Source organism: Macrosteles quadrilineatus, unplaced genomic scaffold (genome assembly GCF_028750875.1).
Source record: "Macrosteles quadrilineatus isolate MER2022 unplaced genomic scaffold, UCM_ALF_1.0 Scaffold_1__1_contigs__length_201487025, whole genome shotgun sequence".
Taxonomy (NCBI): domain Eukaryota; kingdom Metazoa; phylum Arthropoda; class Insecta; order Hemiptera; family Cicadellidae; genus Macrosteles; species Macrosteles quadrilineatus.
The window spans coordinates 167,143,861-167,421,088 of NW_026542594.1; the positions used below are offsets into that span (position 1 = coordinate 167,143,861).

At 35.4% G+C, this 277,228-nt stretch overlaps 8 protein-coding genes and 2 long non-coding RNA genes across 11 annotated transcripts; 5 read left to right on the forward strand and 5 right to left on the reverse strand.

Annotated features, from left to right (window-relative positions):
- The first annotated feature begins 12,928 nt into the window (after positions 1-12,928).
- LOC129002444 (uncharacterized) lies at positions 12,929-23,911 on the forward strand. The gene is made up of 5 exons (XM_054430250.1): positions 12,929-13,048; positions 13,438-13,636; positions 13,929-14,105; positions 14,209-14,562; positions 23,811-23,911. The coding sequence occupies exons 1-5, from the start codon at positions 12,929-12,931 to the stop codon at positions 23,909-23,911; spliced, it is 951 nt and encodes a 316-aa protein (XP_054286225.1).
- A 45,392-nt stretch (positions 23,912-69,303) lies between these two features.
- Positions 69,304-83,216, reverse strand: LOC128983143 (epsilon-sarcoglycan-like). Of its 2 annotated transcripts, XM_054402316.1 has the most exons (11): positions 83,027-83,216; positions 81,510-81,657; positions 80,231-80,376; positions 79,287-79,365; positions 78,630-78,831; positions 78,335-78,512; positions 76,791-76,999; positions 74,557-74,619; positions 72,274-72,381; positions 71,528-71,590; positions 69,304-69,820 (listed from the first exon to the last, which is right to left on the reverse strand). In XM_054402316.1, the coding sequence occupies exons 2-11, from the start codon at positions 81,634-81,636 to the stop codon at positions 69,769-69,771; spliced, it is 1,227 nt and encodes a 408-aa protein (XP_054258291.1). In that variant the 5' UTR covers positions 81,637-81,657; positions 83,027-83,216; the 3' UTR covers positions 69,304-69,768. The 2 variants fall into 2 exon arrangements, with proteins under 2 accessions (XP_054258291.1, XP_054258292.1); XM_054402317.1 differs by lacking the exon at positions 74,557-74,619 and having other exon boundaries at positions 69,310-69,820.
- A 13,762-nt stretch (positions 83,217-96,978) lies between these two features.
- LOC128989288 (golgin subfamily A member 7-like) lies at positions 96,979-112,613 on the reverse strand. Its single transcript, XM_054411168.1, has 5 exons — positions 112,457-112,613; positions 111,868-112,008; positions 102,328-102,480; positions 101,291-101,392; positions 96,979-100,002 (listed from the first exon to the last, which is right to left on the reverse strand). Exons 1-5 carry the CDS (start codon positions 112,475-112,477, stop codon positions 99,958-99,960), a joined length of 462 nt encoding a protein of 153 aa, XP_054267143.1. The 5' UTR covers positions 112,478-112,613; the 3' UTR covers positions 96,979-99,957.
- Positions 112,614-118,400: 5,787 nt separating this feature from the next.
- On the forward strand, positions 118,401-199,537 carry LOC128989299 (Y+L amino acid transporter 2-like). The gene is made up of 13 exons (XM_054411180.1): positions 118,401-118,506; positions 137,431-137,736; positions 144,298-144,544; positions 166,442-166,567; positions 181,615-181,708; positions 186,072-186,116; positions 186,532-186,655; positions 190,637-190,740; positions 191,593-191,689; positions 193,194-193,268; positions 194,171-194,330; positions 195,005-195,097; positions 198,232-199,537. Exons 2-13 carry the CDS (start codon positions 137,479-137,481, stop codon positions 198,297-198,299), a joined length of 1,491 nt encoding a protein of 496 aa, XP_054267155.1. The 5' UTR covers positions 118,401-118,506; positions 137,431-137,478; the 3' UTR covers positions 198,300-199,537.
- LOC128989293 (uncharacterized) lies at positions 146,572-147,198 on the forward strand. Its single transcript, XM_054411173.1, has one exon. The coding sequence runs from the start codon at positions 146,624-146,626 to the stop codon at positions 147,128-147,130; it is 507 nt and encodes a 168-aa protein (XP_054267148.1). The 5' UTR covers positions 146,572-146,623; the 3' UTR covers positions 147,131-147,198.
- Positions 199,538-208,748: 9,211 nt separating the features above from the next.
- LOC128983145 (uncharacterized) lies at positions 208,749-213,410 on the reverse strand. The gene is made up of 3 exons (XM_054402320.1): positions 213,327-213,410; positions 210,927-211,217; positions 208,749-209,376 (listed from the first exon to the last, which is right to left on the reverse strand). Exons 1-3 carry the CDS (start codon positions 213,327-213,329, stop codon positions 209,284-209,286), a joined length of 387 nt encoding a protein of 128 aa, XP_054258295.1. The 5' UTR covers positions 213,330-213,410; the 3' UTR covers positions 208,749-209,283.
- A 24,044-nt stretch (positions 213,411-237,454) lies between these two features.
- On the forward strand, positions 237,455-239,071 carry LOC128989560 (uncharacterized). Its single transcript, XR_008490453.1, has 3 exons — positions 237,455-237,681; positions 238,395-238,521; positions 238,993-239,071. It is a non-coding gene; the product is annotated as an uncharacterized LOC128989560 (long non-coding RNA).
- A 17,660-nt stretch (positions 239,072-256,731) lies between these two features.
- Positions 256,732-260,742, reverse strand: LOC129002455 (uncharacterized). Its single transcript, XM_054430277.1, has 2 exons — positions 260,068-260,742; positions 256,732-259,287 (listed from the first exon to the last, which is right to left on the reverse strand). The coding sequence occupies exons 1-2, from the start codon at positions 260,740-260,742 to the stop codon at positions 256,732-256,734; spliced, it is 3,231 nt and encodes a 1,076-aa protein (XP_054286252.1).
- Positions 260,743-264,611: 3,869 nt separating this feature from the next.
- Positions 264,612-267,474, forward strand: LOC128983674 (uncharacterized). Its single transcript, XR_008489888.1, has 3 exons — positions 264,612-264,739; positions 266,132-266,240; positions 267,293-267,474. It is a non-coding gene; the product is annotated as an uncharacterized LOC128983674 (long non-coding RNA).
- A 6,593-nt stretch (positions 267,475-274,067) lies between these two features.
- Positions 274,068-276,809, reverse strand: LOC128983147 (uncharacterized). The gene is made up of 4 exons (XM_054402322.1): positions 276,604-276,809; positions 275,676-275,872; positions 275,293-275,424; positions 274,068-274,409 (listed from the first exon to the last, which is right to left on the reverse strand). Exons 1-4 carry the CDS (start codon positions 276,689-276,691, stop codon positions 274,296-274,298), a joined length of 531 nt encoding a protein of 176 aa, XP_054258297.1. The 5' UTR covers positions 276,692-276,809; the 3' UTR covers positions 274,068-274,295.
- Between the last annotated feature and the right edge of the window lie 419 nt (positions 276,810-277,228).

The following is a 277,228-nucleotide window of genomic DNA, read 5'->3' on the forward strand; positions in this document are numbered from 1 at the left end:
CAATTCTTGTTGAATGTTTTTCATCTTTTATTTACATTTTATTTATCTCATTTGACAAAGGATTGTACTCAAACACTTTATCATGTATTATCAAACAATATGCAGATGTATTTGCTGGTACATTTTCTGCAGTTTCAATCTCTAATTTAATATCAACAATTCCTTCCTTCACTGTTTCGTTCTGTCTAGAACAGTCTATTACAATTAGTGGATATTTCTTCATAAACTCAGCCCTACTAATCATAGGATCTGGGATAGTATTATAGTAAGTCTCTCTAAACCTCATAAACATCTCATAAGCTTTAGAGACATCTCCATTTTCAAAGTCGAGATTTAAATCACTATAAGGATAATATTCAGAGTTTAGAAATACTTTGAGATTTTTTAATTTACAGTGATCAAATTCATCAGTTCTTTTTCGTGCACTATTATCCCTAGCTGTTTGGAAACCAAATATAATATACCTAGGCTTCTCCAAACTTGAAGATGTCTTTACTGACCATGTATGTCTTGTGGTATTGGGATATGATGGAAGTTCATGCAGCTCTAAACTTCTAAATGCAATTTGCAAATTTTTATTTTGCAATAACATCTTTTGTAATTGTAACTTCTCCCCATCTGATGGTATTACATGTGGCATAACCCATTGAATTGAGTTAAGTGTAATTTTGGGAATCATATCAGCAGTGCCACTGGCTGGAGCACTAGTGGTTGTTAATATACAATTTAAATCATTTTTGGATCTTTTCAACACCAATTCTTGTTTGACATTTACTAAAACCTTATTAAAATCCTCGAATACACCCATTAACAACTCTAATGGCAAACATGTACTGAACTTGCCACCTTTATGGAACTCTTTTAAATTCGTGTCAGAATCAAATGCTACATTTGACAATTTAGTAGTTTTATTGTAAGAGCTCAATATTTTCATGAGACTAGAAATTCCTGGGTTTCTTACAATGTCTATTTCTTTACCTGCAACTTCGTATCTAATTTCATCAAATAAGAACGCAAATGCATTATTTATAAAATGACCTTTATCATGATTTTCAATTTCTCCCTTAATATACAGATAACTCCTACATGGGAGAGTTAGCAAATCTTGATTATTAATACATATTCGAATTTCATCAGAATTATTTATTGCCAAAGTGTTGTGGGGAACATAGGAGTGATTTGTAATTTTAACCACACTATCGTCGAATTGGGATTTCCCTGTAACGTCTAGAAAATCTTCCATTTTTATTAATAGAAAATTTTAACTTTAGTCCTATTGACTTTAGGAACCTAGCATTTTGTACACTTATAGATAAATTCTTATAAATTCTCATATCTTTTTTATATGACAAGTAATTGTAGTTTCTTCTCCGTTAAAGTCAATTGCCTTGTCGTGTTGATCGGCAAATGTAATACTGACAACATCTAAACTTCTCTTATTTACAGGAAAATATATAATATTTCTTGGAACTTCAATAATTTTGTAGCCAGGAGGAGCTTCTGGATAAAAGCTATGTATGGTGTGTGATTTGTTGCCATTTAAATAGGACCCGTTTGCAATATTACATTTTACTCTAATCACATTTACATTATTAATGTTTATTTTATTTGTAGATTCAAACTGAACACCAGGAGTAGAAATACCTTTAAATCCCAATAAAACAGACCCTAAACATGGTTTTGTAAAATCAAACACGTGGCTAGAAAGTAATGTCGCTTTCATAGTTTTATTATTAGCTGTAAGGAAAAAGTCTGGGATTTGCTTTTGAATTTCCTTTGCAAGCTCAACCACCTCATATGTTCCTTCAGAAATTTCTATTGTAACTGGAGCATTGTGATCATAATAGAAAACATCATCACCTTCTCCAATGGTTAATTTGTTGCCTTTAAGTTGATTTAATTTTGGAATAAGCCCTTTGAATAAAAGTTTGGATTTAGTATTAATTAATGCTTCTCCATTTTTATCTATTATAACTTTAAGTTTACCATTTAATAACTGGTTTAAATCATCAACTGAGATCTCTCCCTTTGGTAATGTTTTTTTCTCTACTTTGTAATATGTTAAAGTATTTAGAGGTTTTTTAACATTAAATATAGAATTATAACTTTGAAAATCTACTAATCCAATTACATAATCATCATTTAATTCTATGGGAGGAAAGAACACTGACTTTAGCTCTGGCTCTGTACCCGAAAATGTTATAGTAAATGAATCCATTTTTATAAACAAAAATTTTTTATGAATGATAAACATAAAATTCCACAAATAGAACTATTTAAATCTTGTATTTGATCAGTTGTATAGAATGTTTTATATCCCTCAAAATATTTAATTACTTCTTTTGGAGGTTGGATTCCAAATGGGTCAAAATAAATTACAATATCTTTATTTTTACGATATGCTGTCCAATGTGTGCCAGATGAGCTATCTAAATTAACTATTCCGCACTCTTTTACTCTTGGTGTTAGATTTTTTAGCTCGCTTTTTAGGTACACTCCCCTGAAGTGAGGCACGTCTTTTGCGGCCTCTAACAGCTGGTAGTTGTCCATCTTTTTTATTAAATTTTAATCCCATTCCCATTTTTGCTTTTGCCTTCATCAAATTTGTCACGGCATAAGCAGCTGCTCTTTCAGCAAGATTTGCGTCATTGGCTGTAACTCTAGTCCAAGCTAAGTCTGCTAATCTCATGTCTGCTTTGTTCCGAGCAGCAGTATCAGGATTATTCATGTAGAATATGTCATGCTCTTTACAATAAGAGTCTAGTTTATTTTTTGGAGGTACATTTTTAGCTAGATTCTCACGTATATTCGTTCCAGGTCCACAGTACCGATATGAGGGTATGTGAAGTGAGAATGGAAGGTTATTTATAAGAGTATTCAATAACCCTCGACCCCTGTAAGGCTTTAGGAATAAACCTTTGCCCTTTTTACACGTTTTCTTATTGACATTTTTTACCATTTTTATTATATAAAAAATGTCTTTTATTCAACAAAAACATAAATTTAAAATAGTACATACTAAGGAAAATATACCAAAAAAGTTGGGTCTATTTCCTACCAATATTCGATGTGTTATTTGTGGTCCAAGTGGAAGTGGGAAGACGGTTGTAATTTACAATTTAATTGTAAGAAAGGAAGGATTAAAATTTACAAACTTATATTTAATATCTAAATCTTTAGAACAAGAAAAATATAAAAAAATAATTGAAATATTTAGTTTGTGTGATGAAGTGAAATTACACACGTTTACTGACTGTGAAATCACACCAAATGATGTAAAATCACAGTCAGTTGTTGTATTTGATGACATAAATAGTCCAAATATTACACAATTTTTCTCAATGGGTCGACATAAAAATATTAACTGCTTTTACTTGTGTCAATCTTACAGCAAAGTACACAAACATTTACGTGATAATGTAAATTTCCTAATATTATTCAAACAAGATGATTTAAATTTAAAACATGTATATCACAATCATGTTGGTAATGACTTTTCATTTGACCAATTTAAAAATCTTTGTCATCAATGTTGGGATAAAACTAAATATGGCTTTTTTGTAATAGACAAAGAAAGGTCAAAGAATAATGGTAAATATAGATTTATGTTTGACCAATTCTATCAAGAGGATGGTAAGGGTAAATAAATAAAAGACTGGAGTTTTTTAACATTAACATTTATTTTATATCTACACATACAATTCATGTTTGATCAATTTTATAATGACCAAGCGCAAGCGTATTGATGCCATCTTCTAGAATAAACCTCTTGTCATCGTCAAATGATAGTACTTTCTTGTTCATGGTTAAGGTTTGAAGATGATGATTTGTAGATTTAATTCTTGTCACATTCTCATAGTAATCTTGCCCAGTTGCAAGACAGTTCAAATAATGTTGATGTCTAAGGAGATGTTTAACTGTAGCACCATCAGCTCCTTTAGCTTTCTTCACCTCTAAAGCTTGCTTGTCTTCTTCATATAACCATTTTAGAGGAATATAAGAATATAACTTTGGTCTTAAACCACAATATTCATACATAATATGACCATCTAATTCGTCTTTGAACTTGCCAGTGACTTTTTTATTTTTATCAGAGTATAAGAAATGGTCTTTACTATATCCAGAGGTATCAAAATAGTGCAAGTCACATTCTATTTCCTTGTAAAAGTCCTCTGTAACTATAGAATACATTAAAGAATCCGTATCTGTCATAAGAAATCTTTTGTTCTTAAATTTTGACATATAATTATAGTGGAAATCGTACATTATTACTTTACTAATATCCAAAATTGTCATTCCTAAATATATTGGTTTATTAAACTTTACAACTAATTTATTTAAATGTATAGCATGTAAATTGTTATCGAACTTTTTGCTACAGTCAAACCTTGGATTAGTGACATATTTTGTTAATAGTGACTCATCCTTGAGATATATATCACGAAACTTTCGTTGATTCATAATTGTTCGACCAAAGAGACTATTATTTAGCAATTTGTAAAAGTCTTTTTCAAAATCATTTTTAGCCCATTTTCGTTTTTCAATATTAAAATTAATATAGGGTGCAAGCCATTTTGATTGTCTAAATTTTAAAATTCTATGGTATTTTGTAACAACCAAACCTAATTCCTCATATTTTTGTAATGCTTTATAATGTAAAATATATTTAGTTTTGTCATTTAAATTAGGTATTAATTTGCCATTCATTTTCTCAGGTGCTAATGGATAGTCATTATGTAAATCATGTAAGCTTTTATCATATTTTAAATCAACTTCTAAAATGTATCCAAACTCGTCATTTTGATTGTATTTGTAGTCTATCTCATTAGTCCAACGGAATCCATCCACAGGCAGTGGCTCGCACATTGCTGTAGAGTATAGTGAGTTACAGTCTAAATATATTAAATAGACACTCTCTTGATTGGGATCATAGTGTTCACCCATATATCTATTATTTGCTTTAGCGTAACGTGTAGAAATCATACTGACTCCTCCTCTAATCGCACTTTCTATGAACAAATGCATGTCAATATCTTGAAATAATTGTAATTTTATACCAGTCATTCTAAGACAGGCCTCCCATGTAAGTCCAGGAAGTGAATACATATGTACGGGGTCAAGTTTGTAATCTTTTAAGCACAGGTCTCTAAAAGTCTCAAAGACATCAGCCAGTAGCAATACATCTGTTTTAAGATATAAATCATGATATTCTTGTAAATTATTTATATTAAAATGGGACCAGACATTTTTAGCATGTTCGTATTCAATAGAAGAGATATGTTCTTTAGTTAGAGTACTATAGAAGGCTTCAATTGGGGGTAGACACTCTGCAAACTTATCTGGTCCCGTCATATATTCATAGGGAAATACGCCTTTACGTTGTAGTAGTGGATTGTCTATGAATCTAAATGTATTTAAATTAGAAGCTAATTTGTATAATGGAAGGGACAGAAAGTTATAGGAATCTAAAAATACTAAATCATCAACAGAAAATGATATATATTTTTCCATATCTTTAGCTATGCAATTTAATTTACGATTATATTTTCCCAAGTGTTGCATTATTAAATGACCATCGTAATTTTTCAAGTTATGGAAGAATACTGGGATTTTCTTTGTTACTTTAAAGTTTAAATTACAATCATTGTGGGCAGCTCCACGGTATTGGCCATTTGAATGACAATGATCTCTCACCCTATCAAAATATAGGGGCTTTTCACAAATGTGACAATGCGTAGAGTTTTGGAAAGATGCCTCTTGTTTAGGAGTCATTACAAGGGGAATATATATCGACATTTGACTTTTAATGAAGTCATAAGTCTCAAACAGCCTTTTGAAAAACACGCCCATAACATTTGCACCACTATACAACTCTTCAGATATTATCTTAGAATCTCTCACTACAACAAATGCAAATCCAGATGGAGTATGGTTGTTAGAGTTTATAAAGCATTCAAAATCTGCATAAATCACAAATGGCGCTTTAAGTTGATATTTATAGTTTTTAAATTGTAATGTATCTTGTTTAGACATTTCCACTCGTTGGGCATCAAAGTTTTTACAATATGTTATGTGACGTTCTAATACATCATTAGTGTAAAAATGTTGCAAACACAACTTGCAAAAATACTTCTTATTGTTATCTTTTGTAGACCGCAGCATTAACCTATTAAAATCACGAATTAAACAATAATGTGATTTACGACCTTCTTGTAATAATAATAAATCTACGTGAGTATTACTATTCAGTTTAGTTGTTCTTAATGGATATATACATTTATCATCTTCAACCCCAAATACATTAACACTTATATTATTTTGTCTTTCAAATTTATCTATATCAGCTAATTTCACAGGATACTTTATGTTTGTCATATTCAGCTGACCTATGTAGGGTGCATAGCTGGAGACTCTATTAGCATGTTCATTAGAGTTCCTTGGATATAAAGCTGCTAATATCGACCAAAGAAAGCATTTATTATCATCATTTTTTATATTTAAAACTGCATGTTTCGATTTAATACTCTCTGGTGTAGGGATAAATGACTTTGGAGTTAGGGGCTTATACTTGTAAACATGTAGCTGCCAATACTTAGTATGGTCATATATCCATCCACTGCCCTGGGATTGGTATTTGTGCATGGAAGTGTCAATCTTTAAAAGAGCATTGTCAATTTGGGGTATTAAATCTCTTTTCTCAATAGTTAAGGTGGTAAGGCTTCTAAAATCTGCAATACATTCTTTTTCATTAACTAATTGTCCATTTTGATCCATTGAATATTTTATAAATTTGATTCTCCTTACTAAAGTCCATTTTATCGGCAAGGGACAAGACTGAAGAGTATTTTTAAGTTCAGTTCTAGTCGATTCACCAAAAAATTCAATCATTGTATATGGACAATTATTGCAAGAATTGACATGTCTTTTAAAATGACCAACCACATTTTTCTTACAAAAATTACAATTCTTATGACTTTGTAATATATGCGATTTTAGAACCACATTATCATCACAAATTAAATCACATACCTTGCACAGTTTCACCTTCATTTGATGTACTAGCTTGTAGTGGCGGACCAAATTGCTCTTCTTGGAGAGCGAGGCAACGCAGTGTTGACAGGTCGGCATTGCGCACGAGAATGAAATATCACCCAGATGCCACTTCTATATATAGGCTCGTCCCTGGTGACGTCACCACCTGGGGATTCCCCAGTCGCATGACCGCTTCACTTGGCCCTTGTGAAAGTGCCCGTAAAACTGTCTAAAAACGCTTATATCTCGAAAACGGCTTGAGATACGGCAAAACGGTTGAAATTCTGGCAAACGTAGTGGGTGTCAACTTTTGATTATAAACAATATTACAACATAAAAAAATCAAAAAGTAAGAAAAAAATTTAACATTATTTTATATGGGTAGAAATAAAATTTACCATGAAAAATCGTCTAAGTCCGTAAAACTATCTAAAAACGCTTATATCTCGAAAACGGCTTGAGATACGGCAAAACGGTTGAAATTCTGGCAAACGTAGTGGGTGTCAACTTTTGATTATAAACAATATTACAACATTAAAAAATCAAAAAGTAAGAAAAAAATTTAACATTATTTTATATGGGTACAAATAAAATTTTCCATGAAAAATCGTCTAAGTCCGTAAAACTATCTAAAAACGCTTATATCTCGAAAACGGCTTGAGATACGGCAAAACGGTTGAAATTCTGGCAAACGTAGTGGGTGTCAACTTTTGATTATAAACAATATTACAACATAAAAAAATCAAAAAGTAAGAAAAAAATTTAACATTATTTTATATGGGTAGAAATAAAATTTACCATGAAAAATCGTCTAAGTCCGTAAAACTATCTAAAAACGCTTATATCTCGAAAACGGCTTGAGATACGGCAAAACGGTTGAAATTCTGGCAAACGTAGTGGGTGTCAACTTTTGATTATAAACAATATTACAACATAAAAAAATCAAAAAGTAAGAAAAAAATTTAACATTATTTTATATGGGTAGAAATAAAATTTACCATGAAAAATCGTCTAAGTCCGTAAAACTATCTAAAAACGCTTATATCTCGAAAACGGCTTGAGATACGGCAAAACGGTTGAAATTCTGGCAAACGTAGTGGGTGTCAACTTTTGATTATAAACAATATTACAACATAAAAAAATCAAAAAGTAAGAAAAAAATTTAACATTATTTTATAAGGGTACAAATAAAATTTACCATGAAAAATCGTCTAAGTCCGTAAAACTATCTAAAAACGCTTATATCTCGAAAACGGCTTGAGATACGGCAAAACGGTTGAAATTCTGGCAAACGTAGTGGGTGTCAACTTTTGATTATAAACAATATTACAACATAAAAAAATCAAAAAGTAAGAAAAAAATTTAACATTATTTTATATGGGTAGCATGCATTTTATATGGGGGAGCGCGTCCAAGTTCGCGTACAAACCTCGCACTGTCAAGTTGATGATTTTGAGAATATACATGTGAATGGATATGGATTTGAAATAGTAATAGTGTTGTACAATGGTATTGAACATTTATATAGGCTTGTATAGGCCGAGAGCTGGATTTTTAAAAAAGTGGTCAAAAAAAGCTCACCATGTTATTCTTATGGGGAAAACGTGCCTAAAGTGGCGTCTCTTTCTGGGTTCGCCACTACTGGAGGTGTCCCAAGTGGGTGTCCGTGTCAAACACAAATTCTCCGTCTGATTGACACACACTGCTACCCATGTATGGTTATGTTGTCAGCTACAGCTCAGTAGTAGTTGTGGTGGGTGTTGTAGGAGGTGTCCGAAGTGTGGAGGACATGTACTCGAGTTTACGTCGTACACAGACATGTACTAGTGTGTACTCTGGTCATGTACATGTACGCGTCTGTACACTGTACAAGGGCTGCGTATATTGTGGCCAGTGTCAACAGCTACTGACACACGTTGACCGGGTGGCGGGTGACCGGATCGATACCGGACCGCCACAGGATCATTCATCCTGCATGATCCTGCCACTCAGCCTGTAGCCTTTGTCAAGCTTTGGGTGTTGCTTCTCTATTGCTGGTTTGAATTGTTTCCCAAGGTTCAAACTTTTTAAAACGTATTTTTTATTCGTAATCTCGATGCTAAGCCAATGTTAGCTTCAAGTTGTATAAGATCGATCTAATTTTCATGGTTTTGATTATCCTTTTTTAAATGTCGCTTTACGTGCCCGAGTGTTGTCTGATATTAAATTTTTTATTGCCTTTAAACTTCAATAAGCTTGAATAAATTCAATTTGTTGATAAAAGTGGGATTGTGGAATAAATTATTAAAAATTAATTAATTTATATAATAAAATAGAGTTAGTTGAAGGCGCAGGTACTAAGATACAAATTATTTGCAAAGCAAAGAAATACGAGAATATGCTACCGATCAATCAAGCAAAAAATATTCATGGCATACATCGTCATATTTTCCAGTGCATCTTCAAATTTAAATGTGCAACTTACGAAAGGTATATTCTTTTCAGTAGTACTGTAGTACACAAACCACAATGTTAACAATTTCACTACAAAGTTGGCATCCACCTTGATTAATGATTGTTGCATTAAAACGTGTCATAATATTTACAACTGAAATCCTAAGAAGGGTAGATCATCCAAGCGATCTTACTGTGGTGAGGTGGAAATAAAATATGAACAGCGTGGAGAGCCTCGCCGCGTACCTTCCTGCCTCTGCTCTGGGTAGTTTATAATGTCTCTCCCTCCTCTCCTCTCTCGCTCTTCTCTTGCTCTTCTCTCTGTCTTGTTCTTTCGACTCTTTTGTTTGATCGTGACTGTTGTTTTAGCGTGGATAGCAATATTTTACTATTGAAAATATTAAATACACAACATGGGTGGTAATTAAAACTCTTCCCAGGAATTAATGATTGAATTTTAAAATAATAAAAAATTTAAATTTTAGTTCAAAATTAAATATACTATTTTTTTATTCTCATACAACTACCACCTACGTTGTTGCCAGAAGGTGTCAAATGTAAGTAAGTACATGATTTGAGTGGCAGCTCATCTTCAGCAAAGTTACCAAATTCAAAATAAATCACCATCAATTTATGTTTGCCGATTATTTGCAAGAACGTACACACACAAGGAATCAACATTTAGATAATGAATTCCAGTATTAACAATTAAAAATACCCCTGACGCAGCATACCTGCAGACTAAGCTAATTTCAATTTGCATGAATTTATATTCAATTAAATCTATTTTCGAATAACATTAGGTTAAATCAGTACCCTAGGTTTGCTGCTTCAGTGAGGCTAATAAAACGTGTTTTAGTAAAATATCAATAGCCTAGTATAAAATAAATTTGCCAAGTTTGATCAAAATACAGTATATCCTACAATACAAGCAAACTACAATATTTTACAATATTCTCCATAAGAATAACATGAGAACCTTAAATTTGCGATTTTTGGAATTTTATTCGTAACCAATAACCACACAAAACTACTTCAATATATTAAATTATTTGCTTTTTTAAGCTCTTTATGATGGTATAGAGAGATATTGGGAAATTTTGGGTTTTTATGGTCAAAAATAAGAAAATCCTACTTTTACCCCATAAAACCTATTCGATCATGGAAAGTGATTTTTGTGGGAGATAAAGTTACTGTGTGTTATTAGGGCGTATCAATTTACATAATATATTTATATATTATTATTCAACAGATTTATAATTTAAAATTTATTTATTTCCTTCATTTCAGTTGTTGAAATGTCGTCATACCGAGAATATTATGCATAGGTAACATTGTAATAGTCAAAAATAGTGCAGGCAAATTTATGACGTAAATTAAAATGTTCACCTACAAAAATTTTCTTCGATTTGTTTAATGTTATCCATCAATTACTTGCCGATTGGTGTAATTGGTTATTTACAAACTTGACTTTCATACAGAAAATCTTGTACCGAAAATCCAAACCGTATAAACCAAAAGTGAGATCTGTCCCGTAACTCTCAGCGTTGGATGTCCCGCGGCGCGGCGGTCTACCTGTTTATACCTCCGCACTTAGTTTTATTTCTGTCGGCGTGCGCGGGCGGCAGTGCCAAATTTCGGCGGGAAGCGATGAGACGGCACGTGGCGCAAATAACCAGTAATTAATACACCAGATACACGTCAAGATGCGCTCAGAGCGCTATACGGCCCGGGAGCGAGTATAGGGAAGGTTCATCCTCTAGGGGACAGAGTGTTATCGGTGGCGAGGCGGTGGCGCGTGCCTACAGTGAAGCTGTCGCCGCTAATGTGAAGGGGGAAGGGGGGTGAGTGCCCCCCCACAGCGCCCCCCCCCCCACTCGACCGAGATATAGGCTACACGCCACCACCACTGCTGCCGTCTGACCCCCTATCATCTCCCTCTTACTTCACACTACCCTGTCAATCTGTCGTGGCACATATCTCTTCATTTTTTCTCCTGGTGTAGTTATGGATATAAATATGCTCAAATCTATGTTTGTTCTTATTACAAATTTTATAAAAAATATTTTAATCGTTGAGTTGTTGGCTGAAATTTCGGGCTTAACATAACCCTAGATGGAGCATACCTTTTTTAACTGTAACAAAATATCACTAGAACATCACATAAGCAACTGACAACAAGAAAAATTAAATTAATGTGTTTTTAGTTGAGAATACCAAACAAAAAGGACATGTAATTATGGAAAATATGAAAAATATGGAAAACGGGTTAATTGGAACTTTAGTTGAATTTAAACACTAAGGTGTAGACAAAATAATACGTTTTGAATATACTGTAAACCAATGAGACCAAATAGCTGTTGTCTGTTGCATATTTAGATTGTAAACAATTACATGCATCGAAAGTATGAATCAATTGTAGTTAATTGTTGCTTTATTATAAATATTTCGACATATCGATAGTATAGTGTGCACCAACACAATTGTAATATACGAAATGATTGAATCACTTACTAAACAACTGCTTGTTTCCATTAGCAAATTGCATTGAAAACATGGAAGTAGTTTTGAGGGGTTCTCTTTAAATGAAAACTAGTTCAGTTTTGTAACATAGTTTGTCGTAAATAAATTATTTGTTTCATACACGAACAAAAATTAACTGGACAAATGGAAATTAGCTTTCTGCGGCGGGGGTATTTACATCATCGAAGTAAATAACTGACACAAACTAATACTTGGTCCTAGTTAGTACTATCACTTAGCAAATTGCATTGATGATTTGGAATCCACAAAAAACTAATCTTGTACTCTTACCACTACTAACCACACCCTGGCAGTTGTCAACTGCAGAAATATTGGCCTGGTTAGTCAGTCATAATTATTGATCTACTTTCTCTCTGAATTTTCTGTATCGAAAATAATATATGAATATTTTAGATGAGTGATAATTTAAGTATTGGTTCCGAGCTGTAATGAATTTCCAACCGCATCCCGAACTTCGGCCTAAACCTATAAAGGCATTTTCACACCGGTGTAATGGACGTCCAGAACGTCCAGTCCGCGTCTTTTCACACAGCACTGACACTTCCAAAGCGTCCACTTATTCATTTGCAGTCAGACAAGTAACACTCTCACTCATTTCTAGTGTAAATGTTAAAAGCATTTATTAATATTTTAAATAATTTTATCCTCTTCAAAATGAGACCCTAACTTTGATTCTACGTTATATGTAGCCTTTGGAATCGCAGGGCCCCCCAACCCTTGCGTTTACACAAAACGACAAAGGTAGAGCGGACACTTATACACTAAGGTGTAGACGAAATAGGCCTACATAATACGTTTTGAATATATACCAATGAGACAAAATCAAAAGTATCCTAAATCGCAAATAATGTGTAAGATTACATGCCATATAAAGAAGAAAAACACAATAAATGCCAAATTCCATAAAAACAGAGATAGTATGCGGCTAGTATCTAGTGTAATGCAGGGACAGAGCACTGTAATCCAGCCTGACGCAGTGCCACTACTCTACACGCTCTACACTGCTGGTATGCCTCTGTCAATACAGTTGCCATCCAGTGTAATTGCAGATCCGAACCACAGACAATATAATACGTCCGAAGACAGTAATCCCGCCTGACGCTACGCTACTGCACTACACTACTGCTATTCTCTCTATCAATACGGTTGCCATCCAGTGTAATTTCAGATCCGAGCACAGTAATCCCACCTGACGCTACGCCACTACACTACACTACTGCTATTCTCTCTGTCAATACAGTTGCCATCCAGTGTAATTGCAGATCCAAACACAGTAATCCCGCCTGACGCTACGCTACTGCACTACACTACTGCTATTCTCTCTATCAATACGGTTGCCATCCAGTGTAATTGCAGATCCGAGCACAGTAATCCCGCCTGACGCTACGCCACTACACTACACTGCTGCTATTCTCTCTGTCAATACAGTTGCCATCCAGTGTAATTGCAGATCCGAGCACAGTAATCCCGCCTGACGCTACGCTACTACACTACACTGCTGCTATTCTCTCTGTCAATACGGTTGCCATCCAGTGTAATTGCAGATCCGAGCACAGTAATTCAGCCCGACGCTACGCCACTACACTACACTGCTGCTATTATCTCTGCAATACAGTTGCCATCCAGTGTAATTGTATATCCGAGCACAGTAATCCCGCCTGAAGCTACGCCACTACACTAGACTACTGCTATTCTCTCTGCCAATACGGTTGCTATCCAGTGTAATTGCAGACCCAAGCACAATAATCCCACCTGACGCTACGCCACTACACTACACTGCAGCTATTATCTCTGCCAATACAGTTTCCATCCAGTGTAATTGCAGATCCGAGCACAGTAATCCCGCCTGACGCTACGCCACTACACTACACTGCTGCTATTATTTCTGCCAATACAGTTGCCATCCAGTGTAATTGCAGATCCGAGCACAGTAATCCCACCTGACGCTACGCCACTACACTACACTGCTGCTATTATCTCTGCAATACAGTTGCCATCCAGTGTAATTGTATATTCGAGCACAGTAATCCCGCCTGACGCTACGCCACTACACTACACTGCTGCTATTCTCTCTGTCAATACAGTTGCCATCCAGTGTAATTGCAGATCCGAGCACAGTAATCCCGCCTGACGCTACGCTACTACACTACACTGCTGCTATTATCTCTGCAATACAGTTACCATCTAGTGTAATTGCAGATCCGAGCACAGTAATTCAGCCCGACGCTTCGCCACTACACTACACTCCTGCTATTCTCTCTGCAAAACTGTTGGTATCCAGTGTAATTGCAGATCCGAGCACAGTAATCCCACCTGACGCTACGCCACTACACTACACTGCTGCTATTATATCTGCAAAACAGTTGCCATCCAGTGTAATTGCAGATCCGAGCACAGTAATCCCACCTGACGCTACGCCACTACACTACACTGCTGCTATTATCTCTGCAATACAGTTGCCATCCAGTGTAATTGCAGATCTGAGCACAGTAATCCAGCCCGACGCTTCGCCACTACTCTACACTACTGCTATTCTCTCTGTCAATGTTGTTGGTATCTATCTATCTATATATTAATAGGCAAGCATGTTTCTTTAAAACCTTTTTTCTCAGCTCGTGTGCATCGTAGGGAAAATCTACGCATACCGTTGGAAAGCTATTTTCCTGTAGGTGTGCAGAATCCCTTTATAAATTTAAATAGGCTCAAAGATAAGCACAAAAAATAAGTTTAAAAGTTGTAAAAAATTAACATGGATCTTATGCGTTGCTATGCTGGTTACGAAATAACAACGAAATATAAACAGAAAATCAAAACAAATGGAGGAAACTCCAATCACATGTTTTATTTACAGTGTGGGGTGAAAATAGTTAAGTGAGTACATTACATATTTTTGGTCGAGTTTCGACCACTGGACGACCTCTCGTCCAGTGTAATTGCGGACCCAAGCACAGTAATCCCGTCTAATGCTACAACACTACTTTACAGTGTTACCTGCTGCTATTCTTTATGTCAATATTTTGATTACAGTGTCTAGGATAATCAAGTCTAAAAAAACTGTCATCTACAATATTGCAATTCTTGGCTGTATAACTTTAACACTGCATCGACACATTTTAAATGCCTTATGAGAATAAATACATAGAAGCACACACTGCATTTGTTTAAGGCAAGTTACATTGGTTACGTTTGGTTTAATAATTTACCTGACTGCGCAGCTAAATGAGCAATACAATGTCTGCCAGTGGATAGTGTAGGTGAGGTGCGGTGAACGTGACTGTTATCAGATATTGATCAGACTCTCCGCTGCTTCACGCTGCTACAAACCGCATTGATAACAACGTGCGAGCAGAACAACCATTTGTACAACAACAACACGACGTATTTATCACATGACTTATAGTTGAAGTAGCCCTCCGAAACCCAGTACTTTCAACTCTCAGACACACACCGCAGGAGGACATTGGCGATTATCGAGATTTGATCCTGAATCTTCAGAACCGAAGTCCCACCCACTTGTAACTAAAACATCTGGCCCTATACATAGCAACGTGATGCAAGTAGCAGCTTGAAACTTTCCATTTTCTTATCCCTGAGGGTTTTGCGTCATAAATTTTACCGACATTAACGAAAACAAAAACAGCAATTATTTATTTTAACTAACTATGACACGTTGAGATTTAAGATCACATATTGCACACTTTTTATACAGTTTCGCTAAGTTTTTCGATAATATATTGACAATATGTTGCTTAAAACTATGGAAATTTAACCATCTTTATTCATAAGTTTTAATTGCATATAAAAGTCAATAGTGTAAGATTGTGACATGTCTTTTCGAGATTACAACGGAAGCAACACGTTTAAACCGCAGAATAAAGAGTACTTTATTCTTTGATTACCAAGAAAATATAATCACAAATATTACAGACCATGAATTCCTTGTAGTCTGGTACAATTGAAGCCTATTCTTAGAGCCTTCAATACCTTTGAATGCACATTGTAACTAAATCTCTCATTTTGTTGACGAAAATTGGAAATATAGACAGAGCTAAGGAAACCTATTGTGTCACAAAATAATAAACTACAATTAAAGAAATAGTTATTTGTGCAACTAGTGAGAAAAGTGAGCAATTGACTCACTCGAGAGAAATCCTTACTCACGAGCCGTAGGCGAGTGAGGAATGGTTTCTCGAGTGAGGCAATTGTACTTTGAACTCGAGTTGCACATTATACTTTTCCTACAGTTACCATAAAACAAATAAATTGGTGAAGAAACATAACCTATTTTTAAACAGAAGTAAACTTTTAATATAACATTTAACGTGAAGTGACAAATACAACAGTACAACAGCTGACCAGCTGATTTACAGCCAGTGCTGCCAACGTATTTCGCGCGCATACGACGTTGCTCGCATGTTACGTGCTCACTATTTCGTGCCTTCACGTTGCAAATCTGGAGTGAGACAAAGTAATTAGAGTGAGACAATGTTAACATTGTCTCACTGATGAGCGAATTGGCCACTTTGCTTTCTCAAATCAGTGAGAGAACATGTACATTGTTAGGTAACTGTAGGAAAAAGAATATTCATACTGTTTAACTACACAAAATAAAAGTAAATACCACTTAAAATATTGTTTCACGGCATAAGTTGTTAATAACAATCCTTCAAGAACTTCGATTTTTAGAGATGCTTCAATGAAGTCAAAGATGTATATTTTACCTTCAAAGTGTACCTGTTGCTCAAAATCGAGCAATTGTCAAGTATCGGTATTATACAATAGTTATTAACTAATAACGGTCATAATTTTCGATGAGTTTAAAACACTCATCTAAAAGCTTATGTAACTAATGGAAATACTCACGTTGTTAATACTATTAGTTTTATATAATAAACACTTTTTGTCAATATTTTATAATTTTTTAAGAAGCTAGCCTTGATTTTTAGTGTTTTCTACAAATAATGTTTCCCGACCCCCCTTAGCTGTTACCAGTAATAATTCTTGCACGAAATCATCTGATTTGACATTAGGCAAGTTTAATTTACCGCCTTGATAACCCGATGTTTATATTCTTTGTGTATTTTTTACTTCCAAAGTAAGTTTCATAGCAGAACTGGAAAATATTATTCATCTCTCCAAGTGGAGAGGTATCTGGATTCCTTGCTGTTAGACCAGGCCTCTCTTCTTCTACTCTTCTCATACGCATAGATCTCTAATTAATTAATTGTCACATCCTCTTCTTTCGGCCAAACTCAAATTTCTTAGAAAAACAGTATCACTTCGTCCCACTCGCTTTTACAGATGATTAAATTAGCTAATGGAGTAACATTTCGGCCCGACGAAAAATTGACAAGGGCAGTTCAGGTAGTAAGAGATACATATGACCTGTATACTTTGCAACCACCCTCTGGTGGAATGTCGCCCAACCGTCACCCCTTGCATCCTCTGACCTCACATGACGGAGAATCGGTGGAATCTTACCTAACCTAACCTAACCTGTCAAATATTTGTTGGGACGAAGTGTTACTAGTGGGCAGGTAGAGAGTTGGACCGTAGGCCACATCTGAGGGTTTCGGGCCGAAATGTTACTGGGCCGAAGTGTTACTTGGGCCGAAGTGTTACGACACGTTTCAATATTTCCTCTTTGAACCCGAGTCATTTTCTGTTCTATCAACAAATCTGATTAACGGTTTACATTGGTCTAACCTCCTGAATATTACAAACATCAATATTTTACAAAAAAAAAGCTGCTGTGTTTCTTTTTATAAACAGCTGTTTTTTGTTCTATGTAATTCTTATGAGGAAAAAATTGTCCTTCGAGAGTGCTTCACGCCCTTAAGGCTAAGAATTTTTAACACTACAGATTGAGGCGAATTTTTTGACATCTCAAACGTTGAAATTGGTTCACAAATAATAAGGGAGGATAAGTGTTAAAAAACGGCTTCATGTACTGTATTATAGCATTGACTATACACCTCTACTTAATTGATGTAGAGGTGTATAGTCAATGATTATAGATATAGATTTTGACGTTTTCACGCGTTTAAAAACTTGTCATGGTACAGTTGTGGCAAGGGTTTTATTAATCATGAGATTTTTGTAAAAAAATTTCAAATGAAAAAAGACAATTAAACACATGATCATCGTACCTTGCGTGTTTTGGCGTGGCCTGACCATACTGGCGAGCGTGATGCAGTATGGGTGGTGTGGTGAACGCAATCCCTGCGTGGTGTAGGACAGCACAAAGTATCAGGAGTTGGTTTACCTCAAACGTTGAATTTTTCCGCTCTGAAAGGGAGTTTTTCAAGAAGAAGGCCACATTAACTTGCCCTACGCAAATGAACCTGGGGGAAATAAATAGTCTATGTTATATTGTATTAAACATTTGTTACATGACTTAATTAACCTAACCTAACTGTGTCCAATCCCATCAATTATGCACAATAAGCTGTAGTAGAACTGTCTGCTACAAGAGTCCACTTCTTTACATTCTAACCGAAGGCACCCTAACCGAAGCCATTATAGTCCAGGACCTGACTAGGGTTCTGTGTGCATGTCGTGTATAGAGAATTTTGCTTTTGCATTTCAATATAGGTGTCTTAGGAAGTGTTTTCCACTCGGGTGTCAAGTTCGCACCTGGTACGTTTTCGAGCTATGACGTCATCAAGATGGCGGCTCGGCAATTTTTAAATGCGTATATTTCGCAAACCGTTTAACGGATCGGGATGATTCTTTTTTTGTTTGAAAGATAATTTTACAGGATATGATTTTTGTATTTGCAATTTTGTTGTCAACTTAATATTTATCTCACTATATTAAAAAACCTACTATTTGTCAAAAAGTTATAAGCAAAAGTAAAATAAAAACAACAATTAAATGTACATCTATATATATAATACGCTAAGCCGATTTTTGTGAACAGAACTCCTCTCTCATTTTTGGACCGATTTTGATGATTAAAGTGTCAAAAAAATTGCCCTGATCTGTAGTTTTGCAAAGTGTTTTTCGTTTTTTGATATCTTTATTAGTTTGGGCAGGATTTTCCATCAAAGTTGGATTTTTTCCCATAAGATTAACATGGAGGAAACTAGAAATTCAATTGGAAACTTTGTCTCCACTAATTTGAGAGAACGGCTGGGCGTAGAAACTTGGTAGGGGTGTCAAAAGAAAGGTCATGGTCTGTAGATGAGTTATCAAAAGAAAAACGAAGTAAATTCCCTTAGGGCTCTGCCCCAAAAGCCTTTAAAGATCCCTCTACAGATTTGTTTATGTTTAATACTTTTAATGAAACAGCTGTTGATTTTTCAATTGTGTTTTAAACAACACACATTTATTGGGAGTTACTAAATTGTCTAAAAGAAGTATTTGCAATGCTATTTTCTGATTTTAAAATTTATTTTCTTCTGTATCATGTCATGTTTTGCAATATAACATTCCATTACGAAATCAGTGGAAATTCTTTTTATCACAGAACTCTTACAGTAATTTCTTATTGAACTATCTATTATCTGTTGTACGAGTTGTTGTCTGCCTTTTCCCCCACTTTTGCCTATATTTTATCATATTATTCTACAGATCATCAAGAGGTTCACGAGATTATTGTTATACATGTTTTCAATCATTGGAAAAATCTTCGATTGTGTAATACAATACAAAATTATACAAGTGCAGAAGGGCACGTTGCCCATTTGAGCAGTGTCCATATTTTGCTAAATTAATAGTAGTTTACAGCCACTGGATAAAACATTTTATAATATTTATGTAAAAATATGTGCATGATTTAGAAAGTCATTAAGCTGTTAACTGCAATTTACTACAGACTTTTCATAGAGGTTACTTCGATGTTGTTAATTCAGCCTAATGAAAACCTAATATAGATAAGTATACAAATAAGAATTTGAACTCTTAGAGAGCCTTTGAATGTTATTAGAGTAACGAAATGGGTTGTGCATGTTTAGTAACGCTACTCAGCAACAAAAATCATTTAATTTATCTCTAAAAATATATTCTTAAAGTTCACTGAGCAGCAGCCTCAAAAATACTTTGTAGCGTACCCATATAGTTACAAAATGCTCAAAGTCACATTGTGACATTTATAATTCGGCTTATATTTCTCCAGTAGATTATTTATCTGCAGAAGAAGTTTATTGTGCTCTTATCGTGTGTAATAACATCCAAACACAGAAACCTGACCTAAAATGGTACCTATCTTGACAAATTATTTTAAGTGGTCTATATTACGGACCGTGGCTCACTGGGTTGTTAACATGATTTAAAATAACACGACATTTTGGCTATAAAAAAGGCACAAAGAGTAAATACTATTCAAGCAGCTACTGTCATGACAGAAAGGTCATATTCCTTTTAAACTAGATCACATCATCCTTTATAAGATACGTTGTTTAACAATGCATGTAAACGTCAATATTTACGTAACAGCCAATTTACAGTATTTATTGCTTTTTGGAAATGCCGCATTGTTATGTTATTTGAATTATTTGTTGCCAAAGAAGCCGCACAACCATATAAACGAGGAGGTCCCTAACAGTTCAAGAGTAAAAGCCAACTTCACTTCAAGTATATTCCACTACACCTAACTTTCCGTAGATGAATAATGAGCACAGAGACAGTGACCGTCGATTTCGACGGGTTTCACCTAGTTTATTAATATTGTGGGATAAATAGTAGGTTAACAACAAAAGTGTAAATACAAAAAAGATAGGCTTAAAAAATATCTTACAAACAAAAAACGAATCATCCCGATCCGTTAAACGGTATGTGAAATATACGCATTTGAAGAATTGTTCCAGCCGCAATATTTTCCGGACTTTCTACCATGTTAAGTGTTAGGTAACGGTTTATTTAATCTCTTGGCTTTAATTTTAGTTTCAAACATTAATTGTTTGATATCTTTGGAAAGGGCATAAAATTATCTATAACTTTTGTAATGGGTAGTTATTTCATTCTATAAGCGTTTAACAAGTTATGAGGAAAAATTCAAAAACAATTATATTAAAAACCACGTATTTAATATAGTGAGATAAATATTAAGTTGACAACAAAATTGCAAATACAAAAATCATATCCTGTAAAATTATCTTTCAAACAAAAAAAGAATCATCCCGATCCGTTAAACGGTAGGCGAAATATACGCATTTAAAAATTGCTCTAGCCGCCATTTTGATGACGTCATAGCTGGAAAACGTAACAGGCGCGGACTTGACACCCGAGTGGAAAACACTTCCTAAGACACCTATATTGAAATGCAAAAGCAAAATTCTCTATACACGACATGCACACAGAACCCTAGTCATGTCCAGGACTAAATCTTTCCCGGACCGTACACCACTTTCAGTGTTTTTTTACGGTTTATTCAATCTCTTTGCTTTATTTTTAGGTCTAATCACATATTGTTTGGTATCATTGGAAAGAGTATAGAATTATCTCCAACTTTTGCAATGGGTGGTATTTGATTTTATCAGCGGTTAAGAAGTTATAAGCAAAACAATAAATATAATAACAATAAAAACTACGTTTTTCAATATTGTGCGGTAAATATTAAGTTTACAACAAATGGGTAAATACAAAAAAGATAGCTTGTAAAAATATCTTTCAAACAAAAAAAGAATCATCCCGATCCGTTAAACGGTTTGCGAAATATACGCATTTAAAAATTGCCGAGCCGCCATCTTGATGACGTCATAGCTCGAAAACGTACCAGGTGCGAACTTGACACCCGAGTGGAAAACACTTCCTAAGACACCTATATTGAAATGCAAAAGCAAAATTCTCTATACACGACATGCACACAGAACCCTAGTCAGGTCCTGGACTATTATAACATTAAAGTAACAGAACCTAACCTAGTGAAATATAACTTAACCTGATTTACCTCATTTTCGTATAGTGGAATTTTGATAGTGGTGGTCGTCTTCTTGACAAGACCCGACCTAAATAATAGGAAAAAGGTGGACAATGAGACATGTACTCATATCCTGAGAAGTGATGCTTCAATGTATGTCTGTATGATGTATGTATGTCTGCAGACATTCAAATGGGTAAATGGCTTTAAGACACACAAGCATACAAAACTATTTTACAAAGCCCCTATTCCTAAATGGTGCTTATTTAATGATTATTCAATTTAATCCGGACGACTTGGTTCGCCCATAGTCTGAAATAATGAGGGTGTACTCAATCTATCTAAAACGTATTTTCATCCCTCACTCCACAACACTTACATCATCAGGAGCACAAGAAGCACATTATGGTGAAGGGAAGACGAAGGTGACAAAAGCCAGAAGTCAATTAGTAGTCAGCTGCTGACGGTGGAGGGGGTGTGGGGGGTTGCTATCAGCACCAATGCATTGTTGAAGCCGTCTGGTCGTGAGGCCGATCGATTGCTATTATGATCGGCTCTGCGGTGTTTGCTCCATGGTGAGAAAATGTTCGTGTTTTATATCTTTACGTGCAATTTTGATCCTTTCTTGCTAAAAATGTAAGGTTAAGCGGTAGAAATCAACGTAAACGTCTCTTAAATTTCCTTAAAATAAATTTATTACCATATCTGCGGAAAAATGCAAAAAATTTTAATGAAGCTAAGTAAAATATATTTTTGTATGTATGTAAAATACTAAACCGAAGACCTGCCAAAAATCTTGAAAAAAGGTATGTATACTCCATGAACCTGGCCACGGGCCATCACGGAGTTATTCATGTCCCATTACGCCCCGTGGATGACCAAGTTTCGAGGATGACCAAGTTTCGAAGATGACCATTTGGAAGTACAGTACTTAAATACTGTATTGACTAGGTACTATTGTGGCAAGCAGAAATTCGACATTTTTAAATATATTTACAACGTACTAGTGAACCGCATTATTTACACTTGCATTGACAAGTCTTACAAAGCACGCAAAAAGGCACACTTTTTACTTTGTCGCACACCAGTATTCCAACCAAACAACACCAATTAGAGTGATTTTATTAGGCACGTAATCCGTTTAAGACGAGTGCAAATTGCCTTTGCTACTTCGACCACTCCCACTAGTTACACAAACAAATATTGAATTCACGAACTTGTTGAGGTTCACATTGATGTATTTTAGAGTTTACTCTATGTCCAGCAGACGACATTGTATCATGCATGACTTCGTTGTAGATGCCATCGCGTGCTGGCGGGCGTTGCCGTGTGTCAAGTCTCATCTGAGATTCTGGGCTGAAAAGCATCTATTTCCTTTGTGGATGGTTCGGGCATTTTTATTTTTCCCCCTCGATTAGTCATTGTTTGAAGAAAGCAATACACTCTCTAACTTTAAGAATTTTTTATGTTGTTTCGCCTGTAGAAACGCTAGAAAACAACGACTGATAGGTTTGGGGAACTCGCTGCTCTAAAAGCCAAACGGTAGTAAAAATCGAATTCGTGTCTTTAATTTTACAATTTATTACTTGGTCCAAGATGTACTGTGTAGTAAGCATTGCTTGAAGGATAGGTTCAATGAAGTTCATACATAGATTTGTGCACGACAAAAGTCTAAAACATTACTATCTCAATCATACGATGTCTCAGACTTTCATTCTCAGAAATTTATTTGATGATGATTGCAATTTAATCCTGTTTCTTCCATCAACTTACTGAAAAGCATCTTTGCAATAGCAATTTAAAAACATACAATATACAAACAAATATTAGCTTGTGCTATAAATAAATTTATAAAATAACGAAAGAACTACCGTGCGTGGTACAACAGTCTTTGACGATATACCCCCCTACTCTACAACTCTACACTCCGTTCTCTCAGGGCTCCGTGTTAACTACGTGATGGCAGATGACGACCCCCCACTCCCTTACGTCTCCCCCCTCCACTTACCCCCTCCCCCCACTAGCTGCGGGGCCAATTAATTGCTGGAGCTGGTGGCGGAGTTCGCTGATGACAATTACCATTACCACCAGCCGCATTATCTGCATCTCCGCATCGCTACATCCACTCGTATTTAAGTGTGATGTCGGCTGGACATTTAAAAATTAAATGTCCTGCAAATAAACATTGCCTGTCGTTTTGTCACGTATAGTGGTTTGTTTAGGGGAAGAGTTGTTTTTATACTCGTATAAGATTGGTGTATTTTACTGCCACGTTTCCCGAAAATTGTCACTTGTCTAATATATTCACATGTTATGTAGCCTGTAGCTCATCGAGGATCTTTTGAAAATAGAGTAGTGTGGAAATAAAGACTTTCATATGGGCTGAAATAAAATAAAAATGGCAGATTAACACCTCTTCAAATTTACAGTCTCTCGCTCTAAATTTGAAACTGACTACTAGTCACACTGTGTACCAACGTCAAGTGAGAAAAGTTATAATTAGCTTAAAATGCAATATGATATAGTTTAAAAAATACCTTTCCTTCACTGAGCTACGCCTATAAGGAGGCAAGCCATTACAAGCAAAAGCCCTGCCTCCCTTGTGTTGCTTGTGACTGCAGACAGTCAAATCTCTAGGGAAGCAGTAAAACAGCTCTCATCAAGTATGTGCTCCAAAGGTTGAGACTCAGTTCCACATTCATACAAGACTGATCACCTGACTGTGTCCATTTATATTTCCAAACAATACACTTATCGCCTACCAATTTAAAATACACCTGGTTTGAAAACTATTGAGCTCTTGCTTCCGAAGAAGGTTATTTCTACCTACTTACGCTGTTGGGTCGCATACAAAGATGTAATACTTACCTGTCCGTAGTAAATCCAAGTGTTTCTGGAGAACATTTTATTTTCATTAACTGGGAGGTTAGTCGTCGATGCAGAATGTGATAATTAAAGAGTGTAAGGATTTATAAAAATTTTTTTGGCTTTAGTAGGTGAACTAAATTACACTATTTAATAGTTATGTTAAGCTAACGATCTAAAACCAACATGTAGACTTTAAAATAATTAATTAAAGTTATTCGAGTTTCAATACAAGAATAAATAAAATCCAAAACGTCGGTTGATTTTTTTTTCGAGTAATAGAAATTGACATAACAATGAGATGGAAACCTTTATTGTTGTTTATAGATAACGTGTACATGAGACTGGAAGTATGCTGGTGAAGATATCGCATTAACTAAGTATCCCAGCCTGAGCAAGAGGATCAGTGATATCGACCAGCGAGCCATCGCCCGGTTGAGCGGCGATAGCTGAGCTTACTTCAACACCTTCAATGCACACAGTGGCGATATCTGAGCTCAGTTCAACATCTACATTTTACACAGTGGCGATATCTGAGCTTAGTTCAACACCTTCAATGCACACAGTGGCGATATCTGAGCTCAGTTCAACACCTTCAATGCACACAATGACGATATCTGAGCTTAGTTCAACACCTTCAATGCACACAGTGACGATATCTGAACTCAGTTCAACATCTAAATTTTACACAGTGGCAATATCTGAGCTTAGTTCAACACCTTCAATGCACACAGTGGCGATATCTGAGCTCAGTTCAACACCTACATTTTACACAGCGGTGATATCTGAGCTCCGTTCAACACCCACATTCTACACAGCGGTGATATCTGATCTCCGTTCAACACCTACATTTTACACAGCAGTGATATCTGAGCTCAGTTTAACACCCACATTTTACACAGCGGTGATATCTGAGATCAGTTCAACACCAACATTTTACACAGCGGTGATATCTGAGCTCAGTTCAACACCCACATTTTACACAGCGGTGATATCTTAGATCAGTTAAACACCCACATTTTACACAGCAGTGATATCTGATCTCCGTTCAACACCAACATTTTACACTGCGGTGATATCTGAGCTCAGTTCAACACCCACATTTTACACAGCGGTGATATCTTAGATCAGTTAAACACCCACATTTTTACACAGCAGTGATATCTGAACTCAGTTTAACACCCACATTTTACACAGCGATGATATCTGAGATCAGTTCAACACCTTCAATGCACACAGTGGCGATATCTGAGCTCAGTTCAACACCTTCAATGCACACAGTGGTGATATCTGAACTGAGTTCAACATCTACATTTTACACAATTGCGATATATGAGCTGAGTTCAACATCTGCATTTTACACAATTGCGATATCTGAGCTGAGTTCAACATCTACATTTTACACAGTGGTGATATCTGAGCTCAGGTCGACACACCTAGATTGTGTACAGAGACAATATCAGAGCTTAGTTCATAATCTTCGTTATAAGCAAAGCCGATTTTTGAAAGCTATTTACACCCGACTCACTGTTCTGCAGTACATAGTGCGTGGTCTCAGCCCCAAGCCCTACATTGTGATCCACCGCCAAGTCACTTTAAAACACGCCAACGCTTTAATCAGTTTCGTGTCTGACGCCCTCCCCATTCCTACCTCTTTCATTGTGGTCAGGAAAGTGAAATCATCTACCCTTATTCCGGTTGGTTGCAAAATTATATATCCCCAAGCAATAAGTCTGGTTCAAACAGATAAGATATAGGTGCAGTACAAGTACGGTGTATATTTTTTTTCAAGATAGACATTTTGATTAGGTTATTTGTGTGCTAGATGAATAAATTTTAAGTTTTATAGACATGTACCAGTTGTATAAAAAATTGGAATTAAGTTAATGAATAGTACAACACAAACTAAATTTAGAGTGTGGCAGTACTGAACGACATCTATAAAATAGGCTTGTCCACGACTCTAATCGTGAGGAAAATCCCCAAACATACTGTTTACGCAACCCGAATTTTATTACAACAGAGTGGGACAAAGCTAATTAATTTGTGACGTACTACAAAATTGAAGCCTGACGTACAGCATAGAGACATAGCTGAAGTACGATCTATTTCGAGACAAAACTAAAACTGAAGCACAACCATCAATAAAGAGAGAAAACTCAAGGGTGACGAACTGTAAAAAAAAACTGAAGTGTGATATACAAAGATAAAACTAATGTTCGGATGTCGTATAGAAGCCGAAACCGTGGTGTGTCATACTACAGGATATAAAAACAAAACTAAGGTGTGACGTACTACTTTACCTAGTGATCAAACTGAAGCACTATGTACTACGCTACAAGATACCTAAGTGAAGAGTGACGTAAAGACACAAAAATGAGGTTTGGTGCGCTTGTATAGTAAAAAAGCGTCACGTACTATAGAGTTAACACAAGGACGAAACACTAGGTACATAGAGCTCAAACTGAAATGTAACGTACTAATTCGAGATCAAACTGAAGCACGACGTACTAAAAGAGACAAAAGCACGAAATACTATCGAGACAAAACTGCAGTGAAGTACGTCTTTGTCCTAGGACGCTAGGCACGAGCCCAGGATTGCTTTTCACATTACTTCATACTAGACCTAGGGGTTGCGGCATTACCACTTAGATAAAATCTATTGGTGATTTGGCGAGATTTGAACCCGGGACCCCTGGAACTGTCCACGCTCTAACCACTAGACCAGCTCGCTCCCCTAAAAACTGGAGTACGACGTACTACATAAGACGGTGACACACTATCGATCTTTTCCCCGAACAAGACCCCGAACCGAGCAGGGAGAAGGGAGAAGGGAGGTCGAAGGGAGGATGTTCGATAGTGTGTCACGGGTCCGTACACCGATCAAGACGCCGAACAAGACATCAGGCCGAGCAGGGAGACGAGCGCTCTGGAGGCGGTTTTTTGGCGAAAGATCAAAGAAAAGATCGGTCCGATGTACGGTCCGATGTACGATAGTGTGTCACGGTACATTTTTGCCCCGTAAATCGTCGCGAGCGCCGCACCGAGCGGCCGCCTGCGCTAGCATTGATAGTTCTGATTTAATATGGCAATTAAACTCTTTAATTGGTAAAATAAATAAATGTTGGGTAATATGTTGCCGTTATATATTATAATCATTTAAGATGTAATGTTTGTGGTTTGTTTGGTCAAGGTTGAAAGTGTAGAAACCGTTAAATCAATTATATCAATAATATTAAGGTTGAATTAAGTAATTGATATTGACTTAAATTCTTTCAAAAATAATATAAACATTAATATTATTAAAGGCAATTAAAATGATCATTCTGTAACGTTATTTCAATGAATAAAACCAATAGAAATCAATAGATATAACTAAGCATCCTTTCTAGAATATTTTATTTTTGCGACAAGTTTTCAAAATGCGACTTTTAACAATAATTTTTATGTTATAGAAACTTTTTGGCTTTGGCTTTTTGACTCTTTTCCCTCTTCCACGGCACTGTCTCCGCGCTCTCACTCGCACACACTCTCTATCTCTCTCCAAACTTCCTTTTGCCGCGCTCGGTAGAATTCGTCTGGTCTTGGTCATGTTCGGGGAAATGTTCGGAGTAAAATTTTGCTGATATTTATCTCCCTTCTCCCTTCTCCCTGCTCGGTTCGGGGTCTTGATCGGGGAAAAGATCGATAGTGTGTCACCGCCTATAGAGATCAAACTGAAGTGCGACGTGATAAATCAAACTGTAGCATGCATTAGAGACAAATTGAAATGCAACGGACTGCATAAAGACAAAAACGCGACGTATTATAACGACAAAATGGAAGTACGACGTACTGTAAGAGACAACAATGTAGAGCGATATACAATAAAGATAAAAGTGAAGAGCAGCGTCTATATAAATACAAAACTGACTGGTGTGCTGTATAGAACATTGAACATAACATAGAGAGAAAAGCGCGACGTACTGTAGAGATCAAACTAAATTGCGATTAACTGATTCGAGATCAATGTGAAGTGTGACGTGCTAGAGGCAAAACTGACGCTCTATGTAGAGCCATACGTACTGTATAGAATACTCTATAGTGTATAGAGAGAGAAAGGTGTACTGTTTTGTTCGCTCGGGTACAAGGGCTGAAGCGGAGCAGCGGTCGTTTGGCACAAAACCAGCGACACGCTCTCGGTGGGGCAATTACTGCGCGTGATGTGGGTAATTGAGAGGTGAGGGATGAGCGGAGGGTGGGTAGGAGGTAGAGAGGGTGGGTAGGGTTGGGTAGTGGGTAGGTGGGTAGGTGGGTTGGGATCGTCGCGTCTGCTTATCTGTGCCAGTCGTCACGAGATAGCAACGCTCCCTTTACACTTGACGTCCACTGCGTAGTGCTGACGTTAACACTCCCTTTACACTTAACGTCCTCTGCGTATTGCTGATATTAACGCTCCCTTTATAGTTGACGTCCACTGCGTATTGCTGACATTAACGCTCCCTTCACACTTAACGTCCACTGCGTATTGCTGATATTAACACTCCCTTTACACTTAACGTCCACTGCTTATTGCTGATATTAACACTTACTTTACACTTGACGTCCACTGCGTATTGCTGATATTAACGCTCCCTTTACACTTAACGTCCACTGCGTATTGCTGATATTAACACTTCCTTTACACCTGACGTCCACTGCGTATTGCTGATATATTAACACTTCCTTTACACTTGACCTCCACTGCGTATTGCTGATATTAACACTTCCTTTACACTTAACGTCCACTGCTTATTGCTGATATTAACACTTCCTTTACACCTGACGTCCACTGCGTATTGCTGATATATTAACACTTCCTTTACACTTGACGTCCACTGCGTATTGCTTGACATTAACATTTGCTCAGTAGAGTTAAGAGAGAGGGTGGAATATCAAATAATGGAATGGGAACTATTTTATAACTGTTTATGACGTTTTCCTTTATATGATTACTACTACATAGTTTATATAAACAATTGATGTATTGTATGTATTGATGTCTCGGTTTTCCCAAACTGAACCTAACCTAACAATAAGCAAGAGTAATAAGGATGAGATAATAATACAATTTCAACCTGAAAACCCTATAGTGGTATGCTTTTAATGGAAAATGTTTGAATAAGAAAGAGATATTTCAATTGTTTAGTATTTTACTATTTTATAATTTTTTTTTATTCTAAAAGATGTATGTGTTTTGGTGATTACATAACAAGAGAACACAGATCAAGATGTTCAGTATTAAACAAAACTTTTAAGCCATGCATCATATCCTCTTTGTGTAATATCGATGAAAGACCTTCATTAACATGGTTGCGTCATTTACTGAAATATAAGATTATGTGTAAACATTTTTTTAAGAATTGGATATATGCAAATTTTGTTTCATTCAATCAGTTTTAAAACCATGTTGCATTATTCTAGTTTAGCTGATTAGTCATTAGAACATATTTTGCCACTAAATGTTATATATGTATATTATAGCCTACTGGAATCATTTTAGTATGAATCGCAATCACGATAAGAAAAGATTGTCTTTTAACTCAATTTTTTTACAGTTGTATGATCGCTAATGATTATATTAACGTAGTGTCGTCGCCATTATATCAACAGTTGTCCATATGATAAATACACGTACTTGGTTAAATAAAATGTATAATTTTGTAATCAGCTGATTAGAAGAGTGAAATAGACAAAATTTGTAAAATCAAGGCAAGCAAAATTGATCTAATTGTTAGAACGAAAACCTGATTCACCTAAAAGGAAAAAAATACTTCAAATAACTCAATACATAGAACAAAGACTCTTCCAATTTTAATAAAACATCATTTATTCAAGGGTACATATAACAATAAGTTAAATAAAAATAATAAGAGAAAAATATAAACAAAAACATGCGATAAATTAAATAATTAAAATAATCATATGGACACAGACACAGTCCATCTGCAACAGTTAATAGGTACTATTGATTTTATTATCTTTTGATGAAAACCAATCAGTACTTAATTTAGAAAGTCTACAATAAGAACAGCGTTTGAATATCTCCTGCAGTAACGGAAATAACATCAGTTTGTATGTACACGTTGTATGTACATAACCGATACAAACAATATTTCATGTAATAAAGGATTAATTATTTTTAATTCCCTACATGTACTTTTTCTGCACGCCATTGTTGTTTAAAGGCTCAGACATTTCTGTGGCTGTCACCAACGACTGCGTCAGTTTCAGACTTGTATTGTCCAGATCGAACTTCGATACCACGCTTTATCACTTTTCACTTCAATTCCCTTTACAAAAACAAGAGGATTTCGCATCACGTACTTTTTCTAATCTTATGTACTCAAACTGATGAACTCAATTAAGGAAATTAATAAAAATAGCTTAAACAATGTTCTTTTCTTTGCATAGTTGGTAAAACCATGTAATAAAAGCGAAAAAAACGTTTACCCTGTTTAAAAACTGTTAAAATACAAAGCTGCACAACACCAAAAATGTAATTGTAAAAACAATACAGTTACTCTAATAACTCAATTCGTTTTCGAACATTTTAGTATTATCTCAACATAAAAAGAGGGAAATCTATACGTTAATGTTCATATTATTTATTCTATATTTTATGAATAGAACTAAGGAATTATACCTCACGATGAGGCAAGTTTTTAAGCTAGATGGATAAATGTTGTACATATATTGTAAACTTAAAGACTGTGGTATCAATAGGCAGTAATTGATGCTTCCAAAATATGTAGTTTATATAGGTAGAAACTTCAAACTCGGTCAGGTAACAAGAGCAGTTAGGTAGCAGGATGGTAGACCAGGTAGTGAAGGAAGGTGGGTAGAGTGAGAGAGAAGATTATACTCGGTCAGGTGACGAGGGTAGTTGGGTAACAGAATGGTAGTACAGGTGGTGAAGGAGGTAGAGTAGAGTGAGAGAGAAGATTATACTCGGTCAGGTGACGAGGGTAGTTGGGTAGCAGGATGGTAGAGCAGGTAATGAAGGAAGGTTGGTAGATTGAGAGAGAAGATAATACTGGGTCAGGTGACGTGGGTAGTTGGGTAGCAGGATGGTAGAGCAGGTAATGAAGGAAGGTTGGTAGATTGAGAGAGAAGATAATACTGGGTCAGGTGACGAGGGTAGTTGGGTAGCAGGATGGTAGAGCAGGTAATGAAGGAAGGTTGGTAGATTGAGAGAGAAGATAATACTCGGTCAGGTGACGAGGGTAGTTGGGTAGCAGGATGGTAGAGCAGGTAATGAAGGAAGGTTGGTAGATTGAGAGAGAAGATTATACTCGGTCTGGTGACGAGGGTAGTTGGGTAGCAGGATGGTAGAGCAGGTAATGAAGGAAGGTTGGTAGATTGAGAGAGAAGATAATACTCGGTCAGGTGACGAGGGTAGTTGGGTAGCAGGATGGTAGAGCAGGTAATGAAGGAAGGTTGGTAGATTGAGAGAGAAGATAATACTTGGTCAGGTGACGAGGGTAGTTGGGTAGCAGGATGGTAGAGCAGGTAATGAAGGAAGGTTGGTAGATTGAGAGAGAAGATTATACTCGGTCAGGTGACGAGGGTAGTTGGGTAGCAGGATGGTAGAGCAGGTAATGAAGGAAGGTTGGTAGATTGAGAGAGAAGATTATACTCGGTCAGGTGACGAGGGTAGTTGGGTAGCAGGATGGTAGAACAGGCAGTGAAGGAAGGTGGGTAGAGTAAGAGGGAAGATTATACTAGGTCTGGTGACGAGGGTAGTTGGGTAGCAGGATGGTAGAGCAGGTAATGAAGGAAGGTTGGTAGATTGAGAGAGAAGATTATACTCGGTCAGGTGACGAGGGTAGTTGGGTAGCAGGATGGTAGAGCAGGTAATGAAGGAAGGTGGGTAGAGTGAGAGGGAAGATTATACTCGGTCTGGTGACGAGGGTAGTTGGGTAGCAGGATGGTAGAACAGGCAGTGAAGGAAGGTGGGTAGAGTAAGAGGGAAGATTATACTCGGTCTGGTGACGAGGGTAGTTGGGTAGCAGGATGGTAGACCAGGTAGTGAAGGAAGGTGGGTAGAGTAAGAAGGAAGATTATACTCGGTCTGGTGACGAGGGTAGTTGGGTAGCAGGATGGTAGAGCAGGTAATGAAGGAAGGTTGGTAGATTAAAAGATAAGATAATACTCGGTCAGGTGACGAGGGTAGTTGGGTAGCAGGATGGTAAAACAGGTGGTGAAGGAACGTTGGTAAATTGAGAGAGAAGATAATACTGGGTCAGGTGACGTGGGTAGTTGGGTAGCAGGATGGTAGAGCAGGTAATGAAGGAAGGTTGGTAGATTGAGAGAGAAGATAATACTTGGTCAGGTGAAGAGGGTAGTTGGGTAGCAGGATAGTAAAGCAGGTAATGAAGGAAGGTTGGTAGATTGAGAGAGAAGATAATACTTGGTCAGGTGACGAGGGTAGTTGGGTAGCAGGATGGTAGAGCAGGTAGTGAAGGAAGGTTGGTAGATTGAGAGAGAAGATAATACTTGGTCAGGTGAAGAGGGTAGTTGGGTAGCAGGATAGTAAAGCAGGTAATGAAGGAAGGTTGGTAGATTGAGAGAGAAGATAATACTTGGTCAGGTGACGAGGGTAGTTGGGTAGCAGGATGGTAGAGCAGGTAATGAAGGAAGGTTGGTAGATTAAAAGATAAGATAATACTCGGTCAGGTGACGAGGGTAGTTGGGTAGCAGGATGGTAAAACAGGTGGTGAAGGAAGGTTGGTAAATTGAGAGAGAAGATAATACTCGGTCTGGTGAGTAGGGTAGTTGGGTAGCAGGATGGTAGACCAGGTAGTGAAGGAAGGTGGGTAGAGTGAGAGGGAAGATTATACTCGGTCTGGTGACGAGGGTAGTTGTGTAGCAGGATGGTAGACCAGGTAGTGAAGGAAGGTGGGTAGAGTGAGAGGGAAGATTATACTCGGTCTGGTGACGAGGGTAGTTGGGTAGCAGGATGGTAGGACAGGCCGTAGGGATGGGAAGGGTTAACGGCAAACCACCTTTATTATACCGCTAGGGCACGATCCCAATTTCGTTTATGCTGCCCTGGTTTTCACGACGGTAGTTACAGCTACGGTAGGTGATGTATTTTGCAATAAACAAATACTAAGATATCTCATGTTTCATGGAGTCAATCAAAAATTACAATAAGGTCTTTTGGTTGTGTCATCTCATGATCTCGAGGTTTTTTTTTATTTTAATATCTATATTACAGAAATAATTTTTTTTTAGTTCGTTTTTAGTTTTGGTTTGGCTTTTGAAATATATTTAGTTACTTGTAATACCAAACTTTATAGGTGCCTACACGTTTTATCAATTCCATGAGACATAACGTAAGAAGAGGTAAATGTATTATTTGATAGAGATACTTGTTTGGCTATTAGAAAATTTGGATGCTTAAGTACTAAGGTTTTGTTCAAGAAATACAGCCTATATCCAACATTTTAAAATACTATTATTGAGAGTATTTAATACATTTTTCTAAAACTATATAATTTTTTTAATTTCCTGATTATCAGCATTTTCGTAATAATCCTGCTATTGTATATGTCATGCAATTTTTGATAAAAATAAGGAAAGAAAAAGTCAAATGTTAAGAACTTTACTAGACTTCGCAAAGCTACATATTTTGTACCCTTTATAGCCTACTAGTTTTGTTCAGCTAGAATCTTCTAAGATTAACATTTTTAACCTGCCTAGGTAGTAAAGAGCTTTAAAATACATTTCGTGTTGAAATTCCTTTTTTTACTAAATTACAAGCAACATGCAAGTTGTTACAACGAATTGTATGTGTCTTAAAATTTTAAAATTTGATAAATTTAATTTAAATGAAAATATTTTATAAATTTAAAAATCCCGTCAGGTTATTTATGCTCTGATCTAGCTTGGGGATACAACCGGTTTATAAATTTAAGAGTGTCTGATAACCTGCGACCAGATGATTGTTGTGAGGGGGGAAGTTGTGAGAGTTTGCCGTAAGGTGGAGGGGGGAGACAGCGTAGTAACTGACAACCGCTCGACCACAGAGATATCAGCTTGAGCCTGGTTATACTATGAGCTTGGCAACTGCATTGTATGGAAATGTTCAGCATACTGTACATTGTACAATGTATGCATGCAACTAACTCGATGGTAAAGCATCTATGAGAGCGTCACCATTGTCTGTTATCAAACTGAAAATGTAACTTATTTACAAACTTACGGAACACTCAAAAGTGAAATTAACAATTGGACATCAAAGAGGCTAAGTAAGAAGTTATAAGATACTGTACCTTTAGTACCTGTACCTGTAGTTCGATATAAAATAGTGTAAACAAATATTTATTTTGAACAATTATATTACGTCGAATTAACTGGATATCGAAGGAAGCTCCTTCTTCATTGTTAATCCAAGAAGTACAGTAGAAAGGAAAAGGCTTGACGTGATTTATCTATTAATATTAAAAATAATCTTTGTAGACATGTGATCTAACATTGAAATGTTTTCCTTAAAAAACTTATGTATTTTATTTACAATACAATCTAGTAGTTAAAAAGTATGATCCATAGATTATACATTCGTGATAATATATTTATGTAGGTATAGTATAAAGACGTAAACAGTATCAGCAAATTAACACATAATCTCTCTCAATAGCTTGTAACATCCCTTTCGTGGGTAAGCGGTGCGAGTAACAATGGTATTATATGGGTAAAATCAAAACAATTGCAATAGTTTATGATCAGTAATTTGTTCAGCACTGGGGGCTGTATAATTTAGTTTTGAGTTAAAAGCTGCATAACATACAAAATGTTAATCAAAACAGCCAAGATATCAAATCGCCATTAAATCAAAATGTCAAAAAAGTTGGAGGTACCAATATGAGTTAGTTAGTACCCAGATACCTAATTTCATCAAAATCAGACGACAGACTTGACTTACAAACTACTTTTTTGTGTTTATGGGGATGTAAAATGTACAACACCCCCCAAAACTCAAATGAGAAAATTTTGACGAAGACAATACTTTCTCCTTATACTACGTACAGAGGGGAAAAGTAAAAAGTAGTATAGCAGTGAAACTTCTAAATCAACTAAAACATCAAACACGGTGTTGAACGATCACAGTCTTCACCAAGAGAGCAAATGAGCAGCAGCGAACAGACAGACGTTTGTTATCAGTTAATGGCTGTAATCATGCTGAGATAGAGAGCGGGGATGTTGAAGAGGGAGAGAAAATGGGGATGGGTGCAAAAAGAGGGTGGGGGAGGTGATATCGAGCCGCGCGTGCCACCACAATCCTGACTGTGAACTTGCCGCCTACCTCTACCGCACTGTCACGGCACCTCCACACAATACTGACTGTGAACTTGCCGCCTACCTCTACCGCACTGTCACGGCACCTCCACATTATACTGACTGTGAACTTGCATTCTAACTCCACCGCACTGTCACGGCACCTCCACACAAAACTGACTGTGAACTTGCCATCAACCTCCACCACACTGTCACTGCACCTCCACACAAAACTGACTGTGAACTTGCCGCCTATCTCTACCGCACTGTCACGGCACCTCCACACAAAACTGACTGTGAACTTGCCATCAACCTCCACCACACTGTCACTGCACCTCCACACAAAACTGACTGTGAACTTGCCGCCTATCTCTACCGCACTGTCACGGCACCTCCACACAAAACTGACTGTGAACTTGCCATCAACCTCCACCACACTGTCACTGCACCTCCACACAATACTGACTGTGAACTTGCCGCCTACCTCTACCGCACTGTCACGGCACCTCCACATTATACTGACAGTGAACTTGCATTCTAACTCCACCGCACTGTCACGGCACCTCCACACAAAACTGACTGTGAACTTGCCATCAACCTCCACCACACTGTCACTGCACCTCCACACAAAACTGACTGTGAACTTGCCGCCTACCTCCACCACACTGTCACTGCACCTCCACACAAAACTGACTGTGAACTTGCCGCCTACCTCCACCGCACTGTCACGGCACCTCAACACAATACTGAGTGAACTTTCCATCTACCTCCACCGCACTGTCACGGCACCTCCACACAATACTGACTGTGAACTTTACATATACCTCCACCGCACTGCCACGGCATCTCCACACAATACTGACTGTAAACTTGCCGCCAACCTCCACCGCACTGTCACGGCACCTCCACACGAAACTGGCTGTGAACTTGCCATCAACCTCCACCGCACTGTCACGGCACCTCCACACAAAACTGACTGTGAACTTACCATCAACCTCCACCGCACTGACACGGCACCTCCACACAAAACTGACTGTGAACTTGCCATCTACCTCCTCCGCACTGTCACGGCACCTCCACACAAAACTGACTGTGAACTTTCCATCTACCTCCACCGCACTGCCACGGCATCTCCACACAATACTGACTGTAAACTTGCCGCCAACCTCCACCGCACTGTCACGGCACCTCCACACGAAACTGACTGTGAACTTTCCATCTACCTCCACCACATTGTCACGCCCCCCACACAAAATTGACTGTGAACTTGCCATCTACCTCCACCACATTGTCACGCCCCCCCACACAAAACTGACTGTGAACTTTCCATCTACCTCCACCGCACTGTCACGGCACATCCACACAAAACTGACTGAGAACTTGACATCTACCTCCACCGCACTGTCACGGCACCTCCACACAATACTGACTGTGAACTTGCCACCTACCTCTAGCGCACTGTCACGGCACCTCCACACAATACTGACTCCTACCTCCACCACATTGTCACGGCATCTCCACACAAAACTGACTGTACAGTTGCCATCTTCCTCCACCACTGTCACGGCACTTCCACACAATACTGACTGTGAACTTGCCACTTACCTCCACCACACTGTCATGGCAACCCCAAACAAAACCAAATGTAAACTTGCCACCTACCACCACCACATTGTCACGGTGCCTCGAATCCAAACAATATTGACTGTAAACCTTTCGCCTACCTCCACCGCACTGTCACGGCACCTCCACTCAAGCTATTAAGACAGATGAAGGTAGCATCATAGATAAAACATACGTAGCATCCTATTGACAGACTCCAAGACTTGTGCTCTCTACTGAGAATCGTAAAATACTGCTTTGACTACAAAGCCTCATGTCAGTACATCAACTTTGCTAGCATCTAAAAATGGGAAAAAATCATTGTTTAATACTTTTCAATGAAATGGCGACCATACAAAGTAGGCATTTTAAGCCAAGTAAGAATGGAGATGAGTGTAGGATGGAGTGGCGCGATCTGGTAGTCTTGTTAGTGACTAAGGCCGGCATATTCCTTAGACACAGCTGTTAAAATAGCCCATATAGCTAATAGCAACTAAGGGACCTACAGTTTATGGTGGAATCCGACCTACATTTTTGCCTTGGTATTAACGAATTGGTCTGTCAGGATAGTACTGTGGATAGTCGTAGTACTCACTAGTGCGGACGTTAATCCACACCAGGGAGTATCATATCCTCAGTGCTTGCCTATATATATATATATATATCCACAATTCGTGACCTCTGGATTACACCTGGATAACTCTGGAATAGCAGTTGGATTACAGGACGTCGCCACCGTACAGAATAAGTGTATAATAAGGGGAAAGAGGAGGACTTTGGCCTGAATGTAATTGTGAAAAACAGTTAGAAAAAAGTCTTTGGTATTATCATGACGCTCGATGGCTCAGCTTCCATTTATTTCTACTACATCATTAAAAACCGCAACAGGAATTTTGATTCTTTCGATTTTCATAAAGGAAATTTTACTATTAATATAAAGATCTAAATTTTTTCTGTCCACTTTTCCACTTGTATTTGTAAATTAGGGCTTGTAAAAGTATCGTTAAACCTGGCTAGATAACACCTTTGGTATTATTTACTGAACGTAAATATTATAAAAACTTTTGAACAATGGAGTAAAAGAGTATTACGAGTGGTTTTCTTGTTTCGAGAGGGATTTACATTCTCATGAGGTATTAACTGGATTATGTGTTTAAGTTTTAAGCCAGATATTATATTATTTACGATGCAGTTTTAAGTAATTCTTATAGAATATATAATCATTTTGTGGTTAATTGATTTCTGAAAGTCGCTATCAAACCTACAATAGCAACCCTTATGCGAAACATACTGCCTTGTTAATTTGCTATCCATATAGATAAGCTAATTTTAAATAATTATCTTTCACTCTTGTTGGTGTAGAGTGTGTTTTACGTTTATTATTTATTCCTTGTATCTTTTATAGTTTCAAACCATGGTTATTAGAACGAAAATATCCATGATTTAAACTATTTTAACTCAAGAAATCGATTTATTTGCTGACCATGACCATAGATAAAAGGACTCCTTTTATCATCTATGCTATGGCCTATTGTTGTTCATTTAAGAGTTCATTTAAGATAACGAATATTTTACTCCACATCTGCTCAAACTGAACTGAACTTGAAACGTCAAAACGTCAGTTATTACAAAAAGAAATATTCAGGGAATCTTTGTACAGTACAGTATCAAAATTTAATGATGAAAAGATCTGTAACTTAATTTTGAATGCCAATATAATAATCCGTCCTTATCCGAAAATGCCATCTAACCACTGACTGTCTATATTGTTGAGGTTTTAGACATTCTTAAAACCATAATAGTCGTCTAACTTTATAGATAAACTAAATATACGGCTCCGAAGTCCGAAGTGAACCTAGGATTCGTCGAATGCAACGATAAGTCCGGGCGTGGCAGCTCAATATCGAGCGTCCCTTTATACAGCCGTTACAGCTTCCCTCTGAAGCCGAGACATAATGTCCCTCATTTAACATTGCTCGCCACCTCCAACCCTCCAACACTGCTCCATCGCTCCACAGGGGATGCGGAATACTATCCCCCGGAAAACCACCCCCTAGGTGAAACGTGACGTCACAAAATCTGCCAACTAACCATAATGGAAACCGTGTCCGCGACTGGAATACTACCCCCTAGACAAATCATGCTATTTAATTGTAATTGCAATTCGAGTAATTCCGTTGGATAAAAAAGGCATGAGGGGAATATAAAACAGAATTTCGAAATGTTACAGCAAGTTTGTTTAGGTTAGTACAGTGGTTAGGTTAGGTTAGTTTAGAATTGTTTGAAAACTTAACTTGAGTGTCCGTGACTGGAAAACTGCCCCCCCCCGGTCACTGGTGTCAATATGACGTAGGAACCTGCTTGGGGGGGTAGTTGTCCGGGGGGCAGTCTTCCGGCGACCCGCTCCACATCTACGAATGTGGAGGGGTTTGTGGTTAGGCCAAGTCTAGGGTGAAAAGTCAGTGTTACAATGTGCGAAATGAAATTTAGAAACACTTAAAACATGTCCGAAAGGGTTTTTAGTCCTCCGGATATAACTTGGATTCATAAATCAGTACAGAGCTTTGCGGGGTTTCAATGATTCAATAAAGTGTTGTAGTGTCTGAGTTTCCAATTTGGTTCAAAGGTGAAAAATCTGAGTTAGAATATCCAAAATTAAATACCAATGCGTTTTTTGACATCCACCACAATGTCTTAAATGTTTATTGTAAAAGATCAGTCTTCTCATATTCTGCATATAAATCTTGGACATCAAAAACCAGGAGAGTACAGATTATTGAAGCGTCCAAAATCTGCTAGTGGTTAACCAATGATGCCTAAGCGACAGTCGGCAAAGATGTTCTCACTTTGAAAAATCGTCATTGGACATTGTGCAACAAAGACGCATTGCAAAATATCTAATTTTAATAATGTCCCAAGGTGACATGTCACTTAACCATAAATCAAATGAAATCTCAAGACATTTCCCAATTAACAATAAAAAAAACAATAAAGGAAGGCGGTGATCTGAAGACCAAACGATCAAACGTCGAAATAAAAAATACTGACAGTCTACACAGTTCAATACATTTTATCACATTTTGTATCGATTAACACTGCATAAACAAGAAGGGTGATATATCTTCATTTGATATCATCTTGAACTTGAATTGTGAAACGGGATGAAGTATTTCAAGTAAATTGGAAAGTGGTAAAACCGTAAGCGGAAAGAGGCAAGCACTAAAAGGCAAGTAGTAAGAGGCAAGCGGCAAGCAGGAATAAGTACAGTAGTAACGGTAAGTAGTAGCATTGACCAAGGAAATTTCCCTTGTCTGTGGTAGTAGGCTTTTAGGTGCTAAGCAATCAGCAGTATTCGGTAAACAGTACGCATAAGCAGTAAGTGGTGAGCAGAAAGCTGTAAGCAGAAAGCTGTAAGCAGGAAGCAGTAAGCAGAAAGCAGTAGGCCTACACGCCTAGGTGGTAAGCAGTAGGTTTGCGACACGCGCCACTCTGACCCCGCACTCTATATTAGCTCCCCTCTCAACACCACTGCTCTCTTGATTGCTAATTTCATTCTGTCGCTGCCACTGTATTTTTCGCAGACTAATAAAATTTACGGTTAAATCTAAATCCTTCAAATAATTTTCATCTTAAGTTAGTTGCTAGGACCGTGCATAAAAACCAATTTTGAAAATAAAAATACCCATCCCGAAGCCACTACATGGCACCTCAGACATGTTCCACTCTTAAAAATGGAGGTATCCTTATCAAGGGCTCCACCGGTCGTTTTAGCCTCTGCTTTTAGCTGACCCTTAAATATCTAAGCTACAAAACAAAATTTATTTTCTCTTTCCCTCTTAGCAGTGATCCTAGGTGCGCACTGAGCCTAATGCTAGTTAAGTTAGAGGAAGAAGAAAATGCTATTTCAATTTAAACCTCATTGGATTTTTTAATAAGAAACTCTGAGTTTTCTTACAGTATACACATTTTGCAATGGGAGTATTATCATTGACTTTGGTATTATTTTAGCACCATTGTCTGTACAAGTACAATAATTACGTTTCTACTTCCTATCAACTCAACTATTGACTTTTTACAGTAAATCTATAGTCAATGGCAAAAACAGCCTACTGTTAGAATATTGTAGTGTTTTCAGGTTGAATCTTAAGCTCCATTGAAAAACATTGTTTATGGGTACCAGAGGAAAAATTAAGAAAAAGTTGGGAAAGCGAGGAAGTCTGGAAACCTGTGGCTTGAGTGGAAACGAGGGAGTTGTAGTAGGGAGGTTGGGGGAAGAGATGCGAGATGAGCGTAGGAGGGTGAGAAAGGGGGTGTGAGAGAGAGAGAGAGTGAGAGAGAGGGTGGTAGTGAGGGGGTGAGTGAGGGGGTGGGAGCCGTGAGAGCAATATTGCCAGCAACGTGGACGCGTGCCGTTGCCGCTGGCAGAGTTTTCACTTGGGATTTTTTTTTTCTTTTCTCATCCCAAATACGGATTTATGCATGACGGACACTTTATTAATCATCGTACAGGTTTGTTTAGAGATATTTATAACAAAGAAAAATCTTTCATCGCCCAAAGTTATATTCTGTTCGGTTTCTGTAGATAGGTAACAAACTAAAGGTACTATAGTTTGTTAAAATAACTAAGGCAGTCGTGGATGGGAGCACAGAAAACGTACTGGTTTTCTGTGATGGGAGCTACCTCCGGCCAATGGTCAAGGTTTGTATTCATCTATTGAGCTATGATAGATCTCAATACTTGTATTAATCGTGTATGCGCCTTCTTTATATATATGAACAAACTATTACGATACAACCTACAAGGGTTCCAAACCTATAAAACATAATGTACTGCCTCGATGTATCATAAATTAATAATATTATTGTAAGGTTTGAGCTAATATGTTTAATATTTATTTATCCAGTTTTTCGTAAATCGTTTTGTTGTTTACTATTGTTCCTTGTTATTTGGCCATCTTTTAAACAATTTCAAATAAAAATAAAATCTATACTTAAAATATCGCTGGTTATCTGGTATTTTGGCCAAAATGTATGACAAAATGTAAGTAATTCATGGTAAACATTCTTCAGATTTTACAATAAGATTGGAAGTACACTTACACAATTCAAAGTCATGTCATTGGTGATTTGCTGTACTTGAACCAGTGCCTTCTGGATATAGCTCCCGCGCTCTATCCTTAGACCAGCCCTAGGTTACTCCTATATAATGGTGGTAGACAATATCGTAGAAAGCTAAATACATAATGCTAAATTTTAGGCAATCAACGACACAATATGAAATACAGTCCACGGTACAGTACTTTCCTCCTTGTATAAGAAGTTGAGTCCATTGCACCTTGCTTGCAATACTCAATTGTTAGGGAATTTCCCAGAGAAGTGTAGAAATTACCATAGTATAAGAATGCCGCAAATTCAAGAAATTGTTACTAATTTTGTTACAATGGCAGTATACGTACCTACCTTGTCCAAATATATTTTGTAGGCAATCAGATATTGCTTACAAATTTCCATAAATGTCTTAAACGTATAATTGTTTTGTTGAAGGTACGTTAGACATAATAACTTTCAAAGTCTGTACCATTTTTGTATTCGTTGGATTGTAATGTTTGAAGTGGCCCGCAAAGGAGTCACTGAAGTCAGTATTGACCACTACTTTCAACGCTCCGGATGATCTATACGTTCATTACTAAACCGATGCTAAAACCTATTTACTCATATATTAAAGTAAACCTTTATAATGATCTATTAGTCATAAAATAATTTTACAATAAAACAAATTAATATAAACTGATCAGGCCTATACAGAAAATGAGACAAATTCAATGAGACTCTCGTAAATGATCATACAGTACTGTACATGCTTACTGTACTTGCATTGGATTTCTTGAAACCCCCAATCATCATTGGTGTTTCAATTAGTTGTTTGTATGTTTACGCAATATTTTCTTTTTTGTTTGCAAGGGGACTGTACAAACCCTAGTCATGTCAATAAATCACCAACATCATAAATCTTTTCTTAGATATAAATATAGCATAAATTAGTCTATAGAAATGGTATTTAGTGTTAGCCATCAATTTGCTTGCTGGAATCAAACCAGCGATTTTCATATTTAAAGGCGAGTGAATAACCTGGCCAAAGATTTGAATAACTTTTTATAGGAACCCATACAGTAAAATGTTTTTTTTTTCGCTACACTACTGTGAAATTACCCGTTTTCGTTACATGTTTATCACCTGCGAAATTCATCGTTACATTGTTTACTATGGCAAAAGAATGTTTACTATGCAAAAAATAATGTTTACTATCTTTTTTTGGATTTTTTTACAATGTATTAACCGATCAACATTACATTGCTAAACAGGTTATAAGAAACAAAACAGCATGCCGATGTAGACAAAGATTTTTTTTGTCAACTGGTTTAATTTTCGACAATATTGATGTTATAACCTGACAAATGCTATGAGTAGTTCAAGAAAATATTTATTCTTTGCATTGTAGCGAAAAGTAACGTTCAAAAGACGAGTGCAAGTGGGTCTATACATATTCTCGACCATCAAAAGTGCTCGATAAATCTCGCACTTCAAACATGGTCTAGATTATGTAATGACTCACTTTCTACTCTTGTTATGAAATATACTATTATTACACCGCCGAAACAATACAACTATTTAAATTTCTCTTCTGTTTGCATACATACATTTTCTATCCAATTAATTTCCCAAGCAATAATGTCAACAATGTTATTGCGCAACTTTGCAGACAACAGTACGTGCATAGAGGGTTGTTTTGACCCAGAGTGAGGCTCGGGGCGTGAGTCTCAGTGACAAGTGACGGGTGTTGTTGTCAGTGTGGGGGCCTGGGGGGGTTGTTGGGGGGGGGGGTGAGATGTCGGCGCCATCAGGCACCGATAACGACGCCACCACCGCCGAGCTTTTCACGCTAACGCACATTCAAGCACCGATCCCCAATGCATCTGATTACTAGCGTCAAGTAGAAAATATGCCGTATTTACCTTGGTGCATGAAGATTTAAGTTGTCATTGGTAAACTAAACAGAAAGTGTATAATTTAATTACTAGGGGCTTAGGTGACGAGGTGGCTCTATTTGACACGAGTTTGAGTAAATTTGACATACAATTAACCGATTGGAGAAAAAACAAATACTGCATTGTTAAAGCTGATCATATACATTAAAAAATTGTTAGGTTACTTTCATAAATTGCTCCCAAAATGGTTTGTATTGAGTTTTGTTATACGAATAGGTGTTACCGTTGTACAGGTGAATAAAAGGCCAATACCCCCCTCCCCATAAGTAATTATACAGAGATATCCTTTTGGTGGTCGTACAATATTAGCAGGAAGTGTAATTTCGTGGTATAAAAACGTTTTAAGTGTCCCCCAAAAATAAAGGTTTTTGGGTGCAACTCGAAAGTTTTAAAAGTAAACCCCCTTCAAGTGATACCCCCTTTTGAACTGTTTACAAAAACTTAGAGAATGGTGAAAACTACAGTTCGCTATATCTTCTCTATCCCCTCTACCTTAATCCCCCATTTTTGGGGGATACTCATAATTTTCTAAATCATAAAATGAAACTTCATACAGTACTAAGTTTGCACGACCACCAAAAGGATATACTAACTGTATCTGTATATTTACTTAGAAAAATATTAGATGGGGGGGTCTTGACTTTTTAACAGCAGATAGATTTTATTCTGAAATATGTATGTACTGCTGATGAACTAGATTCCACCAGATTCTTTTGCCACCAAAGGATAGTAATAGTTAGAATTATTTTATCACTAGGGCGTAAAGTTGCCCTTTTCTTATTTTTTTCGACCCGAGCACAAAATTCACTACCGAGGGGAATCTGAGATCGGAAAATGAGCGAGGATTAAAAAGACACTTTTTACCCGTGTGATGAACTATATTTTTCGTCATATTGCAACATCATATGCAAAATCATATTGCATACTAGAGAGTGATTATTGTTAGAGAGTTAAAGACTCATTATACTCCATAGGGAGGAAAGAGCTACTTTAGACGCGCAACGCATGTTTAACCGTTTTCACTGCAGTATGACGAACTATTTTCGTCTTACCACAATTCCCAATAAAAATCGACATTTTCATTAGGTATTGATTGCATTGCTAGAATATTTATTGTTCTACACATCGTTAGCTTACTGAAAAACAAGTAACATACTAATTTCTCGGTAACACCCCCTCCTTTTAATTATCAAAACAACATGGAAGCCGTTTTAGACATTACTTAAATAATATACATTTTTGTAAATTCTTTGAAATTACGCTATGGTTACATAGTGTAATGAGGTCATCAACAGAGTGGTTATATTGATTGCATCTGGTCTGAAGTTAGCTAGTTCAATCCCAGGGAGATCAATTCTACTATTGGAAATGCCCGCTGGATGCCTTTGTAGTCATAACAAGGTATTTAACAAAAGCTCCAAAGAGACAAAAATATACCTAATATTTAACAATACTCATACCTAAAACTTGTAACAATTATTTTCCCTTTCCAGCCATTTCGACAAATCTTTACCCGCCGACACCCGAGCAACCAAATTACTAGAGCTATAATTTCTTGAGACGCCTCCCTCTAATTCACCGACTAGAGGAGGTAGAACCCGCAATCATCTTGTGACCTCTCCTCTACCCCCCCCTCCCCCCACTCCCCCTAGCACTCGTTAACTCACCTAGATAGGCGAGGGTGAGGGGCGGGACTCGGCGTGGCGATTAAGGGTTAAATCATTATAATTTAAAGAGATTAGGTCTCTAATATTTGCCGGTACCGCATTAAATATTTCCAGTAGAACTGTTTAGTTCGTCCCTATTTCAGCTGAGTTCGGTTAAGCATTTTTCGTTTTGTATAACTTACGAAATATTTATTATTAGCAGTATTAATATTAACTATGGATATTGTTTAATTTCGATGTTTAACATGGTCTACTTTATCCTAGTGCATGTTATGTATTACAGTGTTTTTAAGTGCATAGTACACTGTATTTGGAATGGAATATGAAAAAGTTCAAGGTTAAAACACATAATAATATGAAACTAATTACGGATACATATATTTTATCGAAAGTTCACGATACAGTAGTAGTTTACGGCGTTTACGCAACGATTGCGTAAAGGTGGTGTTAACGACACGAGTGGAAATTTTAAGGTACGAGCCTTGGTGAGTGCCTTAAAAACTTTGACGAGTGTCGTTAACACTATTTACACGAGTTGCGTACACTAATTTACCTACGATAGTGTTTTAATTACTAAAAATCACTACTCATACAAGATTGGTTATGTTTTAATTTATAACCTCTCATTGCCACTGACAGCGAAGCAACGAAACATTGTACCAAACACTAATTGCACCACTCAACAATTACATTGGCCTGAACAGCACATTATTTGAAGTTCGAATCATTACAATTTTACTTCTTCTCTCTCAATGCTTAAACCTCATTGGTCCAACCTGTGTTGTTATGAGTAACACTATGCTGTTATGAAAGTAAACAATGCTGTTATGTGAAACCTTTCAATTCTAAGAACTGAACTGAAACGGCTACTTTAAAAAACTGTCGTAAGTAAAATGTATTAAGATTGAGAAGTAACTGACGTTGTGTATTATATTTGATAGTCATATACTACAGTAGATAAAAATGTGTAATGTAAACTTTGTGTGTGCATTTGCACAAACTCAGATATATATGATCCCAATACGAAATCTAAATGTGAGTATATTAACCTAAAAGTGAGTGTAAACTAAACTCACGTACACCTTTGATTACAATGCTAAATAGTTTCTTACCAAATTATGCAGCTTCAAGCATGATTTGCAAGTAATTTACCTAATATCTTATCGATAAATTCAGAATTTTTGACGGAAGAAGCTGTAAAAAAAATAAAGATTTGAACAAAAATGATACAGTCAGAAAACAATAAAATTGTTATTTTCCCGCTTAATCGCCAGTGGTTGAATGGGTTGAATGTGGGGGTGATACGCAACGCTCGGCTGGTGGAATATGGGGCAGTAAAGTCAAACTGCAAGAGGGGTGGGAGGGAAGTTGTGAGGGGTGATGATTGGGGGAAGGGGTAAATATGCGCTATCTGCAACCAACTCTATCTGGCTAGACCAAGAAATGGTTTTTTAATGTAAATAGTTTTTTGTGCTACTAGTAAGTAAGAAAGTGGCATTTTTTTTTACGAAAGAACAAATCCTCGTGCGTTAATTTTATCATCTTAAAAAATGCACTTATAAACACGAATTGCATTATATTTTTTCTCAGTTGTTATTGAGTCATTGAGTGACAAAAACAATCTTACTTCAGTAGTTAAAAATGTAATAAAACATTAATTTAATAATGTACAATGTCGCGCAGACAATGAAAAACGGTTTGATTTTCAAACAATATTTTAATAAATATTAGGTCTACTTGTACGCAGAACAGAAATGATCAAGGATCAATTTCATAGTTGCAAGAATAATTAAGAAAGTTTAAGCATAGGCCCTACCAAATTGTTTATCCGCTGCTACCTAGACTTAAATTTTGTTTACATCATACTACACAGAAACAGGTACTTTTCCATCCATATTGATAGGCTGGAAAGTTATTTAAAAGCGTTATGTAGCTTAAAAAAACACTTTTTTTGTACCATACCATCATACTTTTTTTGTATGATTTCCGTGCACTTAGTCAGCTGATAAAATGTCTAAATTAGCTCTTTTCTACCTAGGGAGTAAAAAGCCCTTTTAAGGAGTAAAATTCAGCTGTTGTAAACTCAAACTTTGATAGAACGCAATCGCTCGTATCAAAATTAGGTTATAGTTGCATTCTTGTCAATAGTTCGACAATATGTTCGAGTCTTGTCGATAGTACATATACTAACACAATCGAAATAGACGACATGATTGAATTACTTATTATCAAAACTGAAAACATGTCGAAAGTCGTTTTGAGAGGTTTTCTTTATAAGACATTGAACTATTATACTGTATAGAAGGGAATGTTCTATACTGAGAAGGAAATGTTCTATACTGTATAGAAGGGAGTTTTCTATACTGAAAAGGGAATGTTCTATACTGTATCCCGACTACAACATAACAATTGGCTAGAACATCGGTTAGTAGTAGGGAGTGTTCTATACTGAGAAGGGAATGTCCAAACACAGCATTGCTAGTTGTAATGAGTAGCGATGCTTGTGAAAATAGAATGGCATTGTCTGACTACTTTTTCATTTTATCTTCATCTAGATTGTCTTTGCAATTTAAAATCTAATACATTTTATATAAAATCGTTCAAATACTTAAAGATCTATGTTTATCGGGGATCAGTATGTCCCCGATTAGACCTACAATACATAGAAAACACACTTTTCCGAGGAAGATTCTTTCCACCTACTTTTGTATTTTGGAATTATATGAAAAAAGCATGTAGATTTTAAAACAAATCATAATATATTTTAAATTTTAACGAATTTGGAGTTAACTATTCCCTCCGGTCTCGTGGTAAGACCTACACTCTGGACTGATTTACTTTTCTATTGGGGCCTACTCCTGGCTATTGGGTCTGATGATGATTGGAGTATCGAAGTATGATTGGATTAGTCCAATCATAATCGATCACCGATTACTACCTTTTATGTGTATATGCCGTCTTGTGAGTTACATGTTACAAGAGTGCTATTAAACATATTTGTATACTTTCCGTAAATTTAATAACACGTACAATGCTGATCAATGTGTGAAGCTTAGCTGTAATATCATTAACTTAACGCTCGTAGTTAACTTATTTCCGTCTTAAGATACCTTCCTTGGTGTGCCGGAGTCAGAATAAAATCTCTAATTATATCTAAAATCTTCGGAACTGTTCTTTTAGGGTACAAATTCAAAGACTGTTCTGAAATATAAGAACCTGCAGATAATTGCAAGACTGGGGCGGGTGGCGTCGTCCTGTAATCCAGCTACTAGGAGGTCACGAATTGTGGATATTTATAGGCATGCGCTGTGGATGCGAAACTCCCTGGTGTGGATTAACGTCCGCTTGAGTGAGTACTACGACTATCCGCAGTACTATCCTGATAATTACACCAATTCGTATATACCAATGCAAAAATGTGGTTTGGATTCCACTATAAACTGTAGGTCCCTCAGTTGCTATTAGCTTTATGGGCTATTGATTAGCTGTGTCTAAGGAACGTTGGCCTTAGTCACTAACAAGACTACAAGATCGTGCCACTCATCCTACACTCATTACATTCATTCTTGGCTCACAATACCTACTTTGTATGGTCGCCATTTAATAAAGTATTAAAGTATTGCAACCTTTTTTTGTAAAATAGAATGGCATCTTCTTGAAGTTTATGACACCGTGTTGAAGACTGCGGCATTTCAAAGACATAACCTTACAGAAGTTAACATCCCGGTAGACGGTTGGCGTGTCGGCGGCGACTAAATAACAAGCTTCCCCGACACATTAGACGACCGCCCCGTAAATCTGCTTTAATCAAAATCTTATTACCGGGTTAGCCATGTTAATTGGGGAGCATTGTGTGTAGTCTCGGTCAATTAAGGGTCTTTAGGTTGTTCCGTTTTTCTCGCCTGTTTTTAGCGGCGTTCGGGGCGGAATACATTACAGGGACGGCTTACTCTTCACCTGCTTGGCCCAAAACAAGGTAATTTGATCTTATTAGGCCCTGTTAGCCGCGGTATGTGAACGCCTGATTGGGTGAATATTACCATTGACTTTGGATACTAGAGACTACTGGTTAAAACGTGCTTTTATTAGGTCACCGTTTTGAGCCTTAGAACAAATAATACGTACAAATACAGTAACACTTTTTGATAGTACAAAATAAATACAGCTGATTTATTGTTGAACATTTAACATCTGATTTTGTCAGAAAAACCACCTGATTTTAGTCAGTGGTACAGCAAACGTCAAATTAATTGAACATTTTAATTGTTTATCTACAGCATAACGACGCACCTCTGGCGTTCGGAATCGTATCCAAGAAATCCATAAAATATATAGCATTGTCATCGAGTGTGATAGGCTACTGTGAGCTCTTTTTGTGTGTGTCACTCGCCAAGAGACTCTTTTGTATGCGCGTGTACTCAATGGTATCACATATTCACCAACCCTCGAGTTTAGTGGTGTCCAACCTTATATTTCAATCTCTATAGGCTATCGTGTACTTTATGGCGTTGACCTTGTTCTTTGGGTTTAGTACAAAAAAGAATAGTTTGGTAAATTTATCGTTTCTATTTTGTCTTAAGCATTTGAAAGCTTTTATGGTAAACATAATATTCCAAAATGCACCCTACAGACATATCCACGCCGAAGTACAGTATACGTAGATTGCAATTTAGATTTAGATGATTACTTGAATTACAACTCTACACTATACTATATACTGTACTACATGTTATCAATACTGTAGGACTTTCCTTACCATACTGGTAAGGATGGTAAATTTAATTAGAATACTTTGAATCTGTGATAATTACGATATCATAGGTATAATTTGTATATTAATTTTTTGGGGATATCAGACGCAGCATTTCAAACAAAGATTTACACACAGATTGATTGAGGGAGTTCAAATAGAAATCACACATTTGTATCTTGTATGTTACAATATATAGCTTGTCTTTCAACTAATGCCCAACACGAATCCATGTGTTGTAGGCTACTAAAGTCAAGCTCATTTGGTTCAGCTCGCCTCTGAAGTGGGAGTTGTTCCAGTCAAAGCTTTGGTCTCCTATTCCCTTTTCCACACGATTCTCCCTCTGTCTACATTTACATTGCAGAGGTCTACCCCATACAGTCTACACGTGTAAAGGACTCGACGCATTTATCATCTCCTATCTTCACATACACAACGAACCGGACACACACATACATAACAGTATAACACGACACCACCTCATCAAATAGACTTCTAACGTTATTGTGTTTGGGAAAACTATTTTTCTATGTTCTTCAAAAAAAGAGTCATTTTGCCGTTTAATTTGTCTGGTTGTTCTTTCTATCACGTAAAAACCAGTGGACCAAGTGAGGCAACTAAACTAATGTATTGTGAGTGCCACAGGCGAAATACCATTTTTAACTTGGGTCTCTGATCCAGGCCTTCAAACTTCAGAGAAAGAGCTTTAAGAAGTAAATATGCATAGGTGTCTTGGAAAACGAAATAAATACGATTGAAATGTTTTCGCAATGAACCCTTTTGACAAACAGGTGTAAATAAACTAGGAATGTTCACAACAATTGTGTTCCTCAATAACTGGTTACCACTTTACTGTAAATCATTTAACTGTAATAGAACTCGTCCAGTAAAAATAATGAGAAATACTAGAGGTCGTCCAGTGGTCGAAAACTTGACCACAAACCTTCTATTTTTCACGCCACGCTGTAAATAAAACATGTGATTAAAATATCTTTCATTTGTTTTGATGTTCTGTTTATTTTGTTGTTATTTCGTCACCAGCATGGCAACCCATAAAGCCCATGTTAGTTTAAACAATTTTCAATCCATTTTTTGTGCTTTTTGAGCCTATTTTAATTTATAAACAAAGGGATTCTGCACATCTACAAAAAATATCTTTCTAAAAGTATGCATAGATTTTTCCTGCGATACACACAAGCTAAGAAAAATGGTCTTAAAGAAACATGCTTGCATATTAATATATAGATTCTCTTTCCACAATACTTATAAGTGTGGCAGTCTATGTAACATCTATACTATAAGATTAACATATTTTGTTTGTGCAACACTTAAGTTAAAATCCATAATTGTTATTAGCAATCCTGCCTTAGCTATCAGAAGAAGGGAAAAGATGGAAGCACTAAGACCATTGCAATGGTGGACAATATAGTAAATTATTACACTTTGTAACATTGCATTATGTAGGTCTAATGTTCTGTAAAGTTAAGTAAAACCATCAAATGATAAATTTGTTCGTTTATAAAACAACGTGTGTGTGTGTGTGTTTTTTTTTTTTTTTTTTTACTACACCAACACTCTTTGTTGTTGTGCCTCAATAATTAGTGGAACTTAGTAAGTCACCCTTCATAACAAGTAACACTCTCAAATAAAATTTCGTTACCCTAATCTCATGTTATTGCAAACCTTACGAGTTACCTGATAACCTGTATCATTTGATAATCCCCATGAGAGGCATTCATGAGGTTCTACTAACTCTCTGCAGTCTGAATTATAATTTTTTTAGATCTAAGAAGTAACGACCGCAAGCCGTCATCAACCACAGTGCAATCAATCCAGTCACATATTTTCTACATGTGACAAATTCCTCTGTAGCACAGGTTTATCAGTGACAACATCAGTGTGAACGCAGTGTGACAGTAGCCAGGCAGGATGTTGATGTGAAGGGACGGGCAGGGTGAGGGGGTGGCAAGGTTGTATGCTGCTGATAACAAGCTCGCTATCAACTCCCCCCACCCCCCCCCCCCCTCGTGGTGGCTCTCGGCGGTAATTTATCCGAGAGGACAACTTCGTGCTTGTTATGTGATCACGCTGGACCTGTCCGTGTACTTGTCGTTATATGCTTTGCGGACTTTAGGAAATACTGTACTGGAAGTTAGGCGTTTGCTTTGATTTACAATTTGCCCACTAGTCTTCTTATTGATCTATGCTATTTATTAACTTTGGGTATAATAATTTATACAGTTTTTACATCCACACAATATCATATTTCAACAACAGTCTTTATTAATAACATGCCTTTTGGTGGTTGTCCTCCAAATATGAAGAAGTTTGTATTGTACATGAGTGACATATTTTTCTATATAGTTTGAACTACAATTTTAGATAGGCCTGAACAGTTTGATCACAGGACGAACATATAGCTAAATGTTCGCTATGGGAAATTCGCTTGAACTATTTATGGTTGGGAGATTTGATCACAGACCTCGTACTAAGGGCTGGACATAAGTACAATTTAAGTACCACTCTCCAACGACCCGCGTCATTCCTTATGCTATTTCAATTTTAGTTATCCTGCAATTTTTTAAGATTTACCAGAAAAATTCACCAATCGTCACAGGTGATACTTTATTTTATGCAATTTTAGCGTAACTCCTCGCATTATCTGAAAATGCTGTTTCTTTTCTCTTTGTTTGTTATCTAGCAGGTTCGACTAAATGCTACGTAGCCATGAAACCTTTTTCTCCCCACCCCCTCACAGACTCAACAGCTTAGGCTTTGTTCACTTGTCGGCTTAAATCCCTCATTAATTAATTACCTCACCGCCCTCAACGCTCTGCGGTTCCCCCTCCCTTTCGTTTTCATCCTCCCTTTGGGCAATTCACTAAAAAATACAATGTTTCTTTTTTCGCGCAAGTTGAGCGTAGAATTGGACACAGAAAAGTGCACTGAAGTATCAGAAAGTAAAAGTGCTGTATGGAATATTGTGTGGAATGTGGAACAGTTGTATATTTAGAATACCAAGTGAAAACAACGAATTGTGAAAGGAAACCAAGAAGGTGTTTGTTCTTGAGAAAACAAACTAATCCTAGGACGAATCGAAGGAATACCTGACAAAGCTTGGCATGGCTAGGGAGGGATGAAAACCCCCCTAGGGACCTATCACTGGAGAGAAATTGAATCAAATTAGACGAGCGAAATATAATATTTAGGTCTGTAGAACAGTGAAATTGGAATTGGTAAGTATTTTTCAGTCATTCTACTATGTTTGTTTGAAGTATAAATACTTCATGTTGCATCAAGAGTATATATTGAAATTTACAGAAACATGCCTATGTCATAATACTGTATTTGAGTATGGTTTTTAGTAGTGTGTAGGTTCTACAGTCACATAACCATTATTCTAGTGATTGTCGGTATTTGAACCCGGAATTCCAAGTAGAGGTTCTGTGTTCCAACAAAGCTGCATTTTGTACTTGGAACAATCATATTTTAATATCGTGGGTTGGGGTTTGTTATGAAAATTGACGAGAATATTTACCCTCTAAGATGTAATGGACACGAGGGCGTTTAGAGTAAGATTAGACGTCATGATTAAGTGCAGGGGACAGCCGGGGGCGAGGAGGAGGGGGGCGTGATCGAATAACACAGAAGGGGGCAAATTAGAGCCTTGGGGTCCCCCTCCCTCTACTTGTCACCCTTGACTACAACTCTGGGATAGCTGCCTTGTCTTGCATGAGTCATTCTTGACCAGTAAAGTTGTACAGTATGTTTTAAACATCGTCTATTTTATTCAACGCTTCAGTTGTGCGTTACTATTTTACTTTATCTTGATGTACGTACGGTATATGAAGAAGTTATTGTTTGAGACATTTTCTCAAAACAATAGATTGCATATGTAGATAATCGAATTTTAGATAAATCAATAGTAGGCCTACCGGGGGACCGACTCATGGCTCGGTATAGTTTATTTCCATTGTAACCCTATATCGAGTAATCTTCAGTGTAATCTTTGCTTAATAGTTACAACTGGTGTTTTTCCCTTTGTACTGTGTTTTGTAATTTGCTGATTAACATGTGTTTATTACTGTGGAGGGCTTGTAATAAACATATGTTACAAGTCTGTTGTTTACTTTTAGCGAATTTCCCTATAGGGAAGTAGCTATTACCGTAGGTCTCATGGTAAGACTTAGGCCCGGGACCGATTTACTTTTCATTTTGATGTCCCCAGAGGCCAAAACACCATTCGTTCAAATTTTTATATATGTATGTATATATATATATATATATATATATATATATATATATATATATATATATATATATATATAGATTTATATATATATGTGTCCGTGGACACGATAACTTGAGTAATTTTTATCCGATTTTGATGAAATTTGGTTTGAAGGTGTAAGGCGGGATAAACTTGAATGAGTTCGCGATCCAGCATGATCGGACCATGGGAACAGGATTTTATGGGGGGTTTTATGGGGTAAAAATTGGTTTTTCTCACTTTTGACCCTCAAAAAACAAAATTTTCCAATTTTTCTCTAAACCTTCTTAAAGAGCTTAAAAAAACAAACAATTCAGTATATCAAAGTGTTTTTGTACGGTTATTGGTTACGGAGAAAACAAAAAAAATTTAAATTTAAAATTCCCATGTTATTCTTATGGAGAATATTGTAAAATGTTGTAGTTTGCTTGTTTATGGATATCTTTTGATCAAACTTGGCAAATATATTCATTTTATACTAAGCAATAATTATTTTACTTAAAACACACTATTTATTAGTTTCCTTGTAGCAGCAAACCTAGGTACTCGTTAAACCTAATGTTATTTAAATAGGCCAATTGAAAATCAATTCAGCCAAATGGAAATTCGCTTAGACGGCAGGTTTGCTGCGGCGGGGGTATTTTTTATTTTGTTCAACTAACATGGTTACTTGGCAACCCATAAGGGCAATGTTTAAAAAATTTGACTTTCAATTTCCTTTTTTTACGTAATTCGATCTTTGTTGACAGTTTTTGACAGTTTGAACTGGATTAAACATGCCATATATAAATTATTTACAACATTTTAAGGAAATCATCGACGCCATTGTCGAGATCTTTGTGCAAGCATATATACAAGCAAGCATTGCTCATATAGGATAGGATAGCAATAAAATAGGATAGGATTATTTTATCGATGATTTAATTCGTTTTGAGGTAGCGTTAGGGGAATTTGTTAAGTTTCCAAAAAATTACTTCAAAATGTGGCATTTTTTCAATAGTCTTGGCACAAGATGATTGATTCTTGCAATCTTTTAACTTTTCCGCACTCCCCTTACTTTTGCACACAACGTATTTTAACCTAAAACATATAATAACAAACATCTTACTGCCAGTTTAGGCTGTGTGAGCTTCACGTGAAAACAATGTTGCAACACTGACAATAAGTGCTCGTATACCATCATACATTAAACACACATAAAATCGGTATTTAGATTTTACAGCATGATAAACTTACGAGAATTCAACAACAGCCGTAGTTTGAGTGTACATGTTGAAATTCCTCGGCCGTACTCTGATGCATTCATACTTGTAAAAAAAATGTAAAAGGAACAACAGACTCAGCTCAACATTGTTCGCAAGGCACTGTATGCAATAATTGCAGCACAGCCCTGGTGCTATATTGCTAGCCTCAGCGCCGTGCTAATAGCAGATGAAAGCTGAGTAGAGGATGTGGGTGGCTGAGAGGTTATGTTAAAGGAACCACAGACTCAGCTCAGTATTGTTGTCAAGGCGCTGTATACAATAACTGCAGTACAGCCCTGGTGCTATATTGCTAGCCTCAGTGCCGTGTTAATAGCAGATGAAAGCTGAGTAGAGGATGTGGGTGGCTGAGAGGTTATGTTAAAGGAACCACAGACTCAGCTCAGTATTGTTGTCAAGGCGCTGTATACAATAACTGCAGTACAGCCCTGGTGCTATATTGCTAGCCTCAGTGCCGTGTTAATAGCAGATGAAAGCTGAGTAGAGGATGTGGGTGGCTGAGAGGTTATGTTAAAGGAACCACAGACTCAGCTCAGTATTGTTGTCAAGGCGCTGTATACAATAACTGCAGTACAGCCCTGGTGCTATATTGCTAGCCTCAGTGCCGTGTTAATAGCAGATGAAAACTGAGTAGAGGATCTGGGTAGCTGAGAAGTTATGTAAAAGGAACCACAGACTCAGCTCAGAATCGTTGGCAAGGCGCTGTATGCAATAACTGCAGTACAGCCCTGGTGCTATATTGCTAGCCTCAGTGCCGTGTTAATAGCAGATGAAAACTGAGTAGAGGATCTTGGTAGCTGAGAGGTTCTGTAAAAGGAACCACAGACTCAGCTCAGTATTGTTGGCAAGGTGCTGTATGCAATAACTGCAGTACAGCAATGGTGCTATATTGCTAGCCTCAGTGCCGTGCTAATAGCAGATGAAAGCGGAGTAGAGGATCTAGGTTGCAGAGGGATTATAGTCTTTCATTCACGTTAGAGATTGCAAGTAGACTTCATCATATTTTAAGGGAAAATCTATGCACTGTGGATGCAATACTCTCTAGTGTGGATTAACGTCCACACGGGTGAGTACTATGACTATCCGCAGTACTATCCTGATACTTAGTAGACCAATTCGTATATACCAAGGCAAAAATGTGGTTCGGATTCCATTATAAACTGTAGGTCCCTTAGTTGCCATTAGCTGTATGAGCTATTAATTAACAGCTGTGTCTAAGGAATGTCAGCCTTAGTCACTAACAAGACTACAAGATCGTGCCACTCATCTCCATTCATACTTGGCTTAAAATACCTTCTTTGTATGGCCACCATTTCATTGAACAGCAACAGTACGCATACTGTTGGAAAGATATTTCCATGTAGATGTGCAGAATTCCTTTAAAAATTAAAATAGGTTCAAATATAAGCACAAAAAATGAATTTGAAATTTAAACAATTTAACATGGGCTTTATTGTTATTTGGGTTGTTGGCTGTTGGGTTGTTATTTCGTCACCAGCATGGCAACCCAATGCTGGTGACGAAATAACAACTGGTAAATATAAACAGAAAACCAAAACAAATGGAAGAAATTCCAATCACATGTTTTACTTACAGCGTGAGGTGAAAACAAAGAAGCCTGTACCTTAGACCATAGATCAAACATACTAAGGGAGTATGTTTTATATATGCGTAGACTTACAACTAGAAATTCCATCCCCTTATTTAAAGTTGTCGCCAGTTTTTTTCAATTAAATTCGTCGTAGTTGATGTGAGCCACCAACAGATTGCTGCAGTAAAATATGAAAAATTACTATAAAATAACTAATTATTCGTCCCTCTTAAAATCGTATAAAAGTTAAATCCACAAATATTTGTAACTAACAAGGATTTATCATTTATCTAGTGTTTCAAAGGAATCTGAAGGATAAAGAAATATCTACTACATAAAATCTTGTTTTTATTTATTTAAAACAACTTGTGAGTAAGTGAAATAACACAAATTGTAAAAATAAACATGAATTGATCTTGTGTTGCAGTGGAGCTTGGAAGGGCAGTGAGAAGCGACGACCCGGGCGTGATCGCATAACAAGCCCAAGTGTCGGAGGGATGAATTACCGCTGCTGGCCTTTAGTGGGGGGAGTTGGGGTGGGTGGAAGGGGGGGATGATAGCAGGCTGTTATCAGCAGCAAACACCCCCCACCCCTCCCACTCCAGTACTTGTGACACGAGCCACACAATATGTGGCCGCCGCATACATGTTGGAAACTACGTCACGCCAACGCTCCACTTTCAACGTCACGTTGGAATATCGATGTGATAGCAAGACAATGTTTGGGAGAAGCCAAATTGTTATCTTATTGTAAAACATGACGAATTTTTTTGTTTGTTTTATCACTGGTTACGTTTTAGTGCGGGGATATCAACTAATGTTTTATTTTTTTGCGATAAATTGTATACAGTGACTTTACTGTTACGTCTTGATACCCAAAGACATAAAAAGTGTATATTTAAAATATACGATTTGTATTTAAAACTAGCTGTGTACCCGTTCTACGCACGGGGATCTTATAATATTCAGTTGAAACCTTCTTATATAACGAACAGCAGTTGGTTTGCATATTTTAAGATATGCTGGCCAAACTATTATACATAGCTTCATTTTATGTTGTTTTTTGTTGTTCCGGATCGGTATGACAATCAATAAAAGGTTAAATTACCTCTGTGTCTGCCGGTCGATCCTATAACGGTAGGCTTACTTTTATTTTTACTATCTGATCTCGTTTGCATGGCTCAATCACGTCCTGGTTGAAGTTCGTTCGCTACGCTCACTCACCTGTATGTTGGAGCTCGTTCGCTGCGCTCACTTTCCTTCAGGTTAGCTCGTTCGCTACGCTCACTTGCCTTCAGGTTAGCTCGTTCGCTACGCTCACTCGCCTCCAGGTTGCAAATTAGCTGTTGTCATAAATGTAAAAGAAATAATAGTGCTAGTGCTGCACCCTGTTGGTAATCCTTGTAACTTTAATGCTATTGAACATCACAGAACAGAACCAACTTGTTTAATTGAAACAGCTGTTAAGATTCAATAATTTCATTTCTCATAAGGTTAACATGGGCTTCCAGAAATTCCACGTCAAAAATCGACAAAAACTTGATTTTCAAGGGTTTACTGTTAAATATCTAACTGTCTCATATTCGATGAAATACGTCTAAAACCATCTCATATATGTATAGTATTTGGAAAATAAGTTTCAGGCGGGACAGTGCTATAGTTATTGAGGAGTAGTTGTAATAAAGTGCGTATTTTAGCGTTACCAAGAGAATGACAGATAGACAGACAGACAGACAGACAGACAGACAGACAGAAATTGAGATAAGGTTTGATTCGGTTTCTCTGACCTATGAAATGTAAAAATAACCAAAAAGTTCATTATTCTAAGCAATGTACAGACAAAACTCTAATTTTATTTATATAGATAAAATTGTAAACATAACTTAAAGCAATGTATTGGTAAAACCATAGAAATTCCACATCCCGAGGGAGATTCTGGGATGACGTTTGACCTATCTCATAGTACCGTATGGAGAGAAATACAACGACACGGTCGTAGATAGAGTTTGACCTGTCCCATACTGTACAGTGGAGTGATACATACAACGACACGGTCGTAGATAGCGTTTGACCTGTCCCATACGGTACAGTGGAGAGATAAATACAACGACATGGTCGTAGATAGAGTTTGACCTGTCCCATACTGTACAGTGGAGGTTTGACCTGTCCCATACGGTACAGTGGAGTGATACATACAACGACACGGTCGTAGATAACGTTTGACCTGTCCCATACGGTACAGTGGAGGGATAAATACAACGACATGGTCGTAGATAGAGTTTGACCTGTCCCATACGGTACAGTGGAGAGATAAATACAACGACATGGTCGTAGATAGCGTTTGACCTGTCCCATACGGTACAGTGGAGAGATAAATACAACGACATGGTCGTAGATAGAGTTTGACCTGTCCCATACTGTACAGTGGAGTGATACATACAACGACACGGTCGTAGATAGCGTTTGACCTGTCCCATACGGTACAGTGGAGAGATAAATACAACGACATGGTCGTAGATAGAGTTTGACCTGTCCCATACGGTACAGTGGAGAGATAAATACAACGACATGGTCGTAGATAGCGTTTGACCTGTCCCATACGGTACAGTGGATAGATAAATACAACGACATGGTCGTAGATAGAGTTTGACCTGTCCCATACTGTACAGTGGAGTGATACATACAACGACACGGTCGTAGATAGCGTTTGACCTGTCCCATACGGTACAGTGGAGAGATAAATACAACGACATGGTCGTAGATAGAGTTTGACCTGTCCCATACTGTACAGTGGAGGTTTGACCTGTCCCATACGGTACAGTGGAGTGATACATACAACGACACGGTCGTAGATAACGTTTGACCTGTCCCATACGGTACAGTGGAGGGATAAATACAACGACACGGTCGTAGATAACGTTTGACCTGTCCCATACGCAGCACATCGGTACCCTTTGTTCTCGTGCTGGCGCGGTTGCCGACCTAACTCATTTAAGCCTCATTAATTAATCAACCCCGGCTCGCCAACTGCCACTAAATCCCCCCTTTAACCTCCCCAATTACCCCCCTCACTTTTCAACCTCTCCTCGTCCTCCCTCCTACAACTCAAATCAAAGTTGGTATCAGTTATCACTGGTAAATGATGATATGTGGTTTATAGAGAATGGAATTCCGTAGAAGGTGCTTGGATTCATAGGTAATAGATTGGTAATCTAACAAAAAATCAAATTTTAAAGGGATTAAATGCTATCCTACTAACCAAGTGAATTTCTGAATAGTCGTGTATTTTTATTTCCGTCGAATGTTAGTTAAGTTTTACTCGGACACTTCATTCTACGTCTACTCAACTTTTTTTCCTTCGTCGATGGTATATATTCGTTGATCTAGTTCAAAAATACGTTTACGCTGATATTTCGTAATCGTATAGCAAACCTATAAGTCAAAATTTTAAAAATGTCATGATTTAAGTTAGTTTGGGATTGTTTTCTTCACAAACCTTCCAACTGTTTTTCAAAACAACCTTTGCAAATTTGGCTAAAATATGGTCAGTCATTATTGCGTGATGAGGTTACAAGTTTGCATAAGGCCTGATTTCAATTAGCTTCGCTCAAGAAAATTCGTAGCCACCAAATTGCATTTAGTTTTACAAAATATTTGGTAACTGTGGTAAGTGACTGGCAAAAAAGGAAATAAAATGAACACATAACGTCATTACACAACTACACCATTTGTATAGCTTAGCTAGTATTCAAGTATTCATATGAATATTATCCTAAGTATGTTCAGACTCTTTGATAATCGGAAAGTAAATAAAAGAAACGTATTATAAAACTTAAAACATATATTTACGCTTATACTGCTACTCACAAGACGGTAAATATACAAAACAGATGGTGAGTGGTGATCGATGGAGTGTTCAATCGAAATCGATCACCACTTACCATCTGTTTTGTATATTTACCGTCTTGTGAGTAGCAGTATAAGCGTAAATATATGTTTTAAGTGTTATAACACGTTTCTTTTATTTACTTTCCGTAAATTTAATAACACGTACAATTTGCTGATCAAGAAGTTATTTCTTTGATAATGACGCTTTATCCACGAATACTCAAGTGTACAACTGTTCTAGATGTTAATATTTGACTCATTCTTCTACAAAACCAATGTTAGCAATGTAAACTCTGACAACCTCTAGTTCTCTGGTTGACTTTATGTCAATTTAAATTCTTACAGGTTGTCTTCGGTTTTGAAAACTCGCCTGCTTTTTTTCTTACAAAACAGTCGAGTTGGAGGTTTTTTTTTAGAAAAAAAGAAAATAATATCTTTGTAAAGTATAGCTACAAAGCTTATTAACTGTTTATATTTTTAAACTGTTTCTATGGATGTTAAATTACTGTGCTGTTACTTGAAATCGGGCACAATTCAGTATCGGATCGTCTCATTATTCTTTGTCCACTCTTGCATTTTTTCTGATATTTTATGCAACATAGTGTGCTGAGGTCCAATAGTTTAGTGACATATTTCAAATAGATTTATTAATAGAGATTTCTTTGGATGTATGCAAAACTGAATCCCTTTTTGGCCATATTTTTACCATGCAGAAACAATTAACAAAACTCATATTCAACTGAACCAACTTTTTGAAATTCTATTAAGTATGTAAAGGTTACACCATAGCATATAATAGTTAACTTTCGATAAATCGAACGGTTAGCGTATTAGTTCTATGTTAGTCTAATTGCACCACATGTCAATCTAAGGTGGCAGTCGTGTTGACTGTTGACATTGACTTTATACAACATTGTAGAGATATAAAGTCAATGCCGTTGATTGCGGTTTGCTTGGAACTCAAAGGACCTTGTAATAAAAACGTTTGCACTTTTTGTACACCATAAAGTTGGTTGTTTACAACAATAATCCGGGAAAGTCAGCTGGAAAACGAACAAAACAGTTGAAGTACGGTAATGCCAGCTGGAGTTCGGTAAATTTACCAAACACTTATACAAGACACTTTTCAAAAATGCATTATAATTTCCTATCAACGAAACGCTATGTTACATTATTTTCATTTTGCATTTTCAGAAATAAATATTCAAATATTTAAAAACGTTGCGGTATTCGTTTTTAAAAACAGCTGATAATTCTAAGATATGTAAATTATTAAAGCGTGTTGTGGCTGTGTTTGTACGGATTGTGTTTTACCTATCCTGTATATTTGTTGCTGGTAGTGTGGCACAAGTACGTAATATCTATCAAACATCTTCAAGAACATAATACGTAAAAAGAGGTCGTTATAGAATTTTTCATTCTACAATTTTTGAAGACCGTGAGACCAACAATATATTATTCTTACAACCCCCGTTACAAGAACCGTTACATGATCCAATCGCTACTGACCTTACAAATTTGCGGTGCAGCAAGACTAATTAATTTTCAGTTAACGACGGCTGATTGAAGTGCGGTCCCAGAATGGATATTGGTGCATACAAGTGTCCCATTATAGGTTCCCACGACTGACACCTGCTCGCATTTTAAATTCAAATTGTCAGGATTAGAATAACTGCAAGCCCCGAGCGATGGCTGTACTGCGGTCATTCGATATGGTTATGGCGGCGATAATAAGACCGAATAAGCTTCCCAGGTGTCAATGTGTTTGGACATTAGTGATAAACTGTCGCGTCCTACTCGGTCACCGATGTTGCAATGTTGAAAAATAAATTTAAAATAGTCAATACAGTTATTGCATCAGTTTTCAAAAAAATACGGAAATAACTTTTTTTTGTTCACCTAAACATGTAATTTTAAGTTTTAAATAATAAAAAGGAATACATATACAAAGAACATATAACAGAATATTTTACAAACAAAAATAGCCCTACAATTTTGTACTGAAATTTTTGAAATAATATAATGTGTGAGAAAATATGACTGATTTTTTTGGGACAAGTATAGGCCTAACAAGAGTACAGTATTTAACTATTTGTTAACTTAACACTGCAGTTTTTCAATGTATTAATCAGCAACTTAATGATACTATTCTTTTAATTGCATATATTTTTATTACATGATAGTTTTAGACATCAGACATTTGAAAATACTCTATGAGAGATCGTTTTAATTTATCATTCTTCTTACAATTATTGTAACTTAGGGTTTTCAATGTAAATTGATTGGAAAATTTTTACGCTAGAATTTCCCATTTTATCTCAATTCAAAACTGAATTCAACACAGTTAAAATATTTAAATTAAAAGTTAGGAACCTGTTAATACTTGACCCATCTTCAATAAAATATACAACAGACGAAAAACTGTTTAGCTGTTAAAAAACACATATTGTAAAACGCAAAATGCAAAAGCTTGAGGCAAGAGGGAATTATTTTAAAGCCGCTAGTTGGCAGAGGATGTATAATTCATAACAAACCACATGTGTTGGTCACTCCGGTGTCGCCATAGAGAAACAAATATGAGTCCTCTTCTGTGAGACAGAGACACTAACACACACAATAATATTTTATAATCAGCAATCTGACAAATACTTTCTCCCATAAGCTTGTCAACAACCTTTATCATCGGTAAGCGGTAGGGGTAACTATGATATTTTGTAGGAAAAATCACAAAAGTAGCAATAACTTTTGAACCGCAATTTTTACAGCAATACCGTTGCACTATTTTGTTTAGAATTATAAGGACCATAACATACTAATGTTAATCAAAACCAGATTTTAGAAAAAATCTGATTTCCCATTACTTTATGGGAAAATAACATAGGTTACAATAAGTTTTGAACCGTAATTTCTACATCTATGGGAGTTGTACCATTTTGTTCAGAATTCAAGGGGCTATAATATACAAAGATTTTATCATAATTGTTCAGGCCATTTTCGAGAAAGCTTGATTTTTCGGTTATTTATGGGTTCTATGGGAAAATTACCATTAAAATCAAAATTTAAAAACATGTTAAAAGAGCCTGGGAGATATTATGGATTAGTACCTATAGACCAAATTTCATCAATATCCGACCACAGGTGTGTGGTCTGTAGCTTTTCTCTCTATACACATCCACACACAGACATCACTTCAAAAACCACTTTTTTGGGTACAGAGGGACCCAAAACGGATAACTCCACTCAAACTCGAAAATTTTGATAAAAAAAAAACTTTCTCCACATACTATGGTATAGGTATAGGGGATAAAGTAAAAGTGGTGTATTTCCCCTCAGGTTTTTCCAAAGAACCCTATAGTGATATGTATTTTTTCGCCATCTTGGTGAGCACTGGAAGATTTACGTCATTACGATCCTGATAAAGATATACGATCCTGGGCCTTAGATAGGATTAGATAGATTTAGGCTCAGCTGGTCTTAAATAGCAAAAAACTACAAAAAAAATTGTGTTACCAAGACATTATTTGGGAGAGTAAAATGGCTGTAGTTTTTTGGTCCCTCACAACTTCTTATCCCTCTCGACTTATGTTCGAAGAAGTTTTTCTTGGACATAAATTCAAATTGTCTTTTGATTTCATCAGAAAGAAAAATGCCTCTATATTTTTTTTATTAATGTAATATTTATATCTTCTGAAAAAAAGAGATCTAAGAGTAAGAGACCTATAGCAGGGATATTCTTTAAACCATTGGAAAACACAATGCTGTGTAAATTTGTTATCTAAATCCAGAATTATCTTGAGATATGAGATGGCAAATATTTAAAATAATCTTTTAATTCCTTTATTTTTCAATGAGCGAAAGAAAATCGTACTAAACACTTTGCGTGATCCACCAGTTTAAATTTTGTGGCTGTAATAGTTTAGGTAAGAAATATTTTGTAGTCAGTGGCTCAGTTGGTAGTGTGACTGATAGCAGAGTTATCAGAGTCTAAATCCTAATTTAGACTTTAAACCTTCTTTAATGAAACACTCACATTGAGTTATAAGTTAAAAGATTTTTTTACAAGGAAACCCCTGGTTTTCTACTTGATTGTAACTTTTACACAAAATAAGATCAACCTAATAAACAACTTTTGGAACTACTGTAGCAGCCATCACCATACGACCTCATTGTCACATAACATTAAGCAAGTAAATGATGCATAGGAATACCTCACACGCAGGATAACCTGAAATATGTAATAATACAGGGTGTTTTCTTTTCAAACGCAACACAAATATTATTACAAGTACTGTGACTGTGAGGCACTTTTTCGACAAAACAAGCTTATATCTTGGTATCCCTGTCTTCTTTACTTCGTTGCCGATCAGCTGATATGCATTGTTGCATATCTTTGAGGTTTATTGTTATTAGGAATTTATTTATAAGACTAATAATGATGTTTTGACAAGCTCAAATAGAATGTATTGTAGGTCTTCATTTTTTACTACGCTTCCGGTTTCCTTACTATTGGGTACATGTCACTAATAATTGATTTATTAGATAAGTTACTAGAATCACACCTGGAATCTTAACTTCAAACCATTATTGGCATAGAACCAATGATTTACTTTTAAAGTATTCTTTTAATCCTTTGCTTAGAAAAACACCATGTTGAGTCTTATACATTTCCTATAACGCTAAACCTTTTAGATACCTGAGCAATAATGTATATCAGCTAATCAGCAATGTAGTAAAGAATACACGGATACCAACATAAATCTTGTTTAGTCCTTAAAATGTGTCCGTGTCCCTCAGTTTTTGATTTGGGTTGCGTTTAAAAAATACATCCTGTATGATTACTTCTTTTATATTGGATTGAATTCAAACAACAATTAAAAACAAAAACAAAACATTTATTTGGTACAACTGCTAACACTACTGACCAAACAATAAACAAACAATGGTAAAACATCAACAATACAATATTAATTTTAAAAAGTAAAAACAAATTAATTTAATTTGTATGTCTAGAAACAAATTACTCAGTTTTGTTTCTCAAATTAATGAGTATAAAAATTGAACTCAATCTATGAATATGGTAGCTTACAAACTTAATATTCAAATACTGTCTGGAGATATTGATAATTGTGTGATAAATGTATGAACACAATCCAAAAAGTCCAATATTCTTTGACCGTCATAAAATATTGATCACACTGTACATAAACAACTTATTCTATGAATGTGGTACCCAATTGTGATAATTTAAAACTATTGATAATGCTGTATATTACTAGCTTAACACACTCAAAGCCAAAAACTTGTAATCACTTACGGAAGCATGTAAAATCGTAAAGAGATCTTATTGGTGAATAAAAATACTCATTGATATGTAATTGCATAGATAAGCTCAGGGCGGCTTCAGGAATAATTTTTTGAGTAGACATGACAAGGATCAAGAAGGAGTTAGATCAGGGTATGAGACGTTTGAGGGGCTTCCCTGCAAAAAGGGGGGAATTTAAAAATGTAGATGCAAAATAGTCAGTTTTAATGCTTTCCCTTTATTTACATATACAGTAATTAAATGTCTTTATTTATTTATAATTTTAAAATACCGTATCTAATACAATTTTTGGTAGTCCCGGGCCTACCTGGCCTACCCTCTGGAGCTGCACTGGATAAGCTACATTTTTCATTGATTAATTGACTAAATATTTAATTTATTCACTAGTATTACACATAGTTCACATTTCAACATTTAAACTATCACCATTGACTAAAGATATCAAAATTAAGCATCCCCTTGTCATGATAACACATGGTTGTTTTAAATTGTATTTAGATATTCAGGCTTGATCTATTTTAACGATTTAGTTACACCAGGGTGTGTGTTTTGAGGATAGTGTTTAGAGATGAAGCAAGTTTTAAGACTAGTTATACCTTGAATGTACCTAGTCTTACTAGTCATTATCCATTCAAATTTAGGGAGCAGTTTACAATTTCAGAAATATTCAATAGTAAAAAAAAAATTAAATGCTTCTTTATTGAGGAAAAATAAAATACAATATAGTTATTAATAGTTCTAATATAAACTGGTAAGGGTATAAAAAAACAAAAAAAAAAACAATAGTTTCACAAAAGTTTTTTTATTTTGAATATTGTCTTGATTGCGTACAAACGCAACGAACAAGTGCTGTTGTGTTATTGTGATAGTAAAACTGAAACAAATTAACAGACAGCACCATTCCAGGTTAAAACTAACAGTAAAAAAAAAAGTAGGGACAGTTTAAATTTGGAGGATGTTTTTTTGTTATCTTATAGTCAATGTCATTACACTACTTTTTGGTCTTAAATATAACTGGTATAATACAACCTATAATAACAAAAACTTAAACTTATCTCTCTGATTTTATAAATATTTCATAAAAAAACCCATTTGACTAAATATTGTCTATTTATAGTAGGCTATACATCAATCTGTAGGACTACTATTAATTAATGCAAATAATTATAAATTATAAATAAAACTATAAATAAATTATAAAATAATAAATTGAATAGTTCATTCAATAAAATGAGCATATTTTGAATGACTAGAAATGATGAAACTAGTATTACAGTTCACTTACCATCTTAAATAAATTAAAATTTACAAAAAAAGACTAGATTTAACTCTTTGTAGTTTAGATAAGTAAGTTGTAGTATAGTAATGAAGTTAAACATATAACTTGACCTTATATTAGTGCATTTATTATCATGGATTTTTTTCTAAAGACTTAAACTACATTTGATAGTGTCAGTGTTGTAAAATAATGATGGAGCTGTAGTTATTTTAATCAGTATTTAGATTTAATGATTATATGGAAAGAAATAATTTCCCTAGCCATAGGATCTTTTTTTACTTTTAAAATCATTGAAATGCTAAAGTTTTGTTATATTTTCACTGCCCACTGTTTTTTTCCTTTCATTATCATATGTATTTCAATGACTGATTACTATAAGAAAATAAACTAGCACAAAAGTATAAACTATTTTGTCATTAAACTATCAACCTATAAAGTCATATAAAGAGTTATACATGACATTGAATATCCTATTGCAAATAAACGTGTGTAAACAAGACTAATAACCTTACTTTTTACACTACTTTTTAACTACTATTATTACTTTAAATCTTTTAGGTTAAATAATTGCACCTTTTAAACATTAACTGCGTATTACTTATGGGGATATGTTAACTCTTGTCAAATAAATACTTTTAATTTGAATATAGAATCTCACAGCAATTTCTCCCATTCCAAGAAATGAAGTGGTCACAGCTCAATCATATTTACATTCTAGGAGCTAGATGTAACTACTGTAAAGTTAAATGTGCAAGACATTTTATCGGTCATGTAGCTATGGTGTGGAGTCTTACACTATGAATTGTACAGTCAAAGATTACCTTTTGTCTTTATTACTCTGGCTGGATAGCCGAGTCTTCATTGGATTAAGGAAACTGGACTTAGTGCTGTGGATTTAAATTATGAAAGGGAGATCTTCTTTTGTTTGGATTTAAAGAAATGTAAATTGCTGCAAGTACATTGTACTACACCTTAGACCAACTTTGGAAGTCAAAGCTGGAGATATCAAGCTACATTCTACTGTTTGCAGTAAGACAAATCTATCTGTAGTATCTAACAATACCATGTCTTGGCATCATCATCATCAAGGTACTCCTCTCTGTTTCTGGAACAAAGTAAATTAAATTAGGTTTATTATTTTACACTAAGTTAATTTTTTTAGACAACAGAAAAATTAATCACAGGCGGACATGTAAATTGGACTCTTTAACTCAACAAGTGATCCTGACCCACTTAGCACTATGAGCATCATTAATTTATTTGTATTTGCTCAGCACTATCTGATCTTGTCTTTTATCCAACTTAAACATATAAACCTGGATTCAAAGAGGGGGGGGGGGTAAGAAATAGTTTGCACAGTGGTGTAGTTGTAGATTTTCCAGCGTTGGAAGGATCCTTATCGTTTTCTGAAAACTGACTAACATCGGAGATGTATACGATTTAAACGCGATGTTCATGATAACAAAGCAATCACGGGAGACGCTAAAGCTTTTGCCGCACCACAAGAGAAGTTAATGATTTCCCCAACGATTAAGCAATTTTTTTCTAAATTTACAGGATACCTTCATGATTTTGCCGTGTTTGTGGGAGAAATGTTTGTGATTTAACTCCAAGAGACATTTTTGATTTTGCTCGTTCATAGGAGACGATCAAGATCTCGTTATGACCGCAGTAGATGATCATGATTGCACCTTAATCACGGTAGATTTTTGTAACCTGGCCACTATTGTAGCAGACGAGGATGATGACTCTCGGACTGCAGGACACGACAATGCCTTGTTCACGATTTCATCATGATTGTAAGAGATGTTTATGAATTTACCGGACCACAGAAATTATCTAGATCTTTCTGCGACCGCAGGAGACGTTAAAGATTTTGTGACTGAAGAATTTGTTCGCCAAAAATCGGATTATCTTTTATATGGACATCATTCTTAGGAAAAGCAAAGTGGAAACACAGTTCCCATGTTTTTCAGCCCCACTACACCACTGATTGTGCATTAAGTAAACAGTAAGATTATCACTATTAATACTAAATTTAATTGATTATATATTGTAATACAATAAAACCCTGCTAATCCGACCTCGGCTAGTCCGACTCCTTGTATAATTCAACTGTGCCATCAAACCTGGGAACATAAACTTTATCATCTCTACAGTGGTCCCAAAAAAATACTAGAGAAATCCTCCCTGCAACCATGGAAAATTCAATCATTATCGTCTTCGGCAATCGCAGCAAAATATTGTAAATCTCCCGAACTCGCGGGGACATTATTATTGTCTCCCGTGATCACAAAAACTTTATTGTTGTTATCTGCAATTACATCAAACTCCTGAATATATTCAGAGGTAACAGAAACATTTCTCACACAATGGCGGCATGATCCTGAACATGCTGCTCCTCGGATAGTCTGGACTTCCGGCCAAGGTCCCTTTCCTGTAGATGACGGATTAGTGGGGTTCTACAGTAGAATATTAGAAATTTAGAATCAACATAATAAAGGAAAAGTGTTATAAAAAACATTTGTGAGTATTTTTAAAATTAAAACTTCAAATTTTATGTATATGTACATACAATTTAAAATTTTGTATTGAAATTACAATAAGTGATTACTGTGTAATTGGTTACAAGTGTTTGCTAAATTTTACAGGATTACTCTGTAACTGTATAATGTTTCTCCTTTTTTTCTCCTAAATAATCCTATTGCTTTTCCGTTTTCTCTGTCAATGAGAAGTTAACAAGAAGTTTATTTCTCAAAAAACAATAGCACAAAATATGTTAAATGCAATAGTAATTGGATTAGATACTTACGAATGATGAATTCCGGTGTACGGAGGTGGATTAGGTCGCAGACCACCTCTTTCTGATGACGACCTAGAAAAATTAGATTTTTGTTATTGCAATAATAATAGGCCTACAAGTGGAATCCTTAAATTAAGATCTGCATCGAGCTCCAGTCATTATAGTTTACTTACATATAAGATCAAGTGTTCCTTACTTCAGCCATTACTAATCTAACCAGATCCCACCATTGGTTGAATTCCATCACCAGTAGGTGGATGTTAATAGGGTAAAGTGGTTAAACATATAAAATATGTGCATGGGGTGAAGTGAGATAGGAGGTGGCCTTAAACACCTGCACAGTGTTTTCTATGCTTAGACAAATCACTAGAAAGTTAGGGAAATTTTGTGTACAGATTGTGCTCACTTTAGTGTATATTTAACACACTTCTCGAGTTTTGTTGAATTGTGAATAGGATAACAGAGGTTTCTATATCGAGCCTTATATTTTCCTTTTGTCGATTCATTATCAAAACTAATTCTCTCTTTTGTGGACATCATTGATGTTAAACATACTGGGAAAAGATCAAATTACCTGATTTTCAAGTACTACCACAGAAAATATAATTACTTTTTGACATACTGATGATTTCATATGTACCGATTACAACTGTTGATTATAATAACTGATTGAGGAACTTTGGGTAACAGTTTTACTCAGAAAAATATAAATCTTTGGTCTGCTAAAACTCAGTTTTTATATTTGTGAGACATACCTCGGACTAGAGTCTCGCTGGTTGGACAAAGATCGGAGGGTATTGGAGGCTCGATGGACAGCTTCATACTGGACAAGAAGTGACTGGGGAGTGTCCTCGTTGCGCTTCCTACACATCATTAATGATTTATAGCTGAGCCATTAATAATGCGGTTACATTAGTAAAAGAAAATAACCATAAGCGACACAAAATAGGTTGAGGTGTTGAGGACAGGATAAACGAATAAGATAAAAAAAGTAATAGAGTGTATTCCTTAAGATCTACTAAAAAAGTGATTTTGAAAAAAATTGTTTAAACATTACCGTATTTTTTTAGTTTCTATTTTACTTAAACGTAAACATAAAAGATGGAAGAACCAATACGAGGTATTCTTCAAAATCAAGAGGAAGTTTCAGCATCACCACAAGTAATTACATAGTTTTCAAATCCAAAAACTCAATACAATCCAAAATAAAAGTTTGGAGTTTTTGTTAGGTACAGTAGAGTCCCAATTATCCAATCAAAATTAATTGGCTTTGGCATTATCGGATAAGTTTAAAGGCCGGATGACAAAAGAATTGTAACATATTTTAAGTGTGTTAAAAATTTAAAATGTGAATTTAATAATTAATAATTAGTAATTTTTTCTCTGTTGTAAAACCCATTCAATGTTTTGTTTTAAGTTTGTTTTAAAACATAAATTCACAAACTTTTTCTAGTTTGAAGTTATCATTATGAAGAGCAAACAATTGACAAACCTGGCCCCTTCCTTTCGAAAACAGCAAGATGTATATCACATTGAAATAGCAAATCATTTTGCAGTGTTCAATCATTCGCAGGGATTGTCAGGTACGGTAATATATACGGTCAAATAAATGAAGATTGGATGATTGGGGCTCAACAGTATGAGGAAAAATCAAAGTTTGTCAAACGGAACCAAACAAGGATCACCATGTAAAGAAATAATATTGAAACACATTCCCTGCTGTAACTTGATGGCAAACCTCGGCACGATGCTGACAGTTGCAGCAAGTCCATGTAATTGCTGTATTCAACAGAAAATTGAGGTGAAAAGAAATTATGGATATCCTGCAAAAGATGTTGCCTGGAATTCGTCTTTAAGCCACATTAAAGTTACCATCTCTAGCTAGTAGCTATAGCTACTTACCGGATCATTGGCTTTTAATCATGTTCTGTCAGGCAGTGGATGTACTTAACGATTGGCCAAAAGTGGCATTGTAGCTCAATTAAGGTGTTGCACTGACGAGTGTAGCATTAAGGTATTTCTACTTGCGCAGGTACAAATCTCTTACATGTGCAATTTATATTAGCTTACTAATGTGTGGTTTAGCTGGCGGGAGAGGCCCACCTTAAATAAACGTTGTCGAGCTTGGGTGGAAGTTGACAGCAGGGGTTAGTTTAATAGGGATTGCACACAAGTTCTGTTTTGCTTTTTTTACATTAGTATAGAAGGACACAGATTTTTTATTCAATAGGAACATATTATGTTGAAATAAATATGATGCAAGATATAAAATACATAAATTGACATAACCTATAAAAATAGTCCTGTGTCAATGTGTGTGGAGCACCTCAGCTCGGATTTCTCAGTACGATGTTGTGTTCGGTAGGTTCGGTACGTTACGGATTTAAATTTGCTAGTTGCAGAGGTCCACGGCAACTGCCTTTTTAAGCTACCTATACATGCTAGCGAAAAACAATAAACGGGGTTTTAAAGAACAAGGAACAACCTATGTGATCCTGGTTTCAGAATTTTAAAGTAACGATTCTATAAAAAGTTACAGCAGTTAAAAATTGTAATTTTTTGTCTACATTCAAAGGAAGATTTTCAGGCTTATGGTACAATAGTAAACATATTGCAACCACCATATTTTAGATAATTTAATCCTCATTAAAATGAAACCCTAACTTTGATTCTACGTGAAACGTAGCCTTCGGGAACACTGTTGCCCCAGATCCTTGCGTGGGACGCAATGGCAGGGGTAGAGCCCTTAAGCCCTTAAGCTGTGTGACGATTCTGACTAGAATATTTTGTCTACCAGTTGATGATGTCAGAGTCGTGGCACAAAAGTGTGTCCCAACATCTATGACATGATTGTTAAATCACTGTGATAAAACGGTTTTATGTTCATGCAATGTAAAAACTATCAACATCAAGGAGCAAATTTAAGATAAATTGTTGTATGTTTTGGTTGTGTCTATACGATTCCACACACCACACCACTCAAGTCACACTAGCGATAAGAGAGAATGTTTGCCAACTCTACAAACTCAGCAACATACCTTACAAGACCTTCAAACATTACAGATATGGAGTTTATGATGGCAGCTGATGCATTCTGTATCCTGGAATATTAATTTGGAAACTAACTATACAATCAACATTGGTTAGGTAGTAAGTAAAAAGCAGTAAATTAATAGTCTAGCTAAATGAAATTGCACTACTGCTTTACAAGTTAAATAATTTAATATAAACATTTAACTGAGATACATGCTTATGTTTATTCGACAGTGAGTGTCAAAGAAAGTTAAGGGAATTTAAAATATTTTTTTACAAATCTGATGATTGAAATTATAAATAACATTGACGAGTATTTAAAAATAGAATTAACAGTATGTAATTTTGAATTTGCAAAAACACTGTACAGTGTACAGTGATTTGGAGATTTAGGTCCAAAACTGAAAAGATTTATTCATCCAAGTTTTTAAAGTAGTCTAGATTGCCTTGCCTCTCCCTAGAGCTTGGGTGTTAAGAAAATTTATTTTACCTACGACCGTTTTTTAAAGTAGCCATTTCAGTTCAGTTCTTAGAATTGAAAAGTTTCACTTAACAGCTGTTTACTTTCATATCAGCATAGTTTCATTTCATATCAGCATAGTTTTTCTCATATCAACACAGGTAACGGACCAATGAGGTTCAAGTATCGAGAGAAAAGAATTAAAATTGTAATGCTTCGAACGTCAACTAATCAGCTGATCAGCTGATCAGTTGACCAATTTAATTGTTGATCTGACTTGTTCCTGTTGATACTCGCGTATTCTTAACCTAAGTTTGTGGAAGTTAAAGGAAAACTGATTTTAATAATGTCAGTTAGTGAAAGTGAAGTTGACGAGATGGAAATGAGAGAACAAACTGTTTATAATATTCTATAATATTCGATGCTGAGATCTAACTGTAAATTAACAGTTTCACTATAATCTTTCAGTTGTCAAAAACAAAATGCAAAATTTTCCTAATTGTACCTGATGCAGTATTTATGGTAAGAATGTTGCTAGCAGAACACATTCCCTGAAAAAGGTAACGTATTTTTTTAACTAAGTTTTACAAACACGTAATTACAGTAAATCAGCTGATTATACAATAAGTCACATCACTTTCCTTTCATTGGCACTGACAATAAACGAAAACATAACCTCTCTAAGAAGTAATGAGTAGTGATTTTTAGTAATTAAAAACCAGATAGTTAGTAATTAAAAAACTGTCGTAGGTAAAGTAGTGTACGCAACTCGCGTTAATAGTCTTTACGACACTCGTAGAAGTTTTTAAGGCACTCGCCAAGGCTCGTGCCTTAAATTTTCCACTCGTATCGTAAAGACTAACTTAACGCAATCGTTGCGTAAACTACTATTACATGTGCTACAGTCAAACGGTCTTGTTTAGTTGAAGTTACTACAGCTGTTTTGAACTTATCAGTACATACGGCTTTTGGTCAAAAAACTTCAACTCCTTGCAACCAACAAAAGGTAGTCAATCATGTTTTCAGGTAATCCATGTCATCTATTCTACAGTATATGGTCAAGTTATCTGTCTGTTTAATGTGCCTACATTTTTTCTATCTCTAATTTAGATGAGTTATCCTATCTCTTTTCACGAGCACAACCCTAACTTCAACAGAACATACAGCATTCTCCTGATGTTGATGATCAGTATAATTAGACCTGATGATTTACTCAAGGCTCTAGCAATTGCAACTACAAACCGTTGGAATGAAGCACATGCACGATTAAACTTTAACTTAATTACTTCAATGGTCCAGGCACTATTTCATTGTAAAAACTGGGTTTTGAGCTGCTTAGATGGTTAAAAGGTTTCTACCTAGTAACTAAACAAATGAACACAATTTGTAGCCTAAAAAATCTATGAAATCATACTGCAATTGTTATATTGTGCACAATTAGATAAAGCGATACAAAAGGCTTTTTACTTTTAACGTTTTTGGACAAACTAAATTGAAAGTGCTTGTACTGGGCACTATCAATTCATTTATAGATTAAAACAGGTCATTAAAGCTTTGTGTTAGGTTATATTGAGTTAAGTTAACAACTATAAACTCAAATTCTTTAAGTACACAAAGTGACTAACTAGCTTAGCACTTTCAGCTAAAATATACAATTGTCACCATAATTATTGACAATTACTTGCATAATAAATGCATGCAAGTAAATTATTATGCATGATTATTACTATGCATAGTAGGCTAAATGTGAATAATAATCAACTGTAATGAATTACTCACACAGTGTCTTGCTGGAAGCATAGGATGAATGTTAGCAGTGCGGCCAACACGATGAAGCAGAACAGTGGCAATATCAATGTGACTGCAAGCTCCGAGTGGTAGTTTCGGGTTGGCAACTCTTGCTGACTAACAGGTTGCCATTGTTGTGATGTGTCAGCTGTCTCGGGGTTTCTGTCTGGACTTTCTTGTGTGTTTGATGGTTTAAAACTCTACAACAGTGATAATTGGTTGAATAGTTTATTGTACAAAGAAGGCAAAAGATAGCAGAGAAATCATTCAGTGTCTGAGTACAGTAGACCCCCTCTTAACCGACCTCGTATTAACCGATAATCGGATTATCCGCCTTTGATCGTAAAATAATACAGTTTGTTTTAACCGACCTTGCTTTGAGAGCAGCTCGGTTTAACCGCCGCTTTCTAGGAATCTCGGCATTTCCGCTCCCACGCTGGGCGATGTGAACTGAACCATACGCTTATCTCCACAGGATATGACTAACAATAAGTTATTTTGTGTTGATCACAAAAAATATAGCATAGCCTATTGTCAGTTTGTCATCATCGCTCGTAGCTTGAGCACATCTGATCAGATATGTTATCTGTGCGGCAAATTTATAACATCATAAAGTGCGTTACGATTTTGAGAACTGATTATCTCATCGCTGGAGTAAACAAACAATGCAACTTGTAAGGAAGGCAGGGAAAGGGGGTTAACAACTCCAAGGTCAAGATAGTTTTTGTGCCTCAAACGGAGTGAGTGGTCATAAATAAACGTCCTGTCTTGTAAGAAAATTGTCGCTTGTATCTTTAATGACGACAAAAGGTTCTGTACTGTATTACGATGTATTTGGAAAGCATTAATTAATACACTACAGTAGTAAAGTTATTAAAATAGGGATTTTATTGACTCTTGCCTAGTATTATAATATATTCACTGAAAGTAGGCCTATTTGACTTAACCGTGTTTTGTGTTTATTTGTGACATTTCTATCAATATGAAAAAGGAGATAAGAGTAGTTTATTTTATAAATAATGCAAGTATGACTTCAAAATAATGATTATATAATTCTAAATGAATAGTACTTCATTATGTTATGATTTTAGGGATTGCCCGTTTTATCCAACCTTTTGAACTATCCGACCTAGGTCCGGTCCCATTAGGGTCGGTTAAGGGGGGGTCTACTGTAGTGTGTTTCAACAAACTAAAATAAGTATTTAAGAGTAATTTTAAATTATTCAACCAAGAATAAATATAAAAAAATTGAACTTATATTGTTTACTTTGTAAATTTTGTTTTAACTGGAAAAAGAGAATTTAAAGGATCTGCAGACTCTTGTTCTCCGACATTCACACTGTCTTGTTCCCACACTGTCACCCGGAATTTCGCTTTGGGGCTGAGCCTTATGGTTCATACTGAGGTGACATCACAAACCTTTTCAGAAACCAACAAAAAACTTAACCAAAAAAAAGACACCGACTTTTAAACTATTATTCTGTTAAAAGTTTGATTGTTGCAAAATATGTTCTATAGACAAATAATATCCTCACCAGGGAGAAAGCACACCAATCCAAAGAGAAGTTGTACTGCTTGAAGAAGCGTTCCACAGAGGTGTGTTTGAAGTCTGGACAGTTAGTTTGACCTTTGGACTGCAATGGACTGACCTCTTTCTGTAGATCTAGGAGTGTCTGTGAGAACGGGGCTCTGCTACCGATGTGCATCACAATACTGACAACACGACAGATATTAAAAATAGTGGCAGTAACAAGGTTTAGAACATTTTCATTACAAAAAAGCGTAATAACAGGACAATGGCGTGGATAATCACATATAATTTTTACTCACCCTTCACCATCAGTTGGGTTGAGAGGCAGTCTTGCGCCCAGATGGACCGCTGAGGCGAGGAAGGTTATGTACAAGTCGTCCTGACTGTCAGGCCACAGCGTGCGACGGAACACGTCCAACAACCGATTGTATCTTTCCGACTCCAACATGTCTTCTACGTTCAACTTGTCTACCTTCAGATGGACCTCGTAGAGAGCTGGCTCTACAACAGGATTATGTGTTTTGCTTCTTTAAAGTTTTAGATGTTTTTACAACCGAAAAGCTTACTAATAAGGTGAACTATTTGAATAACAACTTTTAAATTTCAAGTGAAAAAAGAACATAGAGCAGCTTCCTAATAATTAAAAAAATGAATTTTTCCAGTGAATCTGCTGTTGCTGGGCCTCTAAGAACTTGATTGTATAATTTTCTTCCGTATTTGGCGATAGTGATGAGAACACCTTTTTTAATCAGGGACTTGATTAACTAGTCCTGGAACTTAGAGAATATTAGTACAAATTCACGTGGAGGCATTGTTTTGTGGGAACAGCTATACTAGTGGCAAATAACTTTCATATAAAGTTAAAATAAACAAAATGACACTGTTCTCTAAAATATAAGACTATTCCCAGCTGTATCATTTTTATGATTTATAAATTAAATTACAATTAAATTTACCATCTTTCTCAAGAACATTCATCTTGATTACTCTTCGTTTAGCTTCATAGTTTTTCCTGTTCAGCCCCACCACCTCTATCTGTAAACAAATTTAAAGATATAACACTGGGTTCTTGTAATAGTAACCTAGTTTAACTATAAGTTAAGTATACCTTTATTAAAACAGCACCCATTAGATTCATTTTTGAGGGATGAGTCTAGAGTGAAAAGTACTTAGGTTCTACTCCGCTTGTTTTCACTAGCAAAAGATCCAAAAGTGAGTATCGTATGGTCGCCATTTCAATGAGAAGTATTAAAGTAGGCCTATAACAAATTAAATCATCGTGTGATGATTTAATTTGTTGCCGTGTGGCTTCATCTACAAATGAATAGGCTACAGTCTCCAAAAGAGAGATGGTTCTCAATATTTAAGAGACCTAACCTTGATATGTAGATACGTGGACATGCAGCTAAACCACCGACTCTTGGCAGTATCAATATATATTGATATTCGTGATTTACAGTGGTGTGATTAGGAGAAAACAAGGGGGCTAAGGGAAAGTGCTAATTTTGATTAAATATAATGTTAATTCATAATTTATAACCTCATGCCTCTGTAAGGTTCACCTTCCCCCTTGTATTGGGTTGATTGAGTTTGAATTTGGGTCTCCAGGACAAGGGTCCCATGCAGTAAGTACTCGATCTTTTATAGTCCCACAAAATTGATCATTTCCATGGTTATAAACTTCTTAGGGGGGAAGGTGGCACCAAGATATTTGTCGTTTTGAATGCGGTTTCTGTCAAACTTGTTTTATCAGGTCTTCTAATTTTGCTTAAAATAACTTGAATTCAAAAATTAAAAGAAAAACAATAACTTAGGTTGTAAAAATCTAAATTTGGGTAAAATTAACGGAAATATTTAAGAATTGTATAAGCACCAAGCAAACTAAACGGCCTAGCCTCACCTGAAGGTCTTTCTGCTGTGATGGTGGGGCTCCATACACAAATCCTTGGTTGTGTTTCTCACTGAAGGTGTAAAACATCCACGACGGGAGGTCAGGAGAGTCCAACAGCGATGGGCGATAAGAGAACTGGTTACCTACATGGGAGCCTGGAGCAAGAAACAATATGTTGAAAAACTTAAAAGTTTAAACTATGAAATACTTCATGTGCAATCACTAGAGAGAACAGATTTTCGTTAGCCTAAAATTAAGTCGTCAGAAATATTATTAGTTATTAAGTTTTTAGCGAGATGGTTTTAGCAAGGAAAAAGAGGAGGGCCGCACTACTTTGCAGTGATTAGGGGATTTCGCACTAACCTGACCTCTACCGTGACACATCCACGACCATGACCACAACAAGGAATGTTATAGCCTACCTGTTCAGTGTCAAGATAAGACATTGAAAGCCTGGCAATAGTAGTGCTTTTGTATTGTAGGTACGTTTAGAAAAAGAGAAAGTAATAATGGATGCATCCGATGCTGGCTGTCTGGTCTACAGAAGCCAGTTTGCTACATTTTAAGGGGGGGAGGGAGCTACACCAATATGAAGATAAATTGACAGAGGATTTTAAAATATAGTCATAAGAAAACTCTATGTGTCAAAATTTAACTGCGACATTCTGTCACAAAAAGTATTAAACAGCTTGGAAGAACACACTTTCTATTTGATCAGTCAGAGCTTGCGAGCTCTGCGGGTTGGAGTGAAGTCGGTAAACATTGCGCGACTTATAGTTTGGGCTTTAACATTCAATAGGTTTTAACCAAAAGACAAGGTCCGACCAGTCACATTTTTACTAGTGCACACTGTTTTACTTGCATCTTATCTATACCTGCCTAACTGCCTTAAACTGTTCATGGTTGGGCTGGTGCGACATTGCCCTAAATACTAGGCTGCTGTGTATATGGAACACATAGTACCAGAAGTCGATGGATGACATATGCAATTAGTAAGCAAATTTTGTAATTCTTTTGAACTATAAACGAGTCAGGAGGCCTAATTTAGAGAGATCAGGCTTGATTGGTAAGTTAAATGTAGGTATTTCCAATACAACCAAAAAAAGACTTGCCTACAAAGTCTGCTTACATACTTTTAGGCTGAAAAAAATGATTTTAAAAATAAGATGGTGTTCATTAGTTGGCTTACTTTAGTACAAAACTGGTTAGGATTTACAATAATAAGCTAACCAAAAGCAATGAGCTAACAAATTTGACTTCCAAAAACAACTAAATTAATTACTCTTACTTTTAGTATCAGTCCAATTGAAAAACCATGGTCCAATCGTCATGATGAAAACTTTGGTAGTGTGTATATCTTCGCCTTGAGCTGCTACTACAACTGCTAGAAGTAAACATGGTATAGCCAGCATCATTCCTTTTTAAATGATTTGCAGCTGAAACAAATACAAACAGTTAACTTATGTTAAATAAGGTTTACAAACAATTATTGTACCGGTACTGTAATATAATGGGTCATGGTTACCTGACCAACTGATGATACGATACATACATAACTATATCACAGGATGGATCATAGGCCTACCAACATCCATGCAAATTTGACTGACTGAGACAAACAAGTTGATCAAGTCTGGCGTGGCTGATACTGTTAGTTTAGTACAGAAAGGTACTGCGGTACTTTGGTATTATCCAGATGCCACCCTTATACAGCTCGCTGCGGCGGTTATGTTAGGTTGGTTTATCATAAATATGTTTGTAGGACTTTCTCGTTTCGTTATGAATCTAACGATACCAGATGAGTAATACTTTAACACGCCAAATCCCCTCCAAATAGGCCAAGGTCAGGTTGTTGACAGGAGCGTCCGCATCACCTGTCACTGCCTGTATATGGGGTATTTGGCGGGCGAAAGTATGACTCATCTGGTATCGTTTGAATCATAACGAAACGAGGAAAGTCCTACAAACATATAAGTATTATGATAACCCAACCTAACATTACCGCCACAGCGAGCTGTATACCTACTTGGCGGAGTAGGTATAGCGGCGGCGGCGCATTCAATTCAATCTTCGCCGACATCGCTGCCTTTCTGGGAGGCAGAACTCAAAGGCCACTATTCGTTATGATGTCAAATTTGGACAGTAAGTCAATTAAAGTATGTTCTTTCCAATCATGTAGGCCTAGTTATTTTTTGTCTTCGGTTGAAAAATTCCTCTAAAATAAGTGGTCTCCGTATGATAGGCTACCAAAGTAACAGTACGGCAGTTGTAGTTGTAGTTTCTCTCCAAGTAAAAGGTGGATGCATCCAGTGCTCGATTTGCGGGGGAACGTGGCCAAACGGAGTTCCGGTACCTCTCTTTCAGAAAGATCAAAATATTGGCATAAATAGGTACAAATCAAATTAAATATGTCACAGTTCCGGAATCTCAATTTACAAATGATCGAACACTGGATGCATCCATAACTAACCAGTACCATATATTTCACTTCAAATTTGGAATCCAAAGACTCACTGAATTGTAAGATGCTAGTTAAGACTGAAATTAGGCATTTTAATAACAACTTACTGAAGGGTTAGAATTTATTAACTTAACTCTTAGTTTACAATAATTTTATCCTTTAAAAGGTTGGTGTGCTACTTTATTTGCTAGGACATGCTGCAACATACCCTATAGTACAAAGTGTTAAACCCTATTTACTAATGTAAGTTAGACGTATTGTTAAGATGCAAGTTAGTTGGTGGCTAGAAGAATCAATGTTAGGGATACCTAACTAATATTTTTACTTGCAACTAGGCTACTTACCTAATGTTAGTCTTGAACCTTAGAAAAGGTATTAGGAAATAATAACTTATTAGACAATTAAAATTGCAATTAAACGTAAAAATACATTTTATTAACACGATTTGTTTTAAAAAGTGGCTATACAAATATGTCCCTGGACAGTTTTCAGTCAACTCTTTGCAAAATACTAGGCAGTTTGTCCTGGCCTGGGCCACACAACATAATCTACTCCACAATCTAAAAACAAAACAAACCCAATACAGAAGAAAACCAAACAGATCCTTGCAGACGACACATTGGACAAACCAAAGACCACCAATCACTTTTACAAACGGCCCAGCGTTAAAGTTACATTTTACATTACACCAATGATTATAGTTAATAAAAGATTAACAAATAAAAACATCATAATTAGGCAGGTATCCAAACAAGTCACACGTACTGTATACGAATTTCATAGTAAATAATTAAATAATGAATAGTGCTCTTTTTTATGCCTGTCTTTTTTTGGCTCCTTTAATTTCACTGAAATATGTCAACATGACACCAAAGCACATAGTAAACGTATTTTAGGATAAATCCCAAATCCTGCTATAGCTTTGTTGTGGACTAGAAGATGCAAGTTATTATTTTGTTAGCTCATCATAATCCGACCTTATTAATAAAAGCATTCTACCTAACTATGTAAAGTGTTGGGCTGATTTGTAATTACTTCAGAAACAATATCTTCCTTCAAGAGTCCTTGCACGACCGCCTTTAACCACGGCTGCGGCGTTCGAAGTGGCAACACCGCATGGGATGGCTGGATCGTTACACCACTGAACGCTCGCACCGCGGAGGTTTAGAGCAAGCACGCAAATTATCTATTAATTTAGATGTTTTATAACTGACAAAACACTGATGTGTAGGAAAAGAAGGAAATAATATTATACGAGGCTTTTGAGTCAATACAAGAAAACATTTATGATGTACCTTCCTCTGCACAGCTTCCAACTTATCGATCAGACGCAGAGGTGGTAGGGGGACAATACAGGGCTGGCATACTCCAGGAGCTGACGCGGGGACGCGCCAAGGTCCGCGGCCAACAAGGTCTACGACCACCAACCTGACCTACGATTGGTGGTGCGAAATGTCCGAGCTGAACCAGTTCCGTGACGGGTGAAGGGGATGTAGTCGTGTTTGCTGCCGGTAGACCTTGTTGCCAGTGGCCAACGCATCTGTTAGGCTGGTGCGGTCAGGACAAAGTCTCCTTTACATAACTAATATGCATTTGTTTATTGATACTATCATTATCATAGCATTTAAATGGGATAAGAGTAAGACTAATACAAAAGTAACCCGTGCTATATATTTGTATAGCATTTTTGCTACTAAGATAAATAAATCTGGTTTCTGCTTATTTTCTTAGAATAAAAAAATCCTTTTGTATTTTTTGAAGTTAATTACCCTTTTCGAAACCCTCCTATAGTAGGTGAATAATTTACTTTAAACTTTGCAATGTTAAATAAATATTTTAAAATCAGAACGATAATTAAACTTTTGGCCAGAAGATATCATAATAAGTTTTATTTTAAAAAAGGCAACTTAAATTTTTGGGGAATGTTATTATTGTATTAATTGTAATAATAGATGAGTGAACAAATCTTCTTACTACACTTATATTAACAATTGAGTTATTTGATTTTACAAGGAAATCATTGTAAAAATAAAGCTTGTTATACATAGCCGGCACTTATTGTATATGTATGGCTGAGTACCATACGAAACAACGCCTGCAAAAACTAGTATAACTTTTGCAAACCCCGCTGTATTGTGGGATGACAGGAACGCCTTTTCCATTCATTTAATCAATGGATTGTTAATCTTTGTTGCTTTTAATAATATTTTATTTATGCGCTGCTATGTTGTAGTTTTGTAAAATTTCTCAAAATGACATCATATTTTCAATTATTGTATTGTACTAGAGAACCCGTGAGGCTCAATGAGCCGCATATGAAACATAACGCCAAGAAAAACATTAAGCTTAAATTCAAATAGTTTTAGTTACATCTTAGAGTTGTTTGAAAACTTATTAGAAACTAATTTTAAATATCTCTATTTGCGTCGTCAAGGCTCACTTACATTACCGGTATTTATGCTCTCAGTTTTAACTGATGACTTCTAATGAATGCTAAACGATCTGCTTCAATTCGAGGTAACATGCTGCAACAAAGTGTTTCCAGAATCGAGAACTTAAGAAAACCTTATATGCCTTACTGATAACCTGTGTTAAGTAATTTAAGTCGAGTCATTTTATTTCTTTGATTTGAGACATACGCCAACCTACTCAAACAAATTTTCTCCGTAGAGAATCCTGAAAAATGAGGTGATATCAACCATTTCATGTGCTACATGTTTTAACACAGAATACAGTACCTAATACAAAAAAAAACACACTTATTTTAATAAGGAAATAAATTGAAAGAATAACAAACAAATAAATACAGCTAAGGTATTTTTAACATTAGGTAGGTATATGGAAAGTTCGCTTTAGAAATGAATTATGACCTTAAAGGGCAATTTACGAAATAATGGATAGTTTGGATAGTAATGGAAGTTTGACAGTTTAACAGTTTGCTACAAACACTTGGTTGAAATGAAACATTTTACTACAAGTGTACATGTTGCTCGAAATCGAGCAATTGCGAAGAAGTAAAGTACGGTAGTTGTTTAAAAACAAATAACTTATTTAAAACCTAATAAAAGTCATAATTTCCGATGAGTTTAAAAGACTCAACTCATAGATCACGTACCTAACAGTTCCATATAATCAACATTTCTTGTAAATATTTTATAATTTTTCAAAAGCTGATCTAGTTTTTTAGTGTATTCTACAAATATTTCCCACTTATAGCCGCATTAGGTTGTCCATGTTGATCTTCGTCAATGATAATGTAGTCTGCATGGTACTACCCATTGTTGCCAGTACGTTTACAAATTTCTGTAATTTTTTTACAACGATAACATTTTGTTTACATTACTTAAGAACTGCCTGATTTTCTGCATAACCTCTCTATCACAATTGTATTTGCTTCAATTGGGAATAATTTGGCTAGTTACTGTTATAACGTATGTTATGTAATTGAGTACACGTATATTCAATTATATACGTGTATACTCAATGGATAAATTTACCTGAAAAAATGCAGGATTGAAAGGCCTAATATTGTTTAGATGGTTTTTTGTTTCCCTTAAATGTGAATAATGCAAATCCTTCAATGAAAGTTTTATTAAAGTTTTTTGGATGTAGTCATATTATTTTAAATCTCTTGACTTTTAATAAAACATATATTTAATGTCCTTGCCGTAACAGTTTAATTCAGCCTTAGATTGTTTTCCTTTGCCAATATAATCATAAAGTTAAGTCCGTGTTTCCTACAAAATAGTAACACTTCGACTAACATCCTTGTTCATTTTTTGTGGGAATATTCACACTGTAGGTGTTCTTCATTATATAGGAGGTAAAATATATCAAATTGCCAAGGCTTTTTCGATTATTTAAATTGTAAATTAAATAGTCCAGTCAAGGAATGAGGTGTAGAGTGCGTGAGCAGGTAACTAAGCGATTCCTTCAGAAACTTGTTCAGGGGGCTTAGGGTGTTAACATACCAAAAGTCCTGACTCCTAGGTGGTGAGCCAGGGGGTGGAGGGGGGAAAAAGGGGGGGAAAAAGGTACGCATTTTGGGTTTTTTGATTATATCTCGAAAACTATCAACTTTTTGTATACTATAGTAAATTATAAAATTGAAGAAGATTAAATCTTCTACAAGAAAAGTATATAATGTGTTTATTTTGGTTCAACAGATTACGAGTTATAACTTATTTAATTGATATCTTATTAAAATACTCCTTCCATAAGAAATGCATGTAAATTAGTATGCGAAATGGGGCGAATCCTATCCGCCCAAAGGAAATATAAATGATATTCTGGAAATCTTGACAAAATTTCCAGTAATTTGACACATTAATCATTAAAATTGATCCAAAATTAAGGCGAGGGCAAGGTAACAAAATGTCAAGTTTTGGTGTTTTTTTATTGGAAATATAAAAAAAAACCTTAAATCATCCCATTTTTAAACGCTCGCCCTCGCTTTAATTTTTGACAAAATTTCATTATTAAAGTGTCAAATTACTGGAAATTTTGTCAAGATTTCCAGAATATCAATTATATTTCCTTTGGGCGGATAGGATTCGCCCCATTTCGCATACTAATTTACATGCATTTCTTATGGAAGGAGTATTTTAATAAGATATCAATTAAATAAGTTATAACTCGTAATCTGTTGAACCAAAATAAACACATTATATATTTTTCTTGTAGAAAATTTAATCTTCTTCAATTTTATAATTTACTATAGTATACAAAAAGTTGATAGTTTTCGAGATATAATAAAAAAACCCAAAATGCGTACCTTTTCCCCCCCCTTTTTCCCCCCTCCACCCCCTGGCTCACCACCTAGGAGTCAGGACTTTTGGTATGTTAACACCCTAAGCCCCCTGAACAAGTTTCTGAAGGAATCGCTTAGTTACCTGCTCATGCACTCTACACCTACTTTTGGATCATTCATTGACTGGACTAAAAGTAGTACATTTATTTCATTTCTATTCAGCCAAAATCAGTAAATGAACCCAATGCGTTTCGTTGAATTGAAAGATAAATAACAGCAATTAAATTATACAGCTGATCAAAATGTAAACAATTATGTTCTTCATAAGGAAAACATGGGAACCTTTAAAGCCACTGGGGCAGAGCTTAAGGGACTTTTTCATAAATGTAAGGCAAGTTTGCAGATCTACTCGACACGCTCTTTCCAATGAGACGTCAATGGATAAAATCGGTTAAGAAATGGCGGAGGAGTTCAACCGACAAAGTGTAATGTAGCGTATTAATTATAAAGATTTGAATTTGGGTTGGCGCAAATATTACAATAGAAAAAAGAGAGAGAGCCTGGATGAATTGATATACTAAAAAGAAAACAGCAACAGGGACACTATAACAGTATATCTATCTATCTATACTTATTTAATACGCAAGCAGGTTTTTTGTGACAATTACTCCTCCGAAACTACTGAACCGAATGACATGTTTTTGGTGTCATTGGAAAGAGCGTAACGTGAAGTTGTGCAGGAAACTTTCTTTTTAGGGAAATAATTAGAGAGTGAGGCCCTGGAGCCCTTTAAAGTTTCGTATTTCTCAATAAGATTAACATGGGATTAACAAATATTGTTATAAAACTCCAGCTGATGTCAGAAATTAAAAGTGAGAAGAAGAGCATATGTCAATATTGTAAACAGTCAATAAGTCTGCTAATTTAACAGTTTGCTACAAACATTTACTTACTTGGTTGAAATGAAATATTTAATACTGTATTTGAATTTAGGTTGGCGTAATTATTACAATATAAAAAGCAAAAGAGCCTGGATAAATTGATATACTAAGAAGAAAACTGAATTAACACTGACTGTGCTGCATTTCTTAGTAATCATTGAAAGAGCCGATTTGCAAACTATGGAAACATAGGAAAGTCATAGAAAACCACCAACGAGAGGAAATAGAAAAAATGTTTTTTTTTTATATTTAAAATCGTTATTATGGACAACCTAATGCGGCTATGAGTTAGGCTATTTGTAGAAAACACTAAAAAACAAGACCAGATTTTGAAATATGATAAGATATTTACAAGAAATGTTGATTATATCGATCTGTTATGTACATCTTGAGTATTTCCATAATCTTTGAGTTGAATCTTAGTCATCAGAAATTATGAGTGTTGTTCATTTTAAAATAACGCCTGTAATACTTAGCAATTGCTCGAATTCGAGCAACAGGTACACTAGTTACTTATTTAATACGCAAGCAGGTTTTTTGTGACAATTACTCCTCCGAAACTACTGAACCGATTGGCATGTTTTTGGTATCATTGGAAAGAGCGTAACGTGAAGTTGTGCAGGAAACCTTCTGCTTAGGGAAATAATTAGAGAGTGAGGCCCAGAGGTCCTATAAAGTTTCGTATTTCTCCATAAGATTAACATGGGAAACAAACACTGTTATGAAATTCCAACCACTGTTGGCAGAAACTAAAAGTGAGAAGAAGAACATATGTTAATTATTGTAAACAGTCAATACGTTTGCTACGAAACTATTGATTTCCTATAGGAAAATTTGCTAAAAAAACCAAGTGTTGCACGTGGTAGGGACTTAAACGCGAAATCTGTCCATAAAGCACATTTGTCTGATATAAGGTTTTTGCGTAACAATTAAGCTCTTAATTAGGACATTGAACTATGATAATTATTATAATTCATTTTTATTTTAACAATATCTATCCACCGCCGTAATTGCGTCGATGATATTATTTAGCTACAACTGCAGCGACCCTTGTCGCGGCTGTAGCTACCAGCTACCTGCCGCCGAGAGAAAGCTCGCACCCCAACACATCAGTCTTTGTTTGGGTTTCAAGAAACGCAAACTCTTTGTTCTCTTGCTCGCAAAACTGGACGCTCTGGTCATCGAACCGCCGCGCCGCTCCGCTTCTGCGGTGTTATGCAGCCCACGAGGCTTTGCACCCCCTGTGGCCACCCCGTGTTTTGTAGTAGGTGTTTGGTGTTTGAGGGCATTTGTCTCTCAACAGTTATTCTCTATTAATGGAGATGGTACTCAAGTAAGAGTACCGATAACGTGCCCGGCATGTCATTCCATTGTGGACCGAATAATTAGGGGTTGTTATTTAAATTAAATGAATTGTTGTTTTTACATATTTTATTTTACCCAATCTGGCTGCTTCCATAATTTATGTTACTTCAATTATACATACACTCACTCACATTTACGTACGGAAAACACTTTAATCTGTCATATTATTCGTTATTATAATATGTCGTATTATTATTATATTAAGAATCTACACGCTGAAGAAACACTCTTTTCCATTTTGAAATTCATAACTCATATGTAATAATTTATTTATCTTAGGAAGGTGGCTAAGGGATGAATGCGTCCTAAAAATAGCCTACTATTATGGAGGGCCCACCACGAAAAGCAGTTTTCTTTTAATTAAAAAAGTTTGCTTATTGACACTGGGGACATTGGGTCACTTATTCTTGCCCCATAAGGAAGCCAATGGGCCCCATTTTTAGGTAAATCTTCTTCTAATTAAATAACAAATACTTATCATTCTATTTTCACTCACAATTTAATAACTCTTTATAGGTGTATTTAATCTTTTAACGGTGATTGAAGGGGTATACTGTAAGACATAATAAGTGGGCCTACAACGTATGAAATCACTTTATAATGCAATAATCATTTTCGAATTAAATAATGCCAGAGAGGAGATAGGATTATCAAAAAACTAGCTGAAGCCGGCAGACGTTGTCTTGCCTTTGGCTATTTATATAATTTAAGTATCGAGTAATAAAAACCCAAACTAATTCCAGGAATATTACAAAAATGTGTACGTTATCTTATATATTAAAACGTAACAGGTTTTTTTTATTTCACGATTCTGAATCAACCACTTGACTGATTTTCATCATTTTTGCGTTGAAAGAAAGATTTGAAAGAAGCCAATTTTGGGAACTAGGGAATGTCGAAGCCACAATTTTAGTTTAGGGTTTCAGTTTTTTTTAATTAAGTTTAAAATTTTAAAAAGTCCAGCAGCCGACGCTATCATTCTACTCTAGGTTTTGGTATAATACAATTTGCTTAACGTAACAGCTGAACAATCAGCGTTTTCGACACAAATTCAGCATTTGGATGAAAATGAAATGACATACGTAGGGTTGACTTTCTATACTATGTGTAATGCTTTAATAATTGATACGTTTATTTAATCGGTTAGAGGACGAGAGATAATTTAAATATCTATATAAATAAAATTACAGTTTTGTCTGTACATTGCTTAGAATCATGCAGTTTTTGGTTATTTTTACGTTTCATAGGCTAAGAAAGCCGAAACGAGTCTTATCTCAATTTCTGTCTGTATGTCTGTTTATCTGTTTGTCCGTCCATTCTGTGGTTGCGTCTGTAACGCCAAAATGTCATTTTACGCGGCCTACTCCTAGAAAACTAGAGTACCGATCAAGGTTCTAATCATTTGTCTGTATTTACTGGATTGGTGAGAGTGTCTTTGGCTATAAAAACCTGGCCTCGCTTCTTTGAACACCAAATAACGTGTTATCAAAAACCCAATTTTGTTCGATTTTTGTCAAATTTTCTCCTAATGTTTACTATTACATTTGATGAAATAACGATCAGCTGTTTGGATTAGTTCTCACTTCTAGCTGTCACTGATATGTTTACAGTAAAAGTTGTTTACAAATACCGCAACCATTTCCGATCAAGTTTTGTTAGCACATCCAAACCAAGTGAGATTAAAAACGTTGTGCCTTACAAAAAAGGTTTCCATTCATTGACGGCGCTTCAAGGACAGTTGTGGTAAGTGCAAAGTAAAAAATCACAGCTGCAGTGGATGACTGGGTGATCGTGGATGTTGCTGCGATCGTGGAAGATCTTTCTGATTTTGCTGTGATCGTAACAGAGGTTTAACTTACAGACGTAGCTAAACTCAATTTTCCAATGTGTCACTTTTGGTTTTTACTACTTACATTTCGACAACGATATCGGTACTTTTCCTACTTAGGAACTAAAACTACAAACGTCCAAAACCCCAGATTTGTGCGTTTTTTGTCACATTTCCTCCGAATATTTGCTAGATATATGTACCAATTATCGTTTAGAGAGAGATTACGTAATATTTAACATAAGAAACCTTTGTTTGGATAAAGGTGGTTTCTTCAAACTGTCATTAATATGTTAACATTGAAAGTTGCTTACAATTAATGCTATTATTGGGAAATAACTTTGATTCTCGAAAACTTAAAAGACATTTAAAACCAAGGGAGATTAATAACTTCGGTACTGCACCACATCAAGTGAAAGTTTTTTTTTTAGCAAACCATAGTGAGTTTTAAAGCTTTACGTTGTTAACGTTACATGTTACATGTTTTGTGGCCTGTGTATTTATTTATTTGCCAACGAATTAAAACCTATATAAAACAGTTTGATTAGAAGGACAGTTTGAATTGGTTGCAAGTACTATAGTTCTTTTCTTAAATGTAAACGTTGGTTTATGGTACTGATACTTTTCCTTAGAACCGGTGGTAGCAGTAAGAATCATTTTTATGTAGAAACACATCAATATTTACAACTATAGTTATCGTTAGTGCTGCACCTTATTTCTTATTAAATTTAATTGATGTCCTACTGTATAATTTTTCCGTTTTCTGTCTGGACTCCAAAATGTTAGTTTATGCTATGAAATGATAAAACATTATTGAAAGATTTTTTAGCAAACCATCATGAATTGTTAAAGCTTGGCGTTGTTAACGAATAAATTTTTTGTGGACTGTGTATTTATTTACTTATTTATATATTTACCAACGGATTTACACAAATTTTACAGTTTGATTAGGCCTAAAAACGATTATCATAATATTTGATGACACTATCAAAACTTTCAAATAATTATTTTGTTTGTAATTTGCTTTGGTTAAAGCGTAGCAAATCCCCTAACTGCTATTGTGTGTGTATGTCTGTTGGTAACGCATTAATGTCCTTATTTCTCAGTGTTTCTTGGAAAAGACAAGAGCACCTTTGTTATTGAAAATTTCAACCCGAATAAAGTGTGCAGTAGTGAGGTTGAGGTAGTTTTTTTAACTTCTTTTAACCAGTGTGAAAAGTAACTTTCAATTACAGGTCTACCTTAGGGCTATAGATCTATAAAGCAATTCCTTTTAGATATAAAATATGGACTAACACGATCGGGTGACATTTAATTGCGAAGCATTCGTTTTGGCTTTGAAACTGTCAGATATTGTATTTGCGAAGGATTATATGTATTCCTATACAGTAATAGTTTTGCTAGCATATCTGGAAAAATGCACACTATATATGCAAACCAACTCCTGTTCTGAATATAAGGTTTCAACTTACTACAAGATTCCCGTACGTAGAACGAGCAAAACAGCTAGTACAAAGTAAAATTAAAATAATAGATGTTCTAATTTATTTTTTCAACAGTCTATAAAATCTTTAGTTTGTTTTAGTGCAATATAATTTGTTATAACTAACAGCTGGTTGAATATACAAATATTCTAAGAACTATGAGGTTAGTTTATGAACGAGTTAGTTTATGAGTTTTGCATAACTCGAAATATACGTCAATAAAAATGAATGCCGATTCTTGATTGCAAATCTGTAGTGCGTCCATACCTTTAGTTTGAGGCCAAAATTATGAAAATCGGCCGAGTAGAAGAGCTAACCCGACTCGGAAAAGAAAACCCAAATAAATATTATTATAGATGGCCATAGGTGGTTTATCAGTATGCATAATCTAATCATACGAAACCTTTTGTGTTAATAATTAAACGGCTTATTGTTATTTGATTGATTTGTCTTTAATTAATAAATGTAATAATGTTGTCGTTAACAATTTGCATTTGTGTTTAAAGTGAATTATTATTCTAATGTTATGTGCTTAATCTGTACCATTAATATTAGTGAGTAAAGTGGTGTATGGATTTCAAAACCATTAATAATCGTGGAATAGATATGACAATTGAATAATTATTTTCTCGTAGCCAAGCAAGTGAACGGTAATTTGTACAATTACTACTTTACAGAAAACGGTCTCATTAGTCAGCCCGCAATACAGCAGTGCTTTGGTAAAGTATCCTACATTTTGCAGGCGTAGTTACGAGTGAAGTAGTCTCCAGTTGTCCGCCGCACCGTTTGGTTAGGTCGGCCAAACCAAACTGTGCGACTCAGAGGCAAGTGGGAGGGATTGTTGGTCTCATGCTCCGCCGGCCGCAGACCTTGCGGAAACTAGCGCGGGGGAGATTGACCGCGGTGGACCTAGGTATGACTCCAGCTGACGCACAAAGGAAGAGTAGAGTCTTTAATACGAGAGCATTTGTCATACCACGAGTCGACCTAGTGATGAAACCCAGCATCCTATAACCTATAAGCTCTTCGGCATATGTCGTTATGCATATGATGTTCATTAAATGAAATGTCAGAAGAAAATGTGACACCCAGATCCTTCATATTGTATACACTCTTCCCAGGGGCTGGTTATTCAGTGTATACTGGAAATGGTGCAGGTTGTGCATACGGCCAAAAGTCACAACGGATCACTTGGAAAGATTTAGCTTCATTTTATTAACAATGCACCAATCCAATAATTAATTGCTGAGACTTGTCTGCAGGCGTGCAAAGTCATCATCACTTGGAGACCACGGTCTTCACATCGTCAGCAAAGAGTAGAGCATCCACGAGAAGAACAGACGTTATGTCGTTGATGAACAAGGTGTGGCCCGAGTAGCGACCCTTGAAGAACACGGGAGGTTTGCAGAAATTCATGGGAAAGCGCACCAGGCTATTTACTCTCAGGGGCCGGCAATACATCAGATATAGTCAGAGAACCAGAAAGGCAATTGGCCATGGATTCCATAAGCTTCTAGCTTGCTGATGAGGATGGAGTGGTCAACTTTGTCAAATGCCTTGCCAAAATCGATTTTTAGGCAACATCAAGCTGTTTTTGATCCCATAGCAGATACTGTAACTGTAATATATGCTTTCCTCAAATATCAGCAGGTTGGTCTGGAGGAGGTAAAACCATGTTGACTGAGACTTATTGGCGGTTTTAGAAAGGGTGTAAGGCGAGAGAGCCCTAACATTTCAAAAACCTTCCCCATTGATGCAAGGATGGTAATAGTTCTCAACTTTCAATGGGTCGCCTCCTTTAAGAATCAGAACAATGTGCACCGTCTTGAGAGTCTCAGGAAATGTTCCTTGTTGAATGGGGACAAGTTGAATAACATAGTCAAAGGTTGGACCAAAGTGTCGCTGCAGTGTTAAAGGAAGGACGGAGGTACATTGTCTGGGCCAGCACCTTTCATGACATCAAGTTTTCCAAAGGCTTCTAAGACTTGCAATACAGAGAAGGAGATGATCTGTAGTGTAGAGTTGGCATTTAAGTTAATATAAAAGGAGGTGGTGAAACTACGGGCTTCGAGAAAAACCGATGAAAACAAAGCTGAGAACATTTCAGCTCTCTCCTGTGGTTCATTGGAAGAGTTGCCATTAAAACTAATAATAGATGGTATAACAGGAGATCCACCAGAAGAGCGAATAAAGCTCCAGAAGCTATTTTACTGCTGAGAGGAATTGAATCTTCTATGTGAAATAGTGCAAAAATAGTTTCTATGACATGTGCGACTCAGCTTCCTGCAGACATTACACAACTCGCGAAACCTTGAATAGTGCAATGGAAGGAATGTTTGCTTGTAGCGCTTGCGGGCTATTTTCTTTTGAATAACCAGATTGATGAGCTCTGCAGAGAACCACTTGGGGAAGGATGAGGTTCCGATTCGTTTTATGGGACTGCACTGAACGCAAATGGCTCCAAGTTGTCTTACTACACTTAAGTTTATTGCATTATATTTACATGAATTTATTAATTACTCATTAGATTGGAATCAAGCTACAAATTATACAAATCGGATGCCATAATAGCCATTAAAATTCAACTCAGTTTCCTTTTTTACTCATTTTTTGCCTATATATCCAGTATTTAATTACTGGGTAATCTTCCGCAAATGCCAAGATTCAACATCTAAAAGTTATGTCAAAACAGGCGTCAACAAGATTCAGATTTTGCAATAGAATAATACATCTACCGGTACTTCAATACTATTGATTACTATTGATACTATACTACTACTACTTCAATCTACTCCAAATATCAATGTCAATAATGATACTTTAATCAAATTGACTGATCCGTAGTGATTATCACCAGTACTGTACCATATAGACGAAACATGCTCCTTAGTATTATTTATCATCCTTATCAATCAGCTGAAGACAATTTTATTGTTAGTTGGCGATCAGTGTCACCAACATCATTTTGTTATGTAAACCAATTTGACCCCTTCTGCAGGGTTAACCAATAAATTTAAACTAGGTAAGTACATGGCATAGACCATAGACTAACACAAGTAGACTTATCTTCCCATTGTAAATGTTGAAGCTAAGTCTACTTGTGTTAGTCTATGGTCTATCTATGCCAGTACTTAGTTTAAATACTGTTCGATGAAATGCCGACCATACATAGTAGGTATTTTAAGCCAAGTATGAATGGAGTTGAGTGTATGAGTGGCGCAATCTTGTAGTCTTGTTAGTGACTGAGGCCGACATTCCTTAGACACAGCTGTTAATTAATAGCCCATACAGCTAATGCAACTAAGGGACCTACAGTTTATAGTGGAATCCGAACCACAATTTTTTCTTGGTATATACAAATTGGTCTAATTATCAGGATAGTACTGCGGATAGTCGTAGTACTCACTCGTGCGGACGTTAATCCACACCAGAGAGTATCACATCCACAGTGCATACCTATAAATATCCACAATTCGTGACCTCCTAGTAGCTGGATCACAGGACGACGCCACCCGTAAGTTTATTGGTTAACCCTGCAGAAGGGGTCAAATTGGCTTACATAACATTAATTTTTCCCACAGCAAACTATTTAAAATTTTTGTATACAATATACAATTGAGTTGGTATCAATAAATAACAAACTCCCAGTAGTGTCTAAAACAGTTCACTTTAGTAGTTATTTTCTACACTTAGTTTTCTACATTAGTTAATTTGCTTGTACTCTGGTGTTATATCTAAATAGTAGATTGAAAACTGTAAATTTTACCCTGAAATAAGAGAAAATATTCAGTTTACTGAAATATTAAAATTACACTGAATTGTACTAATTTTAAATAGCAGGAGTGACCCCACACTGCATTGGACCCGCCTACTGACTCACCAAGTCACCATTTGGGTTTTCTATTATAAAAAAATCAAACTCTTTTTTTAGTTTTGTATAAAATATATTTTTATTTACATAATGTAGGTAAACAAAATATAATCAAATAAATAAGTATCTTAATAGAGGAAACATACATATTTTGGCAAACAACTGTCACCCATACAACATCGAAGGGGGAATGAACACTTCAAACTCTTGCAAGAAGAAATATTATGAACTAACAGTCATTCATTACAATAGATATGTGGTACACAAACAATGATGTGTGAAATGCAAATAATGAAATTCAAATATGATAGTAGAAGATTTAATTCTTCATATTAACATACAAACTAGTCTCTCAAACCCAAGTATTTGTGGTTCTAAATTTTTTTTGACATTTCTCCTTATTTTAGGTTTAAATATTTTAAATATTTTGTTTTCATATTGAAAGCAGGATGGTCAAATTTAAACCTTTGAAATTAGAATTGAAGGATGTATCATATTTTGTGTGAGTGGCAAGTTTCTGGAATCCTTAACACAAAGGGATTTTAGTTTCATCAATTTTTTATTTTATTTTACAGACGTTTATAAATTATTTGTACAGTTAAAAACTGGTGTACTCTTCAGTTTGTATATACAAACAAATAGTTTTTACAGCCTAAAACTAATTGGTACATCTTGCTTTCTATATAAAAACTAACTTCTTGAAATCGCAATTGTCATAATAATTGACCACATTGCGTGTCTCACCAAGATTGACAGACTCTCAAAACAAATATTATAAAAAACAATTGTTCTAAATAGGTTGATCTTGATAGAAGGTTAATAATCGTTATTCAAATAAAGATTTGTTTCCTTAAAGTGGAAATCCATCTATTATTTAGTAGTTCTTCCAATTATAAGCACACATCTAATAAATAAATTTATAACTACCAACTTTTACAGTACACAAAACCAGCCTGTGAAAGTTTTAAGTTTGAGTTAAAACTATATACATATTAGAAACTAACACCAACTTTGTAAATAAATTAAACTGAAATCAAATCAATTCATTTAGTTTAATCATATAACAACCTAAAATGTATACAATCAAAGGATAGTTGCATACACAGATTTAAAACCGAAATAATTTAAGAGTATTTTAACTTTTAAGTGGCAACTCAGTTTTAAAATACTATTATTATGTTATGAACTATCTGTACTGAAATAAATATCAAACAGTATTCAATTGCATCAAAGTAATAAAACATTATGGTATGAATTTGTATAAAAAGAAAATTTAAATTTGATATCACTTTCCATAATTTGCTGGAGCAAAAGTGAAAGAAAAACTATCAGGATAATATAGCGGTCCTGCCAGTTTATTATGTAAGAAATTTCAGCTGAAAGTAAAAAGAAATTCAAGTCAGCTGATTAGAAAAACTTAACTACTTTTTGCAGATGATAAAATTATGAACAAAAAGAAGCCTAGAGTCGAGACCACGTAAGTTTGCAGTTGAGAGAGCAGTTGTAGTGTCTATTTACCATATGGTTTTGAATGAACCAATGAGAACCGAATGAGGTGTTGCCAAATCTAATAATACCAGCTGATTTGAAAATATTACTTAGTGTATATAAACTTACCATTACTTACTACTTAGTGTTACCAGTGTTACTTAGTGTTACCAGTGTTACTTTACTTAGTGTGAAAATATTATTAGTGTTGTCAACGGGCGATGTGGCAACATCGCACTAGCCTTGTCTTGTGATTGGCTGCCGCCAACTGCAAACTTACGTGGTCCCGACTGTAGTTATTTTACAGTACAAGAGTAATCGTAAACACATTAAAAAACTTTTAATGAGCTTCCCTTTAAGTTTTATTAACAAAATATCAAATCGAAATAGTATATAATACACTTTTTTAGACTATCCCAAACAATAAAACAATATATACAATTTTGGTCTTTTAAACAAGCCTGTCACACTTTTAAGGAGCGAGAAAACTTAACTAAATACGACCTGCAAAAAAGTGTGTCATACAATATTTAAAAATAATTACACCACTACAAAAAACTATCTACAAAAAAAGTTTAAAATTATTTTAGTTACAAATAACGATAAATTATGTCAACCATGTAATGAAACAAAATTCAACAAGGAACATTCAACAATCGAGTTTACAGAGGGCATTACTTCACCAAATTCCAGCCGATAATTAACTGAGTTCAGTCTGTGGATTTAGATTTTAATCTTTGAAGTTTTGAACACAAAAAAATATTTAAATTGAAAATAAAAACTTAACTAATAGTCCATTTTTGAATTTTTAGTTTATTTATTATTGTTATGATAAAGTTAAGTTTGATCAATATCTGGATCGTACAAATTGAATAGCACTGATTCAATCGACAAATTCGCTACACTTGTAATAGAAAACCTAGAAATGATCAGTTGATTCCAATAATCATCTGATGAACCATTGATAGTTCCACCAATTAAAATTAACGGTAAAGGGCCTACTTAATTTGAAGTTTGAAACACTCGAGTTTACACTCTTCTTGCAAACAAATGAAAAAAAAGGTTTTGAATGGAATTTTGTATCCCTATAAACACACCAACCAAAATACTAAATTTCCTACAGTTTACCTGCTCAAAAATACCATAGAGTTTAAACTGATTACCATGAAGGGCTTTCAGGTTTCAGCAAATGAGTTAAGGAATGTACATATAGTTGAGTTCAAACTATATGCACAGTACCAATATTTTCGAGTCACAAGCCAATCAAATACATAAATCTTTTCTAAAACCATATAAACAAACTTTAAAAAAATCTTTCAGGTTTCCTATGAATCAAATCTAACAAAGTTAAAGTCAAATCAAACTTTCACACTGAAACGATTGTAGATTGACACAGGAAACTAACATATGTTAATTCTTTTCTACTTCAGGTTGCTAGGTGAGAATCTGGTAGCTGGACGATGTTGCGGGGAAGACTCCAGTGTGTTTGCCAAACACAAGGTAGATAAGTCACATAAAAAACTCCTCTGTAGACTCGGAGAGACTGAGTCATGTTCGAGCGACCATCGGCTGATCCAGAATTGATATCTCTATCTGAACAATGGTGTTAAGGATAGTTAAAATATATATATATTGGAACATACTGATTCTGTAGGGAAGTTAAGAGTTTTACTTATTTGAAGCTGAACTCCTCAGCCTTTCATCATTTGGATTTAATAAATTATGGCTAATTGAAAAAGGCTAATCTTATTCAGTAACACAAAAAATTTCACCCCATTCTACTCTATTATTGACTATCATAGACATTCTATCCCCATGTTAAATTTGTAGCCAGCTTTTCTGTAAATTAAATCTACAATTGTGAATGGTGCTTCGAAATATTCAATTGCTTGAAGAATTGTGAAGTATAAAGTTTGATTAAATTTGTTATTTAAAATTGCATTATCAAATTCGTCGTAGTTGATGTGAGCCACCTACAGATTGCACTGATCTTAATTACTAAATTCTGCCGAATACACAATCTTTTTAACCAAGTCAAACTTAGGGAATGACTATGATGAGTTAGTTATAGCAACTGTTATGACCCATCAGCCTGTTCAGCAACAAAAAATAAGCTATAAAATAGAATTGTAGACACTAGCACATTCTATGACTAGCTCACACAACTACATTCTTTTTTTAACGACAAATTGGCTACAGCTGATTCATATCAATGGGAAGTCTACTTCAGTCAATGCTCATACACAACACAGCTTTTATGAGTAAAATATTCACTGAAAAATGGTAACATGGTACCCTCAGCATATAAAATAAGAAGTAAAAAGGCTACATTGTTCTGTAGCTTTAATGAAGTAAAAATAACGATAATGTATACGGTGTGTAAAATAATGTATACACAAAAAACATGGTATGTTCATTCATATAATGTAATACTGTATTAGATTACCTTTTTAGTTGTTGTGTATGTTCTGGTTCTTAAACAGTACAAGAAATCAAACTGAGGGAAGAAATACCTCCCGCCGTGACTCCATCGCGTTGTTCGCTCAACCCAACTGCTAGACCCAGTGACTTGTGTAAAAAATCTTTGAAATTTAGAAACTATAGTATTAGTCGTAAAAAGATAGCTTAAGAAGACCCCTGAATATGCCACACAATCTGTCAAAATGCATAGGGTTACACAAAAACATATTACTCAAGCACATAGGCAAATACAAAAAATCTAGTAGAATTTTAGTTTTTGATATTCGTTGAACCTAAAATATGGCAGCAAACGTGTAAATCATAAAATTTTTAGCTGCCGAGTTTTATTCCGGACAGGTTTCTAAAAAGACTGGTGTTTGGAAAATTAAACGTAAGTATTGATAATCTGTTAAAAGGATACAACTCGCAACCCTCGCTCCACCGGACTTGTCAGTAGAAGTCCTCTTGGCATGTACACTCTCTCATTTTGTTCCATCACAAACTTGGCTACTTTCCGTAAACACTGAAACAATTCAACAATACTAAACATAAAAAATAACAGAGTCAGAAACACAAATGCAAGTGATTTAAAACTAACTTACATAAACTTTATTATTATTTTACTTGTAACAAAGCTTCACTAATAAACCGTGGCCAGCTGTGTTGAAATTTGATGGGATGAGTGGACTTTTTGAGAGTTGCTCACCCAATCATGCATTTTTGTACTTTGTAAGTGACAGATTTGAGGTAAGATGTGAAAAATATGATCAAAATAGAGTCCCTAAAACCAGTAAGTAATTCCTGGGTTAATAAATTAGGATGTTTGATTTGATTTGATTCGTCTTTGGGTTCCCAAAATTTTTGAGTTGGGCCAGGCCAACAACTGGCTCTTCAAGAGATTAATTCTGGCCAAATATGATTGGTATTCATTCAGAAGGGTTGTTAACAAATATATGCAGGCCAAACTCAGATTGGATAATTTATATATTCGTGGTATGTGATAAAAAATAGAGCCGAGATGTGCTTTTATTCTTGCAATATTAACAATTTCACTGTGACCACAAAATTTTCAACATAAGCGCAAAAGATGTATACAATTTTGCTGGAGGCATTCACAATTTTTATTGCAACCACAGGAGATATTCATGATTTTGCAGTAACCACAAAAGATATTCTTGAATTCACCTTGATTGCAGGAGAGGATATACAATAGCTTATTCTAGAAACCGATTGTTGTAACAGATTATTAGTTTTTAAAAATCACAATTTTCCAAAGCGATACAATTCCCAAGACCCAAAAAACATTTTTGACCCCAACCGAAGCAAAATAGTCTTGTGTGCACTGTGCAGACCCCCTACTTAAAGGCTCTAACATTCTTAGGCCTAATCTCGTTCAAAACTGATACTGATCAAACCAAGAATTTTTAAAGGTTATACAAAAGTAAAACTGGAAATTACCTTCTCATAGTGTGTTTCGGAACATATGTAGACTAGGTAGGCTGTGAGGCAGGCTAGGCAGCCTTCACAGTAAGTGCTGCAAGAACCCTTCTCAGCCTCAGCGAAGTAGGTGTTCAGCTGTGAGACTGTGTACTCAAACGCTGCTCGGTCCAGCTGTAGAGTGAAGAGGAATTGATTACATTTCTCATTATGTAATACATCAGGTATGAAAATTTTAATATGTTAACCGTTTTTAAACTACTCTTGTTTTTAAGATGTTAAAGTAGGCTACTGCAATTTGTGTGAATGCTACAATTTGATTTACCGGTTATCAACTGTTTTTGGGAGGTAACCAGAGTTTCTGACGTGCTACAGCAATTTATCTTCAGGGCAAACTAAAATTCTACTAAACTAAAATTCATCCAAAAGATCAGCCAGTATTTTTCTCATATCAACGATGCAGTCACGTCCTTTTGGTGTTCTTCTTTGACCATGTACGCTGGTAAACATACCTTCCAGTTTATTCAATTTATTATTTTAGGCTAGACCTAGGGGTTGTGGCATTATGACTTGGATAAAATCCATTGGTTATTTGTCAAGATTACCCTGGAGCTCTAACCACCATGTCAAGGCAATTACATCTAAAAGCCATTGGGTATTAGCAAATAAGAATACAGGCTTCAGGATGGAAAACGCTTTAGCTATAAAACCAGTCACTAAACATTTATATACAGTAATTAAGAATGGTGAGAGTTTATGTTATCTAAGGAATATTGAAGACATTTTTCATAACAAAAGATAGGCCTAAAAATTTGTTTTTGCTACATTTGGATCGTGAAAACCTACTAATAATATAATTTTCTAACACAATCCCCTTGAAACAAGGTTAAATCCAAGATTCCAATTTTTTCACCAAAAAATATTTAACGAAACAAGAGCTATAACTTCTCAAAATAGGCCTAACATTTTACAGTAAGTTAAAGGGATTTTTTAACCCTCCGAGTATCAATCGTCGGAATTCCAAGGATGTTGCAGACGCTACAAAATTCGTTCTGAATTAACTCCAGTTGTACTGAACTGGATTGAATTTGGGGTCTACAGAAAGAGCAGATTCTAAGCTTGAATTCAATGTCTAGTTTCAGATTTTTTTACTCTTTGTTATGAAGCGAACATCTGCTCAAAGTTTGTTTTCATCACCTTTGCTGTCTGCTCTTAGGTTTCTGATGAGGTTTTAGAAACTAATGATTTTAAGATTAAAATGATTCCAAATTGCGCTCATTTCTATTAGTAGGTATTATTTTGAGATAAATAGTATATTTTATCGAGTTTTTTAATGTCAAATATGAGGGGTAAGTTATATGTCCGTCAGTCAATTTTACAGGTGTCCTTATGGGGGTTAGGGTAAGAACACATGAGGTCATGTTTTGGTTTTCTCATCATAAATATATTTTATTCATATTACCTTTCTTGTTCCTTATTCAATTTTTAACTAATTTTTTATCTTGAATTTTTTCATTATTAGTGCTTAAATATACTTAACGGGTCTCTTAACCTTAAAAATAAGTTTGATTTGATATTGTTTGTATTTGAATATATAGCTACACCTACTGAACCTAACAGAAAGGTAGAAATTTTTATGTTTTATGATAGCCCATTTTACCTACTTTCATTAAATATATAGTTTTATAGATGTAGGTAATTTTATATTGAGCGTTTTTTGTAAACGCCTGCAAAACTGCCAAAAATGGCTTGACATTTTTCAGATTTTTTTGAAGGGTTAACTTATTTTTGGGCACTTTTGTCAACACTCCCAACAGCAAATGTTATTGGATGGTTAAAACTCTTGATCATGTCTAGTAGACCTACTTAGTTCCAAAAATCACTATAAATTGATTAATGCTATCGATAATGCTACGGTATTTAATTTACATACATTTCCTTCACGTGACGCTTATGCAATAACAGTTATGTTTCCTTATCAATTATCACACAGGCCAGGTGAGCAAACATAACCTTACAGTAACAGAAAACCTTTGTCAAGGTGATATTTAGTCATATATCTCAATGGAAGTAAATGCAAGGGAACACTGAAACTATATGAAACCATCTTACATTTTGTTGTAGGCCTACAAATTATAAATTGCTTGCTTGCCGTAGAAATAAAAAATAAATAAATATATTGACTTTTTAACTATTCTGTATATTACTCAGAATAAATATTAATTCAATTGATAGCCTACTAGAAGTTTTGCGATACATACATAAAGTAAAAGATTACCTCTTTGAAGCTACAGTAAACAATCTTTTATCATTGATACTACTGATAATAGAAAGTAATGTAGGTCAATGTTTTCATTCAATGTTTTTAACCATGGATATAACAAACAAACAATTTACAATATAAAATTTTTAATCAGCTGTATGGTCTGGTCAAAAACATGTTCAGCTGTCATAAAAATATAAGAAATTATATCTTTAAAAGGATCTTGAAACAATGGTATTTTTTTAAACCGCTTTTATGGAAACCAAACGGTAAAATAAGTCGTTTAGGTACAAGCACAATATGGTAACTGAGAAAATAACTTTCCATCATTCACTGTTGATTCTATTATAAATTACCGCACATTATGCCCATGAAATATTTTTGTGCAACTAGGCTAATTGCATGGTATTCTGAATTTTAATAGTGAAACTTTGTTCGCCTACATGAGACAGGAAAAGAAAGGAAACTAGACGGCGGAAACAGAGAAAAGAAACTGCAAGAGGAACAAATTCTTTTGGGAGTAAGTGCATGCAAGCAACCCAACAATTCCAGACTGAGTGTACATTGTATCTAATCAGAATGTGGTCGGTTTCCTTTTCTACCTAGTATGGCCCAAGTACCTCTATCTAAATGCCAGACGGTAAATACGTGGTGAAATAAAACGCTACAACAGGAAAATCTTGGTTGAATTTTATTTTAAGAACTAACCAGATTGCGCAAGTGGTGTGGCATGTCGTTCCACTATAGGCCTATATCATGTCCAGTATAGTATAACAGCTTCCATTTGATAACACAGAAAGCATTCACCATAAATTCCCTTCCTGTTTCTTTTCCCGGGTAGTGTAACCCAAACTTTTAATTCCCCTCCCCCTCCAAAAAAAAAAAAAAAACCAAAGAACCGGCAAGTTATTCACAATAAATCTATATGTATAAAATCCAATGTATGTTTGTTTGTATGTTTGTCCTTTATGGACTCCGAAACCGCTCGACAGATTGTAATGAAACTTTCAGGCATTATTAAGCATTATTCAAGGATGGTTTGTGTGAAGTTTGGTGCAGATCCGTCAAAAGGGCTCCGCCCCAATGGCTCTGGAGTTTCCCATGTTAATCTTATGAGTACTCATATTTAAATGGAATTAAAGAATCTTAACAGCTGGTTCAACTAAACTATCTGATTCTGTGATGTTCAATAGCATTAAAAAGTTAATAGGTTTACCAACAGGGTGCAGCACTATATTTTTTTTAATTTATGAGAACAGCTAATTTGCAACCAAAAGGTGAGTGAGCGTAGCGAACGAACTCCAACCTGGAGGCGAGTTAGCGTAGCGAACGAGCTAACCTGTAGGCAAGTGAGCGCAGCGAACGAGCTCCAACCTAAAGGTGAGTGAGCGTAGCGAACGAACTTCAACCAGGACGTGATTAAGCCATGCGAACGAGCTCATCTTGAAAATGTACAAGCATGAGAAATAAAACCACAATAGGACAGGACTACGTCTGTCGGGCCAGCTAGTCTATATATATAATTCTGTAAGACAAAATTTTTACCAGAAAATTGTGGACGGCTGGTAAGTCGCAGAAAAGTGGGAGGGGTCTTAAATTAAAGGTCTTGACCCCAGGGACTCGGGAAAAATAGCAGAATTCCCATAAAGTTACCGGAAAACGAGATATAACGTAAAATATCCACCATAAGAAATGCATGGGGACTGGAAAACGTCTGCATTCTATCAGCTGTTACTTATTTATTTGCAATGTTTACATATATTCCAAAAGTCCATGTTGGTAAATAATGTTTCAAAATGAATTAAGTTTAATTTTTTTCCGTTTTTATAATGAGTGAAGTAACTAGACAGGGTAGGGGAAGACCTGCAAGACGTGGAAGAGTGTCCAGGAATTCAACAGACTTAAAAAATGCAAAAGAGAACGACGTGCAGGGCCTAACTGTGAAAGAAATCCAGAAGCTGTTTTACAGCCTGTCTTTAGAAGAACGCTGGAAAATGAGTTGAGTGTTGTTTCTCACAATCTAGGTCCTCTTAAAGCACTTGCATGCATTGTAGCGCATTTCACTTCGCAGAGGAGGCCACAAATGGACATTTCAACGCATGTTGCCACAATGGACATGCCACAACCACAAGTAAAAGACGAACTAATAGAACTGTTTGTAAGAACTTTCTAAAAAAAACCCGAAAACCGAAACCCAAATTCCTGCTTCCATAGATAACCCTAGTGTATTAAACAATAGTATGCATCCTTTTTTGGAGAAAACTTGCAAGAATGTAGTACCGGTAGTAATTTAAATTGTTACAATTCAAGCAGCACTCAAAACTTTTCAATTCTTCACCAAAATGTCCAAAATTTATCAACTCGTATTGGAATATTAGAAGTAAACCTTGATGAAATTAAACCAGATGTTATTATATTGACAGAAATAAATATGCGTGAAACAGATTTATCATTTTTCAATATTAAAAACTACAAAATAGCATCTTCCTGGACTAGAACTACAACCACTGGAGGAGGGGTATTAATCCTCACAAATTCGTCACTTAATATTAAAGAGGTTGCACTAAAAGGAATACAAAATATAACATCAGAGAAGGAGTTTGAGTGCTGTTTGGTTGAAGTAATAGTTGAAAGCATGTCTTTTGTACTGATGGGTGTATATAGGACTCCAGAATATAAATACAATGATCCTTTTTTATCCAAACTAGAAACTACACTAGATATATTGACTAAGAAATATGAAAACATCATTATAGCAGGAGATGTAAACATAGATATTTTAAATCATAACTCATTGTATTATAGATTTTTGAGCATTTTGAGAATGTATAATATGTCATATAAAGTAAATTTTCCTACTAGGGTTACACTGAAAACTAGATCAGCAATAGACAATATTATCACTAATATAGATCATGTGCAATTAATTGTAACCGGAATCATTACTCATGTGTCTGATCACGATGCACAACTTCTTGAAATTGTGGATTTAAAAAGTAAGAATAAAAAGAAAACAAAGAAAAGGCACAGAAAATTTACAGAGAATAACTTAAAAACCTTTCTCAGTGATTTAGGCAATGAGACTTGGTATGATGTTTACCAGTCATCTGTAGATAAAAAGTATGATGCATTTTTTTCTATTTTTAGTTACATTTTTGATGTTAATTTTCCCAAAGTTTTAAGTGCAGATAGTGGATATAGTAAATGTAAATGGAATTCAAAGGAGTTATTTAAAAAAAAGAGTGAGATAAATGAACTGGAAAAGCTAGGTAGGATAAGACAAAATTTTGTCACATATCAAAAGATAAAGGTTAAGAAAAAGGAACTAAAAGAATCAATACACCAAGCCAAACAAACATTTTATAATGAGAAAATAAAACACTCTTCTAATAAAACTAAGGCAACGTGGAACATAATTAAAAGTGAAATAAAGCTTAACTCAAAAAATGATTTTACCAGCAACATACCGATATGTATAGAGCAAAATGGTAAACTCCTTAAGCATCCAGTAGCTGTCAGTAACAACTTAAATAATTTCTTTGTATCAGCTGTGGAAAAGCTTATATTGCCACACATTTCTCCTTCACTTACACAAAAAACAGATATCCAGAAAAATATTTTACCTACAGATAAGTCATTTAAGTTTCACACAATAACGGAAGAACACCTCACTAAAGTGGTCCTTTCCTTTGAAAACAAGTACTCTGCAGGTTTTGATGAAATTCCAATCACCATAGTTAAAAAATCAATACACATTATCCAGAAACCACTAACACATATCATAAACTCTTCTCTTATTTCAGGAATCTTTCCTTCAAAATTAAAATTGGCTAAAGTAATTCCCATTTTTAAAAAAGGTAATAAAACTGATCCCTCCTGTTACCGCCCTATCTCTCTCTTACCTGTTTTTTCAAAAATTTTTGAACGCATTGTTTACATTCAGGTCTATAAATATCTGGAAAATAATCAACTATTTGATAAAGAACAACATGGCTTTCGGCAGGGCAAATCAACAATAACAGCTGGTATTGAATTCATAGAAACTATAATAAATGCTGTTGACAGAGGAGAAAATGTTGTAGGAATCTTTTTGGATCTCAGTAGGGCATTTGACAGCGTGTCACATAGTATATTGTTGACTTCACTAAAAGAAATGGGAATCTATGGAAAAGAGCTTGCATGGTTTACATCATATCTAGAAAACAGAAACCAATTTGTTGAACTGGATTATGTTGTGGAGCATGCAAACACAAAGTACGTTGAAAAATGTAGATCTCAGCATCAGACGCTGAAATATGGGGTGCCGCAGGGATCGATCCTGGGGCCTCTACTTTTTCTCTGCTATATTAGAGGTATGCCGGGAGCGATTCCTGGTAACGGCGGGTCTATGTGTCTGTTTGCTGATGATTGTAATGTGCTTATTCCCGGAAGATCAAAACAACAGATTGAAACGTTTTCTCAGGAGAGTCTTTTATCCATAAAAGAATTCCTTGACCGAAAAAATCTGCTTATTAACACAGAAAAATCCAATTTTATATCATTTTCCACTAAACAACATAGACAAAATTTTGAACCAAACATTTGCATAAAATCAGAAAGAATAAACCAAGTAAAGCAAACAAAATTTCTTGGTCTAATTATCGATAAACATCTATCTTGGGAGGGCCATGTGAACTATGTGGTTAAAAAGGTATCTTCCGGTATCCATGCGCTGCGACAGATGTTCAGAGTATGCAGTTTAGACACTTTAAGAGTTGTTTATTTCTCATTAATACATTCACATATTTCATATGGAATTGTTCTATACGGGGCAACAACAAAAACTAATTTAGATAAAGTACTAATTAAACAGAAAAAAGCTATCAGGGTGATGAAAAATCTTAAAAAGAAAGAGCCAGTCAAGAGCATCTTTCGTGAATTACAAATATTAACAGTTTATAGTCTTTATATTTATGAAACAATAATTTATGCAAAACAGATCCAACTATCATCCAGCTCAACAGAACAATTAGTATATAACACCAGATTAAAAATTAACCTACCTCGGCATAATCTCGAATTTTACACTAAAAAGACATCTTACATAGGGCTAAAATTTCTCCAGTCTATACCAGCTCACATCCGAAAAGAAACAAAATTTAATAAATTCAAGAAGCTCTTAAAGGAATATTTTTTAAGAACTCCCTGCCACTCAGTAACAGAATTCTTTAGTATTAGTAAAAAACAGTTAGGCCTAACTTAATTTGAATGCCAAATACTGTTATCCTTAAAGTCATGGTTTTGTTAAAAGTTCAAGTAAAGTAATTTTTGTACTCTTTTTATGTATTTAATTAGCAGTAAGCAATTTTGAATTTAGCTTATGACTCTATTCAAGTTCATGTAATGTGAAACTATAATGAATAAAGAATGTTTTGATTGATTGATTGATTGATTGTACATGATTCGAACTTCATAAAAAACATAAGGCAATACAACAGTACAATGGCTTTTGCGTCGCTTTCCGCTACACAAAAAGAGATTCCGAGAAATGGGCCTTACTGTCTTAAAATTCAGGGACAAATTCATAGATATATTTATAACTTACTACCGCGAAATGGGGGGCCTTACTATTATTATGATGGGGGGGCCTTCATAATAATTAATATTAATTTTAACCTTTACATTTGGTTCTAAAAATGGAAACTATAACAGAGTTCGTAAGATTACAAAACAAATCTTCAATTTTAATCTGGAAAAGATGTGCAATGTTTGGCTGTATGATTTCAGCTCTGATTCGTCGTTCTCCGGGCTCAGGCCAAACCGTGTGCACGTTTCCATTTGTTAATATTTTGTGTTATTGATTTAATAATTATTTTACAATTGTACTTCATTGACACATCAAAAGCAACTAATATACGACTCCAAAAGAAGGAAAACCAAAATATAAAACAAGAAACACTGTTAATTTTAAGTAGGCCTAACATAAAATTTATAATTTTAAAAACATATTTAGAATATTTGTCTTTTTATATATGGTTTTTTTTTATTGTAGTTTAAATTAGGGGCTATGGCCCCTACAGGCCACTAGTTAGGCTAAATCTCCTATTCCATTACTTCTTGTTAAAATTGTGCCTAATCAGCATAGAGGTCGTTCTTTAAATGATAGAATAGAAACACACATACAGCGACTGGGAGCGGGGCGGAGCAGCGTGATTTAGAGCAACAAAATCAAACCTATACAATCAAGTAGTATCGTGCACACAAACTGCTGTGGTTGCGAGCGTTAGCGGAGCGGTTAAGTTTGGAACAATCTCGTTTGTTTTTCTAGCGTTTGGGAGCGAAGCGGGTAACGATCTTATGGACATTTTTAGTTCCACTTCGCCAGTAGGCCGCACTGTACTCCCATTCTACCGGAAACTGAACCTACCCAGAACGTTTTGGAACCTGCTCGAACCTTCTCTTTTTGAAAGGATGTATTCAAAGGTCGAGGTAGACATGTATTGCATGAATCAGGAACTGGAAACAAATGGTGATATTCACCATGTACCGGTAGCCGGTATCCTTCCTCCATTCACTCCGATCGGTTTGAAGCACGCAAAATTAATGTTTTTAGCCAAGTGTTTTGCTGTGCTGCAAATTGCGTGCGAACTTACCATGTGATATCTTGGAAATGATCTAGCTCCCGTTCGTGTCGCTCTCGCTAATCACTGCACGTGTGCAACATCAGTCGCTCTCAGCCCCTCCCCTACAGCTCGCTCTGGATCCCCCCGCCCGCTCTGCTCCCAATCGCTATATGTGTGTTTCTACCCTTAGCTAGCTTAGTAGGCTACTGTCCTTTAGGCCATTTGTTAGAAAATTTAACCCTTCAAGCGATTTCCTACAAACTATCCTGATCATCTGCACTTTTTCTGTGAAAGAACCAACCAAACCTAAGTTTAACACATTAACTTATAGGATGAAATATATGCCTAGTGGGGGTTTCATTGTAGGTGGGCCCACTCTCTCAAATTAAATTTTATACCTACCATAAAATGATATAATATCATTTATATTTAGGCATAGTCATCAGATTTTAATAATTATTAAATTCCCATATTAAACTTAGTTACATTTTAGTTCAGTGAAATGAATTTAAAATTTCAGGCCTATTCCCACTCATTTACAACAAATGAACCACATTAGCGTGAATACTGAATATTAACTAACACAAATATTCAAAATTAATAGGCTTCAGCCTAATTATTTTGATAGTGGCAACATGAATCAAACACTTTAAGTACTACTTAGGCTTAGGGTCCTCAATCTATAACAAAACTCACTTTTCCTTCCAGTTCAGAGGGGAAATGCGTTTGAAAACGGACTGTAGTCCCGTCACTGTAATCCCGTTGGACAAACACTTTCATGCACAGCTGGGTTTGACCTTGCCTCGGAGCGTCATCCAACGGTGTTGTGTGGTTTGGCTGTAAAAAAATTATTTTAATCAAGGTAATCCACCAACAAGTAACTTATGTTGTGGTGTCTTTAACAGCTAAAAATTATTGTTTATTAATTATAAATGTACTTTAAGCAAGGTTTTGTAGCGTAATTTAAGTAGGTAGCGTAAATTGATTTGAATAAATCTTTCAACGGGATTTATAAACTTAAATGCTTAGCCCCAACCTAGTTCAAAAATTGAATTAGGTCCATAACACACTATCAAGTCATCATGACAGAGGTAGGCCTAGCCTACAAAAATATTTTCTTTCTTGGTAGGTAATCACTAAAATAAATAGTTGAATACCCTAGTTGAATTAATTAACATAAAAAAAATGTAAAAAGGTAGAAAACCCTGTAAAGCTTTTATGAAGTGCTTAATCAATTAGACCTAGGCCCCAAGTGAAAAATAGTGATAGACCATGTTAGTATTACCATAGCTTTCCCAGGTTTCATCTGATATTCCTAGATTGCAAAGCAGGATAAACACACACACAAATCTTAATCAACAGTAAATGTCACTGTTTAATCTTTACTTTGTCGTAACATTATTATGAATAGCCAAAAATAAATAAGAGAACCATAAAATGAAAGAAGATTTTTGACAAGATGAATAAGAAAGAAGAATTCACGAGATAAAAAAAGCTGATGTCTGAATCTGATCTGACGAATTACCACCTGATTGATTAACCGGTCTTGGGAGAAAACAGGTAAGCCAACACAACAAAAATGAATCGTTTAAGCAATTGCTTTGTATATGTAATACACTACACCACATGTCTAATTATTTATATCGTTCAACCATTGACTTTTAAATTTTTAATAGTAAAGTAGATGGTAATAAAATTCGTTCACACATTTGAAGTCTGATAAAATCTTATACCTGTTTTGATGTATGATCCTTGGTTTTATGTCTGACTTTAGAGACATAATCAATGGTATAAGCTCGCTGATGGTTTTCTATCTATGGTAGATTTACGATTTGTGTTTTACCATATAAAATGTGTTGGGGGGAGCTTGAATGCTGCAAACCAGTTTGTTTAACTTATTATGTGCTATCAATGTTTGATCTACCAGAGTGTCAGCTATGTTACTTCCTAATAAAACCACCAGATCTATTCAGCTGAGAGCTTCCCTATTGCAAAAACTCGGATGTACAGCGCACCACACTTCAATATTGGGAAGATAAAACCAACTTATAAAGATGAGAATGGCAAATGGCAACACTCTCTATCTATAATGACTCCAGTTTTCTCTTTTGTTTCTCGACTTAAAAATTGCTCGTCGTTTACGTTTTCGTTTTTCGTTTTCGTCAAGCTTTAAAGTTAATGTCACCTGCGATCGTACTCTTCTACTCTCCATGGTTTGGGTCCACCATGTAAATACGGTTAAAGATAGGGGTAATTAATTTTTTCTCCACCTAAATGATCGGAGCAGCTAGACCTTTAAATTGATGTATCACACAACCCATGTTTCCTTTGAAAATTTCTCAAAAAGGCCCTCCCCCCATGTGCGCCAATTGTGGGGAGGGCCTTTTTGAGAAATTTTCAAAGGAAATATGGGTTGTGTGATACATCAATTTAAAGGTCTAGCTGCTCCGATCATTTAGGTGGGGGAAAAATTAATTACCTGTATCTTTAACCGTATTTACATGGTGGGCCCAAACCATGGAGAGTAGAAGAGGGCGCACATGAAAAGAGCCCAAAAACTCAGGCAGACGCTTGAAAAGCGCCCGGACCTCCAATAAGGTCCCTCCCAGGACGGTGCGAAAAGAGCCCGGGTTCTTCTTAGAACTTTCACAACGAGTCTTTAAAGGAGAAAGAACCAATAACACAGCTGAAATACATGAATTTATTTACAATATTAAAAGATACACTGTTAAAAGATGCATTATTAAAATATAGATTATTAAAAGATATTTACATTACTAAAAGATATAGTCTGTTTACCTAAACTAACCTAACCTAACTCAACCAAACAACGCTATTTCAGGACACTAGTCAGCGTCCTCCTCCTCAGGTAGGCCTACCTGTGGAGACCCGGGCTCTTTCCATGCTTAAGATCAGTAAACCTTTTGGGGATTAAAATTTCGGGCTCTTTTCATGTGCTCCGCCCCCAATTAGACCCTTTTTGGAGCTTTTTTCCAAATTAAAAAAAAATATTGGATTCGGCAAGGTTAAATTAGGATGACATGAGAACGTGTTAAAAGCCATACCTTTGTACACGACAGATATGGAAAGTTTTTAACTGAACACTCTGTGTATGAATGAGAAAATGAATATGAAAGAAATGAAACAAGCATTAGCTAAAAAATATCGTTTTATTTTTGTCGTTTGTTATAAAGTCAAACTAATGATAAAAAATTATAAATACGCAACACATTACCCATTTGATCAAGCTTTAAAATGCAAAAACATTACCTCCACCCAGGATTATACATTTTCATATGGAAGTATGTTATCGTCATTGGACACTCCAAACACTCGCACATTTCATTGATGCGTAGAGGTAGAAGGTCAGCGTCAAATCGAGCCAACGCGTGACGTTCAAGCTTGTGCACAATAATTGCCGGAAAAGTGATAAAAATCTTTCCGGACGTAAACATCCGTCTGAAATTGTGAATACTCCATGATCACTTCACTGTCGACGAAAAGAGTTCCATTCACAGACCTTCGGCACTGGATGTTACCATAATCATAATAAATCGAACATACCTATAATCGGATAGACCCCAGACCTTCATAGATTAACCGCTGACTTTGGGATACTGCAAGTAGATTTTTATTCCTATTGCAAGACCTAAATCATTTGTTTATTTAAGCTCCATGCCCAATAATATGCGAGTTTGACGATGTTAAGTAGACTATTTTCCTACAAAAGTTTTAATGTGTGAATTCTTTTTTAGAATCTAGAATGTAGCTAAAAGATTAGAAAATATACATTTTAAATTGAAATGGTTTGCATGTGAAGTAAATTACGGGAAATACATTGTGAACATCAAAACATAATGTATACAATATTTAAGCTCATCTGAATTATTTTCAGCTGATCGATAAGGATTACAAATCTGTTTAGCACCCTAACGTTAACCAATATACGTAAAAAATAACGTATCGTACCAAAATATTATGTCGTAAAAACTATCGTAAAATAGGTAAAAAACACAGCATTAAAAAAATTAATGAAAAGTTCAAAATGAATTTTTAGGGAGATAACAAACGTGTGTTACACCCCACAAATAATTGCAAAGTATTTCGAATTTGATATAATTTACAGGTTTGCAAAGTAGTTCATCTGTTGATCATTTCCCTTGCCACGAATATAAGAGCATATTTCTGTTATAATATCCGTGCTTGCCAAAAAGAACTAGTTTGGTGCATCAAGGAATTTGATGATCCTAAAGCTAAGTTGAACTAAAAGATTTGCAAATTATATTATTCTTTTCAACAGTAGAACATTTGTCTGCACTTTTCCTTCCTATGCTCATTGGAGGTTTTACGTGTTTTACATGTATTTTACAAGAAAATAAATTTACCACATAAAAAATAGAATACAAAAATGTTGAAACATTATTTTGAAAGCCGAATTGGCAAAATTACATATTGATCCCCAAATAACTGTTTTGGCTAATATTTGGTTAAATTTGCGTCGAAGCTCCAGTTAAATTAAAGGTTCCCTTATCTGATCTATTTTTATAACAATAATTTTCTAGTAGCGTAAATAGTGTTTCTTTGTAAGACTAACAAAATAATAATCCTTTCAATTATTAAATTAAATTGAGGTGTATTTTCATTCCATTGCTTTGTTGGTATTTTTGACTGCAGGAATATTCTTAGGAATTTTTGTAGTTGACCTAAAAGAATCAACTCAAAGATAATGTAATCAATCACTCCACTCCAGTTATCGAAACTGAAAACGAACTAACTCTGAAAACGAACGCTCTTGTATGTATCATGTGTTTACTATATATGAACAGCTGTAGTTAATACAAATTATTCGTCTGTTTAAGTAGACAAAATATTTTCTTCGTAAGAAATGGGATTTTGATGGCCTGTGGGACAAAGCCCGGGGACTTTTATTACAGGAATTGGTGAAAGGGGGCGTCTACACAAAAAATACTTTATTGTCTTTATTTTGACACATCGTTTGTAAATATCCGTCCATTATTAACGGAGATGACTAGTGTTTCGTAGAAATCACCTTTACGTATTATATTATAAGGATTCCAGTCCAGTGTAGGGCCAGTGACGTCTTTTGTTTATGTTTATGTTATGATCCATACAGTTTCTGTCCTAATATCCGTGATTAAAACACTGCATTTAACTTCACGCTCGGAAGACTTCAACAAAACACGCTCATGTCCCCCTCCCCCCTAAATATTTTCTATTATGATGTTTTTGTCCTTAGTTAGTTTTTTTGTTTAACTTCTTTATATATCACTTTTATCACTATTTTTTTTCAGACAGAATAATATCATAGACAAAACATAATATGTTTCATGTTTTGAAAGCTCATGGCTTCCTATTTATTGACGGGAGCGTTGCAGTGTAGAGCATTTTGGACAGGTGTTTGTTTGTTTTAACTTCTCTGATGTTTAGAATAAACAATGTTAGCCTAAATATCAGCCAGCTGGGCAGCGACAGTGGTGGACTATGTTTTGACCTATTCTACCGTAATTGCTGGACACTTAACCTCAGTTCTATATTTATAAACTTTTTCTTGCAGAAATGTTAAAGTTTAAACTCCTATGATTACTATGTTGTGATTAAAATCAGGTTTTTAGAATGCATTAGAAGCAGGGTCCTTTAGCTTTAGAGTTATTCCTTTCAAATCATTATATTGATCTTCTTTACACTTTTAATAAATGATTGACTATAAAGAACCAGCTTATCTTAAACAGTTATCATTCCATATATTTAACACTCATTTTTATTTGACAACAACCGCTATAAAAAAATATTACTGAATCAGCAAAATGACACATACTTTCTTCCATTATCTGGGCGAAACCCCTTGTTAATAAGTAAGCGGTGGGAGTAACTATGCTGTTTTATGGGTAAAATCAGAAAAATTGGAATACATTTTGAACCATAAGTTTATGCCATCTTGTTGAGACCTAAACGGACCATTACATTCTAAATGTTAATGAAAACCGTTTGAAAACCCCAAATTTCAAATAAACGAAAAACACTTGGAGATACCGTCGATTAGTACCCACAGACAAAATTCTATCAAAATCAGATTATAAGTGTAGTCTGTAGCTCTGAAGATGTGTGAACATTCAGTTGAATGAATAGTCAATCATGAGATGACTGGACCAGCAATTTTTGGATTAGAGGTCCAGCCCTCTAACTTTGCTACCAGCACATTTAATTTGTTGTGCCATCGTATTCAAATAAAACAGACATAATTTATTCCTTCCAAACAGTGTATAATGGAAATTGTGGTTTAGTACCTTGAAATTATCGCACACACTATTCTAAGTATACAATACACACTGGTCACAATTCGTATTAGTTTTGTTACTGAATGATTAAAAATAATTGAATTTAAAGTTCTTCAATTTCTACCAGTTGGTCTGAAAATGATATTACAGTGGGCCAAATATAGTGTCCCAGAATTCTCTATTGTTCTTTTAAGATACTGTACCAGATTCCTGGGTCGAACACAAACCAAAATGTCCATTTAAAATTGCCAACATTCAATAGCTACTTGTACAACCACCATTTTGTTTGTTTTCCATGAAACTATTTTTGATTTGAGGACAGATGTTTATAGTACTGTAAATTTAAATTTGGTTCATAAATTACTTTTTAAAAAGTAACATTTTTTGTAAAATATTATTTTTATAGGTGTTAAGTTTCAAAATGGCAGTGCCTTAAAATTTTAAAACCTAATTAACACAAATACTAAATCGATAAACACAATTTTAGCAGTATACCTATGTTAATTTGTTTATTTATACCATTTTATAAAAATTCTAACAATACAAATTTTTAAAAGTTGGTTAACATATATTATGATTCTAGATACAGTACCGTATTTAAATTCATAATTATGGCATACCTTAACAATTTATCGTACAAACAGCAAGACTGTATGTAGTTATGGTAAAGTGCGTTTGTTTATTACTATACATCATGCCCGATAAAAATGTAGCTACTACATCATTCATAATTATCGTACTACCTGTAAAATTATCGTATACAAACCCAAAAATTATAGTATACAAACCCATAAATAATTATGGTATACAGTTTACGGTGTGCGGTGTGCAGATCGATGGTTTGCAGGCGCTCCTAGCGGGGCCGGCGCGCACTATGTATCGCTGACGCCGAACGCCGACGCCTGACCACGCACCGAAGCACGCAGCAGCGCGGCAGCAAATTCTTAACAATCCTACCAGTCTGTGTCGCGGTGTATCATAGAACCAACGTTGTGTGGACCCCGGCATACTCACCGCGTATTGGACCTAACACGCCGATGTAAGTAGCTTGGACTTCATTACCTTGTAGGCAAAACATACGGACATACGATAATGCATTTTGTCAGGAAGATTTTGCATTGGCGCAATGAAGTTTTTAGGTTAGGTTGGAAGGGAAACGATTATTCGGTTAATTAGATCGATATTGTTGTTTGACAACTCTGTATTTATGCTGTATGTTATGTTAAAGTATGGGATACAATTTAGGAATAGTAAAGACTCCAATAATTCATCGATAGGTAAAATACAGTGGTGACAATTAATTGGTTTATTTTGTTTTACCGAGTTATAACACAGAAAACATACTACTGTTATATATTATTCGTGGTACTGTAAATATGAAGAGACAGTTTTAAGTTTTTATTTAAATAAATGTAAACAGTAAAATAAATATCATCGACACAACAAAGTTATAATTTTTATCCACGTATTGTTATAGAAAACACTAATTATTTATTTTTAATGTGTTCTGTTTACAAACTATGAAACAAACCAAGATTATTTCAATATACTGAGTATGTTGGGTTGGAGATAAAAACAAATACATACTGATACCTATGCGCAACAAATTTATTACATTACTAATCTACATATTTTATGAGATTTTGTTTACTAATACTCATCAAAACACGACTGATTGTTTTGTTGTTTATTGATTAACTAGCCTTATAATGTGATTTTACACATACTAAATATCGTTTTTAAATTGCTGGATTATTTAAGAACAGTTCTAGATCCTAGAAGGGGCTTAGGACTAGCCCAATCTGTTCACACTTCGTTAATTAACATTAAAAAACTTTACTGCACGATGGATATCAGCATAGCGGTTTCCCTATGATAAAAAATCGAGCAGCTAAAACAACTTATTGGAACAGAATCCTCGAATTCGAACAACATTTAAATTAAAATCGCACACGTTGTGAAGCCACACATTTTCCAGCTAGCGTAACACGAAATCAGAATTGGTAGGGTTGCTTTACATTAGGGTGGAGTAGACAGTCCCCCTCTACCCCAGTTTCCAACAGGACTAGTGTTTTACGGTGAGCTTAGCAATAATGTAGTAGATAACCAGAGGATGATAAGCACGTTATAAAATGGATAACTCATTTACTGTACGCGCGATAGACATGATGATTATTGCCGTGTTTTGCTTGATTGTGTTTGTTTAACCTGGTTTCACGTTGTTTAACTGTTATATGCGATGTGTAAAGGGGGTTTAGGAATGATTGTCTTACTGTTCAAATTATTATATTATACGTCAAGTGCAGCATATAAGTTATTTCATGATTTGGCGTTTTGACTTTTGTTAAATTAATTAAAATCCATAAAGGGCCCCCATCCATCTTTGTGTTCAAAGATGAATGGGGGCCCTTTATGGATTTTAATTGTCTCTGAGAATAACATGGAACAGTAATTGTATACGTTTATCTAATTTGTAAGGTTGGAATATCTCCTTTGAGGGGGTTTCGGTGTGAACGAAACAAATATTTTGACTGACAAATTGTGTTTTACAGCCCCTTATGTAACTATATAGGCTACTACCCAAGAATTTACAACGATTTAAATTTCAAAAGTTAGTGGTTGTATACATCGAACTATTTTGTATTTTCATTTTAATTATGTGTAGGAAAGTCCGCTGATTTTCTCCGGGAAAAACTAAATTTTCAAATAAATTAGATTTACATAGCTCAATGCCTCCCAAATAAATCGCTGTAGTTTATACCAAAGTAGGCAACGTATTAACACAGACAATGAAGTATTATATTGTCTGTGGTATTAACGTACACAAACAAAAAGAAATGGGAAATGCCTTTTTGACCTTTGATATACCCGGGTCCCGGGTCTGATGAAGATACCGGTTTGCTCATGTGGGAAAATTTCCTGCGGCGCTCTAGGTTTTAATATTTGAACATTTTTACATTTGAATTAGTAGTTGTTTGAATGTGTAGCTGTTGTATGCACTTAGCAATTCCATTTGGAAACGAAGACATCGAAGTTTCCAGTATGAGGATTATTTGTCCTAGCATGCTCTAGCCCGGGATTGTTTTTCACATTACTTCTAGCTATGCTTAGGATTTGCTGCATTATCATTTCGATAAATACATTGGCGATTGGCAGGATTTAAACCCGGAACCTCAGGAACCGAAGTCCCGCGCTCTACATCTAGATCAGCTCGCTCCCCGTTATTGGGGGATTAAAATCTATGGAATTAACACTATCCATGAGAAGTATAGTCATTCGGATAATTTACGCCCAGGGTTTACCAATCGAAGGCGGTTCGGATAGTCATTCGGATAGTACACTTTACGATCCAGAGTCCCGTTCTACATTGTCTGTGGTCGAGGCATGGTCGTAACATTATCTTGCTCGTAATTCTTGCAGAGCATTAAGAAAGGTCCGGGACTTTCGACACAAGTTTATGGATAATTGCCTACAGCCTTGGAGGGCGTTACCTTTCATAACCCAATTTTCTCGCTCTTTACACATCGTTGAAGCTCTGTCTTTCAAACCCATTAGCCGGAATTTTGCAGCACTCGACACCTAGTGAAAGATGACAACATTTCGGACGGTGGTCGGATAAAAAGTGGTCCCTGAACACTGGACGATTTTTTAGTTTATGGTAGTTGCACTGTTTTGGTTCGTTCTAGAATCTCTGAAAGCTAAAAACAAAGTTCGAAGGAATTCGTATTTATTTGTGTTTCTGCTCTATAAGCTATGGCTCTAATAGAAATATCCGATATTCGATATTCATTACTTGAAACCAGTATTCGTGCTTGAACCATATATAGGCTACGTATTTTAATAGGTTCATTAACCAGCCCGATCCAAAAATGAACTGGATCAATGGACTCAAAAACCCGTTTTTCGTTTTTTTTTAACATAACAGTTGCAATTTTTACAATTCAAGTTAGTGTACATAGAACAGTTAATACATAGAAAGTTAATTTATTTCTGCCATGCCTATTAGAAAGTGAGATGGTATTGAAATTGCTAAAGTACGTTGCCTCCAATTGTATCATTAGGATAGTAAATAATTCATTCTATACTGCTTGTATCTGGACATAGGTTAATGGAATTTGGCAAATTGCTCTTCCTTGTTTCATGGCAGGGTTTTAAAAGTTTATCATTTTAATCAATCAGTATCTGTACCTAGTGACAGCAAACCTAAGTAATTATTATATTAATTGGGCTAATATCTACGTATGAATTCCTTTCAATATTCCCACTGTTTTAAAATGTTATCAATAGTGTTGGTCAGATATACTAAAGATTTCCAGGTATTATGTGCTCAATTTCAAATTCGTCAGTAAAACTAATTATTGAAACAAGCTCCAAAGTAAACATAATATGTTTAATAAACATTCAACAATGATACAAGATTCATTCAGTCCCAGCTGTTTTCGGCTAAAGCTTAATCACCCTTAACCTAAATGGATAAGATAAGTGTAAGTTATGACTTAATTATACTATTTTCGTCCTACAGTATTCTAAATTTGATGAAGAAAGTGTTCATTTCGAATGATTTACTTGACTTATTGTTAATGTCTGCATTTATTATATTAGATTTTGATTTTGACAATGGCGGATACAAGCTGAAACATGTAAACATGGGACTAATTTGAGCGTTATATCGGATAAATAAGGTATGTAAACTGAACTGAAGCAGGATTGTAAAAGTAATTTAAATCTAAGTTGATATCTATCAACCTATCTAAGTTATCACAATCAAAATTAATAATTAAAATCGAAGTTGAACGCAGCTAGTAGTTTGGTGGAATAGAATTTGGGCTCATGCACCAATGGTTCTTCAGTTGTCTGCATTCTTCAGTTGTCTCCAAATTTGGATGGTTGCCGCTCACATATTGTGATGTGGAAACTTAAATTTTAGTGTTTGAACAAATAAAAATATCCAAAAACACTTAAATATGTACTCTGAATGAATGGATGGTTCATTCCACATAAAATTGTAACATAACACCATTTCTTACACATTTATGACATTTAACATAAATAAAGTAACATAGAACATGATAAAAGAGCAAGTGTACACAAAGTTTTTAACAATGCTGACACAGACTAACTCGAATGAAACTTTATAAATTTTAAATCGCGGTTTGCGAAATATTCAGCCATTTACAAAACTTTGCATGTGCGTCTGCTGAGTTGCTTTATTTTTTATTTACAATTGCTTAGGTCATCATCATCATCATCCTTTTTATTGATTTTCCCTCAAGGGGTACATCAAAAAAATACATTTACAAAATACAATTACATGCAAAATAACCAATGTTGGTAAATGTAAACGAAAGTGGTAGCCTATATTTGACACCCAGATATGGTCCAAATAGGGACACACAGTACCTGGCCATGTTTTTTTTCGGAGCAGTGTTTCGTCGGAACATGACTCCGAAGAACCAACCCTGCACATTCTTATGGAGCAGTAGAGGCACATTCTTTTCGAATTATGTAAAGATAGTCGGGGTAATGCCTTTTGGAGCAATTCCTTGAGCTGGTATAGTGATATTTTTTCTTCTACGATCTCCCTTTTTTCTAGCGACACAATTTAGTTTTACCAATTACTAGATTGTCTGCTTCAAAATCCAGAGTCTTGTGGGATCTTCAGTCAGTTTCCTGGCGCAGGACCGTGGAGTATCCCAGTGGGCCTTGACTGAAGACTGAAGGCCATAGTGATAAACTGGTTCCCACTGTTATGACCGTTGTCATAGTGATGTACCGCTATACTGCGCAGCTTCCTCAATAAACTTCTACGGAGATGAAGTACCTGAGTTAATCAAAGTAATACTTACGAATCATATAATACTGGACAGCCTACTATTCTGATCTGGGTTTCAGAATGTAACGGATGACTTAAAATAGCTTAGCATCAACCTATAGTATTGTTTGAATCCAATGTTCTTCAGAGTTAGTTCCAAAAGTAGACTTCTCGCCCAAATTCAAAAGTGTGATAGTGCACTGATGCCGACTTAACAGTTATAACATATTAAGATAGGGTTTTCAATAAACTTAGAAGCATTTCGTTACACTTATACAACGAGGACAAATCTATAGAAATGAAGGTGCGAATTGCATTTCAGGGTTGTTTATACCATTTTACCCTAGAACGAGTAGAAGTTTACACTAAGTCAACAAGGAATTGCAATAAATCTATTTTTAACTTTCGTGGTTTCCCTTAAATTACTTAAGTATAAATGCAATGTAGGTTTTGTGCATATTTTTTTTAGAGATGTAATTCAACCGATGTTTTATCTCAACGCCATTATGTTAGTTCTTGTCCATCCAGGATGTTTTGGTCAGTTTTTGTAAGAGCGAATAACATTTATACATATTCTGAATTAATTTCCATAGTTAATTAAATAAAGCTTCGCAATGTGACTTCGGTATCCTTGATCCTTGTGCTTCTGATAATGACAATGCCTAATGAAACAGCTGATCTTAGTCAGTAACAAACCTACACACAGGTTATCTAAGAGTCACAAAAACGTGATAGTTTTCCAATACACTTCAATTAACACCAGCTCTTTGTATGAACCTTGATATATCAAATACAAACTTTCCAGCAATATAGCATTGTGAACTAGGTATTGTGTGAAAGTATACCAGTTACACCGTAGGCCGGACGTTATCATTGGTATAATTGCTGCAATAGACATCAGTTTGACGGCCTTATAAACTGCAGTATTAACCAGCTGTCGGCGACTTTGATACCACTAATACGTAACCTTTGATAAGATATATAGCATTTCTATGTTCCCCAAGATATGGGTTAAGATTTGAATATAAAGGAAGTCTTGTGTACCTTTGAATGATGTGCACTGTGGTATTGATATGTAGATATCAATTGAATTGAATTTGTAGGTTGGGTTCGATTTCGTTCTGAGTTACTGAGTTAAGTTACATTTTTATCGTCATGGTGTTGATATAATAATAATGATATACGTTTTGGTGTGATACTGGTATTTTATGCAATAACCATCTTTGTTTTTTTTCATATATTTTTCAAATAATAGACATTTAAAGACTTGCAAAAGTAACTCACTTACCTTTAGCTCCTGATCTTTGAGAGTTGAGAAACAGGAGAAGTAAAATACTGAACATATAAACATTCCTAAATTACATTCAAAATCCATTTATACGTGTAAAATTATATTAAATTGCACTAAAAAATAGAGCAAATATTAGCTTGGTAAAAAAAACACATTTTGATTTCGACAAGATGTAGTATTGCAGTAGTTTCTTTGACAACACATTAGAAGATAACCTAGAAAGATGCCAGGGAAACGCGTATTTTCAACGTTATTTTGACGGTCTTGCAATCGAAATCCTCTGCAAAATCTTTTATTTATAAAAGATTCTTTACTTGCAATTATGAAGAAGTTTCACTAAACATATTCTTCAAATGCTAATCAATAGTTACAATGAACACTATTGAGTCTAACGCAGTAAAACGAAGATTTCAGTTAGCAATCAATCTGGCATCATCTTGTATTTTAACAAAAATATGAGCCTCAATTGATAGTTATTTTCAAAATAAACTCTCGCAGCAATTAGTTTGTCAAATGCCAAATTACTCCATCAAAGAAATCTGATTTGAATCAGGCCGAAAGTTGAAGGCCATAACCTCCGCTATCGGCGAATGAAAGAGTGGTCATTCACCGTAAAGAAATGTTGCATCATTTGTTATTGCTCTCGTTGCAAGTGGTTTCGTTTTTCCTCAAACAATGTTGGACACATGTAAAGATCTTGGGCTAAAAGTATTTAAAAATCAAGTGTAGAGTCACTGAGCAGGAAGTAGCTTTGCATTTGTCTCAGCTGATTTCCAAGTCAGCTGAGAAAACTAGCAAGGACATTGGATACTGAACTAGACATTCTATCCAATGCACCAGTTGTAGCTAGCTTTTATTCAATGATACCATATTATTTGAATGAGCTTATTCTGTTATTGAGGTTGCATTTTTTCTATTTCTCGGTTATAGATTAGTTGATGTTGGATGCAAGAGTTAAAAAGTTGCTTCTTACGTTTTCTATGGCCGTAAAGTCGGTGTGTAAAAACTCTATTTACAGCATTAAACCCTATCAGGCTCAATTAAACTGAATTTGGTTCTAAAAACTAGGTTATGGTTTGCACCATGCAGAGGTGTGAGGAGCTCAAGTAGTGTTTTGGAGAAAGCAACATTATTCGAAGAATAGACTTCTTATTGGTCAAAAATGTTGAATTGGCCGATTTTAATAAAACATTGTTACCTAACCATGCGTACCTAGTACATGCTAACACGCATATAAATAAATAACTAATATTTTGACTGGGGCGGGTGGCGTCGTCCTGTAATACAGGTACTAGGAGGTCACAAATTGTGGATATTTATAGGAATGCACTGTGGATGCAATACTCCCTGGTGTGGATTAACGTCCGCATGAGTGAGTACAGTACTACGACTATCCTCAGTACTGTCCTGATAATTAGACCAATTCGTATATACCTAGGCAAAAATGTGATTCGGATTCCACTATAAACTGTAGATCCCTTAGTTGCCATTAGCTGCACGGGCTATTAACTAACAGCTGTGTCTAAAGAATGTTGGCCTTAGTCACTAACAAGACTACAAGATCGCGCCACTCATCCTACACTCATTTCCATTCTTGGCTTAAAATACCTACTTTGTATGGTTGCCATTTAATAAGAAAGTATTAAAGTACCTATTAAAGATTTCCTCTTAGAACATTTTAGAAAGTTATTTGAAATGGGTTTACCCCATTACCTTTGGTATTTTTATTTAATTGTCAAGAGACAATTTTGTACAACTTATCCCACAAAATGGCTGTCAATGGCATTGATTTTCTCAGCTGCTGCCTCTAAACACATCATGCTCAGGTCGAGTGGCCACAACAAAGCATGTCTACAGTCTCTTGTTCCTTTGCCTTGACCGACTGACGGACTGTCATTTGCTGAGTCTTGAGCCCGAGTATTGCGTAGTTCTATACGTGACCTACTCTGCCACCTTCACTTTGACTGCCTCCTGAACCACAATCTCAGAAGCAGTTTTTAATATTTTTTAAGTATCAGTACAGAGTTGGTACTTTTTTAATGTAGTTGATTTTACACTCTTTCTACGTTCACATCCGCCTTAAAGTATAGTTAGTCTTAACATCGTCCATGTTGTCTAGATCATAATTGAATTACTGTTAGTGTGCAAATTGTAAAAGTGTTGTGGTTGGCTTTTGAAGTCCTTACCTTTTTTGGGTATTTTCAAGAAGAAAGTCACCCCGTACAAATAAAGGTGATGTAAAAGAGAAATACTTATGTAAAAAACTGAGGTGAATAGTTTTACTCACATTTCCTAAGGTAACGAACCTAACCTAACGTATGTCCCTTTCCATCAATCATGCACATCAGGCTGTGGTTAACATGTATACTTGAGTCCACCCCTTACCAACCTAACGTGACCAAATAGAACCTAATACAACCTAACATAACCATACCTGATATAGTCTAACCTAACCTAACATTACCTAACTTGATATAACATAACCTAATAAAACCTAACATAACCTAACCTGTTATAGTCTAACCTGACCTAACATTACATAAATTGATACAACCTAACCTAATAAAACCTAACATAACACAGTCTAACCTAACCTAACATTATTTACATCACTTTCATTTGCATAGAGCAATTTTTAATAGTTGCATCTCTTCTTCAAAATACCAACCTTATATGGTTTACAATAACAAAGTCTAGTCTACTGCTGCTGCTTACTTTGATCTTGACTTATACGGTACTATTGTTATGTATAGCGTGGGTAGTAGACGTAAGACAAGTTGTAGTAGTCCTATGTCGCAATAGAACAGGTTTGAGATACTGTTGAATGCAAATCACACTGATCTTGAATGTCGCCAGTCCTTAGCCTTGTATTCTATGTGAATGTTAAGTCACAGTGCGCTGTAGCTTCAAAATGGTGCATTACAGAAGGCGAGGCTGATCTAGTGCGTGATTTCGGTATTTAAGATACGGGTTCAAATCTTGCCAATCACTTATGTTTTTAGTAGCCTGGTGGTTCGGAACCCATATTAAGCTTTAGGCTCACTTCTCGAGAGAACCAAAGATGATAGGGTTCTCGTGCTGGGAGAACTTTATATGTTTCAGAGAACTCTCTACTAAAATATAATAATACAAATGTTCATCTTAAGTGCTCCAAAATAAAAATACCCCCGCCGCAGCAAACCTGCAGACTTAGCGAATTTCCATCTGCCTGATTAGATTTAAACTAAAATGTCTCCTTAAAAATATCACATTTATTCCCTATTTAAACAGAATTAGTTTAATGAGTACTTAGGTTTGCTGCAACAGGGAGGGTAAAGGTTTTTTTAATGTAAAATATTAAAAGGTACTGTGGTTTAGTAAGAAATTAATGTATTTTCCAAATTTGATCAAAATATGTTCATAAACAAGCAAACTACAACAGTTGACTTATTCTCCATAAGAATAACATGGGAATTTTAAAATTACAATTTTTTTGAATTTTCTCCGTAACAATTAGGCGCATAATAACGCTTCAATATACTAAATTATTTGTTTTTTTAAGCTCTACAAAATGGTTTAAAAAGAAATTGTGAAATTTTGTGTTTTTAGGGTCAAAAATGGGAAAAACCTATTTTTACCCCATAAAACTTCCCATAATCCCCCGTTCCCATAGTCCGATCATGATGGTTCGCGAACTCATTCAAGGTTATCCTGCCTTACACCTTCAAACCAAATTTTATCAAAATCGGACAAAAATTACTCAAGTTATCGTGCGGATGGACATATATATATATATATATATATAAAATTAAAACATATATAACAAAGTACCCTTTTAGTAATTATTTTATTTTATTTTTTAAAATTTAAAGTGTATGCAAACTTAAAAGATTGGCTCAGAGTAGGTAAGGAAATTTTAAAAAATATTCACATTTAATAGTTTTATGTAAATCTAGGAAGTAAATAAGATTGGATATGAAATAAGTTGAAATTATTTTACTTGTTCAAGGATTTGTTATATATGTTTTAATTTTATTATATTAGTAGCCCTAAAAATGCAAGAAAATAATATATATATATATATATATATATATAATATATATATATCTATATATAGATATATAAAAATTTGAACGAATGGCGTTTTTAGCCTCTAGGGACATCAAAATGAAAAAGTAAATCTGTCCTGGGCTTAGGTCTTACCATGAGACCTACGGTAATAGCTACTTCCCTATAGGGAAATTCGCTAATAAACAATAAATACTCTTATCTAGAAAGTATGTTATTTTAGGTGATCCTATACATTTTCATGTCGATGTTAGATACATAATGTCATTGAATTGAGTTTATTTGAATTAGTTGCTACTGAATTTTTTTAAAGGTGAGCCTTAAAACAATGTAACAATTATTGTCTTTACGCATCTAAAAAATAACTCATAGTTCTCTTTTGGTTGAAATTGCAACAGACCATGTAAATTAGCACTAGACGGCACAATTTGCACGATTTTACTTGGAAATCAAGACGAAACAATTGTTTCCCTCAGTCAGCTAAGTAGATTGTTTGACTATTTTATTTTGAAATAGACTGCTTGAAACTAGGCTTTTGTTTAGATTTTAATACGGTAGTTGGCATTGGTTTTGATTATTCAATAACCACATTACAATTTAAATCAAAGCGAATGAAAACTCAGTTTTCTTAAACCCCTTACTTTGAAACTTACATCTTGAGTAAAAATTTTAAGATTCAGTGTAACCAGATTTACAAAATGTTTAGGTTATAGCGTTGACTTCTCCTCTTTATTCATAGGTTACTTTACCAACCTATAAACGATAAATGACAAAGCAATTTCAAGTGTATGCAAACTTAAAAGATTGGCTCAGAGTAGGTAAGGAAATTTTAAAAAATATTCACATTTAATAGTTTTATGTAAATCTAGGAAGTAAATAAGATTGGATATGAAATAAGTTGAAATTATTTTACTTGTTCAAGGATTGTACCAGAATTTGTGTTCACAATCACATCAAAACAACCCATTTATTTAGCTAGGATTAACAAAACAAGTTGCATTGGCCAAGTCATAACAAACATGCCTCACTTGATACTGACGATATCTTACTTTACCTAGTATTCAGATACAGATACTAGTGACTACTAGTGACTAGTAGTGTTGCATTGTGGGTCTGTAGTGGGTTGTAATGTCATGCATCTAAGTTGACCTTCGGACTTAAAGAGTCAGCAAATTCTAGAGGTGCGTTTTACACTTCTCATTACTTCACAGCGTGTCAAGTTCTCAACCACTCGCAGCAAACCTGCAGATTAAGCGAATTTCCATTTGCCTAATTAGATTTTTAGTAGGCTAGGCCTTAAATATTTCCTTAACATTTCAGATTCATTCTACATCCAAATAAAATTTGATGTAGGTAATGAGTACTTAGGTTTGCTGCTACGGGGAAGGTAAAAAGTGTTTTTTGATCAAATGTTAATTGTATAGGATACAAAAAAAAAATAGAACTTTTTTTCGAGATGTATCCTCAAGGAAGGAAACAACGAACAATTTATTTTACTACTTTAGAATAACTTGGGAATTTTTAACGTACCGGTACAGTTTTTGGAATTATTTTTTAGGCTTACACGATGGTTGTAATGAAAATGAGGCATTTTAATTTGTAATAGTAAACCAACAAAAAAATGAAAATTGCCATGAGACCTACGGTAACAACTACTATAGGGAAATTCGCTAAAACATATAAAGACCAATAACAATATAAATCAATAACTATCAATAAATATCAGTTTTGGATCACATGTTACATTGTTGCACCGTTATCTTCTATATAAATAAAATTAGAGTTTTGTCTGTACTTTGCTCAGAATTATATACTTTTAGGTTATTTTTACGTTTTATACATTAAAGAAGCAGAAACGAGTCTTATCTCTATTTCTGTCTGTCTGTCTGTCTGTCTGTCTTTCCCTTTGTCTGTAACACTCAAGATGGCATTTTACGCAATCTTCTCCGTGAAAACCAGAGTACCTATCAAGATTCAAGTCATTTTAATGTATTCACTGGATTGGCGAGAGTGTCTTTAGCGATTTAAATATAGCCTCACTACTTTGTAAATAAAATTACGGACGTTCAAAAATGCAGTTTTGTGCGATTTTTGTAAAATTTTCGTTCAATTTTTATCACATAATCGTCTATGAAATAACGAACAGCTGTTCGGATCAAGATTATTTTTTCTAGCTGTCAATGATATGTTTACAAATGTTGAAATGTTGTTTACAAATACCGCAACCATTTCGAATCACGTTTTGAAAGCAAATCCCAACCAAGTGAGATTAAAAACGTTTTTCTTACATAACGGATTTAATTAATCGCAAGTGCAATAATATAGTCTAATAGTGTAACCGTAAATGAAATTAAATAACTAGACATCGTCCAAATCGGAACCAGAAATTCTTTGAGTATAAAATGTTTCTTGAGTTTTGACAACCAGAAAGAATACCTTGAATCAGTGTTGTATAGGGCTGGGACACTGAAATGATCGTCGCCAATAGCTTACAAAAAAGGTTTCCACTCATTGACGGCACTTCAATGGCGGTTGTGTAAAGTGTAAAGTAAAAAATCACAACAGAGGTTTAACAGAGGAAGTGCTAAACTCGCTTTTCCAATGTGTCACTTTCTGTTTCTACTCACCGTGTGATGCAATCGCTGGACCATACAGCTAATAGGCCCATAGCTCATATCTTGGGTACGTAAGCCTACATATTTATTCATAACAACCTTTTTGACGACGATCCTTGATACCGGTACTTTTCCATAGAATACATGGCCTACCTACTTAAGAAATATAATTACAAATGACCAAAACCCCAACATTGTGTGATTTTCGTCACATTTCCTTCTAATGTTAATAGATATACTAATCATTGTTTAGAGAATGCGTAATCTATTAAATAACAAAAAGTTGTTTGGGTAAGGTTGTTTTTTTTTTTTTCAAACTGACACCGATAAGTTTACGCTATAACTTTTTACGAGAAAATCCAAAAGCAAGAGATCAATAACCTCGGGACTAGATATTAATGTATTTAATTGGTCGGATGTACTATAGTTCTTAGGAAGGTTCTTACGTAGGTACTGGTTCTTTTCCTTAGAACCGTTGGTAGCTGCTAGAATCATTTTTACGTAGGTACCAACACATCACTGTAGTTTACAAATTAGTTATCGTTGGTGTTGCACCTTATTTATTAGAGCCGTCCGTATTCAATTTAAGTGATGTCTTAACTCTGTATAAGTTTTGCTTTTTCTGTCTGGATTCCAAATCTTAGCTTACCCGGTATGCTAAGAAAATGATAACCTATTTGAGTAAAACATTTGTTGGGCAAACCATCATGAATTTTTTACGCCTTTATAAATAAAACCTTTAGGTTTAAACTAATATAGGTTTAAATTACCTGTTTTCTGTCAAAACGATCAGTTTAGTAGTTTGATAGTTTGACAGAAAACAGGTAATTTAAACCTATATTAGTTTATTCAGACGATCTAGAGGCCATTCCATCATGACTTTAGGTTTATGTATCAATAGTTCGTGGCCTTTTTTGGATTGTTGTGTGTATATCTGTTGGTAACGCATTAATGTCCTTATTTCTCAGTGTTTCACGGAATGGACAAGAGCACCTTTGATAGGCTACTGAAAATGTCAACCGGAATAAAGTGTTAAATGGTGAGGTTGAGGTAGTACTTTAAATACGTTTAAGTTAACCGATGTGGAAAGTAACTTTCAATTATAGGCCTACTTTAGGGCTACGCTTCATGGATCTATAAAACATTTTTAAGTTTAATCATTGGACATATGGACCATAACGATCCGGGTGACATTTAATTGCGAAGCATTTATTTTGGCTTGAACTGTCAGATACTGTATTTGCGAAGGTTTATATATAATAGTTTTGCCAGCATATCTGCAAATATGCAAACTAACTGCTGTTCTTAATCTTAATATAAGAAGGTTTCAACTGACTACTATAAGATCCCCGTGCGTAGAACGGGCACACAGCTAGTTCATTAATAAAATTGAATAAAAGTAAATCAAACTCAGGCCTGAAAGGAAATTTATCATTGACATAATGACAATGATGTTGATTTAATGTTTTACGTATATATTTCACTAGTTATTTGAATGAGTGCTTTACATGTACCAGATCGGTAATGTATTTATTGTTTAACACCTACAAAGAGGTAAAAAGTAAAATACATGCTTAATAATAAACATATTCTCTAAAAGGCTATTACAAAGGTTGAAGTACATATTCACTGAAAAGACCTGTGTGTTGTGTGTGCATTCTGATTCTTCGAATATTGTTAAGCTATTTATGCAGTCTATTAAAAAAAGAATTATAATGACAAACCACAATATTATGAGTATTGTCCTAGTAATAATCTAAAAGTCACAAAATAGTTTATACGACATATCGTCTATGGTATGGTTTGCGCGGAGAGACGACCTACGCTTGATAAGGATTATCAGTGTGCTGGGCGTTCTTGATTGTGAATTTTTTTCTGTACTAATAACGAAGTGTTGTTATTCAATAACAAAAATTGAAATTATGTGTTAATTATAAGGATGTGGATGTTTTATAATTTTAAAAATTTTCCATGGTAGGATAAACACTTATGGTTTCCTTAAAGAGTTTGTTCTCTCCTCTGGTGGTATAATAAATAGTCAATAATATATTTTTAATTTTGTATACTATAGTAATACGAGTGCACCTGTTGCTCAAATCCGAGATATTGCAAAGTATTCCAGACGTTATTTCAAAACGTTACTTAAAAGAGTCAACTCAAAAATAATGTTATCATTCACTTCCTTACAGCTATTACAGTTATCATAATTTATTTTTGTAAAAAAATACAACCGACTTCAAACGCTCTAAAAAGAATGAAATAATTTCAATAAAGTAAACTTTTGTAACAGGAATTGGTGAAAGGGGGCGTCTACACAAAAAAATACTTAATTTTGACACATCGTTTGTAAAAATCCGTCCATTATTAATGGAGAAGTAGTGTTTCGTAGAAATCGCCTTCACGTATTATATATAAGGATGTATTTTGTATTGTAAACTATGTTAGTTCAGATACTAGAATTTAAAAATCTGGCACTTTTTAATAAGAGTAATCTGATGCTTGGAAACACCCAAAAGCAACAAACCCCCATTCTGTGAAGAAGCTACGACGTAATAAAAAATACCCCCTCCACAGTAAACCTGCAGACTAATTTCCATTTACCTGGAATTGGATTTTCAATTAAATTTCAATAGCATTAGGTATAACAAGTACCTAGGCTTCGTGCTACAGGGGTTTAATAAAGTGTGTTTTAGTAAAATATGAATACTTAGTATAAAATAAATAAATTTGCCAAGTTTGATTAAAATATTGTCATGAACAAGTAAACTACACCAGTTTACATATTCTCCAAAAGAAAAACATGGGAATTTTGAATTTACAATTTATTAAATTTATCCGTAACAAATAACGTTAAAACCACTTAAATATACAGTATTTACTAAATTATTTGTTCTTAAGCTCTTTAAAATTGTTTAAGAGAAATTGGGAAAAACTGAGAAAACCTATTTTTTTTACTCCATAACACTACGTTTTCATAGTGCGATCATGCTGGTTAGCGAACTCAAGTTCATCCCGGCCTACACCTTCAAGCCAAATTTAATCAAAATTAGACAAAAACTATTTAAGTTCACGGACGTAAAATAGATAATCACATTTAACGGACATTGATTGAGTTTGTTTACTTCTCAAGAAGCTTCCCTTATCTATGAAGGCAAGAAGTTACGATTCAGTACTTGTGTCGGAGTTTCAAGTGAAGTGTTCCGAGCTCTTGAATCAAGTGATAATTATGAAGCGATAACGCTTGGGATCAATACATCAATGTTAACAATGCCGCGTATATCTTGGGATCACTTGAATAACTTAGTCAAGATATGAGGATAATCATAATCAAACTATCAGTATATATAGTCAATCCTGGAAAGCTGTACAGGCACTGTTTGTAAGTTACTCAATGTAGCACACAGTTTTTGCTGCAAGTGTTCTACTTACTCTTACACCTAAGTAAACAGTCAACAGAACCTACTGCGACTTGCAGACGCCTAGTGCACCTGCAAAGATGACAAGTTGACAATACAAGTTGCACAAATACACACTACTTGTACAGCTTTTATTTCCGAGCGTTGGATATAACATAGACAAATAGAATTAAATGCAAACCGAAAGCAGTGCTGCGGTTAGTATACGTTCTTGCGTCCACCGCTAGGAGTGCCGTGTAGTTACGTAGCACGTGCGCATTAACTACACTGCGCTCCAAGTGGTGGACGCCAGAACTTATGCTAATCGCAGAACTGCTGTCGGTCTAATAATCTTTACCATTACATAGAAAATGATAGAATCGTGTGTTACACCCTATTGCATTTTTTTTAAGTACGATAGAAAACATCTACTTGCAATGTTTCAATTTGGCACAAGCTATACACAGTTAGGTAGCAGAGTAGTTTTACAGTACTCTTCTTTTCAACAGAAGGTTGCCGGTTTGATTTTTAAAAAAATCTCTGTTGAATTTTCGAAACTGGACTCTAGCTGTCCTTGATCATTAAAATTTGAATATATGGTCCCAGCTAAAGAAAAATCTGGTTTTCGATAGTAACAAAGTTACACATGACATCTCACTTCATACTACACTCATAAATCATTCGAACTTGGGTTAAAATGCATCCTATTGCGCCCCCATCTGTATTATATCAGTAACTATAATAATGCATAGTGTATGAACTTTTACATTCTTTTACTTGTAAATCTTGATCTTTATTGCAACTTTCAACAGTTCAGCTAGAAGATCGATCTTGTACGCTTCTTCTGGAAATATACGTCTACCTTCAGTCAACGCAGAATGTTAATTGTTGCAAATCAACCAATGAGAGGAAGGTTTTGTCTAAAAACATAAGGACTGTCTAGACACGATCTTCTGTGAATGTCTTGTATGCAGCATGGCGATCACGTCTGAGACGCAGACACTGAAAAACTTTCATTCACTTGTAACCAGTCATCAATGCCTGACCATCTATGGAAGCTAATCCACGGAATGCTTCGTATCTCATTGTCACAACAAAGTCATATCTAATTGATCTAAGGGGATCTAGTTTTTATTACGTTTTTCACAGCACATCCACATTCTTTCGACAAACTAAGCTTTAATAGACAAATATTTTGATTTGGTTGAATATTGTGAATGTTATCTTTGAAAAATAACCTGAGGAGTCCTTACAACAAACGCAATAGTTTAACAACTGTTTTTGACGTTTTTCACATCATAACCTTACACTGTTACCTGAGAGCCACAGAAATTTATTAGATGATTAGATATGAGGCACATTTCAAGTTTTGGTGCGATTTTTTTTGAACAAATAATGAAACAAAAACCTACTTAAGGAGCCTTTTAGAACTAACAAAGAACCATTTAACCTCAGTCAGTAGCAGGATGTAGTTATTTTTGTTCATCAATCGTGCTCTAAGGGATACAGCACCTTTAAAATTTTACATTGTCTTTGCTTATAGCGAGGACTTGGAGGTCCATGCTCAAATCGCACTAACGCCCAACACTTCGTAGCTATGTAATAACGTCGTGACCCGATTCTTCGGAATCCGCCTTAAAATCCCCATCATTCCCCATCGATTTACAAAACAAAGAAGAAACGCGTTTCGGGTAAGGAGAAACTTTTGTTTGGAGCACTCCCTGTCCTAAAAATCCTAAAAACCATATAATAATTGAATAAATATTGCTGAAGCGTTGAATGAGAACACAATTATTGAACAATAGTGTTGAGAGCTATTAGACTCCTACTCACAGCCATTCATAACACACGATAACAGAGCTTTTTACAACAGGCTCTTTGTACCTGACTGTATTGGTGATGCTGTAGCGGATGTGGCACGATCGTCTTTCCCGTACGTGACTAGATCAAACCACACATACCTTACTATCTTAGACGTACGTTGTTTACGAAGTAATAGTAGACATGAAACTAGAGGAATATTAATTTATGTATTATTTTGTATACACCCTCACCACCATTTTCCCTAACACTCTCAAACTATGCAGAAGTTGCTGCAGAAGTGTTCCTGAAGAAATATACAGAAAATAAAAGTATTGCATTCGGAATAAGCTCATGGAAATACAGTCAATATTTTCATTTTTTCAGATGATTTACACCGATCACTACTTCAAATTACTGTAACCCATATCTAGCCAGTATCTTGTAGCATGAATACCTACAAAATGTTGGGTGGCTTACTGCTCTGTGCCTCTCTGCTCAATATTAATCAAGGAGCATAACTATAACATCTTTGATTTAAAGTTGAGAGGGAAAAGAACGAGTTCTGCTCCTGTCTACGAACCTTAGAATACATGGTTTTATCTTCATAGCTTGAAGTAGTTAATATAGTTGGTTGAAGAGGACAAAGTCCTAAAACAGCCTCAGTCCAGTAGGGTTTCAGATCATTGGACTGAAACATCACGAAGAAGAAGAAAGTATTAGTACTAAAAAACTACGCAATGTTTACTACGTAGTTGACAGTGCTTGAGGTCCGTTCGACCATTTACAAAATTTAGGTGGTTTGAGGGGAGGTCCTCAACTGCATTTTTCTCAATATTTATGTTGCAGCTGACGTTTTGGCAAACCTCAGCTGAAGAATTGTTTTGAATGTAGAAGAAAGTGGAGGGGTTGGATTTCTTCCCCTAAAAACATCTGAATTTTGTGAACGGATTTTAGTAAAAATGCCTTCATTTTACCTCTAATATATATTGTTTGATTCCAGGAGGTGCGGATGAGTCGGTGACCGGTGCGTGCGTGTGCGTGAGACAAGATGGTGCACTCCAGAAGCACCTCGGCCGAGAAGCTGAAGACCCCCGAGGAGGTTCCCTTGCAAGGGGTAGCCTCCGGGGCTGCGGAAGACGATGGAGTCTGCCTCAAGGCCAAGATGACCTTGACCAACGGTATTACTGTGATCGTCGGTAGTATCATCGGCTCCGGTATCTTCGTCAGCCCCACTGGAGTACTCAAGTACACAGGGTCTGTAAATGTGTCTCTCATAGTGTGGACCATCTCTGGACTCTTCTCCATGGTGAGTACAACATCTCTTTACGGGTTTGGTGATAAGTGTAAAGTATTGAATTTGTTTTTATATGTTGATTGACAACATTATTGACCTTTTTTGTAAATCATGGAAACTAACGAGTTGGGCATTGTCAATCTGGATTTATTCAAGTAGTTTTCGGCTTAGAGCGTTCTATGTGATTTGAAGCCTTGTAAAAAATATAAATGTATTGTATAAACCTTTAGAAAATCCATCCATTGTGACCCATGCAATTTTTCAGGTAGTACAAGAACTTTTCAAGCCCCAGTCATGAACTTTTCGACCTTTTAGATCATTGTGTATGACAAGAAAGTTACTGGCCTCCACCTTCACTTGTCTAACGAATGTTACCTACAACAAACGTCTTCAACTTTTTCCTCAACAGAACAACATTCTCCTCACCTGTTAGTGTTATTTCTTGTATGTTAATTAGCCATTCTGAGTTCTTGTGGATTATCGCTTTGTAACATCTTAAAATGGAGATGCACGGTGAAATATATAAAAATAAAATAAGTAGAACTGTGCAATCTCCTACCTTTATTTTTGTAGAGAGGATGACCCAATTGAATGGGGCACAGCTGTTATGGCAAACCTTTATACAGGGCAGTGGTCCCCAATTTAACAGGGTTTGCTTCGCACCTAAATACAGATATATAAAAATATCCAGATATATCTAAATATTCAGTTTGTCGCGTGTCAGATATCTGGTGCTTTCACGGTTTATCGCGTGACGTGTGGCTCTGTTTGCGTGACAGAGAATGTGTCGTTAAATCATGACCTCTACAACATGATAGTGGAACGTAACTTCCCTCAAAGATAATGCAGGCTACTGGAAACTGATTTAAACACCGTTAACATCCCCCATTCTAAAAAAGTAGAACTATTAGGAGACAAGTAAAAGTTGATCTAACTTTTATATATAACACACAGCGTTTTCAGTTTTTATTCTTGTGCCTCTCACGAAGCAAATCATATGCCAGAGGACTACGAAAATACAAAATGGAGGAGTTGACCTACATAGTGCTCTAAGCAAAGAACTACTGAATCTCTAGGGACAGTTACCATTTGAATTGAGGACTGAAAAAATGAAACGGAAAGACTGGATTCCTTAACTTAAACATTAAAGATTATCATACCGATGTTGTTGGTGTTGTGTCATACCAAAGTAGTAGTTTTGCCTTCGTGGTGGGATTCTCTAATGAACGTGATTCGCCACGGTTTTATTGTCAACTATTTTTTATCGATTCAAACATCAGTTTTCTCGTGCACTACCCTATAGTGGTCAAGTGGTTTTATGGTTAAAACATAAAACATGAAGTTTCAGTTTCAGAGGCCTGGGTTCAATCCAGTCAATCAACAGTGGATGTTCGGCATGATTTTAAGCAGTTTTAGTACCGCGATGAGACGAAGCTTCAATTCATACGAAACATAAGATATCTCCTGCAAAAACTGTAACAGCAGTGGATATCCCTATAAAATGGATTCCATACGATCTTTATATAAACCAACGTGAACATTTTGCATTACCTAATACGTTGCCTATCTACCATTACCATAACATTCATCCTATGCCCTATTTTAAAACCATAAACCTACTTCATAAAAAAACTTCAAGAAAAATCGAACTCAACGCTATTAAATACCCTTTGAAACATGAACATTCTGACAACTTCCTACCACACGAAACACTGTAGCTATATGCAAACGCAAAGCCTCAATTTGGTCCTAACGACCTGTCTTGCCGGATAACGTTGTGCGAACGATCGAAAACCGGCTGTACCCCTCCATTATCACAGCCAACAGCCTCCAGCATGATGAAACCGATATCTTCACTGAGGGTCGGTCTTTTGTAGTAGCATTGCGAAACCAGACCTCAACTCTCGCATTGTCTTGGCACGCTACAGGTGACGTTGGATCAATAGGGTTTATCAACAGATCTTGAAGTCATGCAGTAAAGAAATGCAAATTCAAAGATGTTGACAATTATTTTTAGTTTTCTTAAGATTTGAACCTCGCCCGACACCATGGACATCTGATCTGTGCTGTGATTTTAATACAGTGAGGTTCCATTACGGATAAGTCATATTGGCAAGATAATGGTACAATAACTGCAATGATAAGATATGCAAGCAGTCTTCTTGAACCTGAAACATCTGAGAATAGAAAACATAAACATACAGTAGTACTCTCTTAGCAGATTTGTCATCCTTCTGGATCAACTGAAGACAATTTTATGGTTATTTCCTTCCCTATTTCCTTAATCTGAGTGACGTAAGAATATTACGGGAATAGCACCCCCATGTATTTTACTTCCATCATGGGTGTGCTATTCCCGTTATATTTTGACGCCACTCAGATTGCAAACAAAAGATCACAACTGTCAAATTAGTATTTGTTTTGATTTGGTTGTTATTGTTTTTATAATAAACTCATTCAACTATTTTGAAAACATTATAAAACAATTTCGACCAGTTAATTAGAACACTAGTTGCTCTGCCCGTGCTTCGCTACGGGGTGAGAATGCAGAAAAGAATAATTTGGTTTTACATTAAGATACAATAATATACTATAAGAAACAGTTACGACACACTTAACAGGAAACATGTAGGCAAAGGCTCTCGTGCTTAATGATTATTTAAATGAAGATCTCTTAATGTATTACAGTACTATCATTTTATATAATGTATAGTATTTAAAATGTATGCAAAAGTATAATTCATTGACCACATGGCACTAAGAAACAATTCTCCTTGTAAACAAATTAAATTAAATAGCAGAACAGCATTTCTGACAACAGCTGGAGTTTCATAACAATGTTTGTTTCCCATGTTAATCTTATGGAGAAATACGAAATTTCAAGGGGTCCAGGGCCTCACTCTCTAATTATTTCCCTAAAAAGAAAGTTTCCTGCACAACTTCACGTTACGCTCTTTCCAATGACACCAAAAACATGTCAATCGGTTTAGTAGTTTAGGAGGAGTAATTGTCACAAAAAACCTGCTTGCGTATTAAATAAGTACGAGAGTACGCCCCGTGGTCGAAAAATCGACCAAAAGTATGTTTTGTGCAAACTTCTCTATTTTCACCCCACACTGTAAATAAAACATGTGATTGAAATGTCTTCCATTTGTTTTGATTTTCTGTTTATATTTTGTTGTTATTTTGTCATCACCATAGCAACCCATATGACCCATGTTAATTTTTTAAAATTTCAAATTCATTTTTCGTGCTTATTTTTGAGCCTATTTTAATTTATAAAGGGATTCTGCACACCTACAGGAAAATAGCTTTCTAACGGTATGCGTAGATTTTCCCTACGATACACACGAGCTGAGAAAAAAGGTTTTAAAGAAACATGCTTGCCTATTAATATATAGATAGATATATAGATTCTCAATTTTGAGATTAACAACGATTTAATCATCTGACAACAAGACCTCACACCACACCACGTGTTTGCAACCTTTGCAACTCACTCTGATCTGATCAATGCAGATTGGAAGGAACGATTTACTAGTATCATAGACTAAGCAACACACCTTATAAACTACTTCGACCAGTTAATTAGAATATTCTCAATTGTGAGGTTAAGAAGGATTCAAATCACCTGACAACCAGACCTCACGCTACATGTTTGAAACTCACTCTGATCTTATCGATGAAGATTGGAAGGAACGATGTAGGCCTACTAGTATTAAAACATTACCTTATAAACTACTTCGACCAGATCATTAGAACCTTCTCAATTTTGAGGACAAGGATTCAAATCAACTGACAACCAGACCTCACGCCTCGTGTTTGTAACTCACTCTGATCTGACCAATGAAGATTGAGTAACGATGTACTAGTATCGTTGACTATATAATATAGTCAATGCTAGTATATAACATTACCTTATAACCTCCTTCAACCAGATCATTGGAACATTCTCAATTTTGAGGTTAACCAGGATTCAAATCACCCCACGCCACGTGTTTGTAACTGACTCTGATCTGATCGAAGAAGATTGAGGAACGAGTCCTAGATTTACTTTGCTCTCGACCTTGATGTATCGATCAGCAAGCCATTACTTAGCTTAAGCCTACACGTCGATCAGTCGGCTAACCTCTTGTCAAAGGAGTGTGTCAAATCTTTTCGCATTATTTGATTTGACGTATTGTATAACTCGATCTGTAAATTCAACCCGAACGATATAATAAAATGTAGCTTGATAAATGGTTATGAATGTAGCTGGTTATAAAGTTTCAATTTTTCAATTGTGAATCTGTGCTAAAGGTGATCTGAGATTATTATTACGATTAGATCAAAAGAGCTTTAGTGGTTCCATTGGTGTGTATATTTTTCTGACAACTTAAAAATCGCAAAAGTTATCTCAGTAGTTGTATATTTATGTGTGCAAACATAACGTTACTAATATAAAATACAGTTTGAATTCTAAGTCACACAATAATTTCTTTAATTGCTTTATTCAACAATATGATAATTGAATTGTTATTTGAACAATAAATAACACATTGAACTGTTTTCTCAAACTATTCATTATTCATTATTCATTGGTCTATTTTTATTTGTTTCAAGACTATTTTATCTATAATCCATTAGAGTTGTATCTATGGTTGTATTCATAAAAATTGTTTATGCTCGATTGTAAATAATTTTTGTTCCAATTCAAGTTTTAACCTTGTACAGTTTTAAAATGAATTTTTTTTCTTGTGTTTTCCAGTAGTACATCGGTATCAACGCTCACCTATTTGTGTCTGGTTACTGGTTCAGTAACGTCCTTAAATTACAGGTTTCGGATAATCGAAATTTCGCATAATTGACCTGCGTGTAACTGACTTTCTAATGTCCACCATTTCGCCTTCCATCTCCTTGGGGAAGGGGTCTTCTGATAGTACGAACATTTTGGAAGATTTCACATAGTGAAATCTTTATCCCAGCTTGGACTCATGAATCTGCTAACGACATAACAGAATTACACTATTTGTATGCTTTATGCGCTCAAAACACCCCTTTTGTTGTTAAGTCTTAAATTAGAATACCCGTTTATAACATTTTGTAAAGTTTGAAAACCACAATATTTTTACTGTACGTAAATGTCTTGTTTTTAAGGATTGAGGAAGTAGGTTTTTGTTTCATGATATTTTAATTTTGCAGCCGAACCAGTGATCAGCGAAAATTAAATTTTAAATACTGATCATTTACAATGCAGTTGCAGCTTTTGACAACTCAGAACATGTTGAAATGGTAGAATACCAGCTTTATGGTAACCTCTAATTGCTTACAGCAACTATTATAGTTTCGCCACCGAGCCAGTTGGTGCCATCTCATATCTGTATAAGAACTAACTATTGTAGTACTCCTCTTATGAAGACCTTAAAAAAAACGCCGAAAAATCGAAACAATACAAGTAGACCACCATAGCATGTGTATGAAACTGTCAAGAATATTGATGTTAAATGATTAACGTTGAGTTTTTTAAACCCCAAACAAAAACAGTGTAAGTCCTCAGTAGCAATTGAATGCTGAGTTTCGATTCCTTATTATTTCAAAAGAAAATGTCTTGTGGATGTCATTACAGTATTAAGTACAGTAGAGACCTATATAGAAAACATGTGTTGACCTTTGTAACGTCACCCTTTGTTTCTAAAAAGTTTGTAGAACTATCAAACTGCAGCTGCTTCTTCATAAGCCTCTGAATAGAATGCTTAATCATTATACAATAGACCTATCACACATTTATTGTACAGGTTGGGGCCTACTGCTACGCTGAGCTGGGCTGCATGATCTCCAAGAGTGGCGCGGACTACGCCTACATCATGGAGACGATCGGACCCTTCATGGCGTTCATGAGACTCTGGATTGAGTGTATAATCATTATACAATAGACCTATCACATATTATTGTACAGGTTGGGGCCTACTGCTATGCTGAGCTGGGCTGCATGATCTCCAAGAGTGGTGCGGACTACGCCTACATCATGGAGACGTTCGGACCCTTCATGGCGTTCATGAGACTCTGGATTGAGTGCATAATCATTATACAATAGACCTATCACATATTATTGTACAGGTTGGGGCCTACTGCTATGCTGAGCTGGGCTGCATGATCTCCAAGAGTGGTGCGGACTACGCCTACATCATGGAGACATTCGGGTCCTTCATGGCGTTCACGAGACTCTGGATAGAGTGCATAGTCATTATACGATAGACCTATCACATATTATTGTACAGGTTGGGGCCTACTGCTACGCTGAGCTGGGCTGCATGATCTCTAAGAGTGGCGTGGACTACGCCTACATCATGGAGACTTTCAGGCTCTTGGCGTTCACGAGACTCTGGATAGAGTGCATAATCATTATACAATAGACCTATCACATATTATTGTACAGGTTGGGGCCTACTGCTACGCTGAGCTGGGCTGCATGATCTCTAAGAGTGGCGTGGACTACGCCTACATCATGGAGACTTTCAGGCTCTTGGCGTTCACGAGACTCTGGATAGAGTGCATAATCATTATACAATAGACCTATCACATATTATTGTACAGGTTGGGGCCTACTGCTACGCCGAGTTGGGCTGCATGATCTCCAAGAGTGGTGCGGACTACGCCTACATCATGGAGACGTTCGGGCCCTTCATGGCGTTCATGAGACTCTGGATTGAGTGCATGATCGTCCGTCCGTGCTCGCTAGCCATAGTAGCCCTCACCTTCAGCGTCTACATCCTCAAGCCTTTCTTCCCAGAATGCAACCCACCGGACGAGAGCGTGAGGATGTTGGCTGTCTGCTGTATAAGTGAGTTCAAAACCTTTATTAAAATATTTTCAATGCATGAATTTTCGTACAAAGAGTTTTTTCCTCGCCGGAGAGAACTATTACGTGTTTGTCTTATAAGCTCTCCTTAGGTCCATATAGGTCTTAGTTGAGCTCTGAATTATCATATTGAGTCTGTGGCAGTAGTTATCGCCAGCATTGCAGGACCATAGACTAGCTGCACTTGCAACAACAGATTGATTCGTTCAGTCGATTTGCCTTTGAAACATGCAAGCGAAAGAGTTTTTGGAGAGAGTGTCTGAGTGATTGCTTAATCGCTCACAATTATTCAACAAATAAGTAATGATGGTTTTCTTACAACTTTCCTAAGGACACGGAACAAAATTACATGACATTTTCATGAAACATTTTTTTTTAGTTTGTAATTATGAAACGTGTAGAGCTGTTTAAAGTTGTGTTACCCTGAAGTATTTCAGTAATAAAATATCTTCTTTTTACTTTGGTGACGACGAAAGCAGAAGAATAATGGCATAACAAGGGATTTCTTTAAAACAGCTACAATGTTAGAAGATTTTGTGTTTTAGAAATGAGAAGGGAACGAAGAACGAATGTGTTGCCGGATGAGAAAATTCCTTGCAATTTTGTAATTGAGAGCACTGTGTCTGGATGTAAACTTGCCACTACTCAGAACGTTGTATGGTTCCAAATGTATCTGAGGATTTAAAACCTTGAGTTATCCTATCGGTGTTTTTCGTGAACATAGATGTATCACAAAACTATATCATCACCTACTCAATCAGATAAAGATAGCTTGAGAAGTGAACGTGAATCCCCTGAACATGAGTCCTGAGAAATGTTTGCAGGTATTTGACTATGTGAAACTAACATGGCTGACTTTTGATTATACTTCGAAAATAATGATGTAAATATCCTATCTTAGTCAGTTAAAAATTACCCAGATTAACATCCCACTCTATTCTCATCTTACCCTGTATTTTTAAAATATACACGAAATTGCGACTTTGTCTTTATTAAGTGATGTAACATTTTAAATTATATTTTAAGATTACTTTCGTTCTTAGAAGGGCATTAGGTTCAAGAGTAGTTAGTTCTTATGACGGGCACATAACCATAATGTTAGAATGTCTGTCCCCCACTCCATCCCGATACATTGTAGGAGGGGGAATGGATCGATGGTCCAGGAGAAGCTGCGACCTTCATCCCCCTCGTTTTACCCCTCTCCCCCATTCCACAACCATTACGTCCGTATCCTCCCTTCTAACTCAATAATCAGCATGACGACCACGTGGTTTTCTCATGGAACTGCAGCTTGAACCACGTGGGCAGTATATTAAATTATCGTTCCCATCGAAACTTTAATCGTAATATTCATTCCCAAAACGTAAAAAGCATTCTCAGGCGAGGTACAAATGCGACATCTCAGCAGCCCATAGCGAAGATGAGACAAACACACACAAATTGACACAACAATAATATATCTTAAAAGATACTCAATGGATATGGATCACTGTAGTGTGTTCAGCATATATCCTTCAAAGATTTATTTTCTGTATGATACTTCTGAAGTTTGAAGTATGTTTCCGACCCGGTTCGTCACAAACAAAACCAGAACCTCATCAGTGATTAAGAGGGTTTATTTTTCATTTCGTGTTATTAATTACACTTTATAGCATTTTTAGCATACACTTATTCGCAAGCTAATGATTGTTATCTGATGTTTTAGCCTAAATATAAAGCGTAAAATGTAAAATCAATCCGTAAGTAGAGTGAAAATATTTTATCAATTTCTCCTACCTTGAACGTTACCAACACAAAACGCGTATCGAAACAGGCCTCAAAACGTGTCCAAGAACTTTACTTCAATTGTAACCATCAATTATTATGTAAATTCGTTTAAGCAGCTATTTCCTGAAGAAAAAAAAGTTGCGAGTATTTCTATTAGTATGCACGCTTTCAGAAATCTTCCATAAATCTGGTTTTCAATCAGCTGACTTTATTTTAATCAGTTTACCCTTCAGTACATCAAGTAAATAAACAAATCCACAAAACATAACACGATGTAAACAAAATTTTAATAAAATGGGAGAAACGCAAAGTAAAAACGCAGTCGAGGAAAACCCTCCAGTTTACATACAAGAAGACGTTATAACCCGGCTGGAGCGCCAGGTCACCATGGAGCAGCAGAAGAAATCTGAAGAGGATCCGAGGAAATACTGCATGAAAAACCCCGACGCAAAAGTTTACCTGTTGGACGGTGAGAGCACGAAAGAGGATGAGCTTGCGAAGAATAAAACCTACTGGAAGAAGAGAGTAGACGATGCACGAGAGCTTCAGGATAACATAAAAAAGGTGATTCAGTTAGAAAGAGACCAAGGGTTCAAGGATGTGCAAGCCACACTGACATCTTCGACGGCCGAAGAGAAGGAAAACCCCTGCAAAGATAACCTGGGTGCCGTATCAGCCTGTTACAAGGAAAACTCCAAGGAGCCTCTGGTATGCGACGGGGACGTGAAGAAGTTCATCACCTGCGTCAAAACCGCGAAAATGGAATCGCTGACGTCAAAGAAAGAAGAGGACGTTAAGTGAACATTTTTTTCTCACATCTCAAAATATGTTTCGATTGTTTCCAAATTATTAAATAAAGCTGAAATTTACTTTAATGTTTGTGAGTTTGATGGGATTTGTTCTTGCTTGGTTTGTACATTTACAGTATTATATGACTGAATTGATACATACCACATTTTGATTTTACACTAAAAAGGAAACATGCCAAATTTGACAATAAAATAAATATTTTAAATTCCAATAACAATTGGTTGTATGATTTCTATTATATTTAATACTTAGGTTTTCCTCCCATCCATAAGTAAATGGAAGAAATTATATTTACTACCCAAAATAGGCATAGCAAACATTGTTCTATGTAACCGAATTGTTTAGTTCCATTCATTAATCTATCTATCTATCTATATATGTAAAAGGCAAAGCCCTCACTGACTGACTCACTCATCACTAATTCTCCCACTTCCCATTTACCTAGGAGGCTGAAATTTGGTACACTGATTCTTTAGGCATTAAATAGGAAAACTAAGTTGTTTTTATTCAGATCGGACTCTCGGGCTCCGCCCCAGTGGCTCTGGAGTTTCCCATGTTAACTTTATAAGAAATGGAATTAAAGAATCTTAACAGCTGTTTCATTAAACAAGTTGGTTCTGTTCTATGATGTTCAATAGCATTAAAGTTACAAGGATTACCAACAGGATGCAGCACTATTATTTCTTTTACATTTATGACAACAGCTAATTTGCAACCAAAAGGTGAGTGAGCATAGCGAACGAACTTCAACCTGGAGGCGAGTAAGCGTAGCGAACGAGCTAACCTGAAGGCAAGTGAGCGTAGCGAACGAGCCAACCTGAAGGCAAGTGAGCGCAGCGAACGAGCTCCAACCTAAAGGTGAGTGAGCGTAGCGAACGAGCTCCAACCTAAAGGTGAGTGAGCGTAGCGAACGAACTTCAACCAGGACGTGATTGAGCCATGCGAACGAGATAATCTTGAAAATTAAGAAGTTAAACGGGGCAAAGCCCGCGGGTTACAGCTAGTCTATCTATCTATATATATAAAATCCAAAGTATGTTTGTCCTTTATGGACTCCGAAACCGCTCGACAGATTGTAATGAAACTTTCAGGCATTATTAAGCATTATTCAAGGATGGTTTGTGTGAAGTTTGGTGCAGATCCGTCAAGAGGGCTCCGCCCCAGTGGCTCTAGAGTTTCCCATGTTAACCTTATGAGTACTCATATTTAAATGGAATTAAAGAATCTTAACAGCTGGTTCAACTAAACAATTTGATTCTGTGATGTTCAATAGCATTAAAAAGGTAATAGGTTTACCAACAGGGTGCAGCACTATGTTTCTTCATTTATGACAACAGCTAATTTGCAACCAAATGGTGAGTGAGCGTAGCGAACGAACTTCAACCAGGACATGATTGAGCCATGCGAACGAGCTCATCTAGAAAATGAACGAGCATTGACATAAAACCACATTAGGACAGGACGAAGTCTGTCGGGCCAGCTAGTACATGATATAATTAATTGTTTGACCCAATTCAATTTAGTATTAAAAATGAACATAGGCTATACTATAAGAAATAAATGTACAACGAAGAAAATATAATTGATTTATTTATTGTATTTACTTAAATTGTTAGCGCCTTTATTCACTACAACGCAACACCGTGTATGTTCAACCATGCACACTGCATACTAAAGTTTGCAGGGACTAGCTAGCAAGTCAAATAAACTGTTAGCAGCAATAGACGTTTTATCGGTTCAACATTTATTGGATTATAAAAAAAAATTTTTTGTTGTAACCTTAATCCGCATTACTATAAGTTTACTACTGTATAATATGAAAGTTGATGGTCGAAACCTTAGCGTTTTTGAAGCAAACCTGCACTGAGCTCGATAAACTAAGTAGAAATAAACTCAAAAAATAGATTTTGTTTTATGAATCTGATTTCGCTTCGCTAACCGTTCCGTTTAAGTGAGCCCCATAGAAAAATACAAGATGATATCTTCAAATTGATTTATTTGAGATATTTCAGAAACAGACAATAAGTAGATATCATGTTAAATTGTAATTTAAGTTAAATAAGAAACCTTGATTCTAGATTCCAAATGTATAATATACACACAAATGTATAATTAAGAAACGCCTTAAACGAATTAATTGACTGTACAAATCTCCAACTGGTGAGTAGTTAAATCGGATCACGTCTAAAATAAAAATAGTGAAAAACGCTAATCCAATTTCCCAACGCATTTGATTGCTAGGAATCAATTGGATTTTACGGGTTCACTGTTGTTACCAACAACAAAGTTTTATTTGTATGGAAATCAGCTGTTTTATTGACGTCCGTTACTTGCGAAGGATTTTGCTGTAAATGTTTCACCATTGCATTGTCAACATATGTTATCCTTGCCTTATTATTTGTTAGGGATTCAGTATAGTTTTGAATATGCCAAGTGTTTTGTTTTGTAATCTAGTCAAACGGTAGACTATATTAGAGTGTTATTTCGTAAGAATCCTTGTACAATGTATGAAGTCAGAAGAACATTACAACCACTATAGTAATTTTCAAAGGCTGGAATTGCTTAAAATCTGTAATATACAGTTGGATTTTTTTTAGCTAGAAGCACTTATGGTGTGGTGGAATATCTTTGAAGATGAACCTATTCTGTAGTGCGGCTGTAGTGCGATCATGTGTTCATATGTGTCAAATTTTGCGGTTAAATCAAAACAAACTGGCATACTTGGAATTGACAATAGTTAAAAATACTTTAAACTTACTCAAGCCTACTTTTATAAAAGTACTTGGTAATTTAGAGAATATTTACTGTGAAATAGAGGCGTGATTCCTAATTCCAAATCAACCAACGAATGAGTTATTATTTTATCATTGTCTCCAAATTATAAGCGATAGTTGCTTTGGAAATAGTTAATTATATGAGCAAATATTAAAATAGGCTATTGAAATTTCGATCATTATATTAATAGAATAATGTTTTTGTTGTGACTGGGATACACATAAAATAACTGTTTTGGGACATACATTAATGATGAGTTTTACGTAACATCTAAATATATGTTTTATATTTTATATATATATATACAGGGTGACACAAAGGAACCGGACGTTTTTTAAATAAGTAGTACTCAGTAGTTAAAAGGAATAAAATGGTTTTAATACTATACATAGTGAGGTAAACATTTGCCATTTGTTACAAAACAGTCATTTTTTGAAAATGACGTGCATATTGCGGCCATGTACTTCTCTACAAATGTTCATTCTTGTCTGAAAATCATCTGAAACTCGGGTCAGGGGGTCTTGTTCAATGCAATTGATACCTTCTGTGATTGCAAACTTCAAATCATAGATGAACTTCATCTATGCTTCAAATCCTCTAGGGTGCGTGGTTTGTGAACATAAACACGCTCCTTAAGAAACCCCCAAAGGAAGTAATCACTAGTGGACAAGTCAGGTGACCTTGGCGGCCACGGTATGTCACCAAAGCGAGAAATCACCTAGTTAGGAAACATTAATTCAATACTGCTCTCACTTTGGCGATGTTTTCGGGTGTTCTCGAAGTTCTAACAAGGCCTGGTGGTTTTTTTTCATGTTATATTCCCAGTTGTTCGGAACCCTGAAACCTATCTTAATAGCGTATTTCGGCTTGGAACCGTTCCATGGCGTTCAATATAAAAATTTTGACTGAATTCCCGCTGGATTTGACGGCGGATTCACCATTTTGCACCAAAGTATCGTATGCGAAAACACGATGGTCTAGGGTCCACTGAGCCATTTCAACAAAAATGGCAAGCCTCACTGAAGGTAATGACATAACCTCAATCTTCCTACTGCGTGCAACAACAATGGAACAGCTGTTTAAAAAACGTCCGGTTCCTCTGTGTCACCCTGTATATCATAAATTGTATTGCAGATAATTCATGAATGCAATCAGATAAGTTCACCACGTACAAACAGGATAACATTATACGATAGGCCAAGGAAGCAAGATTCGAGTTTGGCTTATAAAATGCAGTAGCCTAAATACTGCATATTTTCTAATAAATTAGACAATGAAATATACTAAATTAATTCATTTTATCTTAAATGGGCATTCTTTCGTAAGTAATACAACACGGCCCCTATGCCTAATTTGACAATATGCCAGTTTGTTTGCTTTGATTTAACCTCAAAATTTGACACATATGAACACATGATCGCACTACAGCAAAATAGGGTCTGACTTAGGGGAGGTACGAATGAGGCATTAGTTCAAAATTCCTCCGTAAACAGCGCTGTAGTAGAGAGTACTTTGGCAAAGAAGGTTTACTAATCGCAAAAATAGTTCTGTTCATAAAATAAAATTATAAATGCCTCAAATTCAATTTTATTATTTTTTAATTATAAAATTAAACTATCATAACCTAACCGAACTAACCAAACTTGCTGATAATGAAATAATATAACAAAAGTTTATTAATAGAAAAAATAATTCTGTTTATTAAATAAAACTAGAAATTGCTCTACTAAAATTTTATAATGACTTAATAATAAAATTAAACTGTCATAACCGAACCAAACCAACCAAACTTGCTGATAATAAAAAATCTTGGACAAAAAGTTAACGTCACGAGCGGGATTTGAACCCGGGACCTTCAGCATAGCCCGGCACGCTAACCATTAGACCACCGAGGCCGATGACTATTGATCGTTTTGTTACGGTAATGCCGTTCCCTCAGCTAATAAGAAGCCCACAGCTGTCATCGTAGCCTCTTCTATACCTCCCCTGAGTAAATACCAGCAAAATAGGTTCATCTTCAAAGATATTCCACCTTAATTGTGGATTTCTCACACAAGTCTTGTGATGCACTAGTTCGGACCCTTCATATACAAACATTTACCATAACATAGCTGTAATATCACAATAGAATAAGAATCATGTTTCTAAAATTGTCCAGGAAAGATGAAGCCGCTTTTCCTACCTCCGGTCACACATGTCTACTTATCAAGGTCGAGTGGCCTTTTAAGAGATTTGATACACCTGTAGATATTTCACAGCCCCGATTTATATTCTAGCAGCACATCATTTGTGCACAACTCAACTATTACATGTTAGTTTTAGGATATTCATGATGATTTGGCTTCAGGAAACGATGAAAACAAATATAACACTAATAAGTGGTGAGAAGGACGAGATAAAGCAAGCACAAATGTATATATTTTTTATTTATTACAGTGTATGCAATTATTTATATCAAGAAAATATAGTAAATGTTCGGTGAGATGTGAAAGTTTAAATTAATTGAGATACAAGCAACATACACGACCAAAAGATTAACACAAAATCGAATAAAACATCATAAGCCCAATTAGTTAACACAATACAATCTAGCTAGATAAACAATACAAACCCAATAAGATAAAAAGAAATACAAACCATGATATAAATATTGCCAATACAATCAGATTCTAATATCATCAGTAAAGAAGATTATATAAACGTAATATTGGAAATATATAAACGATCTGTTAAATCTTAATAATCTCCTGGCAGGATATCTGAACTGTGTTTAGTGTTTACTCTACAGTATAAAACTCAGAGTTGCATTATTCATTCACATACGTGTCTCAATATCATTCACAAAAAACCCCTAATTTTGGGATAAATAGTTTATTTATTTTAATTACTACTAAAAAGAGTCTGGTTCGGTCCCACGAGATGCCAATTTTGAACCTAGATTCAATTTGTTGTCGAAGAGTTAGATTTTGCTATACAACAAAATATCGATAATCTATGGAACACTGCAACAAACTTTGAAAACCCGAAGGCGGTAAAACAGAAAATAAATCTAAAATCAAAAATTAAAATGGCAACCAAAACTACAACAAGTATATATTTAAAAAAAGATCATGGTCATTGGTTCAGAGTTAAAAGTAAGTTTTTCAAATTAATGAAATATGAATTGACATTGATTTTAGTCATAGTTCCAAATTTCATTTTTAAATCCGTCAACCATGTCGTGCTTAACCCACTTAAACCTAATTTTTTCTTTAACTTTATGGTTACCCTAAACGTTTTGTATAAGAGGAAGGATACATGCTAACAGATTTACATTGTAACAGAGCCACAGACAAACAAATCTAATGCACATGACTGTGGTTGGCGGCTAGAATGGTACAGATTTGGGTTGAGTTTATCCCTTAGCTCAACACATTGTAACAGAGTATGAAGGACTACCTAACTCATTTCATTCATTTCATTTCATTGTATGAAGGACCTGAACGCGAGCCAATGTGATGTACTCTTTAAACTTTTAGAAATTAAGTTATAAAACAACGTTTTCTTGAACTATTAATTGATTGATTGACTTTATCCGTGTTTTGAAACGGAGTATGAAGATAAAAAATAGGTTTGTATTATAACTATCTTATATTGTGTTTTACAAAGTATGTGAATTTTGAATTCGTCTTCATATTAAAAAATAAATTTAATACACAAACTGCCGTTTTGAATTAATATTTTAACTGAATACAAGACATACGTCCTAGCTGTAAATTATTTGGATTTGAAAGTAAAATTACCACTTATAAATAAAACCCCCGATAAATAAAGCCTAAACCTTCATCGAAACAGTAAACGCAAACGGTGATAATCTTTGGGTTAAAAGAACCACTAAACTTCTGTTCATCATAGTGCTTCATCAAAATTTAACACAAAACCAATCAGTTGTTTTCGTGCTGACAAAGTTCTTCGCACGATCTATCATGATGTGCTCCAATATTTCCAGCCACTGTTTTCGTGCTTGGCCCTGAGATACTTGATTCAGCCAATCCTGTCCTTGCCATGTTTTGCCACCGTTGATTTTCTCTATGGAGTCACTCTGTAGTGTGCTGAGTTCTAATTTCTGTAACATCAACGAACATTTTCCAAAAAAATTTTTCGAGTGGAAGGTTAAGTAAAGTTCCGGTAAAGGTTCACTAAATTGTAGATAGTCCGGGTCTCTCCTCAATTCTTTTCGGTCATAGAGTTGAATACACGTACACTGAACCTTCGCCTGGACATTGTATCTCATTGTAATAAGGCTCCTTTGTGTTCCATGGTCTGTCTTTATGTGCTGTAATTTGATGTCATACATTAAACACTCCAACTTTTGTTCTAAGTTATTGTCTTTGCCATGTGGAACGTCATAATTTATTCCGATGTCTTGACCTGGTGTTATTATTTTGGCAATTTCTTCCGTCAAATCTTCAACCTTCTCAGACATTCTCTTTAAGTTGTTGTTAGGCATGTAAGGTTGCAAACTTATAAGACTTGGTATTAACTCACCCAAGCCGTGGATGAAGGATGCTGCGGGTTACAGCAGAGATGAGAAGCACAAGAGATGCAGCAGTTCCATGTTGTGTGGTCTCTAGGTGAGACGGTGAACTGATGGCAACCGTTTGCGTCAGCTTAATTAATTTAATCGCTCCTATTGCCATGTGTTATGTACAGTGACAAAAGTTTCGCAATTTTGAAACGCTGTTCAACCGTTACAGAAACGTATAACTATATTTGCAACGTAAAATATACAAAATGTGTCCAAAGAACATGTTGATGTTTGATTCTATATTACCTGGCCGTTTACGCAAAGAATCAGCTTTCTAAATTTCTTCAGTGGCACATTAATATAAAAATGTTACCGATTTGATTCCCAATCAAATTACTTTTTGAAGTTACTAGAGGATCCATGCTGCTCCGCGGCGTGGAAATAAAATATCATATCTGAGAAATGTCGGGAAATAACAAGTCTGGTCTTATGTTCCCCAGAGGGTATTCTGTAGTAATAAGACCACAGTTGGGCCGTTCTCTAAAAAGAACTAAAAATGAAAATGCAATAATTTCTAAAAACACTCCAGTTGCAGAAAATCTTTAATGGCCAACACGGACCACACATCCATAAGTCACTAATCTTGTTCTAAAAATACCACCGTCGCAAAAAAACAGAAGATATAGGCCTAGTTTATTTACTTATTAAATTCAGTTGACATAAAATATTTGTCATTTTCCGTATTTCCCTATCCTTCCGTTCTGGCTTTCTGTATGTAGGAGGTAATATCCCCTGACTGCGTGGGTAATGAATGATTTATGACGTCGATAGGTGTAGATGACGGTCGTGTGACGTCAGGGGGTCGATAGCTGCGTCATTTCCTCTCCCTCCCCCACCCCCTCCCACGCCCTCACACCCCTACGTCGTAGACGGGCCGGCGCCGCCCCGACGCTTAAAGATACCAAAATATGTGCAAATATAAAACTAATTGTGGATATTAAATAGGCATTCACTGTGGATGCGATACTGTCTTGTGTGGATTAACGTCAGCACGAGTGATTACTACGACTATCCACAGTACTATCCTGTGGGTCCCTTAGATGCCATTAGCTGTATGGGCTATTGATTAACAGGTGTGTCAAAGGAATATGTCGGCCTTAGTCACTTACAAGAACGTGCCATTCATTCATTCGCTCACTCATCACGAAATCTCAGAAACCATAAGACCTAGGAACCTGAAACTTGGCAGGCATCTTCCTTTTGGGTAGTAGACGCTCACTAAGAATTTACCCTCCGACCTCTGGGCTCCACCCCAGTGGCTCTGGAGTTTCCCATGTTAACCTTATGAGAAATGGAATGAATGAATCTTAACAGCTGTTTCAATTAAACAAGTTGGTTCTGTTCTATGATGTTCAATAGCATTAAAGTTGCAAGGATTAATTACCAACAGGGTGCAGCACTATTATTTCTTTTACATTTATGACAACAGCTAATTTGCAACCAAAAGGTGAGAGAGCGTAGCGAACGAACTTCAACCTGGAGGCGAGTTAGCATAGCGAACGAGCTAACCTGAAGGCGAGTGAGCGCAGCGAACGAGCTCCAACCTAAAGGTGAGTGAGCGTAGCGAACGACCTCCAACCTAAAGGTGAGTGAGCGTAGCGAACGACCTCCAACCTAAAGGTGAGTGAGCGTAGCGAACGAACTTCAACCATGACGTGATTGAGCCATGCGAACGAGATCATCTTGAAAATTAAGAAGTTAAACGGGGCAAAGCCCGGGGGTTACAGCTAGTTGTCACATAAATTAAAGCTACAAAACCAACATGTTGTAACGTATATTTTCAATCAAATTTCAATCACTTAAGCTTGAACTCAGGTGAAAATATCAAAGTATAGCCAATTTCAGAAGTTTCGCTAATGGATTAAAACTGAGCGTTCATTGTGAGAAGGCATTAGGAGAAGTGTTGTGTTTGTCAACTTGAAATAAGAGGATTAAAACCTAGGCCTAAATGGTTGGCAAACGTTTGGAAAAAAATCTGTTTAATTGGTTATTCCCTTTCTTGTGCATAACTTATTCAAGAATACAAATTTAGTATGGAAAATTACAAAAGTAGTTTGTGCCTGAGAAAATTATAACATAGACTGCGGCTTAAAGTAGTAAAAATGTTTTAAAGTTTTTCCTTGGCAAATTAATGTTTTACAAGTATTAGACTAGGACTTTTTTTACAAATACTCGAATAATTTTTGTCATAGTATTGCGTATTTGCAAAAACATCGTTCAATAAATTATTCAAGCAATGCAACCTTGCCTGCATTATTGAATGAGACAAAAGGTGAAGGACTTTTTGTACAAAGCGTTCGATTATTAGTCGTAGATTTTATTGTTGCGAAGGGGGGGGGGGGGGTAGTGACAGAATGGTGAGGGAAGGGGGGGGGGTATGCAAATATCTTGTCTGGGGAAGCTAATTATCTCAGAGGACAAGATAATTGGTTTTCTCTTATCCCTCTATTTATAGGAGGTAAATGTTAAACAAGTTGTAGACCACACGATTGATTTCATTAATAGAGCAATTTAATTATCTTATTGAGTATAAAAATATGCACCATTGGTTGATTTATGGTATGGTAGGTAAAGCACAGCCCAAGTAGCAGAAAAACGAGAAAAAATTGTTTTGATATCAATTTTAAACTTATATTAAAACTGTTATTAATATGAGTATAGTTGACAACCGGCAAAATTTAAAATAGTTCAAAAGTTGTTTCACAACTATATTGCAACAATTTTATAACAATTTTACAACAATTTAAAAACTGTTTTTACAACAATTTTAAAATTGACTTTGCAACAAGTTAAAAATTGTTTTCACACAGGACCAACCATCCCATGGGCATATACTACATAAACACGAAATAATAAAGATTTTGTATGAAACGCATACTGTATATGTATATATCAGTTGAGCATTTTGGATAGTTCATAAAAACCAATTTTGGGAAAAAACTTAATCAAAATTAACATCTTCCCCCATCGGGAATTGAACCCTGGACCTCCAGATTGTGAACCCCTTACCTTACCTCTGAGTTATCTGTGTTTGTTGATAATGAATGTTTTCAATCGGTCAAAGAGGAGCGGACAGTTGCAATGGTTGCAATCTATATATACCGGGTGTCCCACGAAGGGGTTTAAACGTTTGATTTTATATTACGTGTCCATTCATGCACAGAACTTTTTTTAACTTTACACAGTTTACAAAGTAGGTTCTAAAAATATTCTGGAAAAATTTCAACTCCCTAACCTTAGTAGAAACAAAATGGTGGCATATTGACTAATTTACCAATGTGCTTTTTATAAAAACTACTTTCATGATTTATTATTATTTATTTATTTATTGTTATTATTTATTAGTTATTTGATTTATTTTTAGTTTTCCATTAGGCTATGGTATAGTTTTTTTTTTTATTTAAAAGTCATATTGCCCTGGAAAGTAACAATAATAATATTTTATAAAACCAAAAATACCTATTTTAATGTTTTTAAAGAAACGTTTTTCAATATGCCGCCATTTTGTTTCTACTAAGGTTAGGGAGTTGAAATTTTTCCAGAATATTTTTAGAACCTACTTTGTAAACTGTGTAAAGTTTCAAAAAGTTCGGTGCATGAATGGGCACGTAATATAAAATCAAACGTTTAAACCCCTTCGTGGGACACCCTATATATAAAATCCAATGTATTTATGTTTGTTTGTTTGTCCTTTATGGACTCCAAAACCGCTCGACAGATTGTAATGAAACTTTCAGGCATTATTAAGCATTATTCAAGGATGATTTGTGTGAAGTTTGGTCCAGATCCGTCAAAAGGGCTCTGCCCCAGTGGCTCTGGAGTTTCCCATGTTAACCTTTAGAGTAGGCTACTCATATTTAAATGGAATTAAAGAATCTTAACAGCTAGTTCAACTAAAAAAATTGAATCTGTGACTGTGATGTTCAATAGCATTAAAAAGTTAATAGGTTTACCAACAGGGTGCAGCACTATTTTTTTATTATTTATTTATGACAACAGCTAATTTGCAACCAAAAGGTGAGTGAACGTAGCGAAAAAACTTCAACCTGGAGGCCAGTTAGCGTAGCGAACGAGTTAACTTGAAGGCAAGTGAGTGCAGCGAACGAGCTCCAACCTAAAGGTGAGTGAGCGTAGCGAACGAACTTCAACCAGGACGTGATTGAGCCATGAGAACGAGCTCATCTTGAAAATGAACGAGCATTTGACATAAAACCACATTAGGACAGGACGACGTCTGTCGGGCCAGCTAGTACTTAATATTTTTTATACTATGATTATGTTTAGGCATCAAGTTGTTGAATTGATTTTCTGGGAGTTGAGGAGGATACCGGTATTTGAATATACAGGGTGTTCATTTGAAAACTTTCCATATCTGTTGTGTGCAAAGGTAAGGCTTTTAACACTTGTTTGTTCTCATTTACCCCTAATTTGGACATGCCAAATCCAATAAAATTATTTTCAATTTTGAAAAATGCCCCAAAAGAGCCCAATTTGGGGGGTAGGGGTGCTTTTTGAGAAATTTTCAAATATAAACATGGGTTGTGTGATACATCAATTTAAAGGTCTAATCACCCCGATCATTTTGGTGCAAAAAAAGTTTAATTATCTTTAACTGTATTTACAGGGTGGGTCAAAACGTTTTAAAAAAGGACTTTGAAGTTAAGTACCGTATTACCCTAACTACTGAACGGAACAGCGCCAAATTTCTTTCCAAGCTTATTCTTGAGCTACTCTTTAAGATAACTTGTAGTAAGGGCATTGTCCAAGTTATTTTATAATTTTTAAAAAATCCCGAATTTTAAGAATAAAAGAAAGCTGAAAACTCAAAATTCTTAAATAGCAAGGTATAACAAATTTCATACCACATGAAAGGTCCTTTTTTAACAAACATTATACGTATTTAAGTTTTCTTTCTATCTCTTACCGTTTAAAAATTGCAGTAGAAAAACATAATTTTCTATGGTAAAATTGTAACTAGTTTTCTAATAAAACAGCCAAAATTCGTCAATAGACACATTAAATGGTGCAATAACTGAAGGAAACAATTCATAATTATTTTTAGGCAGATAGGCAAACAAATTATTACGTTTTACTTTGTGAAAAACAAGTTTTATAGCTGATGAGAAAAACCCAAGCGTGGGCCGCTTTCTGTAGTACCATTGACTAGTCAATGGTAGTATTAATTTCAAAAGTACCATTTCCTGTCGTACCTAATCAAATATGGTGTAAACTTAAAAAAAATATACTTTATTTTACTTATTGGTCATAACAAAAGTGTTCCAGGATAACTGCAAAGTGTTTAACAATAGATATCCAGGTAAGACCTTGAGTCATATGGCTGTAAATGATTTAGTTAGGAAGTTTTCTGAAACTGGCTCAGTTACCAATGAGAAAAGAACAGGATGAGGGGTCCAAGATGAATTCTGACACACGTAAAAGTAGTCGATCAATTTGTTATGAATCCTACTACATCGTTGAACAAAGTGCAATGTGTCTTATTAGAAAACTAGTTACAATTTTATCATAGAAAATTATGTTTTTCTACTGCAATTTTTAATCGGTAAGAGATAGAAAGAAAACTTAAATACGTAAAATGTTTGTTAAAAAAGGACCTTTCACGTGGTATGAAATTTGTTATACCTCGCTATTTAAGAATTTTGAGTTTTCAGCTTTCTTTTATTCTTAAAATTTGGGATTTTTTTTAAATTAGAAAATAACTTGGAAAATGCCCTTACTACAAGTTATCTTAAAGGGTAGCTCAAGAATAAGCTTGGAAAGAAATTTGGCGCTGTTCCGTTAAGTAGTTAGGGTAATACGGTACTTAACTTCTAAGTCCTTTATTAAAACGTTTGGACCCACCCTGTAAATACGGTTAAAGATAATTAAACTTTTTTTGCACCAAAATAATTGGGGTGATTAGACCTTTAAATTGATGTATCACACAACCCATGTTTACATTTGAAAATTTCTCAAAAAGCACCCCTACCCCCCGAATTGGGCCCGTTTGGGGCATTTTTCAAAATTGAAAATAATTTTATTGGATTTGGCATGTCCAAATTAGGGGGAAATGAGAACAAACAAATGTTAAAAGCCTTACCTTTGCACACAACAGATATGGAAAGTTTTCAAATGAACACCCTGTATATGAATTAATTAACATTGCTAATGATATTATAATTATTGTTATATGATTAATAGTTCATCTCCCCCCGTTATGTTTAACTACAAAAAATTTGCTCAAATAACTGAAAAAAAACAACAAAAATTTTTGCATTATTGTTATTATTATATGTTAAGCTGGTGTTCCATCACTGTATGTAGTATCACAACTATCACAATTAACGTCATCGGTAACTTATCACAAAAAATCGGTAACTTATGCATTATGAATTTACCTATTCAAGTAATTCAATATTCATAATGTAATAACTACTATGAAATTATAAAGAATTGTATTATATTAAAAAAAATTCTTTATAAGAAGAATAATTTAATTGCTATGCTTTACATGTACAATAAACATATTTTTTACTTATTTTAATAGGTACTTTTCCAACTTCATTTCATTTTCAATTAAAAAATTTAAAAATTATAGGCTGTTATTTAAACATAATTGATAAAACCTATTTATCTAGTATATATCAAAATTAAATGCAAGCAAATTTAAAAACGGCCAAAAAAGAGATACAACCCATTAATTAAGATTAAACATAAATAATCAAACAAATTAAATATTTATTTCAAAATTATTGAAACTAGTTTTTTTTAGAACTACAAAAAAATTTGTTAAATCGTATTGTAAACAATTTAAACATTGTTTTTAAATTGTTTATAAAAAAAAAACTGAGAATAAAACAATTTTAAAATTGTTGTAAAATAGTTACAGCTTGTATTAAAGATTATTTTTTAAACTGCAAAAAACTGATTGTTTAACAATTTTAAAATTGTTGTAAAATAGTTACAACTTGTATTAAAACTTAAAATTGCTGTTAAAATTGTTGTTTTAAAATTGTTGTAAAATAGTTACAACTTGTATTAAAACTTATTTTTTTGACAAAAACTGATTGTTAAAAAATTTTAAAATTGTTTCAACCCTATATTAAAATTGTTGCAATATGAAGTTAGAATCAAAATGTTTTACGACTTTTGACAATTTTTAACAATCTTTTTGCCTATTGGGAGATCGCTGTTACCATTGACTATTGGATACAGAAGTTGTTGTATTAATAGTCAAAGCTGTTACCTAACTGTGTGGTAGTAATTGCATTGTGTAATGTATGCTCAAATGGTTTTGGTATACGTTTTCTCTCCACCAAAGTTATTGAAGAGGGCCTAACTATAGAATATTTGGACCAGAATATGAATAGTGGAGATGAGTGAGGTGCAGATTTTTGTTCCTGACCGAAAACAGCTATTTATTTAATACGAACCAATTATTACAATTCATTACAATGTCCAAGTTAAATTTTAAACCGTAAATAGCTTTTAATACTTTAATACTTTTCAATGAAATGGCGACCATACAAAGTAGGTATTTTAAGCCAAGTATGAATGGAGATGAGTGTAGGATGAGTGGCGCCATCTTGTAGTTAGTGACTAAGGCCGACATATACCTTAGACAAAGCTGTTAATTAATAGCCCATACAGCTAATGGCAACTAAGGGACCTACAGTTTATAGTGGAATCCGAACCACATATTTGCCTTGGTATATACGAATTGGTCTAATTTTTAGGATAGTACTGCGGATAGCTTCCGACTACCAAGATAGGCGAAAACGGAGACAAGTAAGCTACCTAGATAAATTTTTATCTTATTGCTTACCAAAAAGGTAACAAAGCTACCAAAAATCGGTTCGAAGTCTAGATTTTACCACGAAACTTACGGTAATAGCATTTTTCTCACGAATACTTGACCAGAAACAGTATGCATCTTAAACAAATGACGACACTGGCCTGAAAGTAGACTTGTTTGTAATTATATTTCAATTTAACCGTCGAAAACTTTATGTGACCAGGTATTATGGTTGTATTAAATTTGTGCCAGTGACGTGATTTGTTTTGTTTGTGAGCCATACCGTTCTGTTCCAACATAATGTATGTGTTATTCCTTAAGGGGAATTCGTTATAACGTCTATTTCACGGTAATACATCCATAGTCAATGTATCCATACGTGCAAAATAGTTAAGAGCTCTAACAGTTTTACTGCAGGGGTAGAATAAGTACTCGTAAAATCAGGTGAACCATGTGCATTTGTAAACGGCTTAACATAAAAGTAAACAGTTGTCACGAGACATAGTATTTTATTGTCACTCCACTCAAACTGTTAACACTGTCAAAGGCTTGACAAATTTTAAAATTATTTATTTGCATCAGGGATGCTTTGCTAAATGAATATACTCTAAATTGACGACATTACGTTAACAATATTGGACCTTATTTTAAAATGCATTTGTTATATTCCCGTATGAACTTCCACAGTTTTAATCGCTAGGCAAAATTGACAATTAATTACTTAGCTGGTAAGATTGATACGTATAGCAAACCTACTCTCATTCACTTCATTACATCCTTACAATTAATGTATTAGCTGAAAATTATGTAAGGCGAGTTTCAGTCTGTTAATGAGTTACTTTATTTATTTAATAATTTCGCCAACTTTAAAATCACCCAATTGAATCGATATACTTGTATACACAATTATTTTCTCCTCTATTATTATAAACCTCCATTAAATGCACACTGTAGATTTTACCCTAAATATAAGTGTCACAGAATTAGTCGACAACAACGTATTCAAACGCATGCGAACAGTCGGGCATTTAACGACATTTAACACATCCCTAAACAATCATCAGATTTTACATAAGGGCTAGAATTCTACATGCAGTTTCTAAGTGTCTATATTGATGGCACAATCATTTTACTATCCTGTATAGTTCAACAAAATATTATTGTGCAATACACATTCTGTATTGTATAGCATCAATACAACATGTTTTTAAATCAGGCAATAAAGATGCACTGATTTGGTAAAAATAGAACATAGAAGTCTATTGCATCAGTGTACAACAATCTAAGTAAGAAGTTGGAATCCTTTGGTAATTAATACCCCAGGGGTCCAAGACCAAAGTTAAATCTCCACTAACACTCCAATCGCCTTACAGAAAGTCTGTATTAGACCGTGACAGTTAATGTTTTTGTTTTATCATGAAAAATCTTACCAAACAATTATTTGAAGCATGTACATTGTTATTTTCGCTAATTATGCTCCCTATATTACCTTTTCTTACTCCATCCATGGAAATTATTTATCGTCGCAATAACCATTCAATAAAGTATGTGAATTTCCAGATTTTTGTTGATTCTTCTATCCAAACAGACTATTTTTAATTGGAAGATCAGGCCATATAAATAAAATTTTACTAAATGAGTGATTGGGTTCGTTACTACGAGGGACATAAGGAATTCGTGTTTTTTTAATGATAAAAACATACTACGAAAACGAAATACTGTAGTATATTTCGTACCTGGGGCCGAAAATGAGGTTTTGCCGGCTCGATATAGTTTTTAAGTTCGAGACGAAGTCGAGAACTTAAGTCGATCGAGAGCTGCAAAACCATTTTAGTCTGTGGTACGAACACTATTTTTCACCACGCTATACCCTATTGCCACTATTCACCACTATAATAATGCACACTGGTAGTCAACACAACTACAACTTTAAGGTTATGCGAATAATTTTAGGAATCAGCAAAAATAAAAATAAATAGTTTTTAAAAATATGTATAACCATAACCGAACAATGTACATCATTCGTGTATTCTCTTACAGAATAAGTAAGTTTGTATTTTAAGTTTAGTTTTAGTATTAAAAGTACTGTTTCATTTTAAAATGTTTTGGTGAAAAACAGCATTTTTCCCGTACAAACCTCATTTTCCATTTTGGATCAAGCTGGTTCCTAAACTCATATCTCATTTAAATACTAGCGTTATATGGGAATTGTCGTGTACAGACGACGCGATTGTGGTTTTGGAATATATTTTAGATGTGATAATGTAATTTATCGAAATAGGGATACTTAAAGGGTAGATGTTTGAAAGTATTATAGTATCTTCATTTGACAAAATATACCTCTAACGGGACAAACTCACATGTTAAATTTTAGAGTTAAAAAACTCTTCCGCGTGAAGTTCTAGTTTCCATGAGTTTTTTGTTCAGAACTAGAACTTTTTTCTGATGACTGCTAGTTTATAACCTCGTATGATTATCTTCACGATTGCCACGGAAACTCACTTTCCCTTGCATAACTGGAGCGGAGAGTGTGGCATTACTCGTATTACTGTGTAACCAGTTCTGGAACATACGCCTCCAGGTCCCCTCTTGTGACATGACAGTAATGAAGAAAGTTAGACATCTATGTCGAAGAAACTGCACAAGATTGATTTTGTTTGTTGCATTCAGAGCTTAAAATGAATATAAAAACATACCCTAGTTACTTTCTCCCCCTACACCATAGTATATGAAGAAAGTATTTTTTTTTTTTTAAGTTTTCGAGTTCAAGTTTAGAGTGGATAAATCAGTTTTGGGTCGCCCTGAACCCAAAGAAGTGGGATTAAAGTGATGTATGTATGTGTAGAGAGCTACAGGTCACACAAGTTGACAGATTGTAATGCATTTTTTAAGTAGGTATAAATCCATGGTATATCCAGGCATTTTTAATTATTTTTGAAATTTTGATTTTAGTGGTGATTTCCTATAAAAAACCCATAAAATAATGAAAAATTTAAGTTTATCGAAAATGACCCGAACTATCTGGTTTTAAATTTAATATGTTATAGCACAGCCACCTCTAATAGATGTATTAGAGGTGGCTGTGGTTATAGCACTTTAAATTCTGAAGAAATTTTTGTAACTCTCTTTGCAAAAATTACGGTTCAAAATTTATTGTAACTTATGCTATTTTCCCATAAAAAAACTGTAAAATAATGGGAAATCGGATTTTTGAAAGAAAGTAGGTTTTAGCGAATTTCCCATATAGGGAATAAGCTATTTATAAAGATTACTATGTCATGGTCCTTACAATTCTAAACAAAATACTGTAGTACAACCCCCGATTGCTGTAAACATAACGGTTCAAGAGTTTTTGCAGCTTATTCTATCCAAAAATACCATACTTACTCCCACCGCATACCCATGATAATGCTTGTTGACGAGCTATTGGGAGAAAGTATGTGTCAGTTTGCTGATACCGTTTACTTTTTACATGATTTTATTCACCGCTCCAACGCCTCAACAATATCTGTCCCAATTACTTTTGGATTATCTTTAACTTTTGTGCCTATGACATAGTAAATTAAACCTCTTGTTTGGAGTCATAGCCTCCTCTTATGGTATGTGGCAACGTCACACTTGCCGGCTGATTGTCATGGTATCAGTAATAACATTGAGTATAAACCTAAGGGTTATGTCTATACTCAATGGTAATAACAATCGTGTAAACATTGCGGATATGCTCCATAAGTACAACAGCTGTTTCAATAGGCCTGGTCTGCGGCGTTGGCAGTTTTGTCTCACCGCGCCACCGCGTCCTTGTATTTTAGGTTAGGTTAGGTTAGGATGCAATGATGGAGTTGATAGTAACAATTTTAAACGAAACAGTGGTGAATAAAGAGAGGAGAACAGCTGTTTATAATTCACATTAAACTCTTGTGAAATTCCTCAACATTTAATCTATCATAGAACCTTCAATACGTTGCTGTCACGTTTAATACGTATAGGCTACAACTCCTGCATGGGCAAACTCATTACCCAGAATTATTGCTATGTCTTTTTCTATTACTTCTGTAGTGTTTTACCTCATTTTACATTGACGCTGTAGGTTAGAAGGCTCCAGTAACACCCACCTTGACCCTTTATTACTTACATTTCCTTGTTGTAATCTTCTATTTCGCTGTTTCAGTGGTTCTCACCTTCATCAATTGTTGGGATGTCAAATGGGCCACCAGGGTGCAGGATACATTCACCTACGCCAAACTGTTCGCCCTCTTCGCCATCATCGTAGCCGGTGCTTACATGCTGTTTACTGGTGAGTACATCACTAAGTTTCACTACATTCAATGATAATACCTAGAACAGAAATTGCATGGATCATGAACATAACAAATGTTTTCATTGGCTCGAATGTCTATACTATAGCCATAATAGCTGGTTTGGACGTTTTTGACAGTTCTGATAAAATATTAATAAACACGTGCTTACTTTCGGGTCAGTGACGTAATTTGTTTATGATTATGATCCATACCGTTTTTGTTCTATCCGTGGATATTGCGGGATTATATTTCGTCACTACGGCTTCGGTGGACTCGGCCCGGGCTTAAATTGACAACCTAAAAACCAGCGAACACATAACATTATTATTATTATTATGTGCTCGCTGCTAAAAACCGAGCGAGGGTTAAATTGAAATTTTTTCCTACGTCATGAACAATATTTTTCGTCAAACTAAATAATTAATTCACATAAATTGGGTATGCCTACATTGTTTACCTTTAGAAATTAGCTTCCAAAATGTTTGTTTTCTGGTTTTGTTATTATATAGGGACAGCCAATGTACTTTTATTTATAATATGCAATATGTATTACCATTGAATATTGGATACCAACACGAAATCAATTATTTTATTACAGTAGGTAATGAATTCTCTTAAATTTCAATGTGTCTTAATTTCGATTAAGGGGGTATATTTGTTGAAAAATCAATTTAAAATGCCGATAAACAGAAATAAATATTAATGATGACGCAATTTTAGTTACAGTATTCTTAATCGGGAATTTTCTTCCAAAATTTGCCGACGAATTTTACGACTAGTATGAATACTACAATGGATTATTTTTTCCAAAGGAGAAAAGAGCTACTTTAGCCCCTCAAAGCACGAAAGCACGAATTAAAACATCTGTTTTGCTGCAGTATCTTTGAGGGAAAACACTTTTTGAAAAGGATATTTCCAATATTTACCTCGGAAAATCCTACAGCAACGGTGTTCAAAGTCACATAACCTAAAATAAAGATAATTCAACATTGTAAACCGTTCCAAACCAGAATATTTTGTCTTAAAAAACTTTGAGGTATCGAGTTGAAACTGCGATTTTGTTCCTGGTACTTACAACATTAATGGGATAATGTTAATTAATGGGATTAATGGGATTTTGTATGTTTTGTTGAATTGAGGGTACAAATTATTTTCAGATAGAAAGTACAGTTCAGTTTCAGTTGTTCGATTTGCTATTAAAGCGACCTCGATTTACTTGTTGGCTATCGTTATCCAGTTATCGTTGGCATTTCCTAGCGCAAGAATTTCACTTCTCTTGCCCTTTGCTGAGAAAAAAAGCCACCTATATTATTCTTTTTTTTACACAGTTACTATTAGAAATTCGATTACAATCTTTCGTTACGGCAGTACAAATGAGCGGCAACAACTAACATCATAGTTTTTCATGAAATTTCGTAAAAACAATACAATTATAAACGTCTAAACTACTTATATGGCAATTCTTTAATCTCCTCCTCTTTAATTTTGCAATCTAATCCCTTACCGCTCATTATAGTATTCACAACCATGCTAGCTTACGTTAAATGAATTTGAATTTGGTATGTTGTATTCTTAAATAAAATCTTAAGAAATACTATCATTTAATGATTGAATATTAGGTGTACATGTACAGGTCTAAACACAAATACCGTATTTTTACCGTCGGTTTTAATGTAGAAACGTATATGCATAATTTACTTTTGATTTAATACAAAGTTATATATTTTACTTACAACACGATCATTTAATTTTTTACTTCAAATTAGGGTTAATCATCAACAAATTAATTGCCGAAAGAACCCATCAATACATAGATATATTAAAAAGCGTTCAAACAAGCAAACCGTGAATAGTTCAAAAAGTCCAATCTCTCAAAGCACAGTTTTTGTTTCAAGGAAAGAGGTCAACGAATTTCCGAGCTCCTTTCAAACAGCGTGTTTGTAATCAGTAAAACACCAATCTACATTGCTAGCGTAAAATCTTTTGCCCACGAAGGATTTTTGTAAAGTAAACGCTCTTCTTTCGCTATATCGCATGCGTTCTAGAGGAAAGAGTTATCCTACGCTTAAAGTCATATATTTTTCTAGGTTATTGAACAGTTAAGCAAATTAGGATGTGTCTCAAACAACGGGGCCACAACAATATCACCTGTACACATTGCCAATGGGCAGGATTTAAACCCGGTTACCCATGGCAGAAGTCCTCAGGTAGACCCGGTCAGGAGACAGGTTCCATAGTGCACAGTAATCATTCTATCAGTCGCGCACAATTTCCACATAAAAGTTGTGAACTCATCAGTAACGGAGTGAACATTTTTTCCAGAGTATGTTATACACTTACAATAAGTTTCATCATGACATACAACATTCCTCATATTTAAGCAAGTTTGTGTATCCTCTAACTTATTTCACAAATCGTAAACTTGTTTCTAGCACCATTATTAAGTTGGTATACAAAGAAGCGTTCAAGTATGTTCATAGTTTAGAAGAAACAAACTACTGTACCTCAATCACTATAATTACGTTCAATTTTGAATGTTTTGTGTCTTTAGGCATATACTTAATGAAATACTGTGAAAGTACCGGTGAATAAATTTTATCTTAAAAAACTGCAAATCTTCCTAACTCTATCAAATATTAATGTTAGTAAGTGCACCGGTTTTTTTAGAATGAAATAGCGATTTTTTCTGACTGCCGAAACACTCCAAAGTTTTGTTGCCTGGCCCAGATGAAGCTATGATCTCGACATCATTGCGTGAGACTCCTATGATTGGTCGACAAAAGAGTTCTTCTTCTTCCTCATTGTGCGTTAACCGAGTTCAGCATTCAGACTCCACTCCAGTTAATTACAATCCCCCCTGACTTGGCATTCCCCTCTCCAACAACCTAGGTTAAGCCAAAGGGTGGGCAATTACCCACTTTGTTGGCAAAACTGTGGGTATTTGATAAAAGTGGGTAATTTGTTGTAATAGCATGTAATTTTTATGTTGTAATGTTTTCATCTTCTATGATTAGTCTATAAATTATACTTCTGAAACTCTGCCTTGGTCATTTCAAAAAAAAGGAGGCATGACGATAATTTTTTTTTAATTGTTTTTGACAAATAGGTTGCTATCTTAATTTCCGTTGACAAAGAAAAACTTTGATCAGATACCAAACTTCGATGAATACGTTAACGTTACGTGTAGGGAGATAACAAATCAAGAAAAGCTCCCTGAGCCTGAGAGTCCTATCCATTTTCCATTTATATACTTGATTGGTGGACGTTGACGACCCTTAAGTTCAGTATTCTGAACCATCACTCATCAGGACATACCGTATAGAGGAATTTTGCATTGTTCATTGGCGGGATTTGAATATGGACTTTCTTTCTGAACTCCGGCCCTCTAGGCGTCTAAACTTCACTTCGTTTGGCCACTATCGTTTGATTCAATGTGTTGACGAACCCCATAAAGGCCCGTTGTCCAAGAACGCGTCTGTTGCGTCCGACGCTGAGTAATAGACGCTGGCGATGGACGCTCAGTGACTGCTAAGCATTGGTTTCTATGGGCCTGTTGTCCAAGGGAGCGTCTCTAGCGTCAGACGCTTGAGACGCTGAGCGTCTGACGCTGGGCACTGCTCCGGGAGCAGACGGGATCGCTGACGGCCAGCGTCTATTGCGTCTATTGCATTGTTGTTCCTGTGTTCTCCCGTATACTCCATAATACACAGTATCTTAATGTAATGGCTATAGTCAAAGAAATATAGAATATGACCTAAAAAGATTGCAAGATAATGTTTTAGGGTTTTATTTTGTAGTGTTGAGTCTGCTGAGTGTTATACTAAAGGTTGCCAAAAATCGGTCCATGGGAAACCCCCTAAAATCATTATAAAAAATGGTAGCTTTTCCCAACATTGGAAAAATAATAAAAAATGATTCCACATGCATTTTTTATGCACATTTTCGAGATATTGACTTAAGACCACCACCAGTATTTATTGGGTGGTTAGTACTTCATTTCGATAGGAAACACGTTTATGGCCGCCATCTTGGATCCACCATATTGGATATAAATATTGTTTTTTATGTAATGATAGTTTTGTGACACATCATTTACAAAACTAGATTTTCATGCTAATTTCAATAAGGGAATCCGTTTTTATTTTTTTTCGTTTTAAAGTTATTCAAACGAAAACCCTTCCCCATACATTTCTTATAGGTTTCGTACTTTTATCATTTTTTTTTTAATATCTCCAGCTCTTATTAACGCTTGCAGTTCGTATCAACCTTAAAATATTCAGTAATGTAAGGGCTTCCATTTGAGTTATTGATAATTAAAATCAGACGAGTTAGAGACCCGCTACGAAGAAAAACACAAAATTAAATTAAAATTACAGTCTAAAATAATTCACCAAAGTATTGACTTTTATTTTAGCTATGGATTACATATTGGGAGTTATTTAGAATAGGAGATATCTGTATTTAAGTAAAGACAAAATTTCAAAATAATAATAAATTAGTATTAAATTAAATTATTACAATTTAAACTTCAAGGGATTTAACGGAACTTAAACTGTTTCCATTAAAAGTAAAAAAAAAAAAAAAAAAAACACTTAACAGACTCTTGTCTGCATTAAAGTGGTTTTTGATAAGTATTCTAAAATATCCTTCATCACTTCTCTTTTTGAAAACACTGTGGGTACACAATCGAGGTTCACTAAAGGTCCAGAATTTCCTCGTTTTCTATCTCTTCGATGAATAGGATCTTCAAGACTTGGCTCTTAACGCTAATAGTGAGAGCAAAATAAATTTTAACACAGCAACCAACTGTTGAACTGAATAGACGCGTTCTTGGACAACGGGCCTCTAAGCGATCGACGCCCAGCGATCATCGCTCGGCGATCATCGCTCTGCGTCAGACGCAACAGACGCGCCTTGGACAACGCAGCTTAACTTCGCGTGGATCTCCTCGTGTGGCCGGGGCCTATCCGTGCCATTCAATTTAGAGAAGATCAAATATATTTTGTCCGCGATCGTCTAAGAGATTCTTACCATGACAGGCCTGAATCAGTATGGTCATCATAAATTTATCTCCTCAACTACTCTACATTACGTTGGTTGTCGGCTGTATGTTTGAAGGCCGGTAATTCGTGTTAACGGTCTAACAACGTGATAACGGTGTTAAACCATTAGGAATTTCGCATATTTAACTACCAGTGTCAGTTTCTATGTCAATGTATCTAGGGTGAAAGAGAATGTGCGAGCCAGGCACGTGGAATCTGTCTGCATTAGTTGCTTGATTGCTCCATGCGCAACCAAAGTTAATTGCTCCTGTATTATTGCTCAGCTCCTCCAGAATGGTTTAATTTCTTACGAGTCAATTAACGAGGTTTTCACACTAGAGCAACTTGATCTTTGAGAATAGGTTGCATTTTTAGTAGTACGTTCGCTAATGAACCTTTTTACTTGCAACCTTATTAAATGTTGTAGTAAATTAGAGAAAGGAACTGATTGGACTTTCACTAGTTGATCAATACGGCTAACAGGGTAGGTAAGTGGTTATAGTGTTCACCGAATAATCTGAAGGTCTCTGGTTCAATCCTGAGAAAATTCAAAGAGTAGACCCAAGATCCTAGCTAAAGAAACGATTGATTTAAATATAGCTCCAATGATCATAATCTTCATACTTCACTCACCCTACATGCTCAGCTCACTGCTTAAAATACACTTCAAATATACTTAATGAGTTACAATTTCCTTGAGAAGTTAATTTTAATTACAAGTACTATTATGAGAAGTTTGTAAGATGATCTATTCTCGAAACAGCTTGTGTGATCTAAACGCTGTTGATCGTTGCAATATTTGCAATCAAATTGTTGGGAGTGGACATTTGTTTGACCACGACTATTAAAGTATCTTGTGGCGAGTCGTAACCCGATGATATATCCAAATATTTTACCACCATCTAATTTTGTTTTACCATACCAAGTAACGCTCTTTGATTTATCTATTATTACGTAAGGATTACAGTATTATCAAATACTTGCTCATCAAGTGGTCTAAATTATGCCTAATTTGCTCCATAAAATCAGTAAAATTAAATTTTATCGCAAGGTTGCCAAAATATTCTCCCCGGCCCAATGCTACCATGTGTCTAAATAGTTCAACATTGTGAATGAGCTGACAAAAGTATCGGAAACAATGCATTTTTTACACTGTAATTTTCTTGTTGTTTCTAGGGGGAAACCAGTCAAACAAAGATGAAATTTTATTTTCGATGGTGATTTTCCCACAAAAATCACTTCAATTACGAAAAATCTTGTTAAAAAAACGGCTCTAACAGTTATATATTAAATTTAAATCTTTCAATCCGTGTTATAATCCTTTTAACCCTGAATAAAATGGCAAAACCCCCAGCAAATTTACAGTTAGTGTTCAAAAGTTATTAAAAGTGTTTTGAATAAATATAGTTAGTTGTTACATTTTTTTCTTATAAAAGAAGTTTGGTGTACCATTTTGATATACATGTAATGAAAGAAAGTATGGGTCAGTTTTAGTGGTATCGTTTAGTATTTTATCTTAAAAATACAATACTTGTGTCAATAAAAATAACGAACTTATTACTAATTTTGGTCAGTAGACGTAAGAAAAGTTTCAGCTACTAATAAGTATTAAATAAAACTAAATAACAGCGAATGTAAAGAAGTGTTGATTACCGTAGGTTAAGTTCACATTTGCCCTCAGAAGACGTAAATAAATAATGATTAATTTAAAACTTTGAATGTAGTCCGTACTATGGAATATACAATATTTATTACTAAAATTGTTTCCTTACATTTTTGTACTATTTTTAACCAATATTTCATCAACAGCCATCTTGGAACGGCCTTGGATTTACGCTTTAGTAGAAATCACAAGCAATGTAATTATTTTCACGTATTGCACGCGATATGTCAATAACCGGTGGAGATCGCAACATCCTGATGTCAACAATGGGAACAGCTGATAATAACAATAATCAGCTGTTCAGGTAAAAGTCTGCAGACATAGGAGGATCAGTTGTGCAATTGTCAAACTGGTATTTATAACTAGTTCTGCATGTGGAACGGGTTCATTTTCACTACCGCGCTTTACGTGACAGGACGGTTTCTTACATTGTGCGTTACCGTTAAAAAATCACAGTGCGTAGTGGTTTTGTGCAGTGGTTTTTCTCAAGAATAGTGCTTGTGATTTGGTTCTGCAGAAGTATTTTGTGATGTGCGAATTTGTAGTTTAATTGGTTAAATGTGTATTTAAAGTGTTTGCAAATTCTTCACTGTACTTAATGAGTTATCAAGGAAGTGTTGTATACAGTTCACATTATAATGGGAAACAGTAAAAATACATATAAATACTTGAAAATTAAATCTTTAAAATAAGCTTTAAAATAATACTTTAACAATAATTTAAAAAAAGTATAATTTAAAAGTTAAATAGTTGAAAATATCAAATTTTAGCCAAAGACAGTATTAAATAATGCCAAATGTGGCATAGGTTATTAAAATTTAAATTCTTCAATTGTATTTGTTCTTCAATTTATTTTATACTTTTAAATATAGGAAAATAGTTTCAATATTCAATATAGCGGAGATCATAGTATCTTACAAATAATAATGTTAAATAGGCCTAACAATTTTTTTGTTTACTGTAATTTACTAGTACTAGAATTTCTATTTCCATTAAATTTAAATTTTCTAGTTTTAAATTCTATTCACATTACTTTAAACAATCATTTAAATTAAATTATCATTTTATCGACTTTGTTGAATTTTTTTAGATTTGTTCTGAAGATAAAATTTTTGTTAAGTGATTGTTACCACATCATTATTGGTCGAGGGGTCAATCAGTAAAAACATCACTAATGCCTCAGATTCAAATAAGGTTAAAAAAACAATTAACATTATTCAGTATAACAATTTAAACATTTAAAAAAAAATCAAATAGGCAAGAGAATTCCTAAAGCTCCTTAAAAACTTTTTAAATTAAAAATACCCAGTTGTTAGACAACTATACAGGGTGATCAACTCAAGGAGGCCACCATTGGGATATCGGAAACGGTAAGAATTAGAGAAAACTTTAAATGGGGGACATTCCTTTATTTTTTGTGGCAGTTAAAAATATGATTTTATTTTTTCGAAATTCAGCCGCCATTTTCCAAAATGGCGGCCAACTTTGAAATTTCTTATAGAACACCCTCTTATAGTAGGTTTATAGCGAAAATTCGAAAAGTAAATAAGTCAAATAAGTCTTAAAATTACATCCACATTCCAAAAAGATCATAAAATTCGTTAAAACTATTAATTCTATTATTTTAAAAATGGCAGCCATTTTCCAAAATGGCGGCAAACTTGAAAAGTGGAAAACTGTGTATTTTATGGTCTTTATGGAATGTGGATGCAATATTAAGACTTCTTTGACTTATTTACTCATCGCATTTTCGCTATAAACCTACTTGTTTAGGAGCTACATGATGTAAAATGTACACCGGAAGTCATTTTTCCATAGGCTGTAACTCCTAAACGAGTGGGTTTATTGAAAAAATGTCAAGAATAAAAAAGTTTTTAAATTGCCTGTTCTATCCGAAAACATGATAAAATATAGGGTGTTCCATAAGAAATTTCAAAGTTGGCCGCCATTTTGGGAAATGGCGGCTGAATTTCGAAAAAATAAAATCATATTTTTAACTGCCACAAAAAATAAAGGAATGTCCCCCATTTAAAGTTTTCTCTAATTCTTACCGTTTTCGATATCCCAATGGTGGCCTCCTTGAGTTGATCACCCTGTATACAGTACACACATTTAACATTACAGTAGACAATATCACAGAATAGTCTCACCATATATTCTTAGTTTATTAAAAAATAAGTTATAAAAACATGAGTAATATTATTCTTGGATTTTAAACTGTTAATTTAATGGAGCAAAGCATTCCTAAACTTAGGTTTTTACCCATTCAAATTATTATCCCTTTTCAAGTACACTTAAATAAAACATATTTATCAAAATTATATAAATCAAATTAATTAATAACATTTAAAGTTTTAAGTGAACATAAGATGATAATTTAAAATAATTGAAAAACATAGTGTATGGTCAGGGTATGTGGATAGTCTACACACATTTTGAATGCTAATCACATAACTGTGTGGTAATCGGTGACCAATAAATCTTGAAAGAGATCCAATATGTTATGCATATTGAATATTTACATTTATTTGGTTTAATGAAAACCAAAAATGTTCAATATCTTTCAAATTGTAGTTTGTTATAAATAATATACTTTGAACAAACTTTTACCGGGTAAACATTGGTTCTTGTGCTATACTCTCACATTGATGTTCCCTTTCTAAGAGTTCTTCCAACTCATGGAAAACAAGTTTTTTACCAGAATCTATCCTGGGTGTTTCCGACTCCTTATAAAGATATTGATCATACAATTCTTTACAATGTTTAGCTTCTCAGTTCTATAGATGGAAAATATCACTTGTAAAACACAGTGTTTTTCACTCCGTTTATATATATTTTTATAATTAAGTTATAGAAAGTTATTTTTGTCAGCAATTTTTTACGAAGCTAGTGGGATAAATAAAATACCATACCTGTAAAAGTGCAGTGAAGAATTTGTAAAAGTACTGTGATTTAAACAGAAAATACAATTTTATTTTTTCTGACAATATTACAGCTAGGTCTATAATGTGATAAATTAAATTATATTTTTACCAAAGAAGAAACCTAGACAATTAGTATACATTTAAATTATATTAGTTACCACGATGAATACAAACTTTCTTAAACTGCTAGTAATTTTCCTGTGTAGTTCGCTCACAGTGTGTGAAGACATAGAGGAGAATGACCGTGAAAAACGAACAATTGGACTACTTTTCCGATCTTTCGTAGATACATTCCAAACCCAACGTCAGCCAGCCCCAATGGTGTATTCCTACCAACCTCCAAGACAATCCAGACCACCTGCACAAGCTCAGCAAGCTCAATCAACAAAAGCAGATTTGCTTTCTTCATCAAAAAATCTTTTCCAGCAGAAGAAAAATCTTTTCAAGCCAACACAAGCCCCAGATGTAGAGTTTATAGCGCCTTCCAAACGTCCGCCTCCAGTAGTGACCCAAGCTCCTAGTCCTGCACCGCAAGTAGCAGCTCCTGATCAAGCCAATCAAAATCAAGCTCCTCTAAATTCTCAGATACCTCCAGCAAATCCATTTTTGAATTTGGCGTCTCTTCAACAGCAACATCCCTTAGCTCCTTTGGCAGCTCAAATCCTGATCATTCCTTTCCAAGGGAAACAAATTCCTGGAATGACCTTTCCAGTTGAGGTTGAACCACGAATTCCTCCTCCGGCTGATCAACATTTCAATTATCAAGCTGAGATTTATCTTCACCCTCCTCAGAACGGAGTGCATCCTCTACTTGGTCAATATCCTGCACAGTATTCTCCTGGGAATGGATGGCACGATGCGAGTGATCTTCTCTCGAGAGGACTTCAGTCAAACTATGAAAACGATGCAAGAGAAGAAGCTGGGGTTATTAATTTGACCAAAACAAATCAACCTGAACGACCAGCTTATGACTCAAAGGTTGAGTCTTCATCTAGCGGAAACTCCGTTCAACAACCTTCTAGTGAAGGAAATCACTCCGATAATCCAAAAGAAAATATGGAGAGTAGGCAAGACAACGATGTTCAAAGATATTACGAAGGGCAGAGGCAAATTTTGGGACAACCACTATTTCTCCCTTATTTCAATACTGAAATAGAAAATGCTGGGAGATTTTATCAACCACAGACACAGGGTTTTCTGTTTCCTTACCAAATAAATGGATTTAGTTTCCCAGCGGAAAAGTTACCCCAAACCCAAACTCAAAATGATCAAAAAGTTGCCAAAGATAGTCCATCCCAAAACATCGCTCCAAAACAAATAAAAGCAGTAAGCTCTTTACCACCACACAAAAATGTGGTTAATATACATGACTACCTACCGCAAAGGCAAGGTTACCAGAAGTACCCCGAAGGCACCGGAATCTACCAGTATGAAGAGGAATCATCACAGGGAAGATACAATGAAAATAACATCCAATATCCAGAACAGCAACCAAGTCTAAGATATCAAGAAGAAGTTTATGATAATAATCAGCAGTATCAATATCCAACAAGGATCGGAATGGTTCCAAACTCTTTTTCCAAGTATCAGCAGCAAACACTACAGCCAACACAGGGTCAGGGCTACAACGTAGAGTCACAGGACCTTCAGAGAACAGCTGATGTCTACTACAACGGGAATAACTACAAGAGGTCAAACAAAGATGAAAGTGTGAATTAGATGCTCATTGTGTAAATAAATTATTTTTATCCAAGCTGTATTTATTTACCTGCTATAACACAATATTTTCACAACAATGTCAATTCCCATTATAAAACTAGCTGTGACTTTAACAGGTCCATCAATCAAAAGTAGAACTCACTGAGCAAGTTTTCATTTAGTGAAGTGAACTGTGCTTTTGCAAATTCAATTGTAAATTCATCACTATTATCACTTGAATTAAGTCATCAAGGGTTGTTGCGGTACAGAGTCGTTTTGAATAAGTAAGAGTTAAAGTTCAAGTAAACTATGTGCTCAAATTTTTAAGACTATTACATTTTAAAGTCATTTTAAAGATTTTTTCATTTCACCTACCTTTAATTTTTGTGTGTTATCTTAAATTATTTTTGTATTTTAGTATGTTATCTATATATATAAAATCCAATGTATTTTTGTTTGTTTGTTTGTTTGTCCTTTATGGACTCCGAAACCGCTCGACAGACTGTAATGAAACTTTCAGGCATTATTAAGCATTATTCAAGGATAGTTTTTGTGAAGTTTGGTACAGATCCGTCAAAAGGGCTCCGCCCCAGTGGCTCTGGAGTTTCCCATGTTAACCTTATGAGTACTCATATTTAAATGGAATTAAAGAATCTTAACAGCTGGTTCAACTAAAAAAAATAATTCTGTGACTGTGATGTTCAATAGCATTAAAAAGTTTATAGGTTTACCAACAACAGGGTGCAGCACTATTATTATTTTTTTTTATGACAACAGCTAATTTGCAACTAAAAGGTGAGTGAGCGTAGCAAACAAACTTCAATGTGGAGGCGAGTTAGCGTAACGAACGAGCTAACCTGAAGGCAAGTGAGCACAGCAAACGAGCTCCAACCTAAAGGTGATTGAGCGTAGCGAACGAACTTCAACCGGGACGTGATTGAGCCATGCGAACGAGCTCATATTAAAAAAGAAAGAGCATTTTTTACATAAAACCACATTAGGACAGGACGATGTCTGTCGGGCCACCTAGTATACGTACATACAATGAATTTACCATCTGAAATGCTTTCTTAATCTTTTATATTGTGGCATTGTGGGATTGTTAAAAATTACAAAAGTTGTGAAAGTTTGCTACTATGGATTTATAGATCTTAGCGCTCTCATTGTAATCTCAATCCACTGATTAATTATTTATTTAGTTTCATGACAGTTTTAAAGGTAAAATATTTCATATATTTTGTTGAATTTTCAATTTTCATATCCGGGGTCCAAGAGTTATCAATTGTCTAATTTTGATCTACAAATTATCATCAATGTGTCTTTAAACTTATAAGATAACAGATAATTTTTTTCTTTTCTGAGTAAAGGAAAGACTAAGACTCCAAGCTAGAGCAAGAGATGGCTTGGATAATTTAATAAACTTGACGCAAAGCTCCATTCCACCTCGACCACACAACTTCGGCATCCCAATGAGATGGTTACTGTACTTTATAACTTAAACAGTTTTCTCTCTAACATGTCAAAGACCTCATAGCCTCATTTTGTTCTTAACTTGATCTTCTGTTGAATGTTATTTTATTACATCATACTTGCAACATGATGAAGATCTATACAAAAAGTCAATAAATTGTTTCTTAAGCGAATACCTCTTTAGAGGTGATAGTGTGTTCAATATGTATGTCCCAGGTTATATTATAACTGTAATTTTATTTTGTTCATTTTAAATTGAAATGTAGTAATTTATCTATCTACGATGTTAAATGGACAGTAACATTATTCCAGACTGAAGTTATATCTACTCATGATTCTTTTGTATATCTCTAATCTGATGTAGTACATGATGACTCCAAATTAGTCTTAAGCTCACCTTACTCGATTATTGCATTTAGTTTGAGTTTGGATATGAATTCATCACTACAAAGGAGTTCAAACTATTCTAGAGAGTTCTACAAGTCAAAGGTTCTACCTACAATCAAATCTTCTAATCATCTGAAAAGTGATAGAGATAAGGAAAAGATCTAATCCAACCTCATATTAGGGATGAGGCTTTCCAAAACATCTAGACACTACCTTCGACCTTGAATACTGTGTATGAAAGTTAATCAGGTACAATTTCATATCCTGCGACTGTTACGATTCTATTCGAGCCGTACGGCTGTAAAAATTGACTGCTTCAATGCAAAGCAAATACAACCCATTCCTATTGAGCCTCTACAGCCGCGCGACTGGAGCGCCTAGAGCCACGCAACTAGAGTCGTCACGACTCGACTGCTTCGTGAGCAGTTCAGTCGCTTCAGTCACGCGACTGTAACGAATTTATAGTTTATACATACGGAGTTTGAGGTGTGTACCTTCATAGATAATTCAAAGTTGATGGAACTGGTTCGTCACAACCCATACGTTTTCAACCCCAAGCACCCCCAATACTTGACGAAGATGTTTCTGAATAAAAATACTCTGAAACCCCTCTTTTCGCCTTACCATAAACAATGGATTAGGATGTTCATTGTTTTTAACGATGCCCATTAATATTCCCTTTTCTTCCTCTTCTTTATGTAATATATTCGCTGCCAACTGTGCTTACTCCATGACGGTCAAGAGTGCAATCACACAAGTCACTAGTCGTGGGAGTCGCAGGAGTCGTGGCATAGGAATTAAGACAAGTGACTAGAGAGTCGTATCAGTCGCCACATAGGAATTGGACCTTAACGAGATATTTCCCATTCAGCTGGGTATTGTTCAAGAATATTTCATGGAAAAAATATAGATTTTTAGCAGTACACTGTGTCAGTGGCTTAATTAAACTATTTTCTTTTCTTTGCTACCTACAACCCCTCATACTTAGCATTGGACTCTGGTACATTAATATTATGATTAGTTTATAGTGTTACAATACAAACAAGACTACAAATTCTAAAATAAAGTTTTACAATGAATATTGTCTCAAAATGTATTGAGTAAAATCATTCTGCTTTTTTAGGTGTGCCGTTTGAATGGGTTAAAAATAGAAAGTTAACACATTAAATAAAATCACCCATGATAAATTTTGATAGGGAGAACATGATATACGTTTTACGGGCGTTTCAAAATCAATATTGAGGATTATATATTTTAAAATATTCATTCAAGCAATTTTACAGTTATGCTTACCGGTATTGAATGAAATAGCATCTCATGTAGATAAGCATGACCCACATAAGGAGACACAATTGATTAATCAAAACTCAAAAGTCACTATATCTGACTGTCTAGTGACAAAAAGTCCATCTTTTTATTTGACCCCATTGTTGGGATTTATACTTTTGATGCTTATAAAGAATGGTATGTCCGTGCCTCCATTACTAGCTGGACACATCCCTATCAGTAAATTTAATTATTTTTTAGAAATTCCAACAAGTATTTTAGGGACACCTGTCAACGTTTTGGAAGATCTTACTTTTTTCTTGCTTCAATGATACATTAATGGTGCCCACTCATATTGAATACTTGTTGCAAAGATCATACATTTTATATAGCATGTGTAATCTTTGCTTTTAGGAATAAAAAACTGTTTTTTTGTTGGTAATATTTAGTCAGTTTTAAGAAGAAAGAAAAATGAGTAAAAGAACTATGTAGGAATTGTTGTAAGACATTTTTATACAAGGGTGTTTGACATGTACTAAAATGAATTTTTTTAATAACTTCAGCTTTTGTTATATCCTTGGTTTTCTTTTCAGGTCATACTCAACATTTTACTTACGACAACTCAAAAACAGAGGTAACATCGATAGCTTTGTCGTTTTACTCGGGACTGTTTGCATATAACGGATGGTAAGTATCAAACAATATTTCCATAATTATATGGCTATTAATAAAAATTCACCAAATAATTGCATTTAGTGTATCAAAATATTAAAAGAAAACTAAACTGCTGAACTGAAAGTAATTATAGAGCCAAATATGTCATATAAACGCATGAGCATATATCAAATTTACTACAATCGCTTTGAAATTAATTTTTTCTTGAATAAAAATCAATGTCTTGTTTAACTAATTTCCTAATCAGATAATAGTGATTATTTATGTACATATTTGTTTAAATATCAAATAGATGGAGTTAGATGCCATAGAATATATACCATATAACATACATATACAATGCAAATATGTATCTTAATTGGTTATTAACTAATACAAACTACTTATGCTTATGCTATAATCAATGACAGGTGGGTCCAGTATTAACCATAAGATCAAACTTGCAAACTTTTTTATTAGTAAAATATAGGAAGCACATATATAACAAAGAAAATTATATTAGCGAATTTCCCTATAGGGAAGTAGCTATTACCGTAGGTCTCATGGTAAGACCTAGGCCCGGGACCGATTTACTTTTTCATTTTGATGTCCCCAGAGGCCAAAAACACCATTCGTTCAAATTTTTATATATGTATATATATCTAGCTATATATATATATATAATATATATATATATATATATATATATATATATATAGGCACGATAACTTGAGTAATTTTTGTCCGATTTTGATAAAATTTGGTTTGAAGGTGTAAGGCGGGATAAACTTGAATGAGTTCGCGAACCAGCATGATCAGACCATGGGAACGGGGTTTTACGGGGGGTTTTATGGGGTAAAAATGGGTTTTTCTCATTTTTTACCCTTAAAACACAAAATTTATCCATTTTTCTCCAGACCTGTTTAAAGAGCTTAAAAAAACAAATAATTTAGTATATCAAAGTGTTTTTGTACGGTGATTTGTTACGGTGAAAATTCAAAAAATGTTTAATTTAAAATTCCCATGTTATTCTTATGGAGAATATTATTGAGCGGAGCGAGCGAAGCTCTTATACGTCGACTCTTATGCATTTCGTAATACGCAAACTCCTCCTAGACGGCTGAATCAATCGTTTTCAAATTTTGCATGGTGATAAAGACCATATCGGTGAGTGCCAACATCTATATGGCGTTAAAAAAATCTCTCAGGAATCCGCCCCACTGGGTCTCAAAGTTTCAATGTAATCCTTATGGAAGCAGTATTTGACAGTTTGACACATAAACAAAAACATATGATCAGCTGTTGACTTTTGAATGCAGTAGATAAAGAAATAGCTGATAGCATTAATCCACAGATATTAGAACAGAAACGGTATGGATCATAAATATAATCAAATGACGTCACTAGCTTGAGGTCCGTGACGTAGGAAGTGGTGAAGGAAGTAGTAAAGGCAAGTCGTCCGGAGTGTGGGATCAATAGATTAAGGTATTTTCAATCCAATAATGCTAAGGGAAGGGAGGTAAACAGGTCCGTGACGTAGGAAGTGGTAAAGGAAGTAGTAAATGCGAGCTGTCCAGAGATTGGGAACTGTTTATGACCAATAGATTAAGGTATTTTCAATCCAATAATGCTAAGGGAAGGGAGGTAAACTGGTCCGGGACGTAGGAAGTGGTGAAGGAAGTAGTAAAGGCGAGCTGTCCGGGGTATGGGATCTGTTTGTGACCATTAGATTAAGGTATTTTCAATCCAATAATGCTAAGGGAAGGGAGGTAAACTGGTCCGTGACGTGGGAAGTCGTGAAGGAAGTAGTAAAGGCGAGTTGTCCGGGGTATGGGATTTGTTTATGACGATTAGATTAAGGTATATTCAATCCCAAATTGCTATGGAAAGGGAATGAAACAGTTAAAGGCGAGCTGTCCGGAGTGTGGGAACTGTTTATGATGATTAGATTAAGTTATCTGCAATCCTAAAATGCTACGGAAAGGGAGGGAAACAGGTCCGTGACGTAGGAAGTGGTGAAGGAAGTAGTAAAAGCGAGCTGTCCGGAGTGTAGGAACTGTTTAGGACGATTAGATTAAGGTATCTGCAATCCAATAAAGCCAAGGGAAGGGAGGGAAACAGGTCCGTGACGTAGGAAGTGGTGAAGGAAGTAGTAAAGGCAAGCTGTCCGAAATGTGGGAACTGTTTATGACGATTAGATTAAGTTATCTGCAATCCTAAAATGCTACAAAAAGGGAGAGAAACAGGTCCGTGACGTAGGAAGTGGTGAAGGAAATAGTAAAGTAGAGTTGTCTGGAGTGTGGGAACTGTCTATGACGATTAGATTAAGGTATCTGCAATCCTAAAATGCTATGGAAATGGAGAGAAACAGGTCCGTGACGTAGGAAGTGGTGAAGGAAGTAGTAAAGGCAAGCTGTCCGGAGTGTGGGAACTATTTATGATGATTAGATTAAGTTATCTGCAATCCTAAAATGCTACGGAATGGGAGGGAAACAGGTCCGTGACGTAGGAAGTGGTGAAGAATGTAGTGCGGAGTGTGGTCAATGTCTGTGGCAATTAGATTAACGTATCTAAAATGCTAAAATGCTATGGAAAGTGATGAAAACAGGTACACGATGTAGGAAGTGGCTTAGGAAATAGTAAAGTATGAGCATATGGTAGGAACCGTCTGTGGCAGTTAGATTAATGTATCTGAGGCCCCTCGACGTTCAAAGTATAGTGAAGGAAGTAGTAAAGGCTGGCAGTGCAGAGTGAGGGAACCGTTTCGGCAGTTAGATAAATGCATCTAATACTTAAATGTTATGAGAAGGGAAGGAAACAGGTCTATGACGTTGGAAATGGCGAATGAAGTAGTAAGGCTTGCAGTGCAGAGTGTGGGAACTGTCTTTGACAATTACATTAATGTATCTGCAATACTTAAAGTCCATGGGAAGAGGGGAAAACAGGTCCACGACGTAGGGGGTGGTGAAGGAAGTAGTAAAGGTGAGCAGTGTTGAGTGTGGGAATGGATTAATTCATCCGCAATTCTAAAATGCTATGGGAAGAGACTGTAACCTGTAGGTTAAAATTATTACGAAACACGAATCGATACATATTTCGATACATGCAATCGTTTACAATAGAAATTTACAAATGAGTTGACAACAGCTGATTTTTACTCATAAGAGGCTAAAAACGATTTTTACTCCCTAAAGAGTAAAATTTCTACTTTTACTGCTACATACGATTGTTTTTACTGCAGTATTACAAAAACAATATAATATGAACCCTTGATGACTCCGCTCAATTTTGTGGATGCCTCTGCGAACGCCACCTAGTAATATGTTGTAGTTGGCTTGTTTATGGATATATTTTGATCAAACTTGGCAGATTTATTTACTTCATACTGAGCTATTGACATTTTAATAAAAAAACACACTTTAATAGTTTCCCTGTAGCAGCTAACCTAGGTACTCGTTAAACATAAATGTTAATTTAATAGATTAATTGAAAATCGATCCAGGCAAATGGAAATTCGCCAAGTCGGCAGATTTGCTGCAGCGGGGGTATTTTTATTTTAACCTTTGTTATAGTTATTAATTGGTATAGGTATATCATGAAATCTTATTCTTTTAGCGAATTTCCCATATAGGGAATAAGCTATTACCGTAGTACTCATGGTAAGACCTGGACGCGGGACCGATTTTTTTTTTTCGTTTTGAGGTCCCTAGAGGCCAAAAACACCATCCGTTCAAATTCATATATATATATATATTTATATATATATATATGTGTCCGTCAGCACGATAACTCGAGCAAAAATGATCCGATTTTGATGAAATTTGGTAGAAACGTGTAAACGTACGTTTATTCAAACAAGTTCGCGATCCAGCATGATCGGACCATGGGAACGGGGGTTTACGGGGGGTTTTATGGGGTAAAAATAGGTTTTTCCCATTTTTTACCCAAAAAACATAAAATTTAGCAATTTCTTTCCAAACCATTTTGTAGAGCTTAAAAAAACAAATAATTTAGTATATTGAAGCGTTATTATGCGCCTAATGGTTACGGAGAAAATTCCAAAAAATTGTAAATTTAAAATTCCCATGTTATTCTTATGGAGAATAAGTAAACTGTTGTAGTTTGCTTGTTTGTGAACATATTTTGATCAAATTTGGAAAATGTTTTTATTTCTTACTACCGGTAACTATTCACATTTTACAAAAAAAAAACAGTTTTACCCTCCCTGATGCAGCAAATTTAAGTACTTGTTAAACTAATTCTATTTAAATCAAGAATAAATGTTATAGTTTTAAGTAGACATTTCAGTGTAAATCCAATCAGTCAAATGGAAATTCGCTTAGTCTGCAGGTTTGCTGCGGCGGGGGTATTTATATATTCTTGTATGTGATTTCAGGAACTATTTGAACTTCATCATTGAGGAGCTGAAAGATCCCATCAAGTAAGTTTTTTATTTCTTATTTTAGAACTCTTATAATTGTTTTCAAGTATCCTCTTATCATTCCATAACTACTCGGATACCCATACTGTTGACAGGAGTTCTTTCACAATCAGTAATCTGTAAACTGAGAAAAAGGTTTTTATTTATATTAGATTTACCTTTGTAGTACCTTCTTCTTTTTATTCTTTTCTTCCTTTTTTCGTTTTTATTTTTTCATTTTTAGATTTGCCTGAGTTCTTGAATGGGTAAGATGTTTGAGTTACCCCAAACATTTCACCATCTTTTGTGGTATCTTCAGAGGAAGAAGACCCCGTTATAACTCAAGAGCTTAGGCAAGAACAATAAAGACGAATTAAAATTTAATTCAAGTTTTTGAACTGGGATGACACAAAAAACATTTCTATTCACATTATAGGAACCTGCCCAGAGCCATCGCTATCTCCTGTACTCTGGTGACAGTGGTGTACGTCGCCACCAACGTAGCTTTCTACACGACACTGAGCCCTGAGGAGGTGCTGGGTTCGGAGGCCGTAGCTGTGGTGAGTGTAAACAAGTTGAAAAAATGTGTTTGTTTTACTGCAGTGAAAACATATGTTTTTAGTACTCCTGATTGATAAATAATACTAGGGTTGCTTTCATAGCAATGATGCCAGTTGAGCGGAGCAATCATGTTTCGTGGTTTTTATTAAATCGATAAATGAAAAAATGTTTATAGATATAATCCAAAATACAAATGTTCCCACGCTCTGCACTGCTAGCTTTTACTACTTCCTTCACCACTTCCTACGTCGTGGACCTGTTTCCCTCCCTTCCAAGAGCTTATAAGATTGCAGATACATTAATCTAACTGCCACAGACGGTTCCCACACACCGCACTGATGGCCTTTACTACTTCCTTCACCACTTCCTACGTCTCGGACCTGTTTCCCTCCCTTCCCATAACATTTTAGTATTGCAGACACATTAATGTTACTGCCATAAAGCGTTCCCACACTCCGCACTGCTAGCCTTTACTACTTCATTCACCACTTCCTACCTCGTGGACCTGTTTCCCTCCCTTTCCATAGTATTTTAGTATTATATATACAATTATCTAACTGCCACTCCACTAACGTTTCCTATACTCCGCACTTCTCGCCTTTACTACTTCCTTCACCACTTCCTATGACGTGAATCTGTTTAAGTTTGCCATTTGAGATGGATCCATGAATGTGATTCACCGACGAATTGTTTAAGATAAAATGCTATTTGCTATAACCTTATTTAGCTACGTAAATCAAATCTGTTAGTTACTGTACCTAAGATAGTATGTTTTATCTATGACTGTACCTATTCTATCAGTGGTCGTTTCCAAATTGGGACTTAAATGTAAACCTAAGACTTTCTCTGTGGTATTTGATCAGTTGTCATCATCCAAATTTTTTCCTTTGTACTGTGTTTAGGAACATATGCTACGATTCTTTTTTTTCTTCACATTTACGTCGTTATTTTGTAACCAACATGGCAACCCATAAGACCAATGTTAAAATTTAAAAACTTTGAGTTACTTTAAAATTATATAGGCATAATCAAAAATTGAAATTGGTTAGGTACGTCTAAAGAATCCAAACATTTGACAAAACAACCTTGATAAGTTTGGCTAAAATATGTTCAGCCGTTATTGAGATTAAGTGTTATAAAGATTGCATTGAAGTTTATCCCAAAGAGCTTCGCTTCGCTCCGCTCAATGATTGCATTGTTATAAAATTATTTTTCTGTTTTTTTTATTGTGTCTCATTGTATATACTGTACAATACTACATATCGAGGGCCTAAGTCTAATACCACGTATCTTCAAAATATAGGGTTTTGAGATCTATAGTAAAAAAAATAGATTTCATTGTCCCTCACCTAATTCTAAAACCTCGTAAGTCTATAAAAATTGGAAATAATTTAAAAAAATGGGAAATGTAGACCTCGTATCTTGCAGTATTGGTAAACCTTCCTTCTAGCAACACGTATCTTGTATTGTTTACAGTGTGCAAAAGGTGGTCAGCTGTGCCGGTCTGTTATTGTTATGCAGTTTCATAGTGAAAAAAAGAATTTCAGTGTTCAAAATGTAGTAAATATAAGATAGAATTAACTCAGTTTTGTATATATGCAATTAGTTTATTTGTGGCTTTATTACAATTTATGTAATACGTTGTCATAAATCAGTGTTAAGATACGGGGTCTTAGAAGGAGGAATATTCTTACTGTAAAAATACGTTATAACTTGTTATAAAAATTATTGTATTAACTTTTTTGCTAAGGAATAATTTAATACTCTAATTTTTTCTGCAATACAATAAAATAGTAGTTATAACAATAAAGTTGTTATAATAAAAATGCTTAGTGTTTATTTAGCAATACCTCGTATTTTACAAATTGGTAATTCTAATAACTCGTATACCCAATTTCAATACCACGTAAGTTAACCCTCCAACTGGCACATTTAAAAAAAGTTTAATACAATACCTCGTATCTTACTTTTTTTATATAATAACTCTTTTTAAATAATAAATAAACATAAGAAGTGGTTTTTTTTATCAAATTTAATAACTACATGTACATTCCTATAAAGTAATGAGCTGTTTCTCGTAAAACCATAATAATTACAACGTTTTTTTGCTCTCCTGTAAAGTAGGCATTTTCCTCATACGTGGTATTAGACTTAGGCCCTCGATATGTTTCACTACAGCATTGACATTTACCCTTTATCAACATTTAGACATGATTACTTTAAATTTATCATTGTGTTGTCGAATAACAATATACTGGGTGTCCCGGAAAGGAAGCGTTTTTAAAACGAAGAAAACAGAAAAATGGCTTTATTTTGAGCTATTTTTGCAAGAATACCTGTTTGTACACTTCAGGGAAATTACTTGTGAAATATTACATCATCCAGATGTAGACCCCTCCGACGCCGGCACTCTGCCAAACGGAACCTTACATCTGCAAAGACTTGATGGCAGAGTTTTGGTGGGATGGCTTCAATTTCCTTACGAATATTTTGCTTCAGACGATGTTGGGTAGCAGGAGCTGTGTTATACACCCGACTTTTTAGATACCCTAAAAAAAGTCTAGTGAAGTTAGGTCTGGGCTTCTCGGAGGAAAGTTGATGTCACCAAATCTGCAAATGACTTTCCCACGAAACAGCTGCCTTATTGCAGTTATGGAGTCTCCTACTGTATGGCACGTAGCTCCGTCCTGTTGGAACCACAATCTTTGCCTGTTAGCCCGAGATAACGTCTGCAAGAACGGCTGTAAATGATCATCAATCATTGTTTTGTATCGCTGGGAATTCACTGTCATAGTGTTCCCTTGGTTATCCTAAAAAAAATACGGCCCAATTTTTGTAATATGCTCGATATGTTGTTCTGAACACACTTCTCTATGGCTACCGATGGGACGAGGGTTCATAGTTGATCCTGTCGCTTTAAATTTGAGTACTCAGCATTTAATTATGTTCACTGATGGCGTTTGGTTGAGATCATGAAGTCTGTATTTAGCGCGGGAGGGGAGTGTCGTTGAATTGTCACATAAGAAAGCATTTGGTAATAGTAACGTAAACAGAAAGCACGCTGCTCAAAGGTAAAGCGATCCATGGCAAATGATTTTCCACGGGCATAGCTACAAAGACTGATAAGCTCCTTATCTTATCTCTCTTGGACATTCGGCTTTCCACAAAATAAAAGTTCATTTCTTTCTGGGACACCAAGTAATATATCTTATTAGGTGGATTAGGTGGAGCTTAGCATTTTTGTTATTTTGAACTTTCAAGAAGCCGAAAGATCATAATTTTATTTCCGCCCTCCGTTATACATGAAAATCAGACCAAATGTAGAATTCACCTTTACATCATCATACAGCTTTAGAAATAATATGGCTCTTGTAAAAACTATGTTAGGTTGGTTTCTTTTCTACGTCTAAGTAAATTCAGGTAACTAGATGACACTCACAACTGCAATTCCAAGTACCATCAGGGGATGGCACCACTTTTCTGTAAAAACCAGTTAGCCTACTGATGAGTAATGTCTTTAGATTACCACACATGATTTTCAATTATTTAATTCACTATGAGTTTCTAGATTGTTAGGTACATTGATGATTTCCAGTAAGAGATCTGCAAAGGAACAATTAAGGAGAATCACTATCACAACACCAGAAATGGTGAACTATACGCCCTGCCAGCACACCACTTGAAGCTACAACTAAACGGCTAACTAAACAACGAACTAAACAATGCTACATCGGCCGAAAACTACATAATTCACTATTGCAAGAAATGCACACCAATCACCAAGAGAAGGAACGTGCTGAGATCGGCACTGAAAGCATGGCTCCTGGACCGGCCGTTTTACCCACTCAAAGAATTTATCAATGTTACCCACAATTGATTCCAAATTATAGTCCTACACTATTGTTGTTTTTACACAACTGCAATCTAACACTATTTGTAATCTCAATGGTTAATAAAGATGATTCTAATTCTGATTTCAGTCCTTCGCTAACCGAGTGTTTGGATTCATGGCATGGACGATTCCCGTGTTTGTAGCCATGTCTACTTTTGGTGCTGTCAATGGAGTCCTCCTTACCTCATCTAGGTCTGTATTTTTCTTAGTCTTTGACTAAACCATTTCTTAAAATTTTATAATCTTCTGTGAGCACAATTTTATTGGACTGTTTACAAATGCTCAAAAGTTGTTACCTGCAAAAATATTGAATGCAAACAAACTTCAAAAGTTGGGGTTTGTCTGGTTATCTAATATACTATTGAGATTTAAAAATATCAGTTAAAAAAGTGCTCCAGGTCCTGTCAGAAAGTGTTACTGATTAGTTATTAGCAGCACAATGACTAATAGAAAATAGAATCCAAAATTATATCTTTTAAGGATCGAACTGGTAAGCTTCAGATTTGAGGGTGAAGTCATAGACAAATAGAATAGATATAGACTGTCAAAGGAAGCTTCTGACGCCCACTGCTAGGAGTGCCGTGTAGTTACGGCACACACCGCTGCAGACAAGGAGCGCAGGAGCTGTATGCTACCAGCAGACGCTGCAGCGGTGTGCGCTGTAACTACACGACACTCCTGGCGGTGGGCGCCGGAACATATGCTAACCGCACCACTGCTGCCAGTCGATATTCATTCTATTTGTCTATGGTGAAGTATAGGTATTATCACTTAACACAACCAAAATAGATGGTAACTGATACAATATACTTAACATGGGCGTACCCAGGGGGGGCAAGAGGGCCCGGGCTCCCCGCAGATTTTGAAAACACATTTTATTTAGGACCCCCCCCAAATGAATTTGATCCCCAACCAGTCAGTTGCCCCCCCCCCCTATCACTGGGTGCGCCCCTGATACTTAAAAATCTGTACATAGTTTATGTTTTACAAGCATAAATTGTGTTTTACGAATCAGATTCAAATTCTTGTCTGAATGTTTTGCAGGTTGTTCTACGCAGGTGCTTGTGAAGGACAGATGCCGGAAATTCTCACTATGATTCAAATTTCCCGCCTTACTCCCACCCCAGCCGTACTAGTAATGGTAAGTACAAGTTAGAGTGAAAAACTCCAGAGAGAGTGTACCAGTTGGGGTGGTTTTGTTCAAAAAGCTCATCTCTCATCCTTCACTACTGAAATAGTTTTTACGCCACACTACATTATTTTGACGAACTTCCCATGCAAGGATTTAGTCCAGAAAACAGCTGTTTGCCGCCAGCTTATTCAAATGGGGTTTCATTGCGTACTACTGTTCTGCAATGAGTTTTACAGGACACCAATCAGCTGATTATACTGTATTTAGGTGGCAATGAGTGGTTGGTTATAAACAAAAACATAACCTTTCCTTAGTTGGTCAATTTTTAGTCCTTTAGTTGGTGGAAATATATAAGGATTTGTACAGATTTAGTAGTATGGCGTAAACTATCGTATGTAACTCGTCCAAAATGTGTGTACCGGACTCGTATGGTAATCCCGTACTCGACTTTGTCTCGCACGGGAACAACCACACTCGTCCGGTAAACACTTATTTTCAGGACTATTAACGTAATATGCTATTTCATCACTCCACACACAAAAGTACACTATCTAAACGTAAAATGAGCTAAGAAAATAGGTTAATCCTGCTACTGCATGGCAAAATTACATAACGTTAACTTTCTGTGCATTTGTGTTGCACAGAAAGTAACCGTTATGGGATTTTGCGGTGCAGACCGATCATGCAGCAGTTGCATATTATTTGCTGTTGCATTGTTTTGTACCTCAACATAAGCACAGAAACCCAGCGTTTTTTCTCCATACTAAGTTGAATAAACAAAAATATTCATGTTGTTTACAAATTTTTGAAATCGTAATGAAAAATAATGTCAATACTCGTCTCAAAAGTTCCATTGCGGGGCTCGATAGCTGTTTCAAGCTCGGCTTTGCCTCGCGAGTAAATGCAATCTCTCCCCGCAAAAGTCACTTTTGAGACTAATAATGACTAATAATATGGACCTGCTATAGCTAATTTTTCATTAAGGATAAAAATAGTTTAATTATCCTTCACACAGAATATGCTACTGGACAATTTTTATTCTCTTTTAGTTGTTGATGCTTTAATAGTTGTGGCTTAATGTAAAAAGATGCGACAGTTTATAACAAGTCATCCTTCAAGTTTGGTTTGGCTAAAAATTAACTGAGTCGCTCACAGAATTTGCTACAATTGTAATAATACGAACCGATTGGTTTTACATTCTTTGACAATTTATGTGACATATTAGGTTGCTACAATTTACAGCATGTTGTTGTCCTGTCAGTTTGATTTGGTTTAATAGTTGGTCTATACTACGGAAATCAGTAATTTACGAACATGACACTGCCAAAAGCTCAATTAAACTAAAATAATTTGTATTCTAAAGGTGGCAACATATTTATCGTGGGAATTGAATATCAACCAACTTCTTTTTATATTTTTATATTATTTCCTTTGCCATTGTTATTGAAATCAAGAGTCCCTGTAAACTAATAATTTTATTCAAGGTTTGTTAACCAAGACTTGTCTTTTTCAGGCAGTGCTTTCAATGATGTATCTAACAGTCTCCGACATCTTTGCTCTTATCAACTACGTTGGTTTTGCTACATGGGTAAGAACATTGTGTATGATTTTCTTCATAAATCTTTTAATCATGTCAACAAAAAAACTATTTTACATTTACCGAAGATGGTTACAATTAGGATTTTATTTCAAGCAATCCCCACAATGATTTAACAGTTATGTAGTTAAAGTGCCAACTTTCATTGTTGAATATGACTATGGTCTGAGGACCAATACTGGACCGAATTATGATAAGTTATCATTATTTTATCTATATTTTCTTAGCAAGAAGTCAGTACTTGATTGTAACATGATTGGTGTCAATATAGAAGATGTTTGACAATATTAATGGCAAGATAAAACAGAACCAAATATTTTACTGTTTGAAATTGTCCTATAAATACAAGTGATATATTTATACTCCTTTGGGTTTTTGCTGTTTTTAGTAGTAATAAAAGCAGCGGTTGTCTTGCAGCCGTCCGCTGCCACTGAACCGGACAATTGTTGCGCCGTGGCCGTTTGTCAGTGGTGCATGTTGTAAATGTAACACAACACATTCACTACCAGAGGTCTCACAAAGTCCCTCACACAGAGGAGAGTTAAGGCTGGTAGGCAACGTGTTAAATCCAAGCTATCAGGGGTTTTATTAATGGGAGCCACAAGCCAGTACAAATAGATCAGCTGTTCCAATGTTCATTGTTTACAATCTGACCTGTCAATTGGACACTGTTTACTTTTGTTTTATTGTGTTGTTACGTTGTAAACAAATTCATCTTGCCCTACGGTCAGGAACCGTGTAATGTGAAAGAAACCTAGAAAAGGCATAAAATCGTAATGTTTTAAACCGGACAGCATAAACCATATATAGTGTGAAAGGAGTATTAGAATGTAATTACTAGGTTTTTTTTGCAAGTACCAGTATGTAAACTAATTTTGTTTTTCATTTTGTAGTTAAGTATCGGAGTGTCCGTTCTGTGTTTGCCAGTCCTAAGATGGACTCAGCCTAATCTGGCTCGACCAATCAAAGTGAACCTCTTCTGGCCTATCCTGTACATTGTGTGCAGCTTGTTCGTAACCATCGTGCCTATGATCGCCAGCCCTGTAGAAACTGGTAAGTATATCTTTTGTCTGAGCAAAAAGTCTTCCATTAAAGACATTGCAAAATTTTGAGATCTTATGTAAAAACTTACATTGACTAAATTAGCAGTTCATTGTACATTGAATTAATGTATTATGAAAACAAGAATAATCTAAACAAAAACTAACACTTGCATCTGCATCACCAAAAGGTGGAGGGAAGCACAGGGACAATCTAAATATTAGAGATGTGGCCACAGAGCCGGCGTTAGGTGGTGCGGGGCTCAGTGCAAACATTCAGAGCGGGACCTCTTACTACCAAAAAAGTAGTATCCCAACAATACTAGCCAAGAAAAATCGTAAAGTATAATGTTAGAATTTATGCATCCTTTTTTTTATGATTGAAGTAAAAGTGAATTTGATTTATATTTTACACCAAGCCTGGGGCCCCCAACGTGTGGGGCCATGTGCAGTCGCATCTGTCGCTCGTGCCTAAGACCCGCTCTAGATATGGGAGCCTGCGATATAATAATTATCGAGCCAATCTTTCAGAAAACAGCTTGGCAAGCACAGTTGTAAGGTTTTAGATATCAGTTTGGATATTAATGAGAAACATTTTGTTTTTCATATGTTGTAGTAATTTTTCAGCCCAACTTCTTGTGAGGTTTTGCTATCAACACATTTTCTACTGACTCAATTTTTTCACAGGTATTGGTTGTTTAATGATTTTCTCGAGCGTACCTGTCTACTTGGTATTCATTGCGTGGAAGAATAAGCCAATGTTCTTCCAGAAATTTGTTGGTAAGTTTTAAAAACTCTAGTTTGATTAATTTGTATCTACCACAATTTAAAAAATAATGTTATCCATGAATATTATTTTGTTTTATTGAGTAAAAAAAGTCAATTAGCTTTAAAATCCTTATTTGTTGGAAACCTGACTCTTCACTTGCCAACACAGCAACTAAATCAGTAAAAAACAAAAATAATCTTTTCTAGTTTGGGTGGTATAATCTGTAACCTGTGTCAAGTAAATTTACTAAGTATTGTAGTTTTGTAAACATTTACCAATTATGAAATCTTGCTCATTTAGGGGAATTATTTTATGCTTTCAAAAAAGTGTTATGTTTTTGTTATTAAATAGTAGGTTTTATGCATTTTACAATTTTCATATATGATTTAATTATTTTACTTTTTACTGTCTTATCTAAATTTATATGTTCTTTTTGCTGTATATTTGTATTTGTCATTGGGAGATTGATTAATTCAATCAGTTGGTCAAGATAAAAGGTTGTGATAAATTCTTTGGGTTATCTGACAACGTAAAAAATATTGAATTTGCAAGACTCATTTGTGTCAGTTAGGAAAATTTGGATCTGAATTTATCATCAATTTTAATTTGTGGTGAATAAATAGGCTACTTTAATACTTTTAATACTTTTCATTGAAATGACGACCATACAAAGTAGGTATTTTTAAAATCCAAATATGAATGGAGATGAGTGTAGGATGATTGGTGCGATCTTGTAGTCTTGTTAGTGACTAAGGCCGACATATTCCTTATTAGACACAGCTGTTAATTAATAGCCCATACAGCTAATGGCAATTAATAAGAGGAGTTTCTTTTACCTAGGTATTGATGAACAAAATCCCCCAGCCGCAGCAAACCTGCCGTCTTAGCGAATTTCCATTTGGCTGAATTGATTTTCAATTGATCTATTTAAATAACATTAGGTTTAACGAGTACCTAGGTTTGCTGCTACAAGGAAACTAATAAAGTGTGTGTTTTAAGTAAAATAATTATTGCTTAGTATAATAAAATGAATATATTTGCCAAGTTTGATAAAAAAAAAAAATATCCATAAACAAGCAAAAAACTACAACATTTTACAATATTCTCCATAAGAATAACATGGGAATTTTAAATTGACCATTTTTTTAGTTTTCTCCGTAACCAATAACCGTACAAAAACATTTTGATATACTGAATTGTTTGTTTTTTTTAAGCTCTTTAAGAAGGTTTAGAGGAAAATTGGGAAATTTTGTGTTTTGAGGGTCAAAAGTGAGAAAAACCAATTTTTACCCCATAAAACCCTGTTTCCATGGTCCGATCATGCTGGATCGCAAACTCATTCAAGTGTATCCCGCCTTACACCTTTAAACCAAATTTCATCAAAATCGGATAAAAATTACTCAAGTTATCGTGTTCACGGACATATATATATAAATCTATATATATACATATATATATATATACCGGTATATATATATACATATATAAAAATTTGAACGAATGGTGTTTTTGGCCTCTGGGGACATCAAAATGAAAAAGTAAATCGGTCCCGGGCCTAAGTGTTACCATGAGACCTACGGTAATAGCTACTTCCCTATAAGGAAATTCGCTAAAATGAGCAGCCAAAAGTAGTTAAGATTTCCACTATCCAGTGTTATCTTAACTTTTATGTTTTATATATTTTTTAGTAAAAAAAAAAAAAAAAAAACACTTAAGTTTAACCTCATCCATTATGTTTATTTACTTCATAACTATTTAATAATTTACCCTTTACTTTCTCCAATCATTTCATAATTTCCATGTTTTATTTCCACAGCATCTTCGACCCATGTGTTACAAAAGCTGTGTGTGGTTGTAAGGCCACAGAAGAAACAGGTGACAATTTTTTTTTTCTCGTTTTCCATCTTCCTTTTCTTTTGCACTCTATCTCTTACTCACACCCTTACCATAATGTTTTGTCTGACTGACTAATTTAAACATAGTGTATGCATTTACTAATCTGTTCAGCTTCCGTTTAGGATCTGGTAATTATTGGTGGAAGTAATAGTAATAAGCTTTACAAAATTGGGCGTAACAGTAGAGTCTAAAAAACTTGAAACTACAAGTTCAATCATGTTTTTTGTTGAAATAAATCTTTAAATTAATTTTAAAGTATATCTCACATCTCATCATGATGTTTCAAGAATGCAAGACTCTACTAAAAATAAGTTTAGTATTTAAGATACCCAAATAAATATATGCTAAATATATGCTCTTGAAATGCTTACTTGTACATTATTACTTAAAAATGTAATTTTTCAAAAATGGAATCCTATTTGTCCACATACTCAGGCAGTGGCTGATCAAGAAATATTTGTCTACTACTGAGTAGCGATTATTTATTTTGGGAATCTTCGATACTTACTTATAATTTATTGTAGTGTTGTATTTTTCCCTTCTGTCTACTGCACCTACAACTATTGTGTAATTGCACATTAGCTAATCAAACTTAAAATAGATTTAAGCAAGTGACTTTATGATTGATAGAAAAAAATAATGGTACTGTAGTTATTTGTAACAATTGTAATTTTTGTTAAGCTTTTAACTTAAGAATATTTTCAAATTTATGCTTGCCCTAGGTTGTATAATATGATTAATATTTTGGAATTGGTTACAAAATTTAATGCCAAGGCTTTTATCGATGGTTTATTAATGCTTTTTATAAAATAATAGCTTTCATAAATAAATCCAATTGCAGATGTATTATGACAAGCAAACTCTAGCTTCTCTATAAGCTCTATCCTTCAAAATACACTTTTTGTCCCTTTCAGTTTTCGTTATTTGTGTTTATTATAAATTTCTCTCTCATAAGTAAAATACAACAATGTAACAGTAAAACAGCTGATCTGGCTGATATAGTTTACACTGTCTTTAACTTATATCTGTTTCTGTGACTGATGCTCATAAACAACTAATTTCTTTATAACTTTAAACTTGTTCGTTCTTTCTTATTTTCAAATGTTATTTTTGAATGAGCTTGAGTACTGTTTGGTTTTGTAGAAAAAGTTTACCGCTGTGTAGATTACCGGTACTCAAGGGAATTTTGATTACCTAAAAATCATTTATAAGCAATACAGGTTGTTCAATGGTATGTCTGATTTTTCAGGAGCGCTAACCAGACTTCTACAAAAGTCGATGATGGTTGTCGGCAAGCAAGCACCGGCCAAAGTGTAAAAGTCTTCCAGCCCATCGTTGTCTCCTCCTAGAGAGTATTATTTTTCATATCAATACAATACGTAGGAATTTTCATTCTCTATAGATTTTGTTAAACTTTCAACATGATTTGAATGATTGTAATCTAGTTCCTGTATTGTATTTGTTTTCGATGTCATGAAGTAATAATTTTTAATGATATTTCGAGGATGACAATAACTAGACTTGTAGGAAGTTGTTGTAGAATATATTCGTAAGGTTGGTAATGTCTGTTAACGAAATACCTCTGAACATTCCAACAGCATGAGGCTTTTTGTCAATGTGATGCAAAGCGATGTACAATATTGGCTAATGCTTTGTCGATTGTTGATTAATTCGTTGTGTATATAGCAGTGTAACATTTATTTCAAAGCAATGGCTATAACGTATTTAATAATTGTTTTATTTTGTTTAATGTTTACCAACCGAGTTGAATTTTTTTATTGTTTTAGTATTGTAAAATCTGAAATGTACAGTTGTTTTAAAATTGTATGGTTACCAATTGAGATATTATGTTTTTTATTAAATTTAAGGATACATATTCTACTTCAGATAGGAATTTCAATTCTACAAGAGTTTTAAAACTGTCTACCACAAATAAATCGGCATAAAGTTCCAACATTTAGGAATGATAAGAAAAATTCCTTGCTGGACCATTGGTTGTTAAGTTTTTGGTTACTAAACTTACATTCAACCAGAAAATCAGATGGTGGTTTAAGCGTGGGTTCTGTGATTTAACCTCAGAAAAAGTGCTTAAATGAAAGAACAGGCCTAACTTTTTAATATTTTCCTTATAACAATATTTTTCAGCAATGACAATGTAAAATATAATGTTGAGTGATACATAAGCAACAAATGACAATATTTGTGGGAATCAACTTAGGAAATATTGCTTCAGCCAAAACTTTCTGAATATTAACTTCTGTATGGTCTAATATTGTATAAATCATATTGAAAAAGTAAAAAAAAGTTATAATAATACAACATATAATAATAATAAACTTTCATCCAATATTATAAATGTGTGAGAAGTGTTAGGTGGTATGAACTATTTTAAATAATGGTTTACCCAAACTCTTGCTCGGATTTCTTTTTATACAGCAAAACTTGCTAATGAGAATTCAATCCTACACACTTTGATATAACAACATAAATAAATAAGCATCTGGACCCCTACAGTTAGTTTAACATCAGCTGTTTGGTAGTTATCAAGATTACTTTTGAATAAGCAGCTGTTTTTTTTTTTTTTTTATTAAATATCAAAATCGTAGGAAACAAGATTCCTTTTCTATTGTTGAACATTATTGTTGTTTTGTTATTGTTGCTGTTATTAGACACACAAACATAGTTAGTTGCTAGATGTAAAAAACTATTCTTGTAATTATTGTTAATCTTAAAACACTGAGGTGTGCCTATTTGAAACATAGAGTTAACATTATTTAACCATGGAATCCCTTAATAAATTTACTATTTTTAAATTATTTTATGCTAAACTAAGGTTAAAATGGTGTAAATACTTCGTGGTAATCCTAATGTTGCTAGTGTCGCAACTAGTTTCGACTTTTTACAAAGTCATCTTCAGGCGAAGGTGTCAAGGATGTCAAATGGTGGTCACTTCATATGAAGGTCGTCATTACACATAAATGTACATAAAAACACGAACACGAACACGGACATTAACACGTAAAAACGGTACATTTAACACGATTAAACGAACAACGGTAACTGTAAAGGAATGATGTGACACGACCGGGATGGATGCAAGGTCTAGACTACCGGTCAACGTGGTCGGTCGGTGCGATGACGTCACTCCTTTTATCTTGTTATCAGTCAGCTGTTGTAGGTCCCATCCCATTCATTCCTGACTCTTTCTCTAGTACTTTGATAGCCGTATCATAAATATAATTTGATTGGAAGGAAAGCTTGTCGTTTAAGATGTTTTGTCTGTCAAGTTTTACAGCTCGGTATATTTCGAATTCTTCTAGTGTGTTTCTATTAAAATGGTTGTTAGATAGATGCAGTACTGTCATGTTGTTGTCGATATTTGTATAATTATGGTTATCTGAGACTAAATGTTCGGCAAAAGTTGAGGTTTGAGCGGATGTTGTTTTTCTTGGTAAATGTTCTCTGAATCTTTTTTTGAAGGAACGAGCTGTCTGGCCAATATAGTATTTAGAGCAGTTGTCACAATTTATCTTATAAACGCCAGTCTTATCGAAAATTGGAGTTGTCGTTTGGGGCCGTTCTTTTAATAAAGACCCAAGTTTGTTTACTGTTTTAAACGATACAGTGACGTTGTTTTTGGCCATAATATTTTTGAATTTAGTACTTAGAGATGAGCCGTACTCCGTTGAAACATAGGTTTTTTTATCTTTTGTTTTTGATGTTTTTCTTTTTTGGTGTTTGAGAATTAATTTATCAATAATATTGCTCTGATAACCGTTAGCGACAGCAATGTGTTTGAGAATGTTTATTTCATCGTTGTAGTTCGATTGACTCATTGGCACTGAAAGCAATCTATGTACAAAGCTATTGTATGCGGCTATTTTTTGTGAATGGGGATGATGAGAGTCTGCGTGGATGGTTTGGTCTGTAATAGTTGGTTTTCGGTAAATTTTGAAGGTAAATGCTGAGTTCTGTTTTGTTATGGTTAGATCTAAAAAATTCAAACTGTTGTTTTCCTCCTCTTCAAGCGTGAATTTCATATTTTTGTGTATGTTACACATATAGTTGTTCAACAAAGAGAGTTGTCTACTATTGCCGTTGAATAGTACGATGGTATCATCGACGTATCTGTGGTAAAAAACTATTTTATCCCTATATCGGTTGTCAGGTGAAAATAGATGTTCATTTTCAAAACTGTTTAAAAATATTTCTGCTAGGATGCTGGAGAGTGGGGAGCCCATGGCTAATCCTTCCTTTTGGTTGTAAAAATTATTCTGAAATTGGAAATAGTTTTGGCTTAGCACTAATTGCGTCATTGATAAGAGTTCCTCTATGGACTCAGGGGGTAAGTTGGAATTCCTTATTAAGTTCTGTCGCAATATTACCATGGTTTCCTGTATGGGTACGTTTGTATACAGATTCACTATATCAAACGATACTAATTTGTGGTTTCCGTTGACTTTGTGTGACTGTATTTTCTCAATCAGTTCTAAACTATTTTTGATACTATGGTTATTTTCTAAGATAATGTGGTTTCTAATTATACTATCCAGTTTCTTTGCTAGTTTGTAGGCTGGACTCGGCATAAAGTTGACCAAAGGCCTGATGGGGATATTAGGTTTGTGGACCTTTGGAAGACCTCGAAATATAGGGGCTCGAGGATTCGGAACTTTCAGTGCGATTTTTTCATTAGGTGTGATCAGATGTTTACTATTGGTAATGGCTTTGTTGATTTCTTTAGCGTTATTGAGTGTGGGATCTTTGTTTAAAGGTTCAATGTTATTCTTATTCATAAAATCGGTAACTTTTCCTACGTAGTCGTCATTATATAGAATAACAATCGAACTGCCCTTATCTGCTTTGGTTATCAGAGCGTTGTGTTCGGCAAGTTTATTCTTGATGCTTGATAAGGTTCGCTGTAAAGGCTTATATTTTAAATGCTGTTTCTTTGATCGCTGCTGGTTTTTCAAAATAACTTTTGCTTTATTCCCTATGATGATACGTGCACAATCACGAACTTCGTCTGATCTTACACTTTTTATGGATGCTTCTATATTTAGTAATTCTGAAAATAGACTTGATTTTTTATTGTTAGGGAAATTGAAATTTAAACCTTTATTAAGTAATGCTAACTCATCTTCATTAAATGCAATTTTTGTTTTGTTTAAAACTCTTTTGTAAAATGTGTGGTTGCATGAAATAATATCTTACCGAAAACCAACTATTACAGACCAAACCATCCACGCAGACTCTCATCATCCCCATTCACAAAAAATAGCCGCATACAATAGCTTTGTACATAGATTGCTTTCAGTGCCAATGAGTCAATCGAACTACAACGATGAAATAAACATTCTCAAACACATTGCTGTCGCTAACGGTTATCAGAGCAATATTATTGATAAATTAATTCTCAAACACCAAAAAAGAAAAACATCAAAAACAAAAGATAAAAAAACCTATGTTTCAACGGAGTACGGCTCATCTCTAAGTACTAAATTCAAAAATATTATGGCCAAAAACAACGTCACTGTATCGTTTAAAACAGTAAACAAACTTGGGTCTTTATTAAAAGAACGGCCCCAAACGACAACTCCAATTTTCGATAAGACTGGCGTTTATAAGATAAATTGTGACAACTGCTCTAAATACTATATTGGCCAGACAGCTCGTTCCTTCAAAAAAAGATTCAGAGAACATTTACCAAGAAAAACAACATCCGCTCAAACCTCAACTTTTGCCGAACATTTAGTCTCAGATAACCATAATTATACAAATATCGACAACAACATGACAGTACTGCATCTATCTAACAACCATTTTAATAGAAACACACTAGAAGAATTCGAAATATACCGAGCTGTAAAACTTGACAGACAAAACATCTTAAACGACAAGCTTTCCTTCCAATCAAATTATATTTATGATACGGCTATCAAAGTACTAGAGAAAGAGTCAGGAATGAATGGGATGGGACCTACAACAGCTGACTGATAACAAGATAAAAGGAGTGACGTCATCGCACCGACCGACCACGTTGACCGGTAGTCTAGACCTTGCATCCATCCCGGTCGTGTCACATCATTCCTTTACAGTTACCGTTGTTCGTTTAATCGTGTTAAATGTACCGTTTTTACGTGTTAATGTCCGTGTTCGTGTTCGTGTTTTTATGTACATTTATGTGTAATGACGACCTTCATATGAAGTGACCACCATTTGACATCCTTGACACCTTCGCCTGAAGATGACTTTGTAAAAAGTCGAAACTAGTTGCGACACTAGCAACATTAGGATTACCACGAAGCAGGTATTTACACCATTTTAATATATTCAACGTAATCCGGAGGCTAAATTCTAAAATGAAACTAAACTAAGGGTCGATTGAATAAGATAAAATATAACATTAAATAAATTATGGTTGCATTTAAAACTTTGTTATTTGCTTAGAAGCTTGAAAGTTTAGTTAACATTTTTACTAACTAAAAATTAACTGTATTTTTTACCTGCTTCTGCAGGTAAAAACTTTGAGTTTTTATGTGATAAGTAGATGTTAACATTCCAAAATGCAAAGAGGACTGCCATTTTGTGTAATTTTGATCTAGAATATATTTTTGAAGAAAATGTATATAAAAAAATCAACGAGTAAAATTAGCAGGAAATAAATAAGTAGTAAATCTCATAGGCTGATTAGATTATGATATTTTGTATAAAACTGCATAAGTATATTTTTATGAAAATTGTTCACGATGATAGTTGTTTTGGATCTGGCAGTTGCCTTAAGCATCCATATTCATGATGGTGTCATAGAAAATATCATTAATATAGTAACTATAGGCATAGAACCCATCATAGCATTAACAAAGAGTTTGTAGTTAATTTTATTGTAAGACATATCCTTAAAATCGTTATAATGAACTGTACTTCAAACAAACATGATTAAACCATTGGTTTTAAGCTCTTTTATATGTTTAAGACTTATATTGAATAAAAAAGTCAAGAGCCTATTTACGTTATGATGTTTCATGATTTAAAAAATAGTAGTTAAACCCCAAAGCTGTCAGCTACCATTTTCAAATTAGCACAAAAATTGTGCGTTTGTAAATAGTTTAATTCCTATAAGTGTAATGTAGTTTTAAGGACCCCAAGCAATTACAGTAGTTGGTTTTGTATTTTAAAATTTATGTACCTTTGGTTTGTATTTTATAAATATATTTTTGTAACATATCATATTTTGTAGCTCAGTTGTAGAGTTAAGGGTTATTTTATACATTTCGGGTACGAGAGAGCTTTTACTTTATGTTCCACTGTTGAATTATATTTTATGTTTATAGTTTTAAGGTTATGAATATGCTTGCCATATCTCATATTTTTCTTGTTTTAAGTAGGGTTTTAACTCTTTACATTCTGTTTATATTTGCTTAAGGCATCGATATTGAAGCTAAACAAATTAATGTTTCAAAAGTCATTAAACATATGAATGTTAAACCTGAATGTAAATAAAACCAAGTGTATCTCTCTGACAGAATTTATTAATCAAGCCCTTTTTAATTTTAATACCTTTTTTGTAATAAATATCGCATGATTCTCGACCTTTAGCTGTTTGAAATATAAACACTTTAAATTTGTGTCTGTATATCCTTAAAGTTTATTGTACCGGTATTGTGTTTGATTTTCAATGAGCTATTTATCTGTTATGAGCATAATGTTTATTAAAACTTGCGCTAGCCTACAAGGGTACATTATTTGATAATTTCAAACGTATGCAATAATGCAATTCTTTGGTTCCACGGAGGACACTAGATACTGTAGTCATTAGTCAATCAACCAAAGTTCATACACTTTAGAAAACCAAAGAGTGTGTAATGCATGTAGGGAATGGCTCCTTTTCTATAAAGAAAACAGTTTTTAGATGGGTTGTAAAAAAGTTCTTAATTTTTAGCAAATTTCCCATATAGGGAAGCTATTACCTAGTACTCATCGTAAGACCTAGACCCAGGACCGATTTACTTTTTCGTTTTAAGGTATGCAGAGGCCAAAAACACCCTCAAATTCATATAAATATATGTGTGTGTGTTTCCGTTAGTGCGATAACTTGAGCAAAAATTATCAGATGATTTTGATGAAATTTGGTAGAAATGTGTAACCCTACTTTCGAACGAGTTCGCGAACCAGCATGATCGGACTATAGGAACGGGGGATTATGTGGGGTAAAAATTTGTTTTTCCCATTTTTTACTCTAAAAACATACAATTTCACAATTTCTTTCCAGGCCATTTGTAGAGAAAAAGAAATAATTTTATATTTCAAAGCCTTGTTGTATGCCATGCCTAACGGTTACGCAGATAGTAAAAAAAAACTTTACATTTAAAATTTCCTTGTTATTATTATGGAGAATAAATAAACTGTTGTAGGTTGCTCGTTTATGGATATATATTTTAAAATTTGTAAATTTTGTTTATTTCATATTGAGCTATCAACATTTTAATTTAAACACCTCAATACCTTCCCTGTAGCAGCAACCGTAGGTACTTATTATTTATATTAATAAAAAATGAATACAATACAATTCAATATTCTTTATTGTTAATTCGTCAAGAATTACAATAGTGTCAATCCCTTTTTTGATGGTATTCCATAACTCGAGAACGAGTGCACTGAATTGGATGATTCTTTTTTTGTTGTGTTCCTTAGTGCCAGGGGAAGGTTTTTATTTAAAGAAATTTATAATCTATCCAACCTTTATTTAGCAATTTGATTAAATTTTTTTTTTATTGCCTTTACATTAGCTTACTCACATCAACCTGGAGGCAAGTGAGCGAGTGAGCTATGCGAACGAGTTCATCTTGAAAATTAAATGAAATGAAAAAATATCTTTAAAAAACTATATCTTTAAAATGAACGAGCATTTGACATAAAACCACATTAGGACAGGACACTGTCTGGTCTGCTAGTGGGAAATAAATCTGACAATTTTCAGGGTATATTTTAGTAGAAATCCAGCCAGGTAAATGGAAATTTGCTTAGTCTGCAGATTTGCTGCGGCGCGGGTATTTTACTATACAATATAAATTCAACTGTTTTAATAACATTGTCATTAGCATATCATTTATTGCATAAGGAAATGTTTGAAAGAAACTGTTTCTGGGATGCCCCATTCATTAGTTAGATATTTGTATCTTGGATAGTTTGGTTGAGGAAAGTAGCATGAAAGCTGTTCTGGTTGAATCAAGTAAAAATCTGAAAGAATTTTGACCTCCTACATTAAGGCTAAGATAATAACTATGCTTTAAGTTCAGAGTGTTTTGTTGATGTTTTTGGTGTAGTATATACTTATACTATCGCTTGAAAGTTCGTATAAGTAAATTTTTTTTATCTAAAGCAATTTCAAGCACAAACATTATTTGTTGATAAAAATTTTGTACTACATTGGAGTATAAACACAGTGCTAGATTTGCAGGGGAACGCAGCGGATCGGAGTTCCGTTACCTCTCTTTCGGATGGATAAAAATATTAGCTTGAATATTTACAAATCACATTAAAAGGTCAAAGTTCCAGCACCTCATTTTTTATAAATCGAGTACTGAGTAGGGGGTCTACACTAGATAAGCAAAGAAACCTAAATACTTACTTCATCACCAGAATGCTTATGTTTGTATTGCATGTGAAAAATGTGAAATGTCCTTTTAGAATTTTCCTTACCTAATTGTTATTCAAACAAGCTATTAAGTCCATTTGGAATGTTTGATTGTCTGGAAGTGGAAATGTTTGGAGAGTGATGTTGTTGTTGCTATGTTTAGACTAATGCATTATTTTTACTGTAAAAATCTGACACTTATGACATCGCACAATAATGAAAAATATTTAAATTATAATTTTGGATAAGACTTTAAATATTTAAATTAGGTGTTATGTGGAATCCTTAAAACATCAATAATGTCTTTAACTATCAGCTTCCAACAAAGCCGGACACTGCTGTTTATATATATTTTGATCAAACTTGGCAAATTTATTTATTTTATACCAAGCTATTAATATTTTACTAAAAAACACATTATTAGTTTCCTTGTAGCAACAAACCTAGGTACTCGTTATACCTAATGTTAAGTTAAATAGATTTAATTAAAAATCAGTTCGGCCAAATGGAAATTCGCTTAGTCGGCAGGTTTGCTGCGGAGGTATTTTTATTGATTTTAGTTTTCTATCTTTGACTATTAATACAACTTCACTATCCAATAGTCAATGGTTCTATTTTTGGTTTAGAATGGTAACGCAGTGTTGAATTGTATCATGTAAGGGGAAGACCGCGACTACAAAGGAGAGAATTTAGGAATGGTGCACAGCATAGGTGGAAAATGATATTGTTTGGGGGAGAAGCAGATACAAAAGGGGGGGGGGGTTGTTCAAAGCAAAAAAAAGTTCCAAATAATAATCTGCTTAAACAAACTAAAATATGTGTGTTAATGCAGATAAAAATATATGGAGATTCGCTTCGACAACATGGAAATGGAAGCCTAACTGATGTCAAAGTATTTAGAAATCAATCGATGATTAGTTTTCTTAACAGAATGTTACAGTATTTTAACTGTAAACAGTATTTACTCACAAACAATTACATCTGTTGACTTTAGGAGATTTAAAACTCTGGAAGGAATTAAATTATTGAAAATTAACAACAAAAACCAAGGCAAACAAAGAGATAGTTTTCACCCAAAGGATATTGTGTACAGGGATATCTATCTGACACATTGATGAATCAATTTTCAGTTTGTTTAAATGTTACAATAATTTGTTTTGTATTTGAGATTTTTAGGGACTTTGGTCCCTACCAGCCACTCGTTATCTTTAAGCTTTTTAAAGTCTAATGCCAAAATCAAACCAGATAATACACAGAGTGAAATGATATTATCACCAAATTCATAGGCATCAAAGTTGATGTTAAGAGTGATGAATCAAAATGTATTTTCTTCAGAACTGTAGAATACAGTCAAGTATTTTGGAATTGAAAATAGTGTACATTTGACCATAAACGTCAATATATGTAATATATAGTCTGATCACAAAATTGAGGCGGTTGAAGCTGTAGGGGTAGTTTCCCTGTGTTCCACTTTTTTAGCTTAATGTATTAATAAGCTAATCAGCTGTCGCGTATGGTTTTAAAGTTAGTTAAACAACTTTAATTTGTCAATTTATTATGTTAAAGGTGGAGGGGATGGAATCACTTCCTCCCAAACCGCCTAAATTTTGTGAACGGAGTATAGTCGCAAATTCAGATTTTCTTGTTTCCTCATATTTTGGACTTCAAAACTGATAAACTAAAATAAGAACAACTAATTAGTTGACAAAAAGAATAATTTAATTTTTTTAAGTTAATTTATAAAGCTACTTGTACAAAATGTAAACAATTTTACGAGCTACTTTAAAAAATGTTAGTAAAAAAACTGCCTCGCATAGAAGTTAAAAATTGTGATACATTGAAGAATTACAAGCAAAATACTTAAAAAATCAGGCTTACCTATGAAATACAGTAGTTTATTATAGGATACTTATAAAATTCCTTAGCATTGGCCCTTCAACTTAGTACAGTATTAACAATGAATACAAACCCTTTTATTTTTGTATTCATCTGTAGTAACCTATAAGAACTAAATGGAGTCTTTCAGTATTTTATTTGGATATTATGGATTTATAAGCTTAAAACATTGATGGTCAAATGTACTTTATTTTTATTTACTTAAAATTATAACTTATTAATTTACAATATACATATAATACACAATGTTATATTTATATATACAATCAATAAATACTTGTACTGATATACTTTATGAATTGAGGATTTTCACATGCAACATACACGATTCTCACTTTTATCATTTTTACATCATCTGACTACATAAAAGTACCTACCTAATGAAAATACATTCCACTCTGTATAAATCATTATTAAAAAAAAAAAGATATGTTTAGTTAAATTTTATTTATTTATTTTTTTACAATACTTCAAGTTACCCAGTAACTTGTTCAGGCTATTTATTTGCAAAAACACCGCACCAATTTGGTGCAGTTATTTTAGCAACAATAATTAATATGAATAATGTGAAACATTGCCACAAGTAATGGTTTACAGTGAGCATGATTGGTAATGAAAATGAGTCAAGATTGTTTTATTTAAATTATCTAACTACATAAGTGATAATTTCATCAAAGATGTTTTACTGTTTCAACAAATCTATCAAAACTAATGAGCCTAATTAAAATATCACAGTTATAAAAAGCGTCCATCATAAAAATGTTTCTTTTGTTAGTTTGTCTTCCTCTTGGATCCAGCAGCGAAAGGCGACTGACGGTTCTTTGTTGCTTCTAGTTGAGCTTGTTGTTGTTGTTGTTTCTTTCTCTGTAACAACATAAACTAGTGTTAACTTATACCAAATTACTTTTTCCTACAGTTATCTGACAATGTGGGCTTCCTCGCACTAAACATAGCCCGAAAAGTAGCTAATTGCTGAATTTACTTACTTTTTCCACACTCATTTTTTTACCACACCCCAGTATTTCAACCAAACAACACAAAACAGTGTGCTTTTATTAGTCAGTAATATGTGAATGCTTGAAAATAAGTGGGCAACACTTAAAGGATGCTCATGTGCAGTAAAGTACCACTTTGCACACTATAGCACACAAATAGCTATAGAGTTACTAAGCCACCAAAATGTAAAAACAAAGGGAGCGCGGAGATGGGTGAAAAATGAATGGCAAATAACTTATAGTATTGTGTTACTAAGATCCCAGCTTGTTCTTTAGTCATAGTCGAAAAGCCCAATATCATCAGACCTCAGGAATATATTTAATGTATAAACCAGCAAACACAGAATAACAATATTCTGTTCTCACTGGTATAAAACCAGTGGGTTTATAATGGAATGGTATCTTTGTTGTTGTTTTTCACTCAGAGAAAAAAAAAGATACTATTCCTGTGAAAGGATTAGAATCTCCAGAAAAGATAGATTAAACCCCTTATTGATTTACCATCCTAATGGATCAGCTAAAGATACTATTGGAGGTTAGTTTAAACTGATTAGATTAAATACAGAGAATTGTATTTGTTTCTTGTTCTTTGAGCAATTTTAACGGAAGATTAAAGCACATTGTAGAATCTACCCTAAAATGTGAGAGAAACATTCAGTTCACATCATCACACTTACATATGCACATATAGAAGGCTTCAGATTTACAACAAGAGATATGAAGTCTGTTTAAATTCCTTTCCCAACTTGTCTTCAAACCAGTTCTTCACAAAATTAACACACAAATAGCACCAATTAAATGTAGAAAATTCAACCCATATTAAGCTACATGCATATAATGGTAGTAAATATTCAAATTACGCTTGTTAGAACCACTTTGTGTATTCAGCAAACTGCGTGCTAAGTTTAGAACTTGGAATATCCTGCTACTATATCTCCCCATATTTGCATGTGTATCTTGTCCTGGTCTTGTCACATCAGTTATCTCATTGGTATACATTGGACAAGTATAAGCTAATCACTTCAATTGATTGCAATCTCAACTATATAGGCTTCTACACTATCAATATTTACTCTGTTGGTTATTCTTTTGTATACTGTAACAGCATTAATGAACTGATCAACAACTTCCAAGAGATCCAAGATCAAGCTGGCAACTTCCAGAGTACTAGGTTATGTCAAACCCAGTGATGGTGATTAGAGCGTCCCCAAATTTAGAAGGTAATAAATTAATTAATCTTTCTTATAACCCCATGCCTTCTGCAGGTGGATTTTGCCCCCCTACTTCTAATGGCAAATTTTCGCTACTGTTTAAACATGAGAATCATTTCTTTGAATGATTTCCAACTAAATTAAAATATTACAATGTTTGAGTATTCTAATAATTTCTGTTTTACGACAATAGGAGTAGTGACTGTACCTGAGCATCGAGCGCTTGTGAGTTGAGGAACCAGAAAGGTTTTTTGTCGTCAGGCCAGCTCTGCACTCGGTTGTAGAGAGCTTCAGTCTCCAATGTGCCAGGGTGTAGAGCGGGTGCTGGGGTGCCGGGGTTCAGGGGGGCACTGTCAGCGCCAAAACGGTTGTTCTCGTCTTTAGGAAGATACTGGGGAAGTACCCCAGGATCGGAAGCTCCGGCGTAGGGCGATCTCTGGGCCATGGCGGAGGCGATCATGCAAGCTATCAGCAGGGAAACTATACTCATCTTGGAAACCTGTGGAATGAATAAAAATTTAATAATTACTCTGGAATATTGTTGAATATTTACAACAGTTTGTTTTCAAACAAATAAGATCCAAAAACATAAAAAAATAAACAAAAAACACTCAAACAAAAACAACTTTTATCAATCTTTTTTTAAAAAAAAAGATCTTTTATTAATTGTTTTTTTTTTATAACTGTCCAAGCCAGCTAGTCCAAGCAGATTGTTGTATAAACTAGGGGCAAATTAGGAAAAACGTTTCCACAAGCAATTATCAGGGAAATTACTATTGTTGTGGAAATTGATGGTAAAAAAACAATAATCAAGAAAACCACAACCATTATAGAAACAGCCTGTCAAATACAAGTAATCATAAGGAAAATTACACTCGTCGACATCTTTAGAGTAGGTACCGTACAAGTAAATCATGAAGAAAACTATTGTCATTGTAGAAAACCTTGATACTAGAGTGAAAAATAAACAATATGATGAATTGTGTAAATGATTGATTACTTTAAAAAAATGATTTAATCATTATAGTAATTGTTATGGGTTTTTTTTTTATTAAAGAAACGTTGACTCTTTATAATTAACTATACCAAGAAAATCGGAGAATTTCAAGGTCTGAAAATATGTCCATAAAGGGTCAAGCTTCTTTAATAAAAAACCACATAAAAAGTACTATAATTATTAAATAAATGTTGTTTAAGTAATCAATTATTTACACAATTCATAATATATTGTTTATTTTACACCCTAGTATCAAGGTTTGGTAATGACAATAGTTTTCTTGATGATTGCTTGTAGACTACTCTAAAGATGTCCATGATGAGTACAATTATCCCTATGATTACTTGTATTTGACAGGCTGTTTCCATAATGGTTGTGGTTTTCTTGATAGAGTCAACTCATTTTTTTAGTCAATATACTAGTGTACCAAAAAATATTACTTAATGACTAAACCATGTTTTCCCCTACAGGTTAGCAAATGCTAAAATAAGATTGTCAATACAAAATTAAAGTATTATTGATCAATCTCACACACGATTATGATTGAAGCTACCTAAAAAATATCTTCCCTAGAATAATAAAATTAGTAGACCTATCGCTAACTACTAACTGAATTCAAAATATTGTATAATATTATTGACAAGTGTATATTTATTTATTATTTTCCAATTTGACCTCTAATGACCTTGATTCAGAGTTTTGGGTTGCCCTTTCCTTATCTTGCAGAGTTCAAATTATATTGTTTGTGATACTGGCATCTCTATGTCTAAGTTCAAACAAATAACACACTTATCATTACAGAATTCTGCTGTTAAATCTTTAAGGACCCTTTATCCTCAGTAAATTGACAAAATTCAATTTTATAATCATTTATGTGTTTTTATACATGTAATAAGGCCAAGTGTTAGTTTAGTTTTCCAAAAACCGTTCAGAAGGTAGAGGCCATCTACATCAATCCCTGAGTAATTTGACCAATACTAAACGTTTAAATGTTAAGAGACTCCCACCAAAAAAAACTGAGACTACCCAACAGTGAAAATAGCTTTTTAACTAACAACAAAGACGTTTTAAGAATATGGCTAGTAGTAATAGTAGTTACAATTCTGTTAGAACAAGTTAATCAAAAACAGAAAGAACCTTTAGAGCTAAATCCTCCATCCTCCATGATTTATAATGATACATATTTTAAGCTATCTTTGTAATCGTGAAGTTAATCCATATTTTAAGGAATAACTGGGGAAATTTAATACCGGTATCATAATTTTAATTCCTAAAAAAAATAATAGTAAACACCCTGTTTATTCCTAATCGTAAATGACAATTTTTACAATAATCCGTTAAATAACATTAACCATAAATGTCCAAATTAAAAATATGATGGTTTGTTAAAAATTAACATTTGTATAAAGCTATGGCAAAATAAATAATTAAACACGATTAAATCTTACACTTCGGTTTAAAAAGAAGGAAAATACCAGTGCGTGTCTCTAAAAACCTAAGCGTTAATATATCTAGAATTAGAAACAACCATAAACATCTACTACAAAAAAGAAATACTTAGCAAATTAAGCTATGACCTTGACAATCTAGTGCAGATTATAGAAGACTCACCATGATCGTCGTTGTTGGGGTCTGCGGTCTGAATGTGATAGTGATGTTCTGACCAGACACTGGTTAGTGGTTATACAAGCTTGTCTTGCCCCCACCAAACCATGGGATATCCCAGCCTAGGTACTACGTCATAACCCTTCCACGCACAGGTCCGCGGCCTATAGGGACGTCCCTAGTGACGTCATCATTGTGTTCTGAGAAAGTACGACTTTCAATCAGAAGGTTGTTGTAGATTATAAATCGGTCAATAACGAGACAAAATGCGGGTTTTGGTACAGCAAAAATGTAGGTCATGAACTAACTGATCTTTTTGACCTATATTGATTGGATTTCTTCAGCAAATACAGAGTGTCCCGTAACTCTCTGGACATATGTATATAGCGTTATTGCTTAGGTCAAGAAAAACACATTTCACTGTAGGAAACATAAACAAAGATTGGTCTTAACAAGTTAAACATGTATGCGAAATCTCAACGTTGTATCTCAACCCGTTTAGGAGTGTTTAATGTTTTTGTATAAAACACATAAATACAGACTGACGGAAAACTAGGCACCACAGACCCATGTTCCTATGGTGAAATGTGTTTGTCTTGACCTAAGCAATAACGCTATATACATAATGTCCAGAGAGTTACGGGACAACCTGTATAATGCAATTTAGTAGGCTATAAATAGTGAATAAAGAGTGTGACGAAGAAACTAGGAATAAAATGGAGAGATGAGATAAGAAGTGCATGGGAGGAAGAAAATTATGGAAGATGTCAAAATGCTACGTAATTTCGTAATAAGCAAACTTTTAACGTTTCTGAACTAACCTTAACCCCAAAGATACATTTAAAAAAAATTCAGTAAGTTTTAGACTAAAAGTTGTTGTGGGTGGTCGTTTTTGTTTTGTTGAAATTATTTGCGAATTTAAAGATTCATCATTCATTCTTTCTTTATATAATGTTCGTTAGGTCCTTTGTAAGAGGGAAACAAATAGTGTTGACCCTCCCTGTTTTGAGAATGTATTTCGTCATCCTAATATAAAATGACAATACATTACAATAAGCGGGGATTGAACCAATAAAAATTTTATTTTCGTAAAATGTAGTTTAAATAAACGTGTTTAATACTATTACTACGTATTAGGATTGTCAAAACCCTTCTAACTAAACTAAAATTTAAATGCAGTATGCCATAATTATGTCACATCTTTTGATGATCAATGTCAAGGTGGTATCCAATTCAAGAGAAGAAACGCACCGTTGCTCGATAAAATGTATGTAAACTCAATTAGTCATTCTCGTATCAAACCAGTTTTGAAACAGGCACTGACCTTACCAAGGTTCTCGGCTTAAAATCAACAGGTCTTCTCTTATACAGAGTTTGTTTACTATGGATACTCTTCTTCAAGTGTTTGAAATTCGGTTTAATTCTTACATATTTATTGTAGACACACAATAATGCTTAGCTCAGGCAATACTTTAATTTGGTTCCACCAGAAAGATGATGTAATAATCCACCTGAAATATAATCGCTGGAAATAGATTCGGATGGAAACTGAACTTTGCACAATGACTTAACATTAGACGCAAATGAGGAAAAAGTTAAACATTTGGAAGTTTTGACTATGTTTAGATCATTTCACATATTGATTGGTGAGGGTGGGATTTCGACTGTTCTGTGACGTTTACGATGTGTTATGTGTTTGTTGTGCATATGACCATACACTTTGGATTGGATACTACAATCACAGACATTTGGCACAGAACTAGCAAATCATTACGTAATTAACACATAAAACATAAAATAACACATAATTAGTTGTAGTTTAGTCTATGCAACAAAGTAAACTTATGATCACATTGTAACATTAACATCTATATCTATCTTCCATATATATAATCATAATACGCTAAGCCGATTTTTGTGAACAGAACTCATCCCTCATTTTTAGATCAATTTTGATGATTAAAGTGTAAAAGAAATGGCCCTGATCTGTATTTTTGCAAAGTGGTTTTAATTTTTGAAATCTTTACAAATTTGGGCAGGATTTTCCATCAAAGTTGGGTTTTGTTTTCTCCCATAAAGTTAACATGGGGGGATATATATATTTAGTTAGAAACTTTGTCTCCACTAATTTGAGAGAACGGCCGGGCGTAGAAGCTTGGTAGAGGTGTCTAAAGAAAGGTCTTGGTCTGTAGATGAGCCGTCAAAAAAACGAAGTAAATTCCCTCGGACTCTGCCCCAGTGACCTTTAAAGTTCTCTCCCCAGATTCGTTTACATTATGGCCGTATTTTTAACAACACACATTAGGGAGTTGAATTAGTCAAAAAGAAGAATTTGCAATGTTATTTTCTGATTTTAAAATTGATCATGTCATGTTTTGCAATATAACGTTACATTACGAAATCAATGGAAAATCTTAATATCTCAGTAACTCTTAAAATTATTTCTTATTGGATTATCTTATATCTATAGGGCCTATCAATTGTACGGATTGGGATTGTTGGCATGAGTTATTTCGTAACAAAGTAACAAATCACTTTAAAAGTAATTTTTAAAGCTAAATTAAAAAGTATCGCATATATGTTTCAATATAGTACAGCAGATTTTTTTACAAGAAATAGATTTTCATGTCTGTGAACCACTAAAATTTAATTGTATAAAGCAGTAATAACTCAACAAAATTTTAAAACCTGTAGGCCTACTGTGGCAGACTTTTTATTAAAACCCCTCAAGCGATTTGAATAAAAATAATCTTCGCAAATCTCGTAATTGTTTTAAATAATTGTTGGTCTTTTAGGGAAGACTAGTTTTTAATTTTAAAACCCGAATTCAATGTATTTCAAAATTACTTCCAGTGTCATCAAACAAGTTATACTATATTGAATTTTTTTGCAACATTACACACAGAAAAGTATTTCATTGAGTAAAACACTCCAATAATTTCCTGTAAGGCATTGTGTTGGTGTGAGAATATGATAATAGTTTCTGGTAAACTTACACAATGACTCGACACTTGCACCTGTCCGTTGCGACTTTGACCTCGTTTTTATCAGAAGTTCACGTCACTGTTGTCTTTCTGGAGACAGCCTGAACATGATGGGCGATTGCGTGTATGGAAAACACTAGTAATGATTATGGATAATTCATGAATACATACATATTCGATACCTAAAACAATCAAGGATTCTGACCACGCTCATGATGTAGTGCTGTAGGAAAAGTAGGCGATTTAGTATTCAAAAATCATCAAAAGGATGTTTCATACATCGGAACATTGTCTGTCATCTTAAAGATATATTTGTAAATTTTAACAATTATTTATTTAGTACTGTGTACCTATTTTCTTTTGTAATATTTGCTAATATTTATTATTTAAGGGGGTTGTACTCGGCAGCCTGAATTTTAATTCAAGATGGCGGATTATATGGATTGAAATATAGTTAGGGATTGAAAATGCCTCTATTGTAAAAGCTCTCAACATTATAAAAATTTTTTTTCTATGATTGTGTGCATTTTGTGCTCTCAACATATCAGAGCTTGCAATGGATGGGAAATTAATTTTGAACTATTATTTAGATTTTAGAAGTTAAAATCACATGTGAAAAAGACTAATTTACGGATTTTTAAAATGATTTAGTAAATACCGTGGTAAATACTTGAAGAAACTATTGCGAAGTTTCAGTTCATCCAGGGCATAGTTTGGATCTTTGAGAATATTTTACAGTTTATTTCAACTCGATAAACACTTTAATAATGCCACGAGGTTCTTTTTTGTAGGACCATGTTTACGCGGTAACCAGCCTTGAAAGTATACAAATTCCATAAAGATTTACATTAATTTCCAATATGTAATAAATTAAACTTGTTTGTAGCATTGTGTTACTAATATAGACCTAATTAAGATTAAGACATATTTTAATTTTTTTGTCTGATGATGAATTCATATTTTTTTTCTTCACATAAACTTAATATGAGTAAAGATAATTAAAGATCTCTTAAAGGAAAACAAGGTTTTGAACAAATCATCATTTAAAAAATTGGAACCTAACCGTATATTATTAGTTATGTTTTACGGGCATTAAAAAGCGTTGAACGATAATGACAACCGGATGACCTTTATTGGCTCTGTAAATTTTTTTCAGTCAAACAAAATATAAGAGAGAAAAAAATCAAAAAGAACTTGTTAAAGGGTTATATTTTGACCACTCCCATACTATTAGTGTTTTGAATTGGAAGGTTTTTTAACTCATCCCAACAGAAATTGGTATACTCTCGTATATTATGTACCAAACCAAAAAACTCATATTTACCAGATTAATGCTTATATAGGAATAATTATGATTTATGATTTATTATGATTTATTTATGATGATAACTCTACCAGATATATAAAATTGGGTTGTTTTATTTCAAGACAACGCTGACAGTTGATAAACTATATACTGTATTTTTTAGTAAAAAAAATATTATTTGGTAATTAAAAAGGCACACATATTTCCATTCGCCCCAAAAGTATCATCACTCATCCCCGTAGTAATAATTAGTAATTTAGTGATTAGTAATAATTAGTACCTAATAAGTTTATGGACACTCCAAAAACACAGAATTAATATTTACTCATTTAGTTGCGATAAGCAAATAATCAGCGCTGCACCTGATGTTATCTTATCGCAAGAGGTTGATGTAATATTCATTTTATAGATTGGTACGCCCGAATTGGCGGCCTCTTCCGGTAGCATTTAGATTTCCCAGCTTCACTTTCCTTTCCTTTCCTTAACGCCATATTGTTCTGTTAGTCTTTAAACAAGGGTCCCATTTTTAGCGATTTAAAATATAATTACTTGTTTTATAATTGTGAGATTTGATAATATTTTGTCAAGAAAACTTTTAATAACATGTAGAGTAAGTAATTTTTGAATAATTCTCATTGGGAACAGGGTTTTGTTGTTGATTTCAATCAAATACGTCTAGGTACCTCAGACTAGGCCTGATATCACCCATATTTGGATTTTATTGTTTTTATCAAGGGTAATTGCATTATTTGTTCGCAGCGAGCGTGCGTGAATACAATAATAATAATAAATATATGTTGGTATGTGTTTTAATTGACGACGAATATGATAATTTGTGAGGAATTGCTATTTTTAGTTTTGGTTTCATCTTTAGACTTGATAACGAAGGCCGCCGTTGAATTATGTTAATTATTCATTTTTTAGTGATACATTTTTTGGAGATGTTTTATGGTTGCTTATAAGTGAATTTTATGTAACAGCCTATGTTATGTTTGATTTACCGTAAATAATACTATTTGGTAATTAAATATTTTTTATCTACGAATGATTTGTAATATGATCTTTATCACCGCGATTATTAATAATTGTTTATGATCATTCCAAGCCGAGGCCATTTTAAAGCTCTCTTCTCATTGGTTGATATAGTTTTTAGGGATTATTTCAACGTTTGTACATGCTTTTAATGAGTTAGTTATTGTAAATAGCCAAATATTTTGAAACTAATCTATTATAAAATGGATTCTTTATGTAGGTAACTTTTATTTTATGTTATTTAATGTACTTATATGATATTTTCCGCATTTTTTGAGGCAGGTAACGAAAACTCAAATCTTTAGCCTAGGTTTGGTCATGGGATAGGCTACGACATCAAGATTATTGTAGAGGGTTAATGCTACTATAAAACTATTTAATTTTATATCTAGGTTGTATATAGCAGTGAGCTATGTCATCTAGCCTATATTTCAGTCAATCTAAAATGAAGAAAGTTGTCTGGTGTTTATTTCAATTAAGCCTACTAGGAAATCCTCTCAATAACCTAACATTTTAAAATGGTGTACTTGACTTCTTAATTTATTCAAACGGTTTATATTTAATTTATGAGATATCCATCGCTGATCCTTTCTAGATATAAGGTATTGTGAAACCACAGTAATCAATTTGATGCAACCTTATTTAAAACAGCTATGGAATTTTAAATTTAATAGAAACATTAAATTGTAACTTTTACTTATAACCTGTTTTAGTCCCCTTGGGTTTATAACAATTTTTAAAAGGAAGTTGAAGGGTTGTTTTGATAATTTGTATAGCTTATATTGGCTATGAACTGGTAATTGTTTAAAAAAATATTATCATTTAGCCTATTTTTAACAACTTTTGTCCTACCTTCCCCTTAGTCCATGTAAATAAGATTTGATGTTTTAAGTACCGGTATTCAGAGCCTACTTAATCGAAAGTTTTCCAATTTGATAATACTGTATACAGGGTGGCTGAAAAGTAATTTGCCCTTAAATTTTCCAACCATTTGATATATTTGAAATTGGTATGCGACAACCTTCTTAGATATGAAGGACTACAATAATTATTGTTATTTTTTTATTTTCCCCTTAGGTCTAGGTGGTAGCTCAAAATGTTCAATCGGGAAGTAAGAGCAAAATGTCAATGGGGAGACTTTGGCAAAATGACACCAACAATTAAAATCCAATTAACATGAGGGTGGCTTAAGTAACTTGCACCTTTAACTTTTTAACTATTTGAGATAATTAAAATCAGTTTGCGGCAATCTTCATGGACATGAAAGGCTACAACAATTATGGGTAATTTTGAAAATTTTATTGAAAGGGATTGTAAATTTTGCTTTGCAATAATATATTCCCTAACTGTCAGCAAATTACCTCTGTATGGTATCCATTTTGTTACACAACACACACACTTTACACACTAATTTCACAAGGCCACACACCAACACAACACTCACAAAATTACACAAACACATTTAAAGGAGCACACGAACTGTTAACAATACAATAATAATTAACACATGTGCGTCGCAAACGGCTACTGCACCACAACTAACACACCTGCCTAACTGTACTGTGTTATCAAAACTCGCGTTATCAGCACTGCGTCAAAAACTTGATTTATCGCGTTTTATTCGAAAAAAAAAATCAGAGAGAAATTGAGTTTTTATTTGCTGGCAAATAGTGATATTTGTACTTTTTATCGCCCCAGAGCCAAGCGATTAGACTATACGGGGCTTCTATTGTCTTGTGGCTGTTGCAAGATAACGTCTATCTCTTCTCGAATGGTACTGTTCTTTTTTACTTGTATATTTTTTCTGTATCTCGTTGACTTAAATAATGTTATAATTTTGTTTGAAATTTCACGAATCATACTAATATTGTGAAAGTTTGTGTGTTTGTTTGTATGTTTGTTTGAAGTTCAATCACGCATTAACTAATGGTCGGATTGAGTTGAAATTTGGTACGATGATAGCTCACATTCTCGATTAACATATAGACGTATTCTTACCTAAAAAATCCTTTCGGGCTCCACCCCAGCGGCTCTATAGTTTCCCATGTTAACCTTATGAGTGGAAACAGGTCTGCGTAGTAGGAAGTGGTGAAGGAAGTAGTAAAGGCGAGCAGTCTGGAGTGTAAAAACTGTTAATGACGATTAGATTAAGGAATCTGCAATCCTAAAATGGTATGGGAAGGGAGGGAATCAGGTCCGCGACGTAGGAAGTGGTGAAGGAAGTAGTAAAGGCGAGCAGTCTGGAGTGTGGAAACTGTTAATAACGATTAGATCAAGTTATCTACAATCCTAAAATGCTATGGGAATAGAGGGAAACAGGTCTGCGACATAGGAAGTGGTGAAGGAAGTAGTAAAGGTGAGCAATTCTGGAGTATGAAAACTGTTAATGACGAATAGATTAAGGAATCTGCAATCCTAAAATGCTATGGGAAGGGAGGGAAAAAGGTTAACGACGTAGGAAGTGGTGAAGGAAGTAGTAAAGGTGAGCAGTCCGGAGTGTGGGAACTGTTAATAACGATTGGATCAAGTTATCTACAATCATAAAATGCTATGGGAAGGGAGGGAATCAGGTCCACGACGTAGGAAGTGGTGAAGGAAGTAGTAAAGGCGAGCAGTCTGGAGTGTGGAAACTGTTTATGACGATTAGATTAAGGAATCTTCAATCCTAAAATCCTATGGGAAGGGATGGAAAGAGGTCTGTGACATAGGAAGTGGCGAAGGAAGTAGTAAAGGTGAGCAGTCCGGAGTGTGGGAAGTGTTTATTACGATTAGATTAGGGTATCTGCAATGCTAAAATGCTGTTGGAAGGGAGAGAAACAGGTCCGCGACGTAGGAAGTGGTGAAGGAAGTAGTAAAGATGAGCAGTCTGGAGCCTGGGAACTGTTTATGGGAATTACATTAAGGTATCAACAATCTTAAAATGCTACGAGAAGGGAGGAAAACAGGTCCATGACGTAGGAAATGGTGAAGGAAGTAGTAATGCTAGCAGTGCAGAGTGTGGGAACTGTCTGTGGCATTTATGTATCTGCAATTCTAAAATGGTATAGGGAAAGAGGGCAAACAGGTCCACGACGTAGGGAGTGGTGAAGTAAGTAGTGAAGGTGAGCAGTGTGGAGATTGGGAGTGGATTAATGTATCTGCAATACTTTTCAGAGTAAACTTATAACTTTCCCCGAGGAAAAGCTCGGTCCCCAGGTACTAGTATTAAAAGGTTATACGGTTTACCAACAGGGTGAAGCACCATTAGTTCTTTATTCATTTATGACAACAGCTAATTTGAACCAAGCAGCAACAAAAACCTTGGTGTGAGAACTTTACTTCTTTCTATTGTTTAGGTGAAGTGTTAGAAAATTATGGCTATGGTAGATGTTCAATAGTATACCGTAGATTATAGTAAACCAAATTTTCTCAAAACGTGTCCTCTCTCATTGCAAATGCAAAGCACGAGTATTTAACTACAATAAGCATTGTATACCAACCCCGTACGAAGGACGGATACTCAGCTAGTATCTTATAAGTACGATATAAATACAATTTCCTCAAACTTCCATCTACTTTCACAAAACAAACGGATATATAATTTTGATGGTAGGTCATTATTCAATATTAGTGAATTCACCATAAATACAGTAAAAACGTATTTAAATCAAAAATGCGGTAAAAGACGGATATTACCGTAGGTCTCATAATAAGACCTAGACCCAGGACCGATTCACTTTTTCGTTATTATTTCCCCCAGAAGCAAAAACACCATCCGTTCAAATTCAGTGATTCAATCAAAATGTTGTCTAAAATGTAGGAATAGACACGTATTGAGAAGCTATTAGTGTGAAGTGTGACACGTCAATTAACATATCTTTCGCCCTAAAACAGTGATGCAATATAAATTCAAAGAGTGTTATCGTTGTAATATATCTAATGGTCTAACATGTTTGAGTTAACCTTAAAGTGATAATGAGAAGTTAATCGTGGGATATTTCAAATATTAACATTCACATTGTTCCATCTTAAAAACAGTAATGCGATCAAAATTCAAAAAGGTGTTTTCTTAACGATTTAATGAGAAGCTAGTCTTGTGATAAGTCAAATACCACCTTCCATCTAAAAGTGGTCCAAATCAACGTTTACATCAGTTTAATGTTTTCAAGTTACGCATATATGTAGGTCTGTTTTGAAGAAGTTGACAACGAGTGTAAACATGTATAATTTGACGTAAAAATGCCATAGACTCGCCCTGATTACAATAGAAAATACTTAGAAGGATAGAATACTTCCAACGATACAACTTTTAAACTTTAAGCGAATTTCCCCTATAGGGAATAAGCTATTACCGTAGTAGTCATGGTGAGACCTAGACCCGGGACCGATTTACTTTTTCGTTTTGAGGTCCCTAGAGGCCAAAAACACCATCCGTTCAAATTCATATATTCTATTTATATATTTATTTATTTATTTATTTATTTATTTATTTATTTATTTATTTATTTCCCAACGGTTTACACCAGTTTACAAGAATGTATACAATATTGAAAGATGGCAAAATACATGCAACAGTGAGTGGTAACAGCAAGAACATAATTAATGAACAACAATTAACAAGTAACAAGTAAATAGAGACTATATAATAACAATCTTGAATAACAATGACAATAGCAATAACAAAAATAACAAAATAGACAAGGAAAGACGATAAGTTAACAATAAAAATTAGAAGCAGTGAAGATAGTTTTGGGCCAATAAAACCATTGTTCTATATGTGTCCGTTAGCACGATAACTCGAGCAAAATTGATCCGATTTTGATGAAATTTGGTACAAACGTGTAAACCTAGGTTTATTTGAACGAGTTCGCGAACCAGCATGATCGGACTATGGGAACGGGGGTTTATGGGGGGTTTTATGGGGTAAAAATAGGTTTTCCCATTTTTGACCCTAAAAACTTAAAACTTAGCAATTCCTTTTCAACCCATTTTGTAGAGCTTAAAAAAACAAATATATTAGTATATTGAAGCGTTATTATGCGCCTAATGGTTACAGAGGAAATTCCAAAAATCTGTAATTTTAAAATTCTTATGTTATTCTTATGGAGAATAAGTAAACTTTTGTAGTTTGCTTGTTTATGAACATATTTTTTTATCAAATTCGAAAAATGTATTAATTTCATACAAAATTATTAACATTTTACAAAAAAACACATTTTTTCCCTCCCTGTTGCGGCAAACCTTAGTACTCGTTAAACTAATTCTATTTAAATAGGGAATAAATGTGATATTTTTAAGGAGGCATTTTAGTGTAAATCCAATCAGGCTAATAGAAATTCGCTTAGTCTGCAGGTTTGCTGCGGCGGGGGTATTTTATATTTTCCAATTTCCTTTGATCTCCAAGTCTATTTATCACGAGTCCTTATGAAGCCATGGCTTATGTTTGGTGACGATTGCAGAGTCAAACAAGTAGAGAAGTTTTAAATTACGGTTTTCACCAACAACTGACTGTCAAAACTACATATTAATGGTAAAAAACCTATTTTTCTAAATAAGTCTAGGGTTCCCAGGGACCCTCCATCAAAAAAGAGGACAAAATTACCCACCAAGGGCGGTCCTAGACATATATTTTGGGGGGGGGGGTCACCGGGGGGCCTGGGGGGTATGGAATACCCCCCAGCAAAGGGGGGGGGGTCCGGGAAAAATTTGCAAAAAATTAGTAGTTTTTAAGCTATTTTGAGGACCTAGTTTAGATAAATTAATATTCAATTACCCTTCAAGCTTGGACTTTGATACAACTTATTTTCTTTATCCAATACCCAATTGAAGTTTTCAACCATCTAGGTTAAAATTAATGGTAACATCAAATGCCGAAAAATTAAATAAGAAGAATGCGGCCGAACGTCGAACGCCAGCATCGGACACTGCCGTTGCCGTATATCGCTGGAAGCGTCCGTCGTCTGCCGATCTTCCCTACTTTTCATAATGTACAAAAAATTGTCAGACTCGAACGATCCCGAGGTTTGGGTTAGAGTTTGTAATTAGTCCATTTGTTTGCCACAAGTGTAAAGACTACAATGAATTCAATTTGGTAGAACGATTTGCAATAAAAATTATTAAAGTTCCCCTGGTATAATAGTTTATCTATATATAAAATATTTTTGGAGGGGGGTCCGGGCCGACGGTCGCTAGTATACTACTGGCCTGGCAAACTGGCTACTAGTGAGCAGAGTTAATAGTTTACAGTCAGCAGAGTCAGGCAGAGCAGGAAACCCATTGTTCGCCTTCCGTTCCGTTTGGTTCTACAGTATTTCCAATGGTTTCTAGCGTACGTTATACACGAAATTTGACCTAAAGAAAGAGGAAATGACACTTTTATACGTATGATATTATTAATGTGTAGCATTTTAACTTAGTTTAATGTTATGACTACGATTTCTTATAAAAGCTGATTGCTAATATTAATACTTGCAGAAATATTTTTTTATTCACTCACAAATTTCAAAATCCCGGACATTTGAAAGTATTGCCAAAAATCCCCCCGGACGTTTTTTTTGTACCCAAAAAGAGGACGTGTCCGGGAAAAAGAGGACGTCTGGGATCCCTAAATAAGTCGGGTAGAGTATGTAAAAGAACCAAAGTCCGAAACACTACATCAACGATCTACACACGACATCGATCCGACGTAATATAATAAGGTCAATCAAATTCGGTCTAGAAAATATTTGAATTTGAATACAATTTAAATCTTATTCTTTTCCGTGTGGGCGTCGGTAAATTTTTCAAGCAGGCCTTAGATGAGTATTAAATATCTAGTATTTTTAAGAAAATATTTTTGTATAAATCCGATCAGGCAAATGGCAATTCGCAGGTTTGCTGCGGCGAAGTATATATTTTGAAATTCCTACAACTGTTCCAGTATTTTTATACCCAAGTAGAGAGAACAAATAAAAACCAAGCAACTTACATCACACCAATGTTTTACAGTTCAGTTTGGTGTTATAATGTTATTTATCTGCCAAACATTACAACTATGTTACAGACAAAATTCATATTACTGTTAATTACTGACTCGGGAATCATTCACTTAAATAAATCATCTAACCTATTCAAATACTAGTTATGTACGTTATCCAGAATTCTTTACCGTATTTTAGCGAATTTCCCCTATAGGGAATAAGCTATTACCGTAGTACTCATGGTAAGACCTGGACCCGGGACCAATTTACTTTTTCGTTTTGAGGTCCTTAGAGAAAAAAAACACCATCCGTTCAAATTCATATATATATGAAGTAAATATTAAATAAAAAAGAATATAAAAAAGGTTACTCATGTTATTTTACATATTATTTATTGAATATATATAAATGTGTGTGTGTCCGTTAGCGCGATAACTCGAGCAAAAATCATCCGATTTTGATTAAATTTGGTACAATCGTGTAAATCTACGTGTATTCGAACGAGTTCGCGAACCAGCATGATCAGACTATGGAAACAGGGGTTTATGGGGGGTTTTATGGGGGTAAAAATTGGTTTTCCCCCATTTTTGACACTAAAAACTTAAAATGTAGCAATTTCTTTCCAAACCATTTTGTAGAGCTTAAAAAAACAAATAATTTCGTATATCGAAGCATTGTTATGCGCCTAATGGTTACGGGGAAAATTCCAAAAATCGGTAAATTTAAAATTCCTAAGTTATTCTTATGGAGAATAAGTAAACTGTTGTAGTTTGCTTGTTTATGAACACATTTTGATCAAATTTGGAAAATGCATTCATTTCATACAAAACTATTACATTTTACAAATAAATACCTTTTCACCCTCCCTGTTGCAGCAAACCTAAGTACTCGTTAAAATAATGTTATTTAAATAGGGAATAACTGTTATATTTTTAAGGAGACTTTTTAGTGGAAATCCAGTCAGGCAAATGGAAATTCGCTTAGTCTGCAGGTTTGCTGCGGCGGGGGTATATTTTTGACAAAATCATAAACTTCATCCAACGATCACTTCTGTTTCCTTTCCCCGTATGCACAGATCAGGTATAATTTTCACGGTTTGGACATATTTGGTCTCCTTCACTAGATTCGACGCAGGCTTGCAGTACAGCCCTGCAATGCAGGCCAGTCTACTCCATTATGAAGGCGCTATTGGCTGTGTTGGTTAATGCTAAATACGGTTGTAACGCCTTCGGTATTACTCCACCGTTCGTGTCTCCAAGAGTCATTCTATATAGGCCAAAGTGATGAAATTTCAACACAACAGCTACCGTACCGGTATTTGAAGAGAACAGTTTGATTTTTGAGTTTGATTGCTACAAACAACACTGGAATATTCTTTACACCCACTGCACGTCATGTGAGGGGATGACGTCACCACTTGCAATATTGTCAGCTGATCGTTAACACACTATTAAGTTGATATAAATAAATATTTATGACGAAATTTCATAAATCAAGTTTTATGATTTATAAACGTTCTATAACTTGTTATTCAAATACTTAAACACCTATTTAAGTGGCCATAAATATAAATTTGGTTATTCGTTTTGTGTATACAGGTTGTGCTAATCATGCAGTAGGAGGTTTATTTACATTGTTAGATCTAATCAGTAGGTAGTGTAAGTGAAGCTAGGACTACGTGGGGGGGGGGGGGGTTACACAAAGCACAAAGTAGTGTTGCAAAGTTGTTGACAGGGGAAGGCGTGGTAGTGGGGGGATCTGTAGACAATCTTCTTGTAGACAATCAACATGTATATAATAAATCTATAAATAAAAATACTTTTTAAAAATGCCACGTTTTTAAACGCACTAAAAAGTGTAAAATAATTTATAAATCTGTTGAGAAAATAAATACTTATAAGATTTAAAAGAAAAAAACGTGGGGCGCATGCTAATTTACAATTAACTTCACCTATTGAACTATTATGATCTATTGCATGCACCCCACGTTTTTCGTTTTAAATCTTACAAGTATTTATTCTCTCAACATATTTATAAATTATTTTAAACTTTTTAGTGTGTTTAAAAACGTGGCATTTTTTAAAATTATTTGTATTTATAAATTATTTTCTAATTTTTAGTCTTTAATGTGTATAGTTATTTGTGCAACTAGTGAGCAAAGTGAGCAATTGCCTCACTCGAGAGAAATCCTTACTCACGAGCCGTAGGCGAATGAGGAATGGTTTCTCAAGTGAGGCGATTGCACTTTGCACTCGAGTTGCACATTATATTTTTCCTACAGTTACCATAAAACAAATAAATTGGTAAAGAAACGTGCCTTCACGTTGCAAATCTGGAGTAAGACAAAGTAATTAGAGTGAGACAATGTTAACATTGTCGCACTGATGAGCGAATTGGCCACTTTTGTGCCTTCACGTTGCAAATCTGGAGTGAGACAATGTTAACATTGTCTCACTGATGAGCGAATTGGCCATTTTGCTTTCTCAAATCAGTGACAGAACATGTACATTGTTAGGTAACTGTAGGAAAAATATGTTACATCTATTTTATATGGCCTGTTAATACATAACCAAAACCTTATTATCTATTATCAGATGTTTAATCTTTACTTTAAAATGCTTGTTTTATATTTTTAGAATATCTCAGGAGCAGAACCTGTACCTCTTGATGTTTGTTGCAGGCATATCAGTGTGGTGTCTGTCAATCATAGCAAAAGTTTTTCGAGGGAAGTATAACAGAACTGTAGCCTGCACTACGTCAACCACCTCCAACACTTAAGTCGCAGGTGAATATCCTATGACTATGGCCTACATATTCCTTAGACACAGCTTTTAACTAATAGCCCAAACAGATAATGGCAACTAAGGGACCTACAGTTTATAGTGGAATCCAAACCACATTTTCTTGCCTTGGTATTAACGAATTGGTATAATTATTAGGATAGTACTGTGGGTAGTCGTAGTACTCAATATAGTGTGGACGTTAATCAACACCAGGGATTATCGCATCTACAGTCATTGTATTTTCCAACCTCTGCATCGCTTTTTCATATACTACTTAGCAAAAATGAATTTCACAATAGTCTTTTCAGTGAAACATACATACGTAATTACTACTTTTGTAATCATGTCAAAACATTGGTTTGAGTACAGTATGTCAATTATTCGGAAGTAATAGTTAAAAACATTGTTTGTTGCAGATATCTCACTGTTAATACCTCACCTGGACAAGTTATGAACCGTAAATAAAGATCAACCATACCATCTTAACACTAAGGTGATTCAAGACTCGATAGTGTGAAGGAAGCAGCAATCTGGATTCCCCTGTTTGCAGGTTTTTGGTTACTGTCTTACTTAAAGTATTACCTTTATTTTTATACAGGGTGGGTCTTTGGCAATCACCCTTAAGATTGATTCTTAGAAACAGAGAAGAAATACCGGTCAATTAGAACTGGTTGTTTGACATAATGGCAAAAAAGAATTGCAATAGCAGTTATCAAAGTTGAAAACACATATAGTGGTGATATGAACTACGAAGAAATCAAGGGGTACTTTGGCCTGGAAAGGTTATGAAATACGACAAGTAGTCAACAATTCCTTATTTACCCTGGAACGGACCGATACACGGGACTGTGATTTATGCAGTTCTATGATTCTGCAGTTTGCAAGTTTTCTGGGTCCTGTCCTATCAAACATTATGTGGATTTGTTACGAGGGGAACCGATGACTTGTAATCTTGCAGACTCCTAGCACTATATTTATTGCAGACTCTAAAATCAGTTCATCTCAGAGTTCAGAAGGTATCGTACACCTCTTGTTGTTCCTTCATAACTCTTCTGAGTCAAATTTTCAGGTGATGAATCAGCAGCAAACACAAGTTCCAAGTATTAGTATTTTATATTACTACTCTATTACATATGAAACTCTAGTCAATAGATAATCACAATCAATGTGAAATACTAGAGTAAGGGAAAGATTTGAACTTCAAAGTATGCAATTGATCATCTTTTGCTATGTATATGTTTATAGATCGCAAAACAAAAACATAGAAAAATATGATGGTTTTACAGGAAAGAATTCAAGGTGTACTTTGGTCTGGAAAGGTTATGAAATACAACAAGTAGTCAACAATTCCTTGTTTTCCCTGGAACGAACCGACACTTGGGACTGTGATTTATATAGTTCTATGATTCTGCAGTTTGCAGGTTTTCTGGGTCCTGTCCTATCAAACTTTAACGTGCATGCTTGTGGATTTGTTACGAGGGGAACCGATTACCTGTAATCTTGTGGACTCGTAGCACTACATTTATTTCAGACTCTAAAGTCAGTTCATCCCAGAGTTCAGAAGGTCTTGTGCACCGTGTGTTTGTGTCCTGTATTATTGTTCATATTTATTTATTGCATGTTATTGCCTGTTATTTTTTGCATGTATATATTGCCTGTTTTTTTTTGCATGTATATATTGCTTGCCGTATTTATAGCTTGCATTTAGCCTTGTCTACCCTGGAACAGACCGATACACGGGACTGTTATTTATGCAGTTCTATGATTCTGCAGTTTGCAGGTTTTCTGGGTCCTGTCCTATCAAACTTTAACGTGCATGCTTGTGGATTTGTTACGAGAGGAACCGATGACCTGTAATCTTGTGGACTCGTAGCACTACATTTATTTCAGACTCTAAAGTCAGTTCATCCCAGAGTTCAGAAGGTCTTGAGCACCGTGTGTTTGTGTCCTGTATTATTGTCTGTATTTATTTATTGCATGTTATTGCCTATTTTTTTTGCATGTACATATTGCTTGCCTGTAGCTTGCCGTATTTATAGCTTGCATTTATAGCCTTGTCTACCCTGGAACGGACCGATACACGGGACTGTTATTTATGCAGTTCTATGATTCTGCAGTTTGCAAGTTTTCTGGGTCCTGTCCTATCAAACTTTAACGTGCATGCTTGTGGATTTGTTACGAGGGGAACCGATGACCTGTAATCTTGTGGACTCGTAGCACTACATTTATTTCAGACTCTAAAGTCAGTTCATCTCAGAGTTCAGAAGGTCTTGAGCACCGTGTGTTTGTGTCCATTTATTGCATGTATATATTGCTTGTTATTTTTTGCATGTATATATTGCCTGTTATTTTTTTTTTGCATGTATATATTGCTTGCCTGTTATTGCTTGCCGTATTTATAGCTTGCATATATAGCCTTGTCTACCCTGGAACGGACCGATACACGGGACTGTGATTTATGCAGTTCTATGATTCTGCAGTTTGCAAGTTTTCTGGGTCCTGTCCTATCAAACTTTAACGTGCATGCTTGTGGATTTGTTACGAGGGGAACCGATGACCTGTAATCTTGCAGACTCCTAGCACTACATTTATTTCAGACTCTAAAATCAGTTCATCTCAGAGTTCAGAAGGTATCGTACACCTCTTGTTGTTCCTTCATAACTCTTCTCAGCCAAATTTTCAGGTGATGAATCTCTAGCAAACACAAGTTCCAAGTATTACCATTTTATATTACTACTCTATTACATATGGAAATAGTCTGGAAAAAATCACAAACAATGTTAAATCATAGTGAAAGAAAAATTTTGGAACTCATATCTTCTGAGCCAAATTTTTAGTAGAGAAATCTACAGCAAACACTAGTAGAGTAGAGACAAAAAGTTATCCAACAAAACTAAGTACAGTATGAATAAAGGAACAAAATAATTACTCTTATAGGTTCTAGTGTAGTTAATATAACTCTTGTCCTCTTCTAAATCTTGTCTTTTTTAGACTTTGTTTTAGATTTTCAAATTGTATTGAGCGACTTATCTATCAATGGAAATTCGTATAGTTCTTTCTGATATCTTGGAACTTTCTACACGAAGATCACATAAGCTCCACCTCTTGCAATAAGTGCTAAGGTAATTTTGTTTGATTTTTTAAATAATTAAATAAAATATAATATCAATGTTCAGTTATGATGAACAACTAAGCAATATTATAGTAATTTTTAATAAAATTGTCTTCAATATTGCAAAAATGTTTTTGTACTTTTTTTCAACAACAAGAGAAAGGACACTCTAGACTTGTTTGGTTTGATATCAAAGAATTTATTTATTTATTTATATGTACATACCAACGGCAGAGCCATTTGAATTAAAGTAATAGCATTAATAGTAGTATAATTATTTAATAGTAAGTATGTTGTACATCTAACATTTTGACATTCCCTGTTGCAGTCATATCACTGAAGTGACAGTCAATCGTAGCAAAAGTTTATCGAGGGAAGTAACGCAACTGTAGCCTGCACTACGTCAACCTCCTCCAACACTTAAGTCGCAGGTGAATATCCTATGTTTGATAAACTAATAGAAACAAATTAATCAATGGTTGTTTCAAAGACTGACACTGTAAAAGGTTTCTTGAGCTAAAACATGAGGAGTTTCCTTCTTCCTAAAACATGATACAGTATACTTTTGGTCATACTGTTGCAAAATCAGCAAATTATAGCTTATTGTTTCACTCCTGTTAATAGTTCAACATATCAACAGTATAATGTACAATAACATAATATAGGTCGGCCGCTTAGAAAACAACCTGCGCAAAATTTTTAGGTAACGGCGAGGGAGGGTATGTTTCCCCTCTCCGCCAATGTCCGTTTTCACACTGCAGGACATGACACCGCGGTAGGACACCGACACGGTGCTGCCCCGGTGTTGTGGGAGTTGGAATCATTTGTTACCAAATGGGACTGTTTAGACAATGATATAATAACAACATTTCATGATGCTCAAATATTGATGCGATTTAGGCTATACAATATTTTTTGCAGGACCAATCTTTCTCAAGTTATAAAGAACGTAATTGTTTACATTTTGATCAGTTGGATAATTTAATAGCTGATAATATTTATAAAAGGTTGGGGGTGGAGCGGCAGCATATTGGGGGAAGGGCCATAGTCTGTCTCACTCCCATAGCTCGGTATCTCTCTTTCCCACCAATGCTATGAGGAGGACGCTTTCCAAGCGGCCAACCTATAGTAATACTGTAGACTGAATTATTGAACCACTTATTAAAAAGCTTCTCATTTGCTTTAGAAAAATTGAAAACCTTTTTGAAGTTGTTTTGAAAATAAAGTTCATCACAATGGCAAAGTTGTCTTTACAACCCCCGCTCATTTTCCAACCTCGGGCCATGCCTTTTCATATACTTAGCAGCAATGAATTTAACAATAGTTTTTCCGTTTTTTCAGTGAAACATACAATACGTAATACCGGTAACTACTTTTGTAATCGAATGAAAACATCCTTATATATAATACGTGAAGGCGATTTCTTGAAAACACTACTCCTCCGTTAATATAACTCTAATTAACTAATTAATATAACTCTTGTCCTCTTCTAAATCTTGTCTTTTTTAGACTTTGTTTTAGATTTTCAAATTGTATTGAGCGACTTATCTATCAATGGAAATTCGTATAGTTCTTTCTGATATCTTGGAACTTTCTACACGAAGATCACATAAGCTCCACCTCTTGCAATAAGTGCTAAGGTAATTTTGTTTGATTTTTTAAATAATTAAATAAAATATAATATCAATGTTCAGTTATGATGAACAACTAAGCAATATTATAGTAATTTTTAATAAAATTGTCTTCAATATTGCAAAAATGTTTTTGTACTTTTTTTCAACAACAAGAGAAAGGACACTCTAGACTTGTTTGGTTTGATATCAAAGAATTTATTTATTTATTTATATGTACATACCAACGGCAGAGCCATTTGAATTAAAGTAATAGCATTAATAGTAGTATAATTATTTAATAGTAAGTATGTTGTACGTCTAACATTTTGACATTCCCTGTTGCAGTCATATCACTGAAGTGACAGTCAATCGTAGCAAAAGTTTATCGAGGGAAGTAACGCAACTGTAGCCTGCACTACGTCAACCTCCTCCAACACTTAAGTCGCAGGTGAATATCCTATGTTTGATAAACTAATAGAAACAAATTAATCAATGGTTTTTCAAAGACTGACACTGTAAAAGGTTTCTTGAGCTAAAACATGAGGAGTTTCCTTCTTTCTAAAACATAATACAGTATACTTTTGGTCATACTGTTGCAAAATCAGCAAATTATAGCTTATTGTTTCATTCCTGTTAATAGTTCAACATATCAACAGTATAATGTACAATAACATAATATAGGTCGGCCGCTTAGAAAACAACCTGCGCAAAATTTTTAGGTAACGGCGAGGGAGGGTATGTTTCCCCTCTCCGCCAATGTCCGTTTTCACACTGCACGACATGACACCGCGGTAGGACACCGACACGGTGCTGCCCCGGTGTTGTGGGAGTTGGAATCATTTGTTACCAAATGGGACTGTTTAGACAATGATATAATAACATTTCATGATGCTCAAATATTGATGCGATTTAGGCTATACAATATTTTTTGCAGGACCAATCATTCTCAAGTTATAAAGAACGTAATTGTTTACATTTTGATCAGTTGGATAATTTAATAGCTGATAATATTTATAAAAGGTTGGGGGTGGAGCGGCAGCATATTGGGGGAAGGCCCATAGTCTGTCTCACTCCCATAGCTCGGTATCTCTCTTTCCCACCAATGCTATGAGGAGGACGCTTTACAAGCGGCCAACCTATAGTAATACTGTAGACTGAATTATTGAACCACTTATTAAAAAAGCTGATATTTAAAATTATTTGTATATTACAAATCAGTCATAAAGATAAACTAATAATCAACATTGTAGTATAAAAGTAAGTGTGCTGTTTGTCTAACCTCTGGACGTGCATTGTTGCAGGCATATCACTGTGGTGTCTGTCAATCAACGCAACTGTAGCCTTCACTACGTCCATCTCCTTCAGCACTTTGGTGCCAGGTGAGTAGCACACGTTTGATACCGTATCCTAATAGAAACAAACAAATCAACAGCTGTTAGGTACATTTGACACTGTAAAAGGTTTCTTAAGCTACATAATTAATAAGTCATCAGCTTATTTGGTAGATAGGTTCTTGCCCACTTGCCCCATTGAGCTGATCTGTTTCTCAAACAAGGTTCAAAGACATCCTTGATTTAACCAACTTTACTTAAATAAAAATGTCTTTCTTTTCCGTTCAAAGCAAAGCTTTAAGTTTCCATAGTATTCAAAATGTTGTGAAAGAAGATTTACCACCATGGATGTCAATGAAAAAGGTTTTAGGTGAAAACCAAATTCCCCATTCTTAGTCACTATTCACTAAAACGCTCTCCACATTTAACTGCCTACAACATAAAACAGATTGCATCGTTCCACACAGGCGATTGAAAGCAAGTGCCTGTCAATTTGTGATAGGTATCTTTTACTAATTATTTGATACTGTTTAGTCTATAGTTTTGGACTGTAGACCAAACAAGTCGACAACAACAAGTAGTTTTGGACCAAGTCTGGCTCCTTGATCTCAAAGGTGAATATCCTAATTGAAACAAAGAAATCAATTGTTACATACATGGACTCTGTAAAAGGTCTCTTAAGCATTTTTAACATTTTTTCCATATTGAGCTGATCTGTTTCCCACATAAAATTCAAGGAAACTCTTTCAGTGGTGGAGTGAAATTCGAAACTACATAAAGACTATTACCTGTTAGACGATATGGATAGAACATTTAGTTTTAAACAGGTAAGAATGTCGTGCCCTCCTCTATGGATCAGTGACTGATATCAATAGCTGTTGACCACTGAGACCAAACAAACCTAATCACAGAACATTTTGAAATTGTCAATTTTTGAAACTATTTTTTTGAATACCAAACAAATACAGGATATACATGACTAATAATCTTATAACAGTGGGACCACCAAAAATAGTAGAATCATTTAACACTAGTAATTAGAAGTGTATGCCGGTCAAGTTAGGATACATGTTAATAATTCTTTAATTCTGTTTTAGATCTTTCCGACTTTTCGTGCGCGTTAAATCTTTCAAGAGGATCACACATGAACTTCCTATACCTAGATGTTGACATCAGGTGTCTTCTGTAAGAATTAGAGGTAATTTTTTTATATTTCTTGTAACTAAATATGTAAAATGGTTTGATAAAAGTCAATTGGATGAAAGATATTTAAAAAAACGCAAGTAATACGGCCTCAGGTGTCTTATTTGAACTAGCCTGCTTTACTGGGACGTCAGTTCGATGGAGACTTTATCTACGAACAAAGTAATAATCTTTCATTAAATTTAAACCAACCTTTTGGTTTCATCGGATTTTATTTCATGCATTTTGCATTAAAGTGTAAATACATGTAATTTATAATAATTACAATGTATACAATATACAACATTTCAGTTTAGTATATAAATAGATACTAAATAGATATAATTTAAAAGGCAATATTGGAATATCTTTGTAATTATAAACTCACAAAATTTAATTTTTAGATGATGTTTGCTCACTTGGTCTTTGCTATTACAGGGTTCGAGTTGCTGTCGTACCAAAGGTAGGAACTTTCCTTTTGTGTGCATTATATGTTCTGCCATCATTCATCAGATTGAGTCTTCACTTCACTGAAGAAATCCCCGTCGTTTAGTTTTAGGTTATTACAAAGAGGTTAGGGATGGTTAGAGTTATCACAGATAACTAAGTTAATTTTATTTATAATTTTTATTAGATCAGGGATTTTTCAGGTTTTTTTAATTAGATAGTGTTAGGTGAAATTTTACTATTTTTTAAATAGGTTAGCCACAAGCTTTTAGAACAGATTAGGGATTTTCAGGTTCTTTTTATTAGATAGTGTTAGGTGAAATTTTACTATATTTTTTCATGAATAGGTTAGCCATAGGCTTTAGAACGGATTGAAAATGTTTAGGTTTTTTTTACCATACAGTGTTAGGTAAAGTTTTCTATATCTTTTCATGAACAGATTAGCCATAGGCTTTACAACAGATCAGGGATTTTCAGGTTCTTTTTATCAGGTATAGAGTTAGAAAGATTATTAAGATATTATTACAGTAGCTCAAAAACACTTCATAGCTATGATAGGTTAGTGCCAGGCCATCCTCTACGAGACATCTTCGAGAGCAGATCTTCAAATTCAAGACTCTTAATTGTTTGTTTGTTTTGTGTGTGTGTGTGTGTACTTATATTTGTTTCCATGTCCAGTTTCAAATCATCTGATATTGTTCCACGAACATAGTGATGAAAGTTGATTTGACGCTTTCAGATATGAGCCATAAAGTTGGATAGTTTGGGTTGATTGTTAATGTTAGTTTAAAGAACCAGAAGAAGAAGAAGAAGATTAAGGAAATCACAAATAAAAAAAAAATAGTGGTAAGTTACGTAGTTTTTCGTAAATTCCAATTTTATTGATTCCTCAAATGTTGCATACTGTACATATATTTTTATTATTAGATATTGTTTTCCTTTAACTAGGTGTTATTAATACGCCTTCTTTAAGTTAGGGAATAATTGTAGGATATACATATATTTTGTATTAAGTTATTTATTTAGTCATTTTTCAGTAGCCTGGTAAAAGTTTAAGAAGTTTAACCATGAAAAGCCATTATATAACTCTTATCTACTTAGGCAAAGCCAGTAAATAGGGAATTATTTATGCCTTCAGCAGATGGGGACATCAATTGACCAAAAAATAGATATAAAATAGATTCCTTTGTAAGGTTTTGCATGATTAAACTTCTTAGATTCTTACCAGGGGTGGCAAGGAGGGATAAATGGGCTTCGGCCCTAAATTATTTCAAAACTCATATCGTAAGATATATTTGATAAAATTCAAAATTTTTTTGGAGTTTTGAAAACAGTTTTTGATTAGTAATTCACACCTTAAGCTTGTGTTTTGGCCCTACCACAGTACGGTAATATTATGTGGTAGAAACAAGAGGCCCTCCCCCTGAACATGGCCGAGGGAGCGCTTGTGGGTAGAGAGAAGAGGTAGATGAAAATAATTGTGTCTGGACCTCCTCTCCCTACCACGGGTGTCCTTTATCCAAAGTATCCCTTAAACCTTATTCCAACCCACTGACATGATTTCCTTACTTTTCTTCTCTTCATCCTGCTAGCTTCCATAAAGGCATCGCCAGAGCTGTATTCGACTACCTAAGTAAGTATCTTATCTACTCTACCAAATAGAAACAATAATACAGTAGAGTCCCACAAACTCGGCACTCGATAACCCGGCAGTCTGGATAACTCGGCCATCACCTGGCTCAGAAATTTAGTAATATTTTGAGTCCGAGTTAAACATGGACTCAAGCCAGCTCAAGTAAAATCATTCACAACTCGTACCAAGGATATTTTGTTAAGGATATTTTTGTTATCTGATGACTTAATACTGACTTGTAATATAAAAAAGGAGGTTAAAGAGCTTAAAAATTATATTGTCCTTATTTTTAAGCCTAGTTCCTGATAACCTGGCATTTCACAAACTCAGCATCCTTCCAGTCCACATTACGCCGAGTTTGCGGGATTCTACTGTAATACAACCTTAGTATAAGTAGATGGCAGAGATCTCAACTCATAGAATATTTAAAGTATCCAAGCCATTTTACTACAGGTTTAATGGAAAAAAATGGATGTCAGCAAATAAGATTTTAGGTCAAGCTATTCCATATTTAAAATTAAGAAAAAGAACTGCCAACTATTAAACTGTGCCTTTAGGATTTGGAAATTTTCCCTCAAGAGCTTGGAATTTTTGAAGTGACAAATGTTGATTTTAACCAATTCCACTAAAGCTGCATCACACAACACAGGTAAATAGAAGTAAGTTTTCGTCAAGATAGGATTACTTTAAATAGTTCGTTGATCCTGTTTCAGATCTCTCCGATTGTAGCGGGTGAACTTTCCTGAGAAAATCTCACAGCAAGTAATTCAACTACTTCCAAGTATGAACTTCCCGCTTCAAGAAGATGTTAACATCAGCTGTCTTTTTTATCATTTGCAGGTATTTTTTTATATTTCTCATAACTAAATGTTTAAATTGATAAGAATACGATACTCAATGGATTTACGTTACGACGTACATGCTACGTAACTACACAGCGCTCCCAGTGGCGTGTGCCATAACCTATGGTAACCGCAGCTTGGCTGACAGTTTATATTTAATTATTTTAGTCTATGAAGATACACAATGGATTTACAGATCAGCGTTACTAAACAGTAAAGATGCAAAAGTATGTTAATAAACCGATGTATAATTTGGAAAAATAAACTAACTAATAAAATAGATCTCATTATAGATTTAAATGACCTAACTGAGTACTGGCGTTTGTCCAGAATAATCAGTGAATTCTATATATATCGAAGATAAATTAAATTCTAGACATTGTTGACTTTACAAGAAACATATATATTTCATCATAATAATTGTGTTAATCCTTTAATCCTTTTAACCCCTTGATGTGCCTTGTTGCAGGAATATCACCATGGTGTGCTGCTGTCTGCCAATCGTACCAAAAGCGTAGCATGGGATTTAACTCAGCTGTAAATTCTGCCCCTCGTCAGGCTCCTTGAACAGTTTCGTACCTTAAGGTAATTATCTTACAAATGATTTACTATTTAAATCAAAGAAATTAATAGTTGTTAAAAACATAGCCACTTTAAAAGGTCTCTTAATCTTTTTAAGTTTCTTGCTATATTGAGCTGATCTGTTTCCCATATGAGGTTCAAGAAGAATCTTGTCAGTGGTAAAGCAAAATTCCAAACTACATATAAATACTCAGGGCAGTATTTCCCTAACAGGGGACACGGGAGTTGCGGGGACCTTGGCCTAGATGGGGCCCATCTATTTTTTTTTTATAAATTAATTTCACTGATTTAATCTGTTTTTCTGCGATTGAGAGAGACGTTGATAATCGATAATGTCCACATGGTCGCGGGAAAAAGATAAGAATTTCGCCTCATTTGCTGAAGACGATGATGATCTGCATATGACCATGGGAGATGATTACCATTTTGTCGCAATCGCGGGAGGCAATTAATATGTCCACACGTGTCCATAGGACCGTAGGCGACGATATAATGATTTCTACACGGCGACGATGGGTGATCAGAACTTGACCTCCCCGGCTATCGTGCAAGACGATAGTAATGTCCACACAACTGCGGGAAAAAGATCTGAATTTTGCCTCATATTTGGTAGACAATGATAATCTCCCCAAGACGGCGGGATTTTTTCATATATTGCCATGATAATGGAAGACGATGTCTACACGGCCGTGGAAAATAGTGAGAATTTTGCCTACACGACTGCGAGGATTATCAGAAGATTACCACAATCGCATGCAAATACAATCACTATTTTTTTTATTTACAAATTTTTGCCGCCCCCCAAAAAAGTGAATTGCTTCGCACCTAATATCGGCCCTGCACATTCCAATTACTAAGCCAATGGATCTTATGAGCGCTTGCTCACTGTACTACAGTATAACAACCATATCATTCTGTCGTGGTGCATTTGTCCACTGAAACTGTGATCCGCGACTCTCGCCCGACTGTCGTGCTTGCAAGGGCGTACATGATTAAATGGGCGTTCACCCACACCACAATTGTTTGTCGGATGTCGTGCGTTCTCCCCAGTAGTCCTAGTTCTCGTTGCACCTTCTCTCTGTGCACTTTGCATACTGCGTTTGTTTTTTGAAGTGAATAGTGACAGTTGTGAGTGACAATGGCATCAAATGAATTATCGTGTGGATCGAAAATAGCAACTTAAGTGATAATTGACAATGATGTTTTGATTTAATTAGTGGAAGCAAACCCAGTACTGTGGGATAAAACTTTAAACTATTATAAGGACAGAAATTAAACGAAAGAAATGTGGAAACTAGTTTGCTCTGCTCTGAGAGAGGATTTTGAACAATTGGAGGGTAAAGGAAAAAAACATTTTTTAGTTATTATTTGTTATTATTAGGTTTTTTTAATAAATTGATTAATTGGGTGAATCCAGTACTTCCGCTCAATCCTACGCTGCCTAATTCTGCACCACATTGCAACAACACGTAACAGATTCATTGTTTTACTATTTTTGATACAGAACCACTGTTAATATATTGCACAACACACACTCACTCGTCCACAGTTACCGAGCAACTGATCATTTACCCGATAAAAACACAAGAAAAAAACAGTAAACATGCAATTGTACGTAAATAAACCGATGTATAAATTGGAAAAATAAACTAACAATTCAATAAGATCAAATGATAGATATTCTAGACTTGGTTGATTTCACAAGAAACGTATATAATTAATTGTAATTGTGTTAATCCGTTTAAACCTTTAAACCCCTTGATGTTCCTTGTTGCAGGAATATCACAGTGGTGTGCTGGTGTCTGCCAATCAAAAACGTAACATGAGATTTAACGCAGCTGGATCCTGCCCCACGTCAGGCTACTCGAACACTTTTGTCCCTTGAGGTAACTATCATACACTTGATTTACTATCTGAAACAAAGAAATAACTAGTTGTTAAATCCATAGACACTTTATAAGGTATCTTAAGGTAAATTACATAAATACTCAGGGCCGTATTTCCCTAACGGCAGACACGGCGGTTTCCAGGGCCTCGTCCAAGGAAGGGGCCTCACTGTGGGCCCCGAATATGTATTTTTAAAATAAATTTATTTCACAGATTTAATCTATTTTGCTGCCATTGCAGGAGATGTTGATAAAATCTGCACGACAGCAAACAATCTTCCCTATTTCGCCAATTATGTAGGAGACGTCACCTAATTCATCCGCTATCACAGGAGTATGTCCATGATTTTATCGTGACCCCGCAAACTAGGAAGATCATCACGATTTCGTCATGATCGAAGGAGATGCAGATGATGTCTCTGCCCTTGCGCAAGATATTAACCATTTCTCCTCGGTCATAGAAGTGGTTTAGGATTTTGCCGCGATAGGAGGAGTTGAAGATGATGTTTCCCCACTCGCAAAAGATGTTAACATCTCCATAGGAGATATTCATTATTTCGATGTGATCGCAGAAGACGAAGATAATGTCTCCAGGATTGCGCAAGATGTTCACTGTGTTTAAGAAGACATTAGACATTGATTATTTTGCTGCGATCACAGAAGACGAAGATGGTGTATGCACGATTTCGGGAGTATTGTACAAAGTCTAAATATCACAACATTGTGTAAAATATCCGCGATCGCGCATCATGTTCACTTTTTTTCCGTGAACGTAGAGATCTTCACGATTCCTCCGTGACCACGGCGGATGTCCAAGATTTTACTGTGACCGAGAAGACGCTTGCAATTTGGTTGTGATTACACATTTTGCATAAACTTATTCCAAATTTTTCCAAAACTACCTACGGTGCCTAATTTTTATCCGATGCCTGAAGGTCCAAACTTTTTATTCAACCCAAAAGAAATTAAAATGTCTGGCTCCGACCTAAGCCCCTAATATTATTATTTACAAATTAATAGACTCTAATAACTAGACTACTATGTCTTATTACCGATAGGATTGTTGGAAACAAAAGGAAAATTCATCGAGTTGAATTACCTTGTGTATTTTTAAACTCTTCAGCTCCAATATTCAAAGAGTCAGAATATAGAGGGGCTTCATAAATTCCAAATACGGCCCTGTAAATACTATATCCTGTTGGAACATATTGATAGAACATTTAATAAGGACAGTTTTGGAATCAAACCCTCCTCTATGGATTGGCGATAGCTGTTGGCAGCTGAGTCCAAACAAATCTAAACATGGAACATGGTGGAAGCGTCAATTATATTTTACTATGTTTTTAATACTATAACAAGGCTATTCAAACCATAACTGTGGGACCACCAAAAAGTTTAGAATCATTAAACACAGGTAATTTAAAATAAGTGGCGGTCTAGTTAGGATTCATATTAACATTTCTTTGAAACTGTTTTAGATCTTTCCGACTGAAGTGGGTGTCAACTTTGGGGAGAAGATCGTCATAGAATGAATTACAACTTTAAGCCAGACTTGAACTCACAAAATTTGCTCACTTGGACTTCGCTATTTGCAGGTTTTGAGTTTCTGTCATACCAAAGGTAGGAATATTCCTTTTGTGTGCATTATGTGTTCTGCCATCATTTATCGGATTGAGTCTTCGCTTTACTGAAGAAATCCCCTTCGTTTAGTTTTAGGTTAGTACAAAGAGGTTTGGGATGGTTAGAGTTATCACAGATAACTAAATTCATTTTATTTATAATTTTTATTAGATCAGGTATTTTTAGGTTTTTTTTATCATACAGTGTTAGGTGAAATTTTACTTTATCTTGTCATAAATTAATTAGCCATTGGCTTTTAGAACGGATTAGGGATTTTCAGGTTTATTTATTAGATCGGTTTAGGTGAAATTTTACTATATTTTTTTCATGAATAGGTTAGCCACAGGCTTTTAGAACAGATTGAAAATGTTTAGGTTTTTTTTAAGTATATAGTTTTAGGTCAAGTTTAACTATATTATCTCATGAATAGATTAGCCATAGGCTTTAGGACAGAATAGGGATTTTCAGGTTCTTTTTATCAGATAGAGAGTTAGGAAGATAATTAAGATATTATTACAGTAGCTCACAAAGGCTTTATAGCTATGATAGGTTAGTGCTAGGCCATCCTCTACGAGACATCTTCGAGAGCAGATCTTCATATTCAAGACGCTTAATTATTTGTTTGTTTTTTGTGTGTGTACTTGGATTTATTTCCATGTCCAGTTTCAAATCATCTGATATTGTTGCACGAACATAGTGATGAACCTTGATTTGACGCGATTTCAGATATGAGTCATAAAGTTGGATAGTTATTTGAGTTGATTGTTAATATTAGTTAAAAGAACAAGAAGAAGAAAAAGAGCATGAAAATCACGAATAAAAATACAGTGGTAAGTTGTGTAGTTTTACGTAAATTCCAATTTGATATTGTTGCACGAACATAGTGATGAACGTTGATTTGACGCGATTTCAGATATGAGTCATAAAGTTGGATAGTTTGAGTTGACTGTTAATATTAGTTAAAAGAACCAGAAGAAGAAGAAGAGCATGAAAATCACGAATAAAAATACAGTGGTAAGTTGTGTAGTTTTTTATTAATTCCAATTTTATTGATTCCTCAAATGTTGCATACTGTACATATATATTTATTAGGTATTAGATATTGTTTTCCTTTAACTAGGTGTTATTAATACGCCTTCTTTAAGTTAGGGAATAATTGTAGGATATACATATATTTTGTGTATTAAGTTATTTATTAAGTCATTTTTCAGTAGCCTGGTAAAAGTTTAAGAAGTTTAACCATGAAAAGCCGTAATATAACTCTTATCTACTTAGGCAAAGCCAGTAAGTAGGGAATTATTTAGACCTTAAGCGGATGGGGACATCAATTGACCAAAAAATAGATTCCTAAGGGATGTTTTGCATGATTAAACTTCTAAGATTCTTACCAGGGGTGGCATGGAGGGATAAATGGGCTTCGGCCCTCAAATTATTTCAAAACTCATATCGTGCAATATATTTAATAAAATTCAAAATTTTTTTGGGAGTTTTGAAAACAGTTTTTGATTAGTAATTTACACCTTAAGCTTGTGTTACGGCCCTACCACAGTACGGTAATATTATGTGGTAGAAACAGGAGGCCCTCCACCTGAACATGGCCGAGGGAGCGCTTGTGGGTAGAGCGAAGAGGTAGATAAAAATAATTGTGTCTGGACCTCCTCTCCCTACCACGGGTGTCCTTTATCCAAAGTATCCCTTAAACCTTATTCCAACCCACTGACATGATTTCCTTACTTTTCTTCTCTTCATCCTGCTAGCTTCCATAAAGGCATCGCCAGAGCTGTATTCGACTACCTAAGTAAGTATCTTATCTACTCTACCAAATAGAAACAATAATACAACTTAAAATGGTTTACAATACCTGCATATAGTAATCCTTTGTTGCTGATTTAGGCAACTAGTTTCGGTTCTTGTTTTGAACCATCTTCAGGCCTCAAGGTGTCAAGTGATCACTTCATTCGAAGGTCGTTAACAGAGTTCAATAAATAAAACATATACAAAACACGATACACGGAACGGACACACATTACAAAAAACACGAAAAACACGAAGGGACATTGACAAACGATCGTGACCGGGCTGAGGTAATGTCTAGCTGTAGCAGTCTAGACATTACCTCAGCCCGGTCACGATCGTTTGTCAATGTCCCTTCGTGTTTTTCGTGTTTTTTGTAATGTGTGTCCGTTCCGTGTATCGTGTTTTGTATATGTTTTATTTATTGAACTCTGTTAACGACCTTCGAATGAAGTGATCACTTGACACCTTGAGGCCTGAAGATGGTTCAAAACAAGAACCGAAACTAGTTGCCTAAATCAGCAACAAAGGATTACTATATGCAGGTATTGTAAACCATTTTAAGTATAATACAGTAATCCGGAGGCTAAACAACTATTTTTTAAAATAATACAACTTTAGTATAAGTAGATGGCAGAGATCTCAACTCATAGAATATTTCAAGTATCCAAGCCAGTTTACAATACAATGGAAACTTACATGGGAATGTGTTTACTGTACAATGGAAAAAATGGATGTCAGCAAATAAGATTTTAGGTCAAGCTATTCCATATTTAAAATTAAGAAAAAGAACTGCCAACTATTAAACTGTCCCTTTAGGATTTGGAATTTTTCCCTCAAGAGCTTGGAATTTTTGAAGTGACAAATGTTGATTTTAACCAATTCCACTAAAGCTGCATCACACAACACAGGTAAATAGAAGTATGTTTTGGTCCAGATAGGATTACTTTTAATAGTTCGTTGATCCTGTTTCAGATCTCTCCGATTGTAGCGGGTGAACTTTCCTGAGAAAATCTCACAGCAAGTAATTCAACTACTTCCAAGTATGAACTTCCCGCTTCGAGAAGATGTTAATATCAGCGGTCTTTTTTATCATTTGCAGGTAATTTTTTACATATCTTATAACTATATGTTTAAATTGATAAGAATATGATACTCAATGGATTTACGTTACGACGTACATGCTACGTAACTACACAGCGCTCCCAGGGGTGTGTGCCATAACCTAAGGTAACCGCAGCTCGGCTGACAGTTTATTGAGCGGAGCGAGCGAAGCGAGCGAAGCTCTTATACGTCGACTTTTATGCATTTCGTAATACGCAAACTCCTCCTAGACGGCTGAATCAATGGTTTTCAAATTTTGGATGGTGATAAAGACCATATCGGTGAGTGCCAACATCTATATGGCGTTAAAAATAACTCTCAGGAATCCGCCCCACTGGGTCTCAAAGTTTCAATGTAGTCCTTATGGAAGCAGTATTTGACACATAAACAAAGACATATGATCAGCTGTTGACTTTAAAATGCAGTAGATAAATAAATAGCTGATAGCATTATTCCTCAGATATTAGAACATAAACGGTGGTTTGGATCATAAAATAATCAAATGACGACAATAACTTGAGGTCCATGACGTAGGAAGTGGTGAAGGAAGTAGTAAAGGTGAGCAGTCTGGAGTGTGCAAACCGTTTATGACATTTAGATTTAGGTATCTGCATTCCAAAATTTATAAGGGAAGGGAGGAAAACGGGTCCGCGACGTAGGAAGTGTTAAAGGAAGTACTAAGGGTGAACAGTCTGGAGTGTGGAAACTATTTATGTCGATTAGATTTAGGTATCTGCATTCCTAAAATTCTATGGGAAGGGAGGAAAACGGATCCGCGACGTAGAAAGTGGTGAAGGAAGTACTAAAGTGAGCAGTCTGGAGTGTGCAAACTGTTTATGAGGGTTAGATTTAGGTATCTGCATTCCAAAAATTATAAGGGAAGGGAGGAAAACGGGTCCGCGACGTAGGAAGTGTTAAAGGAAGTACTAAAGGTGAACAGTCTGGAGTGTGGAAACTGTTTATGACGATTAGATTTAGGTATCTGCATTCCTAAAATTCTATGGGAAGGGAGGAAAACGGATCCGCGACGTAGAAAGTGGTGAAGGAAGTACTAAAGTGAGCAGTCTGGAGTGTGCAAACTGTTTATGACAATTAGATTTAGGTATCTGCATACCAAAAATTATAAGGGAAGGGAGGAAAACGGGTCCGCGACGTAGGAAGTGATGAAGGAAGTAGTCAAGGCAAGCTGTCCGGGTTGTGGGAACTGCTTAAGCCCATTATATTAAGGTATTTGCAATCCTATGATGCTATGGGAAGGGAGGGAAACATGTCCGTCACGTAGGAAGTGGTGAAGGAAGTAGTAAAGGCCAGCAGTCAGGAGTGTGGGAACTGTTTATGACGATTAGATGAAGATATCTGCAATCATAAAATGCTATGGGAAGGGAGGATAACGGGTCCGCGACGTGGGAAGTGATGAAGGAAGTAGTCAAGGCAAGCTGTCCGGAGTGTAGGAACTGTTTATGACAATAAGATTAAGGTATCTGCAATCATAAAATTCTATGGAAAGGGAGGGAAACAGTTCCATGGCGTAGGAAGTGGCGAAGGAAGTAGTAAAGGCGAGTAGTCCGGAGTGTTGGAACTGTTTATGACGATTAGATTGAGCTATCTGCATTCCTAAAATTCTATGGGAAGGGAGGAAAACAGGTCTGTCACGTAGGAAGTGGTGAAGGAAGTAGTAAAGGCGAGCGGTCCGGAGTGTGGGCACTGTTTATGACGATTAGATGAAGTTATCTGCAATCATAAAAGCTATGGGAAGGGAGGATAACGGGTCCGCGACGTAGGAAGTGATGAAGGAAGCAGTCAAGGCAAGCTGTCCGGAGTATGGGAACTGTTTATGACAATTAGATTAAGGTTTCTGCAATCATAAAATGCTACGGGAAGGGAGGAAAACGGATCCGCGACGTAGGAAGTGATGAAAGAAGTAGTAAAGGCGAGCAGTCCGAGGGTTGGAACTGTTTATGACGATTAGATTAAGGATTAAGGTATCTGCAATCATAAAATGCTATGGGAAGGGAGGAAAAGGGGTCCGCGACGTAGGCAGTGATGAAGGAAGTAGCCAAGGCAAGCTGTCCGGAGTGTGAGAACTGCTTATGACCATTATATTAAGGTAGTTGCAATCCTATGATGCTATGGTAAGGGAGGGAAACATGTCCGTCACGTAGGAAGTGGTGAAGAGAGTAGTAAAGGCGAGCAGTCCGGAGCATGGAAACTGTTTATGACGATTAGATTAAGATAAGTAGTAGTCATTTTGGGGGTTCTAGGACAGAGGAGGGAGGAGTGTAGACCACGTGGGTTGAGGTAGGTAACCTCACTTTGCCTAACCTAACCTAACCTTACAGGCAGAGACTGATCCTCTGATTTGGACGACTTTACAGAAACGACAACAACTTTTGAATCTCATTTTATATAGGACCACCAATAGGTTCTCAACTGCACAAAAATGGCGCCGATTGCATCATTCGGTGTTCATGTTTTCACTAGAGGATTTGTATGAAGATGCAGTATTTCGATCTCAATGTATACTGACACGCCATTTGAAACTCACGTTCTAGGACAGAGGAGGGAGGAGTGTAGACCACGTGGGTTGAGGTAGGTCGGGAAGGGAGGTGTGTCCATGACGTCACATGTAAACAGAGGATGATCTTACAGACAGAGACTGATCCTCTGATTTGGATGACAATTTTTTTTTTGTGTAGATATAAAGAACGTTAAATCAGTTCTCATTTGGTATACTTGTCGTATAATAGGATCTCACGGCTGAGATCGAAAACGACAATAGCTTTTGAATCTCATTTTATATAGGACCACCAATAGGTTCTCAACTGCACAAAAATGACGCCGATTGCAACGTTAAATCAGTTCTCATTTGGTATACTTGTCGTATAATAGGATCTCACGGTTGAGATCGAAAACGACAACAGCTTTTGAATCTCATTTTATATAGGACCACCAATAGGTTCTCAACTGCACAAAAATGACGCCGATTGCAACGTTAAATCAGTTCTCATTTGGTATACTTGTCGTATAATAGGATCTCACGGTTGAGATCGAAAACGACAACAGCTTTTGAATCTCATTTTATATAGGACCACCAATAGGTTCTCAACTGCACAAAAATGGCGCCGATTGCATCATTCGGTGCTCATGTTTTCACTAGAGGATTTGTATGAAGATGCAGTATTTCGATCTCAATGTATACTGACACGCCATTTGAAACTCATTGTTTTCATGTTGATTTTTACGTGTCTTCTGAGTGACTCAGCACGTGGTTCCGACCACGCCAATCCTTCGGAGGCGAAAAAATATTTTTTTGTGTTTTTCAGTTATTTTGCGTATTTTATTTCTGTTATATTAGTTTATTGTTGTAAACTCGATCTGACCATGGCTTTTGGGTATCAAAGCAAGTTTTTCATTGACACCGTTGTTGTAGTTTCTAATCATGACGTCTGTCAAAACGTTGTTGTACCTGCATGGGAGATACAATTTTCTTAGATTGCCACAAGGGTCTTCTTCGACTGCAACTCCACTATTCTGTAGGGATGCTCATGTCGCAGCTCTTCGATTTTAGTGTATTTGGGTGCTTGGCACGCGTTAAGTAAATCTACCAATTGTGCCATGTCTCTCACTTATATAAATGTGCAGTTACATCACCTTGATTATGTTCCTTGATATGTCGTAGGCAAACGCGTTTTCAGAGACTACGATGACATATGCGGTAGTGCCTGAATCGGCCGATGGTGATGCGATTGCGTTTGTGAAATCGAATTCTATTTGAATGTCACTTCTAGAACGGTCTGTATTCATCGGATGAAGATGTGTGTCGACAACACACAGTGGGTAGTGTGAAATAAACTCGCTCGGGTCAATGATCATTGAGCTGTCATCGAAATTCACCTTACGATATCTCATGAATTGCTCGTAAATCACTCTCCAACGTCCCTCGAGGATTGCAGCGTTTTGTAGTTCTTGAGGGTAACGTTGACCATTTATTTTAACTGCAAAGTTTTTTATATTTTCGCTGTCAAATTGCGCTGGGTTCTTTTTCTGATCATTCGTGCGGTTAGTTTGAAAGCACATGATTACGAATCTAGGGTTGTATACGTTTCTATAAACGTTTGTAATGTCGAATGTGTACGTAGATCCGAACACACCCTTTTTGTCAATACATTGCCACTGATAATAGTTGTAGACCAACTCGTCTTTTTCACTAAGTTTTGTTAGACCATCGATTAGTTGGATTTTGCTAGTTGACGTATATTCCACTATGGGAACTCTGAGAACGAAGGAAGTGATTTTCACTTTGCCATCCTCAGGTTCGGTAGCTGCGGTACCGGTTCCTTTCCAATGGTATAGAGCATCGTTATCTTCAGCTCTTGTGAATACAATCTCGAATCCACCTTTGTACATGGGGTATCGCATGAGGTCAAAGAACCCTAACCCGAGATGCGCTAAGGTTCCAATTGCTTCGAACTTGCCACCACCAAGCGAGTATCTTGATGCGAACCCACAGTTTTGCAAAGCGGGTTTCATCGATTGAGGATAGTTTAGAATACTTTTGATAGTGCTTGTAATTCCCGGATGATCGACCACATCGATTGTTGTGTTGTGTTTTTTCAGTTCGATTCTTGTAAATAGGTATGGTATGAAATTGTCAATAAGGGCTATAGTGGCAGTCGCATCATATGCTTTACCATCGGATTTTTTTACTACCTCACCGCAGATGTGATATTGAATTGCCGAGTCGTAAAACGTGTCTCCGTGATCGAGTTTGAAGATTGTGTAATTGTTTGGTGTGTTGAAATTCAACTCGGATATCGGCATAACAGCTCGGTACTCGCTTTTCACCACTCCGGTGGAGAAACGTTCGTACAGTGCTTCCATTGTCTACAATGACTTAATAACACAGAAGAACAAAAAAAATATAAGCTAATTATTTTTATTTATTTTTTAATTACATGGTATATATATATATATATAGGCTTACTCGTCGAAATCCTCTTCCATGTAAGCTTTGTGATCATCCAAAAACTGTTGTGAAACGATCTGGAATTTTTTAATGTATTCCCAATCGACTTTGTTTGCGTAGTCGTGTATGAACGACTCAGAAAGTATTTGGTGCTTGCTGACAGCAAACCACGCATGCTCAAAGTTTGGTGCCATCTCACGAAGGAAGCTCTCACTGAATTTTTGCCTCTTCAGAATAGGACCCCAGTCAACACGATGAAAGTAAATACGTAGCATATCGATGGAGAAATCATAGTGAACTGACAACAGGTCCCAGTTGAGGTACCTATCGAACTTCATAACGAGCTCGTCGGTGAGTACACCGTTTGGTGCCTTCGGTTCGCGGGACAAGATTCGCCAAGCGTTGTCCATGCTGTTCACTTATATATACCCATTTTTTCTACAGGGATATGAACACGCGGATGTACCTAAACCCATCCCTAGTTTACGTTTCAACCACATCGCACCTGTGGTCGCGAGGGCTACGCTCCTCTCGTTAAGGTCCGCGTCGCTAGACGTCACTCTATCCCACGCCGCTTTCTGTAACGCTTTATCTGCGACCCATCTGTCTTCGGGCTTCCGGTGGTCTCTGTACCATATGTCGTGCTGTTTACACGCATCGTCTAAAGGGTTCACACCCTTGTCACCACGACCTAATCGTTCAGCGAGCTTCGTGCCTGGACCGCAGAAGTTGTATGTATCGAATTTCCAGTTACGCGGGGCGTGTAGTTCTACAGGTAATTTGTTGATGATGTCGTTCAACAATCCCGAGCCTTCTATCGCGCGTTCAGGCAAGGCTGACAAACATCGTACTACGTATTTGACCCCGTTCGGTTGGTCAATCAGTTCTTGCATACGGTCGGATATGAATTTAACAACAGATAGTTTTTCGTTGTGAAAGTTGTTGTTGCCTGCAACCTCCTCTGCGTAAATAAAATTCAGACGGTTGATGAGCTCGTTGAGGTCTTTGATGTAGCGATATTCAACCGGACCGTCATGGTAGCGTTTTAAACCGGATCCCGTCAATAGATCCCTCTCCATATCTTGTTCAATCGGATCGGTCGGTTTGATAACTTCGTCCCAAATAGGTTTTATCATTTTCCGCCATTTTTGTCCTGAACTAGATTTTGGATGTCGTGTAGTAGGATCATTTTTCTGGAAGATAGAGTTTGTCATCAAAAGCATATCTTTATATGTCTGCCAATCGTTTGATGTGTATTCATTAGACTGCACAAACCCTTTCTTCGTTAAAAGTTTCCAAAGTCCTTCAGTACCTTTAAATCGTTTGTTGTTTACAATAATGTCATCATAATCAAACCCAATCGGTTCAGAACCGATTTTTAGTTGCTCATCTATCTCATCGAAATAAATGCCGAATTGAGAGTCACTAGCTCGTGGTAGATATTTAGCTCCGACCACTCCGAGATTAACGACCTTGGTATCCATCAACTGTTTTATTGATTGATCCGCAACTACTTCCATTTTTTCATCTTCATCATCATCATATTGAGTGGAACCGATATAACCAACTCGGTCTGGTGTACTAGAGACTGATGGTCTAAAGTTGCATTTCATTAGCTGGTTGTATTTTTGTTTTTTCAGCATTTCTTTTGTTTTTTTCTCCAGTACCTCATCCTTTTCTTTTTTCTCTTTAATCGCTTTGGTGATAGCCTCGTACTTTTTCTCCCTTACACGTTGTTCCTCCATTTCCCTAACATGTATTTCTCCGAACTGGTTTTGCAGAGTGGTTTGCAGTTGCTCCAGCTGTCTAGCTTTTTCAACTGTCAGAGGTTCATCTCGCGTTTTACTTGTTACTCGTGTTGGGGGTTTTGTGATGTCTTGTATTGCATGTGTATTGGGATGGGAGTTTGTAATCTCCTCCAGTTTCTTAGCTCGTTCTTTCTTTTCCTCCTGTTCCGCTGTCCGAAATTTTTTGACGAGATTCTTTTCTAGAGTCTCAAGTCGCTTAGCTTCTTTTGTATCCATTGTGCACTTAGTAACACATAAACACGACGTAAGATTCACATCGTTATTCCAACATGTACATGTGAAACGTTTATTGATTGTAGAAACGCTCTTTACATAAATATAACGTTTATTTAGTGTAGAAACGCTTTTGATAAAAATATAACGTTTATTTAACACAGAAACGCTCTTTAATTTGAAATATCGTTTTTTAGCATAAACACTATCATTTAGTGTAAATACGCTCTTACGTATAAAATATCGTTAATGTAACAAAATACACGTATTTGATGCATAAATGTTTTTATTAGGGATATAGCGTTTCCTTAAACATACATCTATATTTACCTAGATGCGTTTTTTTAGTAGTGTCTATTGACATAAAACCGTGAGGTTCCGCCCAACACTTTTTACACATGCCTACAAACTCTTGGTATATCATATCGGATCCAACGAAGTCGTTGTATATCTTTTGTGTATAGTGTTTGTTTTGTGTGAATATGCACAAAAGATTAACGTTATTCCTTATTACTTGCATGTCTACCCGTCCGTAGCTCTGACTTAAATAAATGCAAGATATCTGTTTATGACGCCCTCGTATGAAATAGTCTTTTATTTTTGTTTGTTCTTCTAAAAGACAATCGTCAAACACCACCAAAGAATTGGACTTACATTCGTCTAGAGGTATCAAGTCACTGCAGTTTGAGTAAAAGTATGCAATAGTTGTGCCGAGTGCGTGCTCTACTTTTTCATAGTGTTTACGTAGCTGTGTGTATGCTGGCTGATCAATGGATCGGCTGAATACATAAAGGTTTTTGAACTTTACACCCTTTACGTTATAGATAAAATTGAGCAATAGGTTTGTTTTTCCACACCCTGATGAACCGACTATAAGACATCTTAATGGGTGTGGTAATAGATTATTTATGGATCCTTCTTCGATGCAGTACACATTGATATCCATTTTAGGACTTATATAAATCTAAAACTATTACACATTCAACGTTTTTGTTTTGAAGCAAGTGATTGTTTTGATCTCGGAGAGTGATGTCGATTCGGTTGATCGTTTGTAAACCATTCCTCAGAGGAACGTACAACTTCTCCGTTGGCACTTCATATATCTTGTAGCCATGTGCTACATTCAGGAAGAACGTGTACAACAGTTCTGCTTCCACATGTTTGTGTCTGTGCTCATCGTGGCTGATGTAACTGTGCTCTACGATGTTGCAGTGTACCTCTATGGCGTCCACAGCCCTGAAATTGGGTGCGTTTGGCGCAGTCAGTAATGTATTGACATCGTAAAACGATTTCTGTTCGGTTAATGGTTTCTCTCCTGGACTTGAGAATCCGAGGAATGAAGCCGCCTTTTCGTCGAGATAAAATTTCAATGGACTTGTTATTGCGATACGATTGTTTTCTCTTTTGATTGAAAATTGGTTGGTAGGTACGTTAAGTTTCAATGCAGTAATATATTCGTTGATTTTTTCATTTAGTTTTTCAATAGTCCAATATCCCCTTGAGATCGTAAATGGCGTCGGGATCAGATAAATATCGCTGTCCCAAAAATATATGTTACCCGGTTCTAACACGTTGTTTATGTAGTTCTCCGACATAAAGCTAACTAGAGCTAGTCGGCACTTGCTACCATCACTGAGGCGGATAGGGTGCTCTGGATGGAATGTCATTTGGCATCCTTTGCCCCGGATTTTCACTAGCGGCATCTTTGTCACTTATATCATTACCATTTTGTGCTCTCTTTAAATTTATAATGTCATCGTGTATATTACCCAATATCGTGTTAAGGTTTGTCTGGAATATAATCAGTTTTTCATTTAACTCGTTTAGTTCTTTCCTTACGATCACGTCATAAAGATCTTTTGATCTGCTGACTTTTCCTATTCTTCGATGTCCGTTTAAATTCACCACCTCAGGGTTCGAAACATCGAATGTTTTTGTTAGTCTATCCACCGTTGATTTTACAGTATCTAATTGATATTTGTTTACAACATCATGTTTATCAATTGCATTGGAGACGCTAACCAAACGTTTGCTTTTAAAACCAATGAAATTATCCTTGATGTTCATCGTAGATTCTATTTTACCAAGTCTAGTGTTTAATGCTACATGGCTCGAATCGTCGTTAGGTGTTCTCATCATTTTCTTCATTTCCGAAAGACCTGATTTGACAAGATCCCTAATTTCAGACTTTGTTTGTGATTCGATTTGTTGACGAATTGAGCTTTGGTAGTCCACCTCGTCCCCGAATCTATTGAACATGAATCTTCCGCTGCCACCACCAACTCCATACGTATTTATCATCCCGTATAGCTCTTATGATATCATCCCAAGGCTCATCACTAGAGTTTCGTCGTAAAACCTCCAAACACAAATGACCACAGATAGGTGGATCATTATACTCTTGAACAGCAATGTCATTATAGAAGAGATCGTTTGAACCTAAATAGTCTATTAGTTCTAGTGGTGGGGGTGCGTTTCCAAACGAATCGAAATAGAACTTTTTGTTTTTGTCTTTAACATAACAAGTCCAATGGGTTCCAGAAGAATCGATATTACCCAGATTCAAGATTCCACATTCAAACTCCATAGGGGCTTTGGGTAATATCTGTCTCATAAACACTCCTCGAAAGCCACGGATGCCTAATTGGTTAGCATAAAGCTCTATTTCTCCCAGTGACATAGGTTCAAACGATCTTACGGGTTTTTTAAAAGAGAGTCCAGCTTGTTGTTGATGCATCGCTTAAGACCGGCTCCCTTGGGGTCTTTTTCAATTATTGAATCTAGCTCGTTATCGATCAGGTTTTTCAACCACGGCACGAATCGGTTCTTGAGAATCGGTGCCACCTGATGTCGTATCAATGGAGATATGAAACGTTTTCCATATGGCACCTTTGATTCAACCATTTCCAACATCTCTTTCAAAAGACCACCCTCTTTGTTTTTCAAAAGCTGGTCGTAGCTCACAGCCAGACGTAGACCGGTTTTGTTCCGGATAGCTTTTTCAACAGCCTTGTGTTGTGCTTCGTTAAGCAGTATATGATCCGCTCCACGTGAGAGGCTATCATTAGTTAAACCAATTATAGCAGTTCTACGCTTCTTAAACGCGATGCGTAGCTTACGCTTCTGACCGTCGGACAAGTGAATTCTGTGTCTGTGCAGTTCACTCATTTTTAAGTGTTTCCCACTTATATAAGAGCCAATGGAAATCTACTGTATGAAATGCAAAAGGAAAACCACTTCTCAAGACAGTGGGGAGTATGTCAAAACCGTTAACAACAAATGGCGTTTAAATACGACATGCAATATTTGCGGTCAGCGTAAAGGCGCCTTCGTCAAAGTTCCTAAGCCCAGTATGGCCGCCAAGGAAGTACATAGACCAGTGATCAAGCACTTTCCTCGACGACGTATTGTTACTCTAGATATAGACGATCTGTGGGCCGCAGATCTGGTTGTCATGAGAAAGTATGCCAGTGAGAATGATGGCTATAGTTATATGTTAAATGTGATTGATACCTTTTCAAAATTCGCCTGGTCAGAGCCGTTGATGACCAAACGGGGTGCAGAAGTAGCGGAATCGTTTATGCTCATATTGAAGCGGGCAATTGACGTCAACGGTCACACCGCTCCCAGACTGTTACACACCGATAAGGGTAAAGAATTTCTTAACCGTGATTTTAAGTCAGTTTTGCAATCATACAACATAAAAATGTATCATACTGAAAATGAGGAAAAGAGTGCAATCGTTGAGAGGTTCAATCGTACGTTAAATGAAAAAATGAAAGTCATATTCGAGACTCGAAATTGTTTTCGGTGGTTGGACATAGTTCAAGACCTGTTACATCAGTACAACAATAGTGTCCATCGTACAATTCGTATGAAACCTGCAGAGGTTACTAAGGCGGACGTACCTAGATTGCTTGAGAGGTTCTCCAATATTCCTCATACACCTAGAAAAATAAAATTTCAACTAGGAGACAGAGTGAGGATTGTGGCAAAAAAAGATTCGTTTGCCGATAAATACAGTCGCAATTGGACTAGAGAGATATTTACCATATCCAAAGTGCAAGACACCTTTCCAATAACCTATAGAATCAAAGATAAAAGTGGTGAAGAAATAATTGGATCTTTTTATGAGAAAGAGCTACAAAAAACCTTGTGCACACCAGGGCAATAAATAACAACAGTGTAAAACACGAAAAAAATATATTTTACAGGAATAGTTTTTTTACATTTTTTTATGTACATTCAGTAGGAATTCTTCTATGTCCCCAGGGTAGCGTCCTTATTCCGTCTCGAAGAACACACCGTTTGTCGTCCTTTGGCGAAAGTGATTTCTTGAATTGTGTCATACTATAAACATCGTGCAGGTGGCTTCGGATGCTGTTGATTTGTCTGTACACATCTTCGAGAGTCTTCAAACATCTGCGATAGTCATCTATTGTGATTTCATTTTCCACCACTGATTTCTTGATTCCTTTAGCCTTTTTAGATGTTTTTATACAATTCAAACCTTCCTCTACGTCAGTGGCATACATTTTTGACTTCAGACCAACGTATTCAACCATGATCAGACCTTCCAGCTCATCTTTCATTTTTCCGAGAACCTTTTTGTTTACTCGAGGCATACCAAAAGGGTTGGCACTTTGATATGCACTCGTGTCGAACTCGTCAATCATTTCTTTCATGTCCATGTACCAGTCTTCTGTATATATGATGTAAATCAGTGAGTCGGTATCAGTATAGGCGAGTATGATCCGATCACCATATCTGCTCTTCATCACTTGATAGTGGAAACGGTATATAAGGGTTTTCGACACATCTAGAATAGCCGCCCCCACGTAAATCGGTTTGTTGAAAAGAAGTGATGTTTTGGTCATGTGCACAGCTGCAAGATGGTCCGTAAATATTTTCCTACTCTTGAATGTAGGTTTGGCAATGAATTTATCCGCCTGTCGTTCATCAGTTACCAGACGAACGTCCACTCTATTCCGAAGGTTTTCCATAGTTTTCCCAAATACCGCGTTATTCATAAGCTTGTAGAAGTCAATTTCGAATTTATTCTTTGCCTTGGTCCTCATGTTAGTGTTTAAATCGATGTATGGTTTCATCCACGGTTTTTGAGAAAACTCAAGAACCCGATGTATATTTTTTAGTTTCATTCCGAGGTTGAGATACTGTTTTAAATTTCTGTAGTGTACAACGTATCTAGATCGGTCGTACAAAGTGGTGACTAGTTTGGGTATTTTTGACCCAGGTGGAATCATTTTGTGAGGTGCCAGTGGAAAGTCTGCATGGTGGTCATGAATTTCTTCAGGATACTCGAGGTCAACTTCGAGAATGTAGCCGGTGGCCGCGTCATCACTGATGTCTAAAACATTTATTTCAGTATCTTTTCGCCATCTAAAGTCACCGAATGGCATTGCCTGCGACATAGCCCAAGCATATAGGTTATTCGCATCTAAGTACACCAGGTAGCTAGGTTCTTTGTTCTCATCGAAGCCTTGACTCATGTACTTGTTGTTGGCTCGAGCTTGTCTCAAGCAACACTGCGAAACACCTCCACGAATTCCTTTTTCAACCATTAGAATCATATCGAGGTCGGTCAGTAACTGGAGCTCTACATCAGTGAGTTTCAGCATCGCCGACCAGGCTAATCCGGGAGCTGTGAAGTACCACGCTGGATCGAGACTATATGTTTGAAGGCAAACGTCTCTGAAGTTGTCCATAACATCTGCCAACTGGAGGACGTCAATCTTGTTGTAAAACAATGTGTACTCTCTCATATCTTTGATGTTGAACTCATTCCAAACCTTTTGAGCATGCTCATAATCTGATTCTGATACATCACACTTATTTAATTTGTTTTTGAAATCATGAAGTTCCGGCAGAGTTGTCATATCATATTTTGTTATGTTATCCATAAAGTCATAGGGATAAACTCCTTTTCTTGTTACCAACTCTATCTGTGATGATCTGACAAATCTCTTTGTATGCTCCAACTGATCTGTAGTTAAATTGTTAATCAATTGGTCTAAACTTGCACTTAAAAACTTAAAAGAGTCCAAGAATCTCAGTTCCAACCCTCCCCTAACATGAACGGTGAATGATATATATCGCTCATCATTTTGGGGAATCACTTTGAGTTTCTCACCTTGTCGTCCTATTTCTTTGATGAACTGATGTATGTCATAGCCAGAAAGGTTGTGCAAGAAAACAGGAATAAATTTGGGCTTAGTAAACAATAAGTTACATTTGGAATGGGCAGGGCCTCGATACAAACCGGTGAGGTGGTCGTGATCCCTTACTTTGTCGGTTTCATTGAGAGGTTCCTGGCAGATGTGACAGGTTACCGCTTCTTTATGTCTACGTATCTCTTCTTCCTGCAATGGTTTCATTGGAATGATCTTTTCGTAGATTTGTTTTATCTCCACGGCCTCCTTTTTCAACGCCTCGACAAATTTTCGTCCAGCATCTTCCCCGAAATATGTCGTTGGAGGCTTTTCACTGCCAGAGATATAGTAACAGAAACTTATAGCTTCGTGTTTCTGATAGCTGTATGTGTACGATCTCTTAGCACCGTTTTCATCAACTCCCGATGGTTCACAAGTAGAAATCGGGAGGAGCACGCTCTCCAGATCGGCATAAATGACATAAGGAACTTTCATTGATTTATTGTGTTCTGTAAATCTTATTTTGTCATTTTTTCCAGCGGTAGGGAGCTTTATTTTTAGAGCATCATGTCTAGAGCAGTCCTCCATATGTGTCTTCAAATTGTCTTCGTTATGAAAGTGCTGAAGACAACGTCTGCATATATAGCATTTTCCTTTATGTTTTGTAGCTTGACTGCGAACTAAACGAGATAGGTTTTTAATTAGACAGTAGTGTGAGTTCGTTCCATCTTTAACCAACAACAGGTCTACATGCACGGGCTTTTCTTCATCTGTTACACACAAGGGAAAAACATCACTATTTTCTTCAAGACCGTATACATTGATCGATAATCCTGCACGCTTTTCAAATTTTTTTACATCAGTCAGTTTGACTGGAAAATCTATCCCATCAAATAACTTGAGGAATCCATCTACGTAAGCAGTGTAGCTGTCGATCCGCTCCGGGTGTACGTTTGAAGGGTGGAGTGCTGCTAGACAACACCACATGAAACAACGCTGATCATTGTTTTTTATGTTTACAACAGCACGTTTCAAGCGAATTTTTTCTGGCAGGGCTATGTAACTAGACCCTTTCAAAGGCTTAAGTCGGTTGATATGTAAAAAAAGACATTCAATCGTTTTCATGTTCCAATTGGAGCCTTTGTGATTAAAACTTTCCATCTCAGTCAATAGTTTTTGTTTTGCCTCATTTAACAAATCTGATAGATTAGAATCTTCGTAAATGATGATGTTTTTCGTTTTGAATTCAAAATCAGATTCGACTTTTTCCGTAATCCCTTTAGCGAACTTTGCCTTAAGGATAAGTTGGATTTTCAATGAAGTTCCCTCATCACGAACCTTTTCAATTATAAGTTTTTTGGAATCTTCGATAAAAGTTTCAACACTTTTGTAACAATTTACTTTGACATTATTGATCTCAAACGTCTTCATTCGACCTCTGAACGCCGTTTTAGATTGGATGATTTCAAGATTAGGTGGTGGCGGAGGCTTACGTGGGACTTGCACTATGATGGATGGCTGAACTATGATGGATGGTTGAACTATGACGGATGGTTGGTTTAGTTGCTGTTTTTGTATCCACGCCGCTTGATGAGCTCTACTCCCAGTATGACGGGCCCAGTTTTTCCTAGTAATACTGAGGTGACATACATCACAGAATTTTAATGTTTTTGTATCGACTCTCCTGACAGGTAGAACCTGCACGACATCCGAAACATCTTCTTCCTGCTCTTGAATGTCCATCATCTCACTAGCACCTTGTAGTTGTTCCGAAATATCCAACTCACTATGTTGGGCTCGACGACGCTTCGGTGATGTAGGACGGGTCTCGTTATCGCTGTCGTTGTCAGTAGGAAACGACCGCTTGGTAGCACTTTGAACAACCGGTGACACATGATGTTCTCCGTCAGAGACCGAGGCAACATCCAAACGGTGTTCTTCCCTAGCACCTTGTTGTTCCTCAATATCGTCTTTATAACGTTGGAACCAACGACGCTTCGGTGGTGTAGGAAGGCTGTCGTCATCACTCTCGTTGTCACTAGGAAACGATCGCTTCGTAGCACTGACACTAGCCATCACCGCAAATCCTCGTCACACTTATAAATGGTTGAAAACTTACTTTTCACACACTACACAATTTCAAAGACTCGAAAAATAGCACCTCTCACAACCACCTCTCAGAGAAGACTGACGCAAGACCGCGCGGGCTGTTGCACAATCGTCGAAACACATGACCATATATGGTAATGTTCTCGAACGTTCCAAGATGATCACGTGACCTATCACGTGGCATTTCCTTTTATGGTAATGTTTCTAGAACATTCCATGATCACATGATCCCAAGACAAGTGACGTCACTAAACACGGAACGACTCAACTCAGAAGACACGTAAAAATCAACATGAAAACAATGAGTTTCAAATGGCGTGTCAGTATACATTGAGATCGAAATACTGCATCTTCATACAAATCCTCTAGTGAAAACATGAGCACCGAATGATGCAATCGGCGCCATTTTTGTGCAGTTGAGAACCTATTGGTGGTCCTATATAAAATGAGATTCAAAAGCTGTTGTCGTTTTCGATCTCAACCGTGAGATCCTATTATACGACAAGTATACCAAATGAGAACTGATTTAACGTTGCAATCGGCGTCATTTTTGTGCAGTTGAGAACCTATTGGTGGTCCTATATAAAATGAGATTCAAAAGCTATTGTCGTTTTCGATCTCAGCCGTGAGATCCTATTATACGACAAGTATACCAAATGAGAACTGATTTAACGTTCTTTATATCTACACAAAAAAAAATTGTCATCCAAATCAGAGGATCAGTCTCTGTCTGTAAGATCATCCTCTGTTTACATGTGACGTCATGGACACACCTCCCTTCCCGACCTACCTCAACCCACGTGGTCTACACTCCTCCCTCCTCTGTCCTAGAACGTGAGTTTCAAATGGCGTGTCAGTATACATTGAGATCGAAATACTGCATCTTCATACAAATCCTCTAGTGAAAACATGAACACCGAATGATGCAATCGGCGCCATTTTTGTGCAGTTGAGAACCTATTGGTGGTCCTATATAAAATGAGATTCAAAAGTTGTTGTCGTTTCTGTAAAGTCGTCCAAATCAGAGGATCAGTCTCTGCCTGTAAGGTTAGGTTAGGTTAGGCAAAGTGAGGTTACCTACCTCAACCCACGTGGTCTACACTCCTCCCTCCTCTGTCCTAGAACCCCCAAAATGACTACTACTAAGATATCTGCAATCATAAAATGCTATGGGAAGGGAGGATAGCGGGTCCGCGACGTAGGAAGTGATGAATGAATTAGTCAAGACAAGCTGTCCAGGCCCACTTTTATAAACGGGCAGACTGGGCATATGCCCAGGGGCGCCGGAGGTTTGGGGGCGCTCACAGGGTGCCCCTCAACCATCGCCTGCCCGCACTAGGAAAAAAGGGGGGTACTGCTTTGGGTTTGCCCAGGGCTCCACTGACCCTTAACGCGGCCCTGAAGCTGTCCGGAGTGTGGGAACTGTTTATGACGATTAGATTAAGGTATATGTAATCATAAAATGCTACGGGAAGGGAGGGAAACAGGTCCGTTGCGTAGGAAGTGGCGATGGAATCATTAAAGGCGAGCAGTCCGGAGTGTGGGAACTGTTTATGACGATAAGATTAAGGTATTTGCAATCCTATGATGCTCTGGGAAGGGAGGGAAACATGTCTGTCACGTAGGAAGGGGTGAAGGAAGTAGTCAAGGCGGGCTGTCCAGAGTGTGGGAACTGTTTATGACGATAAGATTAAGGTATCTGCAATCTTAAAATGCTATGGAAAGGGTTAGGAAAAGGTCCGTGGCGTAGGAAGTGGCGAAGGAAGTAGTAAAGGTGAGCAGTCCGGAGTGTGGGAACTGTTTATGACGATTAGATTAAGGTATCTGCAATCATAAAATGCTGTGGGAAGGGAGGAAAACAGGTCCACGATGTAGGAAGTGGTGAAGGAAGTAGTAAAGGCGAGCAGTCCGGAGTGTGGGAGCTGTTTATGACGATTAGATGAAGATATCCGCAATCCTAAAATGCTATGGGAACGGAGGATAACGGGTTTGCGACGTAGGAAGTGATGAAGGAAGTAGTCAAGGCAAGCTGACCGGAGTGTGGGAACTGCTTATGACCATTATATTAAGGTATTTGCAATCCTATGATGCTCTGGGAAGGGAGGGAAACATGTCTGTCACGTAGGAAGTGGTGAAGGAAGTAGTCAAGGCGGGCTGTCCAGAGTGTGGGAATTGTTTATGACGATAAGATTAAGGTATCTGCAATCTTAAAATGCTATGGAAAGGGTTAGGAAAAGGTCCGTGGCGTAGGAAGTGGCGAAGGAAGTAGTAAAGGTGAGCAGTCCGGAGTGTGGGAACAGTTTATGACGATTAGATTAAGGTATCTGCAATCATAAAATGCTGTGGGAAGGGAGGAAAACAGGTCCACGATGTAGGAAGTGGTGAAGGAAGTAGTGAAGGCGAGCAGTCCGGAGTGTGGGAGCTGTTTATGACGATTAGATGAAGATATCCACAATCCTAAAATGCTATGGGAACGGAGGATAACGGGTCCGCGACGTAGGAAGTGATGAAGGAAGTAGTAAAGGCAAATTGTCCGGAGTACAGGAACTGTTTATGACAATTAGATTAAGGTGTCTGCAATAATAAAATGCTATGGGAAGGAAGAGAAAAGGTCCGAGACGTATGAAGTGGTGAAGGAATTTTTAAGGTGAGCAAAGTGGAGTGTGGGAACTGGAAACCGTTTGTAGCAGTTAAATTAATGTATCTGCAATGCTGAAATGCTATGAGAAGGGATGGAAGCATCCCCACGACATAGAAAATGGTGAAAGAAGTGTTAAAGGCTAGCAGTGCAGAGTGTGGGGAATGTTTGTGGCAATTAGATTAATGTATCTAAAATACTAAATTGCTATGGAAAGTGATGAAAACAGGTCCACGATGTAGAAAAAGGCTTAGAAAGTAGTTAAGTATGAGCATAGTGTGAAAACCGTCTGTGGCAGTTAGATTGATGTATCTTTAATCCAAAAATGCTATGAGAAGGGAAGGAAACAAGTCTATGACGTAGAAATGGTGAAGGAAGTAGTAAGGCTGGCAGCGCAGAGTGTGGGAACTGTCTTTGGCAATTACATTAATATATCTGCAATCCTAAAATGTTATGGGAAGAGAGGGAAATAGGTCCACGACGTAGGGGGTGGTGAAGGAAGTAGTAAAGGTGAGCGTGTTGAGTGTGGGAATGGATTAATGTATCTGCAAAGCTAAAACGCTATGGGAAGAGACTGTAAACTGTAGGTTAAAATAATTTCGAAGCACGAATCGATACATATTTCGATACATGCATTCGTTTATAATAGAAATTTACAACTGAGTTGCCAACAGCTGATTTTTACTCCATAGAGGATAAAAACTATTTTTACTCCATAGAGGATAAAAACTTTTTTACTTCCTAAAGACTAAAATTGCTACTTTAGACCCTCAACGCATGCATTAAAAACGACTGGTATTACTGCAGTATGACCAAAACAATATAATATAAACCCTTGACGACTCCGCTCAATTTTGTGGATGCTTCTGCGAACGCCACCTAGTATTTAATTATTTTAGTCTATGAAGATACACAATGGATTTACAGATCAGCGTTACTAAACAGTAAACATGCAATAGTATGTTAATAAACCGATGTATAATTTGGAAAAATAAACTAACAAATAAAATAGATCTCATGATAGATTTAAATTACCTAAGTACTGGCGTTTGTCCAGAATAATCAGTAAATTCTATATATATCGAAGATATGATAAATTAGATTCTAGACTTTGTTGATTTTACAAGAAACGTATATATTTAATCATAATTGTGTTAATCCTTTAATCCTTTTAACCCCTTGATGTGCCTTGTTGCAGGAATATCACCGTGGTGTGCTGCTGTCTGCCAATCGTACCAAAAGCGTAGCATGGAATTTAACTCAGCTGTAAATTCTGCCCCACGTCGGCCACGTCAGGCTCCTTGAACAGTTTCGTCCCTTATTAAGGTAATTATCTTACAAATGATTTACTATTTAAAACAAAGAAATTAATAGTTGTTGAATACATAGACACTTTAAAAGGTCTCTTAATTTTTTTTAAGGTTCTTGCTATATTGAGCTGATCTGTTTCCCAAATGAGGTTCAAGAAGAATATCTTGTCTGTGGTAAAGCAAAATTCCAAACTACATAAATACTCAGGGCTGTATTTCCCTAACAGCGGACACAGCAGTTGCGGGGGCCTAGGCCTAGGAGGGGGCCCATCTATTTTTTTTTTTTTTATAAATTAATTTCACTGATTTAATCTGTTTTGCCGCAATTGAGAGAGACGTTGATAATCGGATAATGGAAGACGATAATAATGTCTACATAGCCAAGGAAAATAGTCAGAATTCACTACAATCATTATTTTTTTCATTTAAAATTTTTTTTCGCCCCCCAAAAAAGCCAATTGCCTTGCACCTAATATCGGCCCTGCACATTCCGGTTAGTAAACCAATCCTATCCTATCTAACAACCACATCATTCTTTTGTGGTGCATTTGTCCACTGAAACTGTGATCCGCGACTCTCACCCGACTGTCGTGCTTGCAAGGGCGTACATGATTAAATGGGTGCTCACCCACACCACAATTGTTTTGTCAGATGTCGTGCGTTCTCCCTATTAGTCCTAGTTCTCGTTGCACCTTCTCTCTGTGCACTTTGCATACTGCGTTTGTTTTTTGAAGTGAATAGTGACAGTTGTGAGTGACAATGGCTTCAAATATGAATTATCGTGTAGATCGAAAATAGCAACTGAAGTGATAATTGACAATGATGTTTTGATTGAATTAGTGGAAGCAAACCCAGTACTGTGGGATAAAACTTTAAACTATTATAAGGACAGAAATTAAATGAAAGAAGCGTGGAAACTAGTTTGCTCTGCTCTGAGAGAGGTTTTTGAACAATTGGAGGGTAAAGAAAAAAAAACATTTATTAGTTATTATTTATTATTATTAGGTTTTTTAATCAATTAATAACTTGATTAATTGGGTTGAATCAAGTACTTCCTCTCAATCCTACGCTGCCTAATTCTGCACCACATTGCAACCACAGGTAACAGATTCATTGTTTTACTATTTTTGATACAGGACCACTCTTAATATATTGCACAACACACACTCACTCGTCCACAGCTACCGAGCAACTGGTCATTTACCCGATAAAAATACAGTAAAAAACAGTAAACATGCAATTGTACGTAAATAAACCGATGTATAAATTGGAAAAATAAACTAACAATTCAATAAGATCAAATGATAGATATTCTAGACTTGGTTGATTTCACAAGAAACGTATATAATTAATTGTAATTGTGTTAATCCTTTTAAACCTTTAAACCCCTTGATGTTCCTTGTTGCAGGAATATCACAGTGGTGTGCTGGTGTCTGCCAATCAAAAACGTAGCATGAGATTTAACGCAGCTGGATCCTGCCCCACGTCAGGCTACTCGAACACTTTTGTCCCTTGAGGTAACTATCATACACTTGATTTACTATTTGAAACAAAGAAATAAATAGTTGTCAAATACATAGACACTTTAAAAGGTGTCTTAAGCTTTTTTTAGTTCTTATCATATTGAGCTGATTTCTTTCCAGTATGAGGTTCAAGAACAATCTTCTTGTTACAAGTAGAATTGAAAATATATTTCTAACAGTGCATTTAGAGTGGAGTCAATATTTTAGTGGCCCCAGTTACCAAGCTTTTGTGTTTTAAAAAAATACACAAATACCAGCTGCTTTGAAACAAAACAGCTGTTAGATTAGAACCCTATTTGTGGTGCCACTTCAATGGCTGTGGCCTGGAGTTAAAGGGGGCATGAATGTAAAAGAATATAAAAAAAATTCAAAAAGGTAAAAGGTTTAAATTACCTGTATCCGTCACGTTTGTAGTTAATTAACTACAGCCGTTTCGTGTTGTAAAAACATATCTTCAGTTCAAACGTACATTGATTTATTCCATGGTCGTCATAAGGTTTAAAGTTCACAGAAATAACACATACACGTACACAAAACACTAAACATAAATTGGCCAATACAAAACGTACGAAAACGCCTATGACCTACCTTCTACCGGCACCGTACGTGTCCGATGTCTATTACGTGTTTTTCGTATTTTTTGTTTTGGCCAATTTATGTTTAATGTTTTGTGTATGTGTATGTTATTTTTGTGAACTTTAAACCTTACGACGACCATTCCATGGAATAAATCAATGTACATTTGACCTGAAGATGTGTTTTTACAACACAAAACGGCTGTAGTCAATTAACTACAAACCAGGATCACTTGACGGATACAGGTAATTTAAACCTTTTATTGTAATATTCTTTTATCCAGAGGCTATAGGCTACCATAAAAATGAAAAGAATATTCATTGAAAGAGACTATAATTAATTAGGTCCCAGGTCCTAATATCAGAGTAGTATGTATTATATAGTATGTATTATGAGCGACTTATCAGTATTCAAAGTATCAGGTAGTATGTCCCTGATACTAGTGATGATGTTGTCTTTCTTCTGTTAAGATGGAGGGAGAGTACTAGATGCCGACATGGACCTGCTCTGTGTCGCCGTCACAGGAACAGTACAAGCTGTGCAGACCGACTCGCCACTCTGAACGACTTTGGAAAGCGAAGAATTGGCACATGCTCTGTATATTTCTAATCTTTTTTTGTATTAAACTCCGTTTACAAAATTTTGGTGGTTATGGGGGTTCTTTAAATTTAATTACCTATTAACAATTCATTAGACTTGACTTGATGAAAAAGTATATTTTTAACTGAGATAAAATTACAATGAATGAACATTAAAAGTAAAAAAGTGTATTTTATTTATTCATGCAACAAAAGATTATAAACAAAATACATTTCATAGAAAGCTTCAAACGCCTCAGTAGGCTTGTTTGCTTGTTTCACTCATATCTTTTTACAGGTTTCACTAGTCTTTCAAACTTTGTTCCAATTTCTTCATTAGGATGACTAGATCGTGAAGCAGGATGATTATTGTTATTATTATTACAACAGAAACAAATAGCTGGACAGATGTCAATAAGCTCAACCGCTTAATCAGCTGTAACATACATTTAGAGAAAAGTGGTAGGGAAACCCAGAAAAACTTCCCCTTAAACCGCCTGCATTTTGTAAACGGACTATTCTGATGTGATTATTGTTTTTATTGAATTAATGTTTGGTACTGTGTTGTCCATTTATGTAATTGTATAAAAAATATGCTATACTCTAACATCGTTTGCACAGAGTGTTCCGTTTTTTTGTTTGTAACAATATTTTGGTGCTAGACTTAGTTAAATAGAATCGGAAAAATTCCCAGATGTATGGCTGGAATGGAGGAGCTACGAAAAGGTTAATACAGCGCTGTGCCTCACTAACTCCCAATACCCTTTCCTAACTTACCTGAAATAACAAGACTGGATCGTAGTCTCCTCTATTCCCAGTTAGAGCTCTGAGAGGTAAAATATAAACAATAAGTAAAATGTTTAGGGAAATAACTGGCGTAAGCCTAGATGAATAGATTGTTTAGAGAATAGCCGGCTCTCTAACCCTGGCTACTGAACGGGAGCACTCCATTATGTTTTTTTATTATTTTTATTTTTATTTTGTGTAAGTTGTTACACGAGTAGTTTTGGGTTACCCATGTCTTTTATGTAAAATAATCATTTGTACGGTCTCATGTAGCACATATACAATGTATAATACAGTACTCTAGTTTTTTGTGTTATAGTGTATTTATGTATGACTGTTTTTAAGATAATCAAGTTGATACAAAAGGGACTTAGTAGACTAGCCATGCACATGAGTCCGGTGAAAGCTCCTGCGGTGTGTGTGTTCTTCACAGAGGGAACAGATAGCTTTCAAAATATAAACTGATGCGCTCGAACTCACCCATTAAGTATATCTTTTCCGACTGTTGCCAAATTTCCGTTTTCCAATATAGGGGATAAGCTATTACCGTAATATCCGGACCTGGGACAGGTTGACTTATTCGTTTTGATGTTCCCAGAGAACAAAAACACCATACGTTGAAATGCATTCATTCCATTAGGATGATAACCGATAACTTGAGTAACTGTAACCCGATTTTGATCATATTTGATATAAATAAACATTTAGTAAACCTTACGTTTATTCAAATGAGTTTGCGAATCAGCATGCTTAGGCTATGAGGACGGAGTTCTAGGGAGCCGCGGTAAAAATTGGTTTTTCTTTTTCATTCCTAGAACATAAAATGTTTGAATTGTTTTTCAAACATTTTTGTAAAGCTTAGAAACTCAAATGATGATTTAGTAGATTAAAGTGTACTTTATATGGTTCTAGAGAAAAACGGTAAATCTGAAATTTCCATGTTATTTTAAAAATAATAAATAATCTTAAGTAATTTTCTTTTATGGCAAATTGATTTATTTCATACTCGACTTTTAGTGTTTCTCTAAAAACACACTTTACTGTCCTGTAGCAGCAAACCTAAGCACTCACTAAACTTAAGGTTTGATATAGGAAATACATTTTACAAGGTAAACGACATATTTTAAATATCTTTTGCCATCCCAGATTCAAGAACTTGAATTATACGTATTAGATTTACGTTTGTTGTAGTTGCCCGAGTTCTTCTAGGTAAGAGATTTTTATCACCCCATGAATTTCTCCACCTTGTGTTTCATCTTCAGGTGTCTTCTTGAATTCATATTCTATAACTACACTAATTTATATTTACAATAATATTTACACACATGGTCACTAGTACTGCGGTTGGGTCAATCGGACAGCGACGATGTAGACTTGGCGGAATCATCGTGGATGGTCTTTCTTCCTCAGTTTCATTTCTAGACTTAGGGATGTCGGCATTTGGGCCGATCGACGGTTGAGGTTAATTTGACTCTCCTGGTTTATGGTCGGTGATTTGATCTCTGTTGTTGCTGATGGTTTGGTGCTATGTTTCCAGTTTTGTTTGTTTCAATGTCGCTTTTGTATATTAATTTGAAAATTGTAGGACTGGTGTAGTCTTCTTTTTTGTTTAGGAGGGTGTTCGATCCATTTATATTTTGTAGCTTTCTTTTACTTTTGCCATGGGATTTTGAGTCGGTTTTATTCTGAATTGTGAGGGAGTCGGGAATCGTAGAGTTGTTATGATGACTTGTGTCATGCTCTTTAAATAGTTGACCTGTTCTGTTGGTGTAACCTGTGGTATTGGTTGTTAGATGGTGGTTATAGGAAATATTTTTGTGACTCTCCCATCTTTAACTAGCCTGTCTTTTATATAAGGAATTTTGTAATTTGGAATGAGGTTGGTTTTTACTTTATAGGTAGGTGGGTGTCCAACTCTTTGGAATTTTTAGGTTGATTTGTCTATATAGTTGGTGGATACGTACGTATCTTTTGGTTGGGTCATGTACGTCTGGTTGTATCCTTTTTCATTTGGCTGGTTATCGTGTCAAACCTCGAATGGTCTAATGCTGACAATCCCAGTCTAAGAATTGAAACGGAGGAAGAAAGACCTACTGCCATGATGACTACGCCACTTATTCATCGACGTGTTGTCCGATCGACCCCTACCGCTATTGTACTAGTGACCGTTTATGTATCAATATTTTTGTAAATTTAGACAATAGGTTAGTAATAGGGAGATAAATTCAAGAAGACCCCTGAAGACGCCGCACAAGGTGGAGAAATCCATAGGGCGACACAAACATCTTACCTGCAAGAGGTCAGGCAACAACAACAAAGGTAAATGGGACAATTTTTTGTCAAACACCAATCAGGCAAATAAAAATGTTCCTAGTCTGTAGGTTTGCTGCGGCGGGGGATATTTATTCCTCACAATTTCTTAGCGATTTACTGGTAAGTCTACTGGTCCTTGTGGAGTGTAATTCAATTCCTATCTAGATTTGGGGCATATATACGTTTTTCTGTTTTTGCTGTTTTTCTGTTCTGTGTAATGTAGTTATTTTTGTTATTCGTTCACAATATTTAGGCAGTTTTTGGGGAAGAATCCCCTCTACTTGATCCTTACCTTTGAAATAATAGCTTAACAGCTGATTAAGTAACATACTGTACATTAAATACAAAAAAGTAGTGGGGGAACTTCCCCTCAAACCCCTTAATTATTGTGAACGGAGTAGTAATGCAGAGTCAACAATCATGTACACCATGTAGTTATAAGTTTCTTTTCTCTTCGTATCATTCTGTTAACATTTTATGCTACATGACGGTGCTAGGAAAAAGTAAAGTTTGTAAAGTCAGTAAATCTTAATGTGTTATTGTAGTCTTGTAGAATATAAATGTTAAGAAAATTGTTCTTGTTGGTTTATTTTTTGTGGTATTCAAAGGAAAGAGTAAGGGGTGTAAATTCAAAATTTGAAAGGGGTCAGATATTTTGAAAGAGGGCAGAATTTTAATCTGCCAGGGGCATACATCATATACCAACCCTATCCAGAGGTATTATTAATTAACTTCATATAAGTATCCCAAGTAATTTTTAAAACCTTCCAGCCTAAACTTGTATATAAAAAAACTTTTGCAAATATTATGACAGCTAGCCTACTACTGGACGGAATTACACGAGGGTTGTACCAAAAGAAAGGTTATCGGTCCTATGCAGATGGTAAATAAACAGTACTAACATCCACTGATGGTCGTGATAGAGGCTCATCTTCAATAGCCATAAATAGCGACTCTGCCATGTTCCGTTTCCTCCAATCCGGTTCTTTGTATAGAATTTTGCTGGAATCCCATTTTACTGTATGATTTGTCTCTAATACATGTTCACAGATTCTCGAGCCATACCTATCCTTATTTTTAACCTTTTTAACGTGTTCGTTAATCCTCACCGTCACTGGCCTTGACGTTTGCCCTACGTAGTTTCTACCACACGAACAAGGAATTTTATAGATAATATTTTATAGAACTTCGTATCGCCTAAGTTATAGGTTTCCCCTAAGACAGACCGATGGAAAGAAAGTACCGTTACGTTTAATTTTCAAGATGATCTCGTTCGCATCGCTCAATCACGTCCTGGTTGAAGTTCGTTCGCTACGCTCACTCACCTTTGGGTTGGAGCTTGTTCGCTACGCTCACTCACCTTTAGGTTGGAGCTCGTTCGCTGCGCTCACTTGCCTTCAGGTTAGCTCGTTCGCTACGCTCACTCGCCTCCAGGTTGAAGTTCGTTCGCTACGCTCACTCACCTTTTGGTTGCAAATTAGCTGTTGTCATAAATGTAAAAGAAATAATAGTGCTGCACCCTGTTGGTAATCCTTGTAACTTTATTGCTATTGAACATCATAGAACAGAACCAACTTGTTTAATTGAAACAGCTGTTAAGATTCATTAATTCCATTTCTGATAAGGTTAACATGGGAAACTCCAGAGCCACTGGGGCGAAGCCCTTTTAAGAATTTCGAAACGGGAAATAGTTTACTTCCTATTCGCATACCTACAGAATTTACACACCAAATTTCATAACGATCGGTGAAGTCGTTCCGGAGGAGTTTGCAGACAAACACTGTGACACGAGAATTTTATATATTAGATTTTTTGTGTTTTGCTGTTCATTTTCAGGTTTTAGTTTGGTGAGACGGCTACGAATTCCTAAATTGCATAAACCAGGCATCCCTTTGCGTCCGATAGTAAGTGCAATTGACTCACCGTACTACCAACTATCTAGGTTCCTCTTACCATTGCTGACACCTTACTTTGGTCAATCTGATAGTTTTATAAGAGACTCAAAAGATTTTATTGACAAAATAAACCCACACAAACCCAGCAATAGCACTATGCTCGTCAGCTTTGATGTGACGAACTAATTCCCTAACGTTCCGATCGACCCTTGTTTGACAATTGTGAGGGAAAAGCTTGAAAACGACGTCAATCTAGAAGATAAAACTAAGATCCCCATATCCAACATTATGGAACTACTAACAGTCTGTACTAAGTCAAACTACTTTCAAGTTGAAAATGATTTTTTTGAGCAAACCCAGGGTATGGCGATGGGCGGGGTTCTAAGCCCCATCTTAAGCAATATTTTTATGGATAAATTTGAGCAGGATGCAATTAGATCATTTCAAACCAAACCAAGAATCTGGCTGCGCTATGTAGATGATGTGTTTTGTATGTGGGAGGATTCAATGGAAGAGCTTATGAAATTTAAAGACCACCTAAATAATCAATTAGACTCCATACAATTCACTATTGAACTTGAAAAAGACAATAGGTTACCATTTTTAGACGTACTAGTTGAAAAATTGGATCAAGGCTGGCTTACTAGCGTCTACCGAAAACCCACTGCTACAGGACAATATCTAAACTTTGCTTCTAATCACCCAACTCATGTCAAAACAGGCTTGGTTATCGGTCTTATCAAACGGGCTAAATCTATTTGCAGCAACGACAGCATACTTAAAACAGAACTAGACAGTATAAAACAACATTTAAACAACTGTGGCTATCCCCAATCTATTTTTAATAAGGCCCTAAACAAAGTAAATAACTCCAGATTAGAAGTGATTAGAAGCAAAGTTTAGATTTTGTCCTGTAGCAGTGGGTTTTCGGTAGACGCTAGTAAGCCAGCCTTGATCTAATTTTTCAACTAGTACGTCTAAAAATGGTAACCTATTGTCTTTTTCAAGTTCAATAGTGAATTGTATGGACTCTAATTGATTATTTATAGCCCTCTATATTATAGCCCTCTTGGCATTGAAATAATCAACCCCAACGTCAATACAGTATGATTATATAATTTTACATTTAATTTAACAAAAAAATATTATATTTAAGACCGGAAGGGGGGTTCGGACCACCAGTGTTGCTATGCTGAGTGCATGGAGTGCCTTGATTAGATTTTTATGATGGTTTTGCCCTTTTATGAACTCTTTTTACCCAGTAGAGTGGTAGTTTAATTTCAACCTAACTATAAAGTAACCTATGAACTGGTAAATTCAAAAACAAGATACAAAATGCACTTAGTAATATTGCAAATCACTTGAAGTTTAATTTGGTGTAGTAAAACGTTCAGTTAACCTTGTTAAATAGAAGTAGGTAATTTTTACATTTAGAGTATTATGTATCCATCTTTGCTACACATATATCACTGAGATGGTACATTTAGGTTAACTTCTAAACTTTCTTTAATCGCAAGTGTTAACAACACTTATAATCCTTTGGAAGCAGAGTAATAAATTATGAAATGGGAAAGAATAAAAAATAAGCTGTCTGAGTAATCGAGTGGCTATATAGTGCTTGCCTTCAAATCAGGCCCCTTACACAAAAAGGTAAAAAAGAGTAGAAACACAAATAAATAAAATAATGAATGTTTATTAGGATAAAAAAGTAAAATCACAGTATTTACAAAACATCAGAGAGCATTAAAAAAGTGTAGAGTAATAAATATACAAATATGCTACATTAACCACATTTCACAAGCAAGAGATAAAACTACATTTATACATTTTTTTTTTATAATAATATTTTTTCAAACTTAATATCTATTAACTATTATTATATAAGGTTTTGTACAGATTTTTCAGGCAAAATTTTGTGCAGGTCCCAGGATATTCTTCTTTTTTGGAATGACAAGGTCCGGTATTTTGGATTTGGTTGGTCTCCTTGCACTCCTAGTTCTCATGTTTTCTTTATTCTGTAAACACAAATAACATGTTAGTTGTGACAGATTACACAGACAGGCTTACACACAACTACTTTGGGTATAACTCAGAAAACAAACTCATCACTTGCTTACAAAACCCGACTTTTTCGTTGTTTTTTAGTATGGCGTTTATTGAAGGTTGTAAAATATCGTTTTTGTTGATGAAGTTTGTTTGTTTGGTCATTGTTTCGTTGTTTTATAATGCATTTTTAACACTAAACGAATTAAAGGTGCTCAGAGATGTACTGCACTACCGACTGACTACCACGACTCAAATGTCAGCGACCCAATGTCACAGAAATCGGTAACAACTGTTAGCATTATCTGGCCTCTCTTATACCTGTACTTGATGTCCCAATATCGAAAACCCTTAAAATTGTCGTACCTGGATCCACTTCAACCCCCCCCCCCCAAACCAGGCCCTTTCCGCCACCACTACACACAAAACTAACCCCCTGAATCGAGTACACTGACCTACTTAAAGTCACAGCCTTCTGTAGATCAGCACAAGAGACATTTCCTATGCCAAAATTCACCGCCGGTGCAATTAGTGAGTGAAAAGCACCAAAATGGGTTAGGGAGTGTAGAAACTGCTGTGAAAACCTTTTTCTTTGTGGTCTTCTGTGAGATGTCTGGGTACCCAAAAAAACACAATCCCTTGACATTTGATGGAAATATTCCACTCTTTAACCCATTACTGCACTTTACCTTCTATCATTTGCATTAGGACCATAAACTATCTAGTCATATGCCGCTGAATGTCTGAAGGCCTTATTTAAACAGCCACTACTTAAAAAAATGTATTTATTTATGAATGAAGAATTTTCATACGTACAGCATATTTGTTTAAGCAGTTTTTAAACTATGTACTTACATCGTCTGTTACATTCAAGTCTGGCATGGAGGTAGACCTGCGGCCCAGTCCTGAGCCAGCCCTCGGCGTGGAGTGGGTGGAGGAATCGGTGCGTCTGTCTCCAGTAGATCCAATACTGCCAGTGGATTTTTCCTAGAGAAAATCAATCGAAACGGTTAGTTTGCACTACAAATTAAGACGACACAAGGAAGATTACGATGGAGTTTGTAATTGAAGACAATCTTTCTCTGTGATTGACAAAGTGGTCTGTGGTCACTGACCAAGAAAAGTCTGAAATTTGAGAGTATATTTGTGAGTCACAGTACCTCAAAAGACTAACCAACAGTGCGGGTAAGCCTGTTCCTACTATAAAAAAATTAAAAAAATACAGTGTGATAACTTACAGTTGTAACTGGAATGTCTCCATTGAAAAACGGGTCTGCAGGCAAATACTCCTTAAAGTTCAGGTTTTCATTGGGTACAGATTCAGCTTCTGGGTACTTCTCTCTCAGTTTCCTCACCAACTCCATCCTCGGTGCAGTGGCGACAAACTTCCTCGGATACTGGAGTTGGTCCTTGCTGATCCTCTGAGGAGTCGATCCTGAAACACATGTGAAAAACTGTGTTTGAAAACATTCCTGTTGTGTATTTCGTCAAGCATTCACAGTAGAAACTTGATTACAAGCCTATCATGGGGATTACCAAATATGACTTGGTTATCAAGGTCTTGTTAACGAGGTTCCACATTTAAGTGGTCAACCAAAAATGATTTTACTCAACAAAGTACTAATGTTCATTTAACTTACATCATTAGATAAGATCTTATGGTATCGTATCAAAATGTAACAGAATATTTATTTATTCATCTCGGCATTACAGTAAATACATGCAGTTTCAACAAAATTCAGGTTCCTGTGTCAACAGTGACCAGTGGTAACGAATCAGTGTTTCTCCACAACAATAAAATTCTTAAAACATCTTCTGATGGAGATGGATGTATATTAGGGAAGTATATCATCCCAAAATGTGAAGCTGAAGAAAATGATAAATGATTCTATCAGTACGGACAAATTAAACAAATTTGTCAAATATTCAATTATTAAACACATATAGTAATATTTGAAGAAAGGTTATAGTGCGAAGTAAGTAAAGATAACAATTCATTCTATTCAATTTAAAAAAGTAGTTACACGAAGCAGAACTGGAACAAAACGACGAGCGATTTCTATTCTTTGATGACTTTTGTAACATAACTTCATAGAAGGAAATAAAATAATAATGCTTGAACAGAAAATTATTACAGAAATGTGTACATGAAATAGGGATACAAACCTTGAGGAACATATTGTTTATAGCTGATCGATTTTAAATTCTCCTCCAACGCCTGAACCACTTGAGAAAGCTCAGGTTTTTCATTCATATTCTGCAGTTTAGTTTGAGCCACGTTATTCTGTTCCCTTAGCGTTTTTTCAAAACGTGTTTCATTCTCAATAAGTTTATCTGTGATTTGTTCAACGAAATTCTCAACTTTACTTTCAGACGCCTGCAAAAAATTCAATACTTAAGTATAAAAAAACACATCTTGATTTCACTACCATACAAATTGTTGATATACTAAACGAGTAAATAAATACAGTAAATTAATGGTAAGTGATAAGAAAATTCTGAAAAGAATAGGCAGAAACATTAAATAAAGCAGTATAGTACGCTCTAATTTATACAGATTTCGCTTTCAACCCAAACAACCATTAGATAGAAGCTAGCTGTTACCCACGGGCTTCATCCCCGTTTGACTTCATAAGTATTAATAAAACTATTGATTGGTTAAGTTAAGGGGATTTGCCACTGAAAATAGGTAAAAATCATGAAAAATGGTAAAAATATTTTTTTTTCATTTCTTTGTACATTGGACCCTATTGCATCCAAAAAGTATGATATAATCCATGTATGAATGTTA

Bases quoted from the DNA above. Each gene is read 5' to 3' on its own strand.
- LOC129002444 (XM_054430250.1), top strand. From the start codon at position 12,929: ATGCGGCTAGTATCTAGTGTAATGCAGGGACAGAGCACTGTAATCCAG. The intron at 13,049-13,437 runs GTAATTGCAGAT...CTGTCAATACAG, and splicing joins CAATACAGTTGCCATCCAGT to TTGCCATCCAGTGTAATTGC. The intron at 13,637-13,928 runs GTAATTGTATAT...GTGTAATTGCAG, and splicing joins CAATACAGTTGCCATCCAGT to ATCCGAGCACAGTAATCCCA.
- LOC128983143 (XM_054402316.1), bottom strand. From the start codon at position 81,636: ATGATGCTGGCTATACCATGTTTACTTCTAGCAGTTGTAGTAGCAGCT. The intron at 78,513-78,629 runs GTGAGTAAAAAT...TCGTGTTGTCAG, and splicing joins AACCCAACTGATGGTGAAGG to TATTGTGATGCACATCGGTA. The intron at 71,591-72,273 runs GTATGTCTCACA...TAATTTTTCTAG, and splicing joins CAGCGAGACTCTAGTCCGAG to GTCGTCATCAGAAAGAGGTG.
- LOC128989288 (XM_054411168.1), bottom strand. From the start codon at position 112,477: ATGAAACCTGGGAAAGCTATG. The intron at 102,481-111,867 runs GTGAGTTTTGTT...TTCACTCTACAG, and splicing joins CCTCTGAACTGGAAGGAAAA to CTGGACCGAGCAGCGTTTGA. The intron at 100,003-101,290 runs GTATCCTTTTAA...ACCATTGTTCAG, and splicing joins TGGAGCGAGGGTTGCGAGTT to ATAGAGATATCAATTCTGGA.
- LOC128989299 (XM_054411180.1), top strand. From the start codon at position 137,479: ATGGTGCACTCCAGAAGCACCTCGGCCGAGAAGCTGAAGACCCCCGAG. The intron at 137,737-144,297 runs GTGAGTACAACA...ATTATTGTACAG, and splicing joins TCTCTGGACTCTTCTCCATG to GTTGGGGCCTACTGCTACGC. The intron at 193,269-194,170 runs GTAAGAACATTG...TTCATTTTGTAG, and splicing joins ACGTTGGTTTTGCTACATGG to TTAAGTATCGGAGTGTCCGT.
- LOC128989293 (XM_054411173.1), top strand. From the start codon at position 146,624: ATGGGAGAAACGCAAAGTAAAAACGCAGTCGAGGAAAACCCTCCAGTT.
- LOC128983145 (XM_054402320.1), bottom strand. The intron at 209,377-210,926 runs GTACAGTCACTA...ATGTTGTTACAG, and splicing joins CACAAGCGCTCGATGCTCAG to AGAAAGAAACAACAACAACA.
- LOC129002455 (XM_054430277.1), bottom strand. From the start codon at position 260,742: ATGGCTAGTGTCAGTGCTACGAAGCGATCGTTTCCTAGTGACAACGAG. The intron at 259,288-260,067 runs GTAAATTGTTAC...CGTTGTCTTCAG, and splicing joins TTGAGATCAATAATGTCAAA to CACTTTCATAACGAAGACAA.
- LOC128983147 (XM_054402322.1), bottom strand. From the start codon at position 276,691: ATGAATGAAAAACCTGAGCTTTCTCAAGTGGTTCAGGCGTTGGAGGAG. The intron at 275,873-276,603 runs GTTTGTATCCCT...CATGTGTTTCAG, and splicing joins TAAACAATATGTTCCTCAAG to GATCGACTCCTCAGAGGATC. The intron at 274,410-275,292 runs GTAAGTACATAG...TTGTGTTTACAG, and splicing joins ACTTGAATGTAACAGACGAT to AATAAAGAAAACATGAGAAC.